Source organism: Globicephala melas, chromosome 14 (assembly GCF_963455315.2).
Source record: "Globicephala melas chromosome 14, mGloMel1.2, whole genome shotgun sequence".
NCBI classification, from domain to species: Eukaryota; Metazoa; Chordata; class Mammalia; order Artiodactyla; family Delphinidae; genus Globicephala; species Globicephala melas.
This window is the reverse complement of record NC_083327.1, coordinates 6446291-6690083: the sequence shown is the minus strand read 5'-3', so window position 1 is coordinate 6690083 and position 243793 is coordinate 6446291. Positions and strand designations below refer to the sequence as shown.

General features: G+C 39.5%; 1 protein-coding gene across 2 annotated transcripts; it reads left to right on the top strand.

The window, feature by feature from the left end:
* Nucleotides 1-24138: 24138 nt before the first annotated feature.
* Nucleotides 24139-140680, top strand: LMBRD1 (LMBR1 domain containing 1). 2 transcript variants are annotated; one of them, XM_030859194.3, is made up of 16 exons: nucleotides 24139-24399; nucleotides 31696-31872; nucleotides 39721-39781; nucleotides 63339-63436; nucleotides 65479-65546; nucleotides 75431-75519; nucleotides 77968-78041; nucleotides 87217-87342; nucleotides 92081-92233; nucleotides 107690-107754; nucleotides 108111-108213; nucleotides 108982-109086; nucleotides 110735-110884; nucleotides 112244-112322; nucleotides 139880-139971; nucleotides 140110-140680. In XM_030859194.3, the coding sequence occupies exons 1-16, from the start codon at nucleotides 24328-24330 to the stop codon at nucleotides 140215-140217; spliced, it is 1620 nt and encodes a 539-aa protein (XP_030715054.1). In that variant the 5' UTR covers nucleotides 24139-24327; the 3' UTR covers nucleotides 140218-140680. The 2 variants fall into 2 exon arrangements, with proteins under 2 accessions (XP_030715054.1, XP_060139753.1); XM_060283770.2 differs by lacking the exon at nucleotides 24139-24399 and adding an exon at nucleotides 24481-24629.
* The last annotated feature ends 103113 nt before the right edge of the window (nucleotides 140681-243793 follow it).

The window sequence follows — 243793 nt, the reverse complement described above, 5'->3', positions numbered from 1 at the left end:
CTGCTTTTTTTTGTAGCCTGGTCCATGTTTCTTTCCTCTTGTTCTTTTGAATTATTTTTAGCATTTCATTTTTTCTTACTACTAGTTTGAAAATTATATACTCTGTTTTTTCCTTTTCAAGATTATCCTAGAAATTACAATTATGTATTACTTCTCAAGGTGTTCATGAATATTTTTATTCTCTTCACAAATAATACAGGTAATACCAAGATTTACAACACTTTATCTGATATTTGACACTTTTTCTAGCATAACTGGTAATGTTACTTATGTGTTCACATAGTTGTTTGTAAATATTACTTCAGTAGACACTATGTCTTTTTTAAATTATTAAAATTTTTTATAATTATGAAATATATCAGACATAGGTGAGTATGTGTATTGTCTAAGTACATTTTAAAGAATTATAGTAAAATGAGCACTCCAACATCCCTGAGCCTATGAAATAAAGCTTTGAAACTCTGTTGAAGCTTCCTGTGAGCCACCCCTCACAATAGTTTTCTTTTTCTACAACAAAGGAGACCACTGTTTTTATATTTACCATGCCTTGGCTTTCTTGGCAGCTTTACCACATTTGTAACCCTAAAGAATATGTTGCATAATTTTACCCATTTTAAAGTATTATAGTGACAGAATTATACTGTATGTATTCTCTGATAACTTGCTTTTTTGCCCAACATAAATAGAGATCTTTTCAAAGTGATGCATGACGGTAGTTTACTTTCATTACCACATGTATTATTTCATTGTGTAAATGCTCTACAACATATCTATGTGAGGGGAGAAAGATTGGGTTGTTTCCATCAAATGTTATTATTATTAATGTTGTTATTATTTTTTAAATGCTGCTAAAACATTCTGGACTGTGCCTTCTGTGAACACATGCAGGAATGCCTCTCAGATATAAATCTCAAAGTGACAGTGATGGGTTGTATCATATGTGCATGTTTAACTTTACATAATAATGACATTTTATTTTCCAAGATGGTCATATTTCCCAAGATACCTCTAAAACAGCTTTCACTGCTTCATGTCCCTGCCACCACTTCACTCTTCAGCCTTTAAGATGCTTCCCATTGGGTGATGTGAATAGTTTCTCAATTGTTGGCTTAATTTGCATTTCCCTGATTACTAAAGAGTCTGAGCATCCTTTCATATGTTACTGGCCATATTTACTCTGTGGGTCTTCATATAATAAGGTCAAAAATAGGCAAGATTAACCTGTGGTGACAGAGGTTAGATTAATAATGACCATAGTGATGAGGAGATGGGTGGTTGCTGATTGATAGAGACCATGGAAGCTTTTTGAGGCACCATATACATTCTGCAGCATAATCTGGGTGGTGGTTACAAGGGGTCTTCCTAAGTAAAAAATCATCAACATATAAACTTAAAATTTGTGCACTGTACTATAGCGGTTATATAGCAATAAAAATGAAAAAATCTCCGAAGAAAGGGGAAGTGTACATGTAATTACAGAATTTATAAAACAATAATGAAAGTATTACATAAAGGAATCTTTAAGGTACAGTTAAAATAGCAGTTTGAGGCAAAAGTTATAATCTTAAAGCATATCATAGAAAAATAAACAAGAAAGATAAAAGCAGAAATTAATGAAATGGAAAAACAGTGAAACAAATCAATCAAAATATTGGTTCTTTACATAGGCAGAACACTCTATGACATAAATCACAGCAAGATCCTTTTTGACCCACCTTCTAGAGAAATGGAAAGAAAACCAAAAATAAACAAATGGGACCTCATGAAACTTAAAAGCTTTTGCACAGCAAAGGAAACCATAAACAAGATGAAAAGACAACCCTCAGAATGGGAGAAGATATTTGCAAATAAAACAACTGACAAAGGATTAATCTCCAAAATATACAAGCAGCTCATGCAGCTCAATATCAATAAAACAAACAACCCAACCCAAAAATGGACAGAAGACCTAAATAGACATTTCTCCAAAGAAGACATACAGACTGCCAACAAACACATGAAAGAATGCTCAACATCACTAATCATTAGAGAAATGCAAATCAAAACTAAAATGAGGTATCACCTCACACTGGTCAGAATGGCCATCATCAAAATATCTACAAACAAGAAACGTTGGAGAGGGTGTAGAGAAAAGGGAACCCTCTTGCACTGTTGGTGGGAATGTACATTGATACAGCCACTATGGAGAACAGTATGGAGGTTCCTTAAAAAACTAAAAATAGAACTACCATACAACCCAGCAATCCCACTCCTGGGCATATACCCTGAGAAAACCATAATTCAAAAAGGGTCATGTACCACAATGTTCACTGCAGTACTATTTACAATAGCCAGGACATGGAAGCAAGCTAAGTGTCCATCGACAGATGAATGGATAAAGAAGATGTGGTACATATATACAATGGAATATTACTCATCCATAAAAAGAAACGAAATTGAGTTATTTGTAGTGAGGTAGATGGGCAAAGAGTCTGTCATACAGAGTGAAGTAAGTCAGAAAGAGAAAAACGAATACCGTATGCTAACACATATATATGGAATCAAAAAAAAATGGTTCTGATGAAACTAGGTTCAGGACAGGAATAAATACATAGACGTAGAGAATGGACCTGAGGACACGGGGAAGGGGAAGGGTAAGCTGGGACGGAGAGAGTGGCATGGACATATATACACTACCAATGTAAAATCGATAGCTAGTGGGAAGCAGCCACATAGCACAGGGAGATCAGCTCGGTGCTTTGTGACCACCTAGAGGGGTGGGATAGGGAGGGTGGGAGGGAGGCTCAAGAGGGAGGAGATATGGGGATAGATGTATACGTATAGCTGATTCACTTTGTTTTACAGCAGAAACTAACACAACATTGTAAAGCAATCATACTCCAAGAAAGATGTTTAAAAAAAAAGAATATTGGTTCTTTAAAAATCAGCAAAATAGGGAATTCCATGGAAGTACAGTGGTTTGGACTTGGTGCTTTCACTGCTGGGGGCCCAGGTTACAAAGATCCTGCAAGCTGAGCAGCTAGGCAAAAAAAAAAAAAAAAAAAAATCAGCAAAATAGACAAATATCAAGAACACAAAATAAAAATAGCTAGGAGAAAATGACCACTGAAAGAGAGGTATTTTTTTAAAAATGAGACTACTTTGCAGATAACTTTGCAAATAATTTTTAAAATATGGATTAAGTGGATAATTTTCAAGGAAAACGCAAATGACCAGCATTGACAACAGTTTATATAGAAAGCTTTAACATGCTATTTTCCATGGCATAGAGAAGTTGTTTTAGCTGTCTCTACTAAAGGTAGACATAATGTACCATGAGATAAAGTTCTTGTTAAAAAAAAAAAAACACAAAAAAAATACAGTGTTATTTTCATAAGGCAATTCTACAAAATCTTTGACGTTAATAATTGAGGGATATTTATTTTAGAACTTAGAAAAAATAGAGAAAACTTTCAAATTATTTTTAATGAAGCAGGTATAAAATTAAGAAATAGCCTTAAAATGCACACACAATAACCAGTTAGAATATATAATGTAAGAGAAAATCCAAATTATAATCAAGACAAAAAAGATAAAAATACTGAGCCCTAAACTCAACAAGAAATATGAGAAACTTTAAACATTCCTAGAATATTGAGTAGACTTGAAAGCTGAACACACAGAAACGTTGTATATCTATATAATTACCAACAAGTTTTATTTTCTGAAGTCAATTTTAAGTTCTCAATTATAAAATTTAAATATGCAAGAATATCTAGAATAGTCCTGCAGAAAGAGGTCAATGAGGACTGCATTTGTTTGCTAGGACTACTGTAACAAAGTACCACAAACTGGATGGCTTACAAAATAGAAATGTATTGTCTCAGGTCTGGAGGCTAGAAGTCCAAAATCAAGGTGTCAGCAGGGTGAGTTCTTTCTGACGGCTGCAAGGAAGGATCTGTCACAGGCTCTTTCCTTGGCTTGTAGACAACCATCTTCTCCTCATTGTCTTCCCCCTGTGCATGCCTCTGTGGCCAAATTTCTCATTTCTATAAAGACACTAGTTATATTGGATTAGGACTGATGCTAATGAATTCATTTTAACTTGATATCTCTGTAAAGTCCCTATATCCCTATAAGGTCATACTCTGAGGCCCTGGGGATTAGGACTTCAACATAAGAATCTTGGGAAGACACAGTTCAACCCATAACAGGTGGGAACTACCATTGCTGCTTTCATTACATGTTACACACATTACATATGCTGATTAGAATAGACTGACCTGTACAACAGAATAGTAAGTACAGAAATAGACCCAGGTATGCAAGAAAATTTAGTATATGATAAAAGGTGGCATCTCAAGTCACAAAGGAAACAATGGTCTTTTTAATAATTAATATTGGACAGCTGATAGCCATGGAGAAAGGTAAAACTGAACTTATATCTCACACCATATACCAGAATAAACTACAAAGGGATCTGAGATGTAAATGTAAAAGCCAAAACTGTACCAATAATAGGGAAAAAATTGGGGGAATTCTTTTATAAACAGAGTGTGCCAAAACCCTGTTAATTCTGACTTTCTTTAAAAAAAATACTGATAATGCAACTCTATAATATTTTGTAAAATTTACTTGGCAAAAAAGCACAATAAGCAAGGTCAAAAAGAAAAAAAAAAATAACAGACCTGAAGAAGAGAAAAGTATTACATATATTACAGTTTGGTCAATATCCTAAATATCAAATCATTATGTTGTACTCCTAAAATTAATACAATTTTATATGTCAATTATATATCAATTTAAAAAATCAACTCAGCCATTAAAAAGAATGAAATAATGCCATTTGCAGCAACGTGGATGGGCCTGGAGATTATCATCCTAAGTGAAGTAAGTCAGACAGAGAAAGACAAATATCATATGATATCACTTATATGTGGAATCAAAAAAAACAAAGATACAAGTGAACTTATTTACAAAACAGAAACAGACTCACAGACTTAGAGAATGAATTTATGGTTACCAGTGGGAAGGGTGGGGGAAGGGATAGATTGGGAGTTTGTGATTGTCACGTACACACTGCTATATTTAAAATAGATAACCAACAAGGACCTACTGTATAGCACAGGGAACTCTGCTCAATATTCTGTAATAACCTAAATGGGAAAAGAATTTGCAAAAGAATAAATACATGTTTGCTATACACCTGAAATAACACAACATTGTTAATCAATTATACTCCAATGTAAAATAAAAATTTAGGGACTTCCCTGGCTGTCCAGTGGTTAAGACTCCATGCTTCCACAGCATAGGGTGAAGGTTCAATCCCTGGTCAGGATCTAAGATCCTGCATGCCGCATGGTGTAGCCAAAAAATATAAATAAATAAATAAAATAAAATAAAAATCAATGGGGAAAAAAGACCGAAATCAATATAAAATGGGTACCAATCAAAACAAAGCAAAACCCAAATAGATCTCAGAGAAATTGTAATGGCTCTAAACATATAAAAACAAGGCTCAATCTCAGTCGTACTAAGGGAAATGTTAATGAAAATTGTATTGATATATTTCTTACTTAGATTTGTAAGCATTCAAAGAAGCTTGACTACTCATTCTGTTGATAAAGCACTCTCATTGCTGGTGGGTGTGCAAAATGGTAAATTCCCTCTGGAGAGAAATTTGTTATTATTTAAGGAAAACTGCATACGGATGAGATGTAAACTCAACAAGAAATATGAGAAACTTTAAACATTAAAGTCTTTCAAAAAGTAAAAATATTTTTTGACCCCAGAAGTTCCACTTCTGGAATTCACTGTGAAGATTAATTAACCCCTACAAATATATAACAACATATGTACAAGGTTATTCATCATAGCATTATTTGTGAATGAATGAATAGTAATGCCATTAACCCATTGAGAATAAGGAGCAGATTTCTGAGAGAAGATGATGAGTTCAGATTCAAATTCAAATATGTAATCTTGAGATGGAGATGCTCTAAACAGAATATCCACAGTATATATCTTTTCTTATTTTTATTTTTGGCCACACTTTGCAGCATGTGCGATCTTAGTTCCCAGACCAGGGATCAAACCCGTGCCCCCTGCATTGGAAGGCAGAGTCTTAACCACTGGACCGCAGGGGAGGTCCCTCCACAGATTATGTCTAGAACATCATAGAAACTTTTGAGGAGACTGGCACCAGCTGCCACAGTGCTTGGTGCCTTGCACTGAACTTGAGAGTGTAAGAAATACAGCCGCTATCTCACTTCCGCCCTCCAAACCTTATGCAAACTGTCTTCTGTGGCTGACACTAGCTGGAACTCTGAAGGTTAGGGGATTCTAGGAGGTGTAATTCCAGTCTAACAAAGGCAACACAGTACAAGACCACAAATGGTAAACTGAACCTCTGAAGGTTTTAGTTTTGTATGCAAGAGCCCACTGCAAGTGGGCTGTATGCTATTCGATTCTAAAGCTGGTGTTCTTTCTGGTATGTTAGACTCAAATTTTTACCCAGGGCTGGCTATACACAGGTAGGGGGGAAAAGACCTGTACATGGAGGCCCTTTCTTTGTGTATAATCATGCCTACACATAGTGGAATGCGTACCTTGCTTGTGTGGGTAGACACATAGCAAAATTGACGAGACGTGATTGGAAATGCTGCCAGTGAAGATGCTGGAGAGCCAGCTGCTGCTCTCATGGGAGAGATACCTGTGCCATCTCTGCTCTTTGTTCCTGGAGCCACCATTAAGATATGAGGGTCCCCAGGCTGCTATAACAAATACCACCGACTGAGTGGCTTATAAACAATAAGCATTTATTTCCTGAAGCTCTGGAGTCTGGACGTGCTGGATTAGGGTGCTAGCATGGTCAGGTGAGTGTCCCCTTCGGGGTGGAAGACTTCTTGTTGTATCCTCACAGGGTGGAAGGGGCTAGGGGGCTCTGTGGGATCTCTTTTGTGTGTAAAGTCTTTTGATTTTTTTCCCCGCTTTTACTGAGAAATATTGCACGTACATCGCTGTGTAAGTTTAAGGCATACAGTATGATGGATTGACTTACATATCTTGTGAAATGATTATTGCAATAGGTTTAGCTGACATCCATCATCTCATATAGACAGAACAAAAAGAAAAGAAAGAGGAAAAGAAACAAGAATACAAATGTTCTCCTTGTGATGAGAGCTCTTAGGGTCTACTCCCTTCACAGCTTTTCTATATATCATACAGTACTGTTAACTACAGTCATCATGTTGTACATTACAACCTTAGTACTTATTTACCTTATACCTGGAAATTTGTATCTTTTACAACTCCCTTCAGTTCTCCCTCCCCCCACCCTTTGCCTCTGGTAATAAGATGTCTGATTTCTTTTTAAGATTCCACATATAAGTGAGATGATACCATATTTGTCTTTTTCTGTCTTAACATAATGCCTTCAAGTTCCATCCATGTAGTCACAAATTGTAGGAATTCCTCATTTTTTATGGCTGAATAACTGTCCCTTATTCCATTTTGTGTGTGTGTGAGTGTGTGTGTATAATCTCACAACTTCTTTACCCCTTCATCCACTGGTGGACATTTAGGTTGCTTCCATGTCTTGGCTATTGTAAATAGTGCTGCTACGAACATGGGGGTGCAGATACCTTTCTGAGTTACGGTTTTTGTTTCCTTTGGATATATTCCCGGAGGTGGAATTGCTGGATCATATGGGACTTCGGTATTTATTGTTTTGGGGAGGCATCCTCTGTACTGTTTTCCATTGAGGCTGCACGAATTTATAATCCCACCAATAGTGCACAAGGGTTCTTTCTGTGGGATCTCTTTCATAAGGTCACTTATTCCATCCTTGAGAGCTCCACCATCATGACCTAACCACCTCCCAAAGGCAACCACCTCCTAACACTACTGCATTGGGCATTGAGTTTCCAGTATGTGCATTGTGCGGGTACCAGCCCTTCAGACCATAGCAGGCAGAGAGTGGAATGATCCCCAAACACTACTGGCAAAGGGAGGCCATTCATAGAGCTACCAACTTGTCCTTGGACTTGTGTTTGGATGGACAGGATTCCCAGAGGACAACAACGTATTTTATCTGTTAATCTGCTTTGATAGAGAGAGACGTGTAACTTCCGCCAGGTGGATGAATGGACAAGCAAAATGCTGCTAAAGGGTACAGTCAGGGTCCGCTTCATGGGAATGTAATCATATGGACGACACCATGCTTGGTCTAATGACCTATCGTCAGTATTCTGCAATTACAAATACTTATACTTTTAATTTGTTTGCAGTTCGATTCAAAAATTGTATTTTTGAATTTTTAAAGTGACGTCCAATGGGGAAGTGGAGTGTATTTAGGAGAGGAGAGGAGAGAAGTGGAAGAAACATTTAGGAGAAGCATTAGAAGAAGAAGCATTTAGGAGAGGAGAGAAGTGGAAGAAACAAAAATACTTTGTATTTTAGTGCCTTTAAAGGCACTTTTGTCCTGCTTTTAGAATAAAGAGTACCTCATTTTTATCTTTCTCTGGGTCCTGCCAATTATGCAGCCAGTCCAGAGTATAGCGGTAATAGGAAACTTGCTCCCTCCAAAATGAATGAAATAGGCATTTTAAGTATGCGTTATAACTGACATCAATAATTAGGAGGTGAGGGGTGTGGCCCAGATGGCGGAGTAGGAAGACCCTCTACCTGGACCTGGGATGACTTCAAACGCTGGATAAACCATTAAACTTAGCATTACCTTCATGATGTGAAACACTTTTTTTTTTTTCTTTTTCCTGCGGTACGCGGGCCTCTCACTGTTGTGGCCTCTCCCGTTGCGGAGCACAGGCTCCGGACGTGCAGGCTCAGCGGCCATGGCTCACGGGCCCAGCCGCTCCGCGGCATGTGGGATCTTCCCGGACCGGGGCATGAACCCGTGTCCCCTGCATCGGCAGGCGGACTCTCAACCACTGCGCCACCAGGGAAGCCCCGAAACACTTATTTTATTTTATTTATTTTCACTCCTCCCTCAGGCATACCAAATTTACAGCTAATTACAGAGCAACTTTCAATGAGAATGATCTGAAGATTAGCAGAAAAGACTTTTCACAATTCAAGACATAAAGAAGGAGACAGGTAAGAGGGGCAGAGACATGGTCTAGGTAGGCCCCACAGTTCTGGGTTGGGGAACCACAAACAGGAGAAACATCACAAATGCAGAGGTTCTCCCCAAGCCAGAGAGGGGTCTGAGCCCCACATCAGGTTCCTCAACTCAAGGGTCCTGCACTGGGAGATGAGCCCCTAGAATGTCAGGCTTTGAAAAACAGCAGGGCTTGCTTTCAGGAGAGCCAAAGAGCTCTAGGAAATAGAGACCCTGCTCTTGAAGGGCACATGCAAAATCTCACAAGCTCCAGGTCCCAGTGCAGAAGCAGTAATTTGAAAGGACCCTGGGCCAGACTCACTTGTTGATCTTAGAGACCCTCCTGGTGGGGCAGGAGGCAACTGGGACTCCCTCTGGGGACAGAGACCTGGCAGCATTCACTTTGGGGAGATTTACCGCAATTACCGCAATAACACCAGTGCTGGCAAGCACTATTTTAGAATTCTCACTCTAACCTAATAACAGCAGGGCTTACCCACCCACTACTGGGACAGCACCAGCCAATTCAGGAAGCTGTGTGGAGACCGGGGTCCATCCACCAGCAGGCAGGCACCAGCCCCACAGACCCCCAGCCCGTGCAGCCAGCCATGCCAGGATTGAGTCCAACCCTCCAGGAGACCCATAGTCACAGAAGGAGGCACGGCCTTGTAGACAACCAAGCCAGAGGCCAGCCCCACCTATTGCCTACTACCTACAGTAGTCAGCCCTGCCGCAACAGAAGGGGGCACACAGCCCACATAGGGGGCACCCTGAGAACCTATTGATCTGGTAACCAGAGGGGAGTGTGCTGTTGGGCCCCATGGGACATCTCCTACATAAGTCCACTTCTTCAAGATTGGGAAATGGAACCAACCTACCTAATGCATAGAAATAAACACAGAAAGTGAAGCAAAAATGAGGAGCTAGAGGAAAATGTTCCAAATAAAGGAACAAGACAAAACCTCAGAAAAAATAAACAAAGTGGACATAAGCAATCTACTTCATGAAGAGTTCAAGGTAAGGACCACTGGGAGTTCCCTGGCGGTCCAGTGGTTAGGACTCGGCACTTTCACTGCTGTGGCCCGGGTTCAATCCCTGGTCAGGGAACTAAGATCCCAAAGCCTTGAAGCACAGCCAAAAAAAAAAGGTAATGACCATAAAGACGATCAACAAACATGTGAGAAGAATGAATGAACACAGTGAGAATTTCAACAAAGAGTTAGAAAATATAAAGAAGAGTCAAACAGAGCTGAAAAATACAATGACTAAAATAAAAGCTACGTGAGGAGGAATTGAGAGTAGATTAGATAATAGCAGAGTAACAGATCAGTGAACCAGAAGACAGAGCAGCAGAAAGTACCCAAGCTGAGCAGAAAAAAAGAAAATAGAAAAAAAAGAACTGAAAATAATTTAAGAAATCACTGGGACAACATCAACAATACTAACATTCCGATATAGGTGTCCCAGAGAAGAGAGAGAGAAAGGGTCAGAGAATTTATTTGAAGAAATAATAGCTGAAAACTTCCCTAACCTGGGAAAGGAAAAAAAAAAATTCACGTCCAGGAAGCAGAGAGAGTCTCAAAAAAGATGAACTCAAAGAGGTCCACAACAAAATACATTATAACTAATGGCAAAAATTAAAGAGAGAGTCTTAAAAGTAGGAAGAGAAAAGCAGCAGTTATATATAAGGGAACTCCCACAAGACTATAATATGACAGGACTTCCCTGGTGGCGCAGTGATTAAGAATCCACCTCAAAATGCAAGGGATGTGGGTTAGATCCCTGGTCAGGGAACTAGATTCCACATGCATGCCACAACTAAGGAGCACGCATGCCACAACTAGGATCCAGTGCAACAAAAAATAAATAAAGACTATCAGATGACTTCTCAGCAGAAATTTTTCAGTACAGAAGGGAGTGGCATGATATTTTCAAAGGGATAAAAGGAAAACAGCTACAACTAAGAATATTATACTCATCAACGTTATCATTCATATGTGAAGGAAAGAAAGAGTTTTACAGAAAAACAAAAGCTAGAAGAATTCAGCACCACTAAACCAGTTTTACGCAAAATGTTAAAGGGACTTCTCTAAGCAGAAAAGAAAAGGCCACAATTAGAAACATGAAAATTATGAGAGAAAAAAATCTCACTGGTAGAGGCAAACATACAGTTAAGGTAGATCAAATATGTATAAAGGTAATAGAAAGGTTAAAAGACAAAAGTAGTAAAATCATCTACATCCACAATAAGTAGTTAAGGGATACACAAAACAAAAAGATGTAAGATATGATATCAACAACATTAAACGTTGGAGAGGGAGTAAAATGTAGAATTGTTAGACTGCATTCAAACTTAAGAGGTCATCAACTTAAAATTATCACATGCATACACCTGTCCCTAGGGACCATGGGGGTATTGGTTCCAGGACCCACTGCATTACCAAGATCCACAGATACTCAAGTCCCTTATAGTTGATCCTCTGTATCCGCAGGTTCTGCACCAGCAGATACAGATGGCCGACTGTATGTTTATTGAGAAAAATCCATGTGTAAGTGGACCTGTGTAGTTCAAACCCATGTTGTTCAAGGGTCAACTGTTCATAGGTTGTTATATAAGAACATCATGATAATTTCAAACCAAAATCCTATAAAAAATACACATTAGAAAAGAGAAAGGAATCCAAACTTACCACTAAATATAGTCACCAAATAAAAAAGGGAAGAAAGCAAAAGAAGAAAGGAACAACAATGAAAAAATTACAGGTCAATATCACTGATGAACATAGATGCAAAAATCCTCTGCAAAATATTAACAAACCAAATTCAACAGTACATTAAAAGAATCATACCCCATGATCAAGTGGCATTTATCCCAGGGATGTATGGATGGTTCAGTATCTGCAAATTAATGTAATACACCATGTTAACATACTGAAGAATAAAAATCATATGATCTCAATAGATGCAGAAAAAGCATTTGACGAAATTCAATATTGATTATAATAAACACTCTCAAAAAAGTGGGTGTAGAGAGAACATACCTCAACACAATAAAGGCTATATATGACAAGCCCATAGTCACATCATATTCAATGGTGAAAAGTTGAAAGCATTTCCTCTAAGATCAGGAACAAGACAAGGATGCCCATTCCTGCCACTTTCATTCAACATAGTTTTGGAAGTCCCAGCCACAGCAATCAGAGAAGAAAAAGAAATAAAAGGAATCCACACTGGAAAGGAAGATGTAGTACTGTCACTGTTTGCAAATGACATGATAATATACATATAAAATCCTAAAGATGCCAACAAAACTATGAGAACTAATAAATGAAGTCAGTTAAGTTGCAGGATACAAAATTAGTATACAGAAATCTGTGACGTTTCTATACACTAAAAAAAAAAAAACTATCTGAAAGAGAAATTAAGAAAACAATCCCATTTACAATTTCATCAAAAAGACTAAAAATACCTAGGAATAAATCCAACCAAGGGGGCAAAAGACTTATACTCTGAAAACTATAAGACATTGATGAAAGAAATTAAAGATGATACCAACAGATGGAGAGATATACCATGTTTTTGGATTGGAAGAATCAATATTGTGAAAATACCTATACTACCCAAAGCAATCTACAGATTCAATGCAATCCTTATCAAATTAACAATGGCATTTTTTATGGAACTAGAACAAAAAATCTTAAAATTTGTATGGAGACACAAAAGACCCCAAATAGCCAAAGCAGTCTTCAGGGAAAAAAACAGAGCTGGAGGAATCAGACTCCCTGACTTCAGACTATACTACAAAGCTACAGTAATCAGGACAATATTGTACTGGCACAAAACCAGAAATATAGATCAATGGAACAGGATAGAAAGCCCAGAGATAAACCCACACACCTATGGTCAACTAATCTATGACAAAGGAAGCAAGGATATTCAATGGAGAAAAGACAGTCTCTTCAATACGTGGAGCTGGGAAAACTGGACAACTACATGTAAAAGAATGAAATTAGAATACTCCTTAACACCATACACAAAAATAAACTCAAAATGGATTAGAGACCTAAATGTAAGACTGGACACCATAAAACTCTTAGAGGAAAACATAGGAAGAACGCTCTTTGACACAAATCACAGCAAGATCTTTTTTGATCCACCTCCTAGAGTAATGGAAATAAAAAGAAAAATAAACAGATGGGACCTAATAAAATAAAAAAAGCTTCAAAGCTTTTGCATAGCAAAGGAAACCATAAACAAGATGAAAAGGCAACCCTCAGAATGGGAGAAAATATTTGCAAACAAATCAACAAAGGATTAATCTCCAAAACATATAAACAGCTCATGCAGCTCAATATTAAAAAATTTTTTAAATATTAATTTTTTTTTTTTCGGTACGTGGGCCTCTCACTGTTGTGGACTCTCCTGTTGTGGAGCACAGACTCCGGACGCGCAGGCTCAGCGGCCATGGCTCACGGGCCCAGCCACTCCGCGGCATGTGGGATCTTCCCAGACTGGGGCACAACCCATGTCCCCTGCATCGGCAGGCGGACTCTCAACCACTGTGCCACCAGGGAAGCCCCCAAAAATATTAATATTTTTTATTAATATTAAAAAAACAAACAACCTAATCCAAAAATGGGCAGAAGACCTAAATAGACATTTCTCCAAAGAAGACATACAGATGGCCAAGAAGCATATGAAAAGCTGCTCAACATCACTAATTATTAGAGAAATGCAAATCAAAACTACAATGAGGTAGCACCTCACACCAGTTAGAATGGGCATGATCAAAAAATCTACCAACAATAAATGCTGGAGAGGGTGTGGAGAAAAGGGAACCCTCTTGCATTGTTGGTGGGAATGTAAATTGATACAGCCATTATGGAGAACAGTATGGAGGTTCCTTAAAAAACTAAAAATAGAATTACTATATGATCCAGCAATCCCACTACTGGGCATATACCCAGAGAAAACCATAATTCAAAAAGACATATGCACCCCAATGTTCACTGCAGTACTATTTACAATAGCCAGGTCATGCAAGCAACCTAAATGCCCATCGACAGACAAATGGATAAAGAAGATGTGGTACATATATACAATGGAATATTACTCAGCCATATAAAGGAACGAAACTGGGTCATTTATTGAGACGTGGATGGATCTAGAGACTGTCGTACAGAGTGAGGTAAGTCAAAAAGAGAAAAACAAATATCGTATATTAACGCAGATATGTGGAACCTAGAAAAATGGTACAGATGAGCTGGTCTGCAGGGCAGAAATTGAGACACAGATGTAGAGAACAAACATATGGACACCCAGGGGGGAAAGCTGCAGGGGGTGGTGGTGGTGGTGGTGTGATGAATTGGGAGATTGGGATTGACATGTATACACTGATGTGTATAAAATTGATGACTAGTAAGAACCTGCTGTATAAAAAATAAATTAAATTAAATTAAAAAACAAAAAAGAAATTGAAGATGACCCAAATAAATGGAAAGATATACTGTGTTCATGGATTGGAAGAATTATTATTGTTAAATTGCTCATACTAACCAAGGCAATCTACATTCAATGCAATTCCTATTAAAATACCTATGACGTTTTTCACAGAACTAGAACAAATTATTCTAAAATTTGTATGGAAACTCAAAAACCCTGAATAGTCAAAACACTCTTGAGAGAGAAGAAGGAAGCTGAAGGTATCATCTCCCCTGATTTCAAACTATACTACAAATCTACAGTAAACAAAACAGTATGGTATTGGCACAAAAACAGACACATAGATCAATGGAACAAAATAGAGAACCCAGAGGTAAACCCACCCTATCATGGTCAATTAATCTATGACAAAGGAGGCAAGAATGTACAATGTGGAAAAAGATAGGCTCTTCAATAAATAGTGCTGGGAAAACTGGAGTTATATCCAAAAGAATCAAAGTGGACTACTTTCTCACACCATATACAAAAATAAACTCAAAATGGATTAAAAACTTAAATGCAAGACTTGAAACCATAAAACTCCTAAAAGAAAACAGGCAGTACACTCTTTGACATGGGTCTTAGCAATATTTTTTGGTCATGTCTCCCCAGGCAAGGACAACAAAAAGTAAAAATAAACAAATGGGACTACATCAAACTAAAAAGCTTTTGCACAGTGAACGAAACTATCAACAAAATGAAAAGGCAACCTAATGAATGGGAGAAGATATTTGCAAATGATATATCCAATAAGGGGTTAATACCCAAAACATACAAAAAGCTCATACAACTCAACATCAAAAAAGCAAACAACCCACTTAAATAAAAGGTCAGAGGACCGGAATAGACATTTTTCTAAAGAAGACGTACAGATGGTCAACAGACCCGTGAAAAGGTGTTCAACATCCCTAATCATCAGGGAAATGCAAATCAAAACCCCAATGATATACTACCTCACACCTGTCAGAATGACTATTGTCAAAAAAAGTAAGAAAAATAGGTGTTGGCAATTATGTGGAGAAAATGGAACACACATGCACTGTTGGGAAGATTGTAACTTGGTGCAGCCACTATGGAGAACAGTATGGCTGTTCCTCAAAAAATGAAAAATAAAACTGCCATATGATCCAGCAATTCCACTTCTGGGTATTTACCTGAAGAAAAGAAAAACACTAGTTTGAGAGGATATATGCACCCCAATGTTCATAGCAGCATTGTTTACAATAGCCAAGATATGTAAACATCCTGTGTCCATCATCAGATGAATGGATAAAGAAGATGTGGTGTATATAGACAATGGAACTATAAAAAGGATGAAATCTTGTCATTAGCGACAACATGGATGAATCTAGAAGGTAATATTCTAAGTGAAATAAGTCTGCCAGAGAAAGACAAATATCTCACTTACATGTGGAATCTAAAAATCAAACAAACAAAACAAAATGAAAACAGATTCATAAATACAGAGAACAAATGGGTAGTTGCCAGAGGGGAGGGGTGTGGGCATTGAGTGAAATAGGTTAAGGGGATTAAAATAAATAAGCCACGGGGATGTAATACACAGCATAAGGAATTTGGTCAATTATATTGTAATTACTTTGTATGGGGACAGATGGATACTAGACTTATGGTGGTGATCATTTCATAATGTATGCAAATGCCAAATCATTATGTAGTACACCTGAACTAACATAATATTGTACGTCATTGATAGTTCAATGAAAATAGTTAGGCGTCAGTGAAGAGACCATGCTGTCATGAAGCAGGAGGTGCTTTTCATTTAGAAAATAATGGCTTTATTCACAGGATTGAACTGCAGAATATTAATTTTTTTAGATTGGCTTCTGTTTAACAATGTCTAAAATGTACTGTTAAATTAAGGTTACTTAGTAAAATTAAATCTCTTCTTGGCAAAAAGCACACAGCACTTTGATTTCAAATATAGTCTGAGAAGCCCAGAAATGAGGCAAATGGAATCCCACGATGGAAAAGAATAGATGCTGGAGTCGTGAGAGGAGCCCTATTACTAGAGAAAGGAGCAGCCTATGCTACAAATGAAAAAATACATGCTTCCTTTGTTAAAATTATTGACCGTGCTATGGGTCACTTTTAAACATCATAAATTTAAAATCCGTTTTTATTGTAATTTCCACTCATAAACTGACTTTGACATTACTTTATGTTTAAGTTGTATAACTAAATTTATTTTTTATACCTTAAAGTACATAAACACCAGGCTTGGGAATTGACACAATGAAAAACACTTGAAGGTATTGATATTACATGATATTTTAACATGTCTAGACTATGAATAAATCATTTCTTGCATCACCAGAAGAAAAATCTTAAGACGAAAACTAACTTGGGTCACCAGTTCATGTGAGAATGTTTGTTCCATTAGAAGTACACAAGTGGTATCCATTAAGAGTTTATAATTGCAGAAATGTGGAAATGCGAATTTCACAATTCACATTATGATACTGTGTGCAGTCTAGTTTTAGAATGAGAAACTGGAAAATTGCCTCTGTGTCCACAAATCAAAAACACTCAGATATTAACATTTCAGTGTCATTTTCGTTTTTGTCAGTTTTCTACACAGTGCAATAGGTGAACCACGTTTTTGGAGCATAACATATACTTTGGGACTCAAAAAAAAGCTCTTTTGATTTTAAATGAAGAAACGGAGAGCATAGACTTTTAATTTTTCATGGATTGGCTCTTGTGCAAAAATCTCTGGCCCCCACCACTGGTTTACATACAAATGAGCAAATGTTCTAGCAGAACCAAATGGGCTCTCAACCATAGGTGCCAATTACCTTATAAACATATTGTAAGCACTTCCACAAAGAAAAGAACTTCTCAGGGTTGTGATGACCAATTCAGCTGAATGACAGTGAAAGGGGATTACTAGCATTGGGAGGAAAAGGCTTGATCAAACTTCCTCAGGTCCACGGAAACGTTCCCCCTGGATCATTGTTAAATCCTTTGGATGAAAGATTACGTGTAGGCACAACACGGAGCCCAACAGAGAGATAAGTTCTAAATCAGCACGCAGTGGAGCAGGACAGACATGTGCAAAGTCACTGGGATCTGAGGCCAGAAAGGCTTAACTGTAACCTGACTGTAGGTATTAAAATAGCAAGAGAAGTTATTTGTCAGTCAGAAGAAGGATTATCAGTTAGCAAGAGAGGGACAGAAAATAGGACAAGAAGACAAATTTTGAGGGTTTTCAAGCGCCTTATTTGGAAGGACAGTCTGATATTTTAAATTTCCAACAAGGTAATAAAATTTTTTTCAGTGATGTGTAAAAAGCAGCTATTTTTGAAACACAACATGTTAAAATCCAGTGGTGTAATACACACAGTTAACCTGGATACATAACTAGATTTCCCTATGGTCTAAATGTAATTTCAGGGTGCAGGCCATAGCAAGCTGTACAGTTACCATTACGCGGGTAGGTTGACTCTGTTTGCTGGGCCTAAGGCCTGCAGTCATTGCGATGGGACTCTTACATTGCTGACCCCTCCACAGCCCCTGACCCTCAGGTGTTTCTGACTCATTCACCCTTCTACTCTCCAGTTCTAGGCCAAGTTAAGCCTCTATATCCTACTTTTTTTTCTTTCTGTCCCATTGGCATAAATTTTTCTTCCAGCCTGTTCTTCTTTCCTTTGAATGAAAACTTTCAATTTTCTTTTTGTCTTTCTACCAATTCCTATGTAAGATTATTTCTATAAATTCTACCTCACAGTACATGTTTTTTCATTTTGTTTGTTTTTACCATTAAATTTTTTTTAAATTGAGGTATCGTTAATTTACAATGTTGTGTTAGTTTCTGGTGTACAGTAAACTGATTCAGTAATACATATATATATCCATATATATATCCTTTTTCAGATTCTTTTCTGTTATGGTTTATTACAGGATATTGACTATAGTTCCCTGTACTATACAGTAGGACCTTGTTGATCACAGTACTTGTCACTTGATCATAATCCTATCTTTGGTTATGGACCTTGTAAGGACCTCGTAAAGGGAATGAATGAGAAACCATTCTCGTGCCTCCTGTTTCCCACACCTGCCCCCCATCCCCCAGCTCGAGGAGGGGAGCCTCTTGAGTGCCGTTGGGATTGGGCTGAGAGGAGTGATGGTTTGTGCTTCATGAGCTCTTTTTTTTTTTTTTTTTTTTTTTGCGGTACGCGGGTCTCTCACTGCTGTGGCCTCTCCCGTTGCGGAGCACAGGCTCCGGACGCGCAGGCTCAGCGGCCATGGCTCACGGGCCCAGCCGCTCTGCGGCATGTGGGATCCTCCCGGACAGGGGCACGAACCCGTGTCCCCTGCATCGGCAGGCGGACCCCCAACCACTGCGCCACCAGGGAAGCCCTCGTGAGCTCTTTTGTTGAGAGTTTTGGCATCTATGTTCACTGTAGTTTTCTTCTTTCCTTCTGTCTTTGGTTTTGGTGTCAAGATAACCTTTCTATAGGTTGTCACGGCCTGGTCTGTTTTCTCACTTGGGCCACTCCACCAGCTTCCTGCTGTCCACGGGTTCCTGTCTTGCCAAGAGAATTCTCTGGAAGACCTCCACCAGGGGAGGTTGTTGCGGCTCTCCTTAGCCTTCCACACAAATAAGCCCATGGGAGAGGGTAGTTCTCAGGGGCGTCCACCAAAGCCTTCAGGGTGAGTTGAATGAGCTAGCCTGGGGGCGCCGGGGAGGGGTGGATGGGAAGAAGCTCGCCCACACCCTTTCTGCACCAAGACGCTCCTCAGCAATCTCTTTATCCCAGCTCAGCACCTGGCACCCCTGTGAGCCAGTCACCCTCCGCACCTGCAGTGATGCCGGGCCTCTCCCCAAATTCAGGTCACACCCTGCAACCTGATAGGTGATTCTCTTGTGTAATCTCCTCCCACTGGCTTTAGGGAAAGACTATTCAAAATCTGAGAGACAGAAGAACGAGGGGAAGGAGAATTGCTCCCTTGTACACATTGCCTTCCTCCAAAGGCCTCTAGCCCTCTTCATATAGTCAAGGGGCTCTCGGTTTGGATAGGCCTATGTTTTCCTACAACATCTCCTCTTATTAAACCCCTTGGGAGTGACGAGCTACACATGGCCATTTCTTTGACCTTAAAATGGAACAGCATCCACAGAAATCCTGGTACCTTCCCATGATTTGTTGGGTGTGGGGTACGGCAAGGGCTTCTGCAGTAATTCCAAGCGTCTCAGTCCATTTGGGCTGCCTTGACAAAAATACTATAAACTGGGTGGCTTAGAGACAGCAGAAATTTTTTCTTACAGTTCTGGAGGCTGGAAAGTCCAAGATCAAAGTGGTGACAGATTCAGTGTTTGGCTGGGGCTATGTTCTCATTTAACTTCACATAGCAGAAGGGGCTGAAGAGCTCTCTGGAGTTGGGCACTGACCATTCCTGAGGGCTTCGCCCTCCTGACATAAGCACCTCCTACAGGCCCTACCTCCAAATAGCATCACCTTGAGTCTTAGAATTTAATATATGGATATGGGGCGGGTGAGCACATATTCAAATATTCAATCTATAGCATCAGGGGAGCAGGAAAGGACTGTCTATTGGGTTTTTACATCCTCATGGAGTATATTACAATGTGCACACAAAAAGCCTTGAAACTCTTAAAGGCAAGTATCTGGGGGTGAGGAAGATTGTGTTCATTTATTAGGAGCTTTTTACTTTCTAAATTATTCATGTTTGAAAATTTTATTAATGAGCATGTATTCCTTTTGTAATTATCAACAACCAATAAAGATGGTTATTATTATTATTTTTTTTGCGGTACACGGGCCTCTCACTGTCGTGGCTTCTGCCGTTGCGGAGCACAGGCTCCAGACATGCAGGCTCAGCAGCCATGGCTCACGGGCCCAACCGCTCCGCGGCATGTGGGAGCTTCTCGGCCCAGGGCACGAACCCGCGTCCCCTGCATCGGCAGGCAGACTCTCAACCACTGCGCCACCAGGGAAGCCCAAGATGGTTATTATTTTTAAAGAACTCTGGTCTGTAATGTAAGGCTTCCTAGGTTTAAGAACATCACTCAGGAGAGTGTGTTCAGTCCTCACTGGTCTGGTCATATGCTGAATGAATAGTACATCCTGACCGGGTGGAAGAATGGAAAGATGGGCTGACGTGCCCTTTTCTACCTGTTCAGATGTGTCACTTTCTCTTTTCCCTTTCTCCCAGTCTTCCTGATTCAAACTACTACTATCCTTGTAACTAGTCACTCTCTCATCAGCAACACAGGTTTACAAGGCTTTTCCAACTTGAAACTCAAGCTACTGCCCAATGCTACCCCAATACTTAGGTGTTCAGAGTCAGCAAAAGAGTGAACCCAATTTATTAAATAAGCTTAATTCAATGGAAGGTACTGGGTTGGCCAAAAAGTGCCTTCGGTTTTTAAGTAAAAATAAAAGACACATTTTTCATTTTCACTAAGAACTTTATTGAACAATATAGTCACCCCTTTTTTCCACTACCTTCTGCCATTTTTCATGCAACTTCATAATTCCATCTTCCAAAAACTTTTTATCTTTTTGAGCAAAGAACTGTTCCAGGTGCCTTTTACAGTCTTCCAGGGAATTGAAATTTTTTCCATTAAGAGAATTTTGTAAAGACTGAGATAAATGGAAATCTGAAGTTGCAATGTCTGGTGAATATGGTGGATGAATCAAAACTTTCCAGCCAAGCTGTAACAGTTTTTGCCTGGTCATCAAAGAAACATGTGGTCTTGTGCTTTCCTGATGGAAGATTATACGTTTTCTGTTGACTAATTCTGGACGCTTTTCGTCAAGTTCTGCTTTCAGTTGGTCTAGTTGGGAGCAGTACTTGTTGGAATGATTCATTTGGTTTTCCGGAAGGGGCTCATAATAGGGGACTCCGTTCCAGTCCCACCATATACACAACATCACCTTCTTTGGATGAAGGCCGGCCTTTGATGTGGTTGGTAGTGGTTCATTTCCCTTGCCCCACGCTCTCTTCCATTCCACATTGTCGCGCAGTGTCCACTTTTCATCGCCCGTCACCATTTGTTTTAAAAATGGAAACTTTTCATTACGTTTCAGTAGAGAATCGCATGCGGAAATATGGTCAAGAAGGTTTTTTTCGCTTAACTTATATGGAACCCAAATGTCAAAGCGATTAACATAACCACGCTGGTGCAAATGATTTTCAACAATTGATTTGTATATTTTGAGTATGTCAGCTATCTCCCGCGTGATATAATATTGATTGTTCTCAATTAATGTCTCGATTTGATCGCTATCAACTTCAACTGGTCTACCCGATCATGGAGCATCGTCCAGCGAGAAATCTCCAGCACGAAATTTCTCAAACCACTTTTGACACGTTGGATCAGTCACAGCACTTTCTCCATACACTGCACAAATCGTTTTTTGTGTTTCAGTTGCGTTTTTACCTTTCTTGAAATAATAAAGCATAATATGCCGGAAATGGTGCTTTTTTCTTCCATATTCAATATTAAAATGGCTACACAAAAATCCACCAATTTTGATGTCTTTTTTTAAAATGCACGCTGATGTGACAGCTGTCACATACAACCTAACACAATTGTTTCGAATGAAGTTAAAGATAACTATGTGCTACTAGAGCCATCTTCTGGAAAAAACTGAATGAAACTTTTGGCCAACCCAGTACATCAGCTATTAAAAATGGTTCATTCTAGGCCTTTCCTGGTGGCACAGTGGTTGAGAGTCCGCCTGCCCATGCAGGGGACACGGGTTCGTGACCCGGTCCGGGAAGATCCCACATGCCGCGGAGCGGCTGCGCCTGTGAGCCATGGCCGCTAAGCCTGCGCGTCCGGAGCCTGAGCTCCGCAATGGGAGAGGCCACAGCAGTGAGAGGCCCGTGTACCACAAAAAAAAAAAAACAAAAAAACAAACAAAAAAATGGTTCATTCTAGTCTTGAAAAAAAATCACCAGCTTCACATAAAATTTAAAGTGGTAGGGAGATTATGATCTTTAATTCTTGAACTCCCCTCCTAACCACAAATTCTCCTTCACATACGGAGTTAAAAAGGGATGTAAGAGGAGTTTAAATTCTTGGCCCTTCAGCCAAATAAAATAGTAATAAATGGACTGGAGGGGGAGAAGAGAAATTGAAGAGATTTCTCCTCTGAGAATTGGTGCTGGTCTATGAATTCCCACTTCGAACTCCAAGAAGTGATATGTGTGTGGAAGGCTGAGGTGACATGTTGCCATTTAATCCCTAGCCTAGTAAGGGAGGCCTCGAGGGAGCTACTTGGGAAATCTGACATATGGTCCTTGCATCTGAGAGAGGGCTGGTACCCAACTTAGGCATGGGAGAACTTCAGCCGACCCTGGAGTTCAGCTGACTCCCTCTGGGATATCCAAGAAGGGCTGATAGCTTTAATATTAGAACTAGGACAAGGCAGCTACATTGGGAACGGCCTGCGCTCTCAAAGGTTATTGGTGCAAGCCATACGGATCATGTGGTGTACAGGGGATTTGGGCAGTGTGTGAGAAGGGGCAAAACTGGCCTGCCGTTGTCTTAAATTTCTCCTCCAAGCCAGCGGGCCTTCAGGAGAGGATTAGGAGACCTCAGCAGGAAGAGGCAGAAGTTTAAGTGACCACAGTATGCCCTGCAGCAGGTGAGGGAATTTTAAGTGGCTAGCTGGAGTAGAGATGTCTCTATTCACTTTGAGGAAACTATAGGAGAGAGGCCTCCCCAGAAGTGAATGGCCCACAGGAGGAAAAGTCACATTCAAACACTCGCAAGTTCAGAGAGCAGGAAACCACCCTGGATGGTACAATTCACAGTAAAACTCTTCCCGATTTTCTTCTTCCCTCCTCATTTTGCCCTTCCCTTCAGCAGGATTCCAGCCTGTAACAGGTCGGGGGTAACATAACCACATAATGCATTGTCAAGAGATGTGGGCTTCATCCATAAAGTTGTGTTGTGACTACAAATAAGTTTGCTCAATTCAGTGGTTAACGATGTACCCACGCTCCATGGACCCAGGCAAGCCACCCCGGAACCATTCCGTGGGCTTCACTATGGGCCTATGGCGGTACCTTGCTCACTTATTTATGAACATCACGAGTAGCTGCGATTTCATTCTGATATGTTCACAGAGTCAAGTACGTTTAGGGTATAAAGTCATCATGGAAATTTACAGGAATGTAGAGATCTAAATATAAAGGCCATAACATCACATGATAAGGCAGCGTCCAGCCCAGCAGCTACTCAGGCTGGGCCCCGGTGCCAGCAAATCAGAAGGTCATTTGGGCAGCTGGGAAACGTTCCCTTCATAGTCCGCCATGCCTGCAACCTGGGGAGGACTTCTGCCTTGGACACTAGGGAGCTTCTTCCTTTACAGCGGCAGGGGAAGCCCCCAAGGCGGCCGGGCTCTGCAGAAACAACACCTGCACCGCGCATGGGCTCCTAGCTTTTCCGGTTCAGCAGCCAGGACCTAATTAAGTATTCCACAGAGGTGACGTGGCCGGGACACCACGCCTCCTCAGAAACCCCGCCCCGCCCCGCAGCCGGCAGCGCGTGATGTCACGGCGTCCCGGACGCGCCCCGCCCCCGGCCGCTTGTCGCCAGGGGCCGCTCGCGGGTCCGGTCTCCTAGGCAACCAGGCGCTCCGCCCCTCCGCCCCTTTAACCTTTAGGGTCCGCTGGGCCGAGTCCTGCGCTCGCTCCCTTCTCCCCTCAGTTTCCACTCTTCGCCGGGGCTGTCCCGGCCGGAAGCGAAGATGGCGGCGGCGGCGGGTGCGGCGTCAGCCGAGCTGGTGATCGGCTGGTGCATCTTCGGCCTCCTGCTCCTGGTAGGGGAGACGCTTGGAGTTCCCCAGGGCCTGGACGGGGGAGGGGCAGCCCCGCCGTTGGTCTCCGGGGCCGGAACCCTCCTTGCCCCGCCCCGCCCGCTCCTGCGGGGGCTGCGGGGGCCCTGGACTGGGCCGCGGTGAGGGGCGCGCCGGCCCCTCGTTGCCCGCGCGGGGTGTTCCCCCCGGCTGGTGGCTGCGTCCTGACCCGAACTCCGCGCTGGCGCACCTGGGTATGGGGGCCCGGGGAGAGGAGGGGCCCTGGGACCCGGGAGCGCCCGCCTGCTCGAGTCCCGTGGGCGCCGCGTCGTCGCCCCGGAAGGGGGGTGCCTCTGCCCCTCTGAGTGGTCCACCTTGTCCCTTACCTTAGGATGGGGGGTCTTCAGCCTTCTCTCCCCATTGTGAGACCCTGCCTTGGTGACGTGCGGTGTTCGTTCTGACGCTGGGTTTCGCGTTCCTTCCTGGTCTCTGATGGGCGAAAACCTGTGCAGGGCGGAGCTGGGCCCCTGGTCACTGACGGTGTCAGGGTCTGTGTACCCACCTGTCTGACTTCAGGTGCCTCCTTCCCAGCCCCCTGGTTCCTGCTTCTCCAGTGAGCAAAACGTGGGCCTTAATGGGCCAAATGGCCTAGGTTGTACTTCCCTAACCTATGTTAAAACCCTTTTATTTGGGAATTCAGTTTATTTCACTTCGTACCCTTCCCCAGTCTCACTCTTCCCTCGTGGTCTCCAGCCCATCCTGTTGTTGCTTCAACAGGACAACACTCTGCCCCGAAGCATTTTGCCACTTTGCATTAGGAAAACAACAAAATCGAACCAAAAAACTGTTTACTTCACTTGTTGAAATCAAGACTTGTCTTATTTTACTTCACTTTCTTGATTCCACTACCGTGTCTGCAACCTCTGTGTTTTTCCAGTGTGTCTGTTTTTCCAGTAGGTGTTGCAGCGGAAACTACTCTCCCCTCCAAAGTGCGAAAACTTGAAAAGGCTTCTCTTGTTGCTTTTACCCCTCGCCGGGAAAGTAATAATGCCTTTACCCCGGAGCACACTTTATTCTGCTTGGAGAAAAGTGGAAACCGTGAAGGTTGGCTGTGGTTTCCAAAGCCTGTACTTGGAGAGTTCACTGGCTTTTCCATACCCTCGTATTCACTTGACTTTGTAGGGGAGCAAAATTTGGCGCCCCAGAATGTCTCTCTGGCTTGATGGTTAGTTCAGGCTGATTATATGTAAGAAACAGAAGACTCGGGAAATCTGTCTTTTTTACCTCTGTCTTAGCTGCTGGGAGAATTTTAGGTAAGGGGCTTGTTCCCAAAATAGAGTCGTCACCTGAGATATCTGCAGAGGATGTGGGCTAGGCGTGATGGTGGTGGTTCTCCGCTGGGCCTAGAGATCCGAGTCCCTCTGTCCTCTTGTGTCTGCCTGGCCCAGCAAAAGTGTATTTGCCAACCTTTTGCTTTCTGTCTGCCTGTGAATTGCCTTCCTCCCTGTTGAAGTCCCAAACCACCCCCCACCAGGATCCTCTGTCTATAGCTGAAAGTGGTATTTAAGGTGAGGGCTTTGGCCATTTTGGCGAGTTTTCTTGGGTCTCTCCCCTGTATACATGTTCTCAAGCGTTTGTTTGATTTTCTCCTGTTGATCTATCTCATGTCAATTTAGTTGTTAGACCAGTCAGAAGAACTGAAGAACGAAAGGTACATTTCCTCCTCCCTGACAGAGGAAAAAAAAGGAGCAGGTAACCTGTATCAAAGTTCAGGGGGGAGTCTCTTGGCAGTTATCAGTGAAAAACATGTAAGGTACAGCAGTTGTGCTGTAAATTGTAGGAGGATGCAAACAAAGCAAAATGTGGTCTTTAGGAGGGCCTGAAGATAGGTGGGAAAACAAAAATTCTTGTAACAGGTTATTTTAAGTACTGAAAACCAAAGTATGGTTTTATGAATTAAATAGGACTTCAGAGAATAGAGAACAATATTGGGAGAAAGTGGAATTGAGGCAAACTTTGGGTAGATAATGAAGGGAAGCCATTTAAGTTGGTGATATTACAGTGGGAACAAGATAAAATGAGAAGGGAATTAAAGGTCTGAAATTAGATGTTGGAGTAGAAAGAAATTAGTAATGAGGGCCATTGTTTAATTTTCTGCAAGTCTCTTTAGTTCCTGGATTATTAGAAGAGAGCTGAATTCTCATGTCTGCTTCTGCATTCAGCCTTTTCAGAGATTATTTTGGTTGAAGTATATGAAGTTTTAGTGATATGCAGTTGGAAGCAGAGTATCTTTTAGGTCATTGTGGACCTTGTTCTATAATACTACACCAAAACTCAGTAAGTAGAAGCTTCTTAATATGAAATATAGTTTCTGAAACCCTATCAGTGAACTTTTGTTCAGTTGTGTTAAAGTCCACGTTGTACTTTGAATGGATCTTTCCCCGTGTGTGGTTTTATAATGTGATGCATTTGATCATTTAGAAAATACTGGTTCACTGAGTTATGCAGATCTTCCAAATATGGATACCTTTCATTATATAAATCAAAATATCACATTCATCAGTATCACTACTGATCTTGTCAGAAGAAATGTCTCAGAAATGAATTGTCAAGCGCACAGTCGTGGATACAGGTTTTCCAAAAGTCTGGTTTTCATTTGAAAGCTTGAATTTTATCACCTGTAACAAATACTGTCAGTTGTTTTTCTTGAACTGATCGGCTTCCTTTGTTCATTTAGACAAAATCTGCCAAATATCCAAGTCTGAATAACCATAGTTAGTCACTTGTGCTTTCAAGTGAAAATGATGTTTCTTGGAAATAGTGCCTAGTTTGGCTTTTGACTCTTAAATACTGAGGTGCTTTTCCTGGGGGCAGCCAGCCATCGCAGGTCGAGTACATACTTCCAGTATGCATTTCCCCACAGAGTATTAAAAGAGTCAAGTGTTGAAGTTTAATAAAGGTAACATTTACTGCTTTGTCAATTATAGTTTTAAGTTAAATAGTCTTTAAAAAGATTTCTTTTTCCCCCTTATGTGAGTGTGGTGTGGTGGTAAAGAGTAAGATTACTACTGGCACGTTTGGTGCCATTGTCTTGATTCATGCTTAAATCGCCAGCAGTTTTCCCCACCGAGGCTTTTGCACCATCATGTATCAACATAGTGACAGAGGCGGATGACGTCTTAGTATTATTATGGGGTTAGTTTCAATTTGCAAATCCCCAGAAAGGGTTGTGGGACTGCCAGGGGTCTGGGGATTTAACACTTTGAGAACTGCTGCCAGTCATCTTCTAAAGAATCAGAACACTGAGACTGACTACTTTTGTAACCTTGGGCAAACAGGATGGACTTCATTTTCTTCTGCCGCATAAGGCAAGGTGAGACTTGGCCCCTCCAAAGCCTATAGTCTAACTGTCCGTGTTTACTCTGTCAATCTGAGCTCCTCTACCTAAGCCTCCCCCTGCAGGATGCTCAGTAATTTGGTTTACACCATCTCTCCAGTTGCACTTCCCGTTACTGTACAAGATTGAGTCTCCGTTTCTGTAAAGCAAGTTTACTCTTGCTACTCAAAGTGAGGGCATCGTCTGGGAACTTGTGAGAAATACAAAATATAAGACCCCAGCCCCACCGAATCAGAATCAGCAGTTCGACAAGATCCCAGGCAGTAGGTGTGTGCGTTCATTTAACAAAAGTTTATCTGTTTTCATGTCTGCCTCTGCCCAGGTGCTTCTCCACCTTGACTGCTCATTAAAGCCACCTGGGGAGTGTTAAAAGCCCTAATGCCCAGACAGGTGAAATCACAATCTCTTGGGAGGCGTTGGGGACTGCTCTAAACATTTCCTTATAGTTGTTAGCAAAATTATGCATTGGTTTCTTTTATGAAATCCTCTAAGATGTTATTTCATATGACATTTAATAATAATTGCTGCTGTTCGTGGCGCTGTGCTAAACCCTTCATTCAGTTTTTATAACTGCTATGAAAGAAGTATTCTTATTTCTATCTTACAGTTGAGGACATCTGGTTTATTTTATAACGTAGTAACTATTGATAGATTTGTTACCGAGTCCAAGCTCGCTCTGCTCGCCGCATGACAGGCCAATGAACCCGAGACGAGGTGTCAGGGCAAGGAATACGACTTTACTCGCAGACCGAGAAGATGGTGGACTAGTGTCTCTGAAAAACCATCTTATGGGGTCTGGATGCCAGTTTCTTTTGCAGAATCAGAGAGGGAGAGGCCTTGAGGAAGTAAAGTAAAAGGGCCATCAGTCTTGCAAAACACTTCCTGGAATGACCAGCCTGGGAGAGGGGATGTGTTAGTTTCTTTTTCCTTGCAGCCATTCACAGGCAGGCGGGTTCCCTGAGGCGGGCCATTAGGTATGGTTATAATAACAAAAGCAACGAAAAGCAAAGGTTAAAGTCAAAGAAACAGATCCAACTTGGAGTCCGATTTAGCTCTTCCCTGTTACAGATTTAACCTGTAAACAACTGTTTGGGGTTCTGTTTTAAGACTGTAAAGGGACCTTGAGACCAAAAAGTTTGGGAACCTCTGGCTTAACTATTTTGCCTGCGTTGCCCTTTCCCTGCCTGTTATTGGCAAACTCCTTCCTTTGCAGTAACACCTGTCACTCTGAACTTTGTAAAAGTGCAGATCTCCTTGAAGTCGAACAAAAAATTTATTGAGCACTTTGTTGCAGGATAGAAAGAAAAGGTTCATCTTCCAGTGGCTTCCAAAATAATTGGGGAATATTTTAAATATCTCAATTAATTTAGAAACAAACCCATTAAATATTAATATAAGTAACATTTTATGAAAGAATATTTTCCAGAACAAAAAGAAATTAGTAAGTTGTTAAGCCGGAATTTGAATGAAGGTCTTCTTTCTCTCTCTCCCTCCTTCCCTTCCTTCCTTTCTTTTTCTTTCTTTCTCTCTCTTTCCCCTTTCTTCCTCCCTCCCTTCTCTCTCTCGTTTCTTTCTTTCTCCCTTTGAAGCTTTCTTTCTTTCTCTCTCCCTCCCTTCCTTCCTTCCTTTTCTTTCTTTCTCTCTCTCCCTCTCTCCCCCTCCCTCTCTCCCTCCCTCCCTCCCTCCCTCTCTGTCCTTCTTTCTCTCCCTTCCTTCCTTCCTTCTTCCTCCCTCCCTTCCTTCCTCCCTCCCTCCCTCCCCCCCCTCCTTTGTTTCTTTCTCTCCAACAACCAGGTTCCCAGGAGCACATTTTCCTTTTCACCTTATTTTTTCCTGCTATTCTGATACCAACTGAAATGTTAATAATGTAAAGGAATTACATGCAACAACTTGGATGGATTTCAGATTCATTATGCTAAGTGAAAGAAGCCAGACTCAAAAGACATGCTATATAAGGACATGATGACATTCTAGAAAAAGCAGAAGGTATGGGGACAGATAACAGATAGTGGTTGTCGAGGGCTGGGGAGTAGAGAGACGGGTTAACTCTGGAGGGGCAAAGGGGATTTTTCTGCAGTGATGGAACTGTTCTTATATCTTGACTGTGGTTGGAGAATTTGGAAACTGAAACTAGTTAGGTGGTGCTTAGGTTAGTTAGGCGGTGCTTAGTTCAGTTCTGGCTCCTGAACTAGAAGGGAAGTAACGTTACATGAAAAACTGGGTTTGGTTTGCCTGTTGATGGGTGTTGAACCAAAAGACACAACCAAGCCGAAGAGCAGGAGTAGGGAGAACACTGGGGATCCTTCCCAAAGCAGTGTCTCCTCAACAGCAAGTTTGGGGGAGTTTTAAGCTAAGGGTGTATGCATATTATTAAGGGGCTTGAGCAGAGGAATAGAATTGGGGCAAAGGTCCACAGAGTCCAAGCTTTAATTGATTCAAGTCACTAGGGTCAGAAAAGGTCAACATCATCACCCCTTAGGTTCCAGTTGATATAGTGGTTGAGCACCCCAGGCGGGGTGAAATTCTGCAAAACAGCTCAAGAAAGTGCTTCCGGCTAATCTTTACCACCTGTTGAAACAGAATTGGGAGTTTACAACTGATTTATTATCTTTACTGTTGTTACTTCTCTCACCTGATAAGTCTTTTGTTCCTTTAAGATCTTTAGTTACTGAGACCCATTCAAGCAAGTGCGCTGTAGCCAGGCTTAGATGGCTTGGGCCAAAAGGGGCTTCTCTTAAGTCAAGAAGGCCATGCCTGGCTCTCTTTCTCTAGGGAATCCCTGCCCTGTCTGCTTACAGTGAAAGTTAAATCTGTTGAAAAGAATGAAATGCCAAAACTAAGTTTGTGTCCCAGGGCTTTGATAGAGCTTGGTTAAAACTCTGGTTCGCCTCAGATTGGAATCCTCAGGCATTTGAAGTGCTGCCTGGAGGAGCCTCACTCTGATTGAAGTGGTTTGCGGGTGGGTGTACAGGTAGGAATTTAAGTTTTTACCCAGGGGATTCTAACACAGCCAAGGTTGAGAATCACTGATTCAGGATCTGTCTGCTTCCCCTAGGATTAGGGCGGAGGTTCTCGAAGTGTAGTCCTTGGACCAGCATCAGCCTCACCTGGGAACTTGTGACAAATGCAGGTTTTCTGGACCTTCTCCAGACCTGTTGGATCTGTAACTCTGTGCTTTAGCAGCCCTCCAGGGGATTCTGATGCTGGAATCTGAAGTTAGAGGATTGCGCGAGTACAGTCCTATAACCTCTGTTAGTTTCTAGGAAGATGGAGATGAGACGTCAACCTCAGTACCTCTGAGTGTACTTTTTCCCTGAAAAGTTCCTTGCAGTGCACGTGCATCCATTTTCAGTGTTCACTTTTCTTCGTTTAATGCCCTTTGAAATGTGAATTATAATATAATGTGTCAATTGCATGGTGATTATTGGCAGTTAATCTTTAGTTGAATGGTACTCTTGAACTGTCATAATGGGACAGAAGTTAATTTTAATTCAAGTGGTATTCTGTGATGCTTCAGCAGTAAGAATACGGTAGAATAACTACTAGTTATGTCTTCTTTAGGTTGGGGAGATCTATAGGGAAAAGTATTCAGAGCTAGTTAGAACTGTAATGTTGTGTGAAACCATGAATGGTTATACTGTGTTCAGTGAGGAAATGTGTAACTGAGCACTGTTATTGATAACTTTTGCTTGTTTTTTTTGGTGTCTTGGCACCCAAGTGAAGTTGTACTGCTTTCATGAACTCGGCTTGGAAAGGTATAAATCTTGAATAAATTTATAAGGGGTAGTGGATGTTGCTTGCACATCCGGAAGAATCGCTACTTGACATAATGTTTCCCATTGGGAACTTACAAACACAGACTAAAATCAGTTTTAGAGAATACATAGGGCAGTAACAAAACATTTCTTTCTGTTCTATTTCAGGCTATTTTGGCATTCTGCTGGGTTTATGTTCGTAAATATCAAAGTCAGCGGGAAAGTGAAGTTGTCTCCACCATAACAGCGATCTTTTCTCTGGCGATTGCTCTCATCACATCAGCACTTCTACCAGTGGATATATTTTTGGTTTCCTACATGAAAAACCAAAATGGTACATTTAAGGTAATTATCATCATACTATGGGAATTTTTCCCTTTCATATTCTTGGCAATTAAGTATTTACTGAAATGTTTAGCAGTGCAGTGTATGTTGTGTTTTATTGTCGTCTCTGGGAATAAGCGGGAATGGAAATGCACTTAGAGGCCGAGCATGTGACAACTACATGGAACAGACTGCTCGCTGACTTACACCCATCCAAGTGTGAAGAATACCTTTGTTAATTGGAAAATGTGCTAAGTAATCATAATAGGGTTATTTTTGTGCCTCTTGCAGCTCCCTTGAAGTCTGTTTGACTTGATCTGCATCAATGCAGTACGTAGATAATTTAGAAGGGGTTTTGTTAGTGGCAGATTAGGGTCTTCATCTCTATGTCACATTGAGTACTCTGAGTCACTGTGATGTGGGCTGCGGGTTATCAGACCTGAGTTCTAATCTTGATTCGCACTGTCTAACTTGTGTCTTTGGCCAAACTGAACTTTTCTGGACTTCAAGTTCCTCATTTTTAAAATGCATGGTGTTGGACTGGAAAATTTCTGAGTTCCTTTTCAATTATGCAGGTTACTTTTACATTTCTTATTAGTGTAACCTTCTGTGAGGCAGGAACTGTATCTTGTTTGTTTCTGTATGCCCAGTGTCTGACAAGCAGTAGGTACTTAAATATTTGAATGAAATATTATTTCAGTTATCTCAATAATGCATGGTTCCAAAATAAGTTCCTGAATTGGGCCAACTGGGCTGAAATGATTTGGTAATTTTTGGTAGTTAGGTTTGGATAGATTCTGATTGCTGTGAAAACTACGGTTATTTTCTGTAGGTCAATCATTCATTTAGCGAGTATCAGTTGACCACTTAGTGTGTGCCAAACACTATACAGAGATAGTAACTAACATTTGTTGAGTATTTACTATGTGTCAGACCCTTTCCTAAATGGTTTACATGTCTTCACGCCATTAATGTCCCAACAGCCCTATGAGGTAGATAGTGTTATCCGCTTTTATGGGCAGGAAGCCAGGGTTCAGAGAGGTGACGTGACGCATCTCAGGTCTTGGGGTTTGTAAGTGCTGTTGCTGGGATTTGAAGTTCTGCAGTCTGGCTCCAAGGCTCTTTGCTCTCTGGGATCTGGATCTGTACCTCTATCTATATCTATCCATCTGATACAGTGGAAGTAGTGTTATCCCTTGTATAATTGTTGTTTGAGTAGGAGATTTTTTAAGTTTTAAATTTAGAATATTTGATTTGTTTAGATTTTGTGGGATTATGTTTTCATCTTGAAATTTCTAAAGTAAGTATTTTCATGAAATTATGAACTTGCCCTTAGATTATGTAGTTGTTCTGGGACCATGCTTAATTTAGTAGTCACTTTCTGGGTACTAGTTTTTTGTTTTACTTTTGTTTTTTTTAACCCGTGAGATTGCATTTATACTTGTTTAAACAAGACTTAGGAATTCACCCACCTAAAGAAGCAAAAGTATTACCCATAAAAACTTGGGGCATTTATTTTATTAATAATATGCCCCAAAAGAGAAGAAAATATATAACTGTAGTTAATGTGCTTATTTTATGGTTGTTAAATCTGAATGTGCACCAATAATTAGAAGGGAAAAATTCCATGTTAGTGTTTTTTCCCCCAATTAAAAAAAAAAGTTTTCTTTCATTATTGAGGGATTATTCATTCAGCAATTGTATGTTTTTTTTTCTGCTGTTCATTTACTTAGTTGTCTCTGTTTAGTTCTGTTTGTTTTTAGATAACTCAGCTTAATGTACCAGTTGTTTTCCCAATACTTTGATGCCTTTCTTGATATTTTAAACATTCTTTGTTTCCCTTTCTGTCTTTTTCTGGGAGGGCTGGATGGGGGACTAGTGAAATTCATAAGAGTTGTCATTTGAAGCTGGCATGTGCTAACACTCAAAGGAGAACTGAAAAGACTTTCAAAGGACACTTCCCCAGTAAACCGTAGCGGGTATTTTCTCCAAAATGTTATTAATGAATTCCCTTGGGGTGCTTAGTGAAAGACAAGAGTAGGTATTTAAGAATTAGTTTTCAGACTTCATGCGGCAGCTGTAAATTTAGCTGTCTTCAGGTAGAAGTGCCCACAGTGTCTTTAATCTCTTCTGTCCTTATTAGTCAGGATGAATGTGCAAGTTGACGTTGTTTTCCATGATGAATTATGTTGTACCCTAAGTATAACAGTGTGCATTTCTTATTCCTAAATGAATATAAGTAACGTCTAACTTTCTCCATTTCCACCTCAAATATTGAAGCCTCTAAACCGATTAGGGACCTGCTTATAAGGTATAATTGTTTGGAAACTCGAGATGTCGAGGACTCCTAACATTTGGCGTAGGAACTGAGGGTGCCAGGCAGGCAGTCTGCATACTTTCCCTGTTTTGTCTTATTTGCCTTCCTAGCTGTTTCTGCCTTCTTTTGACCAAGGGTATATTGTAATAACGTCTGAACTGTTTCCATTCACCTTTTTTTTTTTTTTTTGTGGTACGCCAGCCTCTCACTGCTGTGGCCTCTCCCGTTGCGGAGCACAGGCTCTGGACGCGCAGGCCCAGCGGCCATGGCTCACGGGCCCAGCCACTCCATGGCATGTGGAATCTTCCTGGACCAGGGCATGAACCCGTGTCCCCTGCATCGGCAGGCGGATTCTCAACCACTGTGCCACCAGGGAAGCCCCCATTCACCTTTTTTTAAACACATGGCACTATGAATAATTTCAGCCAGATAATTTCTTTGTTTCTAGTTTTTGTGAAATAATTAACTTTATAGATTAAAAAGGAAAAAAAAAACCTTAAAGTATAGCCAGAAGTGTTCTATTATAGTGTCTAATTGACCAATAACTTTAGCTAGTGATATACACAAAGTATACCAATCAGAAAAATCAGAAATGGCCACTAATGTGAACAAATATTCTTTATTTTATACAGTGTGTAAAATTAAAATAAAATCAGTAGTTAAGATATGGCATCACAACATTTGTTTTGGTAGCTAAAATGTTCACCTCCTCCTTCCCTCCATCAATGGTTAGTCTCTGTATGGCCCATAATTAGGAGATGTCTGGGTTGAACTCTACTGCTGCCTCATTCCTGCTCTCAGATGCTGGTAATTTTATCTTAGAACTCTGTACTCTTCGCTACACCTTAAGTATATTCATGCACTTAATATTGACTAAGTATGAAATGTGTACCTGACAGAGGCGTGGATGCTAGAGATTAACGATTACAACCAACGAGGCCGCTGCTCTCAGGGAGCTCACGTTCTGTGAGAGCAGACCAACAGTCAGCAAACAAAACAAGCTAGCTTCCTAGCGCTCACTCCTGTGAGGATGCAGAACAGAGCGATGTGAGGCTCAGCTGGGTTGTGGGTGTTGAGGCAGGACAACGGGCTGAGGAGGGCCAGGCTGCCGGGTCCTGGAGGTGGGAACTGAGTGAAGGCCTGGAGGTGGGAACTGAGTGAAGGCCGCCTCAGGGAGAAGCAGCAGCAGGTACGGAGGCCCTCAGGCAGACGTGCTTTTGGCCCATTGGCTGAGGTGTGGCATTGGGGGCCGTGCTTTGCTACGAGCTGAGATGAAGAAGAAGGTGGGGACACATTGTGACTTTTAGGCCATGTTAATGGGTTTAGATTTTCTTCCAAGGGCAATGGGAAGTTAGTGAAGGTAAAAAGTAAAGGTGATGTGGGTTAGAGGGGTACTAGTGGAGAAAAGCGATTAAAAGCGGTATGGATTTTGGAGCTAGAGCTGCTTGGATTGGCTGATGGATTAGATATGGGGATGGAAGGAAAATGAAAACTAGAGATTGACGAAGCACTAAAGCCTAGTACACCTTAGAGAAATAGGGCAGCCTGGGGGAGTAATTAGACCTGTGTGTGCACACGGGCACGTGAGGGATGTAGAAAAAAGAGCCGTATTTTGGACAAGTTACCTTCAAGGTGCCTATCATACGTATTCAAGTGCGGCGTCGAGCAGGGAGTTGAAGCTCCAGGGAAACCTTAGGGTTGGAGAGAAGTATCTGGAAGTCATCAGCATGTGCACGGTATTCAGAGCTATGCACTGTCCAGCAGCTGGGGAGACTGAGTGGGCAGACAAGGCAGCATGGGCCGTGGATTCGAGAGCCGCGCTAGTTACCTGGAGCTGGCCCAAGGGGAGGAGCTGCAGCCTGGGAGGTGGGAAGGAAAACGAAAGAGGGGCTTCTCAGGAGAAGAATGTGTTTCAGGAAGAGTGATGCTGAGAGGTGGAGGGAGAGAGGGAGGGGAGTGACTGCACTCCCCATGGAGCCGCGGGGCAGTTGGTGGGAGTGGCTGAGAGCCGGCAGAAGGTGAGGGAGCAGTGACAGGGGATGCTGACAGCTTTTCAGGAAGCTCTGTCCTCCAGGGGAGTAGGAGGTGGGGTGGGGTGTGTTTATCTGTGGTGGTGGTGTGTCCTTTCATGGAAACTACTAGAGCTTGTGTACTTCAGGGTTCAGTAGAGTGGGAGAGGTGTCTGGGAGGAGAGAAAGGGTATCGCTGCAGGTGCAGCGTCCCTGTGAAGGCAGAGGGGTGGGGACCCAAAGGGAAAGGGTTGGCTGTAAATGGCGCGGGTGCTCGGCGGAAGGAAGGGCTAGCATTCGAGTACAGATGGCGGTCACAGATGGCGGTCGGTTCTAGACTGGGGAGTGAATTGAGTAGCTCTCTTTTGTCCTCAGATATTTTGAGAGACCTTTAAGTCAGTGTTTGTCAACCATCGGCTTCTGTGCTGGGTGACCGTTGTGAGGGCTATCCTGTGCATTGCAGGTGTTTAGCAGGTCCTGGCCTCTGCCACTTGATGCCGGTAGCCTACAGAGCCTGCCGCCACCCTCCAGCATCTCCAGGACATTGCCAGGTGTCCATGGGGGGTGGGAGTCACCCCTGCATGAGAACCATTGGTCTAAGGTGAGGTTATCTGGTAAAATTAAGGAGAGTCAAGTGTGGTTTGGGGCTGGACGGAGCATTTCAGAAAGTCATCTTGAAGAATGGGAGAGGGAGTTTTACATACACGAACCGCTTACCTCTTTGTTCTGTGGACTCTATATCCTTTTCCTTTCTTCTAAAATGTTCTTCTTCGTATTCTTTACTTAGTATTCGTTCTTGTTTGTCTCACATTCCTGGGGGGCTGCTGGAGTTCCTTTCGGTCTCTACTTTGGGAGGCAGTAGCTTGTGAAATGTATCAAGGGCACAGCATTTCTCAAAATGTAGAAGAAGGAAGTTTCATAAACTAAGCTCTTTTGACAGTACATCAGATACCTTGGAGGCAAGACTGTATATAAAAGCCAAATACACAAATAGTACTTCAGTGATGTTGTATATTTTACACATATTTTTGCTTTAAAATAGTAACAGTAATGCTCTCTAACTGCCACAAGATTTGGTTAAACTAAAGAACGTTGGAGGGTAAAAGATACTAAATTTCAGTGAACCTTTGGCTTTAATTACCTTCAGACTTTCTACATTTAATCTTTTTCTGAGGTTGGGGTCTTCTTCAATTTTGAAGTTTAACTTTTATGTGATTCTCAATGGGTACGTTAATACCTCGTGGGGTTGTCTTGGAAATTGGTAGGGAGCTTGCGTGAGGATAGATGTAATTATCCTCTGTTTCAAAAACTCTTCAAGTTTGAAAAATCTTTTAAAATGTCTGTTTTGATGTATAAACAATGACTAAAGAAACAGAGCTTTTGGGAGTAGAAGCTTTGGTTGTGTGTATATTCATTTGGATACTTGCGTCGTTGATGAAGAAATTTCCAGTCATTGGCTAGAATTCTCCCCAGTGCTTTTCCAGTCCTGTGTGGTAAGCACTGCTTAACGTTCTTTCCATTTTTCTGTAGTATATGTACAGTGTTTCTTTCATTACGTTTTTTAGACAAAGGTTGTGTATGTCGTTACAACTGTTGGTTGCAACTTGTTTTGTTTACCCGCACTCAGAAGTACTTTATGGATATCCATATACACCTGGATGTTTTTCAGATGACTTTTAGAATCAGCATGGCAAAACACTGTACCCACTATTGGGATTTTGATAGACAATATATAGTGTTTGTAGATTAATTTGGAGGGGTTTGGTATTTACAGTCTTTTCATGTGGGAAAGTGTGACTTTTCATTTATTTGGATCTTTTTTATATTCTGTAATTATTTGTTTATATAGTTAACAAAATTTTAAAATTTATACCATTAAGTTTTTCTTTTTTTAAAAAATTTATTTGGGGCTTCCCTGGTGGCGCAGTGGTTGAGAGTCCGCCTGCCGATGCAGGGGACACGGGTTCATGCCCCGGTCTGGGAAGATCCCACATGCCGCGGAGCGGCTGGGCCCGTGAGCCATGGCCGCTGAGCCTGCGCGTCCGGAGCCTGTGCTCCACAACGGGAGAGGCCACAAGAGTGAGAGGCCCATGTACCGGGAAAAAAAAAAAATTTATTTGTTTTTTATTTATTTATTTTTGGCTGTGTTGGGTCTTTGTTGCCGCACGGGCTTTCTCTAGTTGTGGCGAGCAGGGGCCACTCTTCGTTGCGGTGTGTGGGCTTCTCATTGCGGTGGCTTCTCGTTGCGGAGCGCGGGCTCTAGGCGCGTGGGCTTCAGTAGTTGTGGCACGTGGGCTCAGTAGTTGTGGCTCACGGGCTCTAGAGTGCAGGCTCAGTAATTATGGTGCTCCGCGGCATGTGGGATCTTCCTGGACCAGAGATCAAACCCTTGTCCCCTGCATTGGCAGGCGGACTCTTAACCACTGCACCACCGGGGAAGTCCTCTTAAGTTTTTCATAGTCTTAATTGCTATTGGAAAAATACTATTTTCATTGTGTGCTGTGTGTCAAGGTTTGCATTTGTAGTGCTGAATTTGGGGTTTCCACATTTTCGTTCTTTTAGACATTTGTCAATTAGAAGTTCATAGATATTCATTGCTAGAGGTGTTTGTAGGTGAAAAAGGAAAAAAAAGAAAAAACTGAATTATTTTAGGAGAGTTAAATGTTTCTGCTCTTCCTTAAGAGAGCTTGTAAGTGGGATGTTGATATTGACTTGAGCTCTTAAAGTATTGATAGAACAAAATTGACCTGGATACTAATTTGAGCCTTGGTACTTAATCGCAGTGACCAGTCACATTGACGCTCCAGGCTTAATTTTTTATATGCATACAATTAGGATAGTCAAAAAGGCTTGCTATTATACCCCAGTTCTATTTCATTAATGTATAGATTTTTTTATTTGAAAAGATTAATTAGAATTAATTTTCTAAGTTAAAGTACTAAATTTAAATGACTAATTTAAAGAAAATGTGGGTTGAATGCTAAGAAGTTTATATTGACTGTTCTTTTAGGTATTTTAAAATATCTTGTTTCTAAAATACAAATCATACCTGTCACTCTGCACAAAACCGCATCACTATTTTCCATTGCCTTTAGGACAGAGGCCAGAATACTTGGCGTGATTCACAGTCCCTCAAACCTAATGCCTTTCCCTCCCTTACTCCACCTGCTTTCTCTTCCCTTTCCAAAAGCTGTAGTGAATCTATATTTTGCTTCCTGCAGGTTTTTCAAAGTCTCCATGTATATTCCTTTATTCTCTTCCCTCCTTCCCACTGTGTTATTCCGGCCCCAGTTTAGTGGCCCTGGCCCGTAGCTGCCTCTCCTTCATGTGCTTCCCCAGAACCATGTCGTCACGTTAGCTCAGCACTCACCTGCTGAAATTGCCTGTTTACTTGTCTGTCTGTCACTTCTTGAGGGCACAGACCATACCTGTCAGAGTCAATGGTACATTTATAAGTGATATTCATTCATATTAAAATTTAAGTATAATTGTTAAGCAAATGGCTGTTTCATTAATGTTTCTATTGTTTCCTTTTGATCCTAGGACTGGGCCAACGCTAATGTCAGCAGACGGATCGAGGACACCGTATTGTATGGTTACTACAGTAAGTATATTTCCATTTCATTGCCTGTCTGGGCTGCTCGCCAAAATGTAGAATAAAGCTACATATAGACTTTTTTTTTTAATTGGAGTATAGTTGCTTTACCATGTTGTGTTAGTTTCTGCTGTACAGCAAAGTGAATCAGCTATATGTATACATATGTCCCGTCTTTTTTGGATTTCCTTTCCATTTAGGTCACCACAGAGTACTGAGTAGAGTTCCCTGTGCTATACAGTAGGTTCTCATTAGTTATCTGTTTTATACATTTTATTGTATATGTGTCAATCCCATTCTCCCAATTCATCCCAAACCCCCTTTCCTGCCTTGGAGTCCATACGTTTGTTCTCTACTTCTGGGTCTCTATTTCTGCTTTGCAAATAGGTTCATCTGTACCATTTTTCTAGATTCCACATATATGCGTTAATATACGATATTTGTTTTTCTCTTTCTGACTTACTTCACTCTGTATGACAGTCTCTAGGACCATCCACGTCTCTACAAATGACCCAGTTTCGTTCCTTTTTATGGCTGAGTAATATTCCATTATATATATGTACCACATCTTCTTTATCCATTCATCTGTTGATGGGCGTTTAGGTTGCTTCCATGGCTATTGTAAATAGTGCTGCAGTGAACATTGGGGTGCATGTATCTTTCGGAATTATGGTTTTCTCAGGGTATATGCCCAGTAATGGGATTGCTGGGTCATAATATAGTTCTATTTTTAGTTTTTTAAGGAACTCCATACTGTTCTCCATAGTGGCTGTACCAGTTTATGTTCCCACAGTGTAGGAGGGTTCCCTTTTCTCCACAACCTCTCCAGCATTTATTGTTTGTAGAGTTTTTGATGATGGCCATTCTGACTGGTGTGCAGTGGTATGTTGTTGTAGTTTTGATTTGCATTTCTCTAATAATTAGTGAAGTTGAGCATCTTTTCATGTGCCTCTTGGCCGTTTGTATGTCTTCTTTGGAGAAATGTCTATTTAGGTCTTCCACCCATTTTTGGATTGGGTTGTTTTGTTTTTTGATATTGAGCTGCATGAGCTGTTTGTATATTTGGGAGGTTAATCCCTTGTCAGTTGCTTCGTTTGCAAATATTTTCTCCCATTCTGCAGGTTGCCTTTTTGTCTTGTTTATGGTTTCCTTTTAATTCTGATATCACATTTGAGATGACTGTTTCAACACCATGAATAAGTAGTATAGAACTCATCTGGTCGTCCTGAAACTTCTGTTACATACTTTGTTTTACTTAGGTTCACTTTCAGCCCTTCTTTGTGGAGGTTCAGTCAAGTTCCCTTAAATCTCTGCACTCTTCCTCTGATACCATTGTTTGATAACTTTTGTTACCACTTTTCCACTTGCACTCTTGATTTTGAAAATCTCAGTTTTCTAGAAATTTCTTCTATGTATTGGCAGTAGTAGAGTGTACTGTCTGGGAGTTTGCAGCATCAGCCAGTTTAACCTGGGGATCATGGTGAATTGGTGTGTTTTGTACCGTACAGAACCGATTAATCTGCGGGTGGTGGTGGATTGGCCCCTCCTTCCCTCCTTTCCTCTCTCTTCCTTCCCTAGTGTTGGATTAGAGAAGCTATTTATAATAACCACCTAAATGTTTTCGAAATTGTCTCTTTGAATAAATATGACTCGTGCTTTTATAAAAATGTGTAAGTGCTGAGTTAGGAAAGGGCTGTCTTTTTTTTTTTTTTTCCAGCAATGAATCAAGAGGTTGAATAAAATTTCAGTAGGACACTGAAAAAAAAAATCTATAGAAGTTTCTGTTGATGGGGTAAGTTTTTCAGGGGTTTCATTGGATTTTTTTTTAAATTAATTAATTAATTTATTTTTGCTGTGTTGGGTCCTTGTTTCTGCACGAGGGCCTTCTCCAGTTGGGGCAAGCGGGGGCCACTCTAAATCGCGGTACGTGGGCCTCTCACTATTGCGACTTCTCTTGTTGCGGAGCGCGGGCTCCAGATGCGCAGGCTCAGTAGTTGTGGCTAACAGGCTTAGTTGCTCCGCGGCATGTGGGATCTTCCAAGACCAGGACTCGAACCCGTGTCCCCTGCATTGGCAGGCAGATTCTCAACCACTGCGCCACTGGATTTTAACTTAGCTGCTTTGGCTCTAACTTTTGTCTCCTGATCTAAAATCTACAGGATCTATGAAATTCCATTTCTTTGGTATAGATTTCAGAAATTTTATGGTATTTTAATATAGAATTTATTATTTCTAATGAATAAATTAAATGTATATCGTAAAATCTAGATTTGACCTGTTAAGAGAAAACTTTTGAAATGGTGGTATATTAAGCAGAATACAAACTTATTGGCAGGATATAAATCACTTCTTCAAAAACAGTTTTGTGGGATTGGGCCTGTCTCCTGTGTAACACTACAGTGTATTTATGCTGTGGAACATGTGACAAGATAAGCCAGCTTTTATCTTAGTGCAGTCCAGGTTTATGAACCGTATCTTATCAATGAACCTAGAGGCTAGTGGATTGATCCATTGTAACCAAGGTTACAGAGACTTCTACACTGGAATGTTAATTCAGCGGTCTTTCCAGTTGGTTTCATAGAATTAAGTCTACAGGAAGTGATCTGTGATTATTTTTCTTAATCCTCCCAAGGATAGTGTGTTTCTAGTATCATTTTAAATGCATGAGAGAAAATTAATGATTATAAACAAGATGACTTAGGGATTTAGGGTTTGATCCTCTGTATAACTTGGGTTGTAGTGAGAAATAATAACTGCCTTGGGATAGGATAGTTGAGTCACTGATCTAGGGAAGAAATCTGCGTGAGAAGCCAAATTATGAATAGAAGATTTCTTGATGACTGTGGAATTGAAGCAAGAAGATTTAATTCAATAATATTAATGGTGGTTGTCATAAAGTTAGTTATATCCATTTTAGCTATGGCTGGTAGGCCTTTGACTTTGGCTCAGATGATGCCTTACAGCTAGGAACCATAGCTTCTGAGATGGCTATTGTCCACAGGCCCAGCCCTTTCCCAGCAATGCTGGATATTATCTAATTACATATTACATCTCTGATTCTGCATGCTGAGGACTAAGCAGACTCCGGAGAATCCGAAGCACTATTTTTATCCATTCCCTTCTGTGAGATTCTGTAGTTCATCTAGTCTCCCCTAGCATATCAACACATTTTCGTTGTCTGACCTTCCCAGGCACTGTGCAGGGCTTTCATATTCAACACTTTCTTTGATCTTCATGAACGTCATTTTGTGGAGGTATTTTCTACATTTTACAGGTGAAGAAATTTTTACCCAGAGATGTTAAAGATCACCTTGTTAGTGAGTGATGTAGCCCAGAGTGGATATTATCTCCTAAGCTGGAGCTGCTTACTGTTAAGTGAGCTGCCTTTTAATAAATTGTTCGGGGGATGTTTGTTACCTCTGGGAATGGTTAGCCAGCCCTGAACCCCTGGGGCCGCTTCAGACATCATCCGGAGACCTTTTAAATAGTATGGAATGTAGATTACATCCGCAGAGATTCTGATTTACTTTGGCATTCAGTTAATATCGCCACTATTCTTATCAGAGAAGTGTTTATGTATTGGAAGGATGTAAGACTTAAGGTGCTGGATTCAAGTTTTCCAAAAATTCTGGTTTTCTCTCGACACCTCAATTTTTATCATTAGTAACAAATACTGTTACTTATTTTCTTCAAAGTGACAGACTCACTTTATTCATTTTTGAGAGAATCTGCCTAATACTCCAGTCTGGATAGCTATAGTTTTTCTGTCCATTGTTCTTTCAAGTAAAAATGATATTCTTTGGAAAAAAGTGCCTAGTGTAGCTCACAACTGAAATAGCACAGGTGCTTCTCACAAGTACACTGTATGTGTACTTCCCCAAACACAGAACCCTGAAAAGATGTGCACCCAAGGGTGGACATCTCAGAATTATTTCTGCTTAGAGGGACTTTGCTGAATAAAAGTGCCCCCCGCTGGTGAGCGCTTGGAGGGTGAAGAGTATAGTAACTACTAGTGGAAAGGGAAACAGCATCTTAACGTTGTCATGAAAATAATTTCACATTGCGGATACCCTGCAAGGACCTTGCTGATCCTAAGGTCTCAAAACGACATTTTTAAGAAACTTCTGTTACGGTAATGGAACTTTGGGTGTTTTTTTCTGGAAAGTTTGTGGAAGTGAGGCCTGCTGCTTCTACCCACTGGATACCCCCAGCTGTTGATCGGTTATTACCAGTCTTCATTAACTGAAGCTGCCTGCAAAGGTACAGTTTCCTGGAGCTCGTGGAAGGCTGAGAGGGTAGAGTTTGTTTCTGCCCCTTTGCACTGTACTCATGGGGACCCTGCACACAGGAGGAGACTTCCTCATCTGAGGATGTTGTGCCCACCCCAGAAACATTAAGGACTTGTCTTTTTTCTCTCGTTCTGAAAGTTTTTGTTTATTTCTTCATCTGTGTCTTCAAATTTCTTTGATATTTTCTTTGAAAAAGCATCTCTTGTCTGACGTTTTGGCTCTCAGTTGTGTTTTAATCTCATATTTGGACCTCTTATGAAATCTTTTATCTCTTCTGTATATGTTTAGCCTTTTATCTGAGCTCTATTTTTGGTTTCGAATTTATTTTTATCTTTAAATTCTTTCCTTTTATTTATTGTTATCTATTGTAAATGTTCTGTTTTCTCTGACTATTGTTGAAATTTTTAATTTTAATTCTTTCACCATCTACTTTCCTTTCATTTTCTTTTAAGTGAATTTTCCTTTTATTTAATCATTTTTCCTAACCCTTGTTTTGATTTTGTAGTGAGTGCAGGGGTTGTAGAGATGGGGAGAGCCCAAACCAAGAGCAGGGATTGTTCAAGGCTGTCGTGCTGGCTTGTCTGTAGTTGTCCTGTCACTTTCTTCAAAGACCCTTTCTCCTCTTGATGCTGATTTTTCGGGCTGTCATTTTTTTGTCTACATATAAATTGAGTCATATACTATGTATTGTTTTCTCTTTGGCCTCTTCAGTGCTCAGCATTACATTTGAGACTTATCTGTATTGTTGTGGGTAACAGTACTTTGTTGATTCTCATTACTGTATAATATTCCATTGTAACAGCATACCATGGTTTATCCATCCTCGTACTGATGATCAGTTGGGTTGTTCAGCTTTTGGCTATTTCAAATACTGCTGCTGTGAGGCTCTTGTATATATGTGTGTGGTGTGTGTATGTGTCTACGTATACATACAGACAGACACATATACGTATATATATAGATATATACACTGCATTGTTTTCCACTGTATGGATACTCCTTTTCAAATAATCCCAGATAATTATTCAGTACGTTCTTACTTTTTGCTGTTAAGCAATTCTATAGTGAAAATAGGAGACTTCCCGAAGCGTGTGCGTATTTAGGTGAGTTACATTATGGAACCGAGGAAGAATAAGCTGGACCAAGAAGGTGTCAAACTCCTGTTTCTATGCAGGCATTTCAGAGCACCTGAGAGAGTTTTTAGGAAGTTTCTCCTCACTCCCTATTGGTTAACTGCTGAAAGATTGTACAGTCATTTTGAACTTAGTATCTAATTTGTGAAGAGTGCCATGGGACCTGGAGGTCAGCTTAACTTCTCTCTGACTTCTCCACCTGTGAGATGATGCTGGAGTAGTGCCTCTTCGTCGTAGCAGGAGTGTGAGAAGTGTTAGTGTTGAGTGGGTGTTAATGCCGGGCAGACTTCTCTCGAACTTCATATCCCTGTGTCCAGTGGTCCATCTGTCAATTTCTACCAAGAAGTTAACATCTCTAACTTAACATTTCTAGAACAGCTGATCCTCAATCTGTTATACTCTATTCAGTGAACAGCAACTGCAAGAATAGAGTTGCTCAGGCCAGAAACCTTGGAGTCATCCTTGACTCTATTTTTTCACAGTGTATCACGTATGGCAGTACATTCTCTTGTGTTTGGCTTTCAGAGTTTATCCATAATCTGGGAGTTCTCTGGTGGTCTAGTGGTTAGGATTTTGGACTTTCACTGCTGTGGCCCCGGGTTCAATCCCCGGTTGGGGAACTGAGATCCTGCAAGCCATGCAGCACGGCAAAACAAAAACAAAAACAAAATTCATCCGGAATCTGACCACTTCTCACTGCTGTCTTAGTCCGTTGGGGCTGCTGTAACAAAAGCATTGTAGACTAGGTGGTTTAAGCAGCAAACATTTATTTCTCTGAGTTCTGGAGGCTGAGAAGTCCAAGATCAAGGTGCTGGCGATCTGGTGTCTGGTGAGGACCTGCTTCCTGGTTTGCAGATGGCTGTCTTCTTGTTGTGTCCTGGCATGGCAGAGAGAGAGAGAGAACAAGCTCTCGTGTCCCTTCTTACAAGCACTAATCCTGTTCCTGAGGGCTCCACTCTCATGACCTGATTACCTCCCACCTTGAAACCCCGGCTCATTGGAGATTAGACTTCAGTGTATGAATTTTGGGGAGACACAGTTAGTCCATAATGCTGTGTAAACGCGAAGGGATAATGGGTGCTTCCATGTTGTTAAGGTTACATGATATGGGGTGTGACTTCACACATGGCCAGGTAAGAAGGTTGGCAGAGCCTCTCCCCAAAAAGCAATACAGGACCGACAGAAGAATAACTTCAGGGCTTTGGAAATCAACCAAATACAAGACTCTCTATACTTGCAAACTGGTAAGGACAGTGGTCGTGTGTAATGTTTTAGACTGGGTCTGTTGCCTCCTTTCTAACCAGCTCTCCTCTCTTCAGCCTGGTTATGTTCTGAACTGAATGAAGATAAAAATACAACATATCAAAATTTATGAAGTGTGGCTGAAGAAGTGCTCAGGGGATGACTTGCAGCTTTAAATTTCTCTTGAGAAAAGAAGTCTCAGTTGGGACTTCCCTGGTGGCGCAGTGGATAAGACTTCACGCTCCCAATGCAGGGGACCTGGATTCGATCCCTGGTCAGGGAACTAGATCCTACATGCTGTGGAGAAGCTAAGAGTTTGCATGCTGCAACTAAGGATCCTGCCTGCCGCAACTAAGACCTGATGCAACCAAATAAAAAAACAACAAAAAAAAGTCGTCTCAGTTGCCTAAACTGCTGCCTTATGAACTAGAAAAAGAAAAGCCAACTGAACTCTAAGCGAGCACAAGAAAGGAAATAAAGGTTAGAGGGAAATCAATGAAATAGAAATCACATATTATACACCATGACAAAGTGGGATTCATCCCAAGAATGCGAGCACTGTTGGTTTAATATCCCAAAATCAAGTCATGTAACATACCATATTAATGGAATAAAGGACAAAACCCACAATAGATAAAGAATCTCAATAGATACGAAAAAAAGCATGAATTTTACAAAATCCAGTATCCATTGCTGATAGAAACTCTCTGCTGTCTGGTTACAGAAGGGAGCTTCCTCAACCTGGTAAAGGGCATCTATGGATAATCTACTCCTGACAGGTGAAAGACTGAATGCTTTTCCTCTAAGATTAGGGACAGGGCAAGAATGTGTGCTCTCACCAGTGCCGCTCATGGGGATTCTAGCTAGTGCAATAAGTCCGTATATAAATAGATAAGTAAAGGCATCCAAACTGGAGAGGAAGAATTAAGACTCTTATTTTCTCAGCTGACATGAGACCCGATAGGTACAAAATCTCAAGGAATTATATAAAGTCAAATAGAACCAATAAACAAGTTTAACAGGGCTACAGGATGCAAGATTAATATGAAAACTAGAAATCTACAATTCAGATGAAATGAAGAAAACGATTCCATTCACAAAGCATGAGAAGGAAAAAAAAACAAACACCTGAGAACACATTTAACAAAAGAAGTGTAAGACTTACACACTGAAAACTACAAAAAATTGTTGATAGAAATTAAAGATCTAAATAGACATTTGCTATTAATGGATTTGAAAACATAATATTGTAAGGATGGCAGTTATAGCAATTTTCCCTCAAATTGACAATGTTTTTCTTTCTTTTTTTTTTTTTTTAGAAATTGACAAATGGTTCCTGAAATTTATGTGGAAATGCAGAGGATCTAGAGCAGCCAAAAACAATTTTGAAAAAGAATAACGTTAGAGAATTATACTATTAGATTTCAAAGCTTACCGTAAAACACGATAAACAAGACAGTGTGATATTGAAGAGGGATAGGTACATAGAGCCATAGAATTCAGAGACCAGAGAAAAACCCTTACATTCATGATCAATTGATTTTAAACAGCTGTGGCAATTCAATTTAATTCTTTTCAGTTTCAATAATTGTCGGGTAAATTGGATAACCACATGCCACAATAACAACAACATTGAGCCTTACCTGACATATACAAAAATTAACTCAAAAGTCAGAGACCTAAACTATAAAAGTTTAAAATTTCTAGAAGAAATTCAAGGACATACGTTCATGATGGGTTAGAGAGTTCTTAGATACACAAAAGCTTTATTCATAAGAGAAACCTTGATAAATTCTACTTTATCAAAATTAAAAACTTTGTCCTTCAAAAGACATAATTTAAAAAATGAAGGTAAGCCACAGACAAGGAGAAGATACTTGCAAATCATGTATCTCATAAAGGGCTTGTATTCAGAATGTATAAACAGTTATTACCAGTCACTAAGTATACAGTTAAAAAATGAGCAAAATATTTGAGCATACCTTCATCAATAACAATCTCTAGGGACTTCCCTGGTGGCACGGTGGTTAAGAATCCGCCTGCCAATGCAGGGGACATGGGTTCAAGCCCTGGTCTGGGAAGATCCCACATGCCACGGAGCAACTAAGCCTGTGTGCTGCAACTACTGAGCCTGCACTCTAGAGCCCGCCAGCCACAACTACTGAGCCCATGTGCCACAACTACTGAAGCCTGCGAGCCTAGAGCCTGTGCTCTGCAGTAGGAGAAGCCACACAATGAGAAGCACGCGCACTGCAACTAGAGAAAGCCCACGCGCAGCAACAAAAACCCAGTGCAGCCAAAAATAAATAAATAAATTTATTTAAAAAAATCAACGATCTCTAAATTGCTTGTAAGCACAGAAAAAGATGTACAACATTGTTAATCATTAGGGAAATGTAGATTAAATCCCCAGTGAGATACTGCTGCACAGCCACCAGAATGTGTCAGCTTAGGCTGCTATTACAGAATACCGCAGGCTGGGTGACTTAAACAACAGACACGTATGTCTCATGGTTGTAGAGACTGGGAAGTGTAAGATCAAGGTGCCAGCAGATTCAGTTCCTCTCTTCGCTTGCAGAGGGCTGCCCTCTTGCTGTGTCCTCACGTGGCAGAGGGACGGGGAGAGAGAGAGATCTGGCTTCTCTTCCCTTTATCCTGAGGACCCGAATCATGTCATGGGGGTCCCACTCATGACATCATCTAAACCTAATTACCTACCAGAGGTCCCACCTCCAAATACCATCACACTGGAGGTTAGGGCTCTAACCTGTACATTTTGGGGTGTACAAACATTCAGTCCATAATGGCTGTAATAAAAACCAGACACTATCCAAGTATTGACAGATCGGAGAAACTGGAGAGTTCAAACGCTGCTGTTGGGAATGTAAGATGGTGCATTACGTTGGAAAGCAGTCTTCAGCTTTGCTAAAAAGTTAAACTTACTGTATGATCCAGCTGAACATAATGTCCACATGAAGATGTATGCAAATTCCACAGCAGCTTTTTTCGTAATAGCACAGAACTGGAAAGAATCCACATGCTTGACAGCTGATGAATATTTAAGTGAAATGTGTTCTGTCCATACAATGGGATGCGTGTTCAGCAATCTGAGTCAGAGATCAGCAACTTGTGGCTTGGCCCACGGGCCCCTAAATCTAGATGCCAATTTGTTTACCTGTTGTCTGTGGCTACTTTCATGCTCTAACATCAGAGTTGAGTGGTTGTGACAGGGATGTATAGGCTGCAAAGCTGAAAATATGATCTGACCGTTTACAGAAAAAAATCTCCCAACCCCTGTGCTTAGTGAAAGAAGCCGGAGACGAAAGACTGCATCTTGTGTAATTACATCTGTATGAAATGTCCAGAAAAGGCAAATCTCTAGAGACAGAAAGCAGATCAGGGGTTGCCTCAAACTGGGGGTTGGAGTGGGATTATTTGCAAACTGGCACAGAGCAGCCTGTCTGAGGTAATGGAAATGTTCTCAGAATGAATCGTGGTGATAGTTACCCAACAGTATACATTTACTAAAAATCATTGAATTGTAGACCTACAATTCGTGCATCTTGTGATATGTAAATTGTATTACAAAGTTGTTGGGAAAAATATTTAATGGGCAAACGTAAGTCGAGTAGCACAGAGCTGGATATACGACAGGCTGTCAGCACAGGATAGCTGCTAGTATTATGACTTAAAACTTGAGGGGACTTGCATTATTATGATTTCTTTTTATTTTCTAGAGTTGGAATCTTATCTTAATTTACAGGTGGACAAAAATGAGGCTGAAAAGCTATGAAGTACTAAGGTTTATAAATTGGAATGTGATTCTTTGTATATCACACAACATGGCTTTCAAGAATAGTCAGGTAGTAATGCTAATTTGCATTATGTCTTTTTTATGTACTGTTATTTCAGCTAATATTTCTATGTATAACTTTGGAGTCAACAGTTAATGATAACAGTCTAGTTATCATTAATTGCCACGCAGCTGTGAGTTACACTATAAATTGCTCAGCCTTTCCTCTGACCATGTAGTTTAACAATTTCTTGTTATAAAAATGGCATTGCAGCGTAAACCTTGAAATAAATACCATAGAGAGAGGAAGCAACCAACGAAAATAGTCCTTAAGGTAAAACGACTGTTCTTCAGACGACATATTCTAAATTAAAACCTGGAAACGATTTTATTCTCCAAGTTCTATACTGTCAGATCATGCACCAGAATGTTTTAATCACTTTGCTCTACTGTCAGCAGTGGTACTAGTTATCTATTGTCACGTAACAAATTACCCCCAAATTTAGCAGTTGAAAACAACAAACATTGTGTCACCATTTCTGTGGGTCAGGAGTCCAGAAGCAGTGTCTCAAGTCTCCGCTAGGGGGGACCTGGCTCCCGAGCTCCCCCTCGTGGGCATGGGCGGCCTCAGGTCTTGTCTGTGTGTCCTCAGCAGTGTCAGTTCCTGGCCACGTGCACCTTCCATAGAGCAGTTCACAACAGGCCTGCGAGCAAGCTGGAAACCAGTCTTTCAGTAACTTGTTGCCCCCCTTTTGTCATACTATCTTATCAGCAGTGATTTACTGGTCCAGCCCACACTGAAAGGCAGGGCATGAATATTGGAAGTGCTGGCCTCATCAGGAGCATTTTAGAGGCTGCCCACCACAGCTGTCTTGTAAATGTTGACAATCTTGATATTTACTCAACACAAAGTACTTTTATACTTGCAAAGTATTTATTAAGCATGCAAAGTTTGAGGTTTGAAGTCAGCATTTTGAAGTTCCCTGTGTGCCTTTCCCTGACACCATCTCCTCCCCAACCCCCTTAGAAATCACCACTACTTAAATTGTCTGTGTTAATTCCTTGCCTGCCTTATAGTGTTACCATCCTGTGTCCTTAGTTTTACATTTTTTGAACTTTATATGAAATTACTTGCTTGTTTTCAATTCAACCACATGTTCGGGGAATTCAAACATGTTATTGCATAAAGGGTAGTTTATTTTCATTGTGTATGACTGTATACTGCATGTTGGTCAGTCTGGACATTTGGATTTTTGCTATTAAAAATTGTGCAATGAACATGTTTGTACACATTTCTTATTGCATGTGTGCAAAATATATACATATAATGGAGTCGGTGGGTCATAAGTTATGTTCATCTTCAACATACTAAATAATGACAGATCATTTTTCTAAATGTACCAGTTTAAAGTCTTGTTAGGAGGATATAGCCTTCTAGTTGCTATACCCTGAACTTTGACATCACCATGTATTTTTAGTTTTTGCCAGTCTGGCGAGTGTGAAATGATCATTCACTAATTTGCATTTCACTTATTTGGAAATGAAGTTGCATGTCTTTTAAGATTTATTGGCTTTTTCAGTTTTCTGCTTCAAGTACCTTTTTGCAGTTGGGTTGTATTTTTCTTACTGATACAAGAAATTTTTTAACATACTCTGAGTAGTTCGTACAGTGATTCTAAATATTCTCTCTTTTTCCCAGTAGAATTAAGCGATGTGAGAGTAGGGAACTCTGAGTTTTGATTTAACCATGTCTGTGACCCCCTAGAATGATGCCTGGAAAGTACTCAGTAGATGGTTGTTGAATTGAATACATTTGTCAGGGGAGATAATCATATGAAGTTTTTTGGTTTTAGTTCCTCCAAGTGATGTGTTACATGGATAAATTGCTCTTAAACCAACTTTGCGTTCCTAGGATAAACCCAGATTGGTCATAACGGTGGCTTTTTGGGTTTGTTTTTAAATCTTCTGCTGGATTTGATTGCTGCTGTCTCGTTTAGGATTCTTTTAAAAATTGATTCAGAGGTGAAACTGGTCTGTAATTTTCCTTTATCTTATTCTCATCAGGTTTGAGTATCAAGACTCTGCTAGCTTCCCAAAATGAATTGAGAAGTGCTCTTTCTGTGTGTTAGAGAATGCTGTGAACCACTGAGCACTTACCATATGGTTCTTTTCTCCCATAATCTGTTTACATGTGACTGGTGACTAAGGGGTAGAAGTGAGCATGGCACTTTGTACTAATATTCCTAATGAACCATTCACAAAATTTTTGCTTTTCACCTTGCAGCTGAGCTCCTCTGATTTAGAATTCTTACCAGCCATATGGGAGTACATCCAGCAGGGATGAAACAATGATTTCATTGAATTAGGAGGTGTGATTTCTACCTGACCATTTTGGTCTCCTTATTCCACTGAGTGAACAGGGTATAATAGTTACTGTATCAGCTGGAGGGACTGGTGTTGATTATTAGGGGAAGGAGGGAAGGAGAAGTATATCTTGAACCCAGGGGACTCTGTGGCACCTCATGATGCTGCCATGTTCAGTGGCAAAAACAAATTGAGATCTATTCCACTCACCCCTCACAGCACCACCAGGCACTCAGGATGGCTCAGGAGTGAATGTTTGGGGTCCCCCATTTCTCCTACAAAATTCTCTCTCAGGAATTACACCTGGCTGCTGTGAACAGATTGGAAATGCATGGCTTAAATAGTATAGTGGTTTTTCGGTCTTACATACAATAAGTCTGGAGAGAGGCTATCCAAGGCTGGTAAGGCATCATCAGGAGGCGCCTAAGCTAGCTCCTTTCCTCTCTGCTCTCCATCCTTAGTACCTGATTTCTACTTTAAGGTCACCACAAAGTCCAAGAGAGTAGCTGGAGTTAAGCTATGATGTGTCCATTTTAGGCAGAACGTCAAAGGAAGGGAGAAAGACAAAAAAGGCAATGGGAGCTGCAAGGAAAATGAGTATTGTGTATGCAGCTAGCGGCCTTGACCCCAGATTGTTTCAGCTGGGACAATGGGATAATTCTAGAAGGCTTTTAGAGTTCCCAGAATATCTTTATGCTTTGACCCTCTAGAACAAAATGCTTTGTAATGATTAACTATACTATTACAATATTGACTAAGTTATTCTTTGTTTTAGTGTTTTCACTGGTAGTTGGGAGGGATAAAGAATGTCTAAAAATTCAGAAGTCTAATTTATCTTATGTTGACTTAAGATAAATTGATGTATGACTTAAGTCTAATTTATCTTAAGTCTAATTTATTCTTATGTGAGTTTTAATTATGCAGTTTTGAAAAGGTAGATTGTTTGCTTTGCATATATTTCAAAAATCATAAGAATTATCATGTATTCTTTGCTACAGTTTTTGTCTGTGGCCTTTTGAGAGTTGTTGGCTTTCTGTGCACTTGTTTTTTTGTTAGTTTCGTTTTAAAAAAATAACTTGTTTTATGAGTTTAATTTTTGCCAATTTCTCTGGGCATGAGGTTTTTTAAACTTATTTATTTTTCTTTGTTTTTTGTGTGTGTGTTTCTTTTTTCTTTTTTTTTCCTTTCTTTTGGACGTGAGGTTTAAAATTTTTTTCTTAGTCTGTTTTCTTGATGTTAGTGGGACTATTAAACAAAGTAGTCTGTTTATCTTTAACGTGCTGGTAGCAGTCTTTTAACAAAAACATTTACCAGTAAATATAAAGACATCAGGATATGAGTGTCATCCCTGTTGGAGTTAACAATAATTTTACTTTGAAAATAGCTATCAGTTTGAAGTAGAATTTTATTATTTGTATTTTTTTTTTTTGCATGGAACAGTGTTTTTATTTTTTTAACATCTTTATTGGACTATAATTGCTTTACGTTGTTGTGTTAGTTTCTGCTGTATAACAAAGTGAATCAGCTACCAGTATACATATATCTCCATATCCCCTCCCTCTTGCGTCTCCCTCCCACCATCCCTATCCCACTCCTCTAGGTGGTCACAAAGCACCAAGCTGATCTCCCTGTGCTATGTGGCTGCTTCCCACTAGCTACCTATTTTACATTTGGTAGTGTATGTAAGTCCATGCCACTCTCTCACTTTGTCCCAGCTTACCCTTCCCCCTCCCCGTGTCCTCAAGTCCATTCTCTACTTCTGCGTCTTTATTCCTGTCCTGCCCCTAGGTTCTTCAGAGCCATTTTCCTTTTTTTAGGTTCCATATGTATGTGTTAGCATATGGTATTCGTTTTTCTCTTTCTGACCTACTTCACTCTGTATGACGGACTCTAGGTCCATCCACCTCACTACAAATAACTCAATTTCATTTCTTTTTATGGCTGAGTAATATTCCATTGTATATATGTGCCACATCTTCTTTATCCATTCATCTGTCGATGGACATTTAGGTTGCTTCCATGTCCTGGCTATTGTAAATAGTGCTGCAGTGAACATTGTGGTACATGTCTCTTTGTGAATTATGGTTTTCTCAGGGTATATGCCCAGTAATGGGATTGCTGGGTCATATGGTAGTTCTTTTTTCAGTTTTTTAAGGAACCTCCATACTGTTCTCCATAATGGCTGTATCAATTTACATTCCCACCAACAGTGCAAGAGGGTTCCCTTTTCTCCACACCCTCTCCAGTATTTATTGTTTGTGGTTTTTTTTATGATGGCCATTCTGACTGGTGTGAGGTGATACCTCATAGTTTTGATTTGCATTTCTCTAATAGTTAGTGATGTTGAGCAGCTTTTTTTTTTTTTGCGGTACGCGGGCCTCTCACTGTTGCGGCCTCTCCCATTGCGGAGCACAGGCTCCGGACGCGCAGGCTCAGCGGCCATGGCTCACGGGCCCAGCCACTCCGCGGCATGTGGGATCTTCCCGGACCGGGGCACGAACCCGCGTCCCCTGCATTAGCAGGTGGACCCTCAACCACTGTGCCACCAGGGAAGCCCTGTTGAGCAGATTTTCATGTGCGTCTTGGCCATCTGTATGTCTTTGGTGAAATGTCTATTTAGGTCTTCCGCCCATTGTTTAATTGGGTTGTTTGTGTTTTTGATATTGAGCTCTGTGAGCTCTTTGTGTATTTTGGAGATTAATCCTTTGTCCGTTGCTTCGTTTGCAAATATTCTCTCCCATTCTGAGGGTTGTCTTTTGGTCTTGTTTATGGTTTCCTTTGCTTTGCAAAAGCTTTGAAGTTTCATTAGGTCCCATTTGTTTTTTTTTTGTTTTTATTTCCATTTCTCTAGGAGCTGGGTCAAAAAGGAATTTGCTGTGACTTATGTCATAGAGTGTTCTGCCTATGTTTTCCTCGAAGAGTTTTATAGTGTCTGGTCTTACATTTAGGTCTTTAATCCATTTTGTGCTTATTTTTGTGTATGGTGTTAGGGAGTGTTCTAATTTCATTCTTTTACATGTAGCTGTCTGGTTTTCCCAGCACCACTTATTGAAGAGGCTGTCTTTTCTCCATTGTATATTCTTGCCTCCTTTATCAAAGGTAAAGTGACCATATGTGCATGGGTGTATCTCCAGGCTTTCTGTCCTGTTCCACTGATCTATATTTCTGTTTTTGTGCCAGTACCATACTCTCTTGCTTATTGTAGCTTTGTAGTATAGTCTGAAGTCAGGGAGCCTGATTCCTCCAGCTCCGCTTTTCTTTCTCAAGATTGCTTTGGCTCTTCAGGGTCTTTTGTGTTTCCATACAAATTGTGAAATTTTTTGCTCTAGTTCTGTGAAAAATGCCATTGGTAGTTTGATAGGGATTGCATGGAATCTGTAGATTGTTTTGGGTAGTATAGTCATTTTCACAATGTTGATTCTTCCAATTCAAGAGCATGGTATATCTCTCCATCATGTTGGTATCATGTTTAATTTCTTTCATCAGTGTCTTATAGTTTTTTGCATACAGGTCTTTTGTCTCCTTAGGTAGGTTTATTCCTAGGTATTTCATTCTTTTTGTTGCAGTGGTAACTGGGAGTGTTTCCTTAATTTCTCTTTCAGATTTTTTATCGTTAGTGTGTAGGAATGCCAGAGATTTCTGTGCATTAATTTTGTATCCTGCTACTTTACCTAATTCATTGATTAGTCCTGGTAGTTTTCTGGTAGCATCTTTAGGATTCTCTATGTATAGTATCATGTCATCTGCAAACAGTGACAGCTTTACTTCTTCTTTTCCCACGTGGATTCCTTTTATTTCTTTTTCTTCTCTGATTGCTTTGGCTAAAACTTCCAAAACTGTGTTCAGTAATAATGGTGAGAGTGGGCAACCTTGTCTTGTTCCTGATCTTAGTGGAAATGGTTTCAGTGTTTCATCATTGAGAACGATGTTGGCTGTGGGTTTGTCATATGTGGCCTTCATTATGTTGAGGTAAGTTCCCTCTGTGCCTACTTTCTGGAGGGTTTTTATCATCAGTGGGTGTTGAATTTTGTCGAAAGCTTTTTCTGCATCTATTGAGATTACCATATGGTTTTTATCCTTCATTTTGTTAATATGGTGTTTCATATTGATTGATTTGAGTATATTGAAGAATCCTTGCATTCCTGGGATAAACCCCACTTGATCATTGTGTATGATCCTTTAATGTGCTGTTGGATTCTGTTTGCTAGTATTTTGTTGAGGATTTTTGGCATCTATGTTCATCAGTGGTATTGGACTGGAGTTTTCTTTTTTTGTGACATCTTTGTCTGGCTTTGGTATCAGTGTGATGGTGGCCTTGTAGAATGAGCTTGGGAGTGTTCCTCCCTCTGCTATATTTTGGAAGAGTTTGAGAAGGATAAGTGTTAGCTCTCCTCTAAATGTTTGATAGAATTCGCCTGTGAAGCCATCTGGTCCTGGGCTTTTGTTTGCTGGAAGATTTTTAATCACAGTTTCAATTTCAGTGCTTGTGATTGGTCTGTTTATATTTTCTGTTTCTTCCTGGTTCAGTCTCGGAAGGTTGTGCTTTTCTGAGAATTTGTCCATTTCTTCCAGGTTGTCCATTGTATTGGCATATAGTTGCTTGTAATAATCTCTCATGATCTTTTGTATTTCTGCAGTGTCAGTTGTTACTTTTCCTTTTGCCTTTCTAATTCTGTTGATTTGAGTCTTCCTTTTTTCTTGATAAGTCTGGCTAATGGTTTATCAATTTTGTTTATCTTCTCAGAGAACCAGCTTTTAGTTTTATTGATCTTTGCTATTGTTTCCTTATTTCTTTTTCATTTATTTCTGATCTGATCTTTATGATTTCTTTCCTTCTGCTAACTTTGGTTTTTTTTTAATTCTTTCTCTAGTTGCTTTAGGTCTAAGGTTAGGTTGTTTATTTGAGATGTTTCTTGTTTCTTGAGGTAGGATTGTGTTGCTATAAACTTCCCTCTTAGAACTGCTTTTGCTACATCCCATAGGTTTTAGGTTTTCGTGTTTTCATTGTCATTTGTTTCTAGGTAGTTTTTAATTTCCTCTTTGATTTCTTCAGTGATCTCTTGGTTATGTAGTAGAGTATTGTTTAGCCTCCATGTGTTTGTATTTTTTACAGATTTCCTATAATTGATATCTAGTCTCAAAACGTTGTGGTCAGAAAAGATACTTGATATGATTTGAATTCTGTTAAATTTTCCAAGGCTTGATTTGTGACCCAAGATATGATCTATCCTGGAGAAATGTTCCGTGAGCACTTGAGCAGAAAGTGTGTTTTGTTGTTTTTGGATGGAATGTCCTATAAATATCAACTAGGTCCATCTTGTTTAATGTGTCATTTAAAGCTTGTGTTTCCTTATTTATTTTCATTTTTGTTGATCTGTCCATTGGTGAAAATGGGTGTTAAAGTCCCCTGTGATGAATGTGTTATTGTCGATTTCCCCTTTTATGGCTGTTAGCATTTGCCTTATGTATTGAGGTGCTCCTCTGTTGGGTTCAAGTATTTACAATTGTTATATCTTCTTCTTGGATTGATCCCTTGATCATTATGTAGTGTCCTTTTTTGTCTCTTGTAATGGTCTTTGTTTTAAAGTCTATTTTGTCTGATATGAGAATTGCTACTCCAGCTTTCTTTTGATTTCCATTTCCATGGAATATCTTTTTCTGTCTCTTCACTTTCAGTCTCTGTGTGTCCCTAGGTCTGAAGTGGGTCTCTTGTAGACAGCATATATATGGGTCTTGTTTTTGTATCCATTTAGCCAGTCTGTGTCTTTTGGTTGGATCATTTTATCCACTTAAATTTAAGGTAATTATCGATATGTATGTTCCCATTACCATTTTCTTAATTGTTTTGGGTTTGTTTTTGTAGGTCTTTCCCTTCTCTTGTGTTTTTTGTCTAGAGAAGTTCCTTTAGCATTTGTTGTAAAGCTGGTTTGGTGGTGCTGAATTCTCTTAGCTTTTGCTTGTCTGTAAAGGTTTTAATTTCTCTGTCAAATCTGAATGAGATCATTGCTGGATCGAGTAATCTTAGTTGTAGGTTTTTCCCTTTCATCACTTTAAATATGTCCTGCTAGTCCCTTCTGGCCTGCAGAGTTTCTGCTGAAAGATCAGCTGTTAAACTTATGGGTTATGTTATTTGGTTTTTTTCCCTTGCTGCTTTTAATATTTTTTCGTTGTATTTTATGCTTGATAGTTTGATTAATATGTGTCTTGGTGTGTTTTTCCTTGGATTTATCCTGTGTGGGACTCTGTGCGCTTCCTGGACTTGATTGACTGTTTCCTTTCCCATATTAGGGAAGTCTTCCAGTATAATCTCTTCAAATATTTTCTCAGTCCCTTTCTTTTCCTCTTCTTGTTCTGGGACCCCTGTAATTCAATTGTTGGTGCGTTTAATGTTGTCCCAGAGGTCTCTGAGACTCTACTTAATTCTTTTCATTCTTTTTTCTTTATTCTCCTCTGTGGTAGTTATTTCCACCATTTTTTCTTCCAGGTCACTTATCCGTTGTTTTGCCTCAGTTATTTTGTTATTGATTTCCTTGTAGAGAATTTTAAATTTCATTTATTGTGCTGTTCATCATTGTTTGCTCTTTAGGTTTTCTAGGTCCTTGTTCAACGTTTCTTGTATTTTCTCCATTCTCTTTCCAAGATTTTGGATTATCCTTTTTTTTTTTTTTGCTGTACGCGGGCCTCTCACTGTTGTGGCCTCTCCCGTTGCGGAGCACAGGCTCCGGACGCACAGGCTCAGCGGCCATGGCTCACGGGCCCAGCCGCTCCGCGGCATGTGGGATCTTCCCGGACCGGGGCATGAACCCGCGTCCCCTGCATCGGCAGGTGAACTCTCAACCACTGGGCCACCAGGGAAGCCCTGGATCATCTTTATTATCATTACTCTGAATTCTTTTTCAGGTAGGCTACCAATTTCCTCTTCATTGTTTGGTCTGGTGGGTTTTTACCTTGCTCCTTCATCTGCTGTGTGTTTCTCTGTGTTCTCATTTTGCTTAAGTTACTGTGTTTGGGGTCTCTTTTTCGCAGGCTGCAGGTTCGTAGTTCCTGTTTTGGGTGTCTGTCCCCAGTGGTTTAGGTTGGTTCAGTGGGTTGTGTAGGCTTCCTGGTGGAGGGGACTGGTGCCTGTGTTCTGATGGATGAGGCTGGATCTTGTCTTTCTGGTGGGCAGGACCGTGTCTGGTGGTGTGTTTTGGGGTGTCTGTGAACTTGAATATGATTTTAGGCAGCCTCTCTGCTAATGGGTGGGGTTGTGTTCCTGTCTTGCTAGCTGTTTGGCAGGGGGTGTGCAGTACTGGAGCTTGCTGGTCGTTGAGTGGAGCTGGGTCTTAGCGTTGAGATGGAGATCTCTGGGAGAGCTCTCGCCGATTGATATCACTTGGGGCTGGGAGGTCTCCAGTGCTCCAATACCTGGACTCGCCTGTCCCACCTCGGAGGCTCAGACCTGACACCCAGCCGGAGCACCGAGGCCCTGTCAGCCACACAGTAGTTCTGTGATCTTGGACCAGGCAGTGTAGCTCTCTGTGCCTCAGATTTCCTTTTGTGTAGCACCTCCTTACCCCAGAGGCCCAGTCAGGTGCGAGGGGAGGGCTGTCGCTCCCAGGCTCTGCAGGGAGGAAGCCCGTGAGGCTGAAGTAGAGCTTTAAACGAAGCAATTTCTCTGTTTGATGATAGTGGTAGCAGCATTTTTTTCCCCATTTACAGATATATTGATATAAGTCCAACTTGGCATTAGAACTGATCCGAAACACATAAAAATGTTAATTTAATTCCTTCTTTACAATTTAACATTTACAGGCTAAAGGAAGAAATCTTTCTGAAGGACACTGAGAAAGAACAGTCAGATAAGCAGAAGGTAGCTTAGAATGTGGTGTCAGGGGAAGAGAGACTTAGAGCAGTGCCAGGCTGAGGGGATGTTAAGCGTCTCTTCAGAATTGTGTCTTCCCCACTTCCTTCCTCCAGGTGTTGGTTCCTAGGAATTGGCTTTTCTGGATTTTCCTACCAGCAACATATGAGATTTTTGGTTGCTCTACATCCTCGTGTCTCTTTATAGTCAGGAGCTGCCCCAACCACTTTTTTGGTTTTGCTAGTTCTCGAACTTCCTTAAGTTCAACCGTAGAAGATGTATTCTTGTGTCTGTGCTGCTGTTATTCAGTTTAAGGTCTGAGGTTCATCCTCATCACATGCGTTCATAGTTTATTCTTTCTTATTGCTGTACAGTAGTCATTTGTGTGACTGTACCACTCAGTGTATCCGTTCACCTGTTGCTGGACATTTGGATCGATTCCAGTTTTTGATCACTGTTAGTAATGTTGCTATCAACTTTCTTGTTGTGAATCAGACCCGATATTGTTTAATTCTCACATATCTTTAGGAGGACCTGCTTGTGTGGCTGACACTTGACCAACACCTGGCCCTTGGATGTTCCCTAATGTTACTAATTGCTAAATGGTTCTGTATAGCTGAATGCGGCATGGAACCACACAGTCCAACTTGTTTAGCTTGTTTGTGTGCGTGATTTATGGTGACTACTTGCTTTCCTTCTCGGGGTCTGTATATGGTCATCATAGCTGGTCACTCAGGCAAATGTGCCTATATTCTAAGTCCCCAGTAAGAGCCCTGGACTCTGCAACTCAGGCAGGCTTCTCTGGTCAGAAGGACTTTGCATATGTCGCTGCACTTCATTGCTGGCGGAATAGAATTGTTCAGTCATATGGTAGGTATATGTTTAACTTGGTAAGAAACTACTGAACAGTTTTCTACAGTGTTATGCTGTTTTACACTCCCTCTAGCAAAGTAAGGGAATGTCTGTTGTTCTGCATTCTTGGTAGCACTTGGTATTGTCAGTTTAATTTTAGCCATCCTAGTGGGTCTGTAGTATCTCATTACAGGTTTAATTTGCATCTTCCTGATGACTAATGATGATGAGCACCTGTTAAAAGTGCTTATTGGCCATTTTGTATATCTTCTGTGATGAAGTATCTGTCTTTTGTCTACTTTTAAAAGTGGGTTATTTGTATTTTATTTATAGGAGTTAATTTTATACCTTGTTCTGCTAAATGAGTATCATGGTAACTTAGGCATTTGCAAGGTCATTGATCACACAAGTTCAGGAATACCAGGAGTGCTTATGAAATAGTCACTAGGCTCTTTGGCTGTGTGAAGGCCTAGGCCACCAAGTAGTAGACACAAATGATGTACTGAGGCTGAAGCCAAACCTTACTGCATCTGTCAGTTTATCGAAGTTTTTGGCATGTGGTTGTCAGCCCACTATACTCTGTTGTCCTAATTTAGGGTTTTTCCTCTTCTGTACAGATTATTTGATTATTTCAGTCATAATATTGGTACGGTGTTTAGGGTGATTTATAGTACTTTCCCTTTATGTTTAATTTTTTGAAGCTTTTAGAATACTTACTTTGGTTACTTCTTTCAGTACTTGTTTATTTCCACCAGCTCTTAGATTTGTAATAGAAATGTTAATACTGACTACTCTCTGGTTTGTAGTAGAAACACCAATATTCATTACCCTTAAAGATTTACTGTCATTATTAGTTTTTTATAATATTAAAAGATTGCATAAATTTCACTGAATATCTGTAGTGCCAAAATTCAGTATGCTGACAGTCATTTTGTGATTGGTCAGTATAAATTAACTCTGATTTTCCTGTCAGTTATTTAGGGCCCTGTTCTGAGGGGTTTTTTTTAACTGTGTTGCAGCTAGTGGGGGCTGTTTCGTAAGTGGCCTCCAGATAGATGGTGCTAGCAAGTATTTAGATCATGTTTAAAGACAATGTAACTCATACAGTCGTTCCTTCCAAGAGAGTAAGTAATTTGGGGTTTATTATACATTACTAACAAATACTTTTTTTTAAATAAAGGAGTATAATGATTATCATCCTGTGGTTGCTTTATATAATTATGTTGTCACTATTTTCCTTGAACTTATGTATATGCAAATAAATGTAAATACACAGAAGGTTTTAAGGCCAGGTTTCTTAGGTAGGTTTGTTAAGTCTCAAAAAGTTGCTTATGTTGTTTTTATTTTAAATACTGTATCGTTTGCTGTTCAAATTTTAAGTTCTGTATTGAATTAAAAGAAATATTTTGATTGACTACTGGTTGAAAGTATCTCAAATCTAATGTTATTTTAAAGCAGATAAATAGAAATTCATATTAGTTAACTTTGAATCTGGTTTTACTGTTCTTACTTTTTCTCTATCTTGATTTCTTATAAGATCAGTTTCATAACACTGCATATTTTAAACTTAGATTAGGGAAATTATTTGTGTCAAAAATTTAGCATCAATTATAGTTGTTTCTTTAACTTGAGTGACTGGCAAATGTGTCAGCTGTACTCAGTATTAAGGTGGAAGGAAGACAAAAGTTAAAGTTTATTTAAATGAGATGGTTCACAGAAAGTTCTTAACCACTGGTGAGTACATAGTGAGACCTGAGATGTTAGCTGCCACAATTTATCGGCACAATTACCATCATGATTATTGCTAAAAATTGCCCCATAGTTAACTTGAATTATGATTTGTTATGTTAATAGTGGTGTTGATTTCTTGGAATGGGGGTCAGAAAAGGCTGATTTTGGATATTACATATACGTATAGAGTTACGGTTCTAGGGATCAGATGGGGAGTGTGTGTGTGTGTGTGTGTGTGTGTGTGTGTGTGTACATATATGTATGAAACAGTTATTAAGTTCATGTGTTTTATTTTAACTCAGCTTATTTCTTTCCACAGCCTTATATTCTGTTATATTATTCTGTGTGTTCTTCTGGATCCCTTTTGTCTACTTCTACTATGAAGAAAAGGATGATGATGATACTGGTAAATGCACTGTGAGTAGCTTTAATTTAGAGATCTCAGTTTAGGGGGGAAAGATTATTTCCTTCTTTTTCAGAGAGTGATGTGACTTTGAATTTATTCTAGAGCAGTGTTGTCTAATAGAAATATAATGTAATCCACATGGGAAATTTTAAATTTTCTGGTAGCCACATGAAAATAAGTAGAAAGAGCAGTTGAAATTATTTCTCATGACACATTGTATTTAATGTACTATGTTGCAAGCATTATTATTGCAAATAGTCAAAAACTTGTTAGTAATGAGACATTACATTTTGTCACACTGTCTTTGAAATTTAGAGTGCATTTTACACTTACAGCACATGCCAGTTCCAGCCAGCCATATTCCAGGCGCTCAGGAACCACATGGGACTTGTGACTGTCGTTTTAGAGCAGTTCTAGAGCAGGGGTCAGCAGGCTTGTTTCTGTAAAAGGTCAGGTTGTAAATATCTTAGGCTTTGTAGGCCGTACAGACTCTTATCTCAGCCACTCAGCTCTGTGATCATAGTGTGAAAGTAGCCAGAGACAGGACTCAGCGAGTGTGATGTGAAGTAGGAGGGGGCTGCGTGTGACCCACAGGATGTAGTGTGCTGACCCCAGTTCTAGGGCATAAAGGAGGAACATTTGCAGACTGGTCTTACCAGTCCATGGTAACACCGATACAGGAACCTGATTAGTAGAGCACACGTGCACGCCCAAAACTGCAGATCAAGGTCACTTAAGTCTTGGTAGAAAAATCTTCACTAAAACATTAGCAGATAGAATTCAGGAGCATCTTAAAAGTACATTAATGCAGAATAACTGAGTTGGGCCTATCTCTAGGTTGCAGTGGTGGTTTAGAATCGGCACATCTGTTAGTAAATAGTAATTTAATAGGTCCTTGAAGAAATTGTATGTTGAAGCGTATTTGCGAAAATCGAACACTTTATTTCTGATTTCAGGGGAAAAAAGCAGCAGAAAAGGAATAAATTTCTTTTGTCTTTTTATTGAGTTATAGGAGTTTGTTTTATACCTTGTTTTTTTTTTTTGTATTTAAATACACAAATATATTTACTCAAAAGCCAGCATTATGCATAGCCCTGTTTATTAAAACCTTAAAGCATTTGCGTTAAGATCATGAGCAAAGTACTTCAACAGTATTTTAAATGATTCCCAGAGTGGTAATCAGTGCAATTTGTTAGAGAAAAAAAATACTATGCTGAAATATTTATAAAGAAAGTCGAATTATTGTTTGCAGATACTATGTAACTCTACATTTGAAAACCCAAGGTATGTAAGGTAAAGTGGCTGGTCACCAGTTTACTGTTGAAAACTGAATGAGATAAATGCTTTCTCTTCTCTTCTCTTCACTTCTTCTAAAGCACATCTTCCCCATCCCTTTTGGTTGACCCTCCTTACCTTTACTTTAGGTATTTGTGAATAAGAATTCATCATTTAAGCATAAAGTTAATTTCCTTTTTTTTTAATGATACCATCATCCCTCTCGTGACATTTATTTTATTTATTTATTTATTATTTTTTGGCCATGCCTTGTGGCATGTGGGATCTTATATAATAAGTATACATAAGTATATGTTTGTTTTATATATGATATATACATACAAACATATGTAAATTAAATATGTATTGTAATTATTACTTAACCCATTTTGGTGAATTGGGGTAGGGGCATTGTGGATTCTGAATGCTCCCTGTTTTGAGAAATATTTTATTAAATATTGTGGTAATTTTACTAAAGTAAATTAATTACTATTAATTCTCCCACTGGAGAATTAATTATGCTTTAGGTGTTCTGCTTTTCACAAGGTCTAACCATTGAAAAGATTTTAAAAATCTAGTGTAGTTTGATAGATACTTAAGATGTGATATATACATTGTTTTTCTTTAAATTTTAAGATTTCTTTTTCAACAAGGGGAGCTTTACACAGTTGAATATAAATGTGCATAGGATATGAAAGTGCTGTTACGCTATAGCTGAGAATATTTTATATTTTAAAAGTCTTACTAAACGGAATATTTTTTCTCCCTTGACATCTAGCAAATTAAAACGGCATTCAAGTATACTTTTGGATTTGCTGTGATTTGTGCACTACTTCTTTTAGTTGGGTAAGTCTTGATTTTTGTTTTCCTGAAAATGGAAATAGCATTATTTTAACAATAATAATAATAATAAGGACTCATTCATAAAAGTCTAGGACAGAAGATTAAGAGAATTTAAAAAAAAAGAACAAACTACCTTTTATATCACCAACAAACAGTAACCATAATTAACCCTTTTTTCTACAGTGTTCTGTCTAGACATTTTCTATGTGCTCAAATATGTGCGGAAAGCCCCTTCTCCCACATAACCTTCCATGTTGTAATTTTACACAAATGTGATTATATTTTATGGGATTCTTGGTAATCCAGTGGTTGACATCTCTTCAGTATAGTGAATGTATATCCATCAATGTTGTCTGTATTGCATTTCCTTCTTAGGATACAACAATTTATTTGATCTTCTAGTGATGACTACTTTGATTCTTATGATGTTAGCAGTTTTTCCATTTTTATAAACAACACTTTGATGAAAAATCCTTGTCTGGATATCTTTTCAGGTTTGATGCATCAGTCTTTAAATCTTTGAATTAAACTTTGTCAATGAGTTCGTTCTTAATTCTTCTTCCTTAAGTTTTTATAAAGTAATGGCAATAAAATTTTGCACATTTTTTATACATTTAAAGTTTTCTTTTTGGAGAACATTTGTCCCTGTTAATGGAAGACATTTATCTTTGTTAAAATAGATCTTGATAATTTTGTTTTTTATGTTAGGAAATATATGAGGTGCTAATAAGTTTTTTAAAGTTTCTGCTTGTAATTTGGTCTCAGAATTTTCAATAAGTAAAAAAAAATTGTCATATACAATTTGTGGTGGGAATAAAATTGGTCAGTAACTTTTTGTAGTTCCAGGAGTTCTTAGAATGCACATGTTCTATAGTCAAAGTATATTTTTAGGTCCCTTTCTTGCCTTGATGTGTCATGAAAAAGCGTACTTGCTGAAAGGACACATTTTAGTGGTTTTGCTATTTATTTTAGCTCTTAAATATATTTTTAAAAGTCTTTTTTGGCTTTTTAAATTAAGCCAGATATAGTTAGGTGAATTTGCTTTGTCAGTGTTCAGTTCCCTTATCTGTAAATCTAAATAGAGATCAGCAAACTTTTCTTAAAGGGTAGATAGTAAATATTTCAGGTTAGGGGTCCATGTGACACTGCTCAACTCTCTTCCTGTAGCTCTAATCACAGACAATACATAAACCAAAGGACGTGACTGAGTGCCAGTAAAACTTTACAAACACGGGTAGTCAATAGTTGGCCAGCTCCTGACTTGGAACATGACTGAGAACCGCCAGTAAAACCACAGATCTTTACAACAGCCAGAATATCTTTCCCAGACAAAAGGGTACCTGAAATTTCTTCTGAAATTTGTTGGTTCTTTGCATGGAAAATCATCTTCAGTCCTAGAGAGTTTACATTTTGTATGATTTTAATAAGCTTTAACTGATTGTCTACATGATATTTATTTATTTAGAAGCAGTATATTAAAAGTGAAGCAAACAGCTCCTTGCGAATCCACTAATAACGAGAAGTGACGGTTTGACCAGATATTTTGAACAATAAAATATTCACTTATTTTCCAAATACTTACTGTGTCCCAGATACTGTACAAGGCGCTGGGGAAACAGCGATTAATAGAAAAGACAGTTCCTTCTTCTCACGGGCCGTGCGCTCAGTAGGGGTTAGGGGAGCGGACGAAGGAAATAGCCTGTGTTGGGGGCGTGACATTTTCGGGGAAGGCGCTGCTGAGAAGGTGGGGCGAGAAGACGCTTGAAGGAGGTGCAGGAGCCGTGAACACATGTGGAGGGAAGAGCGTTGCAGTCAGAGCAAAAGCAGCTGGAAAGCCCCGAGGCAGGAGAGCGTCTGGCACGTTCGAGACAAAGTGAGGAAAGCAGGGCGGATGGAGTGGAGGGGCGGAGGCGGGAGTAGCTGAAGGTGCGGGTAGAGGGGCCAGAGCTGCCGAGCTGAGCGGGGCATCAGGGGCCGTTGCCGGGACTCTGGCCTTGATTCTCCAGGAGTGGGAAGCTGTTCTGGGGCTCTGGTCGTGGAGTGACATGATAGACATTTTGCAGAGATCTCCCGGTGGTGTTTTGAGGGTTGACTTTGCGGGGGGTAAGGCAGGAGACATGAGGTCTGCTCAGTAACCCAGGCAAGACAGGATGGCAGCAGCAGTGATTGGATCCTGCCTGTCTTCTGGAGAGAGAGCCGGCAGGATCTTCTGGTAGGTCAGGTACGGGGCGGGGGTACGAGAGAGAAGGGGATGGAGGATGCACCTGGAGTTAGCCCAGCTGCAGAGTCCGAGAGGCACTTCTCTTACTTTTGAAACCACCCGCAAGCTTTGGGGAGTTCCTAAAACCACCCTCAGCTTTGATAATTCTCTGGAGGGACTCACAGAACTCACCAAAAGCAGTTATATTCATGGTTACCATCTATTACAGGTAAAGAATACAGACTAAAATCAACCTTTTAAGACATGCATAGGACAGAGTCTGGGAAGATTCCAGATGTGAAGCGTGTGTTGTCCTCGGGACACATTCCCCTTCTGGCTTCCATGTATGACGACGTGCGTGGAGTACAGGTTTCCCCTGCCATCCAAAAGTAGACGGTTCCTTTGAAACCTTTCCTGAGCTGAGAAGGCGTAAAGGGAAGAAGCAATTACCTTAGGACACATCTGGCTCACGGACACACAAGATAAATCCGGTAAAGCACAGATGCCCACAGACAAGGTCAGAGCTGTGGTGGCCGATGCTGAGATGCTGAATGTGGTCCCCGGGAAGGAGCTTGGCGGGGCCGCGCTCTCTGCTCTGGGCGCACTGCACACCGCGTCTGGAGCAGCTCACTCCAGAACCAGCACTGACGTCGTCTTTGCTTTTGGCCTTTTTCATAAAAGTGACGATCCTTCGGATTTCTTTTGGTTAGTGAAAATAGGTGCTAATGTAGGTCTTTAGTAAAAGTGAAGTGGTATAAAGTGGACTTTCAAAAAGCTGGAGGAATGCTTGTATTGACAGCCAGGGAGGCTCACGTGAGCCTTGGTGCTTGGCGTTTTTATTGAGACCCTCTCACGCAGGTGTGTCTGAGTGACTGATCGCCCGCCTGGTTATATCAGCCCCCACTGATGCCACTGACCCAAAGCCCACCCTAAACCACATGTTGGTCTTTCTGGCCACCACCTAAGGTTGAGTGTGGCCATCCCCTGTCCTAAACACAGACACTCCCATCACGTATGACACGGATGACATCCCAGAATCATGGGTAAAAGTCAGACCTTGTTTTGGGGCAAGGCCGAATCCTTGACTACACAGGAAGGGTGACGTTATCATCACAGGCAAATCTGCAGGAGGAGCCGGTTGGGAGAGGGAACATGAGAGGCTCAGCTTGGTTCGTGGCTGAGTCTTAGGCATGTTCAGGAGGAGATTCGGAGTCAGCCGCCGGGTCAGGCATTAGGAAACTCAAGTTTTAGTCTCTGCTCTTTTCCAGTAGCAACATCCAATGAAGAAAATGAGCTTTGTCCTGTGGCAGTAAGCTAAATGACTGCTGTGCGGTGCTCCCTGTGTCGCCTCCTGCCTTTCTTAGTACCGGGACCCTGTTTTGGTGGAGTTGATGGCGTTGGCTGTCAGGGGGTAACGAGAGCAGGAAGGGCGTCCAAAGCGCTCAGGCAGTGGGAGGCTCCGGTCAGGGGGGAAGGACGTTTTCTCTGTGGTTCTGAGAGTGATAAGAATGGAAAGAGTTCCAGGCAGGTGCAGAGGTTTGGCGGGCAAATGAAGGACTTCTTCTCTGATCACCTTTATTTTCTTCTCCGTATTTGAGGTGAAGGCATCTGCCCAGGACACTGACGTAGGGGAGAGTGTGTGGACTCCTCTATTTCACAAGCCAGAAGTTTGCGACTAAAAGACAAGTAGTGTTTGGTTACCGTGTGTGAGTATTTGAATGAGATGCAGTTAGGTTAACTGATTGACTGCATTTCCTGAAACTTTCTTGAAGGTGACACACTTCTAGTTTTTGTTAAGTGATGTATTTTTTTCTGATAAAACATAATTTTATGGCAAAAACGTGGTCTAGGTTTAACTAATTCATGCAGCTAACACTTGGAACTCCTGTGGGTTGGGTAGTCTTGGGAATAAGGTTGGAGGGTCGTGATGTTTGTCCTCAAGGTTCACATGGGGAGAGATGCAAATAGATAACCTGAGTTACAATATTTAAGGGCTCTAATAAGAGATAGACGCCAGGTGTTGATGGGGAGTAGCAGGTTCTGCCTTGCAGAATCAGGTAAGACATAAGAGGAAGTAATCTTGGAATCAAAATTTGATGGCGTGGAAGTTGGTCAGCACACTAGAATAAAGATGCACAGCAGGTGTAATGTATGCTTCACCCCTGAACAGCATGGGTTTGAACTGTGCAGGCCCACTTATACGTGGGTGTTTTTCAGCAGTGAACACTACAGTACGACATGATTGGTGGAGTGTGTGGGTGCTGAGGAACTGTGGACGTGGTGGGACCATGTCTGGGGGGCCGAGTATAAGTCCATGCTCAGAGCTATGACTGCGTGGAGGGTTGGTGCCACTAACCCCCGTATTGTTCAAGGGTCACCTGTATTAGTCTGCTCACACTGCTGTGAACAGCAGGTGTTTATCTTCTCACAGTTGTAGAGGCTTGAAGTCCTGATTAGGGTGTGGGCAAGTTTGCTTTCTGGTGAGGACTCCCCTCCTGGCTCAGGGACGGTGTCATTCTCACTGTGTGCTCACCTGGTCTTTCCTCTGTGCTTCACGGTGGAGAGAGTATCTCCAGGGTCTCCTCTTCTTCTTGTAGGGTCACCAATCCCGTTGGGCTAGGGTCCCACCGTTATGACCTCATTTAACTTTAATTACCTCCCTGAAGGCCCTGTATCCAAATACCATCCCGTTGGGGGTTCGGGCTTCAGCATTAATTTTGTGAGGGCAAGTTCAGTCTACACTCTGTTCTCTGGCCCCCCAGAATTCATGTTCTTCTCACAGAAAAAATGCATTTACTTCATCCCAACAAGCCCCCAAAGTCTTAACCCAGCATCCAGTCGGAGTCCTAAGTCTCATCTAAACATCATCTAGATCCGGTATGGGTGAGACTGATTCCTCCTGAGTCAGAATTCTTCCCCAGCAGTGACCCTGTGCAACTGGACAAGTTATGTGCTTCCAAGATACAAGGTGGGACAGGCATAGGATAGGCATTTCCATTCTAAAAGGGAGAAATCGGAAAGAAAAAGCGATGGGAGCCAAGCAGGTTCAAAACCTAGCAAGGCAAATTCCCTCCGACCTTAAGGCTCAAGACTAAGCATCTTGGATGGGTGCTCTGCCCTGCAGGCCCCTGAGGGGCAGGTCACTGCCATGGCCCTAGGCGGCGGCCCCGCCCGCCCCCTTGATTCTGGGTGTGGGTCCTGCCCTCTGGACTCTGCAGCAGCTCCCTGGCAGCTAAAGCTGAGTGGAGGGCGGGGGGTACCCTGTCCTCTGAAGTTGAGGAGGAAACAGCCTTGCCCCCTTGGGGCAGTAGAAGTGGCAGCCCTGGTGATAACTGAATTGCCTTTGGGGTCGTTCTTGGGTTTTCTTGAAAGATAAAGCATGTTCTCAGCTAAATAACTATCACCCTGTCCTGTAGAATCCCCAGAGTCTCATAGCCTTCCTTTATTTTGTCTCATCTCTGTTCCCTTAGTTTAAGTTGGCCATGTCTCTGCTAGTGTCACCCTGTCTCTCTTCCTGTCTTCTGCTGAGATAGCTGATTAAATCCGTGGTTTCCACCTGTACCAATCTCCTTGTCAAATGGTTGTCCAGCCACACTCTTAGAACATCCTTTCTCATTTTTTGCAATATGGATAGGCTGCTTTCTTTTTGCTTAACCTACCTCTGTGCTCTCTCTCTTCACTATAAATGGTAAGGAGAAACCAATCAGCTTCTTCCAGCACTTTGCTTAGAATTCTCCTCAGTTAAATATCCCATTTTATCTCTTACAGGTTCTGCCTTCCACAAAACACTACAAAACGATTCAACCAAGCTCTCAGTCGCTTTCTAATAAGGATCTCCTTTCTTTCAGTTTCCATGAACATGTTCCTCATTTCCAGCTGAGAGCTCCCCAGAATGACCGTTAGTGTCCATATTTCTACCAGCATTGCATTTGTGGTGATGTATGTCTTCTCCAAGATGCTAGACGTGTTCTCTGTAGCACTCCTCTTTTCCTTCTGAGTCCTCAGCAGAATTGCCTTTAACATTCACCGTTTTATCAAGAGCCCCTTCAAGGCAGCTCAGGCTTTTTCTGGCACGCAACCTCAGAACTCTTTAGGCCTCTCCCTACCGCTGAGTACCGAAGTCACATGCACATTTTTTAGGTATTTGTTACAAAGTAGCAACCCGCTTCGTGGTGCCAAAATCGGTATTAGTCTGCTTGTGCTACCTTAACAAAATACCGCAGGCTGGCTAGCTCCAACAGTGGACTCTCGTTTTCTTAGAGTTCTGGAGGCTAGAAGTCTACAATCAAGGTGTCAGTGAGTTTGGTTTCTGGTGGGAGCTCTCTCCTTGGCTTGTGGATGGCCACCTTCTCACCGTGTCCTCACACGGCCTTTCCTCTCTGCTGGCAGCAGGGAGAGAGAGCCCTGGTGTCTCTTCCTCTTTTTACAAGGACACCAATCCTATCGGATCAGAGCCTCACCCTTAGGGCTTTATTTAACCTTAGTTACCTTACGAAAGGCCCTGTATCCAAGTACCGTTCCCATTGGGGGTTAGCGCTTCAACATAGCAGTTTTGGGGGAAGGGGACACAGTTGAGTCTAACACATGGTAACTGAGAGACTGAAGTTAGCATGGAATAGTTAAAGAATGATATGAAAAGTACAATGTAAATTTAAATCCTCCCTCCCTCGGTACAAAAAAAAAATGTTAAGATGTGACATTTCAGGTGTTTGCGGTGGCAAGTGACAGACCGTGACCTTAGCCACATAGGTGGACTCTGGGTCTTACAGTGTTTAAGACGTTGCGTTTTATCCTGCTGAGCAACTGAAAGGCAGGGCAGATGTGTATGTGTGGGTGTGTGAACGCGGGAAAGCAAATACGTGTGAATTGGTTTTAACACTGAAGGACGCGTCAAAAGGGGCATTTGGGAGTTGGTCAGGGAGTGAAATATAAATGGTAGCTGGGAAGGCCACTTAGTGACCACTGTCATAGTTCAGGTGAGAGGTGAGGGCCTGAACCAGAGTAGTCACGGAGAGCAGAGGGGAAGAAACAGGCTATTTGGAAGGCAAATAGGACTTGGCATTTGAGTGTAGGAGGTGAAAATCTTACTTTCAGTTCTGCTGAATTCATCATTTCAGTTCCATATCCACTGAAATTCATTAGCCTTTCCTTTGTCTCTTCCTGAAGAGATAATCTGTATTAAGCTAATTCACTCAGTCAGATGGGATGTAAAATATTTTTTCTAAGCAGTTTTACTATTGTTAAGAGCCTAAGGGAAATTTATAATCTCACAAGATTCTGGTTCTTATCTTGGTCTAGCATTGTGTGTCTTTGAAAGCTGAGGTTCTCTGTATCCAGTTTTTTGAGAGGGACTGAGATGAAGAAAGTATCTGTACCTTTCTACCACACAGATCACATTACACTCTCGGTTACTTGAGGACCGTCACCATTTGGTAAAGGCCTGAGCATCTTACAACTGCTGCCTCCCCTTCAAAATGACTCTGGCTGTGGTCCATCTGGCTGAAGCGGCCTCTGCATCTGTTAGGAGGTGCTCCCGGCAGGTTTTTGTCTGCGGGGCTGGTATTTGGCCGTGAACACTGCTTGGGCCCTTCTGGTTGTTAAAAGGTTGAAATGCTCCGCCTTCCTGAGTCTCTTACCTCACCCTCAGCCCAGTCAAAGGGTAAAGCCCGGTTTAGCAGGGTCTTCAGGACCAAGGCCAGTGTTGGTTGATTGGTTAGTGCCTTTGCCATATTGGTTGTTAAATGTTTTGAGTATTATTGCCCAGGACATATAGACATATTTAGTTGTGACTCATTTGAATTTTGCTGCTGGATGTTACTCTTAGCTTATGAGAAGGTACTTTATGTCTGTTTCTTGGATTACACAGCACTGGTGGCCAGGTGGCTGAGGAGCCTGCTCTGGGTTTGTGCTTTTGCTCCTCCCTGTAGTTGTACCTAAAATAGTAGTGCTGAGATGTCAGTGCTCTGGTGGATTGCTTCAGAATAAGTATTTTCCTGAAGTCGTTCTGACCGTCGTTTGGGCCATTTAACATTTTATTATTCTTATTATTCTTATTATTTTTAATTTTTTGGTCATGTCAAGTTTCCTCTGGTGTTATTCTTCATTAAATATTTGAACTGCTCAGGAGCCCTGCTCAGCCGCTAGAACATGAAAGTGTCAAGATGGAGAGAGCTAATTGCTTTTCTTCTACCACTGGACAGAACGTGTGATTACCTAAAACTGACATAGATACTGAATGTTCTAAGTAGGAATGCTATTTTTAGGTATTTGTGACATGTATTTCTATTTCAATAGACTTTAGGTGATATTTTATACAACATAGAAGTTTTTCCCCATATTCACAGAAGTGGTTATTCCAACTAACAAGTTCAAAATATAGTTTTCAAAAAAACAAAAAGATATATATATATATGTCTCTGGAAAAAACTGTTCAAATAAAATAGAGGGATATTACATAGGTAGTTTTTTCTTGCTTGATTTATATTTTTGTTTAAATGCTGATATATAAGTCAATATCATTGTAGAAGTATAATATGCAAGAGTTTGTTTTTTGATTCCTCCCTCTGCTTTTATTTAATTGTTTTTGATTTTATAACCAGGGCAGCAAATAATGAGCCCTTTACATTTATTGCTCTATCCCTGTGAGTAATCACTTTTCTTTCTAAAAGTAGTGAGAAGTAAATCTCCAAGATTGAGAAGAGTGTAGTAAACTGATGTCAGTGCAAATAGTTAGAAATTTAAATAACCTCATGACATGTCTGATGATTCATCTTTTTATAAGAATAAAAAGTATCGGTAGTACCAAGGAGTAAAGGTTTTTGAAATTTTTAAAAATTAGAATACTTTGTTTTACTTGCTTACATTATCAGGGCAGGTACTTAAATATATTGGTGAACTCATGCAGTATTTCTTCATCACAAAAAAGGATAGATGTTACTGCTTTGCTTACAATTAAAATTAGGTTGGAAAGGAGGTAGTATTAGAGTTACTTCTTACATTCCTGTTTGATTCTCCATATATACAATCTAAGGGATACTGAGCCCTCTACTTTAGTCTCTTGTCTTCTTGCTTCTGAGCTAGATAATAAAGCACCTGTCTGTCTGTCTGTCTCTTTCTCTCAGCTGTCGATTGAAAAATAAATAGAAATTACTTACTTTCATTATGTATATTAGGTAGAATCTTGAAGGATACAGAAAAATACTAAGAAGAAAGTAAAAAGCACCCCTGATTCTACAATGAGATATTTACTGCTAATTCTGGTGTATTTCCTTTCTGTTCTTTTTTATGCATATAAATATACTGAAATCATAACTTAATATTTACATTCTGTTCTCCTGATTTAACAAAGGAATTCTTAACCTGTTGTGTGCTGTGGACCTTTTTGACCATCTTGAGCCTATGGCTCCTTCTCAAAATAGTTTTAAATGCAAAAGATAAAATAAGCAGGATTACAAAGGAAACTATGCTGAATACAGTAATCAAGCCATTAAAACAAATTTGTGATATGGTAAACACATAGATAAGCAACTTCTCAACACCTCTCTGTACTTGGTGCAAATTTGATTTGCTAATTCTTTTGGGGGGAAAGTTGATCTTGGTTTAAAAACTTACTAAAAATTGAGTTTCAGGTCATTTTATTTGACCTTTTGTCCTTAAGACCATTAAAGAGTTATTTTCTCCTTCATAGTGCTTTTGTTCCATTGAATCTTCCCGATAACAAAAATTCTACAGAGTGGGAAAAGGTGAAGTTCCTGTTTGAAGAACTTGGAAGTAGTCGTAAGTATTCTTTTAAAAAATAAAATCCATAATAATTCATATTTCATGACTCTTGAAACTTTTTTCATAAGTAGTCTATTTTTACACTGTTAAAAATTTAACTTCATGATTCTTTTAACCTGTGGTTAAAAGGATGTTAGACAAATTAGGAACTTTGTGTTGCTGAGACTTCTAGCCATCTAGCCAGAAGTCTCTTGACTTCTTCATAAAATTACCATGTTGAAAATACCATGTAATCTTCAAAGTATTTTAGCGGTAAAGGTCTTATAGTTTCTATGTGGTCTTTAATTCACTTAGGATAATATAGAATAATATGTTAAAGAACTGTGTTAGATATACTGGTGTTTATTTTTAATTGTTAACTGAGAGAACCCGATACTGCTCTTTGATCGTGATTAAGTAATCTTTTTGTGGAATATAAATTACAGAGGTTTTATGTGGATGAAATAATAGTTTATTATAAATTTACCTCACCAAAAGTTCTAAGTTTTCCTTCTCTTAATCAACATGACCTTGGTTTTTAGAGAGGAACAAAAAAGCAGGTTTAGGAAGTTAGCTTAAGAAAGTTGCTTAATCATTGAAAAATATAGTTGGTGTTAGAAACTGATATCAAATAAGAGTGTGTATTTTATTACTGAGAATTTCATGTGCCTTTGAACTATTTTCAAAGAAAGCTAGAGAACTTATTTTATAAACGTTATGCTGAAAATTCGTATTGCTTTTGTATTTATTCTTTTTATTAGGTACTCTACGTTCTTTGATCAGCACTTTCTCTTTACCCAGATACAATATTAAATGATGGTTAAATTAGGTCTTGGAGTCTTTGCTGTACAACTTCTTAATTTTCTTGCTTTCCACTTAAGATTTCATCTTGTAAATTGTGGTCCATTAATATCTTGCTGATACCAGCAAGAATACGGATAGCGGGTCTGGCATATACTGATACTGCATGTCAGGATTTATGTACCTGAGCCTGTTGCTGAGAAATAAATTGCTTCTTTTCCTGCAGTTAACTCCTTCAGGTCTCTTTAGTAGCTACTCTTCTGCCCTAAACATTATCCTGTAAGTTTTGCTAGTCTTTGAGTGTTAGCATAACTTGAATCAATGATTATAATAGGTAGCATTACTGTACTTGCTGTAATCTCCTTAGTCGTAACATTTAAAAAACCTCACATCTTAAACACCATATTTTATAGCACATTTTGCTTATCACTTGTAGTACTATCAACGTTTAGATTGGCCAGATAGCTTAGCAGAACACTCCACTTCATCAGTTCTGAGATGCAGATTTGCATACGTTTTCATATCTCTGATTTTGTGATGTATTTTATAAGTGGAGGTACCTTAAAATGGCTGTCAGCCAAGTGCCAGACCTCTCCTAGTTGTATGAATACTTTCTGTGGATACTTCTAGCAAGATCAAGAAAGTAACAGCACCAGTGGTCTTTGATTTAATAAAGTGTATTACAGTTAAAAAAATTAAGGCTTAAAAATTTGTCTCTGACAAAAAAATTTGTCTCAAGTTTCTGAACTTGTTAATAATATGCTCTCTCTAAGTGTTATATTTTAAAACTGAGACGTGAGTTTTAATAGGATGGGTCATTCTGTTATTATTTAGTATTGATATATTAAATCAATTAAAAACTTATATTTGGTTCCACAGTACCTGCATTTAAACTAGATCAATACAGGTCCAATAGAACCTGTATTAAAACTAGAACAATTAGTATTACTCCAATTTAAGAATATTCCAATTTGCACATGTCATTGTATTATCTGGTATGTTTATTTGGAAGTGTCACTCTCACTACTCACTCATTGGCCTTCCTTTAAAAAGTTTCCTAAATCTAACTTGTTAGCATAGTATTCCTGTTTTGGTATTATGTTTGAATTTATTTTCTGTTTGTTTGCCTCTCCCCCCCTCACTAAGGGAGCATGCTAGCTCCTTTCAAGTTAAAGAGGGAAGTAAACTCTTTACTATTTTAGTTCTAGGCTAAGTTTTAAAAACTTACTTGAAATTTAAGAACAGAGGAACTAGGAGTTTGAGTGGAGAGGGAAGATAGGGCCAAGGTCAGTGGCATTCCTATCATGTTATTTCTCGAGGGCTGCCTTTGAGAAAGGCCAGGGCATTTTTTTGGCCAACTTTTGAGCATCTAGTATTTTGCTGATTTCTTTTTAGGCTCAATAATTAAGCAGTAGTTTCCCTCTTTAATTTTAAGAGGTGAAAGAAAGAAAGTGTTAGTCTGAAAGATCTTTAACAAATCCATTTATGAAGAGCTATTTAAAAGCTCCTTTCCACTTGGAGTTAGCACTTCAAGATGGGGTAATGCATATTGGGTTTATTCCTTTGGAATGTGTAAGAAACCCAATTTTTATATTTCTGTTGATTTGTTGAATATAAACATTTGAATAGCTGTACATTTTTAACAGTGTTTTTCCTCTTTTGCAGATGGTTTAGCTGCCTTGTCATTTTCCATTAGTTCTCTGACCCTGATTGGAATGTTGGCAGCTATAATCTACACAGTAAGTATAATGGTAATAATTGAGTTAAAATTAAAGAACCACTTTATGATGCAGTTTTGTTACCTTATTGGTATGTTCAATTTAGCTCTGTTTTCCTGTTTAATATCTAGTACTTTCTTCTTTTTTCTTGAGAGGAGGGTAGATCTTTAACTACTTGGTCATAATCATTTTATCTGTATTTGTGAAATTTAACATTCAGAAACAAACTTTATAACTTGTGAACCTTGAAGTGGTTATATACTATGCAATAATAGATTTAGTGATTTATAAGCATATTAGAACTCTGAACCATAGATCAGTACCTGTTATGGATTCAGTAGATTTATCCTATATGGGGATATAGGGCTTTTAAAATCAGATATTTTACATCACTTGATATTTCTCTAGTATAAAGAACCTAATCTTATACTCTCAGAGACTTTGATTTTTTTTTTTCCGGTCTCTCTGGGAATGGTACGATATGACTTATAATAGCCTGACAAACTTGCGTGCAGAGTGCTTTTTGAGTTTTTTGCTCAAATTATAGAGGAAAAGCAAGTAAAAATGCTTCTTACTTGCCTCCCAAAAGAGAGTTGTGCAGGAAGCTTTAAATTATATGGAACCTTTTTCAGATTAATGGAGATTATGTTTAGAGCATTCTTGATTGATACAAAGATGAAAAGTGCTGGTTATAAAGAGAACATTTTGGGTATTGTTCCAGTGTCTCCCTTTAAACATAAAAGAAATGGGCTGTTAGTGTGATAGCAGAATCTGGTTTTGTTGCATAATCATTCAAGTGTCATAATGTATAATAAAAGAAGTCTAAACTCATGCATTTTAGTATCTTTCAGGTGCTTGAGTATTCAGTTTTATTATTCATTGCCATTTTTGCTTTTTTCATGTATTACTACACAAGGAATATATTGGTGGGTAACTATCTTCCCATCTCAGAGAATATATATACTACGTGTGAACGGTCTTTCAGGAAACATTCACAGGTTAATAACACACGAGGAATTAGACCTGGACTCTAATTGCTATTCTGTGACTGATATGTATGCTGATCTTGGGTTTGTCTTTTACCCTTCGTGGGTCAGTGTTTTCCCCATTAGATGGGAATAAAAAAATGCCTCTTAGGGATTTTTGAAGGTCAAACGATACTTTTTGTAAAAGTGCTTCGAGAAGTATAGGGAGATGAGGATATAACAGTCAGTGAAAGATGAGTCAGGAGAAGGGAACAGAAAAAGAGGAAACCAACATGTAAGGTCATCCTCAGGAACCGTAAAGGGTCTGCGATTTTACCCTGCTTGTAGCTTGTGGTCTGCTGCAGTGCCCTGGATGTTGGTCAGAGGTGCAAGACTTCTGGTCAGAGAAGAACCTTCTGTTGCACAGCAATGGCAGCAGCCACGGGAGCGCGTTGTCTTGCGCCCGTCTCCTGAGTCCCGACTCCCATGGGGCGACATGAAGAGCGCCCATCGAGACTGTCACCAAGCTGAGGACCGTTGAGTGCAGGGAGGCCGAGTTTCATCAACGGACAGGAAGCGTGCCTGCTCTCACTCCAGAGGAACGCTGTCTTGGTCTTCCCAGGCTGTTTGCTGCACAAGCATTCTTGGAAAGACAGCACAGAAGAGAAAAGGGCAGTTAGTGCCTGGCTTCCAAGATGCGCAGAAATGAGAGGCCCGTGGAGCATTGTCTTCGGACGGCCGAGGGGTGGGCGCTGTGAGCGTGCTCACACAGCGCAGTGTAGGGCACAGGCAGTAGTCACAGGTCGGGAGTAGTTCCTCTGACCTCTGAGCAGAGACCTGAGTGAGGTGGAAGGACAGCCAGCCACGAGGGGAGGTGAGTGCAGAAGTCCTGGGGTGAGCACCCTGTGCTGTGCTCAGTTAGCAGGAGGCAAAGCTGGCGTGTGGGAGCTCAGGTGACTGGGGAGGGTGGTGAGCGTGGATGAGGGCACGTTTTCTAGCGCCTCGTGGACCGTGGTTAGGGTTTTGGATTTCATTCCGACTGAGATTAGAAGCTACTGGAAGCTTCTAAATGGAAAGTAATAGGATCTGACTAACATTTTAACAGTATTACTCCGGTGGGTCTGAATTCAGTAAGCTCTGGGGCTGATGAGTGGGAGTGGGGAAAATGTGTGAAATTATTAAAACTCTTTGAAAGAGAGCTTCCCTGTAGGAACGATATTGTAAAGATAAATATTTCAAGCTAATATAGTTTATATTCCAATGGAAACTGTGAAAATTATCATTTATGCAATGAAACCAAATATAATAATCATACTGACTTAGTTAAGATAGCCTTAGAAGAGCTTTACTTTTTCTGGAATGCAGAGGGCTGGGCTGAAGGCCATTGATAAAACAATCAGAGGACCTGATGGCGGGAACCAGAAAGACACGATGCTGAGTAGGTAGGAGGGGTCACCAAAGGCCTGAGCCCAAGGGGCAGGGTCCAGTGTTATAGGCACCAGGCGAGACTGCCTAGGGGTTACCTACCTAGGGGTTACCGTGTGTGTTTTCTTTAAGTAGCATAAGCAGTACCGTTAGGATCCTTGGGGAAGAGGCTTAAATGTGGGTCCCTGTTAAGCCAATGGGTCTCTTGAACTACTTTCCCATCTAAAGTGGGAGTAATATTTAGTAAGGTTGTGAGGACTTAATGAAACAATTCATCAGGTCTTGGAATCTGTTGGCCACTCAATCAGTAATCACTAGGAGCTCAAACGGTTGAATATTCAGTTTCATGTGGTTCAAGCTACAGATTCCACGGCTTTCCTCTCACAGTGAAAGTAAGCCAGGTGTTAACAGCAGTTGTGTCATGGTCAGTGAGAATGTGGATTATGAAAAGGTGAGTAAGTCCAAGAGTTACTCTTGGGTGTGTGGATAGACAGATAAACATCATGTAAATAGCACTGCAGAATGTGCTCAGAACTGGGTGGAAGAATGGTTTGCTACCAAACCACAGTCTCGCCAGTTTTACTGCCTATGTGGGGTAGAGAAGACCCTGGTTAAGGGGGAGCGTGGTATGCATAGCTGAAGACTAGCCGTGAGTGTGAGTCTTCATGTAAAATGTAATTTCTGAGTCCTAGCTTCCCCATCTGAAAAATGGGCCAATAATACTTATTCAGACTTTATTAAAAACTAATTGAGGGCTTCCCTGGTGGCATAGTGGTTGAGAGTCCGCCTGCCGATGCGGGGGACGCGGGTTCATGCCCCAGTCCGGGAAGATCCCACATGCCGCGGAGCGGCTGGGCCCATGAGCCATGGCCGCTGAGCCTGCGCGTCCGGAGCCTGTGCTCCGCAACGGGAGAGGCCACAGCAGTGAGAGGCCCGCGTACCGCAAAAGACAAACAAACAAAACAACAAAAATACTAGTTGAAAATCAACTGTTTATTGATAAGTGGTTTTATTATTGGTAGGTGGCTAATGGTACTAATTATCATATTTGCTTGTGAAAGCAAAGTCTTCTCCTAGGTAGTTAGGGAAAACTCAAGAATTGGAGCAGAACGTGAATGAGGGTATAATAGATATGCATGGGGAATAGAAGAGGTTTAGTTTTAATATGTACCGAAAGTGGGAAGTTAATGCTTAGAGAACTTTGACCCTGAGTACAAGGAATTAATAACTAAAGGTAAGATTATGTCTGTTATTGAATCTGTAGCTATCAATATTGAGACTACGGAAGTTTTTGTAATGTATGTGTCAGTTGAATGTGAATTTCTTAGGTATGCGTTGTTGTTTAGTTTAGAAACTAGTTGATAATTTAAATTTTACCAAGATTATATCCACTGTACCACATCTCAAGGAATAGCCAAATAATTGGGCACTCAATTTTAGGAGAAGAATGTCAAATGACATGTTACCTTGCCTGTTGTTTTCAGCTTAATTGAAAGGGAATCTGCTACTTTTAAAATTAAAAACAAAAAAACCTCTAGACACAAATATTTATGCAGATATTTTAATTTTTTGGTGCCACCAAGTGGGGAAGTGTTGAATGGTGCTATTTTCATACAAAATGTATCATGTGGACCACTGAAGTGCCTATAAAGACAGCGGCTACTGAACTTTTTATTATGTACACTTACCAGTAAAAAAAATTGAACGTGTCTTCCAGGAGTTTATGAATTATATATATATATTTATGCTAATAAATATATTTACTATAAATGTAGACTAATGTATAAAGAAAACTAGAGTGCTAAATTAAGGATTTGAAAATAGAAATAAATAGAGCAGTGGTTCTCAATAATCTTTGAAGACAGAACTCCACTTTAAAAATTAAATTTCTCAGCCTTCTATGTGATAGTATGCTTCGTTGAGTCTGTGACCTGATTTGTAAGATGCACCTTATGTACCGCTGTAAGAAAAAGGCCCTGCCCATGCTCTCTAGTCATTTATAGTTTTTGTTTTATATTAATGAGAGAAGTGTTTTAGCCTTACCTACGTAAAAAAAAAAAAAAAGTCATATCAATCTTCCGCATACAAGATAAGGAAAATATAAGTGAAATAAGTTGTAAAGGTATTTCTAAAACTTCGCATTTGGAATGTGAGTCTTCTGAATCACTCTTTTGAATTGGCTGTTCATGTCCATGTTTCACTCCACAGGGTTGTTTTAGGCTATCAAGAAAATTGATGCTAACAGCTTTTCTTGGGTGCTCCATTCTTGTCTCTGGGATGTTCTTTGAAGCTGCTAACACACCTGTTTAAGCTGTTTTTGTTGTTGTTTCTTCTTTTGCTACCTAAGTAGCAAAGTACAAAATGTCTTCTACTTTGGTCATCTTCCTTTCTTAAGCTTATAAAGCCTTTGATTATTGCTTTGCAAAAAAATATAGAATCATGCTCATTGTTCCAGTTAATTTTTGCTTCACTGCTTGCTCCTTTGTTCTGTCTTTCCTTACACATTAACTTTTTGCTTCGATGTCAAATCATAGCACTATCTTATAAGACGTGGTAAGTGGCAGTTAAACTCAAGAGTTGTACCAAGAATACAGGTAACTCCACTGGAGAAGTAACTATAATGTAACCAGCTATGACCAAATCTGTGAATGTGCAGGTAATGACAACTACGTCATGACTTCTGCCTAGCCAGTGTTTGTAAGATGCATCCAAATTTCACTGATGATAAATGTGAGAAAATACATGTATATTTTAGAATCAATGAATATTTAAAAGGGAAATCTTCATTGAATACACATTAAGTGAGTTGTTTCCTTAGTCATGACAGCATCCGTGTCCTTGAATAATAGGTGTTATAAGTATATGCAGGACATATATTCAGTTTACAGGCAGTGCTTGGCGCTGACCTTTCTAATCCAAGGCTAATAGGTTGCAAACTCATCCTTCACAGAAGAGAGAGGTGCAGGGAAAAGTGCTGTTCTTATAGGGGCAAGAAGGTATTAGAAATGTTTGTAGTTTGTATATATTCTCTCAAAACATTTGGCTCTTAAAATACAGGTGGTGATTTATTCTTGGAAGTTGAAACAAATAAAATTGGAAGCGATTATGGCTGACCTGGAAGCATTTTAAATATGATCTCTTTAGCCTTGTTGATTTTCTGGTAATTCACTAGAGGGCAGTAGTAAGCAATAAAAGTTTTGTGTTTCTGAAAAATGATAGCCTTCGTACATTTTTTTCAAAGAAATCTGAGGTTAAATTCAAAAGATTCTTGTTTAAAGATCTTAAAGTTGTAGTGATTAAATATTTTGTGTACTGTGTTATGTCAAGTTTATCTTAATCTAAATACTATATTTAAAATTCCTGATAATCATTGAAATTTAAGCATGTAATCCAAAAATAAGCTAAAAGCTAGGTAACCAAAACAATGATTACTTTCTTGTTCTCTTCAGACAATTAATAATTCACAAAAAGATGTTGTATTCTGGTCCCATGTTACCACAAGGTGTTACCAAGGACATGTTTTTATTTTCTAAAATTTTTACTTTAAACTGTTTATTTAAGCTATAGGAATGCAGTTTAACTCTTCAAATAAATGTGTAAATTCCATGTAAGGAAATAAGTTCATGTGAATAAAGGGCACTGAAAAAATTTTTTTTGTTTGAATATTATTTTCTTAGAGAAGTTATTTTATTAATTGAACACGTTTGTTCTTGGAATAAAGGTAGGTAAAAGAAGAATTGAGACCTAGTCCTTACATACAAAACAGTCTACTGCAGTTATTACTAGTCTGGCTGAGAAATCTATATTGTTAACGAACTTTCCACATGATTCTGATTAGCTAAGTTTGGCAGATCTAGTGATAAAACAGACATGCAGACAAATAATGTCCAGTGTTCTGTACTATAATTGAGTTATAAGCAAGGCACATTTACAAATCAAGGAAGGTTTCTCAGATGCGGTGTAATTAAGCTGAGACCTGAAGGGCACTGGGCTGGGCTAATGAGGTAGGGTGAGACGTGGGTGTTCCAGATGAGGCACTGCATGTACACAGGTGTGGATGCGGAAACTGCAGTGACTGAGGAGCAGTGAACCATTTAGAGGCATGAGGTTGGGTGTTAGGGATCAGGTCACGAAGGGCTTCGTAGGCCAGGATTAGATAGTGGCGTCTATTCACAGGACTAGTAATTGTACCTCTCATTGGAAAAAAAAAAAATTGTAAAGTGACATTTTCAAACAGTCGTTCATGAAATTCTGATACATACAGAAGGAGGTGAACAGAGTAGTGTGGCTCTGGCTGAAGCAGCAGCAGCAGACCGACGCTCCCTGCTTCTTGTCTCCTGTGTGGTCTTGATGGCCCCGATGCAGAATCCTGGGGACTGCCGCCAGAGCACGTGGTCCTGGGGAATCTCAGTGGATGCTAATCAGAGGAATGACATAATCTGACATGAGGGTTAGAGCAAGATCACTTTGGAAACAGTGTAAACGGTGGATTTGTAGGAAGTGAGACCAGCAGACCAGTGAGGAGAATTTAGATGACCTTGTCTTTGACAGTAAACTCTTAAGTAGTGGCCACGTTTTTCGTGCTGACTGGAGTACAGATTCCTTGGGAAATAATCGGGCTGTCCAAAAAGTTTGTTCAGGTTTTCCCATAACATCGTATGGAAAAACCCAAACGAACTTTTTGGCCAACCCAATAGTATTGAGTTCTGAGGTTAGTATATTTAGAGACCCAGATCCATCAAGCAGAATAGCAAGATTTGGGATAAAATAAGCCTAGTTCGGGTGGTTGGAAAGACAGGAAAATATACTTGGGCATAAACTGGGTTTAGCAAAATCATGTTGCCCTGGCAGTTGGTTGTAAAAAGCAACGTGGACTTGTGGCAAAATGATATGTGCGTGTGGAGAGTCGGTGAATAATCATCATGTAATGCTGTATGCTCATCAGAGTCTTAAAGTGCTATGTTACTTTTTTCCATTACCGTTTAAAAGGTGTGGAACTACTAACAACAGATAGGTCAGAGTGGTAATAGGGTTAGGACACTCCTACAAGGGAAGGGTAACCACCTCTGGGACACCTTGGCTTCCATACGCTTTTTTACATTTTACATTTTCAGTAGTTTGAGGATATAAAATTTACTGTTAAAAAAGTAAACCTGATTATGTTTTTCCTTTTTATATTTTACCAAGGTCATTAGGAGTATAAGTTAGATAAGAATTTATTTAGTTAGAAGAAAATTATTCTACTCTGTCCAAATTATATTTTCTTCTAATACAAATAGAACCTTTCCCCAACCTCTCCTTGTTGTTTTTGTTTTCGGATGATGGGGAAATCATGAGAACATTAACTTATGTTTTAACAGTATTTAAAATGCAAGATTTTAAGTATCTCTCCTTTAGAAAATGCAAGGATTTGCATATTAGGTAATAATTTCAGCTAGTTAATTATCTAAATACAACATGCTATATAGAGTTGATACTACCTGATAGAACTGGTTGATTTCTGGGATTTCCTTTTAATCATGTTCTTTGTTCCTATTCTCCCTTAATTTAAAAACAACCCTGATGTGTCAGAATTTATGCTTCCCTATATGAATTGTGGTTTAATCAATGTCTAAAGGAGACTCAGTGAGAATATTGAAGTGATTAAAATTGACACTAAACATATTTGAGATCATCCTGGGAGTTGACAGCCAGGTAGCAGAGCGCATGAGAGAAAATATGCAGGATTACTCAGGATATTTTAGAGTTCAGGGTTAAGCCTAAGAGGTAGCGTTTATCACTTCTGCCCACATTCATTGCTTGAGCTCAGTCTCATGGCCCCGCCTAACTTCAGGGAGGCTGGCTGAAGTGGTTTGGCTGTGTTCTCAGGAAGAAAGTGGAAGGATCTGAATACATGGTGTGTCTGCTTTAGAGCCCGTCGCTGCACCCAACAGGTGGTAGTTGTCAGTTTTGCTTCTAAGGATTTAAGGTCAGTAACGATTTTGAATAATGGCCACATGGCAGTTGCCATTGAGTGTTTTTAATAGTTACAATAAAATTTCACATTTGGGACTGGCTAATATAGAATTGGGTAATAGAAAATAATAGGTTTATTTTTAATGCCCATTAATATTTTAGAATTTCTTGTAAGAATTATATTTAAAATACTTAGTGAAAAGACTGTAAATACTTAGAACTTACAAATAAACTCCATACAGATCATTGGTATGCTAATCAAATAACATGTATGTTAAAATACTTACATTTTACTACGGGTTTACTATATACACTTGGATAAATTTGGGTTTTTCCATAGAAAATAATTTTATAAATTGTTTCTACTGATTCATACTATCTTAACCCCTGATTAGCCTGAAATTGTGAGTTATTACTTTGATAAAGTATTATATTTCCATTAATTTTATAACTTGTCCTTTGAAAAATAGATATTACCTATTCTAGGAATAGTATTACAGACGTAACTCTATGTAACTAAATATGAAATAAACAGAATGATGAGGCAATATAATCATGATTCACTCCCATATCCTCTGTTCTTCAGTGACTGTCCCCTTCACAACTGCTTACTCATTTTGTTGTTACTTAAAAGGACATTTTTTACCTGAAAATTCTGTATAATATGTTTAAAATAGTATGACTAGGGAATTCCGTGGTGGTTCAGTGGATAGGACTTGGCGCTCTCACTGCCAGGGGACCAGGTTTGATCCCTGGTTGGGGAACTAAGACCCCGCAAGCCTCGTGGCACAGCCAAAAAATAAATGAAATAAAACAGTATTACCAGAACGTGTTTTCCTTTGTTCTTTCAGGCCTATGGCATGTCGGCCTTGCCTCTAAATCTGATCAAAGGCACTAGAAGCGCCGCTTACGAACGTCTAGAAAACACTGAAGACATTGAGGAAGTGGAGCAGCACATCCAAACGATTAAATCGAAGGTGACTTGATGTTTTATTGTAACCGGGGAGCGTAAAAGTACTTTGTCTTCGAGCTGCTCTGTGTTGTGACTTAGACATTGCTAAGCCCATATTTTGACATTGTTTGAGTTTTTGTTCAACGTATCCTTAAAGAACCCTATTTTTAAAAAATTGTCTTCTGTGAAATGTAGGACACTGACAGTGTGAGAATTTCTATCAGTGTTCTAACAACTGAAACACAAAAGTTCTACTTGTGTATGATGAAGACCTTGCTAGTTCCCAGGTATGCTGATTCCATGTGTAATATCAGATTTCACTGTATCACTTACGTTAAAGTTTTATGTACTGGTTGAATAAGATAAGATTACGTGTAACCACTTGCCAATTAAATGTACTTCTAAAAACACAATCAAGTTTTTCTTCCTCTGTCACCTTCAAGTAACAGATAAATCTTATTTATAGAACATAGGAAAAAATGGAAAGTTTTCTGAATTATTCTATTAAACTATCATAATCCTGAGACAGAAACCAGATGGTAATAGCACACCAAAAAGAAAACTGTTTACTGGGCTCTCTTATGAAAGTACAGGCAAATAATTTAATATAAATTAAAATGTTAGCAATTCAAAAACTATGCTGTAATAAGAGAATATTTCATAATTATAAGATTAGGTTTATCCCAGGATGGCGAGGATGATATGTTAGAAAATAAAGTAGTTTAATATATTGAGAATAAATGAGAAACATAAACATCTTAATAGATGCCAAAGAGTATTTGGTAAGAGTCAATTTGTAGTTAACGATGTTTAGAGAAAATTCTTACCAAATTGGAAGAAAAGAAGTTGTTTAGCAAAGGAAGCCTACCGTGAGCATCGTACCTAATGAAAGAAACATTCTCACTAAAGGCACGTATACGACAGGGATGTTCGTATTCTATTCCTAGTCAGATAGAAAAGAACGTAGGGGTAACTGTGGAAGGGAGAGGAGAGAAGAGGGGAAGTAACTTCTGTTATTTGCAGATAGCCTCTACCAAGAAAATCTAAAAGAACCAACTGGCAAATTAATAGACCTAACAAGAGTTCATCAAGGTGTCCAGATACAAATGTACAGGATCATTCACCAGGTGGAGGATGTAATAGAAAATGACCTCATTTCCAATAACTGTGAACTATAGAATAATAAGAAATGTCAGAATCTTCCTGGTGGAAATTACAAACTTTATTGAAATACATAATAGAAGACTGAAATAAATGGAGAACTTCATCCGTTCCTACTTGGGAAGATTCAATATTGTAGAGACGACAGTTTTCATACGTTTAGGTGGAAATTCAATACAGTCTATAAAAGATAAAAAATGAAATCTTTATAAACCTCCTACCATATACTAAACAAATTCAGAATTTAATCCAGTATAACATTTACAAAACATTAGGAGAAAGTGAAAATCAAATTTTATTTTGGTATGTAGAAGACCTTTCTGAGTAAGACTCAGAACTCGAGTGCAAATTGAGCAACTGGTGAGCTTTAAATTTTTATGTTTTTAAATTTATGTACCAAAAAAAGTGGCACCAAAAAGGAATTTAAAGAACCAACAATAATTTGAGAGGAAATAATCTGCAATATAACTGATATATGCTGAGCATCTTTAAGTCAAGAAGAAAAAAAGACAAGAAATACATAGAAATAATGAACAGAAGACCTAAATAGACAGTTTACTGAAGGAGAAATTAAACTCTTCAGTGAAAATATGAAGTGATGCTTCAGCTCATTAGTAATGAGTAGGTTGACTAAGATCCCAGTTTGTGTGGGACCTGAGGAGTTTTCCAGAACATGAAGGGACTTTTATTGCTAAAACCAGGATGGCTGGTAATTTGAGCAACTCAGTATTTTTTTATCCTTTAGAAGTCTTTAAATTTTTTACCTTCGTCAGGGGTTGATAAGAATTTGGGGATAGGAATACTGTTTGAGGGAATATAAAATATACAGCTTTTAAAAGAAAACTGAATGTTGTCAGGTGCGCCTGTACACACAAATGCACAAACAACGTACCTTTTAATAATTAAATTTTAATCCAGCAGATGTCTAGGAGCCTATCTCACTGGATTGTATGTATGCGCTTGTACCCAGGTGAATAAGGATATTCATGTCCCTGCCCCCTCAAAAAAGAAAATAATCTAAATGTTCAAAAATAAGGTATTTGTTAAATTAAAATATCATGGTATAATGTGCTGTGCAATGATGAAAAGGAATGAGGTAGATTTATGTAGCTTAGAGAATGTATCTTATGAAATTAAATTACACTTTCTCAGTTTAAATTCTGGCTCTCCTGATTATGTAGGTAATATCTGTGGGCCTTATTTTCCTCATCTAATAAATGAATAAAATGCTGTTATCGGGCTTCCCTGGTGGTGCAGTGGTTGGGAGTCCGCTTGCCGATGCAGGGGACGCGGGTTCGTGCCCCGGACCGGGAGGATCCCACATGCTGCAGAGCGGCTGGGTCCGAGCCATGGCCGCTGAGCCTGCGCGTCTGGAGCCTGTGCTCCGCGAGGGGAGAGGCCACAGCAATGAGAGGCCCGTGTACCGCAAAAAAAAAAAAAAAAATGCTGTTATCAACCTCAGAGATTTATTTGGAAGATTTAAGGAGAATAAGGCACAGGAAATGTTACCTATTATGTAAAATAAAAAACATAAGTATGTTTACACAGAGGGACACATGTAGACACATAGATATGCATGGTCTCTGTGACAGCGATAACCACAGAAGAGGGGGTGGTCGTTGGGGACCGTGGGAGGGGCAGCTTTCACGTTTTACTGTTTTTCCAACAAAGGATATTGTTTATATGCTGTGTAACTTCCTTTTTTTTTTTTCCAAATGAAATATTGGTTGACTGCTGGGTGTCTCTCCTGGTGTCTGTCTGACCACAGTTCTTCTTACTTTGGTTTAGACAGTTGGTACAGCAGAGCGGGCCTCCATTCATCCCACTGATGCTTCGGCAAATGGGCAGATAATTTGAGTGTGTTTTCAGTGGACCCTTAAATCAGCTTACTAAAAAATTATTTTCCTGAAATAGGGAATGCCAGCAGTGAAATAAATCTACCTTGTTGGTATCCTTTTGATATTAGAATGGCAGTTTTGAGAAAAATTGTGTAGTTAAGACATAAAGTACCACACGCTTGAAGTATCGTGACCTGGATCTGTCTTCTGGAGGGAGATATCTTATTCCTCTGGTCTTCAGAAAATACCCTTCTGTAAGGGATACAATTTGATAATAACCAGTGTACCTAAAGCAGTGAAGATAGTTAAATAATAATAATAGCCCCATGTATGCAAAGTATGGTCTCTGGACCAGTAGCATCAGCATCTCCTGGGAATTTGGCAGAAATGCAAATTCCGGGCCCCACCCGGGACCTAACTAAGTCGTGTTCTCTCGGGGTAGGGTCTAGAAACCTGCGTTGAACGGACCCTCCTGTTGATTGTTATGCATGTGACGTTTGGGAAGCAACACGATCAGGAACAGAGCATTGCAGTGCCGTCTTGTGGAGAGGTCGCTGTGACCCTGACATCCCCTTATGAAAGGGTGTCTGGGCTGTCTGCCCGGACAAGAAATACATAGAAATAATGAACAATGCGTGTGTCCCTTATTCCACATTGATGCTGCTCTGGGCTGTGCTGCAGAGCACTGGCCGGCGTGTCCCCCAGCATCCTATTTAAACCTTGATAGGGATTTTAACACTCTAATTATTAACGCTTTTACAGTTTAAAAACGTCCCGGGAATTCCCTGGCAGTCCAGTAGTTAGGACTCAACTCTGTCACTGCTGAGGGCCTGGGGGTTCAATCCCTGGTTGGGAAACTAAGATCCCACAAGCCGCATGGCCTGGCCAAAAACTTAAAAAAAAAAGAAAGAAAGAAAGAAAAATGTTGTCCCGTGTAAATATTTTCTTGGTCCTTCAATAAAAGCAAACAAATTTATATTTCACCTTTTCAGTATTTAGCAGTTGTCTTGTTATTGTGGTTTATTATTGTACCGAGTTGAAGACACTTATGGGCAGGGGGGAGTTCGAGTGGGAAAGTGTCACCTGGACGCCACAGAAAGGTACTGCTCATGGTTACGGTAAATATCATATGAATATAGATGAGAATTATCTGTCAGGTAGGCCAGCCGAAGAAAACATAACTCATTTGCAAATGTAAATAGAGAATAAGAAAGCGCTGGCTCTTAGCGATTGTTATAAAAACCTGTGCACACCGCATACGAGTACTGCATCACTCTGCTGGTGTTTGAGTCGGGCTGAGAAGCCTCAGCTCAGATACACTGTAACACAGTCTCTCGACCAAAAGGAGAGAGAACGTAGGACCAGATATGTTAAGACAAGGGATAGGATGAGGAATTTGGAGATGAAGGAGAATAACTGAGCAAAGAACATAAAGTGCCTCATAAAAAGGATGTTTTTAAAAATATTTATCTGTCTCCACATGACTTTACCATATACGGTATTTGGAAAACGGGGATCAAGAGGACGTTCGGCATTAAACGTACACACATTCACATCGCATTCTGACACTGATCTGGGTTCAGAGATGTGTGTTGTCACATAGAAGTTGTTAGGTTCTTTTTTTTTTTTTCCAATTTGTAAATTTGCCAAAGGAGTCAAATCGAGCCAAAAAAATTTGTGTTGCCTGATCTGCTAAATCTGATGGGTACTTTATAAAGACCTTAATGGTAAAAAAACACTTTTATTTTGTTCTGTTATTTGCAGAGCAAAGATGGTCGACCTTTGCCAGCAAGGGATAAACGCGCCTTAAAACAACTTGAAGAAAGGTTACGAACACTTAGGAAAAGAGAGAGGCACTTAGAATTCATTGAAAATAGCTGGTGGACTAAATTCTGTGGTGCCCTGCGTCCCCTGAAGGTAAGTGGGGTTTTACAAAATTATGCTGTCACTCTTCCAAGTTTCTGTAGTACCTCTCAGGGAGGCTGAGTTCTCCTTGTGAGGCATTGCAGCGTGGAACTTAAGAGCATGGGTTTCGCAGTTGAAATAATCTGGTTTTAAATCACAGCTCTGATATTTGGTAGTTTGGGCAAGGTACGTAACCTCTCTGAGCTTCATTTACTCGTGTGTCATGTAAGTATTATAACAGAGGTTTGGGGGGATTTAAATTAAAATGTAGGTAAGTAATGTGGTATTCTCCTGGTTTTACAAGGTTGTACTTTTCTGTAGGAGATCTGGGACCCATATTAGACCTTTCTCAGATAGGCAGATTTCAATATTCAGATTGAAAATTTCAATAGAATTTGCTTCATTGTGAGGTGGCATGCTTCTGAAAGTATGTAAAAGTATTATTTAAGATGGAAAACCATTAATTTCCCTTTTTTTTTTTAAACCATCATTAGCTAGCCTTGAATTCTTCAGACTGTGGTCTTCCTCTTATAATTCAAAAGGAAATGAGGAAATGCACTGACTGCTTACCTAAAAAGCTTCTCTTTTGAAAGACTTCTTCAAAAACATACCATAATCAGTTAGATCTACTGTGTATCACTTTTAAACCTTTCTTAAGACTCACCTCGGTCCCTTTTGCCAAGGTGATTGTCTTCATAGCACCAAAAGTATGAAGAAACCCTGCTCACCCCTTAATTCTAAATTGTTTATATAGCTTCTTTATAAATATTTATAACTTGGTCACTAACATTAGCTGCCTTGTTTCAAAAGTGCTTTGTGCCATTTCACTGTACCTGTGTTTAGAGGGACTTTCAAATCAACTTTATTAAGTGTGCAGATCGATTTCGCCAAATGTAGGCATGTAGGTATAGAAGATCTACATCACGACAGAAAGCTACTTTATGTCTTCCCCTGTGCCACTGAGCTCAGACTCCAGCCACCCACTGATGGCCTTCTGTCATCGAGGTTTACTTCTATGTGTTCTGGGGAGTCATGGCATATATAGGCTTTTGTCTGGCTTCTTTGCTCCGCACAGTGCTTTTGAGATGCCATGCATGTTACTGCATTTCTTTTCAGTGGTTCATTTTGTTTTCTTGCTGAGTAGTATTCCAGTGTGTCTGTATCACAATTTGTTTATCCACTCACCTGTTAGTGGGGATTCGAGTTGTTTCCAGTTTGAGGCTATTACGATTAATGCTGATGTGAGCATTGTGTACAAATCTTTGTGTAGACACCTACACATTCATTCGTTTTTCTTGAGTAAATGCCTAGGAGTAGAATTGCTGGGTCTAATGTTTAATATACATTTCACTTTATAATAAGTGAAGTATTTTTCAAAGTGGTTGCACCATTCTGCATTCCCACAGCAGCATGAGATTTCCAGTTGCTTCACATCCTTGTCAACTCATATTGTAACTGTGATGTGATAGTTGTTCTAATGGGTGTATGATCTTACCTCATGGTTTTGATTTGCATTTCCCTGGTGACTAATGATATTAAGCATCTTTTTGTATTCTTATTGGCCATTTGTTTATCTTTTCTCAAAGGCCTGTTTAAATCTTTGGCCACTTTGAAAGTTAGGTTTTTGTTTTATGAGCGAGTAATGAGACTTCTTTGTATATTCTGAATCAAGTACTTTGTCAAATTTGTGTATTCTTAATGTTGACCCCTAGTTTATGCCTTGCTTTTATGTTGTCTCAACACTGTCATTCAAGGAGATGTTTCTTAAGTTTTTATAGAGAGCATTTTCTCCTGAGTTTCTTCTAGATGATAGTTTTAGTTCTTATATTTTAGGTTTGTGGTCCATTTTAAGTTAATTTTGTGGAATGATGTGACTTAGGGGTCAAAGTTTATTTTATTTTCCATATGGATAGCTAGTTGTTTCAGCACCTTTTTTTATTCTTTTGACAAGACTATCCTTTGCTCATTGAATTTCCTTGGTACTTTTGTCAAATCGATTGTATATATGTGTGGCTCTGTTTGTGGACTCTCTTCTGTTCCGTTGATCTACATGTTCTTATGCTAAAACTTGATTACTAGAGCTTTATAATCAGTCATGAAATCAAGCATGTCAGTTCTTCAGTTTTGTTTTCCTTTTTCAATATTGTTTCGGCTCTGCTAGATCCTTTGCATTTCCATACAAATTTAGAATTGACTCTTAACTCCGCAAAACACCCAGTGGAATTTCTATTGGGATTACTTTGAATCAGTAGGTGAATTTGGGGAGAATTGTTACCTTAATATTGACTCTTCTAATCCATGAACGTGATATCTTTCCGTTTATTTATGTTATCGTAATTTTCTCTCAGCAGTGTTTTGTAGTTCTCAGTATAGAGGTCTTGCAGGTATTTTGATAAATTTATCTATATCTTCATTTATAATATTACACGTTATTTTGTTTAATTTCAATTCTCAATTGTTGCTAGTATGTAGAAATTCGTTTCTGTGCATTGGCCTTGTATCATGCAGCCTGGCTAAATTATTAGTTCTAGTAGCTTTATTATAGATTCCCAAGGAATTTTTATATACATGATTATGTCAGTGTTAGAAGACAGTTTTACTTCTTCCTTTCAAATATAAGATTTCCGATTTTTTTTCTCCTTACTGCACGGGCTAAAACTTCCAGTACCGTCAGTTTACCATTTATTCCTTTTGTTATATAAATAAATCAGTATTCTCGAATACTGATTGGAATTCTTACCTATTATCTGGTTTTAAGTTAGGAATAATAGGAAACACTTAGGATTAGTTAGTAGTAGTCATGCCTGATGGAAAAATCTGAGGATGCAAACTTACTGTTATGTAATTGAGGCTTTAACATGAGTTCTTCTCACATGAAGTATGAAAATGATTTATTATACAGATGTAACTCAGAAAATGGGAAGCTGTGCTGTTCGTGCTTCTCAAACATTAGCATCCCAGTGGTCCCAGTGGGAGCAGGCAGACAGGGCCGCTCCCCGCTCTGCACTGCTCAGCCATGCTGGAGGTCGTTTGACACCTCTGAGAAGCTCCTGGTGCAGAATTTCTTTAAAGTTATGTCTGTCTCAAAATTTGGTGGTAGTGTTCGGTGCTGTATGTAATCCAGGTTTGCTTTATTATAAAGTGTATTAAATTACACCACAATTTGCCATTTTTTATAAGAAAATGTTATAATTATTTTTCATAAGAGTAGCTCCCCCCCGCCCCCCCAAGATGCAAGTGATCTTGTGATTTCACACTTCCATGATTGCCTAGCATATGTGTGTCTCATGTCAGAGGCACAGGGGTTCAGAGCATGGCTTTTCTGTCACATACATGTAGTGTTGAGTCCTTGCTCTGCTCCTCACCAGCCGTATAAACTCTTGTTACTTCACCTTGCTACACCTCATCTTTCTCATTCATGTAATGGAGTTATGTACTTATTTTTGTTATGGGAATTAAATGAAATAATGTATGCTGTGCCTTTTGATGTAAGCAGCTCAGAAAATTGCAGCTGCTATTGTTACAGTTCTATATATAGATTTTTCAACTTCTTGAATACTGCCATGGAACTCAAGGAAGAAAATTAGTTTTGAGTTGAAGGCACTTATAAAAATAAGCATCTAATTAGAATAAGTTAATGGGTCCTTAAAAGAGCATTTATATATAATACCGAGCACATTTCTAAGCATACAGTCTAATCTTCATTAGACACTTGATTAAACTTGCCCCTGACAGATGGGCATTCTTCGAGTGTGTACAGCTAAATTGGCCTGGGTAACCTACAGATCCATTAGGTTTTAAATAAAACTTGAGATTTTACTATATGTACACCTGTTATTGTATATTTATACCTCTTATATTTATAAAGAGATATTATAAATTCATGTCCATAATTTTATCACTTATTTTTTCAGACTTTTTTTTTATTGTGGTAAAACATACATAACATACAATTTACCATTTAAACTATTTGTCGGTGTGGCATTACTTACATTCACAGTCTTGTGCAACTGTCACCACTCTCCATTTCCAGAACCTTTCATCGTCCCAAACAGAACATTCAAAAATAACTCTCCATTCTGCACCTCCACCCCCCATACCCGTGAAACCACCTGACTCAGACTGGGACTTGAACTCACTGTCTTTTAGTTGAGATCACATACCTGGTCTCAGGACTTAATGAAGCTCAGGTTCTTGATGTCTCGTCGCAGAAAGAATTCAGTGAGCGACAAAGTGATAGGTAAGAAGTGCATTTATTTAGAGAGATATACGGTCCATAGACAGAATGCAGTCCATCTTAAAAGGCAAGCATGGTCCTGGGAGAAACACACTCCACAGACAGAGTGTGGGCCATCTCAGAAGGTGAGAGGCCCTGAAATACGGCATGGTTAGTTTTTATGGGCTGGGTAATTTCATAAGGAAAGGAGTGGGGGTATTATTCCAACTATCTTGGAGAAGGGGCGGAGATTTCCAGGAATTGGGCCCCGCTCACTTGTTGACATTTTTTTGGTCAGCCTCAGAAGCATCATGGCACCTGTGGATATGTCATTTAGCTAATGTATTATGTTGAGCATATAAATGAGGCTCAGTGTCACTGGAATTTGAATCTTCCGCCATCTTGAACCTAGTTGGTTCTAACCAGGTGATGTCATATCCAACAGCTCTGTCATTCTTTTAAAGGTGGTGCCCTGCCCCGTTCCCTCCTGTTTCACCCCTGCCCAGCTTATATCCCTTAATGACCTCTATTCTCTTTTCCGTCTCTCTGAATTTTCCTATTCTAGTTACCTCATATAAGTGAATTATATGTCCTTTTGTGTCTGGCTTATTTGACTTCACATAATGTCTTCAAAGATCATCCGTTTTTTTTTGTTTTTGCGGTACTCGGGCCTCTCACTGTTGTGGTCTCTCCCGTTGCGGAGCACAGGCTCCGGACGCACAGGCTCAGCAGCCATGGCTCATGGGCCCAGCTGCTCCGCGGCATGTGGGATCTTCCCGGACCGGGGCATGAACCCGCGTCCCCTGCATCGGCAGGCGGACTCTCAACCACTGCACCACCAGGGAAGCCCCATCCATATTTTTGATGTATCAAAATTTCATTCCTTTTTAAGGCTGAATAATATCAATTTTGTTTCTCCATTCGTCTTTTTGTTTGTCCATCCATCTGTTGGTGGACATTTGGGTTATTTCCAACTTTTGGCTATTGTGAATAATGCTTCCAAGGTAATTGGTATACAAGTATCTGTTTGAGTCCCTGCTTTCAGTTCTTTTGAGTATATACCTAAAAATGGAATTGAGAGATCTTGTGTCAGTCCTGGTATAACTTTTTGAAGAACCTACAAATTGTTTTCCACAGTGGCTGCACCATTTTACACACCCACCAGTAAGGCACAGGGTTCCAGTTTATCCATATCATTGTCAACACTTATTTTCCTTTGTTTTGATAATAGCCAACCTTATTGTTGTGAAGTGATATCTCATTGTGGTTTTCATTTTCATTTCCTTAACGATTAGTGACATTGAGCATCTTTTCACTTGATTGTTGGCTTTGTATCTTTACTTTGGAGAAATGTTTATTTGGTTTTTTTTGTTTGTTTGTTTTTAATATTCTTGTTGCCAAAATATTGGCCCTCTGTGCTCTGGTGCTGACTAGAAATTCAGAGACAGAGTTTTGGAGGAAAGAGAAAGAGTAGCTTTATCTCTTTGACAGGCAAAGAGGGAACACAGCAGCCTAGCGCTAGTGCCCCCCTCCCTGGGGAATAGGGAGAGGTCTTATAGTCAGGGCTCCTGCTTTCAGGTAGGTGATAAGGATCAAGGCAGTGATGGGCTTGCATTCTTCTGATGGGTTGGCGGTGAGGTAAGCCCGAGTCAGCATCATCAGCCTTCAGGTTCCAACTGGTCTGGGGTCTGCATGCTGTGGGCAGCATACCATCATTAATCATTAACTTCTCCCACTTAGAGGAGGTTTCAGTATCTACAGAACAGCTCAAAGATATGTTTGTGTGTATGCATTGATTGGGACACCAGGACCTTGCCCCAAGGCTGCACTATTGTTTCTCTTGACTGTTTGTTTCTCCCTTGTCTCCCATCCCCTCCCTTCCCTAATTACCAACTGCTTGAATCTGCCCATTGGAAGTCGGGGAAGGTCATGGAGGCTGAATGAAGCCTATTTCCTATAATCAGAGAAATGGGGGGCACAGAAAGGCTTTGTTCCCTGGAGACCCACAGGGCCTTGCTCTGTATCATTCTGAATGTTACTCCTTATCAGATACATGATTTGTAAATATTCTCCTATTCTTGGCTTGTCTTTTCATTCTGTTGATAATGTCCTTTGATACACAGAGTTTTTTTAATTTTGATGATGTCCAGTTCACTTTTGCTTTTGTTACCTATGTTTTTTGTGTCATATACAAAAAAAATTGCCAAATACAATGCCATGAAGGTTTTTTCCCTAAGAGTTTAATAGTTTTACCCCTTACATTTAGATCTTTGATCTATCTTGAGTTAATTTTTATATATAGTGAAGGACAAGGGTCTGTTTTCATTCCTTATGTCTGTCTTTAGGCCAGTACCATACTGTTTTTATATATATATATATATATATATATATAAATTTATTAATTTTTGGCTGCGTTGGATCTTTGTTGCTGCGCATGGGCTTTCTCTAGTTGCAGCGAGCGGGGGCTACTCTTCGTTGAGGTGTGAGGGCTTCTCATTGCGGTGGCTTCTCTTGTTGCAGAGCATGGGCTCTAGGTGCGTGGGCTTCAGTAGTTGTGGCACACAGGCTTAGTTGCTCTGTGGCATGTGGGATCTTCCCGGACCAGGGCTCAAACCCGTGTCCCCTGCATTGACAGGTGGATTCTTAACCACTGCGCCACCAGGGAAGCCCACCATACTGTTTTGATCGCTGTGGCTTTGTAGTAAATTTTGAAATAAGGGAATGTGAGTCCTGTAACTTTGTTCTTCTTTTTCAAGATTGTTTTGGCTATTCAGGGTTCCTTGAAATTCCACATGAATTTCATGATGGATTTTCTTGTTTCTGCAAAGAACATCATTGTGATTTTCATAGGGATTGCATTGAATCTGTAGATCATTTTCAGTAGTATTGTCATTTTTAACGTATTAAGTCTTTCAAACCGTAAATATGGGATGTCTTTCCATTTATTTATGTCTCCTTTAATTTCTGTCAGCAGTGTCTTATAGTTTTCAGCTGTAGGGGAGGAAGAAATTTTCTTCTTCCCTTCTGGATTCTTCTGTCTGGTCTAAGAATTAAATTGACATGAGACAGATGAACAGGAGAAATTCAAACAAAAGTTTGATAACATGTACACATGGGAGAGACCCAGGAGAACTGAATAACTCGTCAAAACAGCCGAAACCTTCTCCTTAAATACCACCTTCAGCGAAAGACAAAGGAGGATGTTGGGGGTAGTGGTTTGAGACTTAAAAGGGGAGGAAGGCAGCTCACATGGAGATGGAAAAGCCAATGTTTGGTAGACAAGTGTTTGCTAGACCAGGAGAGACAAAGGAACAGAGTGGACTCAGAGCTCCGGGCCCTGCCAACTTTCCTGACTCGCCTGGCCCTTATTCCTTGCAGACATGTCTGGTGACAACTCTATTCTGGGAACAGGCCCTTTATCTAAATTCTTTAGGCAGCTGCGGGGTGGGGTGGGCGTGGTGGTAATAAGAAAGACTCTGAGTCTTCTGTTTCCTAAAAATAATCAGCCGAGATTAATTCTCATGCCAGAGGGACACATTTTCTGGTGGCAAAATTCCCGCCCCCCCCAAGTACTGTATGTAAGTAGAGTATATCAGTCATTTGCCTCCTTGTTTAAATTTCTCCCTAGGTGTTTTATTCTTCTAGATACTTGTTTACAGGACGGGCTTTAAGTAGTTGCCTTCTGCATTGATAAGAGTTTCTGAAGATTTGGTCATCACCCTCTTCCACCTTTACAAATGGAGATTTCACTTATAAATGTAAATATCTCTTAAAAAGGGTAACTGTCAGTGTCAGTTTTCAGAGCTTCTGTTTCTACTGTTTCTTAAAAATAGCTTAAAATAATCTTTATGCCAAAGAGGCATATTTTAGGGTGGAGCATTCTGCTCCTCTTTACCAGTAACATTATGGTATGGATATTGAAGTTCACGTAAGGGTAAATGACCTATCCCATCTTTACACTGGCGTAGCAGTAAGCCTCAAGTGCCTAGAAAAGCTTGGACTGGGTCTTGGATATCAGTGACTGATCAATACATAACCTTGTTTGTTATGTGTTTGTGTTTAAGAACAACTGACATAATGTCGATTCATTAACATTGAACTTAGGACCAACAGCAGTATAACTCATGCCTGAACAAAACTAACACATGTGTTTTCTCAGTAAGCATAGCCTTCTTAGTCTTAGGAACCAAACTGCACTTCAGCACTATGCTTGGGGGCCATTTTAAACAACAAAGTTACAAACAAAGAGCACAAAAAATGCAAAGAATGTAGCACTAAGTAGACCACTTACAGGAGCTGAAACAAGAAAGCAGAGCGTGGCCTGGTGCAGCCTCAGCTAGGGACTGGAGCATCCGGTGACTTAGAATTTTTACCTCTCTGCATGTATCTGCAAAAGACTGCCAAGAGCCACATGTATTGATTTAAGGTCATAAATAAATTTTAGTGAGCAGTGGGCTTGCAAATGCCAAATCTGCAAACGAGAATCAACTGTACTTATAAGTAAAAACAACAACAAAAATCCCCAAGTCCGGCAAGTTTTCTCTCCAGCTCTTACTGCAAAACTTTGTGTTAAGCAAAGACAATCTGGGAAAAATTGCATGGTAGAGAGAAGATTTGGAGGTGGGCCTAAGATTGATCTTAAACCCCCCAAAATTAGGTGAGATAAGCCAGTCACAAAAAGACAAATACTGTATATGAGGTACTTAGAGCAATCAGATTCATAGAGACAGGAAGTAGAGTGGTGGTCTCCAGGGGTTGGGGGCAGGAGGTACGGGGAGTTGTTGTTTAATGGGTACAGAGTTTCAGTTTTGCAAGATGAAAATAATTCTGAAGATTGGTTGCACAACAGCATGAATGTATTTAACACAGCTAAACTGTACACTTAAAAATGGTTAAGATGATAATTTTATGTTATTTGTATTTTACCACTATTTAAAAAACCAAAAACAGAAGTGGCCAAAAAGCAGGTAGAAATGAAGAGAGTTGAACTCAGAGGGGAAAATAGGAGGAAAATACACTTAATTTCAAAAATGAAAACAAAATTCCAAGGTGTCCAAAGGAGAATAGAATCAAATAAAATTTAGTAAGGGGAGGCTTTGAAGAAAGCCAGAAAGATAACCAAGAGAAGGAAACAAGATGAAGTAAAAAGGATCAGAAAAGGAGTGTTGAAATGAAAGAGAAAGAAAAACTACCTGTGTGTAGTGGTTTCCATGCAGTAGCAAAACAAAACAAATTAGCAGAATATTGAAATGCATAATCTCCTGCAAAACACCGAAAAATAAATAGACCTGAATCCACGTGTCATGAATATTCTGTTGTGGTCCGAACGCTGGTTGGAAAAGAATTTCCAGACACAAGGCAGAATGTAAAGGCAGGATTTATTAGACGGAAGGGTCGTGCCAGAACAGCGGGCCAAATTCCTAGTAGTCTGGGAGAGTCGAGCCCGAACTTGTGCTGTTGATCAGTTTTTATAGCCAGAAAACAAAGGGATGGTCCGAGGTAAAAATTTCATTTACTGATTGGTCGAGGCACATATACCTTCCTTCTGTAGGGTGGGAGTGGGGCAGGGCAGATGCCTTTCCTTATTTGGGACAGGTCCCGTTGCCCAGGTGGGTGTCACCCAGGTGGGCTCAGGAATTTCATAACCATGGCAACATGGGGGGGAGGGCGAGTAAGAGTCCGGTAGGGGGTATAACACTGACACTTTTTCAAGCAGTGTCGTCCTTTGTCCTTGAGGCACCATTGTCCTTGGAGCACCACATATTCTATTTCATGAATAGACATGAAATAGACACTTTGTACCTGGGAAAGTTTATGTGCAATTTTCCTAGTAAAATTAAAGAAAAATCCTCAGGATTTCTAAGAAAAAAAAATCAACTCACAAGGGCAACATTGTTAGACTTTTTAAAAAACATACAAAGCAAGGCAGGAATGGAGGAACATTAAAAACAAACAAACAAACAAACTCAATGAAAATGTATGAACTGTCCACTGAAAAAAAAAACACACACAACGTGAGAGTTGTGAGTTAAGTTTTATTTGGGGCAAAATGCGGACTATAGCCCTGGAGACAGCCTCTCGGGTAGCTCTGAGGAACCGCTCGCAGGAGCTGGGGGGAAGGGTGGTATTCTATACGATGTCAGTGAAGGGGGCACATGCAGTCAAGCACACACTGAGGCAGAGGCTGGCTGCTGGTCCTGAGGAGCAGACATCACCAGTGATGATGGTAGTGCTTTTCTAGATACGAGGAGATGCAGGAATCGGGCTCATCACATTGTCTCCTGAAAACATCTGAAGACCTGTTCTGCCCGTTTTTCCCAGGGCACAGAGGGCCTCACTCCTGATCTCCACCCTGAGCTCCTTTCAGGGGGTTGAAGGTCAGCGGCTGCAGCGGTTTGTGACCTAGTCCTTATAGAGGGAGGTGGCAAGAGCCAGTTTGTAGTTGGCAGAACCAAGGAATTTATATTTAGCCAAAATAGCCTTTAGAAAAACAGTTACAGAATCTGTACCCTGAGCTCTTTTGAGAAATCCACTCGTTGCCAAGCTTTGACCAATTAAGAGGTGAGAACGTAAACATCAGTGAAGGGAAAAATGGTGAACATGTAATATTGTAGGTCTGTGGAGAGAAGGTGTGGGCTAGGGCAGAGAATAAGGCACAAACGTGCTATGAATAGAAATAATGTAATTAAGAAGGGAGAGAAAGAAAAGTAGAATTTCTCATAGATTACTGCGTAGGCAATAGGTTGGACACGTAAAAACTAATAAATTGTTTAGTAAAGGAATGAATAAGGAAATGGGGGCTAAGGGCACATGAAAATTTAAGTACACTAGAACAAAAATATAAACCCTCCTAACAAAAGAACTAAAAATCAAAGAGCAAGGAATTCACATTAACTGGAGAAAGAAACACGGGAAATATACACACAGTTATCAAGCAACAAGATATTTTTGAGACAAAACGTGTTAATCATATCAATAAATGTGAATGGATCTAACTCACTATTAAAAGGAAAAATTTTAATTTTCCTCAGAAAGCAGGATATAACTATATCCTAAAACAGTGATTCACAAAGGCTAACAATGTGTATTGAAAGATATACTGAGCAAATGGAAACAATAAAAAAGCAGATAATGATCGTGCTATTAGACAAAGTAGGATTCGTGCCAGAAAACATTAAATCCAACAAAGAATCACTATCACTTTTTGTGATAGACAGAATGCCTCTGTCTTCCCCCAGTGATGTCCACGCCCCAATCCCTGGAACCTGTGAGTATAATATACACGAAATGTCAAAAGGGACTTTGCAGATGCAATTAATGTTACAGACTTTAAAATATGGAGCTGACCCCGGATTATCTTGATGGGCCCAATCTAGTAGCACAAGTCCTTAAAAGCAGAGAACTTCCATGGCTAGAGTCAGAGAGATGTGCTAAAGTGAAGTCTTACATTCAGAATGTAAGACTTGAGCTGCCATTACTGATTTGAGGATGGAGGGGATGTGAAAAGGAATGCAGGAAATGAATGCCCTCAAGGAACTGAGAGGCTCCCAGCTGATAGCCAGCAAAGAGATGAAGACCTCAGTCCTGTGACCTCAAGGAGCCGTATTCTGTTCCTCAGCCTTGATCATCTCAATCGATTTATCTTCAGGTTTAATGATCCTTTTCTCCTGACTGATCAAATCTGCTGAACTTTTCACTTTGTTTTCTAGTGAGCTTTTTGTTTGAGTTTTTATAATTTTCATCTTGAGAATTTCAATTCACTTCCTTTTTTAAAATTTCCATTTCTTTGTTGATATTCTGTATTTGGTGAGAAATTGTTCTCATAATTTGTTTTAGTTCTTAAGACATGCTTTTCGTTAGTTCCTTGAACATATTTAAAATAGTGGCTTTAAAGTTTTTGTCGAGTAAGTTCAGCGTCCTCAAGGACTTCCTCAAGGACAGTGCCTATTGATTTTTTTCTTCTCTCTATTAGTCATACTTTCTTGCTGCTTTGCATGTCTCTTTAATTTTTTTTTTTTTTTTTTTTTTGGTTAAAACCTGGGAAGTTTTAAATAATATAATGTGGTAACTCTGGAGATCAGAGTCTCCCCTGGATTTGCTGTTATTACTCTTTGTTGTTGTTTGTTTAGTGACTTTTGTGAATTATTCTGTGGAGTCTGTATTCTTTGTTGTGTGTAGTCACCCAAGTTTCTGCTTGGTTACTTTAGTTAATAACTGGACGATGATTTTCTTAAACACCTAGAACCAGCAAGTCTCCCAGTCTTTGCTGAGGGGCTGTGTGTGAGTGGAGACATGAGTTCAGCACCCAGGCTGGCACTGCAGTGCTGCCTTCTGCACTTCCTGCTCGTGCAGACAGAGCTTCAGGGTCGACCACAAGTGGACATTTAGGCCTCTCCTGTCTTTCCTGAGCATGCACAGGGCCTTCTTCATTCCCAGGAATATGTGGAAACTTTTCAGAGCACCTGTGGACATCTCATTCCCTAGGTTTCCGTTTTAATCTTTTCAGTTAGTTTATTTCTTGCCTGATATTGACTAGCTCTTGTGGCCATGAAGTTCATTGGTTGCCTGTAATTTTTTGACAGACACTCCTGCAGAAAAGGTATTTTTGCACTGTGTGAACTCCAGTTTAGGCCAAACACAGACAGTCTTGCAAATGGGCTCTTCCATGCCATTACCAGGCGGGTCGAGTAATGGCAGTTCTCTGGGAAGGAGACTCTGAAAGAACTTCAACCCCTTTCTGCTTTCGCAGGTGGCTACCAGGCTTACGACTTTTACAGGCCATCTACCATGCACGAGAGAGGAGGGATTGGTACTAGAGCAAGTCGGAATGCCACAGTGCTCTGTGCTCTTACTGAGATTCAGCCGTTTTTCCTGAATAAATGCTCCTAGATTGTTGCATGCCTCTGGTTAATTTCCAGAGTGTTGAAAAAGTTGATTCTGACCATTTATGCCAGTTTTCTCGTTGCTTTTAGGGGGGAAAGGATTTTCAGAGGTTCTTATTCTGTTACCTTTACTGATGTCATCTCTTTGGCTTAATTTTTATTTTAAAACTGACACTATAGCTAGTGTGGAATATGTAGCATTTAGGTCAGCCCAGGGTGGTCACCACTGACATGATTCTGGAAGTAGTAACTTAAGTTCTTATATATAAATATATACAGTTTCCTTGGTCTTTATAAACCATTTATCTTTTTAATATTTTTTCTTTGTTTTGTAAGTAGCTGTGATTAAATAGTCTAACTCTGGGTCATGCATCTCAACAGAGTGGGAAAGTGGTTAAGGATTTTCTTTTCTTTTCCTCCCCCAAAATGGGGATCAGGGGAGGGGAATGTTAATTTCTCCTGCTGTCTCTGGGTCATGTTCCTCTACTGCTCATTGGTAGTTGGCAGCTGTACTACCTCATGCTACAAGCTATTTCTTATCAACAGGCTACTGGGAAGTAGTATGTTTCCTCAGTGTAAGGATATTGTCTCCAGTTCACTTAGGCATCAAGTACCATGCTCAAACCTAGTAGAAAAAGATTGTGTACGCTCCTTTACCTGCTACTGATAAACTTCTGTTACTATGAAGGAGTCACTTCAAACTTACTTAGCAGTGAAACTTTTTTTAAATAAATGAATGCTCATGTGAAACCCCGTATGTAAAATGGATACATGCAGGGGTTTTTATTTCAAATGATGCCTATAGTCGTTTTTTGTGTTTTTTTTAAAATAAGTTTATTTATTTATTTGTTTGTTTTTGGCTGCATTGGGTCTTTGTTGCTGCATCCAGGCTTTCTCTAGTTGCAGCGAGCAGGGGCTACTCTTTGTTGCGGCTTCCAGTCTCTAGAAAACAGGTTCAGTAGTTGTGGTGCACGGGCTTAGTTGCTCCGCGGCATGTGGGATCTTCCTGGACCAGGGCTCGAGCCCGTGTCCCCTGCATTGGCCGGCGGATTCTTAACCACTGCGCCACCAGGAAGCCTATAGTCTTTTTGGTCCTCTCTTGCCAAGCTGCTTCTTCCAGTGAGCTCTAAAGGCACTCTTTCAGAACTGAAGAGTTCCCTAGAACACAGTCCTAAAGTTTATTTCCAGATTCATCTTTATATGCTGGGTAGGATAATGGGTTGTTATTCTACTTTTTTTATCCTGTCAGAATTCTAAAATATACTCAACGATCATGTGAAATAAGATGAAAAATCTCCTTAACATTCATGATGTTTCCCATCTATTCCTATCAATTCCAGGCAAAGGACAAACTGAAACACTTAACTGTACTTAATAGGAATCTTCCTTTTGGCTCTCGCCAAACATAGATTTCATCCCTTTTTTTATTCTGAAATTTTATTCCTTAGAGACCCAGTTCCAATCATTGTTTTCCTTGTTTTCTGTGGTCCTACTATAAAGTTCATATGCTATCCTTTCATATTTCATACATATCCTTTCATACTATAAAGTTCGTACTTGAGTACAGGGAAGTGTACGATGTTTATTACCACATCCTTCCACAGAGAGAGTTCTATATGACAGTTTCTTCAGTGCTGTTAGTACTCTATTTCAAGAATATTATCAGTTATATAGACTTTTCTAGGCTGTGGTATAATCTGTTTATAAGATATACACAGCTGACCCGTGAACGGTACGGTGTGACCTGCTCAGGCCCACTTACACATGGATAATTTTAGGTAGCACATATTACAGCACCATGCCATCCGCATAGGTTGAGTCTGGATGTCGCAATGGGCCGACTGTAAGTTCTGTGCAGATTTTTGGCTGGGCAGAGGGTCAGTGCCTCTAACCCCTGCATTGTCCAAGGGTCAGCTATATAGTATCTCATTACTTCTGTGAGAAAATGTTCCAAGTTCTCTGTTTTAACAACAGGTTAACATAACCTGATGAGTTTCTTGGTTTTGGTTTTTGTGTATGTATATTAGTCTTAATGTAGTTTTCAGTTAACTTTTTATATTTGAGTATAACTGAATATAAACCTTTTATTGGACCTAGCAGAGAGTCTCATTTGTTCACTTACCAATGAAAACTTTCAAATGCATTGTCTCTTTTGTGTTTTTGTTCTCAAATAGTCTCATAATGAAAATTTAGATGATGTGTGCCTAGGATTATATACTATATGATTACATATTAAATTAAAATTTATCTTAGGTCATTTTTTTTAGATCATTGTCATACGCTAGTAACCCATTGAGCATAATGGTTCTGTGCTTTTAATATCAACTTCAGAAGTATATTTTAACGATTTATTTTTATTTTTGCTTTTAGATCATTTGGGGAATATTTTTCATCTTAGTTGCATTGCTGTTTATAATTTCTCTCTTCCTGTCCAAGTAAGTACAGTAGACACATTTTCTAAAGCACTAACACACATCCTATGATCTTATACATTTTCCATGCTGAATTCCATTAGTGTAGCCTGTTCATCTTAAGTAGCTATTTTACTTGAAGTGTTCTATAGCATTAACTCAAAGAATGACTAAAAAGCCCCAATAATAGACAGTATTTCTTTATTCTGTATCAATTGAACAATATCTGTAAGATATTTAAGTGAGGTTTAATTTGTTATCTGTGGTTTTCTTTGACTCCATTGAGTCTGCATGCTTAAGTTATGATGATGTTCTTTCTAAAGTAACTGAAAATGTGGTGCAATATATAAATTCACTCTTTATACATTTTTTTGTTACAGTTTGGATAAAGCTCTTCATTCAGCTGGAATAGATTCTGGTTTCATAATTTTTGGAGCTAACCTGAGTAATCCACTGAATATGCTTTTGCCTTTACTACAAACAGTAAGTAAAAAAATCATCCATTTTATACTCTAGCAAACATTGTCACACTCTGTCAAATTATTATGTTGACAAACCTACTAGTACTTGGAAGCATATGCTTGTGCCCTCTGCTGATTTGGCTTTTTATTTACATATAACTTCTATGTTGATATGTTGCTTTAAAAATTATTGTATTGATGTATTACTGAACTCTCAGGTTATACATAACTTGATTTGGGGATACGTGATAAGACTTAGGGGTGAACTTTTCCAAGCACTTCCCGTTTTTACTTTTTAACGAAGTCTTTTATTCCATATATAAATGTAATTTTTTTTTTTTTTTGCGGTACGCGGGCATCTCACTGTTGTGGCCTCTCCCGTTGCGGAGCACAGGCTCCGGACGCGCAGGCTCAGCGGCCATGGCTCACGGGCCCAGCCGCTCCGCGGCACGTGAGATCTTCCTGGACCGGGGCACGAACCCGTGTCCCCTGCATCGGCAGGCGGACTCTCAACCAGTGCGCCACCAGGGAAGCCCTAAATGTACTTTTTAGTTTAATTTTTTATAGGATTTTTCTTAGGATAATGATACTGAGCAATTTGGTAATAGTTTGGTAGTTTGGTAATTGTTTCTTGGAGGTGTTTTTTTTTTTTTTTGCATTATCATAGTAACCTGATAAGGGTTGATATTTTAAACATTGCCAAATATGAACAATGAATTTTCAGTTAATTTTACATGACTTCTAAAGCCCTTATTGTTTGTGTATTAAGTTTAATTTTATCTTTTTTCAGGTGTTTCCTCTTGATTATATTCTTATAACAACTATTATTATGTACTTTATTTTTACTTCAATGGCGGGGATTCGAAATATTGGCATATGGTTCTTTTGGATTAGAGTGAGTATATGTTACAATATCATTTTGATTTTTTCATCATTTTGTGCATAATCTCCATTATTGCAAATTATCTTAGATTTATAATATAGAAGTTGTAAATATCTTGATGCCAAAAATGGAAATACTAGCTCTTTCACTTCATGTTAACATAAAAGTGCTCTTCGTCTACAGGGCCGATTTTGCCCTCCCGGATACATTTGGCAAAGTCTGGAGATGTTTTCAGTTGTTATAACTAGGAGGCGCTACTGGCATCTGTTGGTTAGAGTACAGGGATTCAGTTAAACATCTTGCATTGCACAGGGCAGCCTCCCACAGCAAAGACTTATCCAGCCGAAAACATCAGTAGTACCGAGGTGGAGAAGTCCTGGGCTAGAAGTTCTATTATTTTCCTTAGTGTTCGGCTGCATGGGAACACACTGAAGCACAACTGGACTCATGGTAGCTCAAAAGATGGCCCTTACTACTGGGAGTGAAAGATTACTGTATGTTTGGAGAAAGGGTCATTTTCCTCTTAGAGTCATCTTGATATAAATTAAGAATTTTAAAACGAGATACATCATCATACTTCCAGCTGTGGGTAAAATTCAGTTAAATAGTGGCTTGAACTAATGAAAGACTTCTTGCTGTGGAACATTTTTAAAATCTAGCATTGCTTCATTAGCTCAAAAATCAAGTCTAATATCTCTGGCTTCCTCTTGGCTTCTCCCTCATGATTGTGATATGGCTGCTTCAACCCCATGTATTCTGTCCGTGTTCCGTAAGGAAAAGGTAGCTAGGAGAAGTGGTGATACCTATATCAAAAAGCAAGACTTTCCCAGAAGTCCCCAACAGACTGCTTTCCTTTTGACATTTAATGTTTTATCACTACCAGCCACTACTAGGAGTAGGGAAGCTGGGAAACGTACATTTTTAGGTGATCATATCCCGTCCAATATTGGAGTCCTATTACTCTATACTGTACTACAATCTAGTAATAAAACAGGGAGGTGCTATTTTAGTTGCTAGAATAAAAGTGTGCTCTGCCGTTGAAATGAAGCCCGTCACCAGGCTCCTTCTATCTGTCACCACATGTTTTAGTTTCCCTCCTGTATGGATACATGTGAAAATAGCTGTAGTCAGATGAACATAAATTACCATAAACTATATTATAGTTTTATAGTAGAGTATAATATGAGGATATCATATTTCATAGAAATGAGTATTTAAAACATGTGGCATGTCTATCCTTGGGAAGTAATATTATATAAAACTCAAATATATTACTAATACTTACAGTTGAAACTCCTCTAATCTTTAGCTAGAAGTAGTTCTCAGTTCCTCTTAGCTCTAGGAACTTCTAACAGATGCTATTGCATAATAAGTTTAGAAGATTTTTCTGAAACAGACCGTGTGAGTACAAATATATTCTCTAGGTCTTGAGTTTTTAAAATAAACATGAATCTAAACCTAAAAGCTTTTCAGGGAAAGCGTTGTTATTCTTTGTTATTCTTATAATTATCTGGAAAGATTAAGAATTCTTAGCATTTATTTTGGGAAAAAGAAACGGTGGATTGAACTGTGTTCGTTACCCCCTAACAAAGGAGTGGGACTCAGTCCCTTCACATGAAACGTGTTGCTGGAATATCATCCCTGTGTTCTTTCGTTCCAGTTGTATAAAATCAGAAGGGGGAGAACCAGGCCCCAGGCGCTCTTATTTCTCTGCATGATACTTCTGCTTATTGTGCTTCACACTAGCTACATGATTTACAGCCTCGCCCCCCAGTATGTTATGTACGGAAGCCAAAACTACCTGATAGAGGTAAGTGCAAACTTTAAAAAGTCAGTATTTTGATATTTCAAACATAGTGAAATCTGAAATCAAATTCTCATTTGTGAAAGCTAACACAAAATATTAGCTCATCAGATTAAACTTAATATTGCTAAAACTAGTTTTTCATTCCATTTTTCAGCATGTTTATATTTGTTTCAAACAAGTTCTTTTTAAAAATAACACTGAATTTCGTTACAGTAGTTCCTTAAATGGATCCCATGGTGCCAAGCTACTGAGCTGTGTCTCAGCACTTTGCTAAAACTCATAATATTTACTCTAAAATAATATTTTAAGTAAGTTTATTAATATGGCTCCCCAAAAAGTTTTGGTGTGCGGAAAGTTATGTCTGCTCATTGGTACCATGAATCCCAGAGGAGAGACTTTATTTTATTTGTACGTAACTATGCTTTCTCTTAACATGACAGGGATCCTCTTACCTGTTACAGTGATTCCTTGGTGTTGATCTTTCAAAAGCCAGCTGTGATTCCTAGTTGTACCTGGAGAGCTAGTTTGAATATTTTGACAGCTTGACATATTTTGACCATATCTAATTCAGCCTTTGTTTAGTTTCCTTTTCCTAAAATATCTCTTGCTCTACCTTCTAACAAGTCAAATCAAATCCATGTTTCAGGGCCCAGTTCAAGCCTTACTTTAATGGAGTTTTTCATTATTAATCCAGTCTCCCCGGGTCACTCCTTTATCCTGTACTTCTTCCTCCATTCTTTCTTTACTCTAATATGTAATTAGGAACAAACAAACAAGATCCAGTAAGCACGTCAGACCTTTAATACCATGCATAATATTGCTAAGGATTGAAAAGTTAGTTCATTGAAAAATATTAAGTAACAATGCCATTGGATCAAAGATAAGGCACGATCATAATGGAGGTAACGAATGACACAAGTTTGGGAAACAATGCTAGAAGGTCACCTTAGTCACTTTTTTCATTTCTTATACCTTTTATTCTCTTCTTGCCTTATCTCCTGCACCTCGTTCACTAGGTCATGCTTATAACACATTCTTCTATGAATGAATGAAATAACGTCATGCTTTTGCATGGATGAATGATATTCTTTTCTTGTTCCACAGTGGAAAAATAAGGAGGCCGTTTCTCTGGGCAGAAGCTCTGTTGTTCAACACAGGGCCTAATGATTGTTATAGGAAAGCCCTAATGTTAAATTTACCCTAAATCTTTTTCTTCTAGTTGCAATTTTATGTAATTTACCTTTTAGAATATTAGCTAGATGTAGTTTAATAGAAAACAGTATAAAGTTCATAAAGTGATTACTTTTTAATCGAAATATATTAATATACTATTTATATTTTAACTATATTTTCATCTTTCAGAGCAATATAACTTATGATGCCCATAAAGGCAATTCAACCCTTTCTGTGCCAAAGAGATGTGATGCAGATGCCCCTGAAGGTAAAGTAGCTTTTATCACCCATCTTAGAATTTATAGCTCTGTAAGAAAAGATGTGTCTTGCATTTTGGTGTCTTAATCATTTGATGCATTTGTTTTAATATGTGGTGACAAAGGAAATTCTAGCAAGAAGACCTTGGTGTCTTCAGTAGAATATCTTGGTAATTTACTGATTTCCATTAGGGAAAGTATCATTACAAAGTGTTTACTTTTGAAGAACAAAACGTAGTTATTATTTATCACGTGTACTAGTATAATGAGAAACATTCTAAATGTCTTTTTTCATTGTTCTTAAAAATTTCAGGAGAGTTTTGGTGGTATCTGCAATTTTTAGGACTGAGACCTAAAGTACCTATGACCTAGAACAACTTTTGGTCCATCCAACTCTAGTTACTTTAGTTAATGATAATAATGTTAATGATGACAGCGATTAACTATTAAGAACATGTAATTGTGTTTCAGACACTGTGCTAAGTACTTTGTGTGTATTCTGACAAAAGCTCTGAGATCCTCTGCTCTTAACCTCTGTGAATTTTGAGACAATCTTTTTTTTTCTGTTTTCTGTGTGCTAAGATGAGGTTTTTTTTCCCTTTGAATATTATAGTATGCTTTTATTTCAGGGTAAAATAATATGTCAAATATAGTATATTTCTTGATAAATCATTCAGGGGTACCGTTATGGAAAAGATAAATTTGGAGTTTTTTACCAGGGTCAACTCTGGAATGTGGTAGAGTAACAGGAATAGGTACAGAGTCCAGGGTAGCCCAGTGGAAGAAGTACAGAGCTCTACGTGGAGATCACTGTGCGGTGGTGGTCCTCAGAAAGCAGGGCTTCAGAAAAGGGAGGGCAGAGCTGCCTCTCAAGGTGAATGAAGGATTTACCTGGTATGTGCATCAAGGGGAGGCTGTTCTAGGCAGAGGAACAAAGTGCTCAAACGTAATTCGCTTAAACTGTAAAGTTCTGTGTTCCAGCGAATGTAAAGCACTGTTACTGTTTTGTTGTTTTAATTCTGGAGGGGTGTGGGTTAGAGGGAGGGAGAAAGTGGGATTGCAGAGTTAGGAGTCAAGCCCCGGAAGGCCTTGGAAGAGTTCTAAGCAAGGAAGTTGAAACTGTGGTCTGCTTTGTTTTCAGTAACTTTATTATAACAGAGAGAACGGGTTGGAGAAGTTGAGAGCTGAGCGTAGAAATCGGCTGGGAGAGGCTGCCGGCAGGGGCTGTGTGCAGTCATGCAGCAGAGATGGTGAGAGCCTGGAGTAAACAGTGGTCTGGAGGGTGTGAGATGAAGAGAGAAGCAAGAGGATTTCTGCTTGCTTGGGTCTGAAGCAGTGGCAAGGCAACAGAATATTCTAGAATGGCCCTCCAGTTACTGAGTAATGGGGTAAATTCTGGTATCAGCAAGCTGAGTTAAAAATGGATACTAAGATGAGAGAAGAAATGTAAGAAGTGCTTAGTTGACTTGAGATGTCTCACAGACCTTGAGGCGGAGATTTCGTGGGCACTTGGATATTTGCATAATGAACTCAGAAGGTGGAGAGAGAGGAGCGTGGAGACCAGGGCTCGGAGGAGGACGGCTACCCAGGGGCAGGCGGGTGAAGCAGGTGTGGGGAAGGGGACTGCACAGAGGCGGTGGAGGCGAAAGCTAAGTGCAGTGACTAAAAAGCGATATGAAGCCGTGACTGAGTTTATATTCTTCACAGAAATTGTTTGTGGAGATTGAGAGGGATTGGATGGAAACTAGAGCAGGCGTGCAGGGTCGGGGGGAATCTTTGTTTTTTTCTTTTTAAATGAGGAGAGACTTCAGGGAAGATGGAATGGAATTAATGGAGCAGGAAAAGTTGAAGAAAAATATCACAAAGGTTAAATGATGGGCCAGTACCATCCAGTTCTGGAGGAGATGGTATTTAGAACATCAAAGACTGAATGCTTTAGCTAGAAGGAGGGATGCCTCTTTCTCTAGAGCAAGGAAGGAAGCAACAATATGGACTCAGATAGTAATTTCTTAGGGTGAACAGGAAGTTCTGTATGATTGTCTCATTTTGCTGTGAAGTTTAAGTTCAGTCATCTGCTGAGAATTGTGTGGGCCATTGGGCACAGAACCTAAGAAAGTGGCAAAAGTTTTGATCGGTGAACAGAAGAAGGATCTGACTGAAGATAAGTTAGTGATAGATAAATACGTCAAGGAGCAGAGGTGGCATTATCTATCTGTATTTTTGCTGAACAAATCTGTAGAGCTGGTACCATTCTCCATCATTGCCTAGGCTGTCGGGGAAGGTGGGTTGAAGGACTGAAGTCGAATGGCAAGCCAAGGACAAGCTAAGAGCGAGAGAATGAGACCTACCGCAGAGTCCAGGGTGTAAGGGAAAGAAGGGAAGTGACTAAAGCTGGGAGAAAAGAAGAAATCAAGAGATGAGATGGGGAAACAGACATGAAGAAGAAATAATAGTAAAAGGTTTCTTTTTTTTTTTTTAACATCTTTATTGGAGTATAATTGCTTTACAATTGTTTGTTAGTTTCCGCTCTACAACAAAGTGAATCAGCTGTACATATACATACATCCCCATATCTATCTCCTCCCTCTGGTGTCTCCCTCCCACCCTCCCTATCCCACCCCTCTAGGCGGTCACAAAGCACTGAGCTGATCTCCCCGTGCTGTGCGGCTGCTTCCCACTAGCTATCTATTCTACATTTGATAGTGTATATATGTCCATGCCACTCTCTCGCTTTGTCCCAGCTTACCCTTCCCCCTCCCCATGTCCTCAAGTCCATTCTCTATGTCTGCATCTTTATTCCTGTCCTGCCCCTAGGTTCATCAGAACCATTTTTTCTTTAGATTCTATTATAGGTTTCTATTATAAATAAATGTGACTTGATTTTCCAGCTCTACTTTTGTAATGAGTTTAGTCCCAGGTTTTTTACTTTGAAATGTACATACACATGTCACACTAGGGTTGATAGTTGAAATGCTTTGGGTTGTCATTTTTAGCTCAGTGAAAGTAGAATGAAAAATTACTGTTGAGTTGATTTTAATTTTTTTTTAAGAGGGCGCTGATCTTGAAGATCTAAAATAGGTTCTGTTTCTTAAATTCTTATAGTAGTATTGAAACCTTAGCAGAAAAACATCAAAATTTCAAAATTAAGTTGCACTGGTAAAGGTGTTTAAAATGCCCTTATATTGCTGAACTGAGTGAATTTTTATGTTATAGATCAGTAAGTTTAGTTAAATCATACCCTTGGCCATAACTCTTTTATGAATCACATTCAGTATTTTTGTTTATCAGTCTAATCTAATTTATAGTGGCTTAAATCAGCGGTCCCTAGCCCCCAGGCCACGGACTGGTATCGGTTTGTGGCCTGTTAGTAACCAGGCACACAGCAGGAGGTGAGCGGCAGGCAAGCAGAGCGAAGCTTCGTCTGTATTTGCAGCCGCTCCCCATGGCTTGCATTACCGCCTGAGCTCCGCCTCCTGTCAGATCAACGGTGGCATTAGATTCTCATAGGAGCACGAACCCTACTGTGAACTGCACATTCGAGCGATCTAGGTCGCACGCTCCTTGTGAGAATCTAATGCCTGATGATCTGAGGTGGAGCTGAGGCGCTGATGCTAGCACTGGGGAGCGGCTGCAAATACAGATTATCATGAGCAGAGAGGTTTGACTGCACAGAGACCCTAATAAATCAACTGCTTGCAGACTCATATCAAAACCCGATCTGTGAGTGGCAAGTGACAATTAAGCTGCATCTGGTGGCAGGCTTTAAGTTGGAATCCAACACTTATTTTAGTCTGTGCCTGGCCTGCCCATTATTTTATTTACCACTTCCATCCATGCCTCTTTCCTGCACTGTGTCCTTGTCTCATTCACAGTTTTTGGTAAGCCCACAAGATAACCCTAGGCAAAATGAGTAAAAAACAAACATCACTGGGCAGCTTCTTTGTCGCTGGGGAGCTTCTTTGAAAAGGGAGAAAGAAAGACCCAATGATGAGACAGAAGATCCTTGAGACTGCCAACAAAAAGAAAGTTGCATTTAAAAGAAAATACCAAGAGTCCTACTTAAGTTACCGGTTCATTGCAACAGGTGATTCATATTCTCCAAGCCCGCTTTGTATAATATGTGGTGACTGGCTATCCAACAAAGCCATGAAACCTTCAAAACTGCTTTGCCACACGGAGACCAAGCACCCTGCATTAAAAGACAAGGCTTTGGAGTTTTTCAAAAGGAAGAATCATGAACATGAATTAAAGCAATTATTGAAGGCCACCACTTCATCAAACGTGTCTGCACTGAGAGCATCCTTCTTAGTGGCTAACCGCATTGCTAAAGCTAAGAAGCCCTTTATATTGGGTGAAGAGTCGATCCTGCCAGCTGCTAAGGCCATTTGTCATGAACTTTTAGGAGAAGCTGCAGTTCAAAAGGTGGCACATGTTCCTCTTTCGGCTAGCACCATAACTAGACGAATTGATGAAATAGCAGAGGCTATTGAGGCGCAATTGTTAGGATTAATGAGTCACCGTGGTACGCAGTCCAGGTTGACGAGTCTACTGCTGTTGACAACAAGGCAACAATGCTTGTTTTTGTGTGATAATTTTTCAGTAGAGTGTGCATGAGAATATGTTATGTGCACTTTTGTTACCAACCAACACCACAGCTGCAGAGCTCTTCAAGTCTTTGAATGATTACATATCAGGAAAACTGAATTGGTCATTTTGTATCGGTATATGCACAGACAGCGGCTGCCATGACTGGATGGCTTTCTGGTTTCGCTACTCGGGTCAAAGAGGTCGCTTCTGAATGTGAGTCCACACACTGTGTCATCCATAGAGAAGTGCTGGCTAGCTGAAAAATGTCACCTGAACTTAACGTTTTGCAGGATGTGATTAAAATTATCAACCACATTAAAGTACATGCCCTTAACTCACATCTGTTTGTGCAGCTCTGTGAAGAGACGGACCCAGAGCACATACGTCTTCTCTTATACACAGAAGTGAGATGGCTTTCCAAAGGGAGATCACTGGCCAGAGTTCATAAGTTACGAGAGCCTCTCCAGAGATTTCTTTTAGAAGAACAGTCACCAGTGGCAGCACATTTCAGTGACACAGAATGGGTCGCAAAACTTGCTTACTTGTGTGACATATTCAACCTGCTCAACGAACTCAGTATGTCACTTCAGGGGAGAATAACAACTGTGTCCAAGTCGGCAGATAGAGTGGCTGCATTCAAAGCCAAACTGGAATTATGGGGGCGACGAGCGAACACTGGGATTTCTGACATGTTTCAAACATTAGCAGAGATTTTGAAAGACTGAGCCAGGGCCTTCTTTCTCCCAGCTGGTGCATGATCACCTAACTCAGCTTTCAGAAGAGTTTGAGCATTACTTCTCAACCACAAAAGACCCCTGAACTGGGAAGGAATGGATCCACGACCACCCATTTGTGAATAAGCCAGGTGAACTGACTTTGTACTGGAAGAGGATCAACTGCTTGAGATCGCAAAGGACGGTGCCCTCAAAAGTGTGTTTGAGACAACTTCAAATCTCCATACGTTCTGGATTAAAGCCAGGGCGCAATATCCTGAGATCACCACAAAAGCACTGAGAAGCCTGCCTCCATTTCCAACATCCCATCTTTGTGAAGCAGGGTTTTCTGCAGTGACAGCAACCAAAACGAGATCACAGAGTAGACTGGACCTAGCTACACATGTCGGGGGTCACTGTCTCCCATCAGCCCCAGATGGGACCATCTAGTTGCAGGAAAACAAGCTCAGGGCTCCCACGGATTCTGCATTATGGTGTGTTGTATAATTATTTCATTATATATTACAATGTAATAATAATAGAAACAAAGTGCACAACAAAGGTAATGCGCTTGAATCATCCCCAAACCATCCCCTCTCCCCCACTAGTCCATGGAAAAATTGTCTTCCACGAAACCGGTCCTTGGTGCCAAAAAGGTTGGGGACCACTGGTTAAAATGACCTCCTTTGAACTGCCGAATATTTTTGTAAAACATTTTAGTTGACTTATTCTTTGAAATGTTGCTTTGCAGTACAAAAACATACCCTTTAGGTTTATGGCTTTATTTTTCCCAGTATTTTTTTGGTTCTCCAGCTAATCTCTGAATGTCAAATTTGCCTGTGCATACTTGGAAGAGGATGGTAGAAATATGACCATTGAATTAGGGGTGGCAGGGTAGATTTTTTTAAGAGAATACTTTAAATAAAAATGATGAGGGACTCTAAGAGAACTCTGCTCCGCCAGATTCAAAATTAAGATGGCTTTGGGGACTGCTGCTCATAAAGAAAATACTAATCCTTCTAATTCATATATAAGGAGATGAAAATTGTTGAGTTTTAAATGTTAAAAATTTTTTGAAATGATGGAGAAAGATGAAGGAGCAGGTTAGAACGTGAGATTTGACGCATACGGGTGGGCATGGGGTGTTAAGTGTGGTGACAGAGTCCAGTTACTACACACTAGGAAACGTCAGCATGAAGAGGAGAAACGCAACACTATTACTTGTGACATTTTAGTGGGCACTTTGACTAGAGTAGATAATACTGTAATATAAATACCCCATAAGGTACTTGATGTCACCTTCGTTATGTACCTTTTGCAAGTGACAGAATTTTGGAGAATGATTTTTAGATTATGAAACAAAAATTATAATTTAGAGTGTTATACTTAAAATTATTTTTGAGGAAAGGTAATCTCCCTAGAAAGATGTTAAAGCAGTGATTTCTAAAAATACATATATTGACCTCTTACCATTATTAAGTGCATTTCATAGACTTGTTTTTCTTAAGTAATATTGCATTCATACATGAGGTGGTCTGGCATTTATTAAATGTTACAATGTTTGAGAGTCATCTAAAATAGTTAAGGTTTTTTGTGTTTAAAATGATCCCCTAAAGCATAGGGTGATTTAACAGATTTATAAAGAATGCCTATCATACTATGTTCACAAAGTTACCTTAAAACAACAGTATTACTTAATTTACTCTTACAGGTAATGCATTGTTTATAAGTTCAAAATGAGTCAGCTGAGCAAATTAGAAATCAAGTTTTAAATTTTATATGCTAATATGACAAAAGGACTTTTATTTACATTCTTAGTTTCACGTTCTTTAATCGCTGCTTAATCTAATAAGCATTAATACACAGACAACGTATATGTTAGTGTGAATAAAATAGTTAAAACAGACACAGAATTATGAAGAGTAACATAAATATACAGAAATATTTGAGCCCAAAGAGGAAGATGGATGATCAGTTTCCCTTTGTGGGCAAACAGAATAGAGTACTGGGGTAGATTCTGGGAAGGAGAGAAAGCATCAGAGGAGACACATATACCACAGTTCCTGCCTTTGGAAAGCAAACAGCCTAATGGATTTGGATATGAAAATGAATAATTGTAATAGAAAAGTAAATGGCAAGCTATAATGAAGTTACAGACAAAATGCTATGGGAAGGCAAAAGGGGCTAATGGTTTTCTCTGCAGTGTAACTTTTGAACTGGGCCCCAAAGCATAAGTTAAATCCAAATGAACAAACAAACAAAAAAAACTGGAGGCTATTCCAAGCAGAGAAGGAACCTGCATTAACAAGGCATAAAATCAAATCTACTTGGCATCTTACAGAAAAAATAAATTGTGGCAGAAGCGTTGAATATTTGGGGAGTACAGTGAGGGATGAAGCAAGAAAATATATTTCCAAATGATCATTTTAAAAAATCTATGAACCCAAAGTCTTATTTCTGTCATCCTATTTAATTACTTTATCTTTCCTTGGAGTAAACTTGTGTTGTCTTATTTGGACATTAAAGCCACTGGAAATGCGATGATCTGTATAAATCAAACTGGATTTTTGTGGATTATTCTGGTTAAGTATATTTGTTAATATATATAGCCAGCCTTAAAAAATCATCGAACGATCTATGGCTTTAGATTTTAGCTTTAGGATATAATTTTACTAGGACAAATGGTTAAGATGACTCAAGTTAGCTGATGATGCTAAAATAGAAACTGATGTGTTAAACTTTAAACTACGTGAATTACAAAAAACTGACTTGAACTTAAAGAGCTAAAGCAGGGTTAAAATTATATATATTAAGTACAGAGGGAAAAGTAAGAATTATTTTGAATAACTAAAGATAATGTTAGAGGAAAATTAATAAAGTAAAATGTGCATTGATATCTTACTTTAGAAAGTAGTTGAACACTAAGTTCTGGAGTAAACAAGCCCATTATCAAGGAGTGGCTCAAAATACATTCTCTATAAATAAAACGTGTTTACCAAGCTGTTTTGCTTTTGTCAGTGATAAAAGCAGGTTGACTTGTTTTCTCAGAACCTCAAGTACCTATCCTTCTGCAAACTTTTATCTAAGATATTATGTCAGTTAGAGATAGAGAATCTTTTCCCCCTCATTTTCTGTATAACAAGTATAGAAATGGAAATACAGGCTACAAAGAGACACTTAAGTTGTAAACAATTTTTAAAATATAAACTAGAATGTTAAAGCAAAAAAAGGGGACTTCAGTGAGGCCATCCATCTAACTGGTTTAATACCCCTTTTTTGCAGATACAGATACTAAGGCCCTAAGAGATAAGTTAAAAGTTGATAGTATGAGACTTGGGACTATACTGCAAGTGTCTGGATTCCAAGTCTCTTTTTTTCCTACATTTCACATTTTTGTGTTTTGTTTGCATCATCTGCCCTTTAATTTTAAAAACAAAAGGGTGTTACTGCTTTTTTAGTATAATGGAGACAGTCATTTGAAGTCACGAGGAAATCAAAGTCACAGACGATATAAAAGAAAATCAGAGGTCAAAGAGCTTAAACCTAGGTTATGTGAGAAGGAAACATGAGTCTGGACAATGAGAGATGAACAGAATACTAAAGCATTACAGGATCCAAGGTACCACTGTGTGCAGAGATCATTCGTGTGGATGCTTCAGAGAGATATTTACCAACTAGCCAATCTTAAACCTTTGAGAGTGCAATTTCAGTTAGGGTAGTATGGGCTGAAGTATTAGAGAATTAAGTGAAAAGATTTAACTATGAAGAGAATTCCTTTCTGCATTTATTTTTGGTTTGGGATTTTTACCATGCTTTCTAAACAGCCTTAAAAATCCCACATATAAGTGGCACGTGGACTGAAAGCATGAGGATATTGCTGAACGTTGTATATGAATCTAATTCTTAGTATGATACCATACAGAAGTGCATTCAGGAGCTTGCTGTTTGGCTAATGCCTCTTGACTCTTTTTGCAAAGTGAGTATATTCTTAATTCCACAGATCTGTTTCCCTCATTCATGCAGTGAGGGAGAACATGGGGTTCTCGTTTGATTATTTTGGGTTGAGTCCTTTGTTGAACATCCAAGTACAGATCTTGAGTTGGCAGTTGAGTTGGGTCTGGAGATCTGGAGAAGTTTGTGCCGGGTTGGCTGGGGCAGGTGGGAAGGAAAGCTGTGAGGTTGGATGTGAGATCACCTAGAGGGTGAACTCAAATAGAGAAGAGGTGCGAGGGTGGAGCTCTGTGGCCGTCCCGTTGCAAGAAGAGCAACCAGCAACGGAGAACTAAGAAGGAAGATTAGGTGACGGTAGTTTCCTGTAAGCCAAGGGAAGAGTGATCCACCATTTTCAAGCAGTCAAAAGGAGAGACATATTTAAACAGATTATTACAGTAGGAAGAGGGGGTGCCACAAAAAGAGGAGCTGACCGTGAGCTATTTGCAGGTGTTTCAGACGCCAGGCAGGAGAGGGCTTTTCTTTTCTAGGGAGGAGTAAGCAAGGCTAGAAGGAACCAGCTGTAAGAGTGGGATGATCATGGGATGTTTTTCCTGAGGTCAGCCAGGAGGGCTTGCTTAGGAAGGGCTGTCTGCTGGCTCAGGCTGAGGGTAGGGCAGAAGGAGCCCCTTTGGGGGCCTGGAGAAGGAGGGAAATCTAACTAAAGGTTACTCAGGTCAAATCAACAAGCCTCTTCTGATTGATCAGTGGGGACAAACAGCTTAGCAGATCTTTCGTGAAGGAGAGACAGAGTATAGAGGGCTGCTGTCTGGCTTCGTCCCAGGTAAACAAGGGAGGTGTCCAAGAGCCTTCTCTGTGTCACACATTATATCCTTTTTCATACTAAGTTCTCAAAACCTGGTGTGTATTTTATACTTAAGGAACATCTTAATTCAAACACTAAATTTTCATTATCTAAATGAGAACGTTTATTGGTTAAAGTGAAGTATAGTTCTACCAAAGCACTAAAGTTGTTTAATGAAAAAATATTTTACACTGCTTCAGTTTTTAGTTTAAGTTAATTAAAATTAAATACAATTAGAAATTCAGTTCCCTAGTTTCAGTCTCGGCCATGTTGCCAGTGGCTGTTATATTCGACAACGCAGGTCTAGAGCCCATGTGAGTGGTTGGCATCTCATAGGAAATGCAGCCTCTTACAAAGCTAAGCCCCTCCCTCTCCCAAGGATGGCACCATCGTGTGAGGGCGAACCACAAGTAAAGTTAAACATAGTACTTGCAGAAAACCGAAAGCAAAGTTGGCCTTAGTGTCAAGAACAGGAAGGAAGGAATCACATTCCTAAGAAATTGTAGCCGCAGACTAGCTCTTTGCAGATTTGCAGGCCAAATGCACATCCCCAGAGTGAATTTGTTTCATTGAAATTTCTGGCAGTGTGGTAGGCACATGGTGCAAGTAAATTTAATCCTCCCTAGAGGAAAGTACCATAATTCTTGGCTTCACGGAATTCCCACAGAGGAGTGCAAGTGAAGACATCGGAGTCAAATATACAAGCACACAAGGAATCAAAACAGCATGTAAGAGAGCTAGAAGAAATAGCAGACAGCAGAAAGAGACTTGCAAAGCCCTGATATTGGAATTACCAACGCGGATTATGGAACAGCTAACTGTGATGAAAGGAATAAGACCAGATCAAAATATCGGCAGGGAACAACGAAGTATTAAAAAAGGATGAATGAAACCCTAGCAGATTTGTAAATGAACCAAATACAATGTTTAAAAATGAAGATACAGTAATTGAAATTAAACTCAGTTTAGAAAACTGCAGATTAAAACCACAATGAGGCGTCTCCACTTACCGTTTGTTAGCTGTAAGAGGAAAGGTAGTAGGTGTCATAGCACATCTCAGAGGAAAATGGGCACACGCCGTACCGGGTGAACAAAATTAACATCATCCAGGGGCAGCGCGGCCTGTGCCTCAGGATGTGACACCCTGGGAAGAACGGGGAACAAGAATCAGATCCCGAGGAAACAGGAGACAAACCCAGACTGACGACTGACAAACACGGTATAAAGGAACTGGCTGTGTGCTTCAGAACTGTCATTGTCGTCAAAGACCAGAGGCTCAGGAACTCACAGATTCAGGGTAGTCAAGGAACAGCAGAACACAATGTAATACGTGGTCCTGGATTGGATCTTGCGCTAGAGGGTAAATGCACTGTGAAAGCTACACGGGGATAAATGACATGTTAAAGAATGGACTGTAGAGCACATTTTAAAAAATAGAATCATTATTAAAATTACTAAATTGAATAGCTGTTCTCTGGTTATGTAAGAGAACATCCGGCTATTAAAAAGTGCTCTGTTGTTAAGAGGTTAAATCACATGATATGTGGTTCAGAAAACATAAGTGTATCTATTTTGAGAAAATGATAAAAGGGAGGGGAAAAAAAACACATGAGAACTACTGTACACCACCAGATGGCTACTATTTTAATAACTGACAGTACCAAGTGCAGGCCACGATATGGAATTACTAAAGATAACCACTTCTAATTACCATTTTGGGGGTATTATAATTACATTATTTATATAATTATACATTATTTATATCCTTTTAAAAATTTACACTTCTATGTATTATTTTTCTTAAATTCCAAAAAATTTAAATTGATCTGCCCAGTGGTTCAACATGATAAATTTTGCCCCACAAAATGACAGAACATATTTTGAACATAAGAATTAGTGAATACAGTGTATGCTATCTGGTAATTCCCTAAGCAATTTAGATTAAAAAGTATACCTTCTTGTGCAAGTGAGTTGATCTTTTGTGTTTACTTTTAGTTTTGAATCTGCTACAAAATAATTTGTCTCTCACATTTTCCTGTCATTTCTGGTATAAATTTCTAGCATCAAATATACCTTGGTTTAATTATAGGAATATTAAGCTGTGGAAAATGAGTCATTCTTTGACTAGGTTTACAGAATGTATTCCTTTTGAGGCTCTGCAAAAGGACAGTTTAAATCCACAAAGAGGGTAAATGCACTGTGAAAAATACCCTGGGATAAATGACATGTTGAAGAATGAGGCTTTTGAGGCTCTGCAAAAGGACAGTTTAAATTCACAAAGAACATAATGAAAACTCTTCAGAAATTAAACCTCTGAGGACACATAATACTTGAAAACTTGTTGAAGAATTTTTTCATATATTTAAATAACCCACCAATTTAAATGCAAAGATGGTATTCTATGTTTGGTTATGTAATCCAACTTACTTAAGCAATTTAAGATATTTCTATAAATTTCTTACCTATTTTTAAAGATAGAGCAATTTTTACACTTTCTTATGTTAAGCATTTGCTCAGAAAGCTGTGAGTGAAACAGGAGGATTTTCTAGTCAAAGTCACTTCTTATGATAGTGTCAGAAACCTAGTGCCTTCTTTCTGGATATTTTCCATACGTACTCCAACTCTAGCATCTTATCCATTCCAGGGCACTCTCTTGTTAACAATTCATAGTAGACTAAAGTCTAAACCATTCCCAAATGCTGCTCTGTAAGTTTTAAAAGCTTTTTAATCCCATAAGATGTGGGGAACTGACACCAACATTGTGTTGCTAATGATCAACAGTTCTGGGCACTGACGCATTTCCCTGCCCCTGCGTTAAGTACCACCGAGAACAAACACAAACTTGACAACTTTTTGACAAGTTGACAACTCCTACTGTGAAACAACTCCAATAGCTTACTTACCAAGATAAATTGCCCAAGAAGACTTGCTTCGGGATTTCTCATTTCACTGCGTCCACCAACCCAAAACCTATGTCATAAACGTAGCCCAATTCTAGCCTGTTCCCCACAGTGTCTAAGACCTTGATAAAAGTGGTCCAACCCAACCCCTTAAACCTTATAAATACCCTTTGCCCTCCTTGATCTCCCTCACTGCAGTTAGTCTAATAAATGTAGCTTTACTAGATCAATGAGGTTTTCTGAGTCATGTTTTGGAGACTTGACAGTTGACAATAAATAAACCTAGTTATTCTGGATAATTTAAGGGGTATTAATAATTTAATCAATAAATTCAGAATCTTAGATTTCCATTCCTATCTTCTAACCACTATATGGTTTATCTATACCAAAATGCATGTCCTGCCAACCCCTCAAACCTCAATTCCAAGGTTGAACTCCTTTCCTTCCCTCTTCCACTTAGTTTCCACCTGTCACCCTCATCTCATAGGGTAGCAGGAGTTGTCCTCTGCCTTTTGTGTGCCCTAAGCTGTTTACTCAGAGGGAAATCTTGAAATCATGTTTGCATTTTCTTGCTCCTCCAATTCTAACCAGTTTCTACTTCCCACCAAGGTTAGATAAGAAATAGCAAACAAAAAGAAACAACTTGGGTATTTACCCATCAATGAGGATACTTGAAATAACTTACATACAATGTAATGATACAGCTTTATATGTTTTGACAGAAAAATATTCACCATATTTTTGATGATAGATGGAAGAATGTATATATTATCTCATGCTTTATGCTTTTGTGCATAAACAGTGTAGAAGTCAGGCTGCAAGTTCACAAGGCTAGTTCAGCATAATTACATCAATCAATGTGATACACTGCATAAACAAAAGATGAAACTACATGAACATCTCAGTAGATGCAGGAAAAGAAATTCAACGTCCATTCATGATAAAAACTCTTACCAAAGTGGGTATAGAGGGAACATATCTCAAGCTAATAAAAACTATTTATGACAAACTCACAGCCAAAATAATGCTCAACAGTGAAAAGCTGGAAGCCTTCCCACTAAAATCTGGCACAAGACCGGTATGCCCACTCTCACCTCTTCTATTCAACATAGTATTGGAAATCCTAGCCACAGCAATCAGACAAGAAAAAGAAATAAAAGTTATCCACATTGGTAGGTAAGACGTAAAGTTGTCATTATATGCAGATGACGCGATACTATATTTAGAAAACCCTAGAGACTCCACACAAAAACAACTAGAACTGACAAATGAATTTAGCAAGGTAGCAGGATACAATATTAACATACAGAAATAGGTTGCATTTCTTTACACTAACAATGAAATATCAGAAAGGGAATGTAAAAAAACAATACCTTAAGAATCACATCCAAAAAAATAAAATACTTAGGAAGACCTGACCAAGGAGGTGAAAGACTTATGTGCTGAAAACCATAAAACATTAATAAAGGAAACTGAAGATGATTCAAAGAAATGGAAAAATATCCCATGCTCTTCAATTGGCAGAATTAATAATGTTAAAATGGGCATACTACCCAAAGAAATCTACAGATTTAATGCAATCCCTATCAAATTACCCATGACATTTTTCACATATCTAAAACAAATAATCCTAAAATTTATATGGAACCATAAAAGACCCAGAATTGCCAAAGCAATCCTGAAGAGAAAGAACAAAGCAGGAGGTGTAACCCTCCCAGACTTCAGACAGTACTACAAAGCTACAATAATCAAAATGGCGTGGTATTGGCACAAAAACAGAATATGGATCAATGGAGCAGAATAGAGAGCCGAGAAATAAACCCACCACACCTACAATCAGTTAATCTTCATCAGGAGCTTACAGTGGAGAAAAGACAGTCTGTTCAGCAAGTGGTGTTGGGAAAGCTGGACAGCTGCATGTAAATCAGTGAAGTTAGAACATTCCCTCACATCACACAAAAACTCAAAATGGCTTAAACACTTGAACATAAGACATGACACCATATAACTCCTAAAAGAGATCATAGGCAAAACATCCTCTGGCATAAATTGTACCAGTGTTTTCTTAGGTCAGTCTCCTAAGGCAGTAGAAGTAAATGGGGCCTAATCAAACTTACAAGCTTTTGCTCAGCAAAGGAAACCGTAGACAAAACGAAAAGACAGCCTACAGAATGGGAGAAAATATTTGCAAATGATGCGACCAACAAGGGATTATTTTCCAACATATACAAACAGCTCATACAATTCAACAACAACAAAAAACAACCCAATTGAAAAATGGGCAGAAGACCTTAACAGACATTTCTCCAAAGAAGACATACAGACCATAAAAAGATGCTCAATGTTGCTAATTACTAGAGAAATGCAAGTCAAAACTACAAGGAAGTTCCACCTCACACAGGTCAGAATGACCATCATTAAAAAGTCTACGAATAACAAATGTTGGAGGGCATGTGGAGGAAAGGGAACCCTCCTACACTGTTGGTGGAAATGTAAACTGGTGCAGCCACTATGGAGAACAGTATGGAGGTTCCTCAGAAGACTAAAAATAGAATTACCATATGATCCAGCAATCCCACTCCTGGGCATATATTCAGATAAAACTATAATTTAGAAAGATACATGCACCCCTATGTTCATAGCAGCACTGTACAATAGCCAGGACATGGGAACAATCTAAATGTGCATCGACAGATGCATGGATAAAGGTGTGGTACATATACACAATGGAATACTACTCAGCCATAAAGGAGAATGAAGTAATGCCATTTGCACCAGCATGGATGGGCCTAGAGATGATCACGCTATGTGAAGATAAGTCAGAAATAGCAAGACAAATACCATATGATATCACTTACATGTGGAATCTAAAATATGACACAAGTGAACTTATCTATGAAACAGAAACAGATTCACAGACTAAAGAACAGACCTGTGGTTGCCAAGGGGAGGGGGGTAGGGGAGGGATGGAGTGGGAGTTTGGGGTGAGCAGATGTAAACTATTAGACACAGGATGGCTAAACAACAAGGTCCTACTGTACGGCACAGGGAACTACATTCAATATCCTGTGATAAACCATAATGGAAGAGAATATAAGGAAAGAATGTTTATATATGCATAACTGAATCACTTTGCTGTACAGCAGTAATTAACACAACTTTGTAAATCAACTCTACTTCAATAAGAAAAAAATGTGTGGGGCTTCCCTGGTGGTGCAGTGGTTGAGAGTCCGCCTGCCGATGCAGGGGACACGGGTTCGTGCCCCGGTCCGGGAAGATCCCACATGCCGCGGAGCGGCTAGGCTCGTGAGCCATGGCAGCTGAGCCTGCGCGTCCGGAGCCTGTGCTCCGCAACGGGAGAGGCCACAGCAGTGAGAGGCCCGCGTACAGCAAAAAGAAAAAAAAAAACAAATGTGTGTGTGTGTGTATATATATATATATAATATATATAATATATATTTAAAAAGTCGGGCTGTATCTCCAGGAAACAAGATGTGGAATAAAGAAATAAATATTCACTGTTTTTTGTTGTTGATAAATAGCTTTTATTCTGTAACTAAAGAAAAAACACCGTTAAGCCTTTTAAAGGATGAAAACAGTGAGAGACCAGATAGTGGCATGCGTCTGCCCAGCAGCTATTGATTATAGAGAAGACTTTTTTCCTTCCAGTTTGTTGAAAGGTAGCAGTGGGGGGAGGGTAGTTACTGAGACTTTGAAAAAATGTATTTCCTTTTTTTTTCTTTTGGCCATGCCGCATGGCTTTGTGGGATCTTAGTTCCCCAACCAGGGAGTGAACCCACACTCTCAGCAGCGAAAGCGCAGAGTCCTAACCACTAGACCGCCAAGGAATTCCCTGAGAAAATGTAATTCTCGAATTCTTGGTAACATCTTTTTCCCAGAATATGAAGTATTTCTTTCTAACTTCTGAGTTTCCAGGAGATTTAATAAGTCAAGGTAACTAAGCAGTAGTGCTCAAGTACTTACATAATCACTAACAGTGGATTCAGGTGATTTTTTTTTTTACCTACCAATACTTTCGCCTGTAAGCAAAATTAAAAAATAAAAATAAAAAAAAATTTTTTTAATTGAAAAATGTATTTTGCAGGAGAGACTACTGTTTAAAACTAGTTTTATTAAAGGCTATTCCACTAGTTTACATTTGATGTTTGGTATACAGTTATAAATAAAAAGCTCATTTTAAGGAAAGCCAATTTTAAGAGGCTGAAAATGAAGCTGGTCAAGGGATTTCATTAGAAACTTAGCTGTATGGCCTGAGGTTAAAAAGGAACACTGATGCTTTGTGATGACAGTATTTGTTAATGTCTCCTGTGGTGCTGTGTGCCCAAGTGGGTGGTCCATAAATGTAATTTGAAATGAAAATGGTACCAGACTTTTTCTGTGTGGATTTAAAAGACAGGTTTGAATATGGACTTCAAATTTAATACTTCCTACCCCATGTTAAGTGAAGCTAATTAATTTTAGCTTTCTGGAATTTTGTAGCAAGAAGATCCACTTCAGGAGAATATATGTAATCCTTTCCCTCAGACTCAAGCACATGGGGCCTTTAAAAAAAACACTATATGGTCTTTTTGTCTCATAGTCTGTAAATTTGGAGGTGGGGATGGGAAAGTTAAGGACAGTTAGATTTAGTCTAAAGATGAGGAGAAGTCAGGTCACCTAGAATTGTGATAATTTTGATAGCCTTATTTAGAAAGTTATCCTGTTTATTTGAGGGATACAACAATAATAACAGCCTTTGCAATTTGAACACCTTTGGAAGATATTGACATAATCATTTTTTCTAATACTGAGAATCAAAGCCTGTGTGTCTTGAAATTCTAAAATACATTTATAAACGTCTTAATTTCCAGGATTCCATATGATCATTTAGTTTTTCTTATCTATTCTTCCTTGCTTTTTCATGTAATAAATGTTTATATTGATATCTGGTATGTGCCAGGCACTCTTCCAGGTACTAGTGACACAACAGTGAACAAAGCTCAAATATTCCTGTCCCCATGGAGCTTACTTAGTAGAAGGAGACAAATAAGTATGTCAGGCGGTAAGCATTATGGAGAAAAATAAAGTGCCAAGGGAGAAGCCCTGCAGACCAAGGTGACAGCAGGTGCAGAGTGGGGTGGGGGAGGGGGACTGGAAGTGGAAGAAGAAGGGCACGTCATCAAGGTTAAGGACTTCAGGTTTTACGCTCAGATGCAAAGTCTAGAAGGTTGCGAGCAGATGACTTGATGTGATATGTAGACCAGGGCCTGGCAACCTTTTTCTCTAAAGGACTGGATAGTCAGTATTTTAGGCTCCGTGAGACCTACAGTAGGGTCCACACTGCTCAGCTCTGCCTCTGCAGCACAGAAGCTGCAGTACACGGTACGTTACAGATGCCGTGACCGTGTTCCAGCAAAACTTACAAAAACAAGGAACGGTCTAAATGTATCCTTTTGGGGTAAAGTTTACCAGCCCCTGAGATAGACCATAATAAACCAAGGGCAAAGGCAAGTTGAGAGAACTTTTGCAGGAATCCAAGGCAGAGCTTATGGTGGTGGTGGAAGTGGCAGGAAGTGGTCAGATTCTGGATAGATTTTGAAGGTAGAGCCAGTGGGGTTTGCTGAGGAGTCGAGTATAGCATATGAGAAAGGGGTTATGTGTGTGTTTTTAGAGTTTTAATTAGAAAACAGTGCTTAATATTTTATATTCTATATTTGATAATATCTAGAATAATTGTCTTTTAAAATCTATTTGCAACTTTCAAGGCTGTCCTTTTTTTCCCTTTGAACCTGTTTGACTTTGTTCTTGGTATTCCATCATAAACTGAGAACTAATAAGAAACCTAATAACTTCTCAGTCTACCGTTGTTTACCGCACATTTTTTCATTAGGTTTCCCTTATGGCTGAAAGCACGTGTGTATTTGTGGTGTGGTGTGCAGGGTCAAGGGAGAAAGCGGAATTAAGATGTTAGCATTTTAGCTTAATCTGTGGGTAGTCCTAAGTGAGACTTATCAACCATATGAAAATAATATACAGAGCCTTCTTATTTTGGTAATGTGCTTTTATAAAAATGTTTAAAATGAATAATTATTGGGGAAGTACAAACTATTAGATAAGGTCTTGGACCGTATGTCCTGACTTCACTATTTCTTTTACTACCATCATTCTTCAATGATGGCACAGTTATCTTCTCTCACTTTCTCTTCAGCTAATCAGTTGCTAAGGGATGCAGAGTCTGTTGCCATAGTGACCCTCACGTCTCACCTAAATGACATGTCAGATGAATTGCTGAGCCTTTTAACTAGTGGTCCACTCTGATCCACACTACACAGTGCTGTTAGCCTAATTGTCATCGAAGTTTCGTGTGCATCAGAATCACTTGGAATGCTTGCGAAATACATCGCAAAATTTTTGATTCAGTGGATCTGAGGAGGGGCCCTAGAATTTTCTGACGGTTTTGGTCTGCAAACCACACTGTGGAAACTGCTGTTCTCAAGTCCTCTGACAATGGCATTCCTCCACCAGGAACTTAAGTGCTGCCCTGTACCATCTGATAACTTCAGCCGAGGACTGAAGGATTCCACTCTCTAACCCGTCCTGCATGTTTCCAGCCTTTTTTCATACACTTCCTGAACGTGGCCATCTTTTCCGTCTTTGCTTTTCTACTGTTTGTTCTTGGAATGTCACAGCCAATTTCTACCCATCTCCTCCCATCTTTGTCAGTCAGAATCCTGGCCATTTTACAAGGCTTCTTTCAAACCTGACTTTCTTTTTTGAATCTCCAAACATGTGTGCAGTTTCTCTTTTTTTCATTTGAATCCCCATAGCATTTATACTTCTGATGACATGACCTTACTCTGTCTTAATCTATCTTCATCTATGTATCTTATCTCTGTCCTACCCTTTTATAGGAACGTATAAGCTCCTTGAGGATAAGAAAACATATAGATATGTATATTTTTCTGCCTTGTTCAACCAGCATTTGTAGAATTGAACCACCTTTAAAATTTGTTCCTTTTTTTCTTTCTCTTGTTAAAAAATGTTCTTAAAGTAACATAAGATTGATATCTACCTAGTGTCTTGTCGCTTCCTGCTCACTTTATCTGTTGGAGGAAACCCATCATATTTACTTCCTTCTAAGTACATACTGACCCCTTTTCTTTGGATTAATTGCTTTCTAATTGTGCTGTTCAGCTCTAATGTTATAATTTCTGTTCATTGGACTTCTGATGCATTAGAAACAATATCTTCTTTCTTGATTTCCTTCCCAAAGCTCTTAGTTTACCTAGAGTTAAAGAAAAGAAATGCTCTGCGTAAAATGTATATCTGAAAAGTATTATATCCTCCCAATTGATAGAATTGATGGGTTTGTGCTTAGAACTCTACGGAAGGCTTCATTTCTTTTAGAACTTTAAAGGCATTACACCATCTGTGTTTCATTTTTGACTGGTGAGAAATCCAGCGCCAGTCTATTTCTTCTTTTGAAGTTAACTTGATAGTTTCTGTTTTCCCCATGTTCCCCTTGGGGAGCTCTTGTTCATTAGTTGCTGGATATCTTCAGTTCATCATCTGTCTCCTCTCATATCTGGTATTTTCAGCCTACCATTTTGCTCTAGATTCTTGGATATGTATTCAGCTTTATCTTCAAACTATACCCTGAATTCTTTATTTCATGGAACAGATTTGTACTTTCTTTGAGGTACTTTATGTGTCTCATTTTTCTTTTTCAAGCATCTTTGTTTTATGGATGTAATATCCTCGTCAATATGTGAAGATACTAAACATTTTTCTTAATCGTTTCCTTGTTTCCTTTAAGTAAATTACATTTCAGTTCATCGTGGAGCATTTCTGTTTATCTTGTTCTTTCCCCTCATGCTGATCGTTTTCTGTATATATCTGATGATTCATTCATATTTATGCTAGTTTGTATTTAAGTATCAGGAACCTGGGAACCCTCATCACTGGGGACTTTATGACTGGGGTTTCTTGATCCTTAAGTTATATTTAAAGTAAATGAGAAGGAAACCAGCTGTTTTACTGGAGACCTTTTAAATGTGGCGTTCCATCCTCCAGAATATTGCTGAGGTCTCCCATCACTGGGTGGCCTTCCTCCCATTCTCTTTGCTGTTAAAAGTTTGCTCCTGGGGCTCCCCTGGTGGCGCAGTGGTTGAGAATCTGCCTGCCAGTGCAGGGGACACGGGTTCGAGCCCTGGTCTGGGAGGATCCCACATGCCGCGGAGCAACTAAGCCCGTGCGCCACAACTACTGAGCCTGCGTGTCTGGAGCGTGTGCTCCGCAACAAGAGAGGCCGCGATGGTGAGAGGCCTGCGCACCACGATGAAGAGTGGCCCCCGCTCACCGCAACTAGAGAAAGCCCTTGCACAGAAACGAAGACACAACACAACAAAAATAAATAAATTAAAAGAAAAAAAAAGTTTGCTCCTGGCTTTATTCCTGCTCCGTAAATTTAATGAGGTCCTGGGAAACAGGACAGGAAACAAATGACTGTGTTCAGTCTACTCTCTTGAACCAGAAGGCTTTGTGTTCAACAAGTTAAAGTAGTCCTTCATGGTTAAGTACTGTGAACTTATAATCTTTCACTTGACAAATAATAACTGTGTTGATAGCCTCATTCCACTTAATTCTACCCGTCAAATGGGCAGAGCAATATTGAAGTTAGAGTGATGAGATAGAATTATTATTTAAGAATCCTGCTTGATCTCCAGCATGTGTATTTGACTCCAGATAGGTGGAGAGGAAACTAAACTTTTAGCCAGATGGAAGTTTATTAATTTACCATAGGAAGTATAACCATTAAGGAAACTAGAGGCTCGGGGCTAGTGAATTCTCCATGGAGGAAGGAATCTGGAAAACCAGATTTATAGTCACGTAGTTTCTAGGTGGGCCTGGAGTCAGAAGAGGGCCTCACTGACATTGGCTGGTATCATCCAGCTGAGAAAGCCTTATGTATTGTGTCTGTTGTCAAGTGAGGTTACCGTGCAGACCAGAAAATTAAGTATTGATCAGAGCATATTTTTCTTGGGTTTTGCTTGAGATCCAGAAAGTCTCTTACTGTCGAAGTTCTTTTTCTAGGTGACATTTTGATTGTGTTGATGACAGTTCAGCTAGGACAGTACACTGAAGTGAACTAGGTGTAAGGTTTCTCAGTTCTTCGGAGACCACTCTGAAGACAGGCCAGGTGATTTTGTAAAACTTCTCAGCCACTTTTTATAGATCCTTGCTTAAGGATGCTGTCTCCTAAAACATCAACCTTTTTTTTTTTTTAAGCACATGTAGAATTCTCTCTAATTCTCAGAAGTTCAGTTTATCTTATCACTATCCATCAGAAGTAGATATTATCTCAGTGACACTTAGAAAGAAACTGATACTTAGAAGTTAAATGATTCCAGAATCTCACAGTAAATATAAGTGGCAGACTCAAGAACCAAATCTCAATTTTCTATCTCTAATATTTTCTGCTATACCCCTTAAATTACTATCATTTTATGAAAAAGATAAAGTAATAGAAAGCAGTTGTTTTATATTTTACTATCTTGGACAATTAAGAGTCATAGTAGGGCTTCCCTGGTGGCACAGTGGTTGAGAGTCCGCCTGCCGATGGAGGGGACACAGGTTCGTGCCCCGGTCTGGGAAGATCCCACATGCCGCAGAGCGGCTGGGCCCGTGAGCCCATGGCCGCTGAGCCTGCGCGTCCGGAGCCTGTGCTCCGCAACGGGAGAGGCCACAACAGTGAGAGGCCCGCGTACCGGAAAACAAAAACAAAAAAAACAAAAAAAACTAAAAAAAAAAGAGTAATAGTAAATGTAATTAATTTAGAGTTTACTAATACAGTTTAAGATTGTGTCTACATGTTATGCTAATGCTTACCTTTGTAACTCTCTTTTATAAGTTGGGTATGGCCAATTATTTTTATATGGTCAAGACAAATGAAATTAGGTGCATTCTTTCTTAATAGAGCAATACATATTTTAGCATCTTTGAAATACATTAAACTTGGTTAAATGTAATAAGAGCTCAACACAGATGATACTGGTTCTTAAAATAGTCACTATAAAAAGTTACTCTTTAGTACAAAACATGTGGCAAGTGCTATCTTTATTAGCCCAGTACAATTTATATATCCATAACATATAATAAATCAATTTCCTTTAGAATTTCTGTGATTTTTGATGTTCACCAATTCTTTCTTTCCCTTTTACCCAGCTCCTGCAGTGAAATTTAACAAAACATTATTAAACTGTATGCCATTTGTTAAGTTTCAGATGAGGATACAATTATGGTTTTTATTACATATTTAAATTTTTTCTGCCCTCCCTTATTTGGATATATGTTGCTGGTTGCTCAGATCTTTTTGTGCGTATATATTTCACATGCTGTAAATCCATTTGACAGTAATTCACTGGCATTTTACTCCCCAGAAGCTCAGATCCAGCCTTCCTTTCATCCCGACAGCTCGTGTTTTCACTTGGATTGTTTCCTGGTTTGATGAACCTCTTCCTAAGCTCAGTTCCCTCTGCCAGCCTGCAGTGCACTCATGTTATCCCCTTTGTTAAAACCATTTGGTAAATAATTCCTAATCATATCACAATAAAGCCTGAGATCCTTAGCCTTTTTCCAGTTAAGATTTGTATGTCTATTGTATTCAATAGTAGCAAGACCCTAATCAGAAACCAAAGTTAGCACGATCACGGGCAACCATGAGAAAGGAAGTGGTGTTCCAAATAGTCCAATCTTCTCCCAGTTTTTTTGTCACTAGTCAAACAAAGAAATTGCTTTAAAATTCTCTGTGGTACATGAATTTTCCCAAATGCCCTCTCTCTGTATGCACATGTAACATAAGGATTTGTTTTATAAGTAAAGTACAAATATAGAGTTAATTAATTCTAAGCTGATTTCAGGTGAAGGTGTAACATGGTGATGACATAATGGTGGCTTAAATCAGCGCTAAGTATTGTTTTTCAAAATATATTTAAAGTAGAAGGTGCTATTTATTATAGTTAATGAGCAAAGTTATGTTAGTGGCAGTCAGCATACATTAACAATGACATAACCAGTGGTCTAAAAAGAAACAAGAAATAAGTAGTATAAAATCTATCAGGTATATTTATAAAGGCGGCTGTTACATGAGAAACAAGTTTAATTGCACTTTCTGTTAGTTTCGCATCTAGTTTGATGATGCGTGAGAACAGATGGGGGGAGGATGGTAGAAGCGGGATTTTGATTCTATTCATACGCTCCAGGTGCTTTCTTGGCTCTTTTAATCCTGATCTTTACTGTATGGCCACTTTGTCTGAAGAAAAAATTTTGTCTGAACCCCTATTTTTAGCTTTTCATTGTAAACATGCACTCTTTGGTGTAATTGGAAGTTTATGTGTCCCTGTGAGGAATAACAGCCAGCAGTCTCCTGAACAATTCCGGATTTAGAATGTACTCCCTAAATTGAGGAATTCACATTTACTTTGAAGGCCGAACCAAGTTCGAAATACTTACTGTAGTTCTTTAGATAGTAGTAGAAACACCTCTCTAGATCTCCTAGATATGTATGATTCAGGTGGGCAGCTGGGAGGTGGCAGATGGTGTATTCAGTGTGGAGTTAACACTCAAACATAAAATATATGCATGGGGATTATTAACTAAAATTCCTCTGTGGACATATGCCCCTTTATACACATATAATGACACATATACATATAAAGATAACTATAAAAGCTGTTACATAGTTTTTCAACAACAAAGCAGAACACTAACGATGTACATTTTTTTCTTATTTTAGAAGGCTTGCATCAAATCTCCAGCCTTTGAAAGTGGTAAACATGTAAAATAGTGTGATAGGAAAAACATTTAAGATATGTTTTTTTGTGGTGGGGAAAATAATCAGCAGGTATAGCAATTTGAAATGTCACTGAGTGGATTATTAGACCCCCTGGGAAAAGTGATTTGATCCTACCTGCTTTTGCCAGCTCAGCCTTTGTCTTGTAATCCCTGTTCTGGCCTTGAAATTTCTGGTTCGCTCAAGTTCTGACCCCCCAAATACCTTTAGGTATGGAAATGGGTAATAGAACTTTTTGTTTTTTAAGTTTAGAGCATTAGCAATGTTGAGAAGGTTGAATAACTTTTTAAAAACAGGTTTGTGGGCTTCCCTGGTGGCGCAGTGGTTAAGAATCCGCCTGCCAATGCAGGGGACGCGGGTTCAAGCCCTGGTCTGGGAAGATCCTACATGCCGCGGAGCAGCTAAGCCCGCGCGCCACAACTACTGAGCCTGTGCTCTAGAGCCCGCGAGCCACAACTACTGAGCCCACACACGCCACAACTACTGAAGCCCACGTGCCTAGAGGCCGTGGTCCGCATCAAGAGAAGCCACTGCAATGAGAAGCCCGCACATCGCAACAAAGAGTACCCCCCTCTCGCTGCAACTAGAGAAAGCCCTTGGCGCAGCAACAAAGACCCAACTCAGCCAAACATAAATAAATAAATGAATAAATTTATTTAAAAAAAACAGGTTTGTACTTGTACAGTAGAGCTCATGTAATGCTTAAGCCATGAAAGATACTGTTGATGTTTTTAAAATAACTGTGAACAGGCATTTTTTACAGCCCGTTCCGTTCTTCATTTCAAATTGGTTATTTTTATTTAAAGGTATATGGCTGTGCAGCAGGTATCCTTTTACTGAATTATACACATTTAAATTTCACCAGATTCATTTGTATCTGTTTTGACTGTAGAGACAGAAGAATAATGAACACGTACAGAGTAGTCGTGATGCTAATACCTTAGCGAGTATTTTCCTCACTACTGGTGTGCACATAATCTTCTAAAATCTTAGGATGAGTTTTTATTGGCACCATTTGAGAGGTCTTGAAAATTTTATTCTTTATCGTGGTCTTAGTATATCTTGAAGAAGAAAATGGACATTAACTGCCACTCTGCAACCCTCGCTTGGTCTTCAGGATGAGCCTATCAGGAAGTGTGATGACAAGCAGAGTCTCGTAGTTCAGACTTGCCCGTTCACATGGCAGAGAAGTGACCAAATGATACCTGACGTCAAGTCTGTCAGGACCAGGGCCTGGACTTGCTTTGTCGTGCTGGACGTTTAAGTTATACTTTAATTTTCGAGGCATATTCAGAGCATCTTGTTTTGACATCCTTGGAATCTTCTCAGATTTTAGTCAAACGAAATTAGAAAATGTATTATTTAGCAATATGATTTTAAAGTAAAATATCCCCTTTTTAGAAAGCTTAGTTTTTCAGCAGTCACACTGAATATGAATGCCAGGTATTCTGATGGGTACTGTGGAATATTCAGGCCAATCCAGTGGAAAAAGTGGCAAATTGAGTGCGTTGTATTACTGTGAAGCACCTTCTGTGATCGAGGGGAGAATTTGCTCTGGGGCAGAGTGGCTGACCAGTGGCTTTCCTGCAGGGAGGCGTCTCTGCTGCCTGAGCTCTGGCGCCTGGTGTGAGGCCGTGATCTGGGGGGCAGGGACTGTAGGACAGGAGAGAAACATTTGTCCCTCCCCTGCTGCTTGATACCTTTTTGGTTTTTCTTAGGAAGCTTGGAATATTCCTCTTAGACTTTTGTGTTGAGAAAGAGAACGAGGAATACGAAGGGGGCCCTTGGGGATCAGAGGATCCACATTAAATTGCTGTCCTGCTCGTGAGAGGAAGGTGCTTCTCTGTTAAATGGCATGTTTTCCTGCCAGAAGCAGAGGCTGTCTGTCCAGCTGGGCATTGAGCCATCCGGAGGGTCATGCTGAACTGTAGGGGAAGGGAGGGGAGGGTTGGGATAAAATAGAACCTAATGCTACTTTTCAGAAATCCATGGGACAAGTGGTTTTCATAAACAAGTATTTCCTTAGACTTCCTTTACTAGATATATGTATAAAGGACTTCGTAAACTAATGGAAACAATGTATTTGGATAAAATAGTATGGAGTCTCACACAAGTAACCAGTCTGCCGATTTCTCTTTAAAAGTTACTTTTTTTGTTTTTTTGAAGGAGAAAAGTAAGTGATTTCTTTTTAAATTCAAGCTATAATGCTGTCTAAAATTCAGACAGTAAGCAAATCAGTAAATAATGATTTTTCTGTATTTCTTTATAAGCAGCGGCCATTTTTTCAATAGCATTCTTAAAAAGGAAAAAAAGCTCAAAAAAATCTCTCAGTTGGATTCTTAGAAAAGAATGCTAACCACATCTGATTACTTTCTTCATTCTTCATCAGGAAAACTTTGTCTGTTTTGTTTTAGGATGTGTCTGGCATTCCAGGTTAAAATGCTTTTTCTATTTCAATTACACTGAACTAGCCAATATAATTTTTTACACCTAAGAGCTGGGGTTACATTGGTGGCATTCACTTTTAAAAATATGTCATATTAGTTGATAATTTAAACTATATTAAGGTGATTGCAAGAGTGGGCTTTGGAGATAGGCCTAGATTTCAATCTTGTCTCTAACACTGATAATTAGTCTTGGTTAATAACCTTTTAGGTCAAGTATTAATAGTCTATTTCAAGAGAGAAACTACCTCACCCTAGTCCTTTATTTGCTTTTATAGATCAGTGTACTGTCACCCGGACCTACCTGTTCCTTCACAAGTTCTGGTTCTTTAGTGCCGCCTACTACTTTGGTAACTGGGCCTTTCTTGGGGTAAGTACAGGTGTCCCAGGGATGCTGTGACCATTAGTGGCCTGTTTTGGTCACAGCAATGCTATTGGGTTTTAAATTTGGTGCTTTCTGGATGACTTCAGGTTTGAGAAGTAACATACAGCTCGTTTACATTTGCAGGTGTTCGTGATTGGGTTGATTGTCTCCTGCTGTAAAGGGAAGAAGTCGGTCATTGAGGGGGTAGATGAGGCTGACTCAGACCTGAGTGATGAGGAACCCTCTGTCTGACGGCTTCTGTTGCACAGGTTTACTAAGCTGACTCTGCATCTCTTGTGCATTTGTAAAGTGTCAAGCTAACATTAGGATGTGAACTGACTAGCTTTCATCAAAAATGGGAGCATGGCTATTAAAAAAAAAAACTATATTTTTTATGTTTTCTGAAGTAACATTATTGTATCATAGATTGACATTTTAAATTGCTATAATAATACTATGTAAATATAAAAGTACCAGCCTTGTGAGGGAATGTTTGTGGAAATTTTTTTTTCCTCTAGTGTATGATAGTGTTGAATTGATTAAAAATCTTCCAGAATTAATATTCCCTTTGGTCACTTTTTTAAAACATAATAAATCACTTGTATCTGTGCCTTTGGGTCTCTAGAGTACTGTGGAATTTTCAAGTGTCTATATCTGATTGTTGAAAAATAATATTCACAATATAGCTGATAAATAAATGTTATTCCACTATGCAGCTTGTTTTCTATTTTCTACATTAAATCACTAGCGCCATTGAAGTAGATTTCATGAACAGATTTCAGGCTGCTTGGTGTGCCAAGGTGTATTATATTGTTCAGACATTAGTCCATTAGATATCTTATCACCTCTACAGTATTTAAGGCATATACATTGTTATAAATAACCTCAAAAGTTGTATTCCAACATAAATGGGAATATTGTCAAGAATAAGTAGTCCTGAAAAAAATCAGTGTACTGATCAGTTTAAGATACATGACATCATATTTTAGCTTTAAAGATATTTTCTCATTCTAAAGATTTAGAATTTGCAAAAGATATAGGGAAAGCTATGTACTATCAATAGGGTATTTTGAAGGCATTCTGGATACTGAGATCCTAGTTTACTAACACAGGCAAATTAGAACTCATGAAAAGCACATATTTTGATCCTTGAAGTAGAACACCATTAAGTTTCTGAAAAAGACTTAGGAATTAACAACCATCTCCCATTCAGTTCATCTCTCTCTTAATTTTTGTGTCACTTTGCTCTCATTCTTTGTCTCTGGATAGACCTCCACACCCTTCATGTTTGGCACCTTTGATGTTATTCACCAAGATTCCATTCCCTTCTGTTCTTATTTCACATTTTCTTTTTGGACAATCTCATACACCCTCAGTTTCCAAACTTTTACTTACCTGTTAACTAGAAATTACTACTTCAATTACAGCATGTTGATAATTGAACTCCTCGTTTTTCTGGTCATACCAAACCTCCTTCTTTATTCATTTTTTTGACAGATGGCACTGGCACATACCTGGTTGCCAAAACCAAAACTCAAGCAGACCTCCTTATCTCCTGTGTGTACCTGGCCCATCACTAATCAGGCCATGTTGATCTCTGCTTAACTGTCCTTCCATTTTCCCTCTTCTCCATTCTTACTGTGTTACAGACTGAGTTGTGTTCCCCTCTGCCGCCACAGAAAAACTTCCCTATTGAAATCCTAACCCCTAGTAACTGAGACTCTGACTGTATCTGGAGATTGGGTCTTTAAAGAGGTAATTAGGTGGCGCCCTGATCCAGTATGACGGGTGCCCTTATAAGAAGAGGAGGAGACATCGGGGATGTGTGTGCATAGAGAAAAGGCCATGTGAGGACCTGCAGGCCAAGGGGAGAGGCCTCTGGAGAACCCGACCCTGCCGGCACCTTGATCATGGACTTCCAGCCACCAGAACTGTGAGAAAATAGGTTTCAGTTGTTTATGCCCCCCAGTCTGTGGTATTTTGTTATAGCAGCCCAAGCCTTCTAACGCACACTGCTTCTTAATTTCCTCACTGGGCTTTCTGCTGAGTCCCAACTCCTTTCAATCTTTCCTCGACAGTGAAAACACAAATCAGATGATGACATTTCTTTGCTGTGAAAAGCTTTCCGTTATTTCAGAATGAAATTCATAGCTTTCATGTGACATCTAAGGCCGTTCTGGTGTGTGTCCTACCTACCTATCCAGTTTTCACTGCCATCCCCACAGATGTCTCACCATTATCCAAACGGCTCTGATTTCTCACATCCCCACTCTGCTGAACTGTCCCTTCTGCCTATGACACACTTCCCCTCCTCTTGTCTCCTCAGAGAATCCTTACTCTTCAGATCTCAGCCGTGACGTTATCTGGTTAGTTACCTGCCCTAGTCTCCTAGGCACAGTTAGGTGCTGTCTTTTCCCTGCTCACAGGGCTCCCTGTACAGTGTGTTGTGACTGTTACCTTCAGGGCTGCTTCCTCTGGGCTGCAAGTCCTTGAACACATACCTGGTCGTTCAACTTTGACCCTGGTGTCAGAGCATCTCCCTGCACTTGGAAAGCACTCAGTTGGCAGGCGAATTTGCTAATTCAAAGCTTTATGGGAAAAGAATCAAGATACTGGAATAGAAGGACGTGGAGTTCACCTCCTCCCACAAATACATCAAAAATACTCATACATGTGGACAGTTCTCACAGAATACCTACTGAACGGTGGCAGAATATCAGGCACCCAAAATTGCAAGAAAGATCTCCACATAACTGGGTAGGACAAAAAAGAAAAGAAATTGGGATGGGACCTGCACCCCTAGGTGGGAGCTGTGAAAGAGCAGAAGTTCCCACATCCTGAGAAGCCCCTTCACTGTCAGAGAGATCGGCCAGGACAGAAAGGGAGCTTCAGAGGCGTGGAGGAGAGCGCAACAGCAAGTTGACAGCAGGCAGAACAGAAAGAGAGCTGCATAGATGGTCCATGCCATTGCCCTGCACATGCCAGCCTGAGACTCGTTCGCTGTTGCGTGTGGGTCCGAGTGCTAAACTCGGACTTTAGAGGACAGACCCAGGGAGAGGGCTGGTGTCGGCTGTGCAGAGACAGCTTGAAGGGGCTGGCGTGTGGTATGGCTGCAACCAGGGGTGTACACGGAAGAAGCTTGGGCCTGCCATAGAAGTGAAGCGCTTTCATTAAGTGGTGCATGAAGGGAGGGGCCATACAGGCTACGAAGGGATGCTCCCTCATAAAAACAACCCTCCAAGAACACAGTTTCTCCTAAACTCATAGAATCAGAAATATAAGTAAAATGAAGAAGCAGAGGAACCACTCTCAATTAAAAGATCAGGAGAATTCCCCTGAAAGAACAATGAAACAGACCTCTTCAGACACCAAGTTTAAAAAGGATAACGAAAATACAGAAGGGATTAAAGTTTATTGAGGGAATTCCCTGGCGGTCCAGTGGTTAGGACTCTGCATGCTTTCACTGCTGAGGGCCCACGTTCAATGCAGGGATCTAAGATCCCACAAGCTACGTGGTGCGGCCAAAAAAGAAAAAAAGATTATCGATAGAAACGCAAATTACTGTAAAAAGGAACTAGAAACCATAAAGAGGAGCCTAGAAAAATTAGAAAACTCATTTCCGACACAAAAGCTGAGCTAAAGGCAATGAATAGCAGATTGAATAATGCAGAAGAACGAATAAGTGATCTGGAAGATAGAATAATGGAAGTCACCCAATCAAAAACAGAAAGAGGGCTTCCCTGGTGGCACAGTGGTTGAGAGTCCGCCTGCCGATGCAGGGGACACGGGTTCGTGCCCTGGTCCGGGAAGATCCCATGTGCCACGGAGCAGCTGGGCCCATGAGCCATGGCTGCTGAGCCTGTGCGTCCAGAGCCTGTGCTCCGCAACGGGAGAGGCCACAACAGTAAGAGGCCCACGTATCGCAAAACAAACAAAAAAACAGACAAATGGAAAAAAAAAAATGAAAGCAATATAAGAGACCTATGGAATAATATAAAGTGAACCAATCTATGCATAATAGGGACCCCAGGAGAAGAAAGAGAAAAGGGGTTCAAAAATGTATTTGAAGACATGGCTGAAAACTTCCCAAACCTAAAGAAGGAAATATGTCCAAGTACAAGGCGTACAGAGGGTCCCAAACACCAAGACATACTGTGATCAAAATGGCAAAAGTTTAAAGATGAAGAGAGGATTCTAAAGGCAGAAAGAGAAAAACAGAGTTAATTGCGAGGGAACCCCTATAAGGCTACCAGCTGATTTCTCTACAGAAACTTTGCAGGCCAGAAGGGAGTGGCATGATATAGGGAAAAATCTGCAACCTAGGATACTCTACCCAGCAAGATTATCATTTAGAATAGAAAAAGAGACAAAGAATTTCTCAGACGAGCAAAAGCTAAAAGAATACAGCAATACTAAACCTATCCTAAAATAAATCTTGAAAGGTCTTTTCTAAATAAAAAGGAGCAAGAATCTATAGCAAAGAGAAAAATCACAATTGGAAAGTAAATCACTTAAATAAGCCAGTACACAGATTAAAAAGTAAAAAATCAAAACATTTTTGCTAAAGTGATGATAACCGCAATGAAGAAGGATAAACATGAAGATGTAAAAGAGGACGTCTAAATCATAAAATGTGGGAGAGGAGAATAAGAACCTGTAGATTTTTTTTTTAGAATGTGTTTGAGCCTATATGACTACCAGTCTAAAGCAAGTAGATATAAGAAGGGCTTGACATACTTGAAAAACAGTAATCAGAAATCAAAGGCATACAATAGAATCATAAAAATCAAAAAGAAGAAAACAAGCATAATACAAAAGAAAATCATCAAACCACAATAGGAATAACAAAAAGAAAAAGAAAGGAAGAAGAAATACAAAATCAACTGGTAAACAAGGTTTAAAATGGCAATAAATACATATAGAATAAGTACAATAATTAAATGTCAGTGGACTAAATGTTCCAATCAAAAGTCATAGAGTGGCAGATAAAAAAACTAGAGCCTACAATATGCTACCTACATGAGACCCACTTTAGGGCAAAGCACACACATAGGTTGAAAGTATCAGAATAGAAAAAGATCTTTCATGGAAATGGAAATGATAAGAAAACGGGGATCGCAATACTCATATAAGACAAAAGAGACTTTAAAAGGCCATAAAGATAAAGAAGGACAGTATATAATGATAACAGGATCAATAGAAGAAGAGGATATTACACCCATTAATATATATGCACCCAAATACATAAAACAAACACTAACAGACATAAAGAAATTGACGGAATACAATAATAGTAGGAGACTTTAACACCCCACTCACATCAATTGACAGATCTTCTAGACAGAAAATCAATAAAGCAACAGAGATCCTAAATTATCTAATAGAACAGCTGGACTTAATTGATATTTTCAGCACATTACATCCCCCCAAAACAGAATACACATTCTCTTCAAGTGTACATGGAACATTCTCTAAGATTGACCACATAACAGAGCACAAAACAAGCCTCAACAAATTTAAGAGGATAGAAATTATTTCAAGCATCTTTTCTGACCACAATTGCATGAAACTAGAAATCAATGACAGAGAAAGAAATGAGAAAAAAACAATTACAAAGAGTCTAAACAATATGCTACTAAAAAACCAATGGGTAAATGATGAAATCAAAGAGGAAATTTAAAAATACCTTGAGACTAATGGCAATGAAAACAACCATACAAAAATCTATGGGATGCAGCAAAAGCAGTTCTTAGAGGGAAGTTCATAGCCATACAGGCCTTTTTCAAGAAACAAGAAAAACCTCAACTAAACAAACTAACCTACCACCTAAAAGAATTAGAAAAAGAAGAACAAACAAAACCTAAAATCAGAAGGAAGGAAATAATAACAATCAGAGAAGAAATAAATAGAGATTTTTTTTAAATAGAAAAAAATCAGTAAAATCCGGATCTGGTTCTTTGAAAGGGTAAACAAAATCGACAACTTCTGGCCAGGCTCACCAAGAGAAAAGAGACAAGACCCAAATAAAATAAGAATGAAAGAAGAGAAATAACAACTGATACCACAAAAAAAACAAAAGAGAATACTATGAACGACTATATGCCAACAAATTAGACAACCTAGAAGAAATGGACAAGTTTCTAGAAACATATGCTCCACCAAAACTGAATAAAGAAAAAAAAGTAGTTTGAACAGATCGATAACTAGAAGTGAAATAGAATCTGTAAAAAAAAAAAAAAAAAAAAAAACAAAAAAAAAACCCCAAAGCAAACAAACAAACAAAAAATCAAATGCCTACAAACAAAAGTCCAGGACCAGATGGCTTCACAGACCAGCCCTACCAAAAATACAAAGAAGAACTTATACCAGTCCTTCTCAAACTCTTCCAAAAGATTGAGGAGGAAGGAACACTCCCAAAGACATTCTATGAAGCCACCACCACCCTGATACCAAAACCAGACAAAAACACTACCAAAAAAGAAAATTACAGGCCAATATCTTTGATGAATGTAGATGCAAAAATTCTCAACAAAATATTAGTAAACTGAATCCAACAACACATAAAAGAGATCATATACCACGAGCAAGTTAGATTCATCCCAGGGTCACAGGATGGTTCAACATATGCAATTCAATCAGTGTGATACACCACATCAACAAAAGAAAAGACAAAAATCACATGATCATCTCAATAGATTCAGAAAAAGTATTTGATAAAATTCAACATCCATTCATGATAGAAACTCTTACCAAAGTAGGCATAGAGGGAACATATCGCGACATAATAAAAGCTATTTATGACAAACCCACTGCCAACATAATACTCAGTGGTGAAAACCTGAAAGCCTTCTTGCTAAAATCTGGAAAAAGAAAAGGTGCCCACACTCACCACTTTTATTCAACATAGTTTTGGAAGTCCTAACCACAGCAATCAGACAAGAAAAAGAAACAAAAGGAATCCAAATTGGAAAAGAAGAAGTAAAACTGTCACTGTTTGCAGATGATGTGATGCAATACATAGGAAATCCTAAAGACACGACCAGATAAATACTAGAGCTCATCAATGAACTTGTTAAAGTTACTGGATACAAAATTAATATACAGAAGTCTGTGGCATTTGTATAAACTGCCAATTTCTGTTATCAGAAAGAGAAATTAAGGAAAAAATCCCATTTACCATTTCATGAAAAAGAATAAAATAGCTAGTAATAAACCTACCTAATGAGGCAAAAGACCTGTACTCCAAAAACTATAAGTCACTTATGAAAGAATTTGAAGATGACACAAACAGATGGTTTGATATACCATGTTCTTGGATTAGAAGAATCAATATTACTAAGATGACTATAATACCCAAGGCAGTCTACAGATTCAGTGCAATCCCCATCAAATTACCAATGGCATTTTTCACAGAACTAGAACAAAAAATTTTTTCATTTGTATGGAAACACAAAAGACCCCAAATCAAAACAATCTTGAGAAAGAAGAACAGAGCTGGAGGAATCATGCTTGCTGACTTCAGACTACCATATAAAGCTACAGTCATCAAAACTGTATGGTACTAGCACAAACAGATACATAGATAATGGAACAGGATAGGAAGCCCAGAAATAAACCCACACACTTATGGTCAATTAATCTATGACAAAGGAGGCAAGAATATACAATGGAGAAAATACAGTCTCTTCAGTAATGGTGCTGGGAAAACTGGACAGCTTCATGTAAAAACATGAAATTACAACATTCTCTAACACCATACAGAAAAATAAACACAACGTGGATTAAAGACTTACGTTTGTAAGACTGGATACTGTAAAACTGCTAGAGGCAGAACACTCTTTGACATAAACTGCAACAATTTTTTTTCTGGATCCGTCTCCTAAAGTAATGAAAATAAAAGCAAAAATAAAGAAATGGGACCTAATTAAACCTAAAAGCTTTTGCACAGCAAAGGAAACCATAAACAAAACAAAAAGACAACCCACAGAATGGGAAAAAATATTTGCAAATCATGCTACAAACAAGGGATTAATTTCCAATATATATAAATAGCTCATACAGCTTAATGTCAAAAAACAACCCAATCAAAAAATGGACAGAAGGGCTAAATATACATTTTTCCAAAGAATACACACCGATGGCCAACAGGCACATGAAAAGATGCTCAATATCGCTTACTATTAGAGAAATGCAAATCAAAACTACCATGAGGTACCACCTCACAGCAGTCAGAATGGCCATCATTAAAAAATATAGAAATAATAAATGCTGCAGAGGATGTGGAGAAAAAGGAACTCTACCACACTGTTGGTGGGAATGTAAATTGGTGCAGCCACTATGGAGAACGGTATGGAAGTTACTTAAAAAAAACCTAAAAGTAGAGTTACCCTATGATCCAGCACTCCCATTCCTGGGCATATTCTGGAGAAAACTCTAATTTGAAAAGATACAGGCACCCCAGTGTTCATAGCAGCATTATTTACAATAGCCAAGACATAGAAGCAACCCAAGTGTCCATAGACAGATGAATGGATTAAGATGTGGTACGTATATACAATGGAATATTATTCAGCCCTAAAAAAGAATAAAATAATGCAATTTACAGGAACATGGATGGACTTAGAGATTATCATATTAAGTGAAGTAAATCGGGCAAAGACAAATATGATATATGTGGAATCTAAAAAAAAATGATATAAATGAACAAATTTATAAAACAGAAATATTATCACAGACATAGAAAGCAAACTTATGGTTACCAAACAGGATAGTGAGAGGGGGAGGAGATAAATTAGGAGTTTGCGATTAACAGATACACACTACTATATATAATATAGGTAAACAACAAGGTCCTACTATATAGCACAGGGAGCCATATTCAGTATCTTGTAATAACCTATAATGGAAAAGAATCTGAAAAAAATATATGCATATGTTTAACTGAATTACTTTGCTGTACACCTGAAACTAACACAACATTGTAAGTCAACTATATACTTCAATAAAAAAAAAATCATTTTGCTAAAGGTAGTTTTACTAAACGAAAAGTTGGCTAATGACATAAAATTTATAAAACTACAGAAGGGGGACTGGTAAACTATGTGAAAAAGAATTTTCTTCAAATGCTTTTAGCATGTTGTTTCATAGTTTTTTCATGATTAAACATAACTTTTTCAGTTTAAAGGTGATATGAACTTGTAAAAGAATTCAAGCAATTCAGAGGTTTTAACTGACCTAGAGAAATAATAAATACAATATGCAGTGATCTCTGAATTTATTTGATCAAGGATTTTTTTGTCCTGTATCTTCTCATATGGAGCCCAGTGGGAGAAATTATGGACAATATTATGTCTACATTACCTTCCACTTCCAATATTTGTGTCCTATTTCTCTGTTTTGGTCAAAGAGAATTATAAATGTGACTCCAGAGTTGAAAATTGTGAATACAGTTGTCGCTTGGTATCTGCAGGGGATTGGATCCAGGACACCCCCAGTGGATACCAAAATTTATGGATGTTCAAGTCCCATGTGTAAAATGGTGGAATGTTTGAATATAACCTACCCACATCCTTCCATTTCCTTTAAATCTTCTCTGGATTACTTATAATACGTAATACAATGTAAATGTTATGTAGACAGTTGCTAGTGCACTGGAAGTTCAAGTTTTGCTTTTTTGGAACTTTCTGGAATATTTTCTTTCTGAACATTTTTAACCCCTGGTTAGTTGAATCTGTGGATGTGAGACCCTTGGATATGGAGGACCAACTCTACTAGTGATTATTCCTCTCTGTGTCACAGTTTCTTCATTTGTAAAATTGGAATAATAATATTATCCCCTTCATGGGATTACTGGAGACACAAAATCAGTAAAAAATTCTTAGTTTTGTGTCTGTTAGGTGATAAATTCTCAATATTTATTAGCTATTTTTGTTTTTATTTCTAAGGTGCTTTCCTTTATTTAATAATGCTCTTTAATAATCAGGGCTCCAAAAACTTTATATTTAAGAAATATTCCTGTAATCCCACCTCTAGTTTAAGTACCTAGTAGATTCAAAAACCAACATTTAATCATATTATGAGAGCTCAGAGTGTAAGAAACCCTAAAGAGGAAATATCCTTGAGATGTAAACTTTTGTAATGTAAATCATGGCTATTAATGTCTTTGTTTTTTCTGCTGAGAGACCTCACTTTCTCAAATTGTATTTCAAGACTCCAAATAATGAAATGCAAGAGTGAAACATCCCAATTACTTCAAGCAAAGGAGCAGTGAGTTATAGTCAGAGCACTAATTATGAAGCACAGCCATTGTGTTTCTCCTTCCTTACAGGCTCCCTTGCTGAGTGGCTAGGAAAAGACTACAGTACACTCTTTGTCTTCTAGGTTTTTGTGTTTCTGTTTACTTAAATGTACAGAGTGGAGAATTTCTCTTCAGTTCCTCCTGGGAACATTGTGAATTCAAAAAACAACATTTGTAAAGCTTTTTTCTCTTTCAGAGTGAATAAAAATTGTACAGGTACCATCATTGTGGAGTTCAAAAACAAAGTAAAATTAAGTGAAACATTTGTCACTTTAGAGGCTAGAATTTGCAATTCATTACCTAAGCTTCTGTTTCCTCATACACCTCCACCAAGCTTGCTTCCATCAGCAGTGTGATAAAAGTACAAAGAGAAGAAAGACCTAGATCAAAATCTGACCTGAGGTGCTTAGTAGCTGGGTGAATTTAGGCAAGTTAACTTTACTTCTGTAAGCCTATTTCCTCATCTGTAAAATGGGCTCGCATTGCCTACCCTGTTATCAAAGCACTCAGAACATAGCAGGCACTCAGGCACTTATCACCAAGGACCAGTCTACATACGTACAAGCCTTAGGAAGGCACATGGTTTCAAACCAGAATGGATTTGAGTGCTTTGGGTGGGGTGTATATTCTCCAGGGGGCCACACTTCCAATCCAGTAGCGTCACACATTTGCAAATACGTGCTCCAAGAAGGCTTCTGAGTTGGGCCCTCAGCAGTGGATTCTGTCCCTAGAGTTCAAATGGATAAGCTTCCCAAAGGAGTACACTGAAAACACAGTTTCTCTTCCCATTCATTTCACAACTATTCCTGTGGGCTGACTGAGCCAAAGTGGAGAGCTACAAAGATGTATAAAGCATAGCCCCTGTTGGGGCCCAGGGCAGGCTGCCCTAAAATGTGCCTCAATGGTATATTGATTCTTTTGAATGAAATTTACTGAAGAAATGGCCAGTGCAAAAAAGGACACTGACTCTCCTGTTTGTCTCCCTGAAAACAGGAAATAAATCTCTCATGTGAAAAGTATGCTTCCTGCGTCTGGAAGTAGAGGGACACTCGTCACCAGGGACAGGGAATTTGGGCTGAGAAGCCTGTATAAAGAAAGCTTGCTGCTTCCATTTAGTACCCCAAGCCCACACTCTTGTTTAGATTCTTCGCTAATTAACCACCCAAAGCCTAAGTTTCTTTATCCTGTCAATTCCTCCCAAGTTTATTGTTTCTTTGTCTAAAAAGTATAAAAGCTGCCTGCTTTTGGTCAGTCTCTGAGCGTCATTTTATGATCTCCTGTGCACACAAAATTAAATTGTTTTTTCTCCTGTTAATCTGTGTCAATTTTATTCTTAGTCCAGCCATAAGCATTTAAGAGAGGTAGAGGGGGAAATTTCCCCCTCCTGACACTCCTATCCAAGGAACTTTTCCATTCGATGATTTTTTTTAAATAGTTGGAATTAAAATTATGTAGTATATTATGATCAGGGCAAATAAGTGTGACAAAATTGAAAGGCATATAAATATCAGAATTTAATGAATTAATTTTCTGTTTTACCTTTAACTCTTCTCAGCCTACATCTTTCTCCTAAAGCTTTAAAAATGGAACCTCTAATTTTTCATCTACGCTACTTCAGGTGCCAATTTTCGGTGTAAAATACAGTTTCACACTGTCGAAGACAAATGACCCCCAGGAGCCCTTCTGGACGTGGTAGCTGTCTGTTACCTCAGCCTCTCCCTATTTAGTCGTTGAAGTAATTTCCTCAGAGAATTGTGCGTTTCTCTCTTTCAAAACTATCTTTCTCTTCCCTTTGGTTTGACAGATAAAGAAGAAATTTTAACCATGGAGACTCCACATTTCCCAGCATGACTCCACTTTTCTACTCAGTAAAAGCAATTTCTCACTTTTTTCTAAGTCCCGGTCAATCCTCTCCTTCTCCTGAATTTCTTTGTAGCTGTTGCTCATTCTTCCCTGATCCAAGTTGTTCACATGCAAAAGAGCCAGACTTTCCTCCAACATATATTAAAACAATATTGAAAAACGCATCTCAACAATTCAGCACGTTTTAAACCTAGGTGTGAACGTGTCTCCCTACCATACATTTTTTAAATGAAGTAATCAAAAACCAAACAAAAGCCAAGCTTTGATCTCACTCCATAAAAATCACAGCAACTTCAAAGTTACATTTTTGTCCTGACCTTTTGAAATAGAGATGTAAATATCATATATTTATAAGATTAAGCACTTTTAGAATCATTAGAGAGAAGAAAAATAAACTCTATAGAAACTTCCAGAAGACCCCATAAAAGAAAGAGTGGCGTCAAGGGGTCATGCCCTGGCTGTAGCCTCAGTACCTCCCCCTCCAGGACTCCCCAGGTGTGTGTGGCCATTTACACAACAACCCAAAGAGCTCAACTAAGTGCCTAGGGTGACACCTGGCTTGTAGTAGACATTTAGTGAAAGGTAGTTGCTGCTACTTTGTACACTGGTGTTCCTACCAACAGAACTAAGTCTTCCAACCATCTCTCTGTCTTCGGAGTCGGGATAATGGCTTGCTACTTGATTTCATCCAACCATGTTCCCTCACCTCCCTGGATAAAATCATCACTGTTGGGAATGTCTAGGCATTAAGGCACAGCAGATGTTTTCTGTGAAAAGGAACTTCTGCAATTGTCTTAAGTGTTATATAATTTCTGAGAGTGTAGGAACCTTTTACTTGGGCAGTCTCTCACTCAACCTGCAATTAAGAGATACTGAAGAAGTAATCTAGCTGTGACTATGTTAACATTTCAAGATAAATCTCTCGTTACATTGATAGCAGCATTCCTTTGACATTATTTGCCTGAGAGCAGCAATTATTACGAGTCATGGTGACTTAACAAACACAGCGTGCTTTCAATCAGAAACATGTTGTGAACGTTTACCACGTGCCAGACTCCAGGAGATGCTGAGATTACAAAGACAAGTACAGCCTGCAAGACAGAATCCTCTCACCCCTTCGAGAAAGTCTCATTTCATAAATGGGCTTAGGAGCTTTCAGAAAAGCAGATTGTATGACTCTGACAGAGTGTGTGAGGCTAATAATACCAACAGCCCTCATCACCAAGGCTCCTGTCCACCTTCGGTTGGTGGCTGTAAATATTGTTTCCAAAATCCTTGGGCAATTCTCCATACATAATTTATGACCTTTGCTCCAATAAATTTATCTGCTTGTGAGTCACTGGATGGCATTTTCTAGCAATCAACAGGCATTCTAGAACCCACCTTGGGAAACACATGTGTAGACCTCTGTTTATACTCCCAGCTGTACCCAACAAGCTGGTAATTGGTACTTCTGATCTTTTTTTTTTTTTTTTCTGGGCAGAATATCAACTGTAGCTCTTCCACTTCACTGATAATGAAGCATGGAAGAAGACAGGATTTTTACAAATAAATTGAAGGTGTGAGGATCCTTTTAAGTACAAAAGCTTTAGGTAAACACCCTGTCAAAAGTAAAGGGTTAGGAAATATTAACGCTGGGCTTTGATTTATGATGTTAGGATTTTGAAAATAAATATTTACAGACAACAAATGGATTGTTTCATACCAGAGAGGAGTAAGAGGCTCTGTCCTTTACCTGTAGAAGTTACAAACAGTGCTGGGACCTCTGTGTTTCTCTCTCTCTTGTTCGTCAAGCCCCAAGTCTTTGTGATTTGGGTTCAGTGTCGTTTGTGCTTTATTATAAATAATGCCCAAAGTATTACTCAAATCCACTTTTCAAAACATACTTTTTACTTAAGTGTTCAATCTTATATTTTCATTCTTATTAAGACTTGGAAACAACAGTTTTGAAAGGAAAGCATCTCCAGTTAAAAGTGAAAAGGGTCATTGGGGAAAATATACCTTAGTTTTCAGAAATTCACTATAGACAGGAGTCTTTGAAAGTTTGTTTTAAGCTGTTCAGGGAGATATGCCTGGAGGACATATCGGCGTCAGGCTGTGTGTTTGACTTAAAAAGTAATAGAATCTTGCCCGCTTGGATAATAGTCTTTCATGTCAAATTTCTTGTAGTGTGTTCTCCCTCTTGGAAAAAGTGTAAAGTTTGGTTGGTATGGTGAAATTAGTTATGATTTTACTCGATTTAAAAATCTTTAAACGTTTACTTTTTACATATGGAGTTTTTGTGAAGTTTCTGTTATGAAGAACTGAGTTAGGGTGACAGCGCAGAAGAGCAGCTTTGTGGCAGCTTTTGGGGACTCTGGCTCCTCCAGCTTCATGCCCCTTAATGTTTGGCTCCCAGACCAGAAAAGCAGCATCACAGGAGAAGTGATGGAGAAGGGAACTCCGGTGGGGGTGGTTTACCCACATGGCACCTGAGCCGTCTTCCCCTTTGTCCCTCTGTCCCTTCCAGCTCTCTGTGTTCTGGACCATTTTGTATTTTCCTGATTGGTAACCCTCTTCTCAGCTGTGACCATCTTATAGTTTGTCCATTGAAATTTAACTACTTATTATACATACGTGTTACATAGTAATTATATGATTTTAATTAAATGATCATATGGCAAATATATTAAAATCATTTAATTAAATTATGTACACGTATTTTTTCCAGAAAGTCTATTTTTGTGCTCTAATGTCATGTCTTTAAGATTTATTTTGAATTCTTTTGTGTCTTCACTCTTTTTCCTCAAAGGGAATGTTCTGCTCCGCAGGATCCATTTGGTCTTCTTTTTTCGGGTTACGCGCCCCCTTAACTGTATTCTGATTTTGTTTTGCTTGCTTGCTCGTGTTACGTCCCCTCGACATTCAGGTTGTTTTGGACTCTCCATCCTTGTCAGCAGTGTCTGTCCTTGTGGGTCAGTGGTGAATGAACTGACCAATCGCACTGCCAGTTCTGGGAGAGAGGGACTCTCGACCAGCAGGGGAGGAAAGGGGGCAGTTAAGCCCACCATGCAGTTCCTGCCCTTAGCTCCCCATCACCCGAGGCTGTTAGGATCCAACGAGCCCTCATAAGACCAGAGGTAGCAAGCGAGCAAATTCGGCCCCGCACTGCATCCCGTGCCCGCTCTGAGAACCACAGGGACTCTGACCTGCCCGAGTCCTGGAGAAATGTATGGAACAGGGTCCTTCAGGCCTCCCAGGACAAACCCTCCCCCAGATCCTCTGCTGTAGCTCCTCCCTGAAGTACCTAGATAATAGTGTCTGATACACACTCCTGAGCTGTTTTACAGACCCCCACTAAACAGAAGAAATGAACTACTCGATGACCATGAGCACGTAGCCCCCAGACCTACTGGAGCCTGAGGACTGGTAACGTTAAGCCCTGTGACACTGCCCTGTTACCACCATCAACCAACCAGAGGACTGCACAAACTGATCACACACCCTGGGACTCGCTCCCTCACCTGGCCTTTAAAAAGTCTTCCCTGAAACCCATCGGGGAGTTCAGGCTTTTTGAGCATTAGCTTCCCTGGACTCCTTGTCTGGTGCCGTACAAGAAACGCTGCACTTTCCTTCACCACACCCAGGTCAGCAGATTGGCTTTACTGCACGTGGGTCAGTGGACCCAAGTTTTGGTTTCATAAAAGGAAGACAAGGCCTCAAACCACCTCTTGTACATCAACTGTGTTAAGCATCAAGATAACAATTCCTTATTAGAGCAATGTGAATCAAAACTACAATGAGGTGTCACCTCGTTCCAGTCAGAGTGGCCATCGTCAAAAAGTCTCGAAATAACAAATGCTGGAGAGGGTGTGGAGAAAAAGAAACCCTTGTAAAAAATCCCATTCTGTTCAGGGGCTCTATTTTTTGCAGTTGGATAGATAGCCACGAATATGACGGCTCTGTCCTTATTCCAATTGTATTGTTTGCCTATTGACTATCTTTATGATCTCTTTGCCATCCAAAGCATTTAAGGTTTATGTAGTCAATGAAATCTATCTGTGCCAGTTATTAAACATTTTGTTTTTAAGCTCCAAAGTCATTCCAAATGCCAGAGCTGAGACTTTGTAAATTACTTTTCTCCTTGCAGCTAGCTTCATGTAGGGTCTGTGACCCAGGCTCGTAGGCCCCCTGAGCTCCTAGGCTTTATAACCCCAACCTTTTCTCTCTGTTCTCCCAGCCTTGGAGTAGCGGGGTGTGTGTGTGTGTGTGTGTGTGTGTGTGTGTGTGTGTGTGTGTGTTCGTGCTGCTTCTGCAGTTACTATCTCTGGGTAATCTCAGCGTCTTCTTCTTGCCACTAAGCTCTCCAACAACGTGTACCAAATTTTTATACTAAATTCCCTCTGCTGAAACAATTAGTGCATTTCTTGCTTTCCTAAATTATACACAATTTCATAAAACTTATTCACAATTTCATTATCTTGACTTATACACAATTTCATAAAAACTTCTAGACCTTGATTTTAAAATATATTCCCTAAACACTAGTTTGTACATATCTTATATTTTATGTTGATAATTAATTTTCTGTACATTGAAATCTTTAATATATTTGAAATTTACTTTTGGGTTCTTGTATAAGAGAAAGATTAAATTTTAATTTTATTCCAAATGAATACTCAGCATAGCAGCAGCTTATTAACTAATTCATTGTTTTCCCACTAAGTTATAATCTAAAATTATCATGTTAATTATCATATACACTAAGATATATTTCTAGAACCCAATCAATTTTAGATTACCTCTACTCATTCCATATTGCAATATTATAGTAGATTTATAGCTTGATATATTTAAAAATTTCCTGTTTCTATTTCTAGACACTTGTGTCTAGAAATCTTAAAAAGTTATTGATCTTTTTAATGTTTATCTAGTATTCAGCTTTTAAAATTAAATTCTTATTAATTCTAGAATATTTTTTCTAGAATCTCTTTAGTTGATGGGCTTATGATATATAAAGCTTAATTTGTATGAAACTAACACATGTTAGCATTGTTAAAACAAACATTTTTTGAAATTTATCTAATATTAATTAATTTGGATTTATAAACTTTTTTATTGGTAATTTTCTAGTATGTCTAGAAAATAATTTTCTACTATGTCTTTTTTATTCATTTACTTCAAACTTTCTCTATCCTTTATAATCTGCATGTGGCTAGATTTTTAGCTTATTTCTTAATATTGTCTGACAATATGTCTCTTTTAATTGAAATTTCAGTTCATTTAAATATACCCAATTATTTATAATATGGATTTTTCCTGCATATTTTATAGAGATTTTTATTTAACCTGATTTTTTGTTGTTATTTCTTTCTTCTTCATCCCTCCCTTCACTCTTTCTCTCCTTTCTTTCTTTCTTTTGACTTAAGCTCTATTGCATTGGGAATTATAATCTCTGTCTCAATGATTTTAGTTCATATTCTGGGAATTTAAAGTCTAAATATAGTCAATATCCTTATGCTTCCCTTCAACCAGGGATTGGTAAACTTTTTTTTTTATAAGGAATCAGACAGTAAATATTTTAACCTTCAGGATTTTCTGCAAATACAACTCTGTCATTGTAGCATAAAACAGCCATAGACAATACATAAAGAAATAGATGTAGCAGTGTTCCAAGAAAACTTTGTAAAAATTGATGCTGAGTTGTCACCAAGGGTCCAGAGTGGGGGGATGGGGCTCCTCTAATGCCAAGGGCTCAGAGGGTGGAATATTAAGCCATAGACTGTTGTGAGTTGAACTTTGTCCCACAAAAAGGTATGATGAAGTCCTAACTCCTGGTATCTGTGAATATGGCTTTATTTGGAAATAGTCTTTGCAGATGTAATCAAGTTAAGATGAAGTCATACTGGACTTCATCCTGGGGCTGGTGCCAGACTGCAGTCAGGCAGAGCTGGTTCCTGAATGTATACATATAACCAAATCACTTTGCTGTACACCTGAAACTAACACAAGCATCTAATGACTGTTGTCCCTGTAAGCAGGCCAAGAAGACACAAGCAGGCCCACAGAGGGAAGATGACCACATGAAGACAGAGGCAGAAATTGGACTGATGCATCTACAAACCAAGGAACACCAAGAATTGCTGGCAATCGTCAGAATCTAAGAAAAGACAAGAAAGAATACTTCCCTAGAAACTTCAGAGGAAATGGGGCCCTGCTAACTCCTTGATTTTGGATTTCTAGCCTCCAAAATGGAGAGAACACATTTCTATTTTCCAAAATAAAAGAAAATAGGAGGCAAATGAGTTTTCAGCCAAAGAACGAAGTCTGTCAACCTCTGTCATAAACATCAAGTACCTTAGAATGCTTCAGCTCTAGTTGCCCCATCTGTTTGTAGGTTACATTCAAATGGTGACAGGCAATCTAGCTATATCCTTTTAAAAAAATTCTACAAAGTAGAAATTTTTTATTGTTTTTTATTACTATTATTTACTATTTACTGTTTTATATTAATATGTATTTACTGTTTTATATTAATATGTATTTAGATTTATCCATATGTTTATCATTTTTCTTTACCCACTTTTTTTCTGTCTCTGATCTCTTTGTAAAAAAAATTTTTTTAAATTGAAGTATAGGTGATTTACAATGTTGTGTTAGTTTCAGGTGTACAGCAAAGCGATTTGGTTATATGTATACATTTAGGAAGCAGCTCTGCCTGACTGCAGTCTGGCATTAACCCCAGGATCTAGCTGCACATGCCAGTGGTGGGCAACAGCCCCAGAGTCTTCAGGACTATGACTCTGCCCTCTAGTGAACCAGCAGTAGCCACAGGGATCCCCTAGGGTTCCACAACCAGCTACCTTGTGACCAGGCCCCACTAAACAGCAGCATCTGCACAAGGCAGGGCCTGGCAACCAACTGGGCTAGGGACAAACCAAGCTGACAAGACTGCCCACGTAGCCCGCCACAATAGAAGGACACATGTAGCCCTCTTAGGGGGAACCCCTAGAGCCCTAGAGCCTTGGGTGATGAGAGGGGAGTTCACTGCCAGGACAACAGGATGCCTCCTACAGACAGTCACTTCTCCAAAAGTCAGGAACACAACTAACCTACCACATACATACAAGTACCAAAAAAAAACACCCCAAAACCAAAAAAAACCCAACCCTTCAAAACTTAGACTAAATGAGGCAGCAGAGGAATATGTTACAGAAAAAGGAACCAGATAAAACCTGAGAAACAAACTAAGTGATGTGGAGATACTCCAGCCATCTAACTGCGAAAGAGTTCGGGGCAATTTTTGTAAAGATGTTCAAAGGTGGAGGATGGATGCACAGAGCAAGAAGTTAGATGTTTTAAAGAGTTAGAAAATATAAAGAACAAACAAATAGAAATGAAGAATGTAATAACCAAAGAGAAAAATACACTAGAAGGAATCAATAGTAGACAAATTGAGGCAGAAGAACAGATCAGTGAGCTGGAAGACAGAGTAGTGGAAATCACTCCTGCTAAACAGAAAAAATAAATAAATAAAAAGAAATGAGGACAGTTTAAGAGACCTCTGGGACAACATCTATGGCACTAATATTTGCATTATAGGGGTCCCAAAAGGAGAAAAGAAAGAGAAAGGGCCTGAGAAAATATTTGCAGGGTTAATAGCTGAAAACTCCCAAAGCCTGGGAAAGAAAACCATCACACAAGTCCAGGAAAGGCAGAGTCCCATATAGGATTAGCCCAAAGAAGAACACACCAGGATACATTGTAATCAAAATGACAAAATTTAAATACAAGAGAATACTAAAAGCAGCTAGTGAAGAGCAAAAAATAATGTACAAAGGAACTCCCATAAGGTTGGCTATTTTCTGGAACTACCATAAGGCTATCAACTATTTTTTCAGCAGAAACTCTGTAGGCCAGAAGGGAGTGGCATGATATATTTAAAGTGCTGAAAGAGAAAAAACTACAACCAAGAATACTCTACCCAGCAAGACTCTTGTTCAGATTTAATGGAGAAATCAAAAGCTTTAGAGACAAACAAAAGCTAAAAGAATTCAGCACCACCAACCAGCTTTACACCAAGTGCTAAAGGAATATCTCTGGACAAAAAAGAAAAGGCCACAACTAGAAATTTAAAAATCATGAAATGGAAAAGCTCACCAGTAAAGGCAAACACACAATAAAGGCAGGAAATCATCCATACACAAAACTAGTAGAGAGGATAAAAGATGAAAGTAGTAAAATCATCTGTATCTACAATAAGCAATTAAGGGATACACAAAACAATAAGATGTAAAATATGATATCATGAGGGGAAGAGAGTACAAATGCAGGATATCTAAAATGCATTTAAAATTAAGAGATCAGGGTAATTCCCTGGCAGTCCAGTGCTTAGGACTCTGCGCTTTCATTGCTGAGGGCCCAGGTTCAATCCCTGGTCAGGAAAATAAGATCCCACATGCCACGTGGCACAGCCATAAATAAATAAATAATTAAATAAAATTAAGAATTAATAGATCAGCCTCTTAAAATAATTATGTATATGTATAGACTGCTATACAAAAAACTCATAGTCAACTGAAACCAAAAATCTATATTAGGTATATACACAAAAAGAAAAAGGAATCCAAACATAACACTACAGATAGTCACAAGAGAAGAGAACAAAAGAAGAAAAGGAAAAAAAAGACCTACAAAAACGAATCCAAAACAATTAACAAAATGGCAATAAGAACAGACATATGGGGCTTCCCTGGTGGCGCAGTGGTTGAGAGTCCACCTGCCGATGCAGGGGACACGGGTTCGTGCCCCGGTCCGGGAAGATCCCACATGCTGCGGAGCGGCTGGGCCCATGAGCCATGGCCGCTGAACCTGCGCGTCCGGAGCCTGTGCTCCACAACGGGAGAGGCCGCAGCAGTGAGAGGCCCGCGTACCACAAAAAAAAAAAAAAAAAAAAAAAGAACAGACATGTGGATAATTACCTTAAACGTAAATGGACTAAATTCTCCAAGCACAGACCAGTTGAATGGATTAAAAAACAAGACCTGTATACATGCTGCCTACAAGAGACCCACTTCAGATCTAGAGACACATACAGACTGATGTGAGAGGATGGAAAAAGATATTCCATGCAAATGGAAATCAAAAGAAAACCGGAGTAGCAATACTCATATCAGAAAAAATAGACTTTAAAATAAAGACTGTTACAAAAGACAAAGAAGGAAGCTACATATTGATCATGGGATCAATCCAAGAAGATACAACAACTGTAAATATATATGCACCCAACATAGGAGCACCTCAATACATAAGGCAAATGCTAACATCCATAAAAGGAGAAATCGACAGTAACACAATTATAGTGGGGGACTTTAACACCCCACTTACGTCAACGGACAGATCATCCATTCAGAAAATAAATAAGGAAACACAGGTCTTAAGTGACACATTAGACCAAATGGACTTAATTAATATATAGAGAGAGCATTCCATCTGAAAACAGCAGAATACACATTCTTTTCAAGTGCACATGGAACATTCTCCAGGATAGATCATATGCTGGGCTACAAAGTGAGCCTCAGTAAATTCAAGAAAACTGAAATCATATCAAGCATCTTTTCTGACCGTAACACTATGAGACTAAAAATCAAGTATAAGAAAAAAACTGCAAAAAACACAAACATGTGGAGGCGAAATAGTATGCTACTAAGCAACCAATGGATCTCTGAAATAATCAAAGAGGAAATCAAAAAATACCTAGCAATAAATGAAAATGGAAACAGGACAATCCAAAACCTATGGGATGCAGCAAAAGCAGTTCTAAGAAGGAATTTTATAGCCATACAATCTTACCTCAGGAAACAAGAAAAATCTCAAACAACCTAGCCTTACACCTAAAGCAACTAGAGAAAGAAGAATAAATGAAACCCAAAGTTAATAGAAGGAAAGAAATCATAAAGATCAGAGCAGAAATAAATGAAACAGAGACAAAGAAAAGATCAATGAAACTAAAAGGAACTTGTTTTTTTTTTAAAGATAAAAGAAGAAAATAAAAAGAATGAAATAATGCAATTTGTAGCAACATGGATGGACCTAGAGATTATCAGACTAAGTGAAGTAAGCAAGGAAGAGAAAGACAAATACCATATGACATTGCTTATATGTGGAATCTAAAATATGATACAAATGAACTTATTTACAAAACAGAAAGAGACTCACAGACATAGAAAATAACTTTATGGTTACCAAAGGGGAAAGGATGGGGATGTAAATTAGAAGTTTGGGTTAGCAGATACAAACTACTATATATAAAATAAACAGCAAGGACCTACAGTATAGCACAGAGAACTATCTTCAATATCTTGTAATAACCTATAATGGAAAAGAATCTGAAAAAGCATATATATATGTGTGTATATATATATAATATATATGTGTATATATATATCAAATATATATATATATCTGAATCACTTTGCTGTACACCTGCAACATTGTAAATCAAATATACTTGAATAAAAATTTTTTAAAAAGATGTTCTATTTTCCCACCCATTTGTTCTATCTCTCCCTGCTCCCAACTCTTATTATATGAGACCTTTACAACATCTTAACTTTCCTCCTCTCTTGTCTGTCTACCTCACTCCCAACTACATGAGACATCTAGAAAATTTTTACTTTCCTGTGTCCTTTCCACTGTATGAATTCTTAGGTTTTGCTGAACTAATTTAGTATTTTAGTTCTACATCATAATTAAAATTTCCATTGAATTCCCTTTTCAGAAATGACTTTGTTTTAACATGACATATTTAAAAGCATTTTTAGGCTTCCCTGGTGGCACAGTGGTTAAAAACCTGCCTGCCAACACAAGGGACACGGGTTCGAGCCCTGGTCTGGGAAGATCCTACATGCCACGGAGTAACTAAGCCCATGCACCACAACTACTGAGTCTGTGCCCTAGAGCCTGCAAGCCACAACTACTGAGCCCCTGTGTTACAATTACTGAAGCCCATGTGCCTAGAGCCCGTGCTCCACAACAAGGGAAGCCACTGCAATGAGAAGCCCGCACACCGCAATGAAGAGTAGCCTCTGCTCGCCGCAACTAGAGAAAGCCCACGTGCAGCAACAAAGACCCAACACAGCCAAAAATAATAAATTAAAAAAAAAGTGCTGTTCAAATTTTAATAAATAAATAAATAAAAATAAAAACATTTTTTCAGAAGGTCTAAGAGATAAAGCCATCAGACTTATCCATGTTCTCCGTTATTTCTTTCTCCCTCAGGGACACCCATTTTGAGGGCTCTGTTTTTCTCCATTTTTTAGTTTGAATAAAGCCCTTTCTAGAGTATTTCTCTCAGTTGGGGTATGTGATATGCTCTCTAAATTTTTGCATATATATAAGTATCTGTCTGGCTTGCTGGTGAATAATTTTGGGCTGGGTATAGGATTCTTGGATTGCAATACCTTTCTCCCATTATTCTCCCATAGCTTATCTGGGAAAACTAAGTCTCAGTTTATCATTAGATTTTCATCAGCAACATTGGTGACAGGAAAGGTGTGGACTCTCAGAGTCTAGATTTATTCCACTGCGTTCTTCTACTACCAGTGTTATATATATGAGAAGTCCAATATTAACATGAGTCTTCTTTTATCTAAATAACTTGCTATTTTATTTAAAGGTTTGATTTTTTTCCCTTTGTCCTAAGAGCTTGAAAATGATACCAGAGAATGCCTAGACGTCTCTTTTCCCACGAATCCTGCCTGAACTCATGAAGTCATTTAAAGCTGCAGGTTCAAGATTTCTTCACTTTAGGTAATTCTTTTCCTAGTACACGTTTAAGCAAATGTTTATGCGCCATGTGTTGTTTTTTCTCTTACTGGAAATGACTGTGATTTTCATGTTACGTATCCTGGCTCTATCATCCAACTCTTATTTTTTCCTTCATTCTACTTGGGGTAATCTGGACAATGCCTCTCCTCAAAGATGTCCACCTCTTAATCCCTGGAACCTGTGGATATGTTACCTCGCAGATATAATGAAGGATCTCAACATCAGGAGATTGTCCTGGATGTTCCTGGTGGGCCAAGGTAACCACAAGGGTCCTTTTATAGGGCTTTTCCTTTTTACATGGAAGCAGGATGTCAGAGCGGAGAGAGGATGCTCGGCCACTGACTTTGAAGAGAGAGCAAGGGACCATAAGCCAGGGAGTGCACGTGACTCTAGAATCTGGAAAAGGAAGGAAACCCACCCCCCAGAGCCTCCTGAAGAAAAGCAGCGCCAAAGACCTAGTGTAGGCTTGTGATGTCTGGAACCGCAAGATAATGAATCTGTTGTTTTAAGCCACTGGGTAAGTGGTAATTTGTTAGAGCAGCAATAGGAAATCAATACACCATCTTCTTACATTTTAAACTGTGGCTTGAGATATTTCTTGCATTGATTGTCCATGCCTGTAATTCAAGTATCACAACTATTAGCCTCTCTTTCAGTTCTCCTACGAAAATATTTAGTTGAAAAACATGTGGTTTTTCGGTAACTCCAGAAACTATTCCTTGCACTCTCAAGTATCCTTACGTGTGCCTATTATTGTTTTATTCATTTTGTCATGTGCCTCCTTTGCTGTTGAGCATTCTGTCCTGACTGATATATTTCTCCTTCTAGTTGCTGGGCCCTGTGTGATGTTATTTTTCTTTGCCAGCTCTCTGGGAATTCCTCTGGTGGTGGGGCATACATCTGTCTCCACCTGGTCCAACTGTGCAGAAGCAGACAGGCTGCCAGTCTCTTAACCAAGACACCTGGAGGAAGCCGCCCTGCTTTCTGGTCTCTTTCTTCCCTCCCAGGCTCCAGGCCAAGGAGCTCCCGACCATTATTCCAGCTTCTTCTTGGTATCCTCAGGGACTGGAAGTCTCCACAGGCCCACTCCTTTCCACCTGAGATTCCTAACAGCCTGGCTGTGATCCTCAGCCTGGGCTTCCCGGTGCTGGTCTCCCGGTGCTGACCCAGTCCCAGGGGGTTAACCTCACCTTATGTCTTTCACGGAGCCCACGGCCCTACTTGGATTTGGTTTCCTGTCAGCACCAACAGCGATTTGGCTCAAATGGGGCAGAATGATTGAAACTGATGCTGGAAAAGAAGGTCGTTATCTTCCTGGAATCCCAGGGTCCTGGATATTTTTTAATCCTTTGGAATATTCTTCATATACCCCGTTTTTCCATTAAATTTAACATATATCAGCACTAATTTTAAGTTTTTTAATGGTATCATCTCTATTCAAAAATTTATCTTCGTATCTAGTGTTCTGGAGTATGTTTTCACCTGACTCCTCTAAAAAGGTTAATATATTTGCATATCTGGGAATGTCATTTTGGTGACTTTCCACACAAGCAACACCTTGATTCATTCTTTTTGACTCTTTATAAGCGAGATTTCTTCAGATGTAACTCTTTTGTCCTGGCCTGGGTTCATCCAGAGGGGAAAAATATTTCTCTGAATTTTTATTTTCTATCCCTTTAGTATAACACTTTTTAAACTGCATGTTTGCAAAATTACTATTATTTTTTTACAGTTTTTTTCTTTTTCTTTTGGCTGCACTGTGTGGCATGTGGGATCTTAGTTCTCCAACCAAGGATTGAACCTGTGCCCCCTGCAGTGGAAGCACGGATTCTTAACTGCTGGACTGCCAGGGAAGTCCCTGCAAAATTATTTTTACATGTAGCCAATTATTTTTTAAAACCTGAGGCATGGTGATGCCTATTTCTAAGCTTAATTACTATTTTACTTATGTTTGGAACTTCTTCTTAATTTACATGTTTTAACTACCAATGTCCACATGCATTCATCCTGTGTTCTTCTTTGGAAAATGCTGTCATTTGTAGGTTAGATCTATTATCCCTGATTTTCATCTTTTTGCAGATGTTTTAATATTAACATTTATACCTTTGGTGACCAGGATATAGTTGTCACTTTCATTGTCTACCTTGCTGATTCAGCATTTTGTCATGAGGTCTGCTTTGCTATGATTTTAGGTAAAATTAACAAGTATGAACTACCTACCATGTGCTAGGAATAGATGTAGTGACATTATTTTATTGCAGACATTTAGCATGCTGTGATATGTAACTCCAGGGGCACTGTTTACATTATATTCCCCAGGGTTGTAAATGGGATGTTTCTGACTAGCCTAGAATGTACCATTAACCTCATTTTACATATGAAGAAACTTTTGCTCAGAGAGGGTGAGTGATTTTCTCATGATCACATAGTGTGTAAATAACCAAAGCAGTTTTAATCCCAGATCCTCAGACTCCAAATCTCACACTCTCTCCACTCCATCACATAGCAGCTTCCCATAATAACGAGCTCTTGTCTGCTTCCAACAGTGATTTTATTTGGTCTATTGCAGATTTCATTTTGTTTTGTATTTTATTCTGGACTGTCCTTCTTTAATAGATGTCCTGTCCTTTTTTATCTCTTTGAGAATAGATTTTATCTCTTTTTTAAAATCTTCTTGCAGCAAATCTAATTTGGGGTTATGTTTATCTCGGAGCTCTCACAGTTTTGTTCCATTTTAGTGCTACAAAATTTTTCAGTGATCCCAGATTAGTTTTCTTCTGTTTACTCACCCTATCTTGAATTTAACCTGTGGGGCTTTGTGTTTCTGCTGAAAATGATCTATGTGTGAACTATTTCATAAACAAACAGAAACCTCATGAAATAGAGTATGGAGACCAGCAGGGGGCGCTCTCACACCCTGTGAAGATGGCAGAGCCCAAAAGGAAGGAGAAAGACTCCTCTTCTTTCCTGGCAAGGACTCAGCCAGTGAAAAGCCCTGGACTCTTTGTTTATTCCAGCCCTCCCACCTTCCTTTCCCTCTATAAAGGTCTTCTTTTTCCCTTGCCATGAGGGGACTTGCAAGTGGCTCACCATGGTTGCAGACCCTGAATTGCAATTCTTGCTGATCCCAAATAAACCCACCTTTGCTGGAGAAATATCTGTCAGTGTATTTGTTTTATATATATATACATATACATATGAATTGAGGTGTAGTTATCTATAGTTTTTGCTTGTTTCCTTGCTTATTTGCCTTTGAGAAATACACATTGGCATAACATGGCAAATCTGTGAGCTTATATTAACAGTCCAATGTGTTTGAAAGGGATATCTCCTCCTTGAAGAAACAATACTGTATTCTTTTTGTTGCCTATCCCTCAAATTGCCCAACTTCTCGTAAGGTACGGCCAGTTTCCCACATCACAATTAGCATCCTGTGATTTCCAACAAGTTCTTTCTATTTTTATTGTTATTACTTTAATTCTACATTCTAAAACTCCTCTTCAAAATACGGGGATTAACTTATTTTGGAAACTAGATTCTCTCAGTAGATGTTCTCAAGTTACCATGAATAGAAACTGCTCAGAACCTGCAAAATATCCACTTACCTGACATCTCTTCAAAGCAGATATGGGTTTATTTTATTAGATTTCCTGCTTGTCTGATAACACTTGAGGAATATTCCATTTTTTCATTAAAACTACGCTGTTTTGAAGTGTTTAGCTTGGAGCTAAAAAGAAACTAAATTAATCAGGGTTGCATGTTCCTGTCCAGTGACTTATGTGAAATGAGATTAATGACCTGGTCTTCGTTCTTGCTATGTAAATAAACTCCACATGTGAAAATTCACTTTGGCTGAATATATAAAGAAAAGAAAATATTTATCTACTGTTCCCAATCATGGTTGGTTTACAACGTAGCTTAGGCCCCAGTTTCTGCTGTCAAACCATTCTGATAAAAATAGTTCCGAATAGTTCAAAATGACATCTTTCCTGTTTGCATTTATAATCTCTTAGGTATACTTCAACGATGAATAAAGGGATCAAACCTTCAGAGTGAGCAATTTTCAACAAAGTCATTCAAAGGTTATCAAGCCCTTTTCAGTTATGTTTGTACTTATAAACAACATTCCAAAAATTCATTTAAATAAGTTTTTAACCAAGATCCAATTTTGGTATTTAGATTCCTCTCTCCTTCCTTCCAGAAAGATTATATAAGCAGTGAAATACAGGTTCACCAAATCTACTAAGCTCCACTACCTGCTAAGAACAAAAAGCAGATCACCTAGTTGGGCAGGCATGACAGGCATGTGATGTGATGACGAGCAAGGGAAAAATAGCGAGAAAGGTCTGAAGAGCTGAGTAATGAAGAGTGACAAACCTCTGAATGGGAAGGAAGTGATTGATAGCCTGTTCATTAATAACAATGTCTAGAGAGGCTCTCCTGCCTCAACCCCAGGGCAGCTTGCCTTGCGAGTCACTGCATTAGGCCCAAGCAAATGGCCCCATTGAAATTGATGTGCACAATATCACAGACATCAAGTGTCAACAAGTTATTAAGAAACCTCTGGCACTTAAATACACTGAAGAGGGCAACTTAGATGGGACGGCAAGTCTACACAAAACTGAGGAATCCTTAAACACGGAATTAATGCGGAAGAAGGTCTGTTAGAGGAAGTTTGACCTTATAATTTATAAGGAGCTAAAAATTACCTTCCTTACAGGAGTGGGTTTTCCTATACAAAATTCCAGGATGTGCAGCTTCCTTAAATTATGCCCTTTCTTTAACAGTATTGGCCGTTGTTCATCACACTTTGGGGATGAATTGAAAAAGAGGAATGAAAATTTGTGAATAGGAAATGGAAGTGAAGCAAAGGGCAGAGAGGAAAAAAGATTTCTCAGAGAAAGTCTTGGCAAAAGAAAGGAAACTGGAGGTCCTATTAGGACTGAGTTGAGATTTAACAGCACTGGTAGGTCATCATACTGGAGATAGCTAAGATACATACCTATGTGGTTTGGAGAGGACCCTTGAGAAATAACTCTCAAAATATCCCAAACATCTAAAAAGTTACCCCAATCATCTGCGGCTTGTCCATTGCCCAGAGGTACCATACATGTGACCACTAGAACAAGCCCTCTCCACCCCCTAAAGATGTCAGTAAATGAAGAAAAATCAGTGCCTGTAACAGAAATCTCACAGGCCCTTTTAGCCCTTGACCACTTGCTTTTGCTTTCAAATCACTGTTTCCAGTTTCTGAGCTCATTAAGATTTGGTCAACCATTTTCAGTTTTTGCAACATCTTTATTTCTCTTGACCAGAGTTATAGCCTGAAATCTCCCCTCTTCCTGGTCAGCTGGAAGTCACTGCATTTCCACATCTCTGCATCTTGGATACTGAGTCTGGGGACAGGAGAAGTGAATTCACAGCTGAGACATCTAATCAGAAAGGCGTTGCAGATTTGGATATAGCACTAGACACAGAAAAAATCTCTCTCAGGATGCATCTTCTCTCAAATTTGGATTCCAACTTTTCTTAGATCCAAATTTTTTTTAAAAAAGATGAGAAACATATGAGTTGTAGGGTTTTCTCTGCCTCCCAAATGCCCAAAGCCCTATATTAAACTCTCAGGACCATAGAGTAATACTCTTGGGGGAAACCATTGCTCTTGTCCTCCAAATCTGCATCATCAGTCCGGTCTATAAGAAGCTAGAAACAATATTTTTGCTGCCTTTGTAAAAAGCACTGATTCTTCCTGCCCTTGGATCACTCCTCTTAGCTGGGTTCTTCCGAGGGGGATTTCTTCCACTAACCTCCTGTGTAAAATTGATGGCAGGACTTCACTGGTGGCACAGCAGTTAAGAATCCACCTGCCAATGCAGGGGACATGGGCTCAATCCCTGGTCTGGGAAGATCTCACATGCCACAGAGCAACTAAGCCCGTGCACCACAACTACTGAGCCTGCGCTCTAGAGGCTGTGAGCGACAATTACTGAGCCCGCGTGCCACAACTACTGAGCCTGCGTGCCACAACTTCTGAGCCCACATGTCACAACTACTGAAACCCGCGCGCCTAGACCCTGTGCTCTGCAACAAGAGAAGCCACCGCAATGAGAAGCCTGTGCACCACAACTAGAGAAAGCCTGCGCGCAGCAACAAAGACCCAACGCAGCCAGAAAGAAACAAAACAAAACAAAAACCTGGTGGCAGGAGAACCTCAGACTTTTCTTATAGACTCGATAGTTACTATAGAATTAGAAAACCCTGGGTGAGTTTGCTCTGTTCCACTTCTCCCACTTCATTCCTTACCATCGCTTTCTTTCCTTTCCTTGAAAACGTCATTCCTCCCTGGTCTTTGTACTTGCAAACCCTTTTGCTTGAAATGCTCCCTCTCCAGTTCTTCTCACATCTAGGTCCCTCCCATCAGGTAGGATTCAAAGAGGCTTCTCTAACCAGCCTATCGAAAGTAGCATCCCTTCACCCAGCAGGTGTTCTCTCTACCACTATACTGATTTATTGTCTTCAGAGCAGTTATCACAGTTATTAGGTGGGCTTGATTATTTTTTGTTTCTTCCCGCTAAATTGTAAGCTTCATGAGAGTAGGGCCCCAGTCGATCCTGTTTACGGCTGCATCTCCAGCACCTGTCACAATGCCTAGCACATAGTAAGTGCTCAGTGAATATTTTTGAATGAATAAATGAATAAGTGAACAAATGGAAACACCTTATACAGGGCAAGGCATTACGCCTCCAGGGACCCAAATGACTCTGACAGTCCAGCGGCCCTTTGGTGAACACAAGTTTGAATCTTTGGTGCGATGCCTGCATATCATGCCCCATAAATGATAAGTAGAAAGGGAAATCAGCAGCTGGCATGCTGATTGAAAGGCACCTGTAACTGTCCAGGTTTCTGCAGGAACCTGATGAGAATGGTTTACTAAAGGGACTCTTTACAAAGTGGGGGCAGAAGAGAAGGGAAGAAACAAGGGGTGGAGGTTTATCAGGCTTGGGGACTGATAAACACGTGAAGCATTACCACCCTTAGACATGAAGACACAGAGGAAGATGCAGCCAGTGGGCAGTGACCTGGCAAGGAGGTTGGCTGTGGGACGGTTCCTTACCTTCTTCTACTGCCCTTGGGTCACCTGCTGGTACCTCTCCTGGTGAGCCCAGGCTGGACCAGGGCAGCAGGGGAGTCTGCGGAGGCGTAAAGCAAGGTGAGGTGGATCTGGAGGAAATAAGAGAGGTCTAGCACAGCACCACTTACTCAAATTACCAGTGAAAGCCAGGAAGTCTCAGATGACCGGTATCTGGCAAAAGCTAGAGAAGCGAAGTATCCTGATTAAAAGCCTGGGCACTGGAGCTGGACAACCGGGGCTGAATGCTGGTTCCTTCACATACTATTTGTGTAATTGGATGTAGCAATGGCCTTACAGGTAAAATGGGATCAGAGAGATTTGTCATGAGGATTAAATAACTTAAATAAGCTAATGTGTAAAATGCTCAGAAGAATGACTGACATTCAGTAAGTGTTGGGTTTTATGATAAGCTTCCTCTTTATTTCAGTGTCCTGATATGATATAGACGCTAAGCTCTCAGAACTAGCCTAAAATGATCTAAAATATTGGTTGGCTGGGTCAGTGACTACAGTTATAGGACTTTAAGCTGAACATATCCTAAGTCTTTGATTCTGAGGTCCTGGTTTGAGGTTTCTTTTTTCTTATTAATGTCCTTGCTGGCTGCAAGACCACCTGTAATTATCATTAATGGATTGGGCTGCATCTTTTCAGAATCGAAGCTCAGTTCTTGTCGTTAACTTTCTAATGCCCTGCAAATTTTGCTTGAGGCCCAACAGAATGGACATCTGTCATGGGACAAATCCAAGCAAGTCCAGTGTCTTGAGGAGAGAATTTTTTTTTTTTTTTTTTTGCGGTACGCGGGCCTCTCACTGCTGTGGCCTCTCCCATTGCGGAGCACAGGCTCCGGACGCGCAGGCTCAGCGGCCATGGCTCACGGGCCCAGCCGCTCCGCGGCATGTGGGATCTTCCCGGACCGGGGCACGAACCCGCGTCCCCTGCATCGGCAGGCGGACTCCCAACCACTGCGCCACCAGGGAAGCCCTGTTTTGCCTTTTTAGTTGACATAAGTGTTTAGAGGGTTTTCCTGAATTCACTTCCAACATCAGTCTCCTGAACTCCAATGTCTTAAACTTCCCTATCCTCTAAGTTTGGGTTTTTCAGGAATCTATTGAGGGACTAGAGTATTGTACTTTCACTGGATAAACCCAAGAAACCACCCGGCATAAATTGATGGCAATAGGTAGAATGGTCAACAAGTACTATAACCACCAAGGCCAAGAAACATGTGTGTTCACCTGGGTGAGGAAAGAGGATTAAACAAGCCTTGAAGTCAGAGAATGAAAGGAAGAACCAAAATAAATTAATGACCTACAAATGGAATTAATTCTATCAATATTTAAAACACCTGAACTTCCAAACAAGGACCAAATGTTGATTTAGTCAAGGTATCAAATATAAAGTGGGTAAATTGAGAAATTTTAGGAAACCAAAAAATGTGAAATACAAATGAAACTTTGGTGTAAACATGCTCAGTATTTATTATATCTACAGAGCTGACAGTGTGCGTGGCACTTTTTTTTTTTTGACACACAAATACATTTCCTGCCCCCAATACAAAAGACCATAGCTCAATAAATACAAAAGTACCTGTTACTCCACTTGCAATTTGTGTATAATACATATTTTAAGATGTCAGCCTACAGTTTGACTCAATTTTTTTTGGTAAAATTCACAATTACGCAAACAGTAAGTACTTTTAATTCTGTATAATTACAGTGAAAAAACTACTTCCAGAAAAATACAAAATTCTTTTTTATTATATAGGACACATGTTTTTACTTTAGATTGAAAATGTAAGACCATGGTTCCTTAATAAAAATAACAGGTTCCAGTTTGAAAAGTTATTCTGTTGTCTAGAGGTAAGAGTTTCCCATTTAATGAGCTGTGTGACAGTCAAGTTTTAATACTTTTCCGAAAGCTTCGAAAAGCTACTCTCCTATAATCTAAGACAAAGTCTTATTTTGATATATTCTGAACAAAAAGGAGGATAGAGATTAAAAGCTTAGTATCACATCGTTTTCTCTATACCCAAGTTTTACCATTTGCCGAGCAGCTGCTGTCTGATTTTGACAACAATTTAGAGAAAACTACATTTTTCCTTATGTCTCTTTTCATCATAAGGCTCTTATCTGCTTTTCTGAGTCATTAGCATTTTTCATTTTCCATTGGGGTTTTATTTTCTATTGTGTATTAGTACATGCACACACATCCACCCTTTCCTCTAGAATAGACTCATTTGCCGGCTGGTAGCTTCAGCTGGGCTTTAGAGTGGTGACTTAGGACAGAGTTTATTGTTATCTAATTACTCAGCTGCAGATAAAAGTGTAAATTTGGGTAGTCTTGCTTGGCCTTACTATACTTTGCCTATAAAGAAAGAATTCATTAATTTTCCTCTTTGAACACAGGGTCTGGTCATTTCCAGCAGGGGCAATTCTTTTTAATGTGTGTAGTTTGCTAAAAAAAATGCAAGTGTAGGCCAGTTTAATGTATCTTTTATTCTAATTGCTAAACATGGGTGCATCCAAAGTGGTGAGCCTCTATAAAATTAGTCAGAAAGAGTCTGAGCCTAGAGGTGTTACTAGAGAGTGGGAAAAGCAAGCTGACATTTATATCACCTTTTGAGGGGTTAGGGGTTTAAGATTTGAGTTGGTAGTTAGTGCATGCCCGCATCATGCTGCCACCAAAACAAAGAAGCAAAAACAGAAGCACTGCCACCTACTTGGAGTTAGCAGTCAGCACAGAGAAAGAGAAGTGAGTGGCTTTGGGCGTAGAAAACCAATCTGTTCTGGGCAACATTTTCCAAAGTGTGCTTGCTTTTCAGTTAATTGGGGTTCAGAGGGAAAGATGATTTCACATCAATATAATGACCTTGGGACCTGGGCAACTTGCTTGACTTCTCTAAGCCTCAATTTCCTGATCTCTAACTGGAGGTAATCATCACCTGTGGCACTGGATTGTTCTGAGAACCATGTAAGACCATTTAAGAGCTCAGCATGGGCCTCACACAGTGTTAGCTGGATCAATGGGAGGAATTTCAGGACCCTTTGTATTCCCACGTGTACTGTGATCTTTCAGTAGAGTGGTGTAAAATTTTCAACCTTTCTTGACTGCAGTTGACAACAGCTTCACTTCTTTTCCTTTTTTTTAACTTTTTATTTTATACTGGAGTATAGTCGATTAACAATGTTGTATTTGTTTCAGGTGAAGAGCAAAGTGATTCAGGTATACATATACATGTATCTATTCTTTTTCAAATTCTTTTCCCATTTAGGTTGTTACAGAATACTGGGCAGAGTTCCCTGTGCTCTACAGCAGATCCTTGTTGGTCATCCATTTTAAATACAGTAGTGGGTACATGTCAATCCCAAACTCCCAATCTGTCCCTTCTCCGCACCCTTCCCCCCGGTAACCGTAAGTCTGTAGCACCACTTATTTTTCATTCTGTAGCCGTGGGATTATCCTTCTGAGGAAGCGTCTGTAGAAGACCTCTCAAGGGACAGTGTTTCATGTAATTTTGAGAGAGCAGCTAAGATGGCGGAGTAGAAAGACGCTGAGCTCACCTCCTCTCATGAACACACCAAAATCACCACTATTTGCAGAAAACCATCAATGAAAAAAACTGGAACCTACCAGAAAAGGTCTTCTACAACTAAAGACGTAAAAAAAGGAGCCAACATGAGACAGGTAGGAGGAGCAGACTCACAATATAATCAAATCCCAAATCCCCCAGTGGGCAACCCACTAACTGGAGAATAATTATATTGCAAAGGTTCTCTGATAGGAGTGAGAATTCTGAGCCCCATGTGAGGCTCCCCAGCCTGGGGGTCTGGCACTAGGAAGACAAGACCCCAGAACATCTGGTTTTGAAGGCCAGCAGAGCTTAATTGCAGGAGCCCCACAGGACTGGGGGAAATAGACTCTGCTCTTAAAGGGCACATACAAAAATCTCATGCACACCAAGACCCAGGGCAAAAGCAGTAATTTGATAGGAGCCTGGACCAGACCTACTTGCTCGTCTTAGAGAGTCTCCTGGAGAAGTGGGGGCAGCTGTGGCTCACCCTTGGGACACAGACACTGGTGACAGCAAGATTTGGGAACATTCAAACACATGAACACTGCTGCTGGTGGCTGCCATCTTGGCTCATTAATGCCAAGACCTGGCCTCACCCAAAAGTCTGAAACTCCACGGCTGGGATGCCTCAGGCCAACAACTAACTGGATGGGACACATTTCAACCCATCAGCAGATAAGCTGCCTAAAGACTTCATGAGTCCACAGCCAACTCTAGACACATCCCTACACATGGCCCTGCCCTCAGAGGAACAAGACCCAGCTTCATCCACCAGGGGCAGAAACCAAAAGCCAGAAAACTATGATCCCACATCCTGTGGACAGAGTCCACCAACAGCCAACCAGACCTTACCCTGGGACTAGCTAGGTCCAGGCCCTAGCACTAGCAGGCAAATGTAAGGTTTGGGACACTGCAGACCTCATACCTAATTGTGTCAGGAATCGACTCCTCCCACCAATGATCTGAAATGAGCTCTGGGATCCCTGGTCCCTGAACCTAGACTCCAGGAATGAGCTCTTCCTGTGAGGATCTAGCTTCGCCTGCCAGTGGGCAGGCAAGAACTCTGGAGTCTTTGGGACCCTGACTCCACCCACTAGTGAGCCAGTACTAGACCCAGGACCTCATAGGATTCTGCAACCAGCTGCCTTGTGATCAGGCCCCATTAAAAAGCAGCCAGCAGCATCTGCACAAGTTAGGCCCTGGCAACCAACCAGATTAGGGGCCAACCAAGCCTACCAAACCCTCTACATAGTCATCCCACCAAAATAGAAGGACCCACACAGCCCTCTTAGGGGGAACCCCTAGGGCATATAGCTTGGGTGACGATGGGGTGGGGGGGTACACTTCTGGGATGTATAGGATGCCTCCTACAGAGAGCCACTTCTCCAAGCTTGAGAAATGTAACTAACCTACCACATATATAAAAATACAGGTCTTCCCCAGTGGCACAGTGGTTAAGAATCCACCTGTCAATGCAGGGGACACAAGTTCGAGACCTGGTCCAGGAAGATCCCACATGTCATGGAGCAACTAAGTCTGTGCACCACAACTACTGAGCCTGCTCTCTAGAGCCCATGAGCCACATCTACTGAGGCCGCACACCACAACTACTGAAGCCCGCATGCCTAGAGCCCACGCTCCGCAACAAGAGAAACCACCGCAGTGAGCAGCCCATGCACAGCAATGAAGAGGAGCCCCCACTCGCCACAACTAGGGAAAGCCCACATGCACCAATGAAGATCCAATACAGCCAAAATAAACAAATAAAAATAAATTGAAAAAAAATACAAATAGCAACTTAGACAAAATGAGGCAACAGAGCAATATGTTTCCACAAACGAACAAGATAAAACCCCAGAAGAAGAACTAAGTGATGTGGAGAGAGGCAATCTACCCAAGAAAGACTTCAGAGTAATGTTTGTAAAGATGATAAAAGAACTTGGGAGGAGAATGGATGCACAGAGTGAGAAGTTAGAAGTTTTTAGCAAAGAGTTAGAAAACATAAAGAACAAACAAACAGAAATGAAGAATATAATAGCTGAAACAAAAAATACACTATAAGGAATCAAAGTAGTCTAAACAATACAGAAAAAAGGATCAGTGAGCTGGAAGACAGAGTAGTTCATACTGCCACTTAACACAAAAAAAGTAAAAAGAGTAAAAAGAAATGAAGACAATTTAAGAAACCTCTGGGACAACATCAAACACATGGATAATTGCATTATAAGGGTCCCAGAAGGAGAAGAGAGAGAGAAAAGGCCTGAGAAAATACTTAAACAGATAATAGCTGAAAATTTCTCAAATCTGGGAAAGGAAACAGTCACCCAAGTTCAAGAAGCACAGGGTCCCAAACAGGATTAACCTAAAGAGGAACACAACAAGACACATTATAATCAAAATGACAAATTAAAGATAAAGAGAGAACACTAGAAGCAGCAGGGAAAAGCAACAAATAACATACAAGGGAATCCCATAAGGCTATCAGCTTCTTTTTCAGCAGAAACTCTGTAGGCCAGAAGGGAGTGGCATGATATATTTAAAGTGAAGCAAAGGGAAAACCTGCAAGCAAGAATACTCTACCCAGCAAGGCTTTCTTTCAGATTTGATAGAGAAATCAAAAGCTTTACAGACAAGTAAAAGCTTAAAGCATTGAGCACCACCAAACCAGATTTACAACACAGGATAAAGGAACTGCTCTAGGCAAAAAAGAAAAGGCCACATTTAGGTGAAATAGAGAAGACCACAACTAGAAACAAGAAAATTATGAAATGAAAAATCACCAGCAAAGGCAAACATACAGAAAGGTAGGAAATCATCCACACACAAAGATAAGAGGGAGGCTAAAATACAAAAGTAGTAAAATCATCTGTATCCACAATAAGCAGTTAAGGGATATACAAGATAATTAGATGCAAAATATGATATCATAAACAGTAATCATGAGGGGAGGAGGGTACAGATGCAGGGTATTTAAAATGCACATGAAATTAAGAGATCAGCACCTTAAAGCAGCCATGTGTATATATAGAATGTTATACAAAAACCTCATGATAACCACAAACGAAAAAATCTAAAAGAGATAAACACACAAAAAAGAAAAAGAATCCAAACATAACACTACAGATATTCATCAAATCACAGAGAAGAGAACAAAAGAACAAGGGGGGAAAAGGACAAAAAACAAATAACAAAATGGCAATAAGAGCACACACCTATAATTACCTTAAATGTAAATGGATTAAATGTACCAGCCAAAAGACACAGAGTGACTGAATGGATAAAAAAACAAGACCTGTATACACGTTGCCTACAAGAAACTCACTTCAGATCTAGAGAAACATACAGACTGAAAGTGAGGGGATGGAAAAATGTATTCCATGCAAATGGAAATCAAAAAAGCTGGAGTAACAATACGTATATCAGAAGAAATAGACTTTAAAATAAAGACTGTTACAAGGGACAAAGAAGGACACTACATAATGATCAAGGGATCAATCCAAGAAGAAGATATAAAAATTGTAAATATATATGCACCTAGCATAGGAGTGTCTCGATATATAAGGCAAATATTAACCTATATAAAAGGAGAAATCAACAGTAACACAGTAATAGTGGGGGACTTTAACACCACGCTTACATCAAAGGACAGACAATCCAGACAGAAAATCAATAAGAAAACACAGGTCTTAAGTGACACATTAGACCAAGTGGACTTAACTGATATTTACAGAGCATTCCATGCAAAAGCAGCAGAATACACATTATTTTAAAGTGCACATGGAACATTCTCCAGGACTGATCACATGCTGGGCCACAAAGCGAGCCTTAGAAAATTTAAGAAAACTGAAATCATACTAAGAATCTTTAATGAAAATTATGCCATGAGAGTAGAAATTAACTACAAGAAATTACTGTGAAAAACACAAATATGGGAGGAGCTTCAAGATGACGGAAGAGTAAGAAGTGGAGATCACCTTCCTCCCCACAAATACATCAGAAATACATCTACATGTGGAATAACTCCTACAGAACACTGACTGAACGCTGGAAGAAGACCTCAGACCTTCCAAAAGGCAAGAAACTCCCCACGTACCTGGGTAGGGCAAAAGAAAAAAGAATAAACAGAGACAAAAGAATACAGACAGGACCTGCACCAGTGGGAGGGAGCCGTGAAGGAGGAAAGGTTTCTACACACTAGGAGCCCCTTCATGGGCGGAGGCTGCGGGTGGCGGAGGGGGAAGCTTCAGAGCCATGGAGGAGAGCGCAGCCACAGGGGTGCAGAGGGCAAAGTGGAGAGATTCCCACACAGAGGATTGGTGCCGACTGGCACTCACCAGCCCGAGAGGCTTGTGTGCTCACCCACTGGGGTGGGCGGGGCTGAGAGCTGAGGCTTGGGCTTCAGTCGGAGCGCAGGGAGAGGACTGGGGTTGGTGGCGTGAACACAGCCTGCAGGGGGTTAGTGCACCACGGCAAGCTGGGAGAGAGTCCGGGGAAAAGTCTGGACCTGCCGAAGAGGCAAGAGACTTTTTCTTCCCTCTTTGTTTCCTGGTGCGTGAGGAGAGGGGATTAAGAGCGCCACTTAAAGGAGCTCCAGAGATGGGCATGAGCCGCGGCTAAAAGCGCGGACCCCAGAGACGGGCATGAGACGCTAAGGCTGCTGCTGCTGCCACCAAGAAGCCTGTGTGCAAGCACAGGTCACTGTCCAAACCTCCCCTCCCGGGGGCCTGTGCAGCCCTCCACTGCCAGGGTCCTGTGATCCAGGGACAACCTCCCCGGGAGGACGCACAGTGCGCCTCAGGCTGTTGCATTGTCACGCCGGCCTCTGCCACCGCAGGCTCACCCTGCACTCCATACCCTTCCCTCAACCAGCCTGAGTGAGCCAGAGCCCCCGAATCAGCTGCTCCTTTAACCCCGTCCTGTCTGGGTGAAGAACAGATGCCCTCAGGCGACCTACATGCAGAAGTGGGGCCAAATCCAAAGCGGAAACCCAGGAGCTGTGCCAACAAAGAAGAGAAAGGGAAATCTCTCCCAGCAGCCTCAGGAGCAGAGAATTAAATCTCCACAATCAACTTGATGTACCTGCACCTGTGGAATACCTGAATAGACAACGAATCATCCCAAATTGAGGAGGTGGACTTTGGGAGCAATGGTATATATATTTTTCTCCCTTTTTCTCTTTTTGTGAGTGTGTATGTGTATGCTTCTCTGTGTGATTTTTGTCTGTATAGCTTTGCTTTTACGATTTGTCCTAGAGTTTGGTCTGTCCATTTTTTTTTTTTTTGAAGTATAGTTTTTAGTGCTTGTTATCATTGGTGGATTTGTTTTTTGCTTTGGTTGCCTCTCTTCTTACCTTTATTTTATTTTATCTCTCTCTTTCTTTCTTTCTTTCTTCTTTCTTTCTTTCTTTCTTTCTTTCTTTCTTTCTTTCTTTCTTTCTTTCTTTCTTTCTTTCTTTCTTTCTCTCCCTTATATTCTGAGCTATGTGGATGACAGGCTCTTGGTGCCTGAGCCAGGCATCAGGGATGTTCTTCTGAGGTGGGAGAGACAAGTTTAGGACACTCGTCCACAAGAGACCTCCCAGCTCCATGTAATATCAAATGGTAAAAATCTCCCAGAGATCTCCATCTCAATGCCAAGACCCAGCTCCACTCAATGACCAGCAAGCTACAATGCTAGACACCCTAAGCCAGACAACTAGCAAGACAGGAACACACCCCACCCATTAGCAGAGAGGCTGCCTAAAATCATAATAAGGCCACAGACACTCCAAAACACACCACCAGATGTGGACCTACCCACCAGAAAGACAAGATCCAGCCTCATCCACCAGAACACAGGCACTAGTCCCCTCCACCAGGAAGCCTACACAACCCACTGAAACAACCTTAGTCACTGGGGACAGACACCAACAACAACAGGAACTACGAACATGCAGCCTGTGAAAAGGAGAATCCAAACACAGTAAGTTAAGCAAAATGAGAAGCCAGAGAAACAGACAGCAGATGAAGGAGCAAGGTAAAAACCCACCAGACCTAACAAATGAAAGGGAAATAGGCAGTCTACCTGAAAAAGAATTCAGAATAATGACAGTAAAGAGGATCCATAATCTTGGAAATAGAATAGACAAAATGCAAGAAACATTTAACAAGGACCTAGAAGAACTAAAGATGAAACAAGCAACAATGAACAACACAACAAATGAAATTAAAAATTCTCTAGAAGGGATCAATAGCAGAATAACTGAGGCAGAAGAATGGATAAGTGACCTGGAAGATAAAATAGTAGAAATAACTACTGCAGAGAAGAATAAAGAAAAAGAATGAAAAGAATTGAGGACAGTCTCAGAGACCTCTGGGAAAACATTAAATGCACAACATTCAAATGATAGAGGTCTCAGAAGAAGAAGAGAAAAAGAAAGGGACTGAGAAAATATTTGAAGAGATTATAGTTGAAAACTTCCCTAATATGGGAAAGGAAATAGTTAATCAAGTCCAGGAAGCACAGAGAGTCACATACAGGATAAATCCAAGGAGAAACACAACAAGACACATATTAATCAAACTATCAAAAATTAAATACAAAGAAAAATATTAAAAGCAGCAAGGGAAAAACAAGAAATAACATACAAGGGAATCCCCATAAGGTTAACAGCTAATCTTTCAGCAGAAACTCTGCAAGCCAGAAGGGAGTGACGGGACATACTTAAAGTGATGAAGGGGAAAAACCTACAACCAAGATTACTCTACCCAGCAAGGCCCTCATTCAGATTTGATGGAGAAATTAAAAATTTACAGAGAAGCAAAAGCTAAGAGAATTCAGCACCACCAAACCAGCTTTAAAAGAAATGCTAAAGGAAGTTCTCTAGGCAAGAAACACAAGAGAAGGAAAAGACCTACAATAACGAACCCAAAACAATTAAGAAAATGGTAATAGGAACATACATATTGATAATTACCTTAAATGTAAACGGATTAAATGCTCCAACCAAAAGACATAGACTGGCTGAAGGGATACAAAAACAAGACCTGGGTATATGCTATCTACAACAGACCCATTTCAGACCTAGACACACATACAGAGTGAAAGTGAGGGGATGGAAAAAGATATTCCATGCAAATGGGAATCAAAATAAAACTGGAGTAGCAATACTCATATGAGATAAATTAGACTTTTAAATAAAGAATGTTAGAAGAGTCAAGGAAGGACTCTACATAGTGATCAAGGGATCAATCCAAGAAGAATATATAACAATTATAAATATATATGCACCCAACATCGGAGCACCACAATACATAAAACAAATGCTAACAGCTATAAAAGAGGAAATCGACAGTAACACAAAAATAGTGGGGGACTTTAACACCATACTTACACCAATGGACAGATATCCAGAGAGAAAATTAATAAAGAAACATAGGCTTTAAATGACACAATAGACCAGCTAGATTTAATTGATATTTATAGGACATTCCATCTGGAAAAAGCAGATTACACTTTCTTCTCACATGCACATGGAACATTCTCCAGGATAGATCACATCTTGGGTCACAAATCAAGGCTTGGTAAATTTAAGGAAATTGAAATCATATCAAGCATCTTTTCCAACCACAATGCTGAGATTAGAAATCAATTACAGGGAAAGAAATGTAAAAATCACAAACACATGGAGACTAAACAATACGGTCCTAAGTAATCAAGATATCACTGAGGAAATCACGGAGGAAAGCAAAAATTACCTAGAGACAAATGATAATGAAAACATGACGACCCAAAACCTATGGGATGCAGCAAAATCAGTTCTAAGAGGGAAGTTTATAGCAATACAATCCTACCTTAAGAAATAAGAAACATCTCAAATAAACAACCTAAACTTATACTTAAAGCAATTAGAGAAAGAAGAACAAAAAAACCCCAAATTTAGCAGAAGGAAAGAAATCATAAAGATCAGATCAGAAGCAGCTCATGCAGCTCAATATCAAAACAACAAACAACCCCATACAAAAAATGGGCAGGAGACCTAAAAAGACATTTCTCCAAAGAAGATATACAGATTGCCAACAAACACATGAAAGAATGCTCAACATCATTAATCATTAGAGAAATGCAAATCAAAACTACAATGAGGGCTTCCCTGGTGGTGCAGTGATTGAGAGTCCACATGCCGATGCAGGGGACATGGATTCGTGCCCGGTTTGGGAAGATACCACATGCCACGGAGCAGCTAGGCCCGTGAGCCATGGCTGCTGAGCCTGCGCATCTGGAGTCTGTGCTCCACAATGGGAGAGGCCACAACAGTGAGAGGCCCGCATACCGCCAAAAAAAAAAAAAAAACTACAATGAGATATCATCTAACACTGGTTAGAATGGCCATCATCAAAAAATCTATAAACAATAAATGCTGGAGAGGGTGTGGAGAAAAGGGAACCTTCCTGCACTCTTGGTGGGAATGTAAATTGATACAGCCACTATGGAGAACACTATGGAGGTTACTTAAAAATCCAAAAATAGAACTACCATATGACCCAGCAATCCCACTACTGGGTATATACCCTGAGAAAACCATATCAAAAAGAGTCATGTACCACAATGTTCACTGCAGCACTATTTACAATAGCCAGGACATGGAAGCAACCTAAATGTCCATCGACAGAAGAATGGATAAAGAAGATGTGGCACATATATACAATGGAATATTACTCAGCTATAAAAAGAAACAAAATTGAATTATTTGTAGTGAGGTGGTTGGACCTAGAGTCTGTCATACAGAGTGAAGTAAGTCTGAAAGAGAAAAACAAATACTGTATGCTAACACATATATATGGAATCTAAAAAAAAATTGGTCAGGAAAAACCTAGGGGCAAGATGGGAATAAAGGTGCAGATCTACTAGAAAATGGATTTGAGGATATGGGGAGGGGGAAGGGCAAGCTGGGACAAAGTGAGAGACTGGCATGGACATATACACTACCAAATGTAAAATAGCTAGTGGGAAGCAGCCACATAGCACAGGGAGGTCATCTCAGTGCTTTGTGACCACCTAGAGGGGTGGGATAGGGAGGGTTGGAGGGAGAGAGACGCAAGAAGGAAAAGATATAGGGACATATGTGTATGTATAACTGATTCACTTTGTTATAAAGCAGAAACTAACACACTATTGTAAAGCAAGTATACTCCAATAAAGATGTTTAAAAAAAGGAAAGAAATGAAAAAGAAATGAAGCAAAGGATAGCAAATATCAATAAAACTAAAACCTGGTTCTTGGAGAAGATAAACAAAATTGATAAACCATTAGCCAGACTCATCAAGAAAATAAAGGAGAAGACTCAAATCAATAGAATTAGAAATGAAAAAGGAGCAGTAAAAACTGAAACCACAGAAATACAAAGGATCATGAGAGATTACTACAAGCGACTATATGCCAATAAAGTGGACAACCTGGAAGAAATGGACAAATTCTTAGAAATGCACAACCTTTCAAGGCTGAACCAGGAAGAAATAGAAAATATGAACAGATCAATCACAAGCACTGAAATTGAGACTGTGTTTAAAAATCTTCCAACAAACAAAAGCCCAGGACCAGATGGCTTCACAGGCAAATTCTTTCAAACATTTAGAGAAGAGCTAACACCTATCCTTATCAAACTCTTCCAAAATATAGCAGAGGGAGGGACACTCCCAAACTCATTCTACGAGGCCACCATCACCCTGATACCAAAAACAGACAAAGATGTCACAAAGAAAGAAAACTACAGGCCAATGTCACTGATGAACATAGATACAAAATTCCTCAACAAAATAATAGCAAACAGAATCCAACAGCACATTAAAAGGATCATACACCATGATCAAGTGGGGTTTATCCCAGGAATGCAAGGATTCTTCAATATATGCAAATCAATCAATGTGATACACCATATTAACAAACTGAAGGAGAAAAAATATATGATCATCTCAATACATACAGAAAAAGCTTTTGACAAAATTAAACACTCCTTTAGAATAAAAACCCTCCAGAAAGTAGGCATAGAGGGAACTTACCTCAACATAATAAAAGCCATATATGAAAAACCCACAGCCAATATCATTCTCAATGGTGAAACACTGAAACCATATCCACTAGGATCAGGAACAAGACAAGGTTGCCCACTCTCACCACTCTTATTCAACATAGTCTTGGAAGCTTTATCCACTGCAATCAGAGAACAAAAAGAAATAAAAGGAATCCAAATCGGAAAAGAAGAAGTAAAGCTGTCACTGTTTGCAGGTGACATGATACTATACATAGAGAATCCTAAAGATGCTACCAGAAAACTACTAGAGGTAATCAATGAACTTGGTAAAGTAGCAGGATACAAAGTTAATGCACAGAAATCTCTTGCATTCCTATACACTAATGATGAGAAATCTGAAAGAGAAATTAGGGAAACACTCCTATTTACCACTGCAACAAAAAGAATATAATACCTAGGAATAAACCTACCTAAGGAGACAAAAGACCTGTATGTAGAAAATTATAAGAAACTGATGAAAGAAATTAAAGATGATACAAATAGATGGAGAGATATACCATGTTCTTGGATTGGAAGAATCAACATTGTGAAAATGATTATAGTACCCAAAGCAATCTACAGTTTCAATGCAATCCCTAACAAACTACCACTGGCATTTTTCACAGAACTAGAACAAAAAATTTCACAATTTGTATGGAAACACAAAAGACCCCGAATAGCCAAAGCAATGTTGAGAAGGAAAAACTGAGCTGGAGGAATCAGGCTCCTGGACTTCAGACTGTATTACAAAGCTACAGTAATGAAGACAGTATGGTGCTGGCACAAAAACAGAAATATAGATCAATGGAACAGGATAGAAAGCCCAGAGATAAACCCACGCACATATGGTCACCTTATCTTTGATAAAGGAGGCAGGAATATACAATGTAGAAAAGACAGCCTCTCCAATAAGTGGTGCTGGGAAAACTGGACAGGTACATGTAAAAGAATGAAATTAGAACACTCCTTAGCACCATACACAAAAATAAACTCAAAATGGATTAAAGACCTAAATGTAAGTCCACACACTATAAAACTCTTAGAGGGAAACATAGGCAGAACACTCTATGACATAAATCACAGCAAGATCCTTTTTGACCCACCTCCTAGAGAAATGGAAATAAAAAAAAAAAAACAAATGGCACCTAATGAAACTTCAAAGCTTTTGCACAGCAAAGGAAACCATAAACAAGATGAAAAGACAACCCTCAGAATGGGAGAAAATATTTGCAAATGAAGCAACTGACAAAGGATTAATCTCCAAAATTTACAATCAGCTCATGCAGCTCAATATCATAAAAACAAACAACCCATTCCAAAATGGGCAGAAGACCTAAATAGACATTTCTCCAAAGAATATATTCAGATTGCCAGCAAACACATGAAAGAATGCTCAACATCGTTAATCATTAGAGAAATGCAAATCAAAACTACAATGAGATATCATCTCACACCAGTCAGAATGGCCATCATCAAAAAATCTAGAAAAAATAAATGCTGGAGAGGGTGTGGAGAAAAGGCAACCCTCTTGCCCTGTTGATAGGAATGTAAATTGATACAGCCACTATGTAGAATAGTATGGAGGTTCCTTAGAAAACTAAAAGTAGAACTACTATATGACCCAGCAATCCCACTACTAGGCATATACTGTGAGAAAACCATAATTCAAAAAGAGTCATGTACCACAATGTTCACTGCAGCACCATTTACAATAGCCAGGACATGCAAGCAACCTAGGTGTCCATCGACAGATGAATGGATAAAGAAGATGTGGCACATATATACAATGGAATATTACTCAGCCATAAAAAGAAACGAAATTGAGTTATTTGTAGAAAAGTGGATGGACCTAGAGTCTGTCATACAGAGTGAAGTAAGTCAGAAAGAGAAAAACAAATACTGTATGCTAACACATATATATGGAATCTAAAAAACAAACAAGAAATGGTCATGAAGAACCTAGTGGCAAGATAGGAATAAAGACTCAGACCTACTAGAGAATGGACTTGAGGATATGGGGAGGGGGAAGGGTAAGATGGGACAAAGTGAGAGAGAGGCATGGACATATGTACACTACCAAATGTAAAATAGATAGCTAGTGGGAAGCAGCCACATAGCACAGGGAGATCAGCTCAGTGCTTTGTGACCACCTAGAGAGGTGGGATAGGGAGGGTGGGAGGGAGACGCAAGAGGGAGGGGATATGGGGATATAAGTATATGTACAACTGATTCACTTTGTTATAAAGCAGAAAATAACACACCATTGTAAAGCAGTTATAGTCCAATAAAGATGTTAAGAAAAACACACACACACAAATATGTGGAGGCAAAAATAATTTGTTACTAAACAGCCAATGGATCACTGAAAAAATCAAAGAGGAAATAAAAAATACTAAAGACAAATGAAAGCAAAAACACAATAAGCCAAAACCTATGAGATGTGGCAAAATCAGTTCTGACAGGGAAGTTTATAGTGATACAATTTACTTCAGGAAACAAGAAAAATCTCAAATAGACAATGTAAGGTTATGCCTAAAGAAACTAAAGAAAGAAGAACAAACAAAATCCAAAGTTAGCAGCAGGAAAGAAATCATAAAGATCAGAGCAGAAATAAATGAAATAGCGAGTTAAAAAAACAATAGAGGGCTTCCCTGGTGGCACAGTTGTTGAGAGTCTGCCTGCCAATGCAGGGGACATGGGTTTGTGCCCTGGTCCTGGAAGATCCCACATCCCACAGAGCAGCTGGCCCCGTGAGCCATGGCCACTGAGCCTGTGCATCTGGAGCCTGTGCTCCACAATGGGAAAGGCCACAACAGTGAGAGGCCCGCGTACCGCAAAAAAAAATAAAAAAAGAAAGAAACAATAGAAAAGATCAACAAAGCTAAAAGCTGGTTCTTTGAAAAGATAAACAAAAGTGATAAACTTTTAGCCAGACTCATGAAGAAAAAAAAAGGAAGAGGGCCCAAATCAATAAATTAGAAATGAAAAAGCAGTTACAACCACAGAAATACAAAGGATCATAAGAGACTACTATGAGCAAATATATGCCAATAAAATGGACAAACTAGAAGATATGGACAAATTCTTAGAAAGGTATAACCTTCCAAAACTGAACCAGAAAGAAAGAAAATATGAACAGACCAATTATCAATATTGAAATTGCATCAGTAATAAAAAAACTTCCACCAATCAAAGGTCCAGGATCAGATGCTTCACAGGTGAATTCTACCAAACATTTAGAGAAGAGTTAACACCTATCCTTCTGAAACTATTCTAAAAATTTGTGGAGGACAAAACACTTCTGAACTCATTTCTATGAAGCCAGCATCACACTGATACCAAAACCAGGAAAAGATATCACAAGAAAAGAAAATTACAGGCCAAATATCACTGATGAATATTGATACAAAAATCTTCAACCAAATACTAGCAAACTGAATCCAACAATATATTAAAAGTATCATAGACCATGATCAAGTGGGATTTATCCCAGGGATGCAAGGATTTTTTGATATCTGCAAATCAATCAATGTGACACACCACGTTAGCAAACTGAAGAATTAAAACCATATGATCACCTCAATAGATGCAGAAAAAGCTTTTGGCAATATCCAACATCCATTTATGAAAAGAACTCTCTAAAAAGTGGGCATAGAGGAAACATACCTCAACAAAATTAAGGCCATATATGACAAACCCATAGCTAACATCATACTCAACAGTGAAAAGCTGAAAACATTTCCTCTAAGATCAGGAATAAGACAAGGAGGCCCACTCACGCCACTTTTATTCAACATAGATTTGGAAGTCCTAGCCACGATAATCAGAGAAGAAAATGAAATAAAAGGAATCCATATTGGAAAGGAAGAAGTAAAACTGTCACTCTTTGCAGATGACATGATACTATACAGAAAATCCTAAACACACCACCAAAAAACTGTTAGAGCTCAATGAATTGGGTAAAATTGCAGGATACAAAATTAATATACAGAAATCTGTTGCATTTGTATAAACTAACAATGAACTATCAGAGAGAGAAATTTACTATTGCATTTACTATTCATTTACTATTCATTTACATTCATTTACTATTCATTTACTATTACTACCCATTTACTATTGCATCAAGAAGAATAAAATCCCTAGGAATAAACCTACCTAAGGAGGCAAAAAACCTGTAATCCAAAAACTGTAAGATGCTGATGAACAAAATTGAAGACAACACGAAGAGATGGAAAGATATACATTTTCTTGGACTGGAAGAATCAATATTATTAAAACGAACATACTACCCAAGGCAATCTACATATTCAATGCAATCCCTATCAAATTACCAATGGTATTCTTCACTAGAACAAATAATTTTAAAATTTGTATGGAAACCCAAAAGACTCCAAATCACCAAAACAATCTTGAGAAAGAAGAATGGAGCAGGAGGAATCAGGTTCCCTGACTTCAGACTATACTGCAAAGCTACAGTAATAAAGAGAGTATGGTAGTGGCACAAAAACAGACACATACATCAATGGAACAGGATAGAAAGCCCAGAAATATACCCATGCACTTATGGTCAAATAATCTATGACAAAGGAGGCAAGATTATACAATGGAGAAAAGAAAATCTCTTCAGTAAGTGGTGCTGGGGAAACTGGACACCTACATATAAAGGAATAAACTAAGGCATTCTCTAACACCATATACAAAAGTAATAATTCAAATGGATTAAAGACCTAAATGTAAGACAAGATACTGTAAAACTCCTAGGGGAAAACCTAGGTAGAATACTCTTTGACATAAATCACAGCAATATCTTTTTGGATCCACCTCCTACAGTAATGGAAACAAAAGCAAAAATAAACAAATGAGGCCTAATTAAACTTAAAAACTTTGCAAAGCAAAGGAAACCATCAACAAAATGAAAAGGCAACCTACAGAATGGGAGAAAATATTTGCAAATAATGCTACCAACAAGGAATTAATTTCCAAAATATACAAAGAGCTCATACAGTTCAATATCCAAAAAAAAATCAACCTATCCAAAAATGGGCAGAAGATCAAAGTAGAGATTTCTCTAAGGAAGACATATAGTGAATAACAGGCACATGAAAAGATGCTCAACATCGCTAATTATTAGAGAAATGCAAATCAAACCTATAATGAGGTAACACCTCATACCTCTCAGAAAGGCCATCATCAAAAAGTCTACAAATAATAAATGCTGGAGAGGGTGTGGAGAAAAGGGAACCCTCCTATGCTGTTGGTGGGAATATAAATTGGTGCATGCACTATAGAGAACAGTATGGATGTTCCTTAAAAAACTAAAAATAGAACTACCGTATGATCCAGCAACCCCACTCCTGAGCATATATCCAGAAAAGATGAAAACTAATTCAAAAAGATACATGCACCCCAATGTTCACGGCAGCACTGTTTACAATAGCCAAGACATGGAAAGAATATAAATGCCCATTGACAGATGAGTGGAATATATATATACATATATGGAACACACACACACACACACACACACACACACACACACACAGGAATATTACTCAGCCATAAAAAAGAATGAAATAATGCCATTTGAATCAACACGGGTGGACCTGGAGACTAACATAGTAAGTGAGGTAAGTCAGACAGAGAAAGACAATTTCATATGATATCCCTTACATGTGGAATCTAAAAAATTGATCCAAATGAACTTATTTACAAAACAGACTCACAGGCAATAGAAAACAAACTTTGGTTACCAAAAGGAAAAGGGGGGGGTATAAATTAGGAGTTTCTGATTAACAGGTACACAGTACTATACATAAAACAGATAACAAACAAGGTCCTACTGTATAGCACAGAGATCTATATTCAATATCTTGTAATAAACTATAATGGAAAAAGTCTGAAAAAGAATATATATAACTGAATCACTGTGCTGTACACCTAAACCTAAGATAACATTGTAAATCAACTATACTTCAGTCAAAAAAAGTAATTTCACATAAATAAAACAAAAGCAAGTTAATTAAAAAATACAAGTAATAAATTTGGCAATAATGTCAACTTTCTTAAGGCAATTCACAATTGTTTTAAATACTTAGAGAACAGCCACTTAAATCATTAACATTGCTTTGCCAAGTCACTAGCCAATTCCTCCTTGCTTCCGAGAGCCCCAGCCTCCGTCATGCACTGGCTTTCCTTCTTGGCCACCTTCAGAATTGACTAAGGGCTTCCTCTTCCACTGCAAATGTAGGCTTTTTGACATTATCTCCATGGTCATACAAAAAGTAGTTCTGATTTATATGTGTTTATTAAAAGCATTAATTTTTCATACAGAAAACTTTTACATATACTCTTTTTTGGTATTTTTCCATTTTGTAATATTCCAGAACATGGAAGGGAGGTGAATGAAGTGCTCATATCTCTACACCCCAAGCAACTTTGTCTGTGCTTCTGTTGATTGTGTGTGTTCCTCGAGTGTACTCCGCCCTGACCTCACCTCATCACACACCCTTCGAAACAGAACGCTGGTGGGGACTCCATCAACCTCCCGAGCTCTGGGGCTCAATAGCGGTCCTTTCCCCGCAATTACTCACCTTTGTCCCAGGTTGTCAAACACTGTAGAGTCAGTCCTCATACCTGCTGACCCATCCCCGCTGCTACAGTCATCAGGCTAAGTTAGGATCATTTTCATCCCTTACCTGGAAATAACTTCCTACCTTTTCTCTCTCTCTCTCTCTTTTATATATTTGCTCATATAAGATGCTTATAGTTGAGAAGATTTATACACACACACACACACACACACACACATCAGGTAACTATATCAAATATATATATATATATAAAATGCCAAGTAAAATATATTTACATATATAAATGGACAATGTATACACACACACGCACACATAAACCTTCTCAGCTATAAGCATCTGAAAGGTAAGCCTTTGTCTAAATCATTTTTTATCTAATCCACAGTGCATAATAGGGAGAATAATGATTTATATTAAGGAGGAAGACAGGATGGACAGGCAAGGGAGAAAGCTAACTAGAGTGCTATATGACATAACATACGTTACACATGAACATATTAACATTATGTTCACAGAAACGTATTTAACATGACCTTTCCAATGCTGTCAATTTAGACAGTCACAAAGCAGAGAAAACGCACATGTTTTGCCTCTTTCATTATATGGTTTTTCACAAATCTCTTTTTTTTTTTTTTGTGGTACGCGGTCCTCTCACTGCTGTGGCCTCTCCCGTTGCGGAGCACGGGCTCCGGACGCGCAGGCTCAGCGGCCATGGCTCACAGGCCCAGCTGCTCTGCGGCATGTGGGATCCTCCCGGACCGGAGCACGAACCCGTGTCCCCTGCATCGGCAGGCGGACTCCCAACCACTGCGCGTGGTTGTGAGTATCTTGTGCAAACAAATGAAATGCTTCCTATGTCAAACCTGGAAGCAATATTTCTGTTTTAGGCAAAGATTCCGAAGGTACAAACTGGGTTGAGTCAACTCCTTCACTGGAGGGGACTTGGAACCTTTCAAAACTTCTCATTTTACAGGTGAGGAAATGATGGACGTGCTGAGAGCTAACTAACCCAGAGCCATGCAGCTATTTAATTATCATTAGATTTAGGATTAGTATTCAAGGCCAATACGTCATACTTCCATGGTTCTTCTCGATGGGTTACGATAGAAGCCATCTGCTTTGGTTTTGCCAAGGCTTGTCCTTGGTCTGCAATACTTATTCTGGTACTAGTGTATCTGCTGTGGTGTAATATTGACCATGGACTGGAATGTTGTGTTATTTATTTAAAGTAAGTCTCCTCTGCCTCTTGACTGGGTAAAGTTGTATTTCTTCTTCTTTTAGATTGAAATGGGTTTATATTTCAATATAAGGGGTTGAGGCAAGGTAAGAAACTCTAACAAAGCAGAAGAACAGAAGAAATAATAGTAGATTCCAATCAAAGCACCAAAGAAAAACGACAGAAACTAGACCAAAAGGGTTTTATTTTAGCTCCATGAGGAAAGGAAGATTATTCAGTCTATGTGATAACTGGCCAAATCTGCTTGAATTATGAATTTTGAATCACCTTCTATGCCAGCCCAGCCTCTGATTTATGAACAAAATGATACTAAAATGAATTTGCCCATATCAAACATTGTTAATGAGATTTCTTGATATAAAAAGATATTATTGGTATCACCTTCCGAAAAGTTTAAAGAATATCTTGAAGTCATATAAGAAGTAGCAATTTTCCATTTTCTGTTTGTTAAAAAAAATTGCTTTGTTTTCTTTTTGATATTCCTTTATTTACAATGTATTAAGTACATACTATGTATCGGCTACTCTTTAAAAAAGAACCCATCACCTTTATTCTCAAAATTATTACTGAGGGCTTCCCTGGTGGCGCAGTGATTGAAAGTCCGCCTGCCGTTGCAGGGGACACGGGTTCGTGCCCCGGTCCGGGAAGACCCCGCATGCCGCTGAGCGGCTGGGCCGTGAGCCATGGCCGCTGGGTCTGCGCGTCCGGAGCCTGTGCTCCGCAGCGGGAGAGGCCGCAGAGGTGAGAGGCCCGCGTACCACTAAAAAAAAAACCCAAAAAACTATTACTGAAAAACTGCATTTCACCTGACATTTGTCATCTACACACGCACAACCAAAAACAGTCATGTCATTACAAAGCTGATTTCTCTCCTGTGTCTCCAGCAGTGACAAAAGTAAGACTGCATCTTCTTTTTTCATCCTGGCTTCTTTTCATGGTCTGCTGTGTTTCCTCTGTCTCCCTTGTCCCTTTTTGTTCCAGACTCTTCTTTCTTAAGACAAGAGTTCCTGAATCACTCCTAATGGCAGGGAACCAGGCTCACGCGGCATAGTCAGAGGCAGAGTAACAGCAACTCGGTCTTTCTAATTTAAAGGTTGACTAGCTTCCCCTGTAGCAGAGAGGTGTGGTTTTTGTTTTGGTTTGTTTTGTGGTTTTCTTTTCATAGGTTCACAATAGGAGGTCGACAAGGTGGTTCCGGCAAAGAAAAAGAAGAGGAAATCGCAGCCATCATACGCCCACAGCCCAGATAATAACAACCCTGCCTGGAAGTGCACCCCACCTGAGCCCAGGGGTTAGGCTTCTCTTTCTTGGATGTCTGGCAAGCCTCTGCCTGCAGGCATGAACTGCGGCCACAAAGGTATGCAGAATTGCCTGCAGCCCTCAGGGCCTGTGTACGACCCAGGGCTCCACCCTTCCCATTTCCCCCCTAGTTTCTGTTCCCAGGAGCTCAGGCTGGGCTTGAATTCTTCCTCAGCAAGGACTCAATCAACCCTCTTCCTTCCAAAGATGCCTCATGTGCAACGTTGGAAAAGGAGAGCTCTCTGGGGCCTAAAGGGGCATTGCCCTCAAGCCTGCCCAGGCCCAGGAGCTGGAAACTGGGTGGTGGACCTGTGTTGGAATAAGGGAAAGAAGGAGGGTGTTGAAGAGGGGAAACATGAACAAAGCGGGGGATGGGGGGCTTCCCTGGTGGCGCAGTGGTTGAGAGTCCGCCTGCCGATGCAGGGGACACGGGTTCATGCCCCGGTCCGGGAGGACCCCACATGCCGCGGAGTGGCTGGGCTCGTGAGTCATGGCCGCTGCGCCTGCGCGTCCAGAAGCTGTGCTCCACAATGGGAGAGGCCACAACAGTGCGCGGCCCGCGTACCGCAAAAAAAAAAAAAAAAAAAAAAAAAAAAATTGGGGGATGGGTAGGGGGCAGGTAGGGAAGGTAAAACCTTCTGCGTTATTTAGCGTAGTGGTAACTGCTATAACAGATAAACCCACAAATTTCAGTCGCTAAATCCAAGAGAAATTTATTTCTTGTTCATAGGAAGTCTAAAACAAGTGTTTCTGATTGGCAAGCAGCTGTTTTCCTAAGCTACGATTCCAGGATCCAGATTCCTTCCATTCTGCGGCTCTACCATCTTTCATGTGTGGCTTCTTAGCGACTGTACATGAAGCTAGAGGAGACAATAACCTAAGGGGTCAAGTGGTAAACTGGTCCAGGCTTAGGGGTGGCCCACAGCTCTTTCTTCCAATTCCATTGGCTAGAACTCAGTCACATGACATGCCTAAGGGCAAGGGAGTCTGGAAATTGTAGTCCAGCTGAGTGCCCAGGAAGAAGAATGGCTGAACAGCTAGCCAGTTTAACCCATTTAATTTTGCAAAAGGGAAACCCTGACAATAAGCCAAAAGGATAGGTCTGTAGATTGGAGTTATCATATTCCTGCAGTCAGAGGACTTCTCAGAGGTTGAATAAAACCTGGAGAACATTTAGATTGTGAATGCTGTCATCTGTGTCTTTTGATCATCTTGATGAAGTATGCCAAAATATTTTGGCTTCAACATCTGGTCATTAAATCATTGAAGAATCAAAGGCCTGAACCTATCATACTAACTGAAAATTGAGTCTTCCTTGCTAAGAGGGCCAAAAACTATGTTTAATTACGAGCGACAATGCTTTTTAAATATTTCCCCTTTACAACAAACCATCACATATCTCTACAAGATTTTTACCTCCAGAGAGTCATATATGTATGTTACCAATAGGTTAACAAATGAAAAAATCTTAGTGAAATCATTTTAAAGAGGACAAAAAATTTTAATGGCTAGGAAAACTAATTTAGCATCAGATTTAAAGATGTGCCCCATTATGTATCAGAAACTGGAACCTACAAGAAAAGATCTTACCCTTGTTTTATATATGACATACGGGGGTTTTTGGTTATACTTAGAGGGGGAATAGGGAAAAGTTTATTTACTCCTTCTTCCCAGAAGTAGAAGTCCAATCTTCATGCAGTTATTTATTTATTTTTAGTAATTTTTTAAAACATCTTTATTGGAGTATAATTGCTTTACAAAGGTGTGTTAGTTTCGCCTGTATGACAAAGTGATCAGCTATACATATACATATATCCCCATATGCCCTCCCTGTTGTTTCTCCCTCCCACCCTCCCTATCTCACCCATCTAGGGGGTCACAAAGCACCGAGCTGATCTCCCTGTGCTATGCGGCTGCTTCCCACTAGCTATCTATTTTGCATTTGGTAGTGTATATATGTCCATGCCACTCTCTCACATCGTCCCAGCTTACCCTTCCCCCTCCCTGTGTCCTCAAGTCCATTCTCTACGTCTGCATCTTTATTCCCATCTTGCCACTAGGTTCTTCATGACCATTTTTTTTTTTACATTCCATATATATGTATTAGCATACGGTATTTGTTTTTCTCTTTCTGACTTCACTCTGTATGATAGACTCTAGGTCCATCCACCTCACTACAAATAACTCAATTTCCTTTCTTTTTATGGCTGAGTAATATTCCATTGTATATATGTGCCACGTCTTCTTTACCCATTCCTCCGATGATGGACACTTAGGTTGCTTCCATGTCCTGGCTATTGTAAATAGTGCTGCAACGAACATTGTGGTACATGACTCTTTTTGAATTATGGTTTCCTCAGGGTATATGCCCAGTAGTGGGATTGCTGGGTCGTATGGTAGTTCTATTTTTAGTTTTTTAAGGAACCTCCATACTGTTCTCCATAGTGGCTGTATCAATTTACATTCCCACCAACAGTGTATGAGGGTTCCATTTTCTCCACACCCTCTGCAGCATTTGTTGTTTGTAGATTTTCTGATGATGGCCATTCTGACTGGTGTGAGGTGATACCTCATTGTAGTTTTGATTTGCATTTCTCTAATGATTAATGATGTTGAGCATTCTTTCATGTGTTTGTTGGCAGTCTGTATATCTTCTTTGGAGAAATGTCTATTTAGGTCTTCTGCCCATTTTTGGATTGGGCTGTTTGCTTTTTTGTTATTGAGCTGCATGTGCTGCTTGTATATTTTGGAGATTAATCCCTTGTCAGTTGTTTCATTTGCAAATATTTTCTCCCATTCTGAGGGTTGTCTTTTGGTCTAGTTTATGGTTTCCTTTGCTGTGCAAAAGCTTTGAAGTTTCATTAGGTGCCATTTGTTTATTTTTGTTTTTCTTTCCATTTCTCTAGGAGGTGGGTCAAAAAGGATCTTGCTGTGATTTATGTCATAGAGTGTTCTGCCTATGTTTCCCTCTAAGAGTTTTATAGTGTGTGGACTTACATTTAGGTCTTTAATCCATTTGGAGTTTATTTTTGTGTATGGTGTCAGGGAGTGTTCTAATTTCATTCTTTTACATGTACCTGTCCAGTTTTCCCAGCACCACTTATTGAAGAGGCTGTATATTCTTGCCTCCTTTATCAAAGATAAGGTAACCATATGTGCATAGGTTTATCTCTGGGCTTTCTATCCTGTTCCATTGATCTATATTTCTGTTTTTGTGCCAGTACCATACTGTTTGGTGTCTATTCAGGTATTCCAGAGATGCAGGTACATCAAGTTGATTGTGGAGCTTTATTTAATCCGCTGCTCCTGAGGCTGCTGGGAGAGATTTCCCTTTCTCTTCTTTGTTCGCACAGCTCCCGGGGTTCAGCTTTAGATTTGGACCCCGCCTCTGTGTGTAGGTCACCGGAGGGCATCTGTTCTTCGCTCAGACAGGACGGGGTTAAAGGAGCCGCTGATTCGGGGTCTCCGCTTCACTCAGGCCGGGGGGAGGGAGGGGTACGGAGTGCGGGGCGGGCCTGCGGCGGCAGAGGCCGCCGTGACGTTGCACCAGCCTGAGGCGCCGTGTGTTCTCCCGGGGAAGTTGTCCCGGGATCCCGGGCCCCTGGCAGTGGCGAGCTGCACAGGCTCCTGGAAGGGGGGTGTGGATAGTGACCTGTGCTCGCACACAGGCTTCTTGGTGGCGGCAGCAGCAGCCTTAGCGTATCATGCCCATCTCTGGGGTCCGCGCTTTTAGCTGCGCCTCGCGCCCGTCTCTGGAGCTCCTTTAAGCAGCGCTCTTAATCCCCTCTCCTCACGCACCAGGAAACAAAGAGGGAAGAAAAGGTCTCTTGCCTCTTTGGCAGGTCCAGACTTTCACCCGGACTCCCTCCCGGCCAGCCATGGCGCACTAACCCCCTTCAGGCTGTGTTCACGCCGCCAACCCCAGTCCTCTCCCTGCACTCCGACCAAAGCCCGATCCTCAACTCCAGGCCCCGCCCACCCTGGCGGGTGAGCAGACAAGCCTCTCGGGCTGGTTAGTGCGGTCGGCCCCGATCCTCTGTACGGGAATATCCCCGCTTTGCCCTCCGCACCCCTGTGGCTGTGCTCTCCTCCGCGGCACCAAAGCTCTCCCCCTCTGCCACCCGCAGTCCCCGCCCGCAAAGGGGCTCCTAGTGTGTGGAAACCTTTCCTCCTTCACAGCTCCCTCCCACTGGTGCAGGTCCCGTCCCTATTCTTTTGTCTCTGTTTATTCTTTTTTCTTTTGCCCTACCCAGGTACGTGGGGGGTTTCTTGCCTTTTGGGAGGTCTGAGGTTTTCTGCCAGCCTTCAGTAGGTGTTCTGTAGGAGTTGTTCCACGTGTAGATGTATTTCTGGTGTATCTGTGAGGAGGAAGGTCGTCTCCCGCGTCTTACTCTTCCGCCATCTTGAAGGCCCCTCCTCTTCATGCAGTTTTTAAACATGTGGGTCTGGAACACAGTGAAACCTGGTAGATACTTATCAAGACTCAGAGCTACACGCTATTATATAAAAAAATAGATAACTAATAAGGACCTACTATATAGCACAGGGAACTCTTCTCGATACTCTGTAATGGCCTGTATGAAAAAGAATCTAAAAAAAGAGTGGATCTATTTATATGTATAACTTTGCTGTACACCTGAAACTAACAGCATTGTAAATCAACTATACTTCAATAAAAATTAATTTAAAAAAAGACTCAGAGCTAGGTTGTGAGGGTAGGAAAGAGAAAAGAGGGACAGAAAAGATGGGAGTAAGAGAAAAATCAAATGGAAGGCCAGAGCCACATGTATTCGAGGCGTGCTCTGGGTAGATGCCTAGAACTTGAGTGTCTCTTCTCTTTGACCCTCCAACCCTCTACAACAGTGGGGAGCTAGGGTGAAGACAACTGAAAAAGTCCTTAAAATGATGTTGTAAAAACAAAAAGAGTACTAGTTAATAAAAATGCCACAGTTAAAAAAAAGCAACCTTGTAGACTTCTCCGAGTTGACTTTCAGTGAATTAATTTACAACTGTTTCATGTGAGCCAGACAGTGAGATGTAATAGCTACGGACTTTAGGAAAACCCAGCAAATGATTCATGAGAGTCTTTCTTATGTCATTCCTAAGTAAAAGCTGACAATTTAACTCTAAAATCTGACTCAGTGAAAGCGATTTAGAAATTATACTGAGATGGTAGTACTATTTTTAGTTTTTTAAGGAACCTCCATACTGTTCTCCATAGTGGCTGTATCAATGTACCTTCCCACCATCAGTGCAAGAGTGTTCCCTTTTCTCCACACCCTCTCCAGCATTTATTGTTTGTAGATTTTTTGATGATGGCCATTCTGACTGGTGTGAGGTGATACCTCATTGTAGTTTTGATTTGCATTTCTCTAATGATTAATGATGTTGAGCATTCTTTCATGTGTTTGTTGGCAATCTGTATATCTTCTTTGGAGAAATATCTATTTAGGTCTTCTGCCCTTTTTTGGATTGGGTTGTTTGTTTTTTTGATATTGAGCTGCATGAGCTGTTTGTATATTTTAGAGATTAATCCCTTGTCATTTGCTTCATTTGCAAATATTTTCTCCCATTCTGAGGGTTGTCTTTTTGTCTTGTTTATTGTTTCCTGCTGTGCAAAAGCTTTTAAGTTTCATTACATCTCATTTGTCTATTTTTGTTTTTCTTTCCATTTCTCTAGGAGGTGGGTCAAAAAAGATCTTGCTGTGATTTATGTCAAAGAGTGTTCTTCCTACATTTCCTTTAAGAGTTTTATAGTGTCTGGTCTCACATTTAAGTCTTTAATCCATTTTGCATTTATTTGTGTGTATGGTGTTACGGAGTGTTCTAATTTCATTCTTTTACATGTAGCTGTCCAGTTTTCCCAGCCCCATTTATTGAAGAGAATTTTCTCCATTTAGTGCATGTATGTGGAATCTAGAAAAATGATACAGATGAACCTACTTGCAAAGAAGAAATAGAGGCACAGACCTAGAGAACAAACGTATGGACACCAAAGAGGGGAAAAGGGGTGTGGGATGAACTGGGAGATTAGGATTGACATACACACACTACTATATATAAAATAGATAACTAATGAGAACCTGCTGTATAGCACAGGGAACTCTACTCAGTGCTCTGTGGTGACCTAAATTGGAAGGAAATCCAAAACAGAAGGGATATATGTATACATATAGCTGATTCACTTTGCTGTACAGCAGAAAATAACACAACATTGTAAAGCAACTATACCTCAATAAAAAAATAAAAATTATACTGATAAATAACCATATACTAACATTCATCAATCACTTAATATGTTCAGTTACTGATGTGTATTCCTTTCCATTATTGGACACAATTCATTGACAGCAGTGGTTTAGGAACTTTTCTGGATCACTGACTCCTTTGAGAATCTGAGGAAAGTTATGAAAACAATCAATATATAAACAGAAAAGCATATAAACAGAGAAAACACATATAAACAGAGTGGCTATTCAGATGGGCTGCACTGTGACCACATGCTGGCTGGCAACTATTTGGTCAAGGATATACTCCTATCAGTGGTGCCTGAACCACACTGGTTCTTAAATCTTTTAAATGTCAGCCCTGCATTATTAGCACCCAATTTTGTATAACAAGTCAGGAGGTTCCTGAGGTCTCCCCAGATATATTCCTGAACCACTCAGATACCATGGACCTCAAGGTAAGAACCCCTGATCCGGATAAGTGTGGACTGCTTATCTTTCAAAACATTTTCCATTAGTATCAGTTCTCTGACCCAGATTTCTATTACTTATTTCTGTTACTTATCTCAAGCAAGGGTTATATATAATTAGAGATGACTTCAGTACATTCTCCATCACTATTTAATTCAATTTTGGCTATATTCCCAGCTTTAGGCATGATTCACTTACCCTGATTCTCAAGATCCTTCTGAGAGCTGGGTCACTGACGTTTAGCAGCTTCTGTTGGTATCAAGCCTTGCACAACATCTCTTACATGGATTGCTTTACTCTAGTCCCTTGCTTCTTAAATAGTGGTATATGGACCAGCAATACTGGATCTGTTAGAACTGCAGAATTCATCTCTATTGAACCAGAATCTGCATTTTAACAAGATTCCCAGGTGATCTGTGTACTCAGCATTTGAGAAGCAACTCTTTTTCTCTGGAGAAAGATTCATTTCTTTATCAAGATTGTTTGTTCATTTGTTTTCATCCTTTTTGTTTGTTTGTTAGTTTTGGCTGCTTGGCTTGTGGGATCTTAGTTCCCTGACCAGGGATTGATCCCGGGCCCTCAGCCATGACAGCACGGAGTCCTAACCACTGGACCGCCAGGGAATTCCCTAGGAAGATTGTGGTTGCCCCAAGATACACAGGAACGTTAGTAACACACTTTGTATAGGACGGCAAGTTACCCAACAATGGATTTAACTCTTGCCAAGTGAATCTACTATGAAACCAAGAAAGCTGCTCTGAGGATTTTGCTTCTCAGGTGAAAATTCGTTCTTGAGATTGAGTTCGAAAGAATGTATGCAGTTGGCTATCTCTTAACAATGATTCCCTTGAGGCCTTGCACCAGACTCTTGCAATTTTCCATTCAGCAAGAATAGGACCAACCAAAATAATGTAGAAATTCTCATCTCCTTTGAAAGTTTCAGAAACTTTATTGCTGATGATGGGGAGAGCCAGGGTTGCCAGATAAAATACAGGACACCCAGTTAAATTTGAAAATCAGATGAACGAGAAATGCCTTTTCAACATAAGTGTGTCCCAAATATTGCATGAGACATACTTATATTAAATATTCATGGGACATGATTATACTAAAAAAAAGTTGTTTATCCAAACTTCATTTTTATTTGCTAAGTCTGGCAGCCATAGGGAGGGCAAAACTTGAAAGAGACAAATTAATGGGAAATCAGAAGACAGTATTTGAATATCAGTGTTTATATTTTGATATAAAACATAAAGACACCCTTTGAGCCTCCAGAGATCACTCTCTTGGTATCGGGACAGCCAAATTTATTCCTACCAAATTGGTGAAGAAAGCAAATGGAAAAGACTTTGATTTTGCATTAATCTGGGTCTTGCTTTTAAGAATGAGTTTACCCTTGATGTAACACATCAAGCACCAGTCCAAATCTCAAATCAATTGCTATGATGTGAGAAAACCAGGTATGCTACCAGGCAATTAGCTCTTGACAGCTGCTAAGTTCAGTAGAGATTTCTGAAGCTGTATCCTTTGAGATGTTAAATTCTGGTAGCCTTGACTGCACAGCTGCAGAGAGTAGGATTCCTCCAACATATTACAATCAACTGTCCTGTAGAAGACACACCTGTGGCTCTTTAGGAACAAGAAATAGGAAAATGCTTGTTCATTCTGCCTTACAACTCAACCTAAATTAAATTTGACAAGTATTCCAAAATTACATAATTTTCCAGGTAACCAGTTTCTTCAGCAGCTTAGACGATATGAAGAAGTCATAAATTGGTTGGTAATTAATTCCTTGGGTAACTTATTCCTATGAAATTAGCTTAGGCTATGAAGTGCTCCTGGGTAATTGTAAAGTGAATTATGCCAGAGCAGTGTTTCACATCAGCAGTTTATATATATATATATATATATATATATATATATATATAAAATTAAATGCTGCAAGCAAACTCTTAAAGAGTCTAATTCATTTCAGAGTACCATATTTTGCATCATCTAAAGATGGGAAAGTTTTGTCTGTGGTAAATGAGAGAGTTGAACATTCAATTTAGAAATCCATACTTTAGGATGGATTTCCCCTTATGAATTCTTTTGTTTGTTATTTCACCATCATTATTTTTACTGAAAAAACTTAACTCCTGTTTATAACATCTCCTTAGTATGAAAAATATCAAACAATCACAAAAGCAGAGAATATTATAATAAACTCTCTGGTGCCCAGAGCCCATCAGCACAATGTTTGCTCTTTCTCTTCATTTCTTCTCTCCACATGGGATTTCTTGGAAGTAAATCCCAGACATCATCTCTCACCTGTGTGTATTTCAGAATGTATCTGAAAGGCAAGGACTTCCCTTTTAAAATATAGCCACTGTAGTGCTTCCCTGGTGGCGCAGTGGTTGAGAGTCTGCCTACCCATGCAGGGGACGCAGGTTCGTGCCCCGGTCCGGGAAGACCACACATGCCATGGAGCGGCTGGGCCCGTGAGCCATGGCTGCTGAGCCTGCGCGTCTGGAGCCTGTGCTCCGCAACAGGAGAGGCCACAACAGTGAGAGGCCCGCGTACCATAAATATATATATATATATATAGCCACTGTATTATCGTTACACGTTCCCCCCAAATAAACAATAATTCTTTAATGTCACCTATCTAGTGGTCATTCTCCACCTATTGTTACGTAAATATTAATTTTGTTTTTGTTTCTTTGTTTGACTTGATATCAAAACAAGGTCTTGTCTCATCTATAGGTGTTTCATCCTTTTTTTTTTCTTGCTTATTTTCTGTTGTTAATAAACTAGGTATTTTTCCTGTAAAAGTTGCTGATTGCATTCCTTTACCATGTTCTTCTGTCCCTTATTTACTATAAATTGGTATTTAGATCTAGAGGTTTCATTGGCATTCTATTTCATTTTTTTGGCAAAATTACGTCATAGGTGGTGGTGTGTACTTCCATCAGGAGGTACATAAAGTCTGGTTGTTTATCTGCCCTGATATCCGTAAAACAGTGCTGTGAAAATTCATTTAATAGCTGGAATAGTTATATAAGGCGATACTTCCCCTCATTAACTATTTGCTTATGCTGAAGTATAGTACATATAGAGGAAGCAGAAAAGCGCTAGATTCTTTCACTTTATTTACCAGTTTTCAAAATTATGTTTTGGTTTCTTGTATACTACAAAGGTGATCAATGGGATTAAAAAAATATTTATCATTATGTACTCATAGACTTAAACATATTTTATATGTTTTAATCTACTGCCATTAGTATCCTTTTTGATGCTCAAATTGTTCCGTAGTAGCCTATTCAAATTGACTCCTGAGTACTTTTGACAGGACCCTAGTAGTCTTTGGTCACCTTATTTTGTTTTGTTTTGTTTCCTGGAATACCAAGATGCTCCAGGATCATTCTAACAATTTCTTGCCCAGACCTGGAATAAGCCACTTCTCCAAGGAGCCCTGGTTCCTTTTAGTGGGAAATGGTATTTAGACACAACAATCCAGGTGTTAGAGTTATTCTTTGCTACCAGGCAGGATCCTGTTTCTAGGCATTTTAAGAACTATGAAGGTTTTGAGATTTTACCTATTTGTAATTTATGAAATTTGCCTTCCAAAGTTTCACGAATATTGGTGGAAGACAAGAGATTCCTGGGTCAAAGATGAAGAAAAGATTATTACTCAATTCAGTAGAATTAGCTAGAGTATCAGCATTTTTACTTCAGTATCTCCCATTTCCCCATTTCCCACACAGTGGGCCAGGTGATACTGCACAGGAGCTGAGTGTGTTGTGCTGAGCTTAGGAAACCTGGATATTTTCTGAAGGGCAATAAGAATTTTTGCCCTGTGCTCTGGAGGAAAACTCTGTTTCCATCTTCCAAGGCTGTTCTCTATAGAAACATCCTTGAAATGATAGTTGGAAACAAAGGGCAGTCAGTAGCTCTGCTTATAAGATGTGCAGAACTGTGAGACATCCATGGATTATTGTATCCCAACAGGTGTTTTCAGTGGACATTTGAAATGAAACAATGAATCCATTTCCAATTCAAATTTGGGACAATAAGGTTTTTTACTTCATCTGTTGATGTTACATTTGTATTTTCTTTACCACATGCCCCATATCCCAGTTCTCATGAACAACAACATAATTATCCATTTTCCTTGTCTAACTCAAGGAAATAATACTCAGAATAAAAATACCAGTAATAGCACTGAAAATATAAATAATATGATTCCTATAACAGTTAAATTTTTTTTGCATTTTGTTCTTACGGGTATATATACAAGAATATACAGCCAATTTACAGAACAGAAACAGACTCATAGACATGGAAAACAATCTTATGGTTACCAAAGAGGAAAGGAGGGGAGGGATAAATTAGGAGTTTGGGATCAACAGATACGTACTACTATATATAAAATAGATAACCACAAAGACCTACTGGGAACTATATTCACAAGGAGCTATATTCAATATCTTGTAATAACCTATAATGGAAAAGAATCTGAAAAAGAATATATATACTTAACTGAATCATTTTGCTGTATACCTGACAACAAAACATTGTAAAATTAAGTATACTTCAATTAAAAAAAAATTAAAAAAAGAAAATACAGTCAAATTTCTATGCTTTAAATTCATTTGAATTAGTTGCCTTTGTATGGTTATTACATCAACTGGATACACAATATATTTTTTATGTTACTTCCAGTTTTTAGGAATTGTTGTTTTAAACTTAATTTGAGCTTCTAAATATGTAAAGTATTTGCAAGGCTTCAAAATAAAATATATGAAACAAGATAAATTCAGAGATGTCTAGCTTCTATTCCTGGTTCCTCCATGACAAATAGTACTAAAATATAAAGCCCTGTGGATTTATCTTTACATATTTTGGCCAGTCTAACTGTGGGACAGACAGAAGTGGGAACCCTAGATCAAAGGGTAGATGCATACACAAAGTGTTCCACAAGCTCAGTGTGTTTTAAGGTTTAACAATGTCAGAAATATAAATGTTAAAAACTTACAAAAACTTATCACTTGATGGCTCAATCATTTAAATTTCATTTACATACTTAATCTTGTCAGTTGGAAAAATAATTTTCTAATTTTAAAATCAATGTTTGCATCATCTATGAGAGAGCCTAAAAAGTAAATAAAAATTATTACTTAAAATTCACAACAGTAAGTGAGTATATAAGAATATAAAAAACATTCAAATTATATTTTGTAGGCTTATAGCATTTATTGTTCTGAAGTTAATAAAGCTTAAAAATGCTCTAAGACTTTTGGGATACCCTAGCTTGCTAGGTTTGGTTGGTTTAAACAATAGAAATTTATTTTCTCACAGTTTGGAGGCTGAAACTCCAAGATCAAGGTGTTTGCAGGTTTGGTTTCTCCTGAGGCCTCTCTCCTTGGCTTGCAGTTGGCCGCCTTCCAGCTGTGTTCTCACACAGTCTCTCCTCTGTGCAGCTACATTTCTGTGTCCAAATTTCCTCTTCTTTTAAGGGCATCAGTTGGATTAGATTAGGGTACACTGTAATGGCCTCATTTTAACTTAGTCATCCATTTGAAGGCTCTATTTCTAAACACAGTTATGTTCTGAGGTACTGGGGCTTGAAGCTCCAGCATGTGAATTTTGAGAGGCTACAGTTCAGCCCATAACAACATCAAGGTCTCCTCCATGGGGTGGTGACATGTAGCATTCCCACGAGCACTGCCTGGAGGGCCCCTTCCTTCACAGCCTCACCATCAGAGTACATTGTGCATCTTTTGAATTTCTAACAACCTGGTGTGTGAGATATGATGTCTCAGTGTAGTTGTTTCTGTAACTTATCTTGTTGAAGTAAGATATGCATTCAGTAAAGCACACAGATGTAATGTAAGGGCTCCATTAACTTCTTCAGAGGGAACATGCACATATATTCACTGCCCAAACCAAGACAGAAAACTGCCGTTATCCCAGAAACCTGTCTCAAGCCCCCTTCAGTCATTCTCCCCCTAAGGTGACACTCATCTGACTTCTATCACCCCAGATTCTGTGTGCCTATTTTTTGAACTTTATATAAATGATATCTTAGTTTTCTGTGTCTGGCTCATTTTGTTCATTTCTGTGATATTCATCCATATGCTTATACAGCAATAAAATACCCTCTTTCGTTGTATAACATCCCATTATGTGAACATACCAACATTTATTTTTTCATTCTATTTATTGATGGCATTTGGGTTGTTTCTAGTTTGGTGCTACAGAATAACTATATTCAGCTTTAATAGACAGCAATTAATTTTCCAAAGTAGCTGTGCCAGTAACCTCCCCAGCAGCTGTGATTACAATTTCTCTGGTACACATCCCACCAACACTTAGTGCTGTTAGTTTTTAAAATTATAACCATGCAGATGTGTGTGAGGTGTTTTCTTATTACAGTCTTAATTTACCTTCTCTTGATGACTAATGATGTTGAGCACATTTTTACATACTTGCTGGCAATTTGCGTCTTCTGTTTTGTGAAATACCTACTCAATTCACTCGACCATTTTTATTTTTCCTCATCAATTTGCCTTTTTCTTTATGTATTCTGTATACAAGTCTGTTCTTTATGTTTTCTATATGTAAGTCCTTTCCTGGATATAAGCATTACAAATATTTGTCCCATTCTATGGTGCAGATTACTTTAAAGGTGAATTTTATTTTAGAACAGTTGTAGAGTGACAGAAAAATCACAAAGATAGTGTATATCCCATACCCAGTTCTCTCTATTATTAAATCCTACATTAGTATTTTTCATTTGTTAAAATTAATGAACCAATACTGATACATAAACATTAACTAAATTTCATATTTTATTCAGATTTACTTAGTTTTTAAACTAACGTCCTTTTTCTGTTCCAGGATCCCATCTGGGTTATCACATTACATTTAGTTGTCATGTCTCCTTAGGTTCCTCTTGGTTGTGACAGTTTATTAGACTTTTCCTTGTTTTTGATGACCTTGAGAGTCCTGAAGAGTACTGGTCAGATATATTGTATAATACCCCTCTAATGGAATGTGTCTGATGTTTTTCTTTTTTTGCATTTTATACTTAAGGGTACACATAGAAGAAGATACAGTCAATTTACAAAAGAGAAACAGATTCACAGACATGGAAAACAATCTTGTGTTTACCAAAGGGGAAGGCTGGGGAGGGATAAATTAGGAGTTTGGGATTCACAGAGTAAACTGGCATCATGGGCTTTGTGGAGGAAGATCACAGAGATAAAGTGGTCTTTTCATCACATCCTATCAAGAATGCATACTACAAGCATGACTTATTGCTGGCAGTGATAACCTGATCAGCTGGCTGAGTTGGTGTTTTCTAGGTTCCTCCTCAGTTAAGTGTTTTCTCTTTTTGGGGGGAAGTCACTGTGTGCAGCCCACCCTTCAGGATTGGGAAGTTAAGTTGCTATGCCCCCCATCCTTGAGGGTGGAGTAGCTACAGAAATTATCTAGAAATCTTCTGCATGGGAGCTTTGTCTCTTCTCCTTCATTATTAACTTACTTCATTTATATCAGTATGAACTCACAGATATTTGTTTTATTTTTTGGGTTATAATCTAAGACCATTTTATTTTGTTGCTCAAATTGTTCCAGCTCTGGCCATTGGGGGCTCTTTCAATTGGTTCCTGTGTCCCTTTGACGTCCCCCCAATATTGTGGGCTATTTTTTTGGGACCACTTCCTTATTTTCTGGCTCTACAGAGATGCTCAGGTGTCATCTTATGTATTTTCTGTTCAAGTTCTAGAATCAGCCGTTTCTTCAAGGATCCCTGATTCCTTTTATTAGAGGGAGGGCACTAGGTGGGATCATTGCTACTGGAGAGTCACTGCTTCTACGCCCTTTCAGCTGATAGAACAAGGCTGTATATGTGCATATACTAACCTGTGTATATGCACACATTATAAATGTTTCTGTGTGTAAACTTTGATATCTGCATTAGCTAAATGAGTTCATTACTGATGAGTTCATGCTCAGCTAAATGAACTTATACACAGTGTCTAATCCATCACCACATGGATCATTCCAGCCTCTTCCACTTGCTTCTCAATAACCTCTGACTCCAACAGTAAGAAACCTGGATCCCACCTCCCACCATCCATCCATTTAATTGTTCAATTCTGGTACACATGGATAGTGGTATCAGAATTGTTCATCCATGACTCAACTTTATATAGAGTACAGTTTCTTTTGCCTTTAGTCTTATAAAGATGAAACTCATTTGCAAAGTTGTTTAGTTTAAAACACCCACCTCCTTCAGTGAGGTTGTGTCATAAATGTGTAATACAGTTAGATTGCTTTGTCACACTCTACATTCCGTCAATTTGCTAAAATTACCATTTAAGTGTTGCTACAAGTTTATGGCTCCAGTGACTTCTGCTCAGGGTAAGCTGATCTCAGTCGCTATATTGTTCAGCATGTGCCTGTTTCTTCACATTATGGTTTTTTTTGAATTTTATTTTATTTTTATACAGCAGGTTCTTATTAGTTATCCATTTTATATGTATTAGTGTATGTATTCATCCCAATTCATCACACACATTCTTCACATTTTGAAGTCACTGTTTGCCTTGCAATCCCATTCCTCTGATGGATTAAGCAAATTTGTTTATATTCAGTTTGTTTATGTTTTTCTTGTTTAAGGGTGGAGATGATGACTTCCAAGCCCTTTATATGTTGGAGTTTTGGTTTGATTTTTTACACTCTTTTTTTTTTTGTGGTACGTGGGCCTCTCACTGTTGTGGCCTCTCCCGTTGCGGAGCACAGGCTCCATACGCGCAGGCTCAGTGGCCATGGCTCACGGGCCCAGCCGCTCCGCGGCATGTGGGATCTTCCCGGACCAGAGCACAAACCTGTGTCCCCTGCATCGGCAGGCAGACTCTCAACAACTGCGCCACCAGAGAAGCCTGATTTTTTACACTCTTAATGATGTCTTTTGATGAATTGAGATGCTTTTTAATGAAGTCTGAATTTTTACCCTTTTTGGGTATTACTTTTTCCTTCTCACTTAAGAAATCTTTGTTTTTCCAAGTTTGTGAAGCCATTTTCTATGTTCTTATCTAACAACTTTGTTGTTTTATCATTCACATTTTGATCTATGATCCATCTGAGATTGATTTTTATGTGTTGTGGAGGTGGAATTAAGATTCAATTTTTTCCCCTTGTGGATTTCCAACTGATTTAGCACCACTTGCTAAAAAGTCCTTCCTTTCCCTACTGCATTGCATTGGCACCTTTATTGAAAATTAGGTGATGATTTATTTAGACTCTTTCTAGACTCTTAATTTTGTTCCAATGGTCTATTTTTTTATCCTTGTATGAACATCACAGTGTTTAATTACTAAATCTTTACAATAAGTCTTGATATTTGGTAGTGTAATGTCTTAATATTTAGTAGTAGAAGTCTTTTAATTTTATTTTTCATCAAGATGGTCTTCTCTATCCTTGCTCCTTTCAATTTCTGTAAAAAATTTAGAATCAGTTCAACAATTTTCACAAAAATGTCTGCTGAAATTTTGAATGGGATTGCATTGAATCTGAGAGAAAATTGAGAAAAATTAATGTCTTAAAAATATTGACTCTTCCTATCCATGAATATGGTATATCCCTCCATTTATTTTGGTCTTCTTAAATTTGTTTTTAGTTTTTTCTGTAGTGGTTTCACATCTCTCTCAGTAAATTAATTCCCAGGTAGTTGATATTTTTGACTTACTATAAATTATTTTTAAAGTTCATTTTCTATTTGTTTTTGTCTAGTACATAGAATAACAATTTTTATATTGTCCTTATAGCTAGTTACCTTGTTAATTTAACTTAAGTCTAATAGTTTTTCATAGATCCTTTAAATTTTTCCATGTACATAATCTTATTATCTATCAATAATGACGGTCATATTTCTTCCTTTCCAGTCCTTGTAACTTTTCTTTGTTTTTCTTTTTGCAGTAATGAGGACTTCTCTTACGTTGTTGAATAAAGTCATGATAGCAGGCTTTCTTATTTTATTCTGTATGTCAGAGGGTAAAACTTACACTCTTTCAACTTTAAGTAAGACATTTGCTGTGTAGTCTTTTTTTAGGTAATATCATTGATTACATTATACTAATCAATGATAAGTAATAAGTAACAAGAAGTTTCCTTTTCATTCCTAATTTAATAAAATTATATATATGTGTATCTATACTTATAATGAGTTTTACATTTTTATCAAATGTTTTTATTTTGGCTTTTCTCCTTATTTTGTTAATATGGTTAATTGATTTTATATTTAAAAAATTTACATTTGTGGATTAAATCCAACTTGATCACAATGTTTATATTTTACAGAGTTGATTTACTAACTTTTGTAGGTGTTTCACATCTGTGTTGTAGGAGAAATCTCACTGCAATATTCCTTTCTTGTAATATTCTTGCCAAGTATTGATATCAAGGCTATGCCAACCTCACAAAATACTTAGAAAGTGTACACTCTTCTATAAATCTCTGCAAGAGTTTGCAAAAGCTTGGTGTTAAATATTTGTAAGAATTCACTAATGAAGTCATCTGGTTCTGGTGATTTCTTTGTGAAAAGCTTTTAAATTATAGATTCTAGTAGACTATAGCTGTAGGAGCATTTAGATTTTGTTTTTTATTGTGCCAGTTTTGGCAAATTGGATTTTTAAAGGATTTTGCTCATTCAATATTATTATCTTTTTAATATCTGTAGGATCTCTAGTGAAGTCCTTTGTTTACTTCTTAAAATTGGCAATTTATGTCTTCTTTTTTTTTTTTTTTTTTTGCAGTACGTGGACCTCTCACTGTTGTGGCCTCTCCTGCTGCGGAGCACAGGCTCTGGACGTGCAGGCCCAGTGGCTGTGGCCCACAGGCCCGGCCGCTCTGTGACACGCAGGATCCTCCCGGACCGGGGCACAAACCCGCGTCCCCTGCATCGGCAGGCGGACTCCCAACCACTGCGCCACCAGGGAAGCCCTGTCTTCTCTCTTTTTCATCTTGATCAATTTTTCCAGAGATTTATTGATTTGATTAGCTTTTCCAAAAAACCAATTTTTGGCTTTTAAAAATTCCTAATTTTTTGTTTTATATTTTATTTATTTCTGCCTTTTTTTCTTTCTCAAGTCCTCCCTTCTACCTTTTTGAATTTTAACTTTTTCTTCTTCCTTTCCTTCTTCCCTCCCTCCCTCCCTCTCCTTTCTTTCTCCCCTTCCTTCCTTCTTTCTTTCTTCCTCTTTTTTCTTCTGTTTAACTTCCTGATTTATGTTGACAAACAACCTTTTGTACCTTATCAGGGACCTAGTTGGTAATGGCCCAGTGAATCACTTCTGAAATCAAGCATTAAGCCCAATTGTCTTAGGATCATAGTGGTGGTTACCTATAAAATATTGTCATTAAAACAACCTCAAAAATATTAGGATTCATAATCAATCAAATGAATTATTTATCAGAATTCACAAGTGTTCATTTTATTTTGCTTAATAATATGCTGTGAATATTTTTTCACAACACACTAATTTTTATAACACAATTTTTAATGGCTACATAATGTTCTAGTGTAAGAACAAAGCATATTTTGTTGTTACATTTAATAAACAATTTTATATTGTTGGATACGTAAGATGTTTCTAATTTTTACGACTGATTTACTTATTGTGCTCTAACTTAGTTAGTAGATATGCTCCTGAAAATTATGTAGAATCTAATTTTTTGTGAATTAATGGTTATTGTGGAGAGAACAAGCATGGTAATTCATTGTGTTAAAAGGAGTAATTTGTTTTCTACAATATTTCTTCCAGGGCTTCCCTGGTGGCGCAGTGGTTGAGAGTCCGCCTGCCGATGCAGGGGACACGGGTTCGTGCCCCGGTCTGGGAGGATTCCGCATGCCGCGGAGCGGCTGGGCCCGTGAGCCATGGCCGCTGGGCCTGCGCATCCGGACCCTGTGCTCCGCGGCGGGAGAAGCCGCGGCAGTGAGAAGCCTGCATACCGCAAAAAGAAAAAAAAAATTTGTTCCAAACGTCTAAATGTTTACATAAAGTTTGACTTAAAATTGGCTGACAGCTGTGATATCATGCTCTTCACTGAATGTAATAATTTTTTTCCTCTCTCTCTCTAACACAACCATACACACTAATTTATATTTTCGGATTTGGCCCATTGGCTTTGTACAACAATAAATTGTTAGACTAAAGAGAACTTGAATTATTTTCTAGAATTTATAAAAATGAGCACTTAGACATAGGAAGATGATGTCATCTATAGTAAGAAGGAAGAAAGGGAAACAGAAGAGGAAGCTTTGCCTTTCATTGTGCTTATTGCCACCACCTGTGGCACCTGTGTGGTGACTGACAGTTATTTCATGTGGAACCTGCTGGCTTCTTGCTTCCCTGTGCTGTGGAAATCACCTGACTTCACCCTCTGTGGGACGTCTTCCCAGCATTATCCCAAGGGGTATGAGATCGTCACCCTATTACATGATACACCAAGGCCGGGACCACTGAAGGGTTAAGTAGAGATTTTTTTATAAAGCACTTCAGAAATGAAAAATGTTCTACAAATGCCAAGATTATTAAGGTACTTGGCAGCATTTCAGAAAGTGGAACTTTTTCTGCTGACTTAGGTTTTGCTTAATCTTGAAAATGAAGGTGTCAAACCCTCAAATTTCAATTTAATTCAACAAACATTTATTGAGTATATATGATTTTCAAAGTTTGTAGACTAAAATGAATAAAACTTGTTCGTCCCCTTAAGAGGTTTACTGTTTAGTGCCTGGATAGACAGACACACAGCTCCTTATAATACAGGGAAAATCCCAAAAGTTCCTCAAAGAGGTGTACGGTGATCACTGTAGTTGTCAGAGCCAGAAGGCACTTCCGACTGGAGTTAACCAGAGATTGAGTTGTGGGGAAGGAGACGTCTGACCTTGGCCTTGAAGGGTGTTAACGTTTTAACAGAGCAGATCCTGGGAAAAGGGCATTTTAAGCAGAGGAAACTAGGCATTTAGAGGTGGAGAAGGCATTTCATGGAAAATGGAAGTGTCTCAACTTTGTGCATCCTGAGCAAAGATTGAGCTGAGGAAGTAGGGTGGGGTCAGATTATAGAAGACCTTTATTACCGGGCTAAGGAGGCAGCAGAGCACTGCTGAAGGCCTTTGAGAAGGGCAAGTGAGGATACAGGGCATGATTGGACACAAAAAGTAGACACTCAATTGTTCGCGGAGTCATCCAATGCATTACATTTTCTTAGGAACATTCTAATGCCAACAGCAGTTTTCTTAGATAAGTTCCCCTTTCTGTTCAAGGCAATGGGTCGAGTTTCTACGAAGATCCAGGTTGTGTTTTAAGTATATCTGACCTCTTGCTTTGGCAGAAGTGCTTCTCTTTACCTTGTCTTCACCGTTCCATCTTGGTCTCCTCCCAGCACCCCCATCCCCTTGAAGGCAAAGTCACTTCCCTGTTCACTCTTGTGCTGGCATCTCTGGTCGGGTTACTTTCCTTTTCTTACTGATTCTGAGTTCTATTGTTTCCCTTCAGAAAATGGAGAGCTAGGTGTACCCATGAACTTCTGTGATTCTCTTTTTTTTTCTTTTTTAAGTTTTCAGTGCTTAGCATGAATCACTGTAGAGAAAAGTGAAAAGTGCTAGTGAACAAAAACAAAGCCCTGAGGGAAGAGAGAGCAGAAGAGAGATCTTTAAAGCATTTTTTAAAACTAGCTATTCAGCAAGAAAATATCTCTGCCTCAGCTTCTTCATGTATCACAAGGAGGATGATAATGCCTACTGCATGTGTTGTTAAAAGAACTAAATGAGTTCATATTTTGAGCAAAATGGTTAGCCAACCGACTTGTACATGGTTACCACGCAGTAAAATTTCCCTTAAACAGAAGGATGAACATTCAGTAGATATCCTAAAGTAATTTTATCATGGAAAAACAAGTCTGCTTTTTCTACTATCCTTATTCTACTTTTCCTCCATCTTGTTCCAGATTTCTTAAGTATTTGTAACCTTGAGAAAACATAACATAACCTCTGTGTAGAGCTCCTCCTCTCTTCCAGAAACCAGCTAGTAGAAGAAAGGCCAAGTAGCAGCTGAAGAGACAACCACCTAAACTAAATTTGTATTGAAATCTTTCTTGCTTAACTCCAAATTTCATTGGTTACTTCTTATAAGTGAAGAATGGGATATCTCTTGTAAAAAATTAACTAGAGTCAGGAGGCCAGCAGGGGGCGCCCTCACACCCTGTGATGATGGCAGAGCCCAGTGGGGAGAAGAAAGACTCCTCTTCTTTCCTGGCAAGGACTCAGCCAATGAAAGCTGTGGACGCTTTGTTTACTCCAGCCGTCCCAGCTTCCTTTCCCCTCTGTGAAAGACTTCTCTATTTTTGCAGGGGACTCAGACGGTCACTCGCCATGGTTGCAGACACCAAACTGCAATTCTCTGTTGATCCTGAATAAAACCAGTTTTGCTAGAGAAATATCTGGCAGTATATTTGTTTTAGGTCAACGCTCTGCACATATTTTATCTGATAAAGCTCACATATTTTACTCAGTCAATTTCAGTCATAATAGCTAGGATCAGTGATTCTCAATCAAGGGCACTTTCTTCTCCCAGGGAATAGTTGGCAAAGTCTGGAGACACTTTTATCACATCTGGGGGTTGCTGCCCATGGGTAGAGGCCAGAGATGCAGCTAAACATCCTACAGTACACACGATGGCCCTCCACACACACATACACACGAACATTACTCAGGATCAGATGTTAATAGTGCCAAGGTTGAGAAACTCCGGATCATATTGAGAGGGTCTACGCTTTAGTGCCAGCTGAGAGTGAGGCTTTGAGGAGATGGTGCTAGAGAATGAGCAGGTGGAAAGTGAAGCTGACTACCTGGCATACCTGAGTGGAGGATTCTGGACCAGGGCAGGTAGGAGGAGGACCCTGTGATCCAGGGAGAATTTCTGGCAGTTGGGGTCTGAAACAAGTTTTGCTTATCTGTCAACTTGGTCAAGGCAATAGGAACAGGATATTCAGGGAATCACATGGCTGTAGGGAAGGGCTTGCTGTCATGTTTCTTCTGATGGAGACCCTCCCAAAAGGTATGAATGGTGACCTGGGCCAGGTTGAGGGGAGAATCCAGTGCTGATTAGCTCAGCGTTTGTGGGCACATTGCAATAAAGTCAAGAAAGCAGGAAGAAAACATGACCCGGAGCCAGAATCATTTAGAATATTTGCAATGAGATAGATATAAGTGGTGGGTTTAAAATATGTGCAAAATTCCTCGATATTCCCTTCAAAGGGGGAGCCTAATTCTCTTCCGTTTGAGTTTGGGTTGGGCTTAGTGATTTAGGTCTAATGATGGGCTAAAAAAGAATAATGGAACATGACCTCCGTGGCTAGGTTACAAGATTCATGACCTCCGCCTTCTTCTCTCTTTTTGGATCACTTTCTCTGGGGGAAGCCAGCTGTAGTGTCATGAGGACACTCAGGTAGACTCATGAAGACATATGAGGTAAGAAACTGAGGCCAACAGCCATGTGAGTGAACCACCGTGAAGCAGGTCCTCAGCCCTGGTGGAATGCTCAGATGACTGCTTGAGGACACATGGAGACTCTGAGCCAGAACTCCCAGCTGAGCCGCTCTCGTATTCCTGACCCTCAGAAACCGTGTGATAATACATTCTTGGTGTTTTAAGGTGGCAAATTTTGAGGTAGTTTGTTAAACAGCAATATATAACTAACATAAATATTCAGGAGTGAGTTTTTTCATTAAGGATTGTTCTAGATAGTATGCAGGAGGTTTAGGTGTAACTTTTAAGGAGTAGAGGTGTCGTTGCCTCTTCATTGTAAGAGATAGAATTTTGATTCAGAATTGTGTGGTTAGGAATATGGACTTGTGAACAGACTGCCAGGATTCCAATGCTGATTCCCACTTACTAGCTTTGCGACGCTGGGCAACTTAACCTCTCAGGATTCAGTTTGCTCATTTTTAAAACAAAGATAAAGATTAATAGTTGTAAAGGGCTTATGAGAGTGTCTGGAACATAGTAAGCATGAAATAAGCATTAGCTGTTATTATTATCTCTGTAGTTGTATCACCTTACACTCAGAAGGTGATTCACATTTATAAAATACTCTGCGTATGTTATTGGAAAGCCTGGAGCCTGGGTCAGAATGGGCCCAATGAATGAATTCTCAAATTTAGCATAAAGGGCTATCTTTATGTGGGACCCTGTCCCACACAGTTTTCAGGCTGGCCTGGAGGCTGCAGCACTTAATGCCAACTGTGTGGTGGTTGCTTGTTAACTATTGTCATAAGAACAACCTCAAATACATTTGTGTGAGAGGCAAATAAAATGGTCGTAAAATGTTCATGTTTTTTGACAGCTTAGCTCTTAATGAATACTCTTTCCCCTGAACTCTTAAGGAAAATTTATCTAATTTTAGTGCCAGGTACATTAACTTTTCAAAGAAGGAGATGTGATCTCAAATGTCATGTGCCCTTACATACAATACATTTTTACCCACTGGTTAAGGTTGATAATGATGTTATATGGATTTCAAGTAATTGGCACAAATCTGGAACTTGAAATATAAAATTTCAAAATAGAATTTAAATTTACGAAAACTCTTCTCAAAACTACCTTTCTGTTTAAATGAGTATCAGTCCTGCGCCTGGCCATTTGCTATCTCTGTTACTTGCACCTGTGAGCTTTCAGAATAAACCCATTGTCATGCACTGAATGCTTGTGTCCCCTCCAAGATTCATAGTTGAAAACCTACCCCCCACAATTAACGGTATAAAGAGGCGGAGTCTTTGGAGGCAATTAGTATTAGGTGGGCTTGCTTCTGAGGACACAATGAGAAGTCAGCCATCTGTAGCTCACAAGAGAGTCCTCACCAGAACCTGACCGTGGGGCACTCTGATCTGGGATTTCCAGCAGCCAGAATATTGAGAAATGAATTTCTGTTGTCGATAAGCCATTCAGTTTATGGTATTTGTTATGCAGCCTCAGCTGACACCAGGCGTATTTACTAGACAGCATCACACTCAAGCCAATTGTGTGTCTAAGGGGAGAGTAGGGCAGAGCAATGTATCACTTTGGATTTTTTTCTTTTTTTTCCTAATCTTGAAATAGCACAATAAGTGGAGAGGAATTTTAGAAAATTTTACTGGAAAAATAAAATATGAGAAAATATACCAAGAGCATGTCTTTCTTGCTTAGAAATGGAAATGGCATATTTCCATCATGTTTATCAGAAGGAAGGAAGAATAAAATCAAAGAATTTGAACTGCATGTGCTTTTAAAATGTAGAAAGAGCTGTACTGTTCAAGAGCCATAGTAAATCATAAAAAGACAGCTTGGCACATTTTATTGTGTGGGGAGGAAACTTAACTTCGCTAAAACTGACACTATTTAGAAAATCACAATACCACCTCTAATCACGGTGTATCTTGTATGGGTCTAACCCGTTTGCTTCACAGATTTTACTGAAATCAGTCTGACTTTGTTTTGTAATTTTTACTAGGATAAATCCTTAAGCAACTGCATTTCAAATTCCTTCTTGATATAAACTGTAGAAGTGATAGAAAGAAGAGAGGAAACTATTTGGGGAAAAATGCTCTCCTTTTTGTATGAAGAAAAGAATTTTGAAATAAATAACTATATTTTGTTTTTCTATAAATAGGGATAATAATATTTTCAACTTTATAGGGTTGTTATCAAAATGAGTTATCATTATGAGTTAATATTAATAAAAAATTTAGAACAGTGCCTTGTTCATAATGCATGTTATATCAGAGCTAGTTAAGTGCATAAATAAGAGAATTTTTAGGATGCAATTGTTTAGGGTAGAAATAAGTGTTAGCGATAATGTGGCATGAGGTAGGTCACCGGAGGTGTAATAGGAGGGTGACAGGCACCTAAACGTTCATTTGTGTGATGACTTCTGTTTGCTTCTTAGCAAACGAAGTTAACCCAAACCATTCAGACAGGTCTGCAGAGGTCTTCTGAGCAGACGAGGACAGAAGATGGGTTGCTTGAGTGCTGAAAATTCTTTGCTCTTCTTTCCTTTGTTAGGGCTTCACCCCTCCTTGCCTGGTTCTAGGAGAGGCTTTCGGATTTTTCTTTAAGGCTTTTTTGTTAAATTTCTTCCATCAGAATGTTCCCTAACCTTATTATCTTGCTTACTGAATTAGAAGAGTACAGTTTTAAGATGGTGTTTTGCCCCGAAACATGTGCTCACCTACTCATGCACTCACAGGAATATCCCCTGGCATGAATGCTGGATAAGTTTCAACTAAAGTTTGGATTTCTTTTTTGTTAGAATTCACCTCCAGGGCGATTATTCAGTTAAGGGAAGGAGGGGCTGGGTACTCTGATTCTCTCTGAAGTAGGCTTAAACTTTCTGCGATAATATCAACAACTCACATTTGCTTCTGGCTTTACAATTAAAAAATACTTTCTGGAAATTATCCCTTTTGATTCGCATAACAATCCTATAAAGTATTAATATTGTTCATTTTTATCTGAAGGGAAAACTGAGTCTCAGAGATTTAATTAAGTACCCCAATACCACCACTATACGTAGAGTTAAGAGTTTCCAGACCTAAACTTTCTTTCCAACTTGCTTTCAGGCTACCACTCAGGGTTTTATTTTTAAAACCAGAATCAAGGCAAAAAATTCAATATGGTTAGCAGTTTTGTTTGTTTGTTAGTTTACTTTCCCCTCTCTCTCTCTCTTTTTATGTTTCACCCTCTCTCCGTAGTTGCTTAAAAGAACAAGTTTGAATATCAATTAGCCACACATTAATGCCTTTAGCTTGAGTTTTTTAGACCTTGTGGGAGGAAAAATTCCAGAGTTGTCTCCTATGATTCCCATTCCCTAGTTATCCCATCAGATAGTTGTCTACGTACTGCTGGACAGGGACTCTGCAGTTGTAATTAAGGTTACTAATCAGTTGACTTTAAAATAGGGAGATTATCTTGGATTTTCCGAGTGCACCCATTGTGACACACAAGCCCTTTGAAAGCTGGAGAGGAAATAGAAGAGAAAAGGTCAGAGGAATTCAAAGTGTGTTGACTCCATATTTTGTTGCTGGCTTGAAGGAGGAGGAGGCCAAAGAGGAATTCTGCCAACCACCAGTGAGCTTGGGTTAGGATGCTGAGCCCCAGGTGAGAACTGCAGCCCTGCCTGGTACATTTGTTCCAGCCTGGTGAGACCCTGGACAGAGAATCCAGCCACGCTGTGCTGGACTTTTGGCCTACAGATCTGTGAGATAATAAATGAGTACTTTTTTTTTTTTTTTTTGCGGTATGCGGGTCTCTCACTGTTGTGGCCTCTCCCATTGCGGAGCACAGGCTTTGGACGCACAGGCCCAGTGGCCATGGCTCACGGGGCCCAGCCGCTCCACAGCATGTGGGATCTTCCCGGACTGGGGCACGAAGCCATGTCCCCTGCATCGGCAGGTGGACTCTCAACCACTGCGCCGCCTGGGAAGCCCAATGAGTACTGTTTTAATATGCTAACTATGTGATAATTTGTTATGCAGCATTAGAAAACTAACACAGATCTGTACATTTAAGTCTATATAATTCGAAAGAGAATATGTGAAATTTTAATTTACCACATTCTCGGCCTCACTGGACACTGAGATGAGAGAATGATAGCAATCTCCATTCATCAATGTCAGAAAGCCCATGGCTCCAGGGGATTCTAAATAGCTTCTAAATTTAAGGGAATTCTACTACTCCCTAAGCAGCAGTAACATTGCTCTACCTGGTAATAAAAGGAGTCTGAGTCACTTCAAGAGGTTGTGCATTTGGGTGATTCCAGTAGTGATGATGTTGTCTTGCCAAGATGCCTACATGCTATTTCACCTACCTACACTGGCCAGGGCCACACACTTCACACCACAGGGAGTCTGTGGTCTTTTTTTTTTTTCTTTTGTGTGACTCTAATTGACCCCATGGCAATGAACCAAAGATCCCAGCCTCCTTTGTAAAAGTAGAAAAAAACACAGCCAGCACCTAAGTGCCATCCATTGGGCATTTTGTTTGGACCATGAGTTCTATTCCCAGAGATTATAGGCTGAATTGTGTCCCTGAAAAATTCATATGCTGAAGCCCTAAACCCCTATTACCTTTTCTGGAGTAGGGTCATGGCAGTGGTAATAAATTAAAATGAGATCATGCTGGAGAAGGGTAGAACACCCCAGTCCAATTTTACTGGTATCCTTATATCAATAAAAAGGGAAAATTTCGACACAGATATACACACACAGGGAGAATGCCATGTGGGAATAAAGGCAGATATTGGGGTGATGCAGCAAAAGCCAAAGAACACCAAACATGCCAGAAAACCACCAAAAGCTAGGAGAGAGGCCGGAACAGATCTCTCCTCACTGCCCTTAAAAGGAACCAACACTTCCAACACCTTGACCTTGGACTCCTAGCCTCCAGAACTGTAAGACTATACATTTCTGCTCTGTAAGCTACTCAGTTTGTGGTACTTTGTTATGGCAGCCCTAGTAAACCAATATACTGCGTGATATAGAAACTATTCCCAGACCAGCCTTCATTACAGCTAAAGAATGACGGGGTAACCTGTTCCACAGGCTTGTGTCAATCTAGTTGTAATTTTGACCTTGATGGCAAAATTTTTCTGACACAACCAAGGTGTTCAGCAATCTGGTGTCATCTCTAAACCTTTTCCAGATCAAGTCTGCCTGTATGATCCTATATTCATCAGTTACCCTGAAGCCCCACATGGAGGTGACAGCACCTAAGATAAGCATGTGACACATTGATTTGAGATGGGCCAAATTCTGAGAAATATTTTATTGCTTGTCATAAAAATGTGTTAAGTAAGACCACAAAAAGTATTATCAAAGAACTACCATAGTTTCATGAACAATCAAGGCAATGGGTTTTCGGAAGTTAACAAAATCGACTTATTGGTCCTTTACATCAATATAAAAGTTTAGAATAGGGAAAATACTCAGCACTAAGCTTTTACTAATTCTAATAGCTTCTTGTATCAAATGCAAAAAATGCCAAGTATGTTTTTGTTTCTTTGTTTTTTTTTTTTTTTTTTTTTACGGTACGCGGGCCTCTCACTGTTGTGGCCTCTTCCGTTGCGGAGCACAGGCTCCGGACTCACAGACTCTGCAGCCATGGTTCACGGGCCCAGCTGCTCCACGGCACGTGGGATCTTCCCGGACTGGGGCACGAACCCGTGTCCCCTGCAACGGCAGGCAGACCCTCAACCACTGTGCCACCAGGGAAGCCCGCCAAGTATGTTTGACAACATTTGTCTGTAAAATAGAACATACATTTAAGAACAAAATGTTGTTTTTCTTATCTATGTATTTAGCAACATTGAAAGTTAAGGTTAGATGACAGAGAGAAATAGGAAAAATCTAAAATTTGGGAAACAAGTGTTCCACGTTCTGTTTCTGATATTAGGTACAGTTTTGGGCCATCGTTGTGACCTTCCTCTGTCTGGTTCTTCATCTGTGAAATGGAAGTGAGTGGGCTGCCATGATATTCTTCCCCGGAATGTTATGATGAGATAATGTGGAAGTTCTTTAAGTTCTTTGAAAAATATATCCAGTATGTATTTTCCCAAGGAAATATGAAAACTATTTCTGTACATGTGTGTGTGAAAACTCATCTGGTACTGTGGCTTCTAAGTCATCAACTTATTGGAATCGTTTTCTATAAAGATTTGGTTGAAAAGAGAGGAAAGTGAGCAGGGCATGGAGGCTACAAGGGAGCAGTGGATGCCCTGTGTCAGGGCACCAAGGCGGGAAGGAGACCAGGAGGGGAGGCTTCACTGTTACGAGGGTCTACATTTAGTACCAATACTGATATTATCAATGCCTATGACATTTTGCAAAAATGCTGAGGTTGGGTTGATTGGTAAGCTGGGACGAAGTGAGAGAGTGGCATGGACATACATACACTACCAAATGTAAAATCGATAGCTAGTGGGAAGCAGCCGCATAGCACAGGGAGATCAGCTCAGTGCTTTGTGACCACCTAGAGGGGTGGAATAAGGAGGGTGGGAGAGAGACGCAAGAGGGAGGAGATATGGGGATATATGTATATGTATAGCTGATTCACTTTGTTATACAGCAGAAACTAAGACACTGTTATAAAGTAATTATACTCCAATAAAGATGTTTAAAAAATAAAAAAATAAATAAATAAATAAAAACCATTTCCAGGGTTACCTCCCCCCACTGTGTGACCCTTGCAAAAAAGCTTTAGTCTGCTGTAAGCTGGTAATCCGTTAATACATGGATACCCTGGTGGGGAAAATAAAATTGGATTGTATACCTTAAAAAAAAAAAAATGCTGAGGTTGGGATGATTTTATATATGTACGTATATGCACACACACACTCTGAAGCTTCATATAATGAGGCCATGTATAACAAGCACTTTATATAAAGTCTAAAGCAATATGGAAAGACACACATAAGGCTTTCTAGTTTTGAAAGGTTTATCTCGCAGCCTTCACCCTGACATCGATTCACCTGCATTCACAGATTCAGAGCGGTAAGAAATCCCTGAATTACAGGGTTATGTGTACAAGAAATTCAAGCGGGGTAACTGGGGCAGATTGATCCAAAACAGCTCCTTATAAAACCTTACTCATTCTTCCAGGCTCAGTCACTTTTTTCCATGGAGTGTTTCTGACCTCCCACTTCCCATTCTGATGCCCCCTGCACACAACTGATTCATTTCACGCCCGTAAACTTATCACGTGGTATTAGCTCAGAAATCGCTTTCCCTTCCTCTCGCACAAGCTTTTGGTGCTGAGGTCACAGCAGCGAGTGGTAGGGCAGACCCTGGCAGGGACTGGATCTCCGCCCCTCCTCGACGCCACGCAGAATGCCTGCAGCTCAGGCACAGACGATGGACCTATTTGATTCCATGAATGCCGTGTGTTTATTCAGGACATAGACCTGTGCCTGTCTTCAGTCGAGTTCTCGCTTCTGCCTCTAATCTTTTCTGTAATGGGCCTGATAGTAAATATTTCCAGCTTTGTGGGTCATGTGGTCTCTGTTTGCTCTGCTATCAAAAGCGCAACCATAGACAAATGGACATGGATGTGTTCTGATAAAACCTTATTTGCGGATACAGGCGTTGGGCCAGATCTAATCACTCGTCCTGCCTTTTTTCCTCTCCCTTCCTATTTTTCTGAGTTAAACTATTATCAAGATCCCTACCTAAGGCCTGGCAGTCGTGTCTATAACTGTACGCTGAATGAGCGAACGGACTTCTACACAATTTGATGCTGTGCAGTGTCTAGGAGCTCGGGCTCTGTGATCAGATTTGTACTGAAACCCTATCTTGGCCACTAATTAGCTTTGTGATTGCAGGCAAGTCCCTCAACTTCTGTAAGGCTCATCTGTAATACGCAGGTGACAGTATTTACCTTACAGGGTTATTTGAAGACAGAATCTCATATATAATTAATTATCCTTATGATTTTTTTATGTCTTTTTTTGTTTATGCCCGCTATTTACAGGGACCATCTTTATTCACATTTATATCTTCAGAACCTAGTGCAAGGCACCCTGATCTGGCAGTGGGTAACTTAGTGTTGGATAAATGGTAGGATCATGGCAGGTCACTGGAATTTTTGCAGAGACTTTTGTAGAGCAGTTTTAGGTTCACAGCAAAATGGAGAGGAAGGCATACAGATTTGTGATATGCCCGCACCTCAAAATGCATAGCTTCCCCCATTATCAACATCTTCCCCATTGATGAACCCATATTGATGAACATCACAATATGATTTTACATAAAAATATAGTTGGGGATAGAGGAAGAGTCTGCCACGCAGGGAGGCCACTTTTGGACTCATATTCTAGAGAAAACATGTTTTGGTTCTACTGATTTATTCAAATAAGAAGCAAGGGTCACAGAGATCTGCTCTCGGGGGTGTTTCCTGCCAGGACATGAGCTCTTGACACTGAGTGAATATTTCACATCCCTGCCTTAGGTCAGGCCACGCTGACTGTTAGCTACCAGTGAGACGTGTGCTACCAGCCTAAGGTTCACATCTGCCTCACCTGAGATAAAAGCATCTTTAACATTCTTCCTCTCAGGGAAAAAGGCATCAGCAGTCTGTGAAATTGCTTCTTGAAAATCAGATATAGGATATTGCTCTTTGGGCAAACTCAGTGCTCCTCAAAATTTACTGAATTCTTGAAAAGAATATTTCTTAATGGACAATTTCACTTTGCTATGATATTGAAAGTAGCTTATGAAATTCTCACATGCAAAAATTTAACATTTTCGTATAATTACAAAATAATATATACATATTGTATGAAAGTCAGAAAATACATCAAAGAGCTGAGAGGATAACAAGAATCAAGATAAATATTCTGGATTTCTGGATATACATATACACACGTATCTATGTGCATATATACATATATTGAGTTATTCTAAGTGTTCGAATGTATTGTGTCATTTAATTTTCATGATACCTCAGTGAGTTAAGTACAATTACTCTTTCCATTTCACAGATGAGGAAAATGAGGCTTAAAGAGACTAAATGACTTGACTGAATTCATACAGATAATTGTGGAACCTGAATTTTAACTCAGATGCTGTGATTTGCATTTCTGTTCTTCAGTCTCTACGGGGTGTGTGTGTGTGTGTGTGTGTGTGTGTGTGCACGTGCACACACATATGTACAAAACATTTATGGTCATATTGTATATATTCTGTGGAAACCTGTTTTTCAATTGATTATAAATATTTCCGATGTCATTAATATTTTTCTATGACATAATTTTGGGTTATGGCATAGTTATCCATTGTAAAGCAGGATTTGTTTATTTAAAAACACATCGTTAGACATTAAAGACATTCTCTGACGAATATCAATACTCATAAGTATAATGGTGTCTACAGAATGCATTCCTAGAAGGAAATTGCTGGGTCAAATGATATGCAAATTTTAAGGCTTTCAATATATATTGAACAAAGTGTTCTAAGAATTGTTGCAACTTCTTCCTCTAAAACAGAGGTCTGTCTTACCAGATCTGGCCCAATGCCTGTATTTGCAAATAGAGTTTTATCAGAACACATCCATGTCCATTTGTCTATGGTTGCACTTGTGATAGCAGAGCAAACAGAGACCACATGACCCACAAAGCTGGAAATATTTACTATTGGGCCCGTTACAGAAAAGGTTTACAATCCCCTTTCTACATAGTGGGTTATAAAAAGTATAAGTTTCCTTGCATTCCTGCCCATCTTGGATATAAACAGGTAGATGGACAGGTGTATATATATATATACAGTCACAAATTTGGTAGGCTAGATTAGTGTTTCAATGTAGAAAAGAAAATTTCTTACATTTACTGTCCAGTTGCGTTTCTTCTTTTGTGTCCATTATCCTTTTTTTTAGTGTTTTTACTCTCTTTATTTGCCATTTTGTTTGTTGAGTTCTTTATAAATTAAAGATGTCTACAAATTTCCCAATAGATGTATTTCCCTTTGAGTCATCTGTCTTTCATGTTATTTACAATGGCTTTTGTTATATAGGAGATTTGGATTGTTTTGTAGTGAAATCTGCCACTACAGTGAAATTTTAATTTAGGATTCCTTCCTTCAATTAAATTTTACTTAGGAAACGCTGTTTTCCCTTGTGCTTTGTGCAATTCACTCGTATTTTCACTTGGCTCTTTTATTATACACTTATTTATTTTTGTATTCATTTATTACTGTTATTTCTTTAATTTATCTGGACTATATTTTGAATGAGACTTTCAAGTGAGGAACTAGTTTAAAATATCTAGACAGGCAATTATCCAGCCTTACTGATGGGACAATCTTTCGCTACTGATTCACAATTCCACTATTATCACCTGCTAAATTCTGGTTCACATGAGTGTCTGCTTCTGACTTTTGTGACAGTTCACTCATGTCTGTTCTCAGGTTATCCACTAAATTCGTACTCAGTTTTAATCGTTGAACAAAATCCCCTCATTACATTTTTATAATTTTTTTGCATCTTCTATCCTGTTTATTCTTTCAACTGAATGAACTTTTGAATCACTTTTTCATTTTTTAAAAAATCAGGATTTAAGTTGAAATCATTAGAACAATTATCTGAAAGGGATTGAAATCTACCATGTTAAGTCTTTCCATTGAGTCAGATTCTGTTATGTTTCTGAGAAATATTCAGTAGTTTATGCAGTATAAATCCTGCACACATTTTCAAATGTTTATTCCTACGTAAATCAAATTCTCTTGTGCTAATAAACTTTCATCCATTACGTTTTCTAAATGGATGTTCTTGGTATTTGAAAAAAGCTATTATTTTTCTAACAGGTTACTTTTGTGTCTTCTCTTAATACCTTAGTTATTCCTCAGTTGATTCATTTGGGTTTTCTAGGTAGAGAATCTTTTAAAATATTATACTTCTGATTTAAGGTTTTTATTGTGTCGGTCAGAAATTTTAGATAGTGTCAAGCCTTAGGAGCAGCTGTGTGCATCTTACCTGTGCATTGTTCCTCATTTAAAAGTAATTCCTTGAATGTTTCTCAGTTATACCTGAGGTTGGCTACTGGGTTAATATACACTTTCTATGTCACGTTAAGGAAGTATTCTGCTATTCCTATCATATTAAGGAGTTAGTTGTTTAAAGATAAGTGTTTGCTGAAATTTAGCAAGTGGGTTTAGATATCTGTCAACACAATTTTTTAGTCTGCGCTTTTCTTTTTGATCTATGCATAGGAAATGTTATATGAATAAGTCCCTAATGTTAAACCATCTTCGTTCTCATGGAATAAGTCCTACTTGTATCATTTTTTATACAGTGTTGAGTTTGATATCATAGCATTTTGTTTATTATTTTTAAAACTATAGTTATGATGAAAATGAACTGTAGTTTTAGTTTTATCTTTTTTTAGGTGTTGTTTTTACCAGTTTCGTAACTTAAACTCAGGTGACTGCATGCTTTCTGTTGCGGTGGTAAGAACATTTAACACTAGATCTAACTTCATAATAAAATTTGAAGTGAACAATACAGTATTGTTAACTATAGGGGTGACGTCATACAGCAGATCTCTAGAACTTCGTCTTGCGCAACTGAAACTTTATACCCATTGGATAGCAACCCCGACTTCTCCCTGCCCCCACCCCCTGGCAAATACCATTCTCTGCTTCTCTGAGTTTGCCTATTTTAGAGAGTTCATATAAGTGGAATCATGCAGCGTTTGTCCACTTGTCCTTCTGTGACTGGCTCATTTCATTTAGCATAGTGTCCAGTTTCATCCATCTTGTCATATATGACAGGATTTTCTTTTTTCTAAAGGCTAAATAGTATTCCATTGTGTGTATATACCACATTTGATTCATTCATTCATCCATCAATGGACACTTTGGTTGTTTCCATGTCTTGGCTGTTGTGAACAGAGCTGCAGTGAACATGGGGGTGCAAATCTCTCTTCGAGATCCTCATTTCAATTCTTTGGGATAAATACCCAGAAAAGGGATTGCTGTATCATGTGGTGGCTCTATTTTTAGTTTTCTGGGAAACCTTCATATCAGCTGTGCCATTTTACGTTCCTACAAACAGTGTACGAGGGTTCTCCATAACCTCCCCAACACTTACCTTTTTTATTTTTTTAGGACAGTCATCCTGACAGGTGTAGCTGCTATCTCGCTGTGGTTTTGATTTGCATTTCCTTGATGATTAGTAAAGTTGAGCATCTTTTTATCTACCTCTTGGCCATTTGTATGTCTTGTTCGGAGAAATTTTTATTCGAGGTCTTTGCTCATTTGTTAATAAACATTCTGGAACAGCTTATGTAGCATGACAGTTATTAAAATTTCACAGAACTTCCTAGTGAATTCTGTGGACCTAGTGACTTTTATAAGGTTGCCAGTAATGTTTTAAATTGGCTTCTCTCTGGCTAGTTGATTTCTTCCAATATTTTAAAAGTTTTGGATGAATTTAAGAAGTATGCCCAATCAGAATATGATGAACTGTCCTGGGTACACAGCTTGAAGATGACAGGACCTGTATGCAAGTAAACTTTTCTAAATCACTTGTTTTCAGTAACATCTTCCTGCTCTCAAAATTCCTGGAGTCTGCCAGCCCAGACACACTCTGCATTACCATCTCTAGGGGGATAAATCTCTGGTCTTCTGCGAGGTGGGAGAGAAGCAGTTGCTGGGCTGCAATTGGGGAAGGGATTCTTTTGTTTTTAATCTCATCCTCAGAGGCAGCTGGTACTGCCAATGGCTGAGTGTTTGGTGGGATTCTGTAGGGTAAACTGGCTGGCTGTACCCACTACTGGCTTCAGATTCAGCTCTTTGGATCTGTTAAGTCAATTACTACTCATTCATCTGTTTCCCTGTTTCCCAAGTTCTGTTACACCTGCTCATCTCTTTGTCCTTGTGGATTTATACTGTTTAAAAGTCACTTCTAGTGGAATTTTGCAGCAGCTGATGAAGCTACCTGCATGATTTACTTCCATATGTTTGGTTGTCTTCTCTTTTTGTTTTTTTAACTTTTTACATTAAAAAAATCTCAAGTCTATCGAAAGTTTCAAGAACATTTCCCTTAGATGTATCAATTGTTAACATTTTTTCAGCATCTATTTCCTAAAAGCAGGATGTTTTCTTACCTCTTCATAACACAATGAAAGTATTCAGGAAATTTGGCACTGTTGCAACACTGATGCAATATTGTATCTAAAAGACAACCTGCATTCAAACTTTGCCAGTGTTCCCAGCAGTGTCTCTACAGCAATTTGGTTCTTACACCGCATCTAGCTGTCCTGTTGCTTTGGTCTCCTGGATGAGGAACAGTTCCTTTCATTTGAAAAGCTTCCTCAGCCTTTCTTCAATTTTCAGGACACTGACACTTTTGAAGAGCACCAGTCAGTTGTTTGGACAGTGTTCCTCGTTTTTATCTATCTGACTGACTCCCCATGATGAATTCCCCGTTAGCATTTCTGGCGAGAATGCTACTAAGTGATGCTGTGTCCTTCTAGTTGTCACATCAGGAGTCACCTGTTGTCAATGTCTCCCATTACTGGTGATGTTAAATTTCACCACATTTACAGACTGAATTGTGTCCCTCCCCAACTCATATGTTGAACCTTTAACCCCCAATAAGACTGTATTGGAAGACTGGGCCTTTATGGAGGTAATTAAGGTTAAATGAAGTCAGAAGAGTGGGGCCCTGACTCTATAGGACTGATGTCCTTATAAGAGGAGGAAGGGACACCAGGAGCACGTGTGCACAGAGGGAAGGCCACGTGAGGACACAGCAAGAAGGTGGTTGTCTGCAAGCCAAGAAGAGAGACCTCACTATAAGCCAACCCTGCTGACACTTTGATCTGGGACCTCCAGCCTCCAGAAATGTGAGAACATAAATGCCTGTTTCTCAAGCCATGCAGTCTGTGGTATTCTATTATAGCAACACGAGCAAGTTAATAAAACTACTTAGTTAAGGTTCTGTCTGCAAGAGTTCTCCATTTTATTTTAAAGGAAGTTTTAGCTCCCTTTGTAATCAACAGAATATTTCAGGAGATACTTTGAGGTTGTGTAGATATTTTATTATCTAATGTGTAGTACTTTTTACTGCCATTATTCTTCTGGATGATCAAAAGTCCCAGATCCAGCCAGTGTCACCTCCTTCAGGCCGACTTCTTATTCTCTGGCACAAGGTGTTCTTTCCTACTCCACCTCCTATTTCCTTCCTACTTCACACCTGGAACTGGCCATTTCTCCAAGGAACCCACGTTCCTCTTACTGGGGCACATGGATGCACGTTGCTGCTGAGGTGTCATTGTTTCTATACCCTTTCGGAAAACAGAGCCAGGAAAAACATTTTTTTAAGGAATGGCTTCATACCAATACCTGAAATTCCATACAGTTTTTTTCTCATCTTCCTTTATTCTGATTCATATTTTACTTCCCTTTTGATAGCTTTTATTTGCTAATAAACTGACAAATGATGTCAAGTTCAGCTGAGACCATGGAAGTGAAAGAAATAGTTGGAGTTTTGAGGAAAAAGGAGATGCATTATCAGAAAGTAAACTGATTACAAGAATATAGTAGGATTATGAGGTATGCTTGAGGGCCCACTTAAGGTTTGGAGGAATAAAGTGGATCTAATCTGTACACATGTGTGTTTTTTTGTAAGCCAATGTCTACAGCTCAAGAACCAGCCTGGAGTAAAGAGAGAACTGAGTTTAATCGAGTTCAGATTTTGCTGACCTACATGAAGTCAAGGAATTTTAGAGTAAATGCAAGAGAGGGATTAAAATGATCATGGAGTCTAACTAGATAAGCAGGTGAGGGGGGAGATGAACAGTGGAAAAGCGGTAGGATAAATGGACAGCACAGAGGGAGAGAGTCCAAGGAAGTTGGCTGGAAAGATGAATGGTGGTGATCGGAAAGGCAGATCCCTGCAATGGGCAGTCAGGAACTGCTGCTGCTGTTGTCAGTGTTGACGTTTGACCACGGGATGTGTGCGACAAGACCACTGGAGGAGAAAAAATAAAGAAATTGAGAGGCTAGTGTTTGGATGGGATCATTCCTGTTGATATTGAAATAATGAAGAGTCACCATAGGAGTAGTGGTAACAGTAAAATGGAGCACGACTCTACGGTCATTCCTCCCCCAGGTCCTCTGCCTGCCTTTTTTTTTTTTTTTTTTTTTTTTTTTGCGGGACGCAGGCCTCTCACTGCTGTGGCCTCTCCCGTTGCGGAGCACAGGCTCCGGACGCGCAGGCTCAGTGGCCATGGCTCACGGGCCCAGGCGCTCCGCGGCATGTGGAATCTTCCCGGACCGGGGCACGAACCGGCGTCCCCTGCATCGGCAGGCAGACTCTCCACCACTGCGCCCCCAGGGAAGCCCTCTGCCTACCTTTTGTCTGTAGAAAAACTTTAGCCAAAGAATAAGTTTAATCAGAGAAATGAGAAAATGCAGAAGCAAAGGAAAGCAGTCAAATAAGACCAAATAATAATATAGTCATTAATCAAAGTCAAGGACATTTAATTCCTCCTCAAGGGTTATAGACAATATTCTGAGCCATGTCTTTTGAGTTCTTTTGTAGATAACGAAAACTTCCCCAGGTGGAAAAAGTTAAGTGCATGATGACCAGACTATAACCATGACATAAGCTGCCACAGTTCGGAGAACTGGCCTCAAAGAAATGGGAACAAATCGACCCTGGAACTGAAAACAAACTGTATTTAAAACGATCAAGATGACATTGATCTGACCAGGGCATGACCAATATCAAGACGACTGTCAGAGCTGCCTGTGTTCTTTCTGCGTGTAGCCCCCTCCCTCTGCCTGTGCACCCCTGAAACTCCCCTTTAAAAGCTCTTGTCCATTTGCAGCGACATGGATGGATCTAGAGATTGCAGTACTGAGTGGAGTAAGCCAGACAGAGAAACACAAACATCATATTACATCACTTACATGTGGGATGTAAAAAAATGGTACGAATGAACTTATTTACAAAACAAAAAATGGAGTCACAGATGTAGAAAACAGACTTATACTTACCAAAGGGGGAAAGGGGAGGGGAGAGGGATAAACTGGGAGACTGGGACTGACATATACACACTACTATGTATAAGATCACTAATAAGGACCTACTGTAGAGCACAGAAAACTCTACTCAGTACTCTGTAATGACCTATATGGGAGAAGAATCTAAAAAAAGTCGATATATGTAAAACAGATTTGCTTTGCTTCACAGCAGAAAATAACACAACATTGTAAATCAACTATACTCCAATAAAAATTAATTTAAATAAAAATTTTTTTAAAATAATAAAATAAAATCTCTTGCCCACCGACTGGCAGGGGGAAGTCGGCCTTTGGATATAAGTCCACCCTCTCCCCTGGTTGCCAGCCTCTGAAATAAAACAAGCTTTCTTTTCCACTAACCTTTCCTCTTGAGTATTGGCCTTCAAGCAGCAAGCAACTGACCCGACTTTCAGTAACAACTAGGAAAGTCACAAACAAGGTGCTAACACCGGGAAGAGGGTTGACTAGAGACTCAGTAGACAGCTCCCACAGGTGACATGTGCTTCAAAGGGGGTAGAGATTTATGAGAAAAGAGGCAAGAAAATTGTCTGAAGGTGTCCACAGGGATCAAGGAGGACCCACCCTACCTCCAGACCCTGAAGTATATGCAACGTTGGAGGAAAAGGTCCTACTGGAGCAGCTACTGGCATAGTCCTCAGGGTGGGATCAGATTTCTCCAGCAGAGGGTAGAGCAAAGGCTCTGTTGTGAGTTTGAGGATGAAGGATATTTTGCTGATATTAAGCTGCAAGTTACAGAATTCCCAGCTTAGAAGGTCTCGGGGGGTTAGAGCATGGATAGGATTAGGGGATCTACAGAGCTGTGTATGATGATTCCAGGTTATAAAAGATAACCCGAGGGCTTCCCTGGTGGCGCTGTGGTTGAGAGTCTGCCTGCTGATGCAGGCGACACGGGTTCGTGCCCCGGTCCGGGAAGATCCCACATGCCGCGGAGCGGCTGGGCCCGTGAGCCATGGCCACTGAGCCTGCATGTCCGGAGCCTGTGCTCCGCAACGGGAGAGGCCACAACAGTGAGAGGCCCGCGTACCAAGGTAACCCGAAAGTCTGGGACTGAGGCCAACATGGACATAAAGCAGAGGATTAATTCCAATTTTTTTTTTTTTTGGAGGTGGGGAAACTGAACGAAGCTTATCTTTGCGTCTGAAAGTCTTTAAAATGAGAAAATCCTGTATTTAACTTACTGGGCGTAAAGAAAGATAGTGATAAATGAGGTCGAGAACTTGAAAATGGAACTGACTTTTGATAACACGGGACAAATGTCGACCTCACACATTTGTGAACAAAATCATACAAGTATCATACCTTACATACTCTCAAACATTGAGCACTAAGCAGGTACGATAGAAGTAATTTGAAATCATCTTTACAACATAGATATTCTCTGACAGGAAATGGAAGTCTTTGTTATCAGCCATTAATTATTATTTGAAAATGCTGCCCATTGAATCCTTTCCTCCAGAATAATTTGCTGAAGTACAATAGGAGAGCTGATCTTTTGTAAAATCAGGCTATCAAGACAAAAGGAAAGAATAATAGGAAAAACAAAATCAAATCAGGAAACTGTAGGTTTAACATTTTAGTTATGGATTTGAAGAAGAATCAGAATTAACGTTGTGAAGCAATTTGCATTTATTCACTTTGTTTGTTTGTTTTTCTGTTAAGAAAACACACTTTTTCTACGTCTCATGCTTTCTTTCTGATCCCAAAGTCTGATATTTTTTGTGTTTGGTAACATACTGTCCCTCCAGCCTGCACTGTGGGCTGAGGTTATGTCATCGGGGCTGAGGACAAGTGAGAGTGAAGTGACATGGTGAAGATGCAGCCTCACCACCTGTGACATTTAGGAACCCAGCCCTTCGCTGATAATCCTTTATGCTATAACCAGACTTACAGGAATCTGGTTGTCACCTGTGAATGCCAAGTATGCTTCCACGTCGTGTTTCACGTTTTATCTGCAGAGACAGTACACCCAGGAAATAACCGGCTTAAAGAATGTGCAAATTCACACCCTGAACTGCTGAGCAATTCTTTAGTCTGACTTAGTAGCTGTCAGAGGGGGCTATATTTGCTCTCCCTGACTGACGTGTAACAGGAGTTCAAAAAGTCACTTATTTTTCCTTCCATTATTACAAATGTGACTGAACATAGAAGTAGAGTGCAAGGGTTTTGCTCCAAAGTTGAAAAAAATCACCGTTTGAGCAGCATCTGCTACACAGAGCACGGTGACCAGCGTGGAGGTTCCAGCCAGCCCTTCCTGGACCACTGAGGGCACCCGACAGACTGGAGGCTGTGATCTCCTCTAAGCAGGAAGGCCTGTGATGCAGTGCTTTCCTTGAGCGAAGAGAACTCACGACCTATATGGGTGTCCTTTCATTAGGACAGGCCACTCTTCTGCACAATCTTAATATGCAGTCACAGTCTCCAAAATATTTCTCCTGGTATTGACATTTCCTGGGAGTAATTTGAAAAAGTGAAGGCATAATCAAGACAATGAAATATTTCTATTTCTCCACTAACTTTAGAACTGTGGAGGGGATAAATGCCAAGGCTGAAACCTTGCAGGAAGGCTGACTGTTCCCAGAAGAGAGGTGTTTGCCGCTGGATGAGAACAAGAGGGAGAGACTGAGGAAAATGTCATCTACCAGAGACAGAGCACGAACTTGAGCCCGAGGTTAGGTACGTCGTGGGCCTCAGCACATGACGTCTACTTCGAGTCTAGATTTATTTCTTGGCATGTGGTGTGGCAAGAAGTTAGTCTAGGATCTAGGTGGATGTGTTTGGAAACAGCTGGATCCTACAAGAGTACTCTTTTTAATTTTATGATTGAGTATGTTGACAGCTCATGTCAGACAAGGAGACTCCAGCCTAAGCAATGGTGGGTGAGAGTTTGCAAAGCGGAGGTGAAAAGGGCATGAGAAAAACCAGTGTTACCTCTGAAATAAATGAGGACTTTTCAGGGCAGTTATATGGAATTTCAGCTGCTGGATTACTCCTACAAAGAACACTTAAAACATTGCTCTCCCTCCCTCCCTCCCTCCCTTCTTTTCTTCCTTTCTTCCTTCCTTCCTTCCTTGTCAGACAAGCCATGATTTTTACTGCTTCAGTGCTATGCAGTGATGGATGTGGGTTTATCTTCGGTATGGTATTAAATTAGAGTCGGGTTAGTTTCATTTTGCTGATGAAGGATGCGAGTGTAAGATCATTTTCCATTCTTTCTACCCTGTCCCCTTCCAGAGGCAAAATGGTCTTTGACTTTCTTTACTTTTCACCTCATCCACAAGCTTGTTCATTTTATTATCCATGGTGATACTGTTATCTCAATCAATCTCTCTAGAGCAGTACTTTTCAAACTGACCTATACAGGGTCTTGAAATTAATTTAGTGGGTTGTAACCAGTGTTTAAAACATGAAGTAGAGGGGAATATATGATATTGGAATGCCTTGCACATTGGAAGAGTCTTGTTTTAATGAAATAGATTTAATTTATATGTATGGCTGTCCTAGAACACTATAAGAAATCTATCCCTTCCTGTGGACACAGATAAGAAAGATTGAAAACCACTGCGGAGGGACGGTGGGGATTCACTGGTGGCTGCTGAGGGGCCCCAGAGGGCAGTGACCACAGTGGCCCACAGACATGCCATCCGGATTACTTGAGGTGCCGTCTGGTGCAGAAACTGTTCTTCTGTTTCCTGAGCTCTTGGAGTTGCATTAGTTTCCGTTGTCCAAGCCTTGTCTTTTAGACAGTTCTATAAACTCTCACTATCCTTCCGGTAAAATATTTTGCCGCCTAAGTGAACCAGAGTTGAACCATAGTAGCTTGAAAAGGTCTCTGAATTATGCCCTACGTAGAAGAGTTAAACGTTAACCCACCTGATACTGACGCTGCCAGAGTTCTCACATGGGGGAGGTCAGCTGTCACTCGGGTCACAAATCCAAAATGTATGTGGTTTACTCCCTTTCCCTTTTTTTCTGCCAGGACATACAAAGAAAGGCAAGTTGATTTCACTAATTAGGGTCAAACAGATCCTCCAATGAAGCAGTATTCTGAGTATGGGTGATGTCATTTAGAATTTTAATGAAATTTAATATGCCACATCACTCTTTTTTTTTTTTCCTTGAACACCTCTTTTTTTTTATTGAATGAAAGATTCTTTAAATTTTATAGTTCTTTACAATTTTCAAAAGTTTCACACAAAGGATTTCATATAATCCCATAATATTTGAAACCTCCCACTCCTGTCTTCCCCCTCCCCCCTTCCCTCTCCCCACTGGTAACCACTAGTTTGTTCTCTATATCTGTCTAGTCTGCTTCTTTTTTGTTTTATTCACTAGTTTGTAGTATTTTTTATATTCCACATATAAGTGACATTATACAGTATTTGTCTTTCTCTGTCTGACTTACTTCACTTAGCATAATACCTTCCAAATCCATCCATGTTGCTGCAGATGGCAAAATTTCATTCTTTTTATGGCTGAGTAGTATTCCATTATATATATATATATATATCTTCTTTATCCATTCATCTGTTGATGGACACTTAGGTTGTTTCCATACCTTGGCAATTGTAAATAACACTGCTATGAACATTGGGGTGCATGTATCTTTTCAAATTAGAGTTTTCATCTTTTCCGGATATATGCCCAGGAGTGGGATTCCTGGGTCATATGGTAATTCTATTTTTAGTTTTTTTGAAAAATCTCCATACTGTTTTCCTCAGTGACTGCACCAATTTACATTCCCACCAACAGTGCACGAGGGTCCCTTTTCTCCACACCCTCTCCAGCATTTGTTATTTGTGTTCTTTTTGATGATGGCCATTTTGAAGGTGTAAGGTTGATATCTCATTGTGGGTTTTTTTTAATTTATGGCTGTGTTGGGTCTTCGTTTCTATGTGAGGGCTTTCTCTAGTTGCGGCTAGCGGGGGCCACTCTTCATTCCGGTGTGCAGGTCTCTCACTATCGCGGCCTCTCTTGTTGCGGAGCACAGGCTCCAGATGCGCAGGCTCAGTAGTTGTGGCTCATGGGCCTAGTTGCTCCGCGGCATGTGGGATCTTCCCAGACCAGGGCTCGAACTCGTGTCCCCTGCATTGGCAGGCAGATTCTCAACCACTGCGCCACCAGGGAAGCCCCTCATTGTGTTTGTTTGTTTTTCGGTACGCGGGCCTCTCACTGCTGTGGCCTCTCCTGGTGCGGAGCACAGGCTCCGGACGCGCAGGCTCAGTAGTTGTGGCTCACGGGCCCAGCCGCTCCACGGCACGTGGGATCTTCCCGGACCGGGGCACAAACCCGCGTCCCCTGCATCGGCAGGCAGACTCTCAACCACTGCGCCACCAGGGAAGCCCTCATTGTGGTTTTGATTTGCATTTCCTTGATGATTAGCAACGTGGAGCATCTTTTCATGTGCCTGTTGGCCATGTGCATTTCCTCTTTGGAAAGATGTCTATTCAGTTCTTCTGCCCATTTTTTAATCAGGTTGTTTGTTTTTTTGATGTTGAGTTGTATGAGCTGTTTATATATGCTGGATATTAACCCCTTATCAGTCATATCGTTTACAAATATCTTCTCCCATTCATTGCTGTCTTTTCATTTTGCTTAGCCACTTTTAAAAAATATCTTTATTGGAACATAATTGCTTTACAATGTGTGTCAGTGTCTGCTGTATAACAAAGTAAATCAGCTATATGTATACATATATCCTCATATCCCCTCCCTCTTGAGCCTCCCTCCCAACCTCCCTATCCCACCCCTCTATGTGGTCACAAAGCACAAAGCTGATCTCCCTGTGCTATGCGGCTGCTTCCCACTAGCTATTTATTTTATGTTTGGTAGTGTATATATGTCCATGCCACTCTCTCACTTTGTCCCAGCTTCCCCTTCCCCCACTGTGTTCTCAAGTCCATTCTCTACAACTGCATCTTTATTCCTGCCCTGCCACTAGTTTCAACCTCACATCTACTTGTTTTTCTCTTTCTGACTTACTTCATTCTGTATGACAGACTCTAGATCCATCCACCTCATTACAAATAACTCAATTTCGTTTCTTTTATGGCTGAGTAATATTCCATTGTATATATGTGCCACATCTTCTTTATCCATTCATCTGTCGATGGACATTTAGGTTGCTTCCATGTCCTGGCTATTGTATATAGTGCTGCAGTGAACATTGGGGTACATGTATCTTTCGGAATTATGGTTTTCTCAGGGTATATGCCCGGTAGTGGGATTGCTGGGTCATATGGTAGTTCATTTTCAGTTTTTTAAGGAATCTCCGTACTGTTCTCCATAGTGGCTGTTCCATTTACCTTCCCACCAGCAGTGCAAGAGGGTTCCCTTTTCTCCACACCCTCTCCAGCATTTATGGTTTGTGGATTTTCTGATCATGCCCATTCTAACAGGTGTGAAGTGATACCTCATTGTTGTCTTGATTTGCATGTCTCTAATGATTAGTGATGTTGAACATCCTTTCATGTGCTTCTTGGCCATCTGGATGTCTTTTCTGGAGAAATGTCTATTTAGGTCTTCTGCCCATTTTTGGATTGGCCACATCACTCTTAAGTAATGTTCACTGAGAGCCTATTGTTATACTTGGCAGTTAGAGTTGGAAAGGATTGTAAAGGGTAAAATCACCAGATGAAATTGTTTGAAGTAGGAAATTTTGTGTCTGTGCTAATAATTCAACCAAATATTAAACACTTATAGGGTTTAGGATCTAGGCAGAGTCCTAAGCTATAAATAATATATATATAGAGAGAGAGCACTTCCTTTGTTCATAGTTGTACAAGATGAGACATAATCTAAACATTCATCAATAGGGAATTTTAACAATTAATTTAATTGTTAATTAATTAATCCATTAATTTAATGGATATTTATATAATTGATTATGATGTAATGAAAAAAGAAAGTTTTCTTTATGTACTGACATGAAACAATCTCTGAAAAAAATTAATTTAAAAAAGCAAGGTGGAGGGTGATGCATATAGTAAGCCCCATTTGGTTAAAAGTAAAGAGAATATTACATGTTTGCTTAGGCATAGAAATACCTGTGGAAAGAGCCACAGGAAACTGATGCCTTTGGCAAAAGAACCTGGAGGACAGGGAAGGCTACTTTCCTATTATCTTCTGGACATTTTGAATCTTGCATTAAAAAAAAATCAGTAAATTAAAAATGAAAAACATCTTCTACATGCTGATCTTTGATCCGTTTTTTGAGTTTATTTAAGCTTCGTTTGCTCTTTTTACCCTAGCCTTGGCGTTATGAAAATAATAGACTCTCAGAATTCCCCATTTGGGAGAATGTGGAATTGAGATGAATAATTAGTCTTGATGAATCCTGAAATACTGGGGACCCAGCAGCACATGACTTTCCAAGGGTGAAATTTGGCCCTTGTCACTTGGACCAAGTGTGTTTTGGCGTGTTTGAGAGAGCAGCAGCATCTGTTTGTTTATTATTATTTTGTATTGAATATGATCACTTGTAAGTGTTTCTACGAACGGCAGGTATTTAAAGCATAACACCAGATGTGCACAAATAAAAATATCCCCAGTGACGAGGACTTGATTGCTGTCATAACTCATCAGTGCTTCTGAAATTGTCTATTTTGTGACACCCAGGATTATCATTTGCTGCGACTAAACCCTTGGTACTGTCCACTTCTTATCAAGGTATTTCTATGATGTATTTGATGAACATAATTGCATTTTATATTTATGAAACAGATGAAAAAGTCTGATGCAGTATACTGGTATTTAAAAAGGCACCGTGGCCTACAGCAGCAAGAACAGCACTTGGACCATAATCCTCTAAAGAACCCAAGAGAAAGGAAAATAATTAGATAACTTTTAATAGAATGCTTATCTGTGTATTTGTTTAATAATTTAAACATCTATGCTTCCTATCTATATCTTACCATGTTCTTTGAATCTTTCTAGTACCCAGAATGAAATAAACCCAACATCCCTCTCTATTTTTCCCTTTGAGCCCTCATTTAGATATTAGCATATTCGATCAATAAAAAATATATGTTGTCATATCCATAGTATATTTCAAGAACTTGACCTAAAATTCTTGATGCATATTGGCTAAGTGGGCGCACTAATAATATTCAATATTCTATGAAGTTTTCTTAGTAGAGGTATAATAATAAGGTAAAAACAGTTTAAACTTTCAGGTTCAACTCCATAATATCTAATTCATTGTATGCATTTTAAAAGGTGTCATTTTCCACGGGTACAGCTTGCATACCATCTGTTCGGTGAGGGGATATTTGGAGTCACGCCAGTTGGCAGCAAAAGCTATTGTTGAAGCTTAAATTTGGCACTTAATACCCTCCTTCTTATCCCTACCATTTATCCATTCATCCACCAATAAATTTACCTGAGCTAAGTGGATAGGTTTAAACAATTCAACCATCCACAGAGTTTTTCTTTCTCTCAGACACAAAGTGACCCTGGAAGAATCTGCAGGAAAGATGTTTATCCTTCCCAATGCTGCCTGTGAATTTTGGAATAGAAAATGTTTTATCTGTCTATCTGGCTGGCTATCTCTATGGGTATATCTATATACAGATTTAAGATTTCCCCCTATGGAGTGAAGCTCCACAACATAAAGCAGCAGTATCAGGAATGATGAGGCTTCTTGGTTGAAGGAAACTGATGATTTTGGAAAACATGAGGGGGAAGGAGGAGACAGTCCATTTGCAGAGTAACAGATGTCTTAGAATGGAAATAGATCTTGGGTTTGGCAAGAATTCGTCAAAGCTTCAGAGGTAACCTCTGCTACCAAAGTTGACATTACCTTTCTTTGTCCAGCAATCAGTTAACTTCAGTAACACCAGAACTTTGGGCCAACAATCTGGCAGGGAAGCTGAATTAACTCAGAATAAAGATATTAACGTTTAGACAGAAACACCCTTAGGATTTATGTGGTTATAAAATTGTTTTAAGTAATGCAAACAAATGAAAAATTCAAATTAGGTATTGCAAATGTTATTATAATTTCAATTTCTTCTTGGTAATAATACATGCCTAGCGGTGCCTTTGCTACTTGGCCTCTGACTTCCTAAAAAACTGTGCTACATAGGACAGAGCAATAATCAACCAGAAATGCATTTAGTCCTTTCCCACGGATACATCTACATTTGTTTTTCCATTTGTGCTTCCAAAACATAAACTCTCACATGGATTTTGTTGAATTATTTCACTAGGAAACTGGTAAGTATATGTCCATGTACTGATTAGGTATAAGGACCTTATTTTGAGACTAGACACAGAGAAACACTGTATCAATTTGTTAAGTACATGCATGAAACCATCTTTTTCAGCTTTGCTTTTGATAGTGACACACTCTGACTGCTATACTGTGTATCTGTATAGTGAAACACATCGATGTCCAGAGAGTGGGGCTTTAGGGTTAAAAGCATGGGCTTTGGAGTAAAGTAAGTTTTGACAGATCTCAGCTCACCAGTTATTGGCTATAGGACTTTGGCAGAACTACTTAATCTGAGTGTCAGTTTTCATTTGTAAAATGGGGAAAGTAATTATACCTACATCAAAGATAGAATTAAATGAATTGTGTGTGATGAGTATTTTTCTTCTGTGGTCAGTTAGTTTTCTTTCTTGACTTTTTGTCTAACATCTTATTGTTTTACTTATTGATAATCATGTTTTGTATATAATGCTAATAACTTATTATTATATTTGTGGTGAACAATCATTCCCAATTCATAGCCTTGCATTTTGTTTATGATATTTTAAATGTGCAGTTTTAGAATTTTGATGTTGGCAAAATTGCCTTATCCTCTCTAGATTATTTCTTCCATTGTGCTTTACAGTAAGAAAGTCTTTCCTTACCTAGAGATCAGGTCCTCCTAGATATACAAACAGTTGATCTTTGAACAACACCAGCGTAAGGGACATCGATCAAACTCAGAACATGTAGTACTATCGTACGTATTTATCAAAGAAATCTGTGTATAAGTGGACCTGTGGAGTTCATACACACACACACACACACACACACACACACACACACACGGTCATTCCTCAGTATTCACAAGGGATGTCAGGACCCACCCATGGGTACCAAAATCCGTGGATGCTCAAGTCCCATAGTTACCTTATCTGCTGATTCTGCATCCACAGATAAGGAGGGCCGACTGTATATGTATTTCTCGTTTTTATGCTTCAGTTTAACATTTATTTCTTCAATTTATTTATAATTAGCATATGATGCCAGATGACACCTTGAATGAATGTTCTTCCAAACAATTAGTCAATTTACCCAAAGGCAAAAATCTTCCCACATCTTCATGTATTTAAAATAATACAGTAAGTTCTTATTTTGCTAGGATTGACTTCTAAGTTTTTTTTTTTTTTTTCCTGTTACACTGGTCTCTCTGTTAATTCTTCACTGCTTAAATTTTTCTGTTTATAGCATCTGGTATGGTCAGTCTTCCTTCATTAGACATTCTCAGAACTTTGAGCTTTTTTCCTACTGTTTTTCCAGATGTGTTTTAGACTTTGTGTAATGTTTTTATAATTTTAATTTTTATGTTTTGAAAATGTAGTAGCTGCACAAGCAATAGAGCAGAGAGTAGATATTCCTACCAACCCTGACTCCTACGTTTTCTTCCCCTTGCAGTTGCTGTGTGTAAGAAGTTAGGCATGTTACTTAATCTCTCTGCCTCAGTTTCTTCACCTGGAAAATGGGGATAATAATTGTACCTAACACACTGAACTTCTTTGATGATTAAATTATATAACTAAATTGTTTAGAACAATGCCTGGCCTATTGTAAGTGCTCTGTAAAACTTAGCTGTTTTTTTTTTTGTTTGTTTGTTTTTTTGCGGTACGTGGGCCTCTCATTGATGTGGCCTCTCCCGCTGCGGAGCACAGGCTCCGGACGCGCAGGCTCAGCCGCCATGGCTCACGGGCCCAGCCGCTTCACGGCATGTGGGATCTTCCCGGACCGGGGCATGAACCCGTGTCCCCTGCATCGGCAGGCGGACTCTCAACCACTGCACCACCAGGGAAGCCCAAAACTTAGCTGTTTTTATCAGTAGCAAAGTTTCTTGTAAATCCTTCTAGAGGTAGTCTATGCTGATGAAACGTGCTTTATTGCTTTATACAAACAAATGGAAGCAAAATGTGTACATTCTTCTGCACTTTAAAAAAAAATATTAAATAGATCATGGAGCTCATTCTCTATCAGTATATATGTATTATATATATATATAAAAAATACATATATACTTATCTTTTCTTTTTAATTACTTCATAATATATTATTGTATAAATATATTTTTTATTTAAAAAATCTATTGCTAATGAATATTTAGATTGCTTGCAGTCTTTTGCTACTGTAAACCATGTGGCAATGAATGATTTCATCTTAAGCACATGTGTAAGTATATGTTGATCAATTCCTAGAGGTACAATTGTGGATCAAAGTGTATGTTCATATTAAATAGTAATAAATCTTTTTGATTTGACTTCCATAGATATTATATTAACTTGTACAGACATCAGTGATGTGTGATAGATTCTGTGTCAATACTGTATTACTAACACAAGAGATTATCAGCCTTGGTCTTTGTTAGTATGAGAGGTGAAAACTGTTGTCTCATGGTTTTAATTTGCAGTTGTTTAACTATGATTAAGGTGA

Bases quoted from the DNA above. Each gene is read 5' to 3' on its own strand.
- LMBRD1 (XM_030859194.3), top strand. From the start codon at position 24,328: ATGGCGGCGGCGGCGGGTGCGGCGTCAGCCGAGCTGGTGATCGGCTGG. The intron at 75,520-77,967 runs GTAAGTATTCTT...CCTCTTTTGCAG, and splicing joins TGAAGAACTTGGAAGTAGTC to ATGGTTTAGCTGCCTTGTCA. The intron at 139,972-140,109 runs GTAAGTACAGGT...TTACATTTGCAG, and splicing joins GTAACTGGGCCTTTCTTGGG to GTGTTCGTGATTGGGTTGAT.